The sequence below is a fragment of the Octopus sinensis genome, linkage group LG19 (assembly GCF_006345805.1).
Source record: "Octopus sinensis linkage group LG19, ASM634580v1, whole genome shotgun sequence".
NCBI lineage: Eukaryota > Metazoa > Mollusca > Cephalopoda > Octopoda > Octopodidae > Octopus > Octopus sinensis.
Window position 1 is genome coordinate 12,511,134 of NC_043015.1, and position 288,358 is coordinate 12,799,491.

General features: G+C 35.5%; 5 protein-coding genes, 2 long non-coding RNA genes and 1 other non-coding gene across 11 annotated transcripts in view; 5 read left to right on the top strand and 3 right to left on the bottom strand.

The window, feature by feature from the left end:
• Positions 1 to 1,476: 1,476 nt before the first annotated feature.
• LOC115222121 (E3 SUMO-protein ligase ZNF451) lies at positions 1,477 to 57,217 on the top strand. Its single transcript, XM_029792251.2, has 9 exons — positions 1,477 to 1,639; positions 5,859 to 5,945; positions 26,772 to 26,859; positions 30,922 to 31,772; positions 35,901 to 36,075; positions 40,052 to 40,236; positions 45,292 to 45,878; positions 52,550 to 52,646; positions 56,959 to 57,217. The coding sequence occupies exons 1-9, from the start codon at positions 1,544 to 1,546 to the stop codon at positions 57,136 to 57,138; spliced, it is 2,346 nt and encodes a 781-aa protein (XP_029648111.1). The 5' UTR covers positions 1,477 to 1,543; the 3' UTR covers positions 57,139 to 57,217.
• On the bottom strand, positions 12,173 to 24,698 carry LOC115222123 (von Willebrand factor C domain-containing protein 2-like). Its single transcript, XM_029792253.1, has 2 exons — positions 24,223 to 24,698; positions 12,173 to 12,418 (listed from the first exon to the last, which is right to left on the bottom strand). The coding sequence occupies exons 1-2, from the start codon at positions 24,557 to 24,559 to the stop codon at positions 12,252 to 12,254; spliced, it is 504 nt and encodes a 167-aa protein (XP_029648113.1). The 5' UTR covers positions 24,560 to 24,698; the 3' UTR covers positions 12,173 to 12,251.
• An 18,188-nt stretch (positions 57,218 to 75,405) lies between the features above and the next one.
• Positions 75,406 to 164,490, top strand: LOC115222320. Its single transcript, XM_036511420.1, has 31 exons — positions 75,406 to 75,442; positions 81,794 to 81,930; positions 83,548 to 83,677; positions 85,551 to 85,662; positions 91,079 to 91,251; positions 92,257 to 92,428; positions 92,826 to 92,916; positions 93,550 to 93,676; positions 98,704 to 98,799; positions 101,898 to 102,036; positions 103,350 to 103,441; positions 107,136 to 107,372; positions 108,651 to 108,743; positions 109,212 to 109,301; positions 113,498 to 113,608; positions 115,406 to 115,573; positions 117,824 to 117,958; positions 121,784 to 121,920; positions 122,730 to 122,854; positions 126,474 to 126,673; positions 129,196 to 129,307; positions 130,590 to 130,820; positions 133,379 to 133,457; positions 138,631 to 138,762; positions 141,659 to 141,702; positions 142,748 to 142,850; positions 144,542 to 145,961; positions 147,764 to 147,837; positions 151,967 to 152,024; positions 159,438 to 159,537; positions 164,126 to 164,490. Exons 2-31 carry the CDS (start codon positions 81,895 to 81,897, stop codon positions 164,169 to 164,171), a joined length of 4,863 nt encoding a protein of 1,620 aa, XP_036367313.1. The 5' UTR covers positions 75,406 to 75,442; positions 81,794 to 81,894; the 3' UTR covers positions 164,172 to 164,490.
• LOC115222420 lies at positions 90,298 to 90,399 on the top strand. The gene has a single exon (XR_003882709.1). It is a non-coding gene; the product is annotated as a U6 spliceosomal RNA (small nuclear RNA).
• LOC115222299 lies at positions 164,353 to 206,316 on the bottom strand. Its single transcript, XM_036511422.1, has 14 exons — positions 206,131 to 206,316; positions 196,233 to 196,412; positions 187,456 to 187,520; positions 185,636 to 185,725; positions 184,039 to 184,248; positions 179,782 to 179,888; positions 177,083 to 177,203; positions 175,061 to 175,283; positions 168,329 to 168,397; positions 168,144 to 168,157; positions 167,047 to 167,178; positions 165,400 to 165,642; positions 164,930 to 165,036; positions 164,353 to 164,547 (listed from the first exon to the last, which is right to left on the bottom strand). The coding sequence occupies exons 3-14, from the start codon at positions 187,493 to 187,495 to the stop codon at positions 164,353 to 164,355; spliced, it is 1,551 nt and encodes a 516-aa protein (XP_036367315.1). The 5' UTR covers positions 187,496 to 187,520; positions 196,233 to 196,412; positions 206,131 to 206,316.
• A 262-nt stretch (positions 206,317 to 206,578) lies between these two features.
• Positions 206,579 to 220,027, top strand: LOC118767112. The gene is made up of 3 exons (XR_005003007.1): positions 206,579 to 206,662; positions 207,693 to 207,697; positions 220,016 to 220,027. It is a non-coding gene; the product is annotated as an uncharacterized LOC118767112 (long non-coding RNA).
• Positions 220,028 to 226,361: 6,334 nt separating this feature from the next.
• LOC115222283 (tyrosine-protein kinase Src42A) overlaps positions 226,362 to 288,358 on the bottom strand; it is a 221,011-nt gene continuing 159,014 nt past the window's right edge. The window contains exons 3-9 of one of the 4 annotated variants that reach the window (XM_029792454.2): positions 263,467 to 263,630; positions 263,146 to 263,314; positions 260,858 to 261,016; positions 255,771 to 255,779; positions 234,491 to 234,669; positions 229,290 to 229,446; positions 226,362 to 227,152 (exon numbers count right to left, since the gene is read on the bottom strand). In XM_029792454.2, coding sequence (XP_029648314.1) covers positions 226,941 to 227,152; positions 229,290 to 229,446; positions 234,491 to 234,669; positions 255,771 to 255,779; positions 260,858 to 261,016; positions 263,146 to 263,314; positions 263,467 to 263,630 — 1,049 coding nt within the window. In that variant the 3' untranslated portion in view covers positions 226,362 to 226,940. Of the gene's footprint in view, positions 227,153 to 229,289; positions 229,447 to 234,490; positions 234,676 to 255,770; positions 255,780 to 260,857; positions 261,017 to 263,145; positions 263,315 to 263,466; positions 263,631 to 288,358 lie in introns of all 4 variants that reach the window. The other 3 variants (XM_029792453.2, XM_029792456.2, XM_029792455.2) reach the window with 3 other exon arrangements.
• LOC118767113 overlaps positions 280,373 to 288,358 on the top strand; it is a 27,689-nt gene continuing 19,703 nt past the window's right edge. Inside the window, exons 1-2 of the long non-coding RNA XR_005003008.1 lie at positions 280,373 to 280,434; positions 287,075 to 287,080. This is a non-coding gene — a long non-coding RNA (uncharacterized LOC118767113). The remainder of the gene's footprint in view (positions 280,435 to 287,074; positions 287,081 to 288,358) is intronic.

Sequence of the window (288,358 nt, forward strand, 5' to 3'; positions counted from 1 at the left end):
CATATTGAGTCCAGGATACTCTGGAGTATAGTATTCACATCTCCAGAGTTGTAGAAATCATGCCAGTTTGGGTGCTGTAGTTCAGTGTGGTACAGGTTCCCATCTGCTCTCTTCCAATCGAAGGAAGCAGATTGGAGATGGTTCAGGTTTTTGTTGCCCGCAAGAGCCAGATTGGCGATGATCATAGCATGGTCAGAGTCACCTAGAGGTTCCTCCGTAGTGCAATTGATAACCGCTTCAGGAGTTGTGGTGAAGAGCAGGTCCAAGGTGCTGTCGCCTCTTGTTGGAGAGGTGACTACTTGTGACCAGTTTGAGTCCAGCACAAGCTCAACAAAATCGTTTGCACTCTGTGGCCAATGGAAGGTTTCCCAATTGATCTCAGGATGATTGAAATCGCCTGCAACAAAAACATAAGTGGCTGTTTTCCTGGCAGCAGCTCGGAGGATATTGCAAAGCTGTGTGTCCTGATGGTAATTTGGGGGACGATAAACAACGCCAAGCAGGAGTGTTGACATGGTCATACGTACGTCACAGAAAAAAACTTCTTCTTGTGATTCGTTCAAATCGGCACAAGGAATTACCAAAAAATTTGAACGAACGCAGACCATCACACCACCACCACGGCGGTTAATGCGGTCCTTACGGAAGAGGTTGTACCCCGTAATGCTGAAAACCCCGTCACAGAGTAAGGAATGCGCCCATGTTTCCGTGACAGTGATGAAGTCAGGGTCAATACTTCTGACGTAGGCGTTGAACAAATGAATTTTGTTGCACAAACTGCGAGCATTTAAGGACAACAATTTGTACCCTGCTTGCAGTTTATGATGGTGTGTAGAGGATGGCAGGTTTTTCAGGTTTAGTTTCCCTGAGTTGCTGTAGTTTTTTTAGTTTTTTTTTCAGTGACAGTCATTGTGGGTAGTGAGCACTCAGACCAGCTGTTATCTCTCTTCCACGTTTCACCCGTCTTAACAAATCTCCAGATTTGTCCATCTTCACGAAGACTGAAGCTTTCATGTAGAGCTGAGTTCCGGTTCAGGGAAGCCGCTACACATAGCTTCGGACGTATATATATATATAAGTAGTTGAATGAATTATCTTAGTATGGATAATTCGGTTAACCGATACCTGGGTAGCAAATTTACGTCAGAAAAACACGGTTGAAACTACATGCCAAGGGCAGAGATCACGTGCTTTCGTGTGGAAATTTGTGTGTTTTTTTAATACAAATAAATAAATATATATATATATATATATGCTACGTATACAGTATAATGTTATAGAATAAAAAGTAAATATTTAACATATACAAGTATAAATTAATACATTTCTAAAGCAGTGTATGTTTAATGCTCATCAATTCGCTTAAGAAGAAAAGAACATCGCCTGTTTACTCAATCCTGAGTATTCTTCTATTCCCGAAAGCCAAAGTCAGCTGTTGAGCATCGTATTGTTGTTCTTTCTGCGAGGGTTATCTCCCCTGTCAGCGTATCGTCCGTCAGTCGCCGTTGGTTCCTCGTAATTTGAAAAACTGTTCTTTGCAAACATGGATAATAGTATTATTATCCTAGATTCTAGTGACTCAGAAGCAAGTATTTTGGAAATTACTCCCGTGATAAGAGTTCCACATTTGACTTGTCGGGTATGTATCTGAAAAAATAAATGTCTTCTTTCTTTTTCGCTGAATAAATTTTGTATTTATATGAAATAGTGTCTTCTTCGTTCGACCACATCTTTTAAGAAATTTATTCTACACCGCTTTTCAACCCTTTTATTTGAATGAGTTTTTTTCCACGTACCCCCTTTTAATGTGCTTATACATAGGTATGAATTTTTGAATTTAGTTTGTAGCGAACACTAGTGTTTGCTACGAGTTCAAGGACCTCTACTACCATCTTTGCCGACCCCAGGTTGGGAACCCCTGTTCTACGAAAACAAATTACAGAATACAATTGCAGCGTGGAAGGTGTTCGTAAGCCATTTAAGAAACACGCAAAAACCGTTCGATTCACTTCAACATTTAAGTTTAATTCGTCGACGAAAATATTTTGACAAATTAAGCTTAAATGTTGAAGTGAATCGAACGGCTTTTGTGTGTTTCTTAAATTGCTTATAAACACCTTCCACGCTGCAATTGTTTTCGTTCCAGCACACACGATCTCAGATCAAATTACTTGCTATGCGAGTACATCTCCGAAATTACAGAATAAGAAACGAGGTATTATTGTACAGCGTTGATGTCATAGAAAGCTACAAAAACAATTATATTTACAATATTGTAAAGGCATGACAGTGCCATATTGTATGTTCTACACCACTGTGATAATATTTTTGAACATTATTTCCGGGTTCCATTCAAAGAAACGCATACAACTTGTTTCTAGCACATGAGTTGATGCGGGAATTGTGTTTGTTTATATAAGGTTGTCCCAAAAGTTCGTAGAAAGTCTTGGAAAATAAAGGTCTTTATTTTGAGGAATAATTGTTGTTGTTTTTGTTAGTATTTGGCGAGTAAAAATTCAATTTTCGCAAGTGTTTACGAACTTTTGGGACAACCTAATACTATTTTTAATTTTTCTTTTTCAGGCGAAGTTTTTGCAAAAAAAAAACCCCAAAACACCCACATAACTTTTCTACAATTTTTCTTTTTTTCTTTTAGTCGAAAATTTGGTGGAGCTATGCTGTAAGCAAGGGTGCACATGGCAGAGACATAAGTGGACCCCTCCATCCCTTAAATTTTGTTTTCCCGGATCCCACGTTTTCGGGTATGGAGATTCCTATTCTGAAAAACTTTTTCCGGAAAATTTTTTTTTTTTTTTGGCGAAATACGTAGAAAAATACGGAGATTATGATTCTGGAAAACCCCCAAAAAACGAACACTTTAATTTCACAGTATTTCTTTGCTATTTTTACTTTTGTTTTTCAAAAGAGTTTGCTGTTATTTCTGCACGCGTGTTTTTTGTAACTATAAAAAAAAAATGAACACTTGAATTTCACTTTGTCATATTACTGCGGAAAATGACTCTGAAAGAAATCTTGGCACTGTCATGCTTTTAGCTGTCGCATGACAGTGCCGAAATCTTTGCGGAAAGGTGAGTAGATTGATTACATATTTCTTTCATTATGTTATCGCAGTGTTGTGTGATTTGGCTGTTATTTCTAGCATGTGGATAGCATGCTTGAAGGCCAAGGCCCTAGAATCGGGAGGGCTTGGAGTAATTTTTTTTTATTATTTTGAAAAATTGAAATTTTACAATTATTTTTCAGTCATAATCTCTGTATTTTTCTACGTATTTCGCAAAATAAATAATAAAAAGTTTCTGGAAAAAGTGAAAAATGAGGAAATGGAGTTGATGGGGCGGATTGAAATTTTGAAGTTGCGATTTTTGAAATTTTTTTTTTTTTCAGAATCGGAATCTCCTATATATCCGGAAATGTGGGATTCCGTAAAAAAAAATTCAAGGGGTGGAGGGGTCCGTTTACTTCGTCATGTGCACCTTCTAATGAGAATTTTGCAAACGATATTTTCGGGCTCCTTGTATCATTGATAATACCTGGCTGGTAAAAGTAAATTACCTCCCCTTGTTTCGTCCGACACGTTTGTTTATATTTGCGAGTGCCCGTTTTCCGTTTACTCTTTTACTTGTTTCAGTCATTTGACTGTGGCCATGCTGGAGCACCGACTTTCTTTAGTCGAGTATGTATATATTTCTTTGCTACCCACAAGGGGCTAAACACAGAGGAGACAAACAAGGACAGACAAACGGATTAAGTCGATTACATCGACCCCAGTGCGTAACTGGTACTTAATTTATCGACCCCGATATATGTATATATATGTGCTTGACAACCGGTGCTGGTTTATTTACGTTCCTGTAACACGCAAAACTGATAGAATAAGTACTAGGATGGATTTATTCAACTCAATCCTTTAAAGCAGTGGTCCAGTATGGCCGTAGTACAATGGCAAGAGATAAAAGAAGGATGCATATTTGAAAAACTATATCACCAAAGTTACTTAGTGATGTCAGTTGCATAAAAGAAAAACATCAAATACTTAAATGGAAGTACTAGGGCAGTGAAGTTTTAATCAACATTACTTCAATGACTTGGTTCAATTTATCAAACTTTTTCAGTCAGGTTATATTGCAACAGCTTAAGTGATGAAGAAAGCACTAAATGTACAATATTGTATGAAAATGTTTAAAAAATAAATATCATTATTTGTATAACTCCTTGAATAATGGAAAATGAAAGCGTGTGTGTGTGTGTATAATATATATATATATATATATATATATATATCATCATCATCGTTTAATGTCCGTTTTCCGTGCTAGCACGGGTTATGACTGCGCTGGTATGGTCATGTGGCAAGAATGGATGAGGATAGCTGCGTGAAAAAGTGCCACACCCTAGCGGTTGAGGGAACCTGTGGAAGAGGTGGACCTGGGATGAAGTGGTGAAGCACGACCGTTGAACATTAGGCCTCACCAAGGAAATGACTAGCGACCGAGACCTTTGGAAATATGCTGTGAAGATCTCTTGAAGCAAGTGAAATCAAAATCAATTTGTGCTAGCGGGTTGCAAAGAGCACCATACAAGTGTGATTGTTGACAGAGAGGCTATTCGTGTATGAACGTTATCAGCTTCGCCTTACTGGCACTTATGCCTGTGCTAGTAGGGTGCCAAGAGCACCATCCGAGCGTGATCGTTGCCAGAGCAGCCAACTGGCTTCCGTACATGTGGCACGTAAAAGGGCACCATTCGAGCGTGATCGTTACCAACGTTGCTTCAGTGGCACGTGTGAAAAGATTCGAGCAAGGTCGTTGCCAGTGCCACCTGACTGGCACCGTGCCGGTGGCATGTAAAAAGCACCCACTACACTCTCGGAGTGGTTGGCTTTTGGAAGGGCATCCAGCTGTAGAAACTCTGCCAGATCAAGATTGGAGCCTGGTGCAGCCATCTAGGTTGCTAGCATGGAAAGTGGACGTTAAACGATGATGATGATGATATATATATATATATGAATTAAATTAGAGGTTATAAAGACCGTCTAAGGGATACTTGTATCCAATTAATTAACTGGTGTCTTACCTCTATGCTCATAAATGATAGATAAGGAAAAGAATAAACCGAAATTTATCTATATTTAAAGAAAATGGGATAAATTGATAACCAATTATTTATTGATTATAAAAAAAATGACATTAACTGTTTCAGTTCATGCTATTTAGGGCAATAATCAGGTTTAATTATTGCAATAACAAGAATTATTATTGTAAATAATTAATTATACCAACGTGAATAGTGGAACTTCATCAGAGCAGAAAAGTAAAGAAAAAGAGAAAGTAAGGATATACCAGTTGATGTTACATGCTATCCCTCTGAAAACCTTTTGACCAACTTTTTCTTTACTTTTCCGCTCTGATGAAGTTCCACTATCTAGGTTGATTTAATTAATTATTTACAGTGATAATTGTTATTATTTTTGTAATAATTAAGCCTGATTATTGCCCTAAATAGCGCGAACAGAAACAGCTGTCAGATGAGATAATGTCTTTTTTATAATCAATAAATAATAATTGATATTTATCAATTACCTTGCTTGAAAACGAGTGAAAGTTGGCAACAAGAAGGGCAACCAGCCATAGAAAAATCTCTCAAATTCTGTGCATGGAAAAGAGGATATTAAGTAATGATATTTCAGCTGATGCAGTGATGCATGCTTCATCAAGATCCAGGGTTGTCTCCCATATTAGTTGGAATTATTAAAATAATATTGTATCAATGTCTTTTTCTCCCTGTATTCCTATTTCTACTTAGGTATTATGATGATTATGACAATTTCTATTTTTCAGAAGAAAAAGAATTCTATTATTGTTGTATCAGACTCAAGTGATTGTGAGATAATTTCTCCATTACCAGGAATGAAGCGCCATGTCGTCGTAAGTCTCACATATATTAATTTCTTACTGTCACAAATTTATAGATTTATGATGTTCAGTTCATTATCATCATTATTTAGCATCCATTTTCCATGCCGGCATGGAAAATGGATGTTTGACAGGAGCTGGCAAGCCAGAGAGCTGCACCAGGCTCCAATTATCTATTTTGGCATAGTTTCTACAGCTGAATACACTTCCTAATGCCAATTACTTTATAGAGTGTAATGAATGCTTTTAATGTGAAAGCAGCACTGGAGCTTTTTACATAGCACCAAGATGGGTGTCTTCTAGGTGGAACCAGCAGGAGTGCTTTTTAGTTGGTACTAGAAAGGTGCTTTTTATGTGGCACCAGCATGGGTATTTTAAATGTGACACTGGCACAGGTGCTTTTTATGTGGAACCAGCACCTGTGGAGTCACAGAGTTGCATGCAAGACAAGGATGTTTCAGCTGAGAGAGGGAGTAGAACTGAGAGAAGTGGCCATGTGCAAGCTGGCAGAAACGTTACCATGCCGGGTGAAATGCTTAGCGGTATTTCGTCTGCTGCTACGTTCTGAGTTTAAATTCCGCCGAGGTCGACTTTGCCTTTCATCCTTTCGGGGTCGATAAATTAAGTACCAGTTACGCACTGGGGTCGATGTAATCGACTTAATACCTATGTCTGTCCTTGTTTGTCCCCTCTATGTTTAGCCCCTTGTGGGTAATAAAGAAATAGGTATTTCATCTGCTGCTACATTCTGAGTTTAAATTCTGCCGAGGTCGACTTTGCCTTTCATCCTTTCGGGGTCGATTAAATAAGTACCAGTTACACACTGGGGTCAATATAATCGACTTAATCCGTTTGTCTGTCCTTGTTTATCCTCTCTGTGTTTAGCCCCTTGTGGATAGTAAAAAAAAATAGAAGTGGCCATGTGCCAGGTAAGAGTTTGGAGTATGATAGAGGGACAGGGTAGCTGTCTTACTACAGATGAGATACATAGCTACCTCAGTAGGACAAGGAAGGAGAGGGAGACTGTGATAGAGAGAACCTACTCACAGTGAACAGTAAGGGGCTGGGCTATATAAGTAGTACAGAGAGAATATAGAGGATGTTTCATAAGAGTGTAAGGGGAGATACTTAGAGATAGCAAGTGGTTGGCAGGCAGGTATGGTAGATATGTAAAGGCATGGAGAATGTGTGGGTAGACACATGAGGGAGAGTGGAGGGGCCTGCAGTGGGTAGTTGGGATATTAGGAAGATGGGTTGTGGGAGTGTTTTGCCAGAGGAAAGAATTATATATGGGGGGAAGAGGGTTACGGCTGTAAATGACATGCCTGTAAGTATGGATGGCCATGATTTTACTTAGCTTGATGTCATCTCAAGAACAGCAAATCTCCTGAAGTTTTGGCCCCTTGTTATTTCCTCAATGAGGCTCAATATCTGAAGATCATTTCTCATTTCATTCCGTGTCTTCCTGAGTATATCCCTTCCACAAGCTCCTTTTACAATTAGAGATTGGCACTTCTTTGTGCAGCTTCCTTCATCCATATGCATCACATGATCATACCAGCACAGTCTTCTCTCTTGCACACTACATCTGATGCCTCTTATACCCAGTCATATAAGCATGCTGATATTGCCCATCCAGCAGAACATACTAGCTTCATTTCTTTCAAACCTTCACATGTCCTCTGTCATCACAACTCATGTTTTACTGCCATGTAGTATAACTGTAACTACACAGGCATCATACAATCTTCTTTTCATTCTGAGGGAGAGGTTCTTTGTTTGCAACAAAGATAGTAGCTCTCTGAACTTTGCCCAGCCCATTCTTATTCTCGCAATTGCACTTTCAAATCTTCCTCCTCTACTGCTGACTTGGTCAGCTAGTCTGCAAACTATCTACTACTTCTAAGGATCCCACTGGACATTTGAGGGAGTCTGTTTTCTGTACATTCTTAGTGTTTATTGTACGTGCACATCTGCCACACACAAAAACTACTTTTTCTGTTAACCTTTCTTTGATAACACTGCATTTCTTATTGTCCATAGTTTGCAATATGTTCACCATATGGAGTTTCCACCAACATATCAAGCAGGGCTATCTCCATGAAGAGATAAGTGATTTGTCTGTTTTCCTACTTACTAGGTCTTTGCTAAATTAACTCTAAGGCTCTTTGATTCCTGTCTTTACTTCTGCACCTGAGGTTTCTTTTGTTCTGGTAGTGATTCAGAATAGGAACAAAGTCATCAATGTAGATGGGTTCCCAAAGGCAACCAGTCTTGAATTCCTCTAATATAGCCTAGAGGAATATGATAAACAAAAGGGTATTGAGGACTGATCCTTGGTGAACGCCTTCCTGTACCCTAAATTCATTACTCATTGTCAACTTTCACCTTACTGAAAGCATCTTAGTACATAGCTTTTACGGCTCTCACCAACCACTTGTCTATCCTTCACCTTCATATTGAGCACCACACAAGGGAACAGAGGATGCCATCAAAGGCTTTCTCCATGTCAAGTACAGCGGTTTATTTTTGGCTAAATACTTCTGCAGATGCCTTACCAGGCTTATTGCATCAGTAGTACTTCCTTGTTTAAAATCAAACTGCACTTTATCTCAGCTAACTCTCTTCCCAATTAGTTGAGCTCTTTGCAGAATCACTAACTGCGAGTGAACCATCATCCATGCAAATACACTTCCTCAACATCATGATTTTCTCTGATACACTGTCATGCAATCCAATATACCTCGAGCCTCTGGTCCTCACACCACAGAACATTGGTAAACTTTCTTTCTTTCTACTTCTCTCCTAGCTAAATATACCTGTCTCCTAACTTCCCTTCTTGCTACCTGATATAGTTCTCTGCTACCACCACTTTTCCAACCCCATTTCTTCACACTAATGGCTATTTTTATATCCCTCTCCCACCAGGGCCCTCATTAAATTGTCCCGAAGGAACCTCCAGTTGTCTGCTGTGTTTTATGTTACTATCTCCTTCTCCTCATAAAATGCTTCTATTTTTCCTGTTTTCTGGTGATAATGTAGTCAGTTTGGCTTGTGTTGCCACCAGATTGATAAATGAACTGGTGACTGGCTGGTTTCCTAAAGTTAGTATAGCAGATCTTTAAGTCATTTGCATCACAAACTCCAACAGCCTAGTTCCCTCCTCATTGTGGGAACTAACTCCATAGCCTCCATGCACCCCATAGAAACCACCCGGATGCTGCTCAACATGTTCATTGAAGTCACCAGCCACAAACAGAAGGTCATTGTTGTTTGTGTACAGAGTAGTCTGGAAAAGGGTGTAATAAAATTGATCTTTCTGTTCACCTGGCAGCCCCAGTTGAGGTTCATAAGCAGAAATAATAGTTCACAGAATAACAAATATGAAGTGAATTGTCTTCTGAAACTATAGGCATATAATGATTCCTTAATTGGTCATAGTTGGTTAGATCCCCTTCAGTTTATTAAGGATTCTTTATTGAGCTCTGTGAACATTCTCCTTCTCCTGAGTTTTTCCATACTTGTAGGCACATGCATGGCCCTGTGGTAAGAAGTTTCCCAGCCATATGATGCCAGGTTCAATCCCACTGTGTTATACCTTGGGCTAATGTTTTCTACAATGTTCTGGACCAACCAAAGCCTTGTGAGTGAATTTGGTTGACAGAAACTGAAAGAGACGTGTGTGTGTGTGTGTGTGTGTGTGTATGCCTCTGTCTCCTTGCATTGATATCATGTGATAGTTGTAAATGACTCTCACTGTCATGCCAGTGGTGTCCTCCATTCCCAATTTTCTGTGAAAACATGTCTAATTATAAGGAAAATTTACCTTGTTTGGAAACAGATAAGGGTCAGTTTTAATATTGTGCTTCTCCACCCATTTGTGATCCTTCATGATTTACTCTGTAAAGCCCAGGATCCTAAGTTCAGCCCTTACCACTTCTGTCCATGTCTTTTTAATTCTGCTTCTCCAGACTCTTTCTACTTGCATTGTTTGATCCTTCTTCACACAGCTATCCTTCCTCATGTATATCACACACCCATACTTTTGGATTCCTCTTTCTTGTACACTGTTATCTCAGATGCTCACATTTTTGCTTTATACTCTGCTATTAGTGTATGTTGATGTTGCACATCTAGTGAGCAGGCTCATCTCATTCTTTCCAGCCTTCACCTATACTCTACAGTCAGTGCCCACAACCCACTTCCACGAACTCCGTGCTGGTGGCACGTAAAAAGCACCATCCGAGAGAGGTCGTTCGCCAGCCTCGTCTGGCACCTGTGTTGGTGGCACATAAAAAGCACCCACTACACTCACGGAGTGGTTGGCATTAGGAAGGGCATCCTGCTGTAGAAACACTGCCAGATCTGACTAGGCCTGTTGCAGCCTTCGGGCTTCCCAGACCCCAGTTAAACCGTCCAACCCATGCTAGCATAGAAAGCGAACGTTAAACGATGATGATGATGATCTCAAGCATCATACAGTCTCTTCATTCAAAGAGAGATTTCAGATGCAAACCTTGAAAAGCTGATATTTCTTTACAAACTCAAATTCACCTTACATTAGTATACTGTTCACATATTTAGGATGTTGCATCCCTCAGTCTCTGTCTCTCACATACTGTCATACTTAATTAATCCAGACACTAGCCTACTTTCATGTTGTGTCCTCTTTGTTCTATTTTATTGACTGCTGTTTTAACTCTGTGTCTCCTCATATTAAGTTACTCGTCATACTTCTATCATCTCACCTCATCGCCCTGACTATATCAGATGTTTTTTCTAAGAACAACCTTCCACTGGAACTCTCTTCCAGTTTCTTCTCCATCAGAATTCCCTGATCTCCTAACATATTCTGTTAAATATTTTAGGATATGCAGATATTTGAAAATACCTCACAGAATGACAACTTTGCCCTGCATAGTTACAGGCTGCTCTTTAACAAGGTATAGCACCTCTTCAGCCACCCTGCCATAGATACAACAAAGTCATGGGACTTATTGCGAAGAGGTAGCAGACGAGCTCACCTGAGCCAACGATGCTTCTTACGTTGATGCTGAACAGAGAATTGCTAGATCAATGGTCAGGATCTCCAAGCTCTAACAAGAGAGTAATGACAACACATCCATAAGGGTACCATCCGTGGTTGTGTAATCAGCTAATGAAAGATTTGCTATAACTTAAGCTCCCAATTCAAATTCATAATAATGGAATTGGATGGTGTCAGAGAGTCATGGAAAGCAGTGTAAAAAAATTTTTAGGACATAATCAAACAGTGTAACTTGTTTTTTCTCTAACAAACATATTTTTTGTTTGTTTTTTTATTTTCTGAAGAAAGTAAATGCCAATGTCATTTTTCTCAGTTGTGATTAGAAGCTGCATCCATGATGCAATAAATAAGACTTAAGGATAAAGGTAGCTGGTTGAGTCAGCTAGTGCTGGTTGATTTGTTAAAGTGCAGATAGTCCTTAATCCCAGTACTGAGTGTTGCTATGTAACTCGAGTAAAAAAAAAATTTAATAATATTTTATTCTTGATAACAGTTATTCATCATAGGCACAGGAGTGGCTGTGTGGTAAGTAGCTTGCTTACCAACCACATGGTTCCAGGTTCAGTCCCACTGTGTGGCACCTTGGGCAAGTATCTTCTACTATAGCCTCGGGCCGACCAAAGTCTTGTTAGTGGATTTGGTAGACAGAAACTGAAAGAAGCCCGTCGTATATATGTATATATATGTATGTGTGCGTGTGTGTTTGTCCCCCTAGCATTGTTTGACGATGCTGGTGTGTTTGTGTTCCCGTCACTTAGCGGTTCGGCAAAAGAGACCGATAGAATAAGTACTGGGCTTACAAAGAATAAGTCCCGGGGTCGAGTTGCTCGACTAAAGGCAGTGCTCCAGTATGGCCGCAGTCAAATGACTGAAACAAGAAAAAAAAAAGAGTTATAAATTTGTACTATGATGAGGTAAATGTCTCTGTTGGTAGCAATTTGCAGAGTAAACTGAACCAAAACTCCTGATTCATTTCTTAAAGATATTTCACTTTCTTTGCCTTGCTTTTGAAAAGATAAATAAATCTTATAGTTTTTCTTAAGCCTTCTCTTCCCCAAATCACTCATTGATGAATACTTTTGATATGAAGGGTTAAGCAATTATCTCTCCTTCATCATATTAGTGATTAGGATAAATAAATAAATAACACTTTGTAACTGGAATTGCAGTTGGTATAAAAAAATAAAACAACTTTTCTGTTTTCTCTTTTAAGTGATTTTATTCATCTGTATTAGATTAACTGAGTCAGCACTCAATTGAATTCATGACATTCAAATGTCATCTGGAGGAGCAGCAGCAGCTTCAATTTTTTCTGTACAATGTGCTGTAGGTTCTTCCAAGTTATCTTCTGAGAATTTGCATTTGCACTGGAGGTCAGATTCAGTAATTACTTCTCCAGCTTTTAAAATAACATTTTTAGGTGTGTAACAGTTTTCACCTGAAATAAAAGCACAAAAAAAATGAGTTTATTTCTATGACACTCATAAAGATAGATTGGTTTTATGTTTTTTGAACATAACCAGATATGCAAACAACCACTGTTGATTAGGAATGTGGATGTATTTATATTATGTATTACTATTATTCCTTAAGACCTTCAAAGTTACTACAAATGTTAGTTTTCACAATTTCTGCCTTTTCTTTGTGACCCTACATTACATAACAAAGCTGAATTGTACCCCAGACACTAGTTTCTGTTAGCGCTTCTTTTATTTCTTTATTTGTTAAAATCACACAAGCAAGACCCCATAGGCAACTTGTATGCAATGTTAAGAGAAAAGACAGAAATAGGATTAATGCCACAATACCTCTTTATAAATGAGCATACTTAAGATAGCAAATAGCAGATGGTAATAAAATAATTGACAAATGATTTAAATGAAATACAATGAAATGGTAAATAGAATAAAATAAGAGGGTAATAAAAGAAATAATGGAAATCATCATCATTGTTTAGCGTCTGTTTTCCATGCTGGTGTAGGTTGGACAGTTTTACAAGAGCAAGCCATGCAGGAGCCTGCACTAGATTTCTGTGTTTGTTTTGGCATATTGATTTCAAAATTTGGCACTATGCCAGCAATTTCGAGGAAGGGGTAAATCAATTACATCAACCCCAGTGTTCAACTAGTACTTATTTTGTTGACCTCAAAAGGATGAAAGGCAAAGTCGACCTTGGTGGAATTTGAACTCAGAATGTAAAGACAGACAAGATGCTGCTAAGCATTTTGCCTTGCATGCTAACAATTCTACCAGCTCACTGCCTGAAGTAATGGAAATATTAAAATGATGGAAACTACTAATATTTGGCAAGATACTTGTTATCTTGAATTTAAAAATGTGAACACAATGGTAAAAAGAGTTTATTTCATAACTCAGCTGTTCTGGGAAATGAAGTCTTGTGCATAGAACTAGAAATGTGTCTGAGATACCAGGAAGCACAGATGTGATTTGTTAAATATGGCATCCCAGACTGGTACAATTAGAGATTGATGCTCATCTGAGCATCTTCCATAGATTTAACAGTAGACAAAGGTCAGACTTTTAGCAACATTCCATTGATGATAGAGTAGTTGGAGTGATAAATACTAGACTCTATTCACTTCCGCACTGTCAAGAGTGAATAGTATCTGTTCAGAGAAAGTCACTCAAAGGTATGAGCAAGGCTTCATTTTGAGATTGATCTGGTTCTTGTAGAGACACAATAGAGATTCAGGTGTTAGGAACTGTTTTGAATTGTAGAAAGAGCCTACCACTCTAGTGGCGATAATTGTGATATATATATTTATATACCTTTGTTGATAACAAAGGGCTTCTCCTTCAATGAAAGGCAGATTGTATGATGCCTGTGTGCAAACAACCATGCTACATGGCAGTAAAACATGGGCTGTGGCTGCAGAGGACATGCAAAAGCTTGAAAGAAATGAGATTAGCATACTCTATTGGATGTACAACAGAATGGTGTAAGTATCGTAATAGAAAACCTTAGTATAAGAGGCATCAGATGTAGTATGCAAGAGAGAAGCTGGTATGGACAAGGGCAGCTGTGTACAGAAGTACCGATCTCTAACTGTGGAGGGAACTTTTTGAGGAGGTAGACCCAGGAAGATGTAGGACATGGTGATGAAATATGATCTTTGGTTGTTGAGTCTCATGGAGGCAATGGCAAGTGACCGAGGCTTCTGGCGATTTGCTGTGTTTGAGAAGACATGTCAAGCCGAATGAAGTCATGGCCAGTGCCAGTGACACATAAAAGGCACCCATGTTAGTGACAGATACTGGACATCCAGTACACTATGTAAACTGGTTGTTATTAGGAAGGGCACCTAGCCAGAGAAGACGACTGGAGCCTGGTGCAGCTCTCCAGCTGACCAACTCTAGACAAACCATCTAATCTATGCCAACATGGAAAACAGTGGCATTGGCATTGGCCACAACTATGATTTCCATTTATGATTTTGGTCTTAATTGACTCGGTAGGTCTTCTCAAGTGCAGCATATCACCCGACAGTTCAAGGATACTTTTAAATGGGCTGTTGATTAGTGTGTTAAAATGTTGAGTAGAGCACCGGCACAGTTTAAGCTACCTGTTGTTATCCACACTTGTGGTACACTCCCGTTGGATCTACTTCAGGAACTCCACAGTGGTAGTTAGGGTAATAGTAATAATTAAAAGTAGATGGATTTCGTATTAGACTTTCATTAGGTACAACATATGTTTTGACCCATCAGTCTGGGTCTCTTCAGGTACACTGATAAAGATGTCTCACTAGAGATTTTTAGTGTCAGCTGGCTTGTTATTATATGCCCATCAAGTTTGGGGATGAATAAATGCAAATATAGGAATGCAAAAAAATTCAAATATGAATGTGGAAATCTTGCATTCCAGTTTAAATAAAATGACCTACACTACACAAAGATATATATACATACATATACACATATATAGCATCCCTTTTCTCATTCATAAATAAATATATATATATAGAGAGAGAGAGAGAGTGTGTAGCGACTAGAGTAAAAGTTCAGGGAGCTCCTACCTCCGCTAGCAACTAAAGGCTCCTTGCTCAGAGTGAAAGGTAGACTGTATGATGCATATGTGTGAACTGCCATACTACACAGCAGTGAAACTTGGGCCATTGAATGCTGAAGACATGCATAGGCTTGAAAGAAATGAAGCTAGTATGATTTGCTGGATGTGTAATGTCAATGTGCATACACAACAGATTGTAAGCGCCCTGAGAGAAAAGTTGGGCATAAGAAGCATCAAATGTGGTGTGCAAGAGAGACGACTACACTGGTATGGCCATGTGTTACGTATGATTGAAGACAGCTGTGTGAGGAAGTGCCACTTCCTAACTGTAGAAGAGGCAGACCCAGGAAGGTATGGGATGAGGTGGTGAAGCATGACCTTCGAACACTGGGCCTCACAGAAGCAATGACAGGAAACCGGGACCTTTGTAGATACACTGTGATTGAAAGACCCAGCAACTAAAGTGAGATGGCAGCCACTATTGGCTGCTATTTCTAGCATGCTCTGCTACCATGTAATAGCTGTTTTCTTTCCATTTATTTGTTCCACTTTATGGAAGTCAATATTTTCTCTATTGACATCCACATCAGTTAATTTTGCTTTTCTCCCAGTTCTGTGCTTTCTGGAAGAAAAGCCCTTACATTATCTCAAAGCTACGAGAATTCACTAACATGATTTTTTAAAAAGATTTCATAGAGGAATTAGATACAATGGGTTTTGGCTGGTTTAAACACTAAAGGGTTAAAAGTGCCAAAACTATAAAATAAGCTTTTTTTGGTCTTTTTGAAGGCTTTAGAACCAAAAAAACTATAGTTATTTTTTCTGCTTTAGAGTTAAAAAATGCTGATTTTATAGTTTTAAACTTTGAAGGGCCTAAAAAAAGCTGATTTCATAGTTTGGGGTCCTCTTTTAGCTTTTTAAAGAGCCAGAAAAGGGTAAAAAAAACTCCAATGAAACCCAATATTAGTATTAAACTGAAAAAAGTTTATTGATAAAGTGGCTGTAAAAAGAAAAAAAATATAATGAAAAACACGGTATATAAATGGCGGTGCCCCAGCATGGCCACAGCTAGTGAGCTGAAACTAGATAAATAAAAAAAAATAATTTTTAAATACATAATTCTTTCCGTGACATAACGAGGTCACAGATTAAGTGGAAACACATCAGTCACTGTTCCCTCTTGACAGGACAAAGAAATTTCCTGCTGTCTTTGCAAGCAACATGCGGATGGATTTGGTTTCAAATCCAGGCAAGGCCAAACAAGGTCCTACAAGTTATTTATAATAATAGGTGGCGTTATATCAGGGTTGAAAGAATGACACATACAATATTAAATATGCTAAGACAATCTGAAAACAATAGAAACTTTTAAACATTTACCGGATTTTATGAAATTTTGGGGTTAATGGAAGTTACATTATCCGATAATGATTTCCAAAGTTAACTTGAAAGTTAAATCGTTAATGAAATTGTTACCTTCATTGGATCTGTTCAGTTTGGCTCACAGAGTTTTTAATTAAATTTTTTTAACTAAACAGTTTGAAATTTCATATACTGATGGAATGTTTCACGCAGAACACAGTTTACTTGGAACATTTTTTCACAAAATTTGGTATTTTAGTAGTTAGTTCGTGTTAGAGTTGTATTTGAGTAATTTCAACCAATCGAAGACGTATATTCAGTTGAAGAAAGCTACGGCTGTTTGTGATAGTAATTGAAGAGGAACAACTTCGAGGTCATCTTTACTAAATGTTTGTTTACTGCCTGCATTAAACTTTCTTTCTTTTTTTTTGGTTCTCACTTCTGAGTAACCAGTAAACGTCAAAGAATCAACACCAAGAAGGAAGAAATATTATTTACATATATTTAGTTGGCGTTAGGAAGGGCATCCAGCTGTAGAAACACTGCCAGATCTGACTGGCCTGGTGCAGCCTTCGGGCTTGCCAGACCCCAGTTGAACCGTCCAATCCATGCTAGCATGGAAAGCGGATGTTAAACGATGATGATGATTTATTCATTTGCTTGACTTCAGTGTTTTATCCACACATAAAGCGCACCAGTGTTTAAATGACCTATAGAGCTACTAGTCTGCAGCTAGCTTTTTTGTTGTTGACGTGTATGTAGTTTCAAAATGCCTTCTTTTACAACTACGAGATATATTGTTATTGTCATGATTTTATCTTACTATAATCAACATCAAATACATTTTGTCAATATAAAAGCCTTTATTAGATTATAAATAACATTATCAAAACATAAAGATAAAACAAAACAAAACAAATAGCAGCTTATACACTGGAAAATATGGTAATTGTTGTGGCAGTGACAAGTTCACTCGCTGGTTGCTAGTTGATAGTGTAGAAGGGAGGGAAAGGGTAAGGAATGCATAGTGCTGACTAGAAATGATAAAGGCAGCATTATCTTCACTCGACATATGAATAGAACATAGTGGTAATATTTAGTAGAGATGATCCGGATGTTGTTCCTCTTCAATTACTATCACAAACAGCAATAGCTCTCTTCAACTGAATACATGCTGTTGATTGGTCGAAATTACCCAAATATGACAACTTTAATATGAAATAACTTCTAAAATACCAAACTATGTGAAAAATGTTCTAAGTAAACTGTTCTGTGTGAGCCATTCCACCAGTATATGAAGTTTCAAACTGTTAAACAATTTTTTTTAAATCTGAGAGCCAAACTGAACAGATTCACTTTGTTAATTAATAATTAACAGACTTACACCCAACTCTGTCTGTATGCGTATATATATATAATATATATATATATATATATATATATATATACACACACACATATATATATATATGTGTGTGTGTGTGTCTATACTAGTAGAAAACCGCCTGGAGGGCGGTCTTTCTGCTAGCCCCTTGATAATATTTCACATTTGATTCCCAATTTTAATAATTTTTATGATATTTTACCTCTAATTATTTCTTTGTATGATAGTGCTCACTTCCTTAGTAAATAATTCTTCCATTATTTTATCACAGTCCTCTCTCTTTTTTTTAAACCATGCATGGGCATCCTGCAGCCCTCAAGATGTTGTGTGACCCTTGAGTTCCTAGGTTACTAATTTGCAGCATATCCTAAGCATATTCTACCAAATATTGAAAATATGGTAAAGAATGTGAATGTGCAAAAATCTTATTGATACAGATAATGAGATTTCTTAATAAAATATCAGTGTTTTTTTTGGGTTTTTTTTACATCAATATTTTAAACTATAATTTATTTACACTAGTAATCATCATTATCATCATTAGGAAATAATGAAAGAGATGCCAGCTTTATGTAAACTTTCATACTAAGACAAATAAAATTAAGAAGAACTGCAAAAAATTTAGTGTAAAGTGAGCAAGTAATATTTCATGCTTATGTTTTATCATGCGGCCCTCTCCCACTTGGAAATGGTACGATGTGGCCCCCAGTTGACGAAAAATTTTCCATCCCTGTTTTAATATCATGATAGTCCAACAACAGAGATAGAAGCATTTTGTCAAATTTTATCTTCTCCTCAAATCAACATAGAGATTTCAATTCAGCAGCCCATCTGTAAGCTTTGCAGTGTGTGTGTATGTGAGAGAGAGAACATTGAAAACAATGAAGGAAATAAACATGAAATGAAAAGGTCGAGTAAATAAACAGTATTACTACAGAACACTACACTTGATTTTCTCCCCTCCATACACACACAAGCATGTTCACTTTCCAGACATTTCTACATTACTGCATGTACTTTATATGCACTTTCTGACAAGTTGTGGTGCACCTGAGCACTGTATACAATAATTTCATTATTATTATTATATGTATATGCCCCCAATTGTGTTGCCTCATAACATCCAGAAAAATGGATACTTTTAAACAAAATTTTCTACAAATACCGCTGAGATGTTGTGGCTTCAGAGAATATAGAGATTTATGGGAAAGAACTTTTCCTATAGAGGTGGAGAGAAGAGTTTCAGAAAATTCACATAATCTGAATTTTTTCCCTCATAATTTTCAGGAAAATGGGTATCTTTTAATGAAAGTTTATACAAATCTCTTTAAAACGGTGTAGATTACGATTGTAAAGAAATTTGTGGGGAAAAATGTTTTTGAGGATTTTCCCAAATGATGAGTGTGGGGAGCATCTTTGTATGAAAAATCTTGAAAACTCTTTATTTTTTAGACCCACCCCCCACTCATCATCCCACTCAAGACCTATTTTGGCCAATTTTTTTTGCACTTCAAAACAATGGGAAAAGGCATTTCAATAAAAAAAAACTTGTTAATATTTTCAGAGGGAGGAGTGATTTAAGAGCAATTTGGCTGTTGTTTCTAGCACATCCAAAGACAAACCTCCTTGTTTCTTTATCACTCTCACATGTATTGATATTTTCCAATATTTTTTCCCCCCAAAAAATACATTTATATATTATAAAAAAAAGAAAATTTGAGAAATTACGAATTTTTTGCAACCATATTCCTTGCCCCCTATTGTTTCTGTTTAGAGATTAAAATATTGGAGAGCCTGAGAAATTCATTGCTGGCACTTATCCTCAGTGATTAAAAACAAAAGAGTTAATTAAACACTAATTCATTTTAATAACAGACTTTTTGGTTAGTAAATGTTTTTTCTTACACACAGCTTTGATTGAGGTGGGGGTAAAAAATTAGATTACAATATATTTTATTGCACCAGTGGACCATGCGTGTGTTACTTTCGCATCATTGTTCCATAAAATATGTTTATGGGAGAAAAGTGTTGAAAAAATATCAATACATGAAAGAGTGAAAAGGAAAGATGGTTTGGGTTGTGCTAGAAACAACAGCGAAACTTCCCTTGAATTGTTTACCTTTTCCTCTGAAAATATTTACAATTTGTTTTTGCTTTTACTGAAAAGCCTCTTCCCACAGTTTTTAAGTTAAAAAAGAAAATGGCCAAAATCAGTCCAGATAGTTATTGTAAGGCTTATAGCATTCCAAACAGCCATAACAACAAAATCACTTTAAGATTTATTTTACAAAAGTTATATGGGTATTTTTTTTAAAATTTTCATTCATAAATAATGTTTTTACATTACATATACATTAATAGAATAAACTGTCAGTTTTCCAAATAACAAATTAAAACTTGAAAGAGAAAGTGAGAGACTTTGCAAATGAAAATGGAATACACCGCAGTGAATGTAATGAATATTTAAATTTGTGAAGAATTGGATGTAGTGAATGTAATATTTAAATTTGCAAGAAATTGGAGTGGAAAAATTCAATAAACTTGAGAAATCAAAATTATAGGAAATTTCTTAGAACATGAATTTATAAAAAATATCTCCAAATGTTCAACCCTTTATAAGTTGCTTTCTTTTAGTACTTTTAGTAACTGTTACATGCCTAATTAATAAGCAGCTTTCTCCATTATAGTATAGATATAGGTATCTATCTGTCTGTCTGTCTGTCTGTGTGTGTGTTTTAGATGAGCAATATTTTGAAATCAAAAATGTGTAATATTTAATTTCATGTATTTTTAAATGTATGTGTGTGAGTGAGTTTGTTGAAGTAAACATAATTCTTGATAAAAATTTGCACAGTGATTTGAGAACAAAACCTTTACTACATTTCACCTGCACGTAATGTCTCAGACTGCCACTCACTACCACTTCATCTGTTGTTTAATCTCCTTCTACCAGCATGACTGATGAGGCACGAATTGCATTTTATTATTTGCAAGATGAATTCTAAAATTAGCTGAGTCAGAAATTTGTAAGGAAAAGGTATTGTTGATTGAATTAACCCCAGTACTCAGCTGGTACTGATTTATTATTGAACCTCAATAATTAAAAAGTTAATAAAATGTTGTTCCCCACCCACACTAAGGGAGATCTGAACTCTCAACATAAAGCTATGCAAACTGTATGATTTATGACATTAATCTCTAATCCGCCATCCACTTACCTCCTAAAATATATGATATATTGACTCTTTAAAATTTAGATTACTCTGTCAAATGTAATATTTATTTGCATTGATTTAATTAATTGTGCATTATCTTGTAGTTTTGAGATTTTGATTATGTGACTTTATTTTTCAAGTGACATTGTAGGATAGGTGTGAGAAGCTGGGTTTTGCCAGTTAGAATGTAAAACAGCTGGAATATTGTGGTCAGATACGGCTGGTTTAAATACTAACAATGAATTGAATAAAAGTAATAATAGCAATGGTAATAATGATGGTAGGAGCAGCAACTGCTGCTTGTATGGGTGCAAGGCCAGTATCTTTAAAGGAAAGAGTTGATGCTATTGACCTAAGTATTTAACTGGTACTTTATTAACCCTGAAAGGATGAAAGCAAAGTTGACCTCAGCAGTATTTAAAATAAGGTGAAGAGCTAGATCAAATAATCCTTTCTGCTGGAAGCACAATGCCTCAAATTTGGGGTAAGGGATTAAGTCAATTACATCGCCCCCAGTGTGCAACTTGCACTTATTTAATCGACCCCGAAAGAATGAAAGGCAAAGTCGACCTTGGCAGAATTTGAACTCAAAATGTAAAGACAGATGAAATACCGTTAAGCACTTTGCCCAGCATGCTAATGATTCTGCTAGCTCGCTGCTTTGAGTTGGATTAAATAATGCAAAACATTTTTTTGTTATGCTCTAATGATTCTACTAGCTAACTACCTTAACAGTAATAATAATTTCTTATGTAAGAATGTTTAAAGATGAGGTACCCTTATTGACTTGACCCCAATAGATGACCACTTATTTCATTCACTCTTGAGAGATAGGAAGCAAAGTCGATTTGAATTTAAAATGCAATGAGATGAAATTAAATATTGTTAGGCGTTCAGCCTGATACTCTGTTATTTTTATTACTCTGTAATCCAGAAGATAGTCTTATAAAGAAAACACATTCTTTAAAAAAGGCTGTTGATAAAACAGTACACAGAAGCTATTACTGTCCCTAATTTAGGGTCACAATAACTACATGTGAATATGTATATGTTAAACATTTTACAAAAATAATTTTTTAAAAATCCTATTTATGCAAGGTTGGCTTGCTTTATTGATGTGAACAAACTGTTTTTCCATTTGACCTATCACCATTAGCTAGGTCCTGGAGGAGTAGTTTTCCCACTACAAACGGGTCTATGGTAGGTTCCTAAATTTGAACTCAGTGAACCAGAGGAAGTACTATAAGGCATTTTATTCCAATCTTAAAGAAAACGATAATAGTTTCTGGTTTAGGCTGAAGGCCAGCATTTTTGTAGTGAAGAGTTTAGTTGATACCATTAATCTTCTGCTTAACTGCTACTTTTATTTTATGAACCCCAAAGAGATGAAAGGGAAAGCTTAGCTTGACAGGATTTGAATAGAGAGCATAAAGTGCTGAAAGCAATACCATAAGGCATGACTGTAGGTAAAAGTGCATTGGGATGTTAACCAAGTGTCTGGATTCAAAGTAGCAGAAAAGTGCTATGAACACAAGCCAGATGTTGTGATTAGAGAATAAGAATTAAGGATTTAATGAAATTTCTCCATGAAGGTTGACCATACTATTAAAGCAAGAAGACCAAATATGATTTTAGAGGATAAAAGAAACAGTGTTAAACTACCATATGATAATAGAGTGGTTACGAAGAGAATTGAAAAATTTGAGAAATCTCAGGACTTAGCCAGAGCAATGAAGAAATTGTGGTAGACTAAGATAATTATTATTCCTGTGGTAATTAGTGCACTTGGCAAAACACCTGAACTACTACCTAAGAGGCTGACAGATTTTGATATCAACACTCATTGTTGACTTACAGAAAAGTGCAATCCTATATTCTGCAAAAATCTTGAGAAATATTCTTGAGATTTGAGGAAACTTGTCACCAAACCTCAAGATAACACCCCTGCTAACTAATATAGCATGTGTTAGTTAATAACAATAGTAATAATGTTTCTAGTTTAGGTACAAGGTCAGCAATTTTGAGGGCAGAGGATTGGTCAATATCATTGACCCCAGCACTTGCATGTTATTTTGCTGACCACAAAAGGATGAAAGACAAAGTTGATCTTGACAGGATTTGAACTTGGAACTTATAGATGTGGAGCAAATACTACAAGACATTTTTGTTGAATGCTCTAACAATTCTGCCAGCTCATCACCTTAATAATAATTTTTAACTTTAGCACAAAACTACACTATTCTAGAGCAGGGTATAGTAAACTCAAATCAACCTCAGAATAAAGTCAATTTTGACAAAATTTAAATTGTGAAAGAAAAGAAATGTAACTAAATATCCACAAGCATTTTGACTTTAACATTACATTTTTTACGTTTTTTCTGCTCTTAATAATAATGATGATAATGACACTAATCCTTTATTTATTGGCCAAAAGAGCCCATACATACAGTATAAAAACAAAACGTTCAGAAGACTCAAAATGCTTATAGGGTTCCCTCAAAGGAGTTGTTAGCTTCTGTTACCTAGGTAACCTAACCAGCTGTGGTGATGCTCCGAATGCATGGTAGCTAAAGTAAGAGAAGTACGGGTAAAAGTTTAAGGAGCTTTTACCTCTGTTAGCAGTAAAGGGATTCTCTGAGGGCAGGTTGTATGGTGCTTGTATACTAATTGCATGGTAGCAAAACACAAGTATTGAATGTGGAGGATGTTTGAAAAATGGAAAAGAATGAGGTGAGCATGTTCCATTGGATGTGTACTGTTAGTGTAAATGACTGATAGAGCACAAACGAGTCAATAGAAAAACTGAGTATAAGATAAAATGGCCATAGTTTGCCAGAGAGGAGACTGTACTGATGCATATGGAAGATGACAGCTGGATAAAGAAGCCAGGTGATCTGAGGGAAAGAACCTGCAGAAAGGATAAAGAAGACTTGGGAAGAAGTGAGGGCTGATCTCAAGATGGTGAATATCTTGAAGGAAACAAGGGACTGAAAAAAGTGGTGAGTAGCTGCATTAGAGAAGACCTGTCCAAACCATTCTAGCAGAGGAAACAGTATAAAATGGTAATAATAATTCTAGAAGTTACAGAGAATTTTTTTTTTTTAAGAAGCATTATCACACAATGCACTTATATTACATAAATATAAGGAAGACAAAATGCATTATATATACCCAAAGTACATAGAACTTCACTGGTGTGTGCATTGAGAGCACATTACCAACTGATAATAATAGTATTTGTAATTACTTACCATTTGGGCAAATTGGACAGCATTCATCTTCAACATCTTCGAAATCAACACAGTTAAGCTTAGGGCAAACAGTTGTGTTACATTTCATGTCACCATTTGCTGTACATGTACATTGCTTGCACGGTTCCTTACTCACCGTTTTTCCAATTGGTACAAAACCATCTTCTGTTTCACATCCTTGAATATCTTCATCATCAAAGGGTGCTGCTGTTGTTCCCAGATCCAGCTGACTTTCAATTGCTTCTAGATCCACCATAGGAGTTGGTGGTATCCCTTTTATAGGGGATATTCCCCAGGTGCAGTAGAGCAGAACAAAAACTATTGCTGAATGCTTCATGATACTAAAAGAAAAGTATTGTTAGAAAAATTGCTTGAATGTAACTATGTAGGTATATGTATATATTTGTGCAAAAGTAAAATATTGATGGCTTTCTTCCTTCACTTTCTATCTTTTTCTATAGAATGACAATTAATAGTATGTTGTTAGCTCTTTATATAGATTATTTTTCTGTTGTTGATTTGATAACCTTTTTACATTGTTCAAATTAAAATGGATAGGCTGGGCTCTAGTTACCTTATTTTAGACTGAAACAGGTGTCTAAATTGATTTTACACAGTTGGCGTTCGTAAAGGAAGTTATTTTGTTTGTTAAGGATTTGAAACTTTTCCAATGTCATTTTTTTTTCTCATTTTCTTTAAAATGATTTGTCCATATCAAATGGCAGCCTATTTTATTTCTTTTTCTAAGATAATGTTACCATAGAATTATACCTTTTATCTTTTACTTGTTGCAGTCATTAGCCTGTGACCATGTTGGAGCACCACCTCAAAGAATTTTTAGTCAAATGTTGTTTTTTTCCCCCCGATTTCATAGTGATCAGTGTTAATTTGGTTGGGAACAGACTTAAACATTAGCAACTTAATTCCTTCAGAGGAATGCATACAGAAATCGGCTCTCTATTACCATCTAGGTTTGGCATCAGTGCTTTGTGCAACCTTAACCTTTTCATTACTATATTTATTTTGAGATACTCTGTGTTGCTTTCAATTACTTTAAATATAACAAAGAAATTAGTAAAATAACTTAGTTATCATTCAGCTAATATTAGGAAGATAAATTGTGACTAAAGTTTGGTGGAAGATTTTAATTCAAAACTTATGAAAACAAGACATTTGTATTCAGAACCAGAGCTGGTTTCAGCCGGGCTGGTATTGAAAGGGTTAAACAGATTCTTTGGCCAAATCCAGACAAATAAAAGTTCTTTCTGATCCACTATCCAGTAGAGCATGTGTCGTGTGATCGTTTGCCTTAACTTTAATGAGCTTTGGTCATTCCCGGGAGGTGGATAGCTGAAAAATTGAAGCACAATTGAATTGTTGAATTGTTTCTGGGATCTGTGTTACCTTCTGTTTTGATTATGGTGACCTTCTGTTTGAAAGAGGTTGGTTTCTTTGTCATGCAAAGTTTCCCAGTATCCTTTTCAGGGGCAGTTATTACAGGTAGAATTCCTGGCTGGACATGTTGATTTTGGATGAATAGGCCCATCATACCAATTGTGGGATCATTTTCCTGAAGCTGCCGGAACTGGAGGGCATGAAGGATTCATTCTTGACAAGTTCTTCACATTCTTGGTGGCCAATTTCATTGTTTAAGCAATTTTTACCAATAATTTCTTGAATTAATTTCTACAGGGGAAAAAATAATTATCTATTTTCATTTATTAGAAAAAGTGTTTAGTAATTTTAATTATTCTTTTTTTAAACTGTGCAATATTACCATCTCCTCTGGTTTCCTTGGATTGCTTTTGTTATAGCATTCTACATGAGAAGAGGTTACTAATCTTTAAGTTCAGCTCTCCACTATTTTTAGGAGGAGCAAGACAATGTGAGTGGTCATCCATGACCTTCTCACAAGGCAGTATAGCCAATTCTGAGAGAGAGAGAGAAGAACCTAATACTTGACTCATCCTTTATTTTATCAATCCTGGAAAATTGGAAAGCAAAGTTGATCTAGGTAGGATTTGAACTCTCAATGCAAAAAGCCATTTATCTGAAACTCATGAATCTGCCAATCAATTGCCTAAGCTTAATAATGTCCATTTCTCTTTTGATTATTCTCTTTTAGAATTAACATAATCAGTTATATATTTTATCTAGATTGGTTGGATCATTAACTTATTGAGATTTTCTAGAAAATAAGCTTCAAATTCTTTAATAGATCTGTTCTCCTTTTGATACCAACTTGCCCAAAATCTGCCCATGGTTCTATGATACAAATCTTTAATTTAAATGATCTAGATTAAAATCTTCCTTCAAAATTTCATGTTAATTCATGTTCCAGTTATTTTGCTAAGTTTTTCATTATTTTCAAAATTAAAACAGGAACAAAAACAGTGTATTTCTTTTGAAATTATTGTTTATATTTTGCTTATATCAGTTCATTGACCATCAAGTACCCTAAAATATTGATCCACAGCAAAATATATTATTTTATTATGGTCAGTAGTTTTACAATTATAAACTACATTTTTTTAATAATTTTATTAAAGGTTTCAACTATAAGAAGCAAAAGGAAACGCCCATTAACCAGAAATGAAACTTTGAAAAACAATTCACTTCTGACACAACCAAAATACAGTATGTACCTTTATTTTTTCATACTATGCAGCTATTTATATTTCTTGTCTTTGGATTATCATAACTTGCAATTCTAATTTAAGTTTTAGCTGTATTTGAGCCTCTTTAATGCAATTGCTAATAAATTCATTATCTTTCTTCTCTGTTTTGGCTGTATACTCTTACGCTTTAACTTCTTTCAGTCATTTGACTGCGGCCATGCTGGAACACCGCCTTTAATCGAGCAACTCGACCCCGGGACTTATTCTTTGTAAGCCCAGTATGCTAGGTGACGGGGACATAAACACACCAGCATCAGTTGTCAAGGATAAACACAAATATACACGCACACATATATATATATACATATATACGACAGGCTTCTTTCAGTTTCCGTCTACCAAATCCACTCACAAGGCTTTGGTCGGCCCAAGGCTATAGTAGAAGACACTTGCCCAAGGTGCCATGCAGTGGGACTGAACCCGGTACCATGTGGTTGGTAAACAAGCTACTTACCACACAGCCACACCTGCTTTGCAACAACATGATATTGGGTCTCATCCTTCTATGCATCCCTTTGGACAAGTGCCTTCTGCTATAGCCTCAGTCTTGTGAAAGAAATTGTATAGAAGCCCGTTGTGTGTGTGTGTGTGCTTTTTCCATGTCTTTCTTCAGTGATGTGTGAAGACTAATAGACTAGAAATCCTTCATTTGGAAAAGCAGAGTTGGTAACACAAAGGGTATCCAGCTATAGAATACTGATTTAATAAGTCTTGTCCAACCCATGTCTGCATGAAAAAAGTGGATTAAAACATGACAACAACAATAATTTTACATCTTTTCACAGAAAATGAGTTAGTTGCTTTTATTGTTGTCAGCCTCATTGTTATTAAGCATTTCTGTGTCACATGTTCCATGATGCAAATATAGAGAGTCCAATTGCACATTAGTATATTTCATTGCCTCTGAATTAATTATCTTGAGGTAAGTCAGCTGAGAGGAACCCATTTTTTTTTTAAGTTAAATGTTTCATAGAGTTTGAATTCAGAACTGCAGATTTAATAAAATAAAAAAACATTTTTCAGTTGTACCTGTGAGAATTAGCATGTGATGTGATTTTATTTCCCTTTAACCCTTTAGTGTTCAGATTATTCAATCAAACATAATGTTTACTGATTCCCATTGATTTGAATTAATCATGCATTATCTCATATCTTCAAGATCTTGATGGTGTAATTACTTAATGTAGAATAACATTGTAGGGTAGGTGTGAGAGCCTGGATCTGGTCAGTTTGAACAAAAAAAAGAGAATAGCTATTTTGGCCGGATATGGCCGGTTTAAATACTAAAGGGTTAAGGATCCATTTCAATTCACTTAGACAGATGATACCCCTAGACTGAGAAATTCAGCTTAGAATGCTGGTAACTGACTGATTCAATCAACTGTAACTTTCAGCCCCATGAAACTAATAATTTCATGCCAAAATCCTGTAGAGCAGGACATATGAGTAATGGTAGAAAAAGCAAAGAATTAGTATAGTAAATCAGTGTGCAAGATGTTGGAAGGTGTCAGTAGGAGATGATTTTCTCATTGTCATCATTATCATCATATACTTTATTTTTCCTGTTGGTATGTGTTAGACAGGTTGTTATAGTCTGAATTAGTTCTTATTTGAAGTTTACTGCCTTCCTAAACAAATTGGTGATCATATCTCATTCGTATATTTTATTTATTGGCATAGTTTCTATGGCTGATTGCTCATCCTAACCCAAAGTATACTGGGTGCATTTTATTGAGACTCCAGCAATAGAAAAGTTGTCTTGTCCCTGATAAGACTAGAGTTCTCTCTGCCTCATCTCTGTTCAAGGCAACTTGACGAGAAGGTGAAGAGAAGAGAGAATGGTGGAAGAGAAAGAGTGAGTGTGTGATAAAAAAGAGAAAATGATGAAAGAAAGTGATAGGATGAGAGATGTTACATGAGGGAGGAGTAATGGGAGAAAGACAGTGACCAGCAGTTACATTTTGGTTGTTGGTAAGGAGACTGAGTAGAAGACAGCATGAGAAATGTGATGAGAAGCAGAGTGATAGAAAAGAGTGGGTAATGGAAATGAGAGAGTGATGGCAGAGTGAATTGTGTGAAAGAGAGGGAGAGAGAATGATGGATAGCATAAAGATGGGTGATGGTAAGAGAGTGTTGAATGTCAAATAATAGGGGAGATATTAAAGGAAGAGAGGCAAAAGGTGATTAGTGGCTAGCAATAAAGAGGGCTGATTGGAGAGGCATCTCTCATTACTGAGATGGCATGATGTGAAAGAGATAGTGATAGAAAAAGTAATTGATAGAATATAATAAAGGGAGATGGAGATTAGTAAAGGAGACTTAACCTGGACATGATAGGTGGATGAGATCCAAATGTAGTCACTATACTTCTCAATTTCCATCACCACCACCATCCATTTTGCTATATATGCATGGGTTGGGTAGATATTTTCCCTGTAATATTTTGTCATGTTTTTACTCTTTGTCATATCTTTTGTGAGCCTCTTGAAATCAATCTTCAAAAAGCACCCACTACACTCACGGAGTGATTGGCGTTAGGAAGGGCATCCAGCTGTAGAAACACTGCCAGATCAGACTGGGCCTGGCGCAGCCTTCTGGCTTCCCAGACCCCAGTTGAACCATTCAACCCATGCTAGCATGGAAAACGGACGTTAAACAATGAACGACTTCAACTCATGTCTTCCTAGCTCTCTTATATCCAGTTTCTCTCAGTTAATTTGTGCTATTGCCTGTGCATTCAGTGTAGTATGCTTACCTTATTTCTTTCTCATGCAGCACCACACTACAAATACAAATATCATACAATCTGCTCTGGGAGAGAAATGTTTGTTGCAAGTAGAGATAATAGCTCCCTCAACTTTTTTCGTTTCATTCTTAGTCATCTGTGTTTTCAGAACATTCACCTCCATTGCTATTGGGTCACCTAGATTACAAAAACTATCAATTTTCCTAGAAAAAGCTTCTTGAGTATTGAAAGGGATCTATTTCATATGCATTTTTATTCCCAGCTGCTCCTGAACATCCCACAATTACAAAGTCTACCATCAGCTTACTTGTAATCTTACCACACCTCTTGTGCATTCATAGTTTACATTGAGTATACCATATGGAAATTTCTTCCTGCTCATTTTCTACATGTTAAGCATAACCACTTCTTGACAGTTGTTGGGATCTATCTTTCTTACTAACTAAAACTTTATTATTTACTAAGTTTATTTTCAGACTTCTCAATTCTAAGTTTTGTTTCCATGTCTGGAATTTCTTTTCTAAACATTCAGCAACAAGAACTAGATCATCAGCATTCAAGAGTTCTCACAGACTGCTGGTCTTAAACATTTCTCTGTTATTGCCTGGACACCTACTTGTACACTCAACTCTCTGCCAATTCTCGACTTGGTATGCCACTTCTGTACATGACCTGCACAGCTTTGAAACCACTTATCTATTAGTTTTGTCAATGACAGCCAGAATACTGAGAGTAAAATCCTGTTAAATTTTTTTTTGCTCAAGAAATAGTGCATTGGTGGTACTTCAGCCTGATGTAAACCCAAACTGTATTTCATCTAAACGAATTTTCTTCCTCAACAAATGTGATATATAAACATACATATATATGTTAGATTTTTTAATTTTAGATGTACTCTTTATTAGTTTTACAGAGCAGTACATTCCTTATTTAAGATTTATATTTTCTTTACATCTCTATAAATATAAAAAAAAAAGCTATTAAAAAATGCTGATAATTATCCCATAACTCACAAATCCTTGAATCATTAGTTGCATTTGTGGTATCATATGTAGTGTACAGGAGAGAACTATGATGGTATAGACATGTGATATTTTTAACCTTTTCAGGCCTTTCCAAGGCAATTAATGTTCAGTTTGACTCTGGATAAATTTAATTAGGTACATTTGTATTATTAGATAGATGTTATTTAATATTTTTAATTGGGAACCAGGAATTCTGTTCAGATTAATATTTAAAAAATTTTTCTCATAAATAAAATTGTTTCATTTTCAGGTGTTGGTTTACGTTCTTTGCATTCTAAGTCATCTCTGGCAAATCCTTCCAAACCACCTTCTGGAAATCAAGCAGCAAAATCTCCACAGAATAAAACTAATGAGTGTCATCATAATCAGACCAAGCCATCTAAGAAGGTTCTTCCCAAAACACCTGTCAAACTTTCTCCCAGAATAAACAAAACTCTTGGGATGCCAACAAAAACACCAACTAGGTTCTCTCCCCGGTTATCCTCTATGATACAGGCCAAGCAGGCTGTCAGGATGCCAACTAAGATCTCAGTTAGTCACCCTCATTGTACACCTGTAAAGGTTCCAGTCAGGCAATCTCCTAGAAACATAGCTAAGTCAACGAGGAAATACTCTCCCAGGAAATTAGCCAAAAATCCATCTAAAAAATCTATTTCGATGTTGAAACCTTCTCATAAAATTCTCAAGATGTTTGCTTCTATGTCAAATAAGATACCTTCTGATAAATCTACAAAAAAAAAAGTAAAATCCAATGTATATTATGATAAAGAATCTTCTTCGAATATCATTCCACAGTCTACTAATTTGCAGACTTCATTAAATCCAATAAACAACACTTCCAATTTGAATGGCCTAAATAATTCGTTTACTTATAATTCCCGTAAAAATCTCCAACACAATTGTAAAGGCAATGGAACACAAACTCAGTTTTGCTGTCCAGTGATAAACTGTGAAATCAAATTCTCTTCCAAAGAAAATCTACAGAATCACATGTATATGATGATCCACAACTCATGTAATCCTTCAAAGAGCATTATGGATTCTTTTTTGTCCTGTGAAATCATAAATTACATTTGTCCAAAATGTGGGAAAGAATTTAAGGTTGGTTGTTTCCTTATATATAGAATAAAGTATATCTAATAATTTTTATTAATATTTTTGCAAATATTCATTTTTGCCATTTAAATCACAATCCATTGTAGTCGTTTCTGTATCTGAGTTTTTTTTCTTAATACTATATTTTATTCAGTTGTTTGCTTTGTTTGTTTTTCTATGCTAGCATAGGCTGGATGAATACATAATGAGGTATTGTTTTACAGCCCTTCTTCCGTGTTCCAGAGCACTATCACTAAGTTATTCAAAGTTTTTTTTTCTTTTTACTATATTGTTAGTGTGAGTGTATGCATGCACAAGTGTGTGTGTGTGTGCATAAATATGTAGGTAAATACCTCTCTCTCTCTCTCTCTCTCTACATACTGATGGAACCATTTATCTATTTTTCTCTCTCTCTCTACACACACACACACTCATGTACAAGGTGTCCCAAAAATATGTATATGCTTATTGAATGATAGTAAAGTCAGGGTTTATCAAAATACCTTTTAGTTTCAAAATCTAATAATATCTACAGATAGAAATTAACTTTTTTTTTGTATGAACATCAGTTTTCAAACTGATGAATCTTCTGGTCCAGGTATAGCTGATTATGTGAAAAGTCTAGTGGTGTGAGAGCCAGCAAATGCAGAGGTTATCCTACTGATCTATAAAGAATTAGAGTTAAAGCGGCTTAATTTTTGGTATAGTTAAAGATTGAAGATGGAAATAACCTTGTGCTGCTCAGTATTCACTATCGCATTTCTAGGAGCAAAGTGTATGTCGTTGATGCTTCTTTAAAAATCATATCTTGTTCAGAGGTTCTGAATGCTATTGTTTTTATTAATTTTTTTATTAAGATGGTAGGACCCAGGCAGAGACAGGTTAACTCTTGTTATATATTCATTATCATCATTACAAAGTCAGAAAACAGCATAGCTCCCATGACTTTAGGAAACATATTTTCACGCTGAGAGTTGCTGAAGCATGGAACAAACTGCAGGCATCAGTTGTTAGTTGTCGGAGCACTGCATCCTTCAAAACTTCCATGCTTTCTGAGATTCGCCAACACTACACCTGATTTTCTCCCCTCCATACACACACAAGCATGTATCTGACTCATACATTGTTCACTTTCCAGACATTTCTACATTACTGCATATACTTTATATGCACTTTCTGACAAGTTGTGGTGCACCTGAGCACTGTATACAATAATTTCATTATTATTATTATCATCATCATTTTAACAGCTGCTTTGCTATGCTTACATGGGTCAGAGAGAATTTGTTGAGGCAGATTTTCTACAGTTAGATGCCTCGCCTGTCACTGACTCTAACCCATTTTTAAATAATAGGTTTTCTCCATGGCCAGACAATTTTTCACAGAAGGTTGGAAATGATCAGCACCACTTGTATGGTGATATTTGGGATGAGTGATCTCAGTAATGCTTGTTTTCAGCAAGGCAAGAGACAGCTTAGCAAGGTATTTGGCAAGCAATAGATGTCCATCCTTGCTTGGTTCTCATCCCCTCCTGTTTGTTTTAGTTCTTCCAGTCATAACTAACTAGCTGAGTGTGCAAAATTTTGCATGCCAATGATTTAGTTTCCATAGCTGAATCTGTTGAAGATTTAGAGAAAAAAATTTCAAAAGGGAAAGCAAAACTTGAATTCTAGAGGCCTCACAGTAAACCTCACAAAGACAAAAATGTCAAAATATTGTAATAATTGGTGAGATGTTGTTCTGGAACTCATGCAAGCTTGGAAAAGTTGATGTGGGGCGGGGGGGATGATGTTGATGATAATGATGGCAGTGACAGCCTATGGATCAGATATTAGTTTGAGATAGACATTGTTTTAAGTGAGAAAAAAGTGGGTAGGTCTGTATATTTTTTAAACAATTATCTTTTCTCTCATAAGTCTTAACCACTACAGAACTTCTTGATGTTGATGGCATTTCTCTTTACACTATTGTATCTAGGTGTAACTTGTTTCATTATAGTTGTAAGAGCCTTTAGCATTTGTAGGTAAGGTTTAGGTGTAGTAGACAAAGAAGATACCATTTAGTAGAAAGAGATTGGTCTTTTGAGCTTGAAAAATCTCTCTCTCACACAAAAAAAAACAACAACAAAAACAATTATAGCATTAGTAAAGTGTTCAATATCATTGTTATGTGGCTTTTCGCCTTATCAAATGTGAGGAAGTTGTATGCTTCCTCACCCAAAGGGTTAGCATAAATATATCAACTGCATATCTAGAGAATGATATACAGAAGTTGCAAATACTTATTACATTTGAACTCTTGTAATTTCAACCCCAGTAAATTTCTATATTCTCTGAATGGAAATATGATTGGATCTTATCCTTTTGAACGGCAGACAATTTCTAGTTAACTAAACACTTTAAAACTTCGTATACTGGTAGAATGTGTCAAAATAAAACATTTTTTTCTCTTGGCATTCTTGAGAAAATTGTAATTTGTTTGTTTAACGTAGTTTAATTTTTCGAATTTTAACCAATCCTATGCTCTCTTTTGAGCTAAAATCATTTGCTGCGTCTAAAACTGAGACAACATCCTGTAACTAACCCTAAACCTCCCCCCTAACCCTAAATTTCTTTTTTCTTAATTGTTAAATTAATTTAATTGTTACGCGTGTAAAAAAACTAAAGCAATGGAATTAAATTAATTTAACAATTAAGAAAAAATATTAGCGTTAGGGTTAGGGGGTAGGTTTAGGGTTAGTTACAGGATGTTGTCTCAGTTTTAGACGCAGCAAATGATTTTAGTTGAATGGAGGTAATCGATTGGTTAAAATTTGCTGAAATGCTCGGATTTTCAGATGAAATATCTTACAAACTATAGAATTTTCTCAATAAAACCAAGAGAAAATGATGTTTTATAAACACATTCTACCAGTATACGAAGTTTAAAAGTGTTTAGTTAACTAGAAATTATGTTGACATCTGCTGTTCAAAAGGAAAAGATCCATATGATTTGTCTAAACACTGATGGATAGTTGACTAAATTAGACTGAAGTAATAAATGTTAGAAATAAGATCAATAAAAATATTATTGACAGCTTGTCAGATAGGTACAGATTATAAAATCTTTGTGTAACTATTAACTTTATTGATTTGAGCATGCCAATTAACAATGTGTCATATTTGTCAATTAGTGGTGGTATATATAGAGCTATATTCATAAAAAAAATATAAAACTATATTATCACCTTCAAATTTGAGATACAAACACTCATAACTTTTTTCTTTTAAAACTTCATTGCAGGAGATTGATACCATGAAATTCCTCGAATTGAGCTCTATCATTTAAGTTTAATTAAAATATAGTTTTTTTTTTAAATAAAATAGTTAATTATACTTAAATCCAATTTTTTGCCTTACTTATATTTTTTTCCATGATATTTTACTTCACAATTGTTTTGGTACAAATTTTTGTTGCATGGGATCAAAACTAAGAAATTCTTCAACCTTTCTCCTATCATTGAAGCTAATAGCTTCATAACAACTACTGTTTAGCTATGTGTATTAAATTATGTCTGAGGATGTATATATTGATAGATTGATATACTATTGTATTTATCTACATGTGTATTTCCTCATCATCCAACATACATTTTTCTATGTGGCACAGATTGAATGAGATTGCAGTACAGTATATTGTCACTCCTCTTAACAGCAGCCATGGGTTGCATGAATGTGTTAAATGAGTAAAAAACAAAAAAAAAATATCTTAAGGGTAATTTTTATATTTATTTTCAATTTTAAATAAGTGCAAAAATTATAATAATTGCTTGTCTCTTGCACAATAAAATTTACAATCTCATTATGGAAAAGTGCCTTAGACTATTCACTTTCTTTTGATGATGGCTGTAAAATTTTTGAAACATCAGTTGATGATGTCTGCTATTTAAGAGTTAATTCAGTGTCATGTCATCTGTGTGGTTATTATACTTAGATTCACCATCAGTATTTCTTTTATCTTTTTTAATCTCCTATACACAGCACTTTTTTTACCTAGTAGGTATCATACATACTAGTTTAGACTCTTCTATAAAAACATTTCATTTATTAAATCTGTTGGATTTTAAAATTTTATTTTCTGTTTCTTGGATTTCAGCTTGAGCAAACATGTTCAGAGCACCAAAGGTCTAGTAACCATAATGCCTTTATTAAACCAGTTCCCATATCCAGTTACATATGCCAAACATGCTTACTGATATTTTCATCCAAAATTAATTGCTTGATGCACATGAACACAACTAAACATTACTTATCTGCCTTCAATTTTCCAAGTAAGTCATTAAAAAAAAAGTGGGTTTTAAAAATTTTTGTTTAACATTTATTACAGATTAGATTGAAGCCTGGTGCAGCCTCCTGGCTTACTAGTCTTCAGTTGAACCGTCCAACCCATACCAGCATGGAAAGCGGACATTAAATGATGATGATGCTTATGATCTATTACATTAAATCTTCCTACTTTAATCTTCTTGTGTGTCCATCTCTAATCATCATCATCATCATCGTTTAACATCCGTTTTGCGTGCTAGCACGGGTTGGACGGTTCGACCGGGGTCTGGGAAGCCAGGGGCTGCACCAGGCTCCAGTCTAATCTGGCAGAGTTTCTACAGCTGGATGCCCTTCCTAACGCCAACCACTCCGCGAGTGTAGTGGGTGCTTTTTACATGCCACCTGCACAGGTGCCAGGGGGGTCCGGCATCGGCCACAATCGGTTGGAGCTTTTAACGTGCCTTTATTATATATATCCATCAGTTTCCATTAAATTGTTTGTCGGTAGAAGTTGTGGGCTTTAATTCCAGATTGAGTTGGAATGATGTTGCATATGATATTTTCACTGTGTTTGTTGAATAAACGGTAGTATTTATGTGTTTTTAGGAAAGCATTTATTTAATGCTGCAATGAATTGCTTACCAATCCTGGATGATATTTGGTGTCCAAAAATTGGATTATACCATTGATTGTTGTGCTTACAATAAGTACAGAAGTCCACAATACTAAGTTCAAAACTGTTATAACTGAGTATTGTAATTTACTAATATTATCTAAATTGAACATCAGGAAACAGTGTTCAACATTGAATTGGTAATTACATTTGACAGTCCCAACCATGTGCAAGCATGCAAAATACATGCATCAACATAAGCATAACAATATCACATACATAGTATAAAGATACCATGTATATATTGACTGGATATCATCATTTTTAATGTCTACTTTTCAATGCTTGCATGGATGGTGTTTATTGAGACAGCTTTTCTATGACCAGATGCCCTCTCTGTTACCGACTCGCACCTGTTTCCACGCAAGATAATATCTCCCCTTATGGCCAGACAGGATTTTGCAGTATATTGTAAATGAATAAGAGGGACACCCATTTTTAAGTATCACTTGATATCAAGACAAGGATTCTTCAGAAAATAAAACAGAGAGTATGAGAGCTGTGGCTTAGAAGTTTGCTTCCCAACCATATGGTTTTGGATTCAGTTCCACTTCTGCATTAGCACTGAGCTGACCTAAGTCTTGTGAGTGAATTTGGTAGATGGAAACTGAAAAGCCTGTCATCATCATCATCATCATCATCATCGTTTAACGTCTGCTTTCCGCGCTAGCACGGGTTGGACGGTTCGACCGGGTCTGGGAAGCCAGGGGCCGCTCCAGGCTCCAGTCTGAATCTGGCAGAGTTTCTACGGCTGGATGCCCTTCCTAACGCCAACCACTCCGTGAGTGGATTGGGTGCTTTTTACGTGCCACCTGCACAGGGGCCGGAGGGTCCGGCATCGTCACGATCGGTTCGAGCATTTTAACGTGTCAGCGGCACGGGGGCAACGAGGTCCGGGGTACTTTGGGGATCGGGGTACTTTGGGGATCCAGGGTGGTGTTAGCAGTGGACATTCGTTATCGTCACTGAGTAACGTAATTAGGTAGAGGAAAGAAATACAGATATTCTAGAGTTGAGTTGGGGAGGGGGGGTCCAGTTGAGGCGGGTAGTATAGGGGAGCAACCAGTGGGGAAGGTTGGGGTAAGGAGGAACGATGGCAGGAAGGATTGGTGTAGGTTCGTAAGAAATAAGAACGTAGGATATTACGAGGTGGAAGGGTACTAAAAGGGGGATGGTCGGATTGAGGCAGTGTCAGGAGGAAGCAAAGATCGGTGGGCAGTTGAGCTATGGCGCTAGCAGCTTGTCTTTTCACAGTGAAAGCATATGAGGAGAAGGGGTAGTGGGGGGAGGAGGAGGGAGTAGGGCGTATCCGGTGTAGATGGTGAGAACAGGGTATACTGGTATTGGTGGTGGCGGTGAGAACAGTGTTCACCGGTATTGGTGGTGGCGGTGAGAACAGTGTTCACCGGTATTGGTGGTGGGGGTGAGGACAGTGTTCATCGGTATTGGTGGTGGGGGTGGGGGGGCGGGCGCACCGCCAATGGCGGAAAGATGGGAAAAGATAGGATTACGGCTTGAGGTAGCCTAAGGTTAAATTTCGTAGAGAGAGAGATAGGAAAGATAAATCAAGTTATGGCGAAGGCTTGAAAGTAGCCTAAAAGGTTAAATTTTCGTAGCGAATGAGATGGGTAAGACGAATCAAGTTATCAATGTATGAATAAACGTAGTAACAACGAATAAAAATAGTAAGATAAATTTAAGAACTATATATATATATATATATATATATATATTATATATATATATAATATATATGTATACACACACACACATAACAGGCTTCTTTTAATTTCCATTTACCAAATCCACTTGCAAGTCTTTGGTTGGCTTGGGTCTATAATAGCATATAGTTGCTCAAGGTGCTACACAGTGGGTCTGAATTCAAAACCATCTGGTCAGGAAGCAAATTTTTTACCACACAGCCGCCACAACTATGCTTATTCCTTAGTGTCAAGCTGTTTAGGACTCTTACTCTTAGTATTAACTTTATAGATGGACTTGACAGAACACAGTGATTTTGGTCTGTTTGATTTATTGAAATTGTTCAATTGACCACAGTTAAAGCATTTCTTTTCATATGCAGAACAGCACCTCGAAGGATGTGATAATACTCTATTGCAGTGGTTCCCAACTTGGGGGGTGGGGGTGCAAAGGTAGTACTGGGGGTTCATGAACTAAATTCAAAATTTCATATATCTATATATACATAAGGATAAGTATATTAAAAGGGATCCATAGGAAAATTCATTTAAATAAAAGGGTTGGGAACCATTGTGAAAAAGTTTTTGCAAGTCTTTGGTTGGCCTGGGTCTATAATAGCATATTGCCTCAATTTTTAACTTAGTTTCACTCAAGTTATGTGTTACTTACTATGTTTTCCTTGGTAAGTGTCTTCGCTTGTGACATGAAAATAGTTCTGTATTAGAAATTGGTTGTATTACTGACCCAAGAGCAAACTGTTTAACATCAAACTGGTTGTCACCTTAAATGTCATTACTGCATGCAACAACATTAGCATAACAATGTTATCATAGGCTTGGTAGATAGGCACAGTATGAAGCTGTTGACCTGATACATTTACATAATTATAGTTGTCTTTAAATATAGCCTAAATTTCTTTATTGCAGTGGTTATATACATACATTGCAAGTGTCTCAGTGACTCCTAACATTTCCCCACTTTGACAATAGGCTACTCATTTGTTGACAAGTATTAATTGCAAAGAAGAAGTTAGGAACCCATTGTGGACTGGATGAATTACTATGGTTAGCTAGAAAACTGAGTGTAGGAAGAAGTGAATACCCAGGAAACATCAAGTCATCATTGATATCACTTTTATCATGATCATGTGCTAGGATGCACTTTGATGGTTAGAAGTAACAAGATATGACTAAAAGTAGTATACATGAAAAATAAAGCTTGTTTTCTAGTTGGTTTCTCAATTCTATGTTATGATATTAACAATGGCATGACTTAGTTTAACACTTTAGCATTCAAACAGGCCATATCCAGCCCAAATATTTGATCTATTTTATGTTCAAACATGCCAGATCCTGCCTCTCACACCTACCCTACAGTATCATTCTAAACATAGACAATCACATCAAAATCATGAAGCTATGAGATAATGCATAATTAATTTGAAATAATGTGGATAAATAAGCATTACAATTGATGAATTAATCTGAATGCTAAAAGGTTAAGATTATGTAGTTGACCAACTTAGATATTGTTGCTTCAGCTAAAAATAGAGTTTGGGTTGTATTCTGTATCTTCTCTAAATTTTTATTTACTTTTTTTTTATTTAGATAACTCAGAATATGTACCAGTTCCTTTACCAAAAGTTTTGGAAACTGACTTTAAAAGGAAATGTGAGAGGATCCCTAACTACATTACATGTACCAACTGTTCAGGTGTCCTCTGTGAACCAACAACTGTAACCAACCATATCAAAAACAATCACATTGTTAAATGTGTTTCTAAAAAATCACTTGTAAGCTGAAAATCACTTTCTTCTGTTTCCCTTCATAGTTTTAAAAAAGATTTTATTTGTATTTATTGTGAATTTTTAAAATTTTCCTCTTGTTCAGATTTACCACACCATAGGTTTCTCATCATTACAAATCAGTTTTGTTTTCTTTTATTCATTTATTTATTACTTGGCATTACTTGTAAACAATAACCATTTTTGATAAATGTAATCATTTTTATTGCCCGCTTTTCCATGCTTGCATAGGTCAGATAAAATTTGTAGAAGCAGATTTTTTTTTTTCCTGTTACCAGCCTTCACCTGCTTCCAAATAAAAGAATTTTTCCCCATGACAGAACATGTTCTCATAGAAGCTTGGAAATGGACACCTTTTGTATGATGGTGTCACTTGTTTACAGCAGTCACACAATGACAAGACAAGGAGATGCCAAACTCACACACACACACACACATATACATATATATATCATCATCGTTTAACATCCTCTTTCCATGCTGGCATAGGTTGGACAGTTTGACATGAAGTTGTCCTGCAGGGAGCTCCAACAGTTCATTGTGACATTTTCTAGTTGGATGCTCCTCTTAATGCCAACCACTTAACAGTATGCTGGGTACATTTTATGTGCCACTGGCACAGGTGCTTTTTAAGTGACACTGCATCTGAAAGTCTTAGCTTCACACCTCTCATCCCTCTCTCTCTTTCGGAGAGGCACTGAGCAGCTATATGCACACATACACACACGGCAGTAACTTCCGCCTACCGAATTCAATCACAAAGCTTTGGTCGGCTCGGGGCTATAGTGGAAGACACCTACCCAAAGTGCCACGCAGTGGGACTGAACCCGAAACCATGTAGTTAGGAAGCAAGCTCCCTAACCACACAGCCATGCCCGAACAAATCACCACATCTCCTGGTGCCTTGTCATTTCACCAGTGAGGCCTAGCATCTGAAGATCCTTTCTCACCACTTCGTCCCACATCTTCCTAGGTCTACCCCTTCCATAGGTGCCCTCCACAATTAGAGCTACGCTTTGTCGTGCATGCACACTGACATTACTCATTCAGCAGAGCATGCTAGCTTCATTTCTTTCAAGCCTTTGCAGATCCTCAGTAGTCAAAGGCCATGTTTCATTGCCACGTAACATAGCTGTACGTACACAGGCATCATAGAATCTGCCTTTATCCCTAAGGGAGAGGCTCTTAGTTATTAACAAAGGTAGTTCTTTGAATTTTGCCCAGCCTGTTCTTATCCTAGCAACTGCACTTTCAGAACTTCTTCCACCTCTGCTAACTTGGTCTTCTAAGTAACAGAAGCTATCTACTACCTCTAGTGATTCCGTTCCGCCAAGCAGTTGAGTGAGCCTATTATCTCCATATTATCTCCGCAGGATCGCGGTTTCGATTCCCAGACTGGGCGTTGTGAGTGTTTATTGAGCGAAAATACCTAAAAGCTCCACGAGGCTCCGGCAGGGGGTGGTGATCCCTGCTGTACTCTTTCACCACTCTTTCTTCTGTTGGCCTGCTCGCTTAGCCAGCGGGGTGGCGTCATTCGAAGGCTAAAACAATGCGAACGCATTGTGACCAGCGATGTGTAACAACATCTGATGGTCTGGTCGGTCACGTGATATATATATAATGAGCTTCTTTTAGTTTCTGTCTACCAAATCCACTCACAAGGCTTTGGTTGATCTTGGGCTAGAGTAAAAGACATTTCCTCAAAGTACTACTGAACCAGCAACCAGGTAGTTGGCAAGCAAGTTTCTTAACTATGGAGCCATGCTTGTGCCTAACATGAAAAAATTTTAACACAAGTGTAATCAAACATCTTGGTTTTATCCATTGCAGATGTTACCAACCAATAAATTATATTATTTTGAAAGATTATCATTTCTGGTTGTCTAACAGCTATTTTCATTAAAGCCTCTCAGCATTATTGACACTGTTATCAGCTCCTGTAACTACTTTCTACAGAACAAAGAAGCTCTTGACTAGTTGTTTGATCTGCTAAAAATTGCTGCCAACTGTCCTTCAAATTATGTATAATGTAGTCATAGATACACTCTGTCTGAATAATAGACTGGATGACCTAGACTGCTGTTCTTTCACTTTACTTGCCCATGGTATCACATTGTCAGACTGAATTTGATGCCACATGGTTGAGAAGCAATCTTCTTAACAACACAACCATGCTTGTACCTATCTCTACATTTAGTTATCTTTCTGCTAACATTTACTTTAAGGAAATGTCCTCAAAACCAACCAATAATTCTTTATTTGTTTAAAGACTGACTCTTTTTTTCTCTTGTAGTATTGTCTTTAATTTTAGATATTTATATGAATTCTTTTAATTTCAAGTGTCAATAACTCACTTTTGATCATTCCGTCTTATTGAAATGAATGGAAATGATTTATCATTTTCTCTCTCTTTTTCTCTTTCTTCTCTCTCTCTCTCTCTCTCTCTCTCTACTTTTCCTACTAAATGTGAGTAGCCATGCAGATCTGCTACAAGAACTTTCTCTGACCTTCCCCTTTCTCCCAGTTTAATCCCTTGTCCTTTAGCATGAAACTGAACCTCTACCTCCGCCTCCCAGTTTTGTAGTCTTACAAGCTGCATTGTGATTTTGATAGTGGAAGTGGCACAAAAAATAAGCACCCAGTATGCACTGAAAAGTAGTTGATTTTAGGAAAGACCTCCAGCCATAGAACCCATGCCAAAGCAGACATTAGAGCATGACGCAGTCCTTGGACCCATCAGATCCTGTCAAACCATCCAACCCATGCCAGCATAGAACATGGACGTTAAATGATGATGATGATTTTACTCTATACTTTCTGCTCTATCATTACCATCAGATATAGTCTGTATTTGTGTACTTTATATCAGATTGTAAGCAATAACCTTCTTTGTAACAGGTTTCTAATGATTAGTCACTGGTCTACTGCATTTCTGAGAATGAGAGTAACAGGATGACATATAACTTGATCCATAACAAATATTGCATGTGATTTTGAACAATGAACACTTTTCTTTGGTTTCTTCACTGAAATTTGTATCTTTCACCAATTTGTTGAATGGGGGAAGGTGTTTTCAGGGTACCATGTTTAGTAATTTGGTGGTCACTTAGGAAACTGGTTATAGATGAATGGCTTGCTAGTGCTGTACATGCTATGTACAAAGTGTGGAGGCGCAATGGCCCAGTGGTTAGGGCGCCGGACTCGCGGTCATAGGATCACGGTTTCGATTCCCAGACCGGGCGTTGTGAGTGTTTATTGAGCGAAAACACCTAAAGCTCCACGAGGCTCCGGCAGGGGATGGTGGTGATCCCTGCTGTACTCTTTCACCACAACTTTCTCTCACTCTTACTTCCTGTTTCTGTTGTACCTGTATTTCAAAGGGCCGGCCTTGTCACTCTCTGTGTCATGCTGAATATCCCCGAGAACTACGTTAAGGGTACACGTGTCTGTGGAGTGCTCAGCCACTTACACGTTAATTTCACGAGCAGGCTGTTCCGTTGATTCGGATCAACCGGAACCCTCGTCGTCGTAACCGACGGAGTGCTTCTATGTCCCATGTACAAAGTTGCAGTAAGTTAAATGAGAGTCAGCAATGATTTTAGTGACAAAATTAGAGTGAAGAAAGAGTTCATCAAGGTTCAATACTTAGTCTTTCACCTATTCATCATAGTCCTGGAGACCATTGCAGGGGGAGCTTAAGATTGGCTGCCCATGGGAACTCTTATTTGCTGATGATCTAGTTCTCATGGTTGAAACAATAGTAGAATTAGAGAGGAAATTTCAAGCTAGATGCTAAACCTAGACCTTGAGGTAAACTTAGCAAAGACTAAGGTTTTAGTAAGTGGAAAAGGCAAGACTCTGGTATCTTTAGGAAATGTCCTTGCTCAATATGCAGAAAAGTAAGTATAAATTCTATATGTTGTATCCAATGTAAGCAATAACTACTCAACAGGTGTAGTGATCACAGATAGGTTAGAAGAAAAAGTAAGCTTCATATGTTATAAATGCACTGGAGTATTATATACTATGGGCACACCAGAAAAAGATTCTCTTAAGTATCTAGATGGCTCACTAGCATTCAATAGCTTTTGCTACCTATGAAGTGTAAGTAGCAAGTCAGGTGGTTGCTCTCAATGTATGGCAGCCAAGGTAAGAATAGGTTGGAATAAGTTCAGAGAGCTACTATTGCTGCTGATAACACCTTTTATCCTTAGAGTGAAGGGCAGATTGTGTGACCCTTTTATTAGATCTGCAATGAGCCTTGAATGCTGAGAAAACTGAAAAGAAATGAAGTTAGCATGCTCCATTAGATGTGTAATTGTAAGTGCACATGAATGACAAAGTACAAATCTCTCAAGAAAAACTGGGAACAAACAGAATCAGATGTAATGTATAAGAAAGAATACTGCACTGGTATGGACATGTGATGTGTATATCGTGGAGTCTTTCAATTTCATTCAAAAAGTGGCTCTTAAGTGTAAAGAACTATCTACTGAATTACAGTTTAAGTAGCTGAGTATTTCCAAAACACTTTAACTCTTGACACAAATAATTAAGCAGAATAGGTATGACACTACAGGTCAAGACTGAGCCCTCAAATCACAAGTAAAGACATTTTAATGGACTTATTCTGTTTTCTGTCTATCCAGTTTTATTTACAAGGCTTGAGTCAACAGAAAGCTATGACAGATGATATCAAACTTGGAAACTGTTGATTTTAAAATGTGCTTCTTAACCACCTGACCATGTTCTTTTAATTTTAACCTTAGCAACTCTTAATTTTCATTAGTATTGTGCAATTAATTACATTACATAACATACTCTCTAGAAGAACTTTGGTAGTAGAACATACCCACATGCTCATAAACATTTATTTTTCTTATCTTCAGATTTAATTTTTTATTAAAAAGTCTGTTTTTGGTTAACCTTGGGTTTAGTCCTAAAAACATACCCTATGGCTTTTCATATTTTCATTCATGCTCCATATCTACATGTTTTGCTTTGTTTAAAATGTAAGAATATGAATTTTATTTTATTTTGCAGAAAGACATATTCTCAAATTATATAGGAGAGGTAACCTGCTCTAGTTGCGAGCAAATATTTCATAAAAGTACCAATAAAATTATTGGCATGAAACATCAGTGTACTTTCGATAAAAGTGGTATTCTTTTGAAAACCAATTGCAAATCTTTTCGGGAATTTGTTTTGCGAAGCAGTTTAAGTTTACATGTTCTAAATTTGCACATTACATCTGCTGATTTAGAAGTACAGAACCCCAAGGCCAATTGCCACCATGACAATTTAAAAACAAATTTGAGAGTACTTTCAAAACGATGCAGAACTAAAGCCTCTGTGAGTTCGAGTAATTTTACCTGCAATAATAGACCATCAACACAATTTCCATTTAGTTCAAAACAATTTAACCCACCAACTATTTGGAGTACTCAGGATCTTGACTGTTACAGAGAGAAGAGCGAGTTTATAAATAAACTGACACAAATGAAACATATAATTTTCCTTGACCTGGATAACTGGACAGGCATTTTCAAACATGTTCATCGTTACTTCCCTAATGAAACTTTTCTTTGGGCATTTTATGGGGCCAAAACAAAATGGTTTCCACCAAAGAGGTTAGTTATTTGGATTTCTTTTACAAATGTTTTTCTTGTTTAATCCTTCGTTAGTCTCATTGAGCAAGCTTATGTTCAAAGATGCTCCAATTGTGGCCATCCTATTTTTATATTAAGACATAGAATATCTAGGACTGCATTATTCTTGTATCTTTCTTTTTGTAAGATAATATTGTGTAACTTGAGTATGATTTAGCCATTATTTCTAATGGGTCAAGCAACCACATAGAAGCTCCTAATTAGGTTGTTCTAAATTTTGTTGTTGGTATATTGTGTTCTTTGTTTGTGTTCATCATGTGTAGCCATTGTCTAAAGACAAAGAACAAGAAATATTATAACTGTCAATTACATATGTAAAAAAAAAAACAATCAGCTGCAACAACGGTAAAATATTTAACAAAATATGTACAGCATATGGCTTTATTTAATCAGCTTATCATGTAGACAATGTTCTGCAAAGAATACTGGTAGTAACAATAAGACAATCTTGTATTTCATGAAGCTTGGAGATACCTGGTATTTTCTCAATGTATTGGTCAGTACCATTTTTAATTAAACTAAGTGCACTGACTGTTTCCAGGATTGTTCCTTCTGTTTTTATATTTTAGTCCAAGGACAAGAGTCAATGCTGACAGCCTTATAAATTTTCCCAGAAAGAGAATAATGTAATTGAAGATCAGCTTGAACTTTTGCAATTTACTTAAGAAAATGCAGGCAGTGAGGTAGATTTTAGTGCAAGATTTGAAGATGAGAAAAAGTAGGGAATGAGGTGAGGCAGGTGCTTTGAATAGAGGTAGAAGAGATAGTGGGAAGATTCAGTGTGTTAGTGGTTGCATTGTGTTTGTGAATTAAAGTTTAACAGTCATTCAGATGTTATCTTGAATGTTTGTGTGTATGCAGGAACTGCTCTAACCGAGATATTGAACTGTGAGAACATTTGTATCACGTAGAGCAGAGGTTCTCAACATGGACCGAAAAGGGGTGCTAGACATGTCAAAGAGCATGTTAGGCTTTAGGCGGTGGTGAGGTAACATAATTAACATAACTATAGTTGTAATTACATTATACATGATAAAACTAGTAATGATTATTAAAATAAAATGAGAGATAAGTATGTATTATGGCTAAAGACATGATTTCTAACGTTATATTTCTGTTTTGACTAATATTTTTTAAGCACAGTCTTGCTTATTTTCTTCATATATTGTGATCTCCATTATATTTTTTTCAGTGATATAATTATATACAAATGTTGTGTGCATTATCCTTTTAAAAAGTTAGAATGAGTGGAAAAAGAAAATACCATCAATATTTGAGTGAATATTTGAAATATAGATGTATTCTGTCTATAAAAAATGAGCAATTGCCATTATGTTTAATGTGTGAAAAAACGTTCTGAAATGAAGCAACGACGCCTTCAAGAATGATTGAACATTTACAAAGAAAGGCACCCAGATAAAGCCAGAGAAGACGAGGACTACTTTCGCTAAATGAAAATTATTTAACAAGTTGTCTTACTCTCAAAGGGTTGTTTACCAAACAAACTAAACAAATAGAGTAGGGGTTGGTTGTTTTTTAAATTTTGCAACGTGTGGAAAACCACATACTATTCATGAAACTCTTCTCTTACCAACTACAAATGAAGTTTGGATACTATGAATTGCCTAGGTTAAAGTGCTGTAACAGCATCAATTCGTCTCAGTACTGTAGTGGCAAGAACAGATGACATGGCAAAAGATATAGAAAGTAAATTATGTGATGCTTTAAAAAACAAAGAATTTTTTTCACAATGTAATGAGTCGACTTTATGCCACAATAAATCTTAGGTAATGGCCTACATCCATTATGTAAATTCAAATCAGAAAATTATTGAAGAACTTCTGTTTGTTGAAAAAATGGTACTTCACACAAAAAGTTCTGCAATTTTTTAGGTTGTTAAAGATTTTTTTAATGCTAAGAATATTCCACTCACAAATATTATTGCATTTGCAACAGATGGAGCACCAGTTATGATAGGCCATTATTGTAGATTTATAGCACGTTTAAAGGAAGCAGTTCCACATATATTTGTAGTTCACTATGTTATTCTTGAGACCACTTGACTGCAAAACATCTTAGTGGTAGACTTCATAACACATTGAATGATGTAATTAAAACAGTAAATAAAATCAGTGCCAGTGGCACGTAAAAAGTGCCATCCAATCGTGGCCGCTTGCCAGCCTCGTCTGGTACGTAAAAAGCACCCACTACACTCATGGAGTGGTTGGCATTAGGAAGGGCATCCAGCCGTAGAAACACTGCCAGATCAGACTGGAGCCTGGTGCAGCCTTCTGGCTTCCCAGACCCCAGTTGAACCATCCAACCCATGCTAGCATGGAAAGTGGACGTTAAATGATGATGATGATGATTCACTAAATGAATGTATCTTTCAGAAGCTTTGCCATGATAAAGAGAAAAAATTTAAGTACCTGTTGTTTCATACTGAAGTGCAATGATTTTTTTTTAATGAAAATTGTTTAAAGTGTTTTTATAAGCTCTCTAATACTGTTTTAGAATTTCTTAATTCATATGATGACATGTGTAATAAATTAAGCAATGAAAGAGTTGACATTGCATATCTTTCTGATATTTTCACTAAATTAAATGAGGTTAACATAACATTAATTTACAAGGAAATATGAATTTAATTAAAGCAAAGATAATTGTAAAAGCATTTATCAGCAAATTATTGAGAAAAGGTTTTCTATATTTTCTAAGCCTACGCATAAAAGAAAACAATGATAGCAATTTCATATTAGATACAGATATAGATTGCTATTGTTCTCATCTGCAGACACTGAAAGAATATTTAATGATAAGGTTTAAAGATTTTACTGATTTTAACGAACATGATCGGGTCTTAAATCCCTTTTTGATGCCAACCAAGTTTACATGAAAAAATTATCATCTTAAAAAATGATTTTGATGCTCAATATATTTCCAATAGCTTGGTTATGAATTATTCTGGCCCAAAATGCAAAGCAAGTATACTCAAATTTGGCAAGAAATTAAATTACTGTTCATTGCTTTTCCTGCTTCATACTTAGTAGAGAAAGGATTCAGTGTGGTGTCACAATTTCTGACTAAGCAACAAAAGAAATTAGCAATAAGTCAATGAGGAGACTTACAACTACTTTTGACTAACATTGAATCTGAAATAGAAAATTTAGCCAGCTCTCATTGGGCACAGAGAAGTCATTAACTTGCAAACTTTTGTATTTATTAATTTTTTATCATTTCAGTTAAAAATGAATTGTAATATATAATCCATTTTTTAATAAGATATATAAATTATCATCTATGTTAAGATAGTTTAGTCATGTATCTCACTTGCCATGTTGGTAGGTACTAGGCATAACAGCTACTTAAAAAGAGGCAAGGAAAAAAATAAGTTAAGAACTATTGATGTAGAGGCTCAACAGCTGTTCAAAGCTAAAGTAGTTCCTGATCTGATAAGAAGGCCTAGCCTTTAAAATTCAGTTTTAGCTATGTTATGAATATGTTGCAGCTATGAGAGATCATTACTATAACCTGCCTTTATGAATTTATGACTTTGTGCCAATGTAAAATATTATTCTACCTTTATTGTTTTTATATACAAACAAATCTTAATATTATTTTCAAATATTGCTATGAAAGAACATCCAGCAACTAAGTGATTGACTGTTCAATCTTCCACACGTTTCATTCTACAATACAATACCTATTTCTTTACTACCCACAAGGGGCTAAACACAGAGAGGACAAACAAGGACAGACAAACGAATTAAGTCGATTATATCGACCCCAGTGCGTAACTGGTACTTATTTAATCAACCCCGAAAGGATGAAAGGCAAAGTCGACCTTGGCAGAATTTGAACTCAGAACGTAGCAGCAGACGCAATACCGCTAAGCATTTCGCCCGGCATGCTAACGTTTCTGCCAGCTCACCGCCTTTCCTACAATACAATATCTATTATATTAAAGTGCTAACAACAGATTCCTGAGTATAAAAAAAAACTCTGTTACACAATAGAAAGGGGATGGTAAAGGTGTGTGTGCAAAAGAAAGATAGAGATTCAAATTTCAGCACACATACAGATAACAACAAGCTGTAGGTATGAGAGAATGGGGGATGTGTATATATGGCATACACACAGATGACAATTAGCTGTGGGTGTATGAGAAAGGACTAAGGTGTGCATATATGTGCACATGCCATAAGTGTTTATCTGTGCCAACCATATAATAATAAAGTGCTTCTCAAATTATTTTCCTTATTGAAATGGTGTTTTGTCTGTTACAACAGACAATGATCATAGAGCATGACAGCAAGAATTGAATGGAGAGAGGCAGGAAAGATACTGGGAAAGACTGGGGGGAGTCCAAAGAAAAGAAAGAAGAATTAGGAATAAAGAGAGGAGAATCAGTAATGGGGAAAAACATTAACTTGGAAGAAAAGGAATGAAATTAATGCAAGAAATGTAGCTGGAAGGTGTCATATGGAGAATGTTGAAGCCGAAGCTAATAAGGAAAGAAATTAATCAAGAAAGAAAAATGATAGACAATGTTTAAAAAAAAAAAAACAGGAGTGGCTGTGTGGTAAGTAGCTTGTTAACCAACCATATGGTTCCGGGTTCAGTCTCACTGCGTGGCATCTTGGGCAAGTGTCTTCTGTTATAGCCCCAGGCCGACCAATGCCTTGTGAGTGGATTTGGTAGACGGAAACTGAAAGAAGCCTGTCGTATATATGTATATATATATATAAGTTTGTGTGTCTGTATTTGTCCCCCTAGCATTGCTTGACAACCGATGCTGGTGTGTCCACGTCCCCGTCACTTAGCGGGAAGGCAAAGAGACCGATAGCATAAGTACTGGGCTTACAAAGAATAAGTCCCGGGGTCGATTTGCTCGACTAAAGGCGGTGCTCCAGCATGGCCGCAGTCAAATGACTGAAACAAGTAAAAGAGTAAAAAAACTAAAAGAGAGAATGAGAAAGCAGGCTAGAAAAGAAAACATGACCAGAAAGAATAGACAAGGTTCCTTAGAATTTATTTAAAGGTTTATGAAGGGAATGACAGGAGAGGTATTTATGGTCAACACCACCGCAAAATGGATTGTGGAACTTCCAAGTGTACTTCTAGTATGTTTTAAACATAGAAATATACATTTGTATACTTGATTTTTTTTTTTTTTTTTTGCTTATTCTTCAATCTCTATAGAAGTGGCATTTAGAGTCTGCAAGTATGGGACCATCTAACCTAGTAGTATGAATGCTAAAAGGTTAATTTCCCATGTTAGTATATCCTTTCAGTTCAGCAGAAGGTGTGTTACAGTATTTCTCTCTTAAGTTATTCTATTCAGTCATCATCATCATATGTCCACTTTTCCATGTTTGCATGGGTCACATGGAATTTGTTGAGACAGATTTTCTATGGTTGAACACCCTTCCTATTGCCAATCCTTACCTGTTTCCAAGCAAGGTAATATTTTCCCATCGCTTGACATGTTTTTACAGAAGACTGGAAATGAACCAACTCATTTGTAGGATGATGATGATGATCAATCACACCTATGTTTGGAAAAGGTTACACACACACACATACATATATGCATACACTGCATGCATACCTACATAACTGGCTTCTTTCAGTTTCTGTCTACTAAATCCACTCATAAAGCATTTGTCAAGTGTTATTGTAAAAGACACTTGTTCAAGATGTCTTACAGTGGGACCAAAGTCAAGGCTACATAGTTGGGGCAACCTTCTCAACCATACTGCCATGCCTGCACCTATATATATAAATTTACCAATGAAACAACACATTAGTTTATCTCTTCTTTAGATTTTTATTAATAATTGCAGTTTGACTTGTTCTTTTGTGTTGACACATTTTTTCCTGCTCTGCTCTCAACCAAGAAATTTATTGATTTTATTTCAGTCAATCAAGCAATTTCATTATTTTCAAAATAAATTCTAATCTAGCTTCTTTTGTTTTTTACATGCACAAATTCTGTACATCTTTTGTTATCGTGGCACATAATGTCTCAATGGTGTTATCTTGCAAAATGCCATAAACCACTTCTGGGTTCATATAAATTACTTGACCGTGGCAGGATTTAACTCAGAACCCACAATACCAGAATAAATATTGGATTCAAATTTTGGCACAAGGCCAGCAATTTCAGGGATTGGGGTAAGTCAGTCACACTGACCCCAGCACTCAACTGGTACTTATTTTATCAACCCTGAAAGGATGAAAGGCAAACTCAACCTCAGCAGATGCCAGAATAATCATTTGCAAGGCATTTTATCCAGTACTCTCACAATTCAGCTAATTTACTACCTATTAATTAACCTATTAATTTGAATTATTATCATTCAAACATACTTTGGTAGCAGGAAAAAATAACCCCTACCAAATAGTATATTTTTCTTAGCTTTATATCTTCATAATTTTAATATGAACACTAAAGAGTTTTTTAAAAAATGATAGAGAATCAATATTGTTACTTATGTTTGGACAAAAATTGAAGCCAAAATTGAAGCTAATGGTAAGTTAGTAGTGCAGTGGTCATTATTATTACCTTTATTTGCCCATTAACGTTTCTGTCTTGGCTATCTTCTCACTATGTTCTGTCTTATTTTCAGTGATGTTTATAAGAAACTAGTTCAAGATGGTTGCTTCTTTCTGAATCCTAAAAGTGGTCATACAAAACAAGCAGCGGATTTTGCTCTTGTTCTTCATGTAAGTAACTCTACCTTCAACTTGCAAATGGCTTATTTTGAAAGGTCTTGAATTGTGGCTTGGCACCAAATGAAAGTTTTAACCTACATGATGACAGACAGACGTGGAAATTTGTTGAGTCTAATGAGACATGGAAAAGAGAAAACAGCTAGTCTGAGAAAACTGTACCCTCAATAGACAGCAATGAAAAAGCTCCAGGAAATTAAACAACAGCAATCTGCCATCCGCTATATATCTTCATGATAGGCTTATAACCAGGTACAAATTGCTATCCTCACATGCCCAATATTTGTGCAATAAAGACCCACCTTTTTGACTCTTACTTCTGTCAACCCTGGTTTCATCAGTCACAAGAACATGGCACACTTTTTACACTGTGATGTTTTTAGCATGGCTGGTTACAACTTGTTTCATAAAGATCACATTAATCGTTGTGGAGATGATGTGATGGTCTACATTTGTTCAAACTTTTCAGCAATTCCTTGTGATGATTTGAACCAACCACAACAAAAGTTATTTTTCTGTGCTATACATATAAACATGTTGACACTTCTTCTTGGATTTGCTTACCACTCCTCAGACTACAATCTAGACTCACAGCTTTTTGACATCCTCAGAGCTGCAACTAGGAAAACAGCTACATGTGTTTTCATTGCTAGTTACTTCAATTACCCTGTCGGCTGCAAAGTGCAAATGGTCTTCTTGATTTAGTACTGAATTTGTGCTGGTCCCAAGTAATCCTCTCCCCCACAAGAAGTAACAACACTTTGGATCTGCTCTTTACCACTACCCCTGAAACGGTTATCAGTGTCACTACTAAGGAACCTTTAGGCATCTTTGATCATGATATGATCATTGCCAATCTGTCTCTTATGGGCAGAAACAAAAACCATCACCACCTCCAAACTGCTTGCTTTGACTGGAGCAAAGGAGACTGGGACTCTTACTGCACTGAGCTACAATGGCCAAACTGGCTTGGATTTTACAATTCTGGAGTTGTCAGTACTGCACTTCAGAACACCCTCAATTCAATCTGGACTACATGTGAAGCTTCCCAAAAGTGCAATTTGGGAGATGCAGCAGTCAGGGAAGAACATCATGATGTTGAACAGCAATACAGTGTATGTAAAGCAGAGGAGAATAGAAGAAGGTACAACAGATCATTTAACCATCTCAAGCAGTTGACAAAAAAGGCAATGCTTAAATTTGAACAACATATAGCAACCAACCCTGACAGTAAAGTGTTCTGGAAATATGTATGTTTGAAGCAGAGACCTTATTCTCCTGTTGGCTCTCTTCGCAATCCCCACACGTCGGATTATTGATGATCACAAAGAATATGCAGAACTTATTGCTGAATGCTATGCTGGCATTGTCACTGTTGAAAATCCATATGCACCATCTTCATCTCCTCTGGCATCAAATTCTATAATGTCTGTGAAATATACACCTGCAATGCTGTGACACCACCTCAAGAATAAGCACAACTATGCCTCTCCTGGTTTTGGTGGTGTTACTTATCTGCTTCTAAAATGCAGCAGGTTTTTTCTTTTGCACCAGCTTTCATTCTTCTTCCAATTCTGTTTTAATATCTGTCACCCCAGAGCAGTAGAAAATTGCCTGTCATTCCCCTGTTCAAAAAGGGTGATTGCACATCACCTGTCAACTACTGCCCAGTCAGTCTTACTAGCTGCATCGCCAAACTGATAGTCTTGTCAGAGAAGCATTCTGGAACTCTCACAGCCTTATTTGACCCTCACAATTTGGATTTATCCTCAACTCCAGCTGCTGTGGCCAACTCCTTGAGTTTCTTGAAAGCATCACTGATGGTAGCTCATGGGTGGATGTTATCTATCTTGACTTTGTTAACCCTTTCGTTACCAACCTGGCTGAAACTGGCTCTGGCTCTGAGTATAAATGTCTTGTTTTCATAAATTTTGAATTAAAATCTTCCACCACACCTTAGTCACAATTTATGTTCCTAACACTAGCTTAATGATAACTAAAATGTTTTACTAAATTCTTTATCATATTTAAAGTAATTGAAAGCAACACAGAGCACCTCAAAATAAATACAGTAACGAAAGGGTTAAAGCTTCCAATTCTGTGTCTCACAAACCACTTATGGCAAAACTCTGCAATGAGTGTGAAAGATGATCTTCATAACTGGTTGAACTCTCTTATTCTCAGTCAAAGACAGGTAGCCATAGTTTCAAGACATCATTCGTCACCCTATGAGATGATACCTCTGGGATCTGTTCTTGGAGCCCTGTTGTTTGTTGCATATATTAATGACAAATGCCAACTTGAAGAATGTTACAGTGTTGAAATATGCAGATGACATCAAACTGTACCTTATCTTTCGTGCAGTCAGACCCAGACGTACTGCAGCAACAGATTGCTGACTGTGAACAAGTGCACCACCATGCATTTTGAGAGGAAAAGCCTAACTTTTATGTACTCCCTCAACACCAATCTTAAGAAGTCATATCTACTGGGTGCTGTTTGTGCTACCTGCACTATTGATGTTGGTATGCAACTTGCAGGACTATGAATCACTGGAGGCTGGGCAGGAAGCTTCATACTAGGTGATGAGGAGGTTAAACTATGAGAAGCAAGATGGGCCAGAGAAGATTCTTGTAAGTCTGCCTGGGTTATTTAATATACAGAGCTGTTGCTGTTTCAACCAAAAGCTTTTGGCCTTAATGATGATTTCCACTTAGGAGTTTTCTGATCCCTTAAACTTATTAACTAAAAAAATTAATTGAATCTTTTGTTTTTATTTTCAAAAGGTCTATTCTGCTATTCTTCATGCATTGTTTTGTATCCGTTTTTTTTTCTTTTTTTCAGAAGTAGCAATTTATTCACTTTCTGAATCCTTAGCCTTTACCTTCACCTTCATCTGCTGTGTTGGTTTTTACCATTCTTGGCTATTTTTATGTGCTTTCCAAATTTTGTGTACGTTTGTATTCATTATGGAGAACCTTTTTTTTTAGCTCACTAATTATGGAAAGTTCTTTCTGTGGGCTTCAATCTGTCTCTAAAGTCTTGTTTCTATGCCAATTGTTCACTGCTGCACTTCTTTTTGGTTTTCTGTAGGAAAAAAAATTATTTACATTTCTACTGCAGAAATGTAAATAAATTCAATTACCTCAGTGGTTTTTGAAATATCATTTCAATGCAAACATTCTCTTTCAGCACTGTTGAAGGCAACTCTTTCTTTATACTGTTACATTCCCTGATGCTAGTGCACATTATTTTCAGTTGGTTATTACTCTGGATATCTGACTATTGTTTAGTTATCTGTATATCTTTTATTGAGGTTTCAAGTCCAGTCAATGGCTGGAATGGTTCACTTAGTGCTTCAGCACTGCCAGCATACTTGACTGTATCATTTGGGATCTCCTGTACTTTGTCATCAACAGTGTAATTCTATTGATTATTGAAAGCAATAGCAAGGAAATGGGGTGGGGAAACTGGTAGGGTTTCTATTGACAACAGGTTTTAAATCCTGATATCCAAGTGTTGTTCTACTGTGTCCATTTCACATTTGACTACAGATGTTCAATTTTTTGCAAGCTAGCTTAAGATATTTTTGGTGCTCCAGTTAATATTTTCAATTACAGGTATGTCAACATACTTAAGTACCTGTGATGAGTAGACGTTTTATCAAAATCATCACCATATGTCTGTTTTCCATGCTGGCATAGGTTGGACAGTTTGCAGGAGCTGGAGAACTACTTGAGCTCCATGTCTGTTTTGACATGGCTTCTATGGCTGGATGCCCTTCCTAATGCCTACCACTTTACAGAGTGTACTTGGTGCTTTTATGCAACACCAGCATGGGTGCTTTTACATGGTACTGACACGGGCGCTTTTTATGTGGCATGGGCATCCACAAGCCTGCAAGATTAGGAACACTCAGTTGAAGAGGGATCCAGAGGATATGCCTGTATGCAAAGACAACTGCATATTTACTTAACTTGATGTGTTTTCTCAAGCACAGCAAACCACTAGTTTTTAATATTGTTATTCTGTTAACAATTTTTTCTTGGGAATTTATTTATTTTTATTATTATTAACAGATTAACCAGAATGGTAAAACCAGAACATCAAAGAGTTTTCTAGTTCCATGCTTAATATGCTCAGCATTCAAATCCTTCTATAGCTTACTTTCATCCTTATAAAATTGATGATATAAACATTCAGTTATATCCCTCTTTCAAAATTTCTATAATTATATAACCAATGTGCTACTAATCATTATTTAACACTAAGTAATACTATTACTATAACTCAATCTAATTAACAGGTTGGAAAGATGGATGAACGTTTACCTGAGCACATCAAATTCACAATATTGTCTGGAGACAAAGGATTTTATGAAGTTAGTCACCAGTTTGAAAATTCCAAGAGGCACATGCAAATTGTTGATCCACATCATTTTACAAAAGAGTCATATAACTCCCTTTTTCAGTTATCACAGAATTAGGTTCTTCTACAGAGAAATGTATTTTGTATATTTTATATTTTTGTATGGTTATAATAAACTGAAATGTTGCTTTTTATTTCATCATTGTTTTAATGTACGCTTTTCCATGTCTACTTGGGTGAAACAGAATTCATTGAGGCAGATTTTCTACACTCATGCCTTTCTTGTCACCAGGCCATGTCTGTTTCTAAGCAAAATAATATTTCCCTATGGCTGGATATCTTTTTGTTTAAGATTGGAAACAAATGATATCATTTAAATGACTATGACCCTCTTTTATAATATAATGTGATGTTAAGACAAGGAGATATAAACACACACATGCACACACAAACACACACACACACACACACACATATATATATATGTATATACTCTTTACTCTTTTGCTTGTTTCAGTCATTTGACTGCAGCCATGCTGGAGCACCACCTTTAGTTGAGACACGCAAACATATACATACACACACACCACACACACACACACATATATATACAATGGGCTTCTTTCAGTTTCCATCTACCAAATCCACTCACAAGGGTTTGGTCGGCCCAGGGCTAGAGTAGAAGACACTTTCCCAAGGTGTCATGCAGTGCGAATAAGCCCCGGAACTATGTGGTTGGTAAGCAATCTACTTACCACACGGCCACTCCTGCGCCTATATATATATGTGTGTGTGTGTGTGTGTGTGTGTGCGTGTATATATATATATGTATATATGCAGAGTTGGGCACTGTTAATTGAAAAGTTAACTTCATTAATCATTACTCTTTACTCTTTTACTTGTTTCAGTCATTTGACTGCAGCCATGCTGGAGCACCGCCTTAAGTTGAGCAAATCGACCCCGGGACCTATTCTTTGTAAGCCCAGTACTTATTCTATCGGTCTCTTTTGCCGAACCGCTAAGTAACGGGGACATAAACACACCAGCATTGGTTGTCAAGCAATGCTAGGGGGACAAACAAACAAACAAACACACACACACACACACACACATATATATATATATATATATATACATATATACGACAGGCTTCTTTCAGTTTCCGTCTACCAAATCCACTCACAAGGCATTGGTCGGCCCGGGGCTATAGTAGAAGACACTTGCCCAAGATGCCACGCAGTGGAACTGAACCCGGAACCATGTGGTTGGTTAGCAAGCTAATTACCACACAGCCACTCCTGTGCCTATTCATTAGTTCATTAATTTTTTGAAAATGTAGCAGAAGTTAACGTTAATCCATTAACTACCCCATCGACTTTGTTACCTCATAACTTCCAGAAAAATGGATACATTTTAATGAAACTTTTACCAAATAATCACTTATATCCTGTAGATTGAGTGTATGTGAAGATTTGTTGGAAACATTTTTGAGGGGTTGAGGAGAGGCGTTTTGGAAAATTCACATGACCTGACATTTTCGGTGTAGATTATGATTACAAAGAAATTTATAGGTATAATTTTTGGAAGTGGGTGGGAAGTTTCTGGAAAATAGAGTTTCAGATCAGACAGCCCACGCAAGTTGGAATCTCTCCGTTTTGACAGGGATTTTTTCCAATATTTTTCACTAAAGTCTTCAGTTTGATGGGGAGCATCTTTCACAAAAAAAAAAAGATTAAAGATTTTGAAAATTTATTTTTTTGCACTCCTGCCACCCCTTCACTGCTCCAATCCCAAACAATTTTGGCCTTTTTCTTTTTCACTACACACTTAAAACTCATGAGAGAAACATTTTTGGTTTAAAAGAAAATTGTTAATAATTTCAGAGGAAAATGTGTGATTTAAGGGAAATCTGGCTGTTGTTTCTAGCACATCCCAAAACCTCCCTCCTTGTTTCTTTCTCACTCACACATCTATTGATATTTTTCAATATTTTTCTTCCCATAAACAAATTTTATGGAATGATGATATCAAAGTAACACACATATAATCCCAACCGAGTGAGGCCATGTTATGTGTGTGAGTAAGAAAAAAAACCCTAAAAACATCTTTAGTGTTCATATTAATCTGTCAAATGTAATGCTTATTTGTTCATGTTATTTTGAATCATTAAGGTTCAAGAGGGGTGTCCACAATATTTGCTTGTAGCTTTGTAAAGCTTTTACATACAAATTTGAAATTTTGTCAGTGGGTGCTTTATATACCACTAATTTATAGTTATGTAATTTTAGCTGATCTTGCTGAGTAAATTTGACTTTTATGGGTAGGTAAATTTAATTAACATGTGTAAAAGCAATAACATTATGGATAAACACTAAAATTGAAAATTCTTAATGCATCTTACTTATCTAATTTGTTACTAAAATTATCCCAGATGGCAACCAACAAAAATTTTTCCACTTTTCAAGATGAGTTACATTAATTTGAATTAATTAAAATAATGTTATAATTGCTACAAAATTTTATTCTTTCGGTAAATATTTCATACTAAGTATGGAATAATTTTTTCCAGAAAAGAAAGGTGGGAAGGGTGGTGGAGACTGTTCCCTCTTGATAGAACAAAGAAATTTCCCGTTGCCTTTGCAAGGAACAAGCCAATGAATTTGATTTCAGATCCAGGCAAGGCTAAACGAGGTACAAACGAGTCATTTATTATGACAAGTAGCATTATATCGGGGTTGAAAGAATGATGCATATAATATTAAATATGCAAAAATAATCTGAAAACAATAGAGACTTTTAAATATTTACCAGTTTTTATGAAATTTTGGGGTTAAGAGACTTGAACTAATGGAAGCTAAATGTAACAGAAGTTAATTAATCCAATAATGATTTTCAGACTTACTTAATAGTTAAATCATTAATGAAAATGTTAACTTCATTGATTAATGATTAACGGACTTACACTCAACTCTGTATACTTGTATAAAGATCAAGGTGCCTGGTGCCTTGCTGTATTCAAGAAGACTCATACTCTGCAGCAGAAGTATTAAGACCAGTCCCTCTGGTGGTGCAAAGCACTCATGGTGGTGCCACGTAAAAGCACCCAGCACATTCTGTAAAGTAGTTGGCGTTAAGAAAAGCATCTATCTATAGAAACCATGCCAAATCAGACTGGAGTCCAGTGCAGCTTGCCAGCATGGACAATGGATGTTAAATGATGATGTGTGTGTGCATATATATATATATATATATATATAATATATATATATTATATATATATACACACACACACACACATCATTATCATCATTTAATGTCCATTGTCCATGCTGGCATGGGTTGGACAGTTTGATAAGAGTTGACAAGCCAGAGGACTGCACCAAGTTCCAATATCTGCTTTTGTATGGTTTCCACAGCTGGATGCCCTGGTGACAAGAGATTAAGGTACAATAGAGGGATTGAAAAAGGTGTCTTGCTGTAGAGGAAGATTACTTAGTTACCCCAGCTGACAAAGAAAGAGATGTCCTCTCAAGTTGCAGGGAGGTGAATATAAGAGAAGCAGTACAGAAAATTGGTCAGAGTGAGTGGATAGGTAAGAAGTTTGTGAGAGTATGAAACAGAGACAGATGGATAGAGGTGGAGAATAGAAGGGAATGCAGTGAGTGCTAAACATGATGGAAGGAGAGGTCAGGAAGAGAAATTGTAGGAGGAGTGGGTGTTAGAAAGATGAGTGGTAGGGGAGAAATTTAGCTTACAGGTACTATCTACTTTCTCTATGGATCCTCCTGGGCATTCAGAAAAAACTATTTCCTGTGTGTTCTTAGAGTTTATTGCTCCTACATATCTGCCACACAAAGTCTCAACCTTCCTATGATTCTGTTGCATCTCTTACATGTCCACTGTTTGAACACTGGGTATGGGATTTCTATCTACACCTTTTCTATATATTGAGCAAGACCATTTTCCTTGAGGGATTAGTGGTTTATCAGTTTTCCTGTCAAAGAGGGAGACTCAGGAAGACAGCTGAAGTAGTGAAGAATGGCTTCTAGATATTGAGCCTCACAAAGGAAATTTAAAGGGACCAAAATGATTGCTGATTTGCTGTGCTTGAGAAAACTTCTCCATCATGGCAAAAATGGAACCCTAGCAAATCTTAACAGCCCCCCCCTCCTTCCATTGGTGCTCACCACTCACAGCATTCTTTGGTCTTGGGAATAATTTTTTTCTGCGTTCTGTATTATCTTTTACTTATTTTAGTCATTGGACTGTGGCCATGCAGGGGCACTACCATGAAGAATTTTTAGTCAGTTGAATCAACCCCAGTATTTATTTTTTAAAGCCTGGTACTGTTGATCTGTTTTGCCAAACTGCTAAGTTACATGGATATAAACACACACACACACACACACACACATATATATACAACAAGCTTCCTTCAGTTTCTTATTTCTTTACTGCCCACAAGGGGCTACACACAGAGGGGACAAAGAAGGACAGTCAAACGAATTAAGTCGATTATATTGACCCCAGTGCTAACTGGTACTTATTTAATCGACCCTGAAAGGATGAAAGGCAAAGTCGACCTTGGCAGAATTTGAACTCAGAACGTAGCGGCAGACAAAATACTGCTAAGCATTTCGCCCAGTGTGCTAATGTTTCTGCCAGTTCCTTCAGTTTCTGTCTACCAAATCTCATTTACAAGGTTTTGGTCAGCCATAGGCTATAGTAGAAGACACTTAGCTAAGGTGTCACACAGTGGGACCAAACCCAGAAACATGTCATTGAGAAACAAGCTTCTTACCACACAGCCACGCCTGTACCAATATATTATCTTTCTTGAGAAACAATACAGAGTCGGTGATGGGAAGAACACTCAACAGCAGAATACTGTCTCAGTCTCATCCAACTCAAGCAAGAATAGAAAAAGTAAGAATGAAGATGCTATGCCATGGTTTTATGTCACTTGGCAAAGTGCATTATTCTGAAATAAGTGTAATTTCCACTTTATTAGTGAGTCATTAGCAAGAAAATCAGAATCCAAATGTTAAAAATAAATTGTTCTATAAATCATATCCAAATATCAAAATTTTTTTTTTAAAGAGGCACTATTTATGATAGCATACCAGTGCATCATTACAAATTTAATACTATAATTTTGAATACAGGCAACATTTACGGTTCATTTGCCTATTTTTAAAAAGATTTAAAATCAATATCAAGTGCATAGAAATAACTCTTTTCTGTAATGGCTTCTACTAATAAAAGCAAACAAATTGCCAGATATATTCAGTGAAAAACGGGATTTTTTTTTTGCATATATATATATACATAAAAAGTGTCTCATTTAAAAAAAGATTTGGTTGAAGTTTCTAAAAGCTAAAATATAGAACACCACTGTTTGATCAAATATAAAGCACAGGAAAATCTGAAGGGCATTGCTGTTATATAAGCTAGTATTGTTAAAAGAATCTTTATACAAACAGCAGTCATCTTCCAAAAGACATAAATAAAATACTTCTGTAATTCAAGCAAGTTAGGATGTGTGAGAGCAAATTGTAAAGAAAGTGAACCAGCTTATCAAAGTTGAGTGTGTGAAAGACCGTATAGCTACTGTCATCTGAATTTAAACTCAAGAAACAGTCAAATTGTTTGAAGTTTTTTTTATCATGGATGATCATTTCTGCCTATATAAAAGAAAAAACATTGTTCAAGAATGTTTTATCAGGGCTCAGGAAATTATCAGGTTGCTTGAGAATTTTATCATGGTGGACAATTTCAATATTGTTATTGAAACAAGAAAAATCAGAATTAGTGTTTTATTCAATGGTTGTAGATGAGATTATATATATATATATAAGCACAAGCATATCTGTGTGGTTAAGAAGCTTACTTTGCAACCATGTAGTTTCAGGTTCAGTCCCACTTCGCTGCACCTTAGCCCTAGACCAACTAGTGGTGCCTTGTAAAAGAACTTGGTAAACAGAAACTGTTTGGAAACACATTATGTGTGTGTATATATTTATATACATATATATGTATGTGTGTTTGTCTCCCGTCATCATTTGACAACTGGCATTGGTTTGTTTGCAGCCCTGTAATTTAGTTGTTGAGCAAAATAGACCAACGGAATAAGTACCAAGCTTTAAAAATAAGTGCTGGAGTCAATTTGTTCTACTAAACTTTTCAAGACTGCCTCAGCAAGGTCACTCTAATGACTGAAACAAGTAAAAAGCAATATATAGTAAATGCAACACAGTTGGCTATATTTCCACATGAAATAACATCTTTTATAGTAAAAAACTTACTTTAAAGTTGTTGCATGGAACTGCCAGAGGCAAAAATCTTTTTTATTTCTAATATCTAATCAACAATAAGTGATTTCAGTTACACATATCAAAAACTTAGTGCCATAATTAGGGATGATATACTATCTATAGTGAAGTTCCAAAAAGCTTTTTTTTTTTACTTTAATTGTGAAAGAATTGGAGAACCTTCAACAGTGACTCTAATAGCTTAGTGTTATAGTTGTAGTCATCAACAAAATTTATGCACACATTCTCTAATAATGAATGATGGGATGAAAGTGATACCAAAATGTATTATCACCATAATGGATTAAACAACAGAATTTTAAGAAATTTTGAATGCCCTTGAAGCAGAACAAGATGAAATTAAACTATTCCAGTTATAGAATTAGAAAGTCAAAAAGGATTAAATGATTCAGTATTTTTAATCAATGATTTAAATTTGAAATTACAAGAGCTGAATCAACTTATACCCGTCCTAGATCTGGCCTTGTTGAGGTGAAAGGTCTTACATGTTCCATAGATCTGAGAGATCATTATCATCTGGAGCATTTCTCCTGGTAGGGTCACCTTAGGCAGGATGTTCTCCCAGGGAAATTCCAGACTAATGGTGACCAAGATGGTAGCCCCATCATCTAACTATTCTGTAGAGGACCAACAACCTGTTATGGCATCCTCCAAAAGAAGAATCAGCTTATTCGTCTTCAAGAGCTTTGAATCACTCTCTTTTACTTGTTTCAGTCATTTGACTGCGGCCATGCTGGAGCACCGCCTTTTTAGTCTAGCAAATTGACCCCAGGACTTATTCTTTGTAAGCCTAGTACTTATTCTATCGGTCTCTTTTGCCGAACCGCTAAGTAACAGGGATGTAAACACACCAGCATCGGTTGTCAAGTGATGTTGGGGGGGACAAACACAGACACACAAATACACACACACATATATATATATATATATATATACAACGGGCTTCTTTCAGTTTCCATCTACCAAATCCACTCGCAAGGCTTTGGTCGGCCCGAGGCTACAGTAGAAGACACTTGCCCAAGGTGCCACGCAGTGGGACTGAACCTGGAACCGTGTGGTTGGTAAGCAAGCTACTTACCACACAGCCACTCCTGCTGCATTTTTTCCATAACCCAACTAAAAAACACTGCAGCAATGAAAGCACAGAATCTAGAACTGATTTTACAGTCTGCTGCAGTGTCTTTCAGTCATTTGGGTTTCTCAAATGTGAGGATCTGGCTGGTTCGAACATAAAGCAAGTAGAATATTTGGGTTACATATGGCCAATTGAAATGCTAAAAAGTTAATTCAAGTTTAAGGTATGGCTGAAGTGATTTGCTCGTCATAAAGTTAGATATATCAATGTAACTGATTTTTCTTTTTTTGTTTTCATTTGTACTTAATTATATATTTCTTTATTGCCCACAAGGAGCTAAACATAGAGGGGACAAACAAGGACAGACAAAGGGATTAAGTCAATTACATTGATCCCAGTGCGTAACTGGTACTTAATTTATCGACCCCGAAAGGATGAAAGGCAAAGTCGACCTCGGTGGAATTTGAACTCACAATGTAATGGCAGACAAAATATGGCTATGCATTTCGCCTGGCGTGCTAATGTTTCTGCCAGTTCATCGCCTTATTTGTACTTAATTATAGTTATTGCTCTGATGTAAGATTTGACATTTCACACACAAAAGAAGACTTGACTGTTTAGATGCTAATTTAAGTGAAACACAAGATAGATAAAAAAAACAGTCAAATACATTTGGGTTTCAATTCCTCATGGTGCAGCAGCAGGATATAGTAATAAAGAAATGACCTTTAAAGAAAAGAAATTTAATTCTCTTTTGCCATATCAAAACTAAAACAAAAACTTATTTGTCTCTGAAACATTAAAACCTGATTCTCTTTCATATTGGTCTTTTTAGATACAAAGCTCATTTTTTGAAGAAGCTGTGGCTCTTCTACAAAACTTTCAAGTGATACCATTCAGTATACTGAACATCATATAGTCAATCAAATTCACTTCAACATAATAATTCAGTATATTACTAATACTTCATTTAGTATTTTCACAATTTCAATAGAAGGATGAAACTAAATTATTCAGAAGTTTTATCATTTCTTCCAACTTGTTACCCTATTATTTATTATAAAAAGCAACAACAGAAAAATGGTCAAATGACAGAAATGATAGTTGTGTTTTTTTTTTTAATCTTCTTCTATGTCCAGGAGTCCAAAACCTGCTGTTGTTGACTTTGTCATTTATTTCTATGCATAAATGTACTTTGGTTGGTTCAAATGACTTAACCCCACCTCTGAAAATTTATGGCCTTGTGCTAATGTAATAAGCCACTAGGAAGACACTAATAGCTGCAGGTTGTAGACACAGTGCAGTGTCAGTATTAAGTTTCATTCCTATAAATTCTAAAAATCAATCAAAATGAGATCTAAGGAAAGATTTGCTTCCATATTATCAGATTCAATAAAATAAGTAATGTGATACAATGAGATTCATTCAAGTAATTATTCCCACTCCCCCTGCAGAAATCTGGTCATGTATCTAAGTAAGAAATCAATAATGATATTAAATGTAAACAATTTCAAAAACAGAAAAGAAAATCAATCTTGTTTTCATCCTAGTTACTCAGAAATCATTTAGATGCGATTAAAGGTCTAAATAAAGCCATCAATCACTTGAGACCATGTTAGATACTCAGTCAACTTATCTGCTTGATAGCAATGCTCTGAAAGCTGTGTTGCATCTGATTCAGCTAAGCATTGTATGACAAGATTGTGTGGTATGAATGTGGATCAGATGAAATTTGCTTGTCTTGTATGTTAGTCATGGATGACTATGTGATTGCACCCGGAAAGTTTCCTTCCAAAGCACAAGTCCAGGCAAGGTTGTTTAATGGAAGATAAGCAGTTGCCCATCCATTCCAGCCTCTCCTCTCCACACCACCAATGTTGCCCAAGGGAAAGGCAAAAGCTGATACAGCTTGACACCGGTGGTGTCACAATTCATTTCTGCTGCAGAGTGAACTAAAGCAACATGAAATAAAGTGCTTTGCTCAAGAGCACAACACACAGCCTGGTCTGGCAATCAAACTCACTACTTCATGATTGTGAGTCCGGCACTCTAACCACTGAGCCATGCACCTTCATGCATGTTGGTCATCGAGTACACTGTAAATTAACTGGGTGAGGATTTTACATGGGTACATAGCTGAATTAAAAGTATAACTGGTCAAAGGGTGGGAAGCCTTTCCCTGAGAAGCTAGCGGTCAACCATACCTAGAATAAAGATAAGTATCACCAGATTGAAACATTTTTGTGTACCTATGGCCTAAGGAGATTTTGGGTGGATGTGTTGCCTTACAACAGCTTGAGCAAAGATAAATATAGCATCTTTTATCTTTTACCTTTTACTTTCACTGGGGCACCACTTTGAAGGGTTTAGTTCAGTGGTTCTCAACCTGGGTCCATATGGCCCTTGGGGATCCATATAAGATTTAGTTGTTAAAATTTATCTGCAATAAATTGGTTATCTTTCTTGCTGTACACAAAATACTTTTTATACAATTCCTAATAATATTTATTATATAAATACTAGCAGTATCGCCCGGCGTTGCTCGGGTTTGTAAGGGAAATAACTATATAAGCATTTTTAGAGAGTTATAGCAAAAAAATGCATTAAAAATGGAATAAAAAATGATGGTAATTTTTTTTTAAAATCGTTGACTCTGTGTCTTCAAGCCATGAAGTCGTTGTTCTAAAAGAACGCTGGTCTCCTTGACAACGCTTTACGACGTTGATTTCCTTACACTCCCTTCCCCACAGCTTCACGAGGGAGGGAAGAAGGAGGAGAAGCAACACAGGTGCAGGTGTGACCATGGACGCCAACTCCGCCGCCATCAACACACGAAAAAATATGCGTTAAAATGGAAAAAAATGATGTTAAATTATTTTTAAAATCGTAGACTCATTGTAGACGCGCGCTAATACCCAGACGGGCTCGATATTAATCACGACTATAAGATACCAAAATTTGGTTAAACTGCACCGCAAAATGTGGGAGTAGTTAGGAATCTAAATCGTAGGAGACAGACACTCACACAACTACAGTTTTATATATATATAGATAACTGGATTTTTTAAACATTGAATGGCTGGGAGGGTCCATCTGAGTAAAATAAGAGCAAAAATTATGGCCTTCCAGCAGCAACCTTCTCCAGCCAAAGATTGACCACAGTCTCCAGCAGCTTTACATAATCATTTGAATTGAGCCTAAGGCGCTGTTCAAAGATGTTGGGATGAATTCCAGCATGTGGACACAGTCAGAACACCAGCTGTGTTCCTTCTTGCTGGCCATGGCTTTGTAGTCTCTGTTGCAGCTGTCCATGTCTGTCTTACAGCCATTACAGTGTGCACAAAGCATTGAGTAGCAGTCATTTTGGCATTTTGATGCCTGGTGTGAATCATCATGATACAAGTAACTTTTATCTAATATTCAAATGGCTTCCAGTCTCCCATGTCAACTAACTTTAATCTTTATGCTCTCCAACACTCTTAACTGTTCACCAATGTAATTGAGCTGTTCTTGAAGATCCCTGGAGAAGGACATCATGCTCGGAATGGTCAGTGGCAAGAGAGGAAGAGGCCGACCAAGAACCCGCTGGCTTGACACCATCAAGAGTGATACCGGAATGGACATAGCCAATCTGAAAGAAGCGGCCTGGGATAGAACTGATTGGAGGACACTGATCCAACGAGTGACCGAGAGTCGACTTCGACTGAGCGGATAGAGAGAGTTCTTGAAAAACGAAACATAAAAAAATCATCAAATTTAGCCCAAACACCCTGTATCATTGTATCTGCCAGGGAAATGGATAAGAATAGACCTGGATGCTAACTTGTGCAAATGTTGGATGGTAAAAACACGCTTTGTCCTCAATCTGAGAGGTGCGTAACAGCCAGGAGGAAGTGTATGTTGATGTTTGGAGGCAAGAGCGAGATAAGATTAGATAGATATCATCAGGAAGTGAACTAGTTAAATAGTTGATGGCAAACAGAGGAGTTGGAAGATAAGTAGAGACAACAGATGAATTTTAAGAAACTGGGAAGTATAACTTGAAGTTGTATTACTGAGAGAGGTTAAGAGAGAGTGGATCCTGAAAGCATAAAATATGGAGCAAAGTTTACAGTGTTATTTAGAGATCAAAAATGAGTCAGAAATAAGGGATGAGAAATTTATGTTTCAAGTGTAGAATAGAATTTGTAGTTCATTTGTAGTTCATATACCTTGATGAATTTCGAGCAAATCTATGATAAAAAGCATTTCAGCCACAACCATCTGCTTTCTGAGGAGTATTTGGAACTACATTATCCAATGTTCTTTCCTTTTTCAACATAGTAAGCATGATTTGTGGGAGATTTGTTTACTATTTTTAGCAGACTGGCAAAACAAAGGAAAATGCAGTTGGGAGATATGCGTGAAGACACCATGTTATTTTCAAACCAAAAGCCTAGTGAAAGTGCTTGCAACATGGTAAACTCTGCTAAAGGTATCCACAAACCAGATGGTGGTATTAGAATGGGCATCTTGATGGACCTAAAACAATTTGTAATGTTGATGCCTTTTAATCCCTCAACACAGAATGTTAGTAAGCACTCTTCATAGCATTTCTTTTAGCTGAAGTCACTTTGGTGTGGAGGAATAATATCGCTGAGTAGATATGTGATATCTTACATATTGAATAAATGTTGAGATGATTTTAATAGAGATAATTGGAAAATGTCAGAAAACTGATGTTTTAGATTTATTTCTATAAGAGAGGATAAAAAAAACGTCGCACTTTTCAAGCCTAGCCAAGCTCATGGGCCCGGTTTCCCAGTTTCTATGGCGTATGTGTTCACCCCAGATGGATGGGACACCAGTCCATCACAGTGTTACTCAAGAAACAGGAAGAGAGAGTGAGAGAAAGTTGTGGCGAAAGAGTACAACAGGGGTCGCCACCACCCCCTGCCGGAGCCTCGTGGAGCTTTTAGGTGTTTTCGCTCAATAAACACACACAACGCCCGGTCTGGGAATCAAAACTGCAACTCTCCAGCCATGTGTCTGCTGCCCTAACCACTGGGTCAATTTTATTTGTTTTTGCTTTTTTAAAGGTAAATGATGAGTAAATTTGGAATGAAGACAAGAGTTAAAAAATTATTGACCGATTTAATATGTGACAAATTTTATGATCTGTTTAAAATTTGTCAATCAAATATGAACAATTATAAATTGATGACTTGTGACCTAACAAAAAAATACGATTGTTGATTCTAACAAAAGTCCTTTTAATCATAGACATCTGTCACAAAATTAAGTGCTTGCATCAAAGGAATGATGGAATTTCAGAGTTAGCAATAATGTGTCATGGAAAATTGATTTGTGATTTTATTTTATTTTATTTATTTATTTATCTATTATTTTCAGAATTATAATCTACATTCAAAGCATACGTTATTCAGAAAAAAAACCAAAACATTTATATAAAAAAAAAAAAATCATAAAGTTACAGCCAGTTTCAGAATTTGAAATGGAGATTAAATCTGGGAATTTTTTAACCTCCTATGTTTAGAATTTGAAAATAAGGACAAAATGGAAAAGATACAATTAGTTACATATTCCAAAACAAAGAAAGTAAGGGGTTAACAGCCATAAAAAAAAAAATTTAATTGAAATTTCAGGAAAAAGATGTTCATAGAATTTTATTCTTCACTGCATAAAATTTGAAAAGTAATGGTGGTGGTGGTGGTGGTGGTGGTTGCGGTGGCAGGGGTGGTGGCAGGGTATGTGCTTATTCTGAAACCCTATAAGGGAAACATTAACTTGGATTTAGTGATATTGTGAAGATGTGTGGCTTTGTGGTTTAGGTGTTGCTCAGAAGATCATCATTGTGATTCCTGAACCAGATGGAAGCATTGTGTTCATAAGGTAAGTAATATAGTACTTGAATGCCAAAGCTTGAGTAAAATATATTGAAGCTGAGAAACATTTTGTGAGAAGTTATTCAGCTTCAGTGCCGGCCTTTCATGCTCAGCAGTCGTTACAGCAAGACACATTTTTTTCTCTCTCTGCCATAAGGCATTTTTCTAACACGCCAGCTCAAAGTTTACTTGTCCTGTCAAAAGACGCCTGTCTGTGACGTCCTATTTTTGTTATTATTATTATCATTATTGTTTTTACGTAGTTTTTATTCTTATTCGTGTAACATTGTCCGTTTTTCCATCCTTGTTTTGTATACATTCGAGGCTTTCTTCCAAGGAATCTAATGCGCTTGGCTTAGATTTTCCTTTAGGGCAGGCCAGATTGGAGCAATCTCAAGATTAATCAGGCGAAATTGCGAGGATGATCCAGTTCTTGACTGAAGATTGAAGGCTTCAAATGTCCCGTCCGTGTTTTTTGTATCGTCTTCTAAATGTTTTGCGTTCTTGTGCCAGTTTGTATTTTTTTACATATATATATATATATATATATATATATATATACAGTGACAAAAAAGCTTTCTGGAATAAATAGAAGGAATAAATAAATGAGTGGAAACTGAACTGATAAATGTGCTATATTAAGGCACTATGCCTCTCCCAGACGCAGCAAAATTTGTTTCAACACAAGAATTCACATGAGGAATCTTGCAAACCAGATATAAAAACAAAGTGTGTGTGTGTGTGTACATATATTTCTTTATTGCCCACAAGGGGCTAAACATAGAGGGGACAAACAAGGACAGACAAACGAATTAAGTCGATTACATCGACCCCAGTGCGTAACTGGTACTTAATTTATCGATTCCGAAAGGATGAAAGGTAAAGTCGACCTCGGCAGAATTTGAACTCAGAACGTAACGGCAGACAAAATACGGCTATGCATTTCGCCCGGCATGCTAACTTTTCTGCCAGCTCGCTGCAGCTGTATACACACTGTGTGTGTATACAGTTGCAGGCATGGCTGTATGGGAAGATGTTTCCTTTCCAACCTCACAGCTCCAGGTTCAATCCGACTGCATGGCACCTTGAGCAAATGTCTTCTACGATAGCCTCAGGTTGACCAAAGCCTTATAAGAGGATTTGATAGACAGAAAATGAAAGAGGCCCGTTGTATATATATATGGGGGCAAAAGTTGTGCCTGTGTTTGTCCCTCACCACCACTTGTATTAATGTCCCCATAACTTAATGATTTGGCAAAAGAGACTGACAGAATTAGTACCAGGTTTTAAAAAAGTAAGTACTGGGGTTGATTTGTTTGACTAAAAAAAAAATTCTTCAAGGTCATGCCCCAGCATGGCCACAGTCAAATGACTGAAACAAATAAGAGATAAAGATATACATATATACATACATATATATATACATATATATACATATATATGCATGACACCTTGGTTTTAGGATCTCATTCTGTTGTGGGCGTGCCTTCTCTAGTACACCAATGCACCAAATATTTAATAACAATACTGTAATAGTATTTGATGGACAGAATTTATTTTGAATATGCAAGTGGAGGCGCAATGGCCTAGTGGTTAGGGCAGCGGACTTGCGGTCGGAGGATCGCGGTTTCGATTCCCAGACCGGGCGTTGTGTGTGTTTATTGAGCGAAAAAAACACCTAAAAGCTCCACGAGGCTCCGGCAGGAGGTGGTGATCCCTGCTGTACTCTAAAGGCGGTGCTCCAGCATGGCCGCAGTCAAATGACTGAAACAAGTACAAAAAAAAAAAAAAAAAAAAAAAATAAGTGCAGACATGGCTGTGTGGTTACGAAACTTGCTTCCCAACCATATGAAGAAGCTGGACAAGTGAGTACCACACGAACTGAACCAGCATGAAATAACATGTCATCTTATAACTTGTTGTTCTTTGCTGTCACAACATAAAAGCAAACCATTTTCACATTGTATTGTTACATGTGAGGAAAAATCGATTCTTTTCAACAATAGCAAGTATTCTGCATGGTGGCTGGATAGAAACGAAGTGCCAAAACACAATCTAAAAAGAATATTCACCAAAAAAAGCTATTGGTGTCTGTTTGGTGGTCCAGCACTGATGTCATTCACTACAGCTTCATGAGACCTGGTAAATCAGTTGCAACAGATGTGTACATCAACCAAATCGATGAAATGATGAGTGAACTTGCAATTAAACAACTGAGCTTGGTCAATAGAGGCAGGCCAATTTTCTTGCAAGATAATGCTTGACCACATTTTGTACAAACAACGCTACTCAAGTTACAGGGACTGGACTTGGAAGTACTTTGTCATCCACCTTATTCACCAGACTTGCACCAACTGACTATCATGTTTTCCAGGCATTAGACAACTTTTCGCAAGGAAAAAACTTCAAATCTGAAGAAGATGCAAAAACAGCCTTTTGTGATTTCATCACCTCTTGCTCTCCAGAATTCTTCGCTGCCGGCATAAATAAGCTACTGATAAAATGGCAAAATTGCTTTGATAATTTAGGTGCAAACTTTGATTAATTTCATTGCTTTTTGTTGCGATCATCATCATCATCATCGTTTAACGCCTATCTTCCATGCTAGCATGGGTGGGACGGTTCCACAAGAGCTGGCCAGGCAGAAGCCTGTACCAGACTTCTGTAACTGTTTTGGCAGAATTTTTACATCTGGATGCCGTTCCTAACACCAACTACTCAGCAGAGTGGACTTAGTGCTTTTTGTGTGGCACAAGCACAGGCGAGGTCAATTTTGACAAGATTATTACAGCTGGATGCCCTTCTGAACACCAACCACTTTATGTGTGGACTGGGTGCTTTTAAGTGACACCTACACTGACAGGGTCACCAAGTACTTGCAAGACAAAAAAAAACTTTCAAAAGGAGAGGGGGGAATTGGAGGAGATGATCTTGTGTCAGATGATGAATGGTTATTGTGAGATGGAGAGACAGAAACAGGCTTCTTGCTGTAGAGGAAGTACAAGGTTACCCGGCTGGAGAGAGAATGAGATTAGGAATGAATACAGAAACAGGTGCGCTACTGCAAAAGAAATACATGATTACCCAACCTGATGGAAGTGCAGGAGAAGGAGAGAGTGGGAGACAGCAAGATAGAGATGGTGGCAAAATGCTGGGCATACTCACAAGGGACAAGGGTCAAAATATAAATGGGATGGTTGAGTAAAGGAAAAGAGAGATATAGATGGTGGCAAGTGTCAGGGCATACCCTTGAGGTTCAAATGCCATAAGTGGCAGGATATTGTGAAGGAAGTGTGGTGTGATTAAAGAGTTTGAAGGAGTAAATGAGTAGTGAAAACCTGGGTATATATAGTCTGGGGGCTACTGGATAGCAATGATACTAAGGAACAGGGCCATGAGGACAGGATTGGGCAGTGAGAGCTTGGCATAGTGTATGAAGGAGGAAATGTGATGAAGAGAAGAGATGTGGAAATGTAGATTGGTCTGTTGGGGTAGTGTGAGTGAAAAGTTTTCTTGTTACATATAGGTTGAGCACACAGGAAAGGTGGGTGGAAAACAGAGTTCGGTGACTCGTGGGGAGCAATGATACTGTGGCATTGGACCAAGAGGACAGAATTGGGGAGTGGGAGGTAAGCATAGTGCACAAAGGGGAAATGTAAGGAAGAGAAGAGATGTAGAGACATAGTTTGGTTTGTTGTGGTAGAATGTATGAGAAGTTTTCTTGTTAAGTATGGGTGGGACACACAATGCTTCTAGAACTCAGTTTCGCTGATGTGGGCAGGTCTTCTCAAGAACTTTATATCGCCAGACACCTTGGTCCATTGTCATTTCCTCCATGAAGCCCAACATCCTGAAATTGGTCCTTACCACTTCATCCCATGTCTTCTTGGGTCTCCCTCTTCTGTGGGTACCATCCAATTTCAGTGATCAGCACTTCTTTATGTAGTTGTCCTCATTCATACACATCACATGTCCAAACCAATGTAGTCTTCTCTCTTGCATGCTACAGTTGATTCCTCTTATGCCCAACTTTTCTCTCAAAAGTAAAATAACCTTTCAGTTCAAAGTCAGACATTTCATTCTTAATGACTTGATATATATAATTATATATAAAGTTAATCTAAACATGAAAACGCAAAGAGAAAACACAACAACGCGAGGACGTGGAGCAAATATAGTATTATTGGACGCTCAGGAAGGAAGGGAAGAAGGAGGGTTTAACATTTTGAGCGGAGCTCTTCGTCAGAAACATAGGAAAAGGAAAGATCCAGAGAAGGGAAGACGGAGGAAAAAAAAATCGCCAACGGTACACACGCGGTCACATGGCTATACTTTGGAGATGGTATCACCAAAATGAAACTATTCAGCAATTTCTGCAAAAATTTTACATTTCTTTAAAATTTTTTCAGCTCTTACATAGACTTATTCATACATACACAAATATGCATGCAAGCTCATAAACACGTGCATAAATATACATACATACACATACATACACAAAAAATGCATAAACGTAAGTAATTCTTGAAAATATAAACTATGTATGTGTATTTATGTATGTATATGCATACGTATGTGTATGTGTGCATGAATGAGTGTGTGTGTGAATGTGTGTTTGAGTGTTTCTCTGTTCAACTTGCTCATGGACATGAAAGACAATGGAAGTACGTGTGTGTGTGTGTGTATGTGTGTGTATGTGTGTGTGTGTGTGTGTATGTGTGTCTGTGTGTGTGTGTGTGTGTGTAAGTGCGCGCGTACGTGTGCGTGCTTTGTCCAGCACCACTGTTTGGCAACCGGTATAGGTTTATTTACAACGCCTTAACCTAGCAGTTCGGCTGAAAGAGACTGACAGAAAAAGTATCAGGTAAAAAAATTAAGAGTACTCGAGGCGATTTGCTTGATTTAACTCGTCCAGTTGGTGCTCCAGCATTGCCGCAGTCCAAAGACAGAAACTAGTTACAAAAGATGCGTGATTGCGTATGAATGTGTGTGTTTGCGTGCGGTCGCGTGTGTGTGCGTACATGTGCGGGCGTGTTTCAAAACTTCTTTTCCATTTCTGAACCAATTAGAAGCAGACGATTGAAAGGAATCCCGTAAATAAGTTGCATCATTCTAACAATCGCGAACCAGGTTTGAGCATTTATGTAAATTTTTAATGATTCTAGAATGTTGGCGAACGATTTCAATAACATTTATACACTGATTGCCGTTTTACTTTCGTTTCTCTGCAGGATTTTTCAGATAATAATGTTTCACCAATTTTACTAATTATTTCATTATGGATTCTTGCATGACAGCACATATGAAAGACAAGAGTTAGATGCGACGATAAACGATCACATAATGTTAAGTTTAAAAGAAATCAAGATTTAAAAAAGGATTTTATTTTTGATCTCTAGAGGAAAGACATAAAAACGTTTCATAGAAAATCTGGGGAAGATAAACTGGCAAATAATCAAAATAGGTTTACATCTTTGGCTTGTTGTTATTGATATTTCTTGACCAGTTCTGATCGAGCAGGTCTATTGATCAAAGGCCTTCCAGCCCTGACCACATCATCTTGTATACCTTTTTTTTTTTTTTTTACTACCCACAAGGGGCTAAACATAGAGGGGACAAACAAGTACAGACAAACGAATTAAGTCGATTACATCGACCCCAGTGCGTCACTGGTACTTAATTTATCGACCCCGAAAGGATGAAAGGTAAAGTTGACCTCAGCGGAATTTGAACTCAGAATGCAGCGGCGGACGAAATACCACAAAGCATTTAGCCCGGCGTGCTACCGATTCTGCCAACTCGCCGCCTTGTATACCTAGAACAGACAACCTTTTTCGAGAAGCGGGTCGTATGGGATGGGACATGCTTCATCTATAAAAATCCAACTATAAAAACCTACTATAAAAATCCAAGAAAATATTTTGTTAGACGTGTCATTCAGAAAGTCCCTCGGATCACAGTTTACTATTGACTAATCTATGACATTATCCAATGTATTCTTCCTTTGTTTTTAAGGACAGCACGATTGTAATTTTAGGTAAATTACTCTGTTATATGTAACAGAGAGTGAGTCACCCTCTGATATTTTTCAGTTTAAAAGTAGAAAATATAATGGATAAATTACACTACATTTGATTTTATCCTATTTATATGTGCATACCTACAAAAGTGTGTCCCTCTCCCGAACTTTGTTACTACGTAACTTTTTTAAGAATGGATACTTTTTGGTGAAATGTTTTACTGATACTTTTCAGATGCTGCAAATTCTGATTATATGGGAATTTAGGGATTTTATTTGAAGAAAAAAATACAGCGGTGGTGCCCCAGCATGGTCGCAGCCTTCGGGCTGAAACATTTTAAAGGATTTTAAGGATTTATACTGACCACAAATATTTACAAAATAAAAGTTGAAATTTTGAAAAAATAATATTTGACCTCAGTCTACTTATGTGTGCGTGTTTACCATTTTTTGGGGGGATTTTGTTTTACATTAAATTCCATTTTGCAATTTGAAGAAAATTTGATGAAAATTTTATTAAAAGCATAAATTTTTTCTGAAAGTTATAAGTAAATAAAGTCGGTGGGTCACTTGTGTTGGTCTAACAGTATAGCTAACGGATGAAGTGAGCTACTTACTTTTTCTTCTAATCTACAAATAGAAAATATAACGATATATTGTTTGTTATTGTTATGGTTACTCTTTGAATTACATCTAATTTTATTTTATACCATAAATAGGTAGTAACATACGCGATACATGCGTATTTGGAATTTCAAATGTCTTCCATTTCTGAAATATTTTTAGCAGACGATAGCAACATTAGCACACATTCACCGGCACACACATTCATATACACACACACACTCACACATTCATACATATTCATACACACATTTATACACACATACGCAGACACATACATTCGCGCGCGCAAACACGCAAACAAACATTGTTAAAGCCGAGGAAGTTTGTTTCTTTTATAAATTTTTTTAAAAATCGTTGACTCATCGTCGACATTTTTAGAGAGTTACTTCCCTTATATAATAGCGAAAAATGCATTAAAATGGAAAAAAATGATGGTAATTTTTTTTTTAATCGTAGACTCATCGTAGATGCGCGCTAATACCCAGAAGGGCTTGATATGAATCACGACTATAAGATACCCGATTTTGGTTACACTGCACCGCAAAATGTGAGAGTAGTTAGGAATTTAAATCGTAGGAGACAGACACACAACTTGACTTTTATATATAAAGATTTATATATAGAGATATATTGTTAAAAGTTAGGCATGGCTGTATGATAAGAAGTTTGCTTCCCAACCACTTGGTTATGTTTCAGTCCTACAGCATGATATCTTGGGCAAGTGTCATCTACCATGCTCCTGGGATAATCAAAACCCCGTGAAAAGGATTTGATGGATGGAATCTGAAAAAAAATCCGTCGTATGTATATAGGAGCAGGGACGGATCTTTTCGGTTTGACCGTCAGTTTTTTAAAATAATTTCCACGTAACTAAACACTTTTGAACTTCGTATACTGGTAGAATGTGTTTTTAAAACATCTTTTTCTCTTGGCTTTATTGAGAAAATTCTATAGTTTGTAAGATATTTGTTGTATTTTTTCTTCAATTTCTGCAATTTCAACCAATCATTGACGTCTATTGAGGTGAATACATTCTGTGCCGTATGAATATGTCCCTCGTTTAAGAAACAGATTGGGTTTATTTACATTTCTGAAGAAAAAAAGATACCCTTCCCCCCACCCCTAACCCTAAAATGCAATAGATCGATACTAGGGTCATAATTATGGGTGACAATTTCATATGACACCGCTAGAAAAAACTGCCGCTCAAACCGAAAAGATCCGGGTGGGGGGGGGACCCAGAAGAAACCAGAATTTTGCAATATTATTTTATTCACTTAGTTTTATATGTTTATACTTTTACTGCCTTCAAAGTATCCTCCATATAAAGCAATGCAATAGTCCAGATACGTTTTCCACTATTTGAAGCAGTCCTGATGCCATTTAACGTCTGTCATTTTTTTTCTTCTCTTCCACTTCTGCAAAACGTTTTCCTTTAAGGACTTTTTCATTTGGGGGAACAAAAAATGTCGCAGTGAGTAAGACCGGGTGAATAAGGAGGGTTGGTAAATGGGGGTCATGCCATTTTTTGGTAAAAAACTGTCTCACACTCAAGGCGGTGGGTACACGCGCATTGTCATGATGAAACCACCCCATTCCACTTTATCACTGGACAATTCCTTTTGCATCGATGAAACAAATCATCATCTTGACATTGGACTTCACTTGACATGCTTTTTGGGGGGCATGGTGACATTGAATGCTTCCATTAACTTGATTGCTATTTCGTTTCCAGGTTGTAGCCATAGCACCAGCTTTTGTCACCAGTAATGACCTTCAAAAAAAGGTCCAGATCAACTTCCAGCTATTCTTTCAGTTCATGACACGCATTCAGTCGTGAATGCTTTTGATCTTCTGTGAGCAAGCGAGGCACAAGTTTTGCTGCAACTTTTTTCATTCACAATTCTTGGCTCAAAATTCATTGGCAGGAGCTCCAGGATACAGCAGTCATATCAACAAGTTCATCAATTGTCCAGCAACAATCCTCCAAGATCAGTTCATGAATTTTTGTTATGAGGTCAACAGTTACCTTGGATGAGATTGGTCTTCAAGCAACTAATAACAATTCCTAAAGCATGAAAACCACTTGTAAACTTGTGTTTTGCTTATGGCAGCATTGTTGTAAGCAGTTTGAGGCATGGCAACTGTTTCAGCTGCTGTTTTTCCCATAGAACCACGTCTGGCCTTAGTGTTGTATGGACAACTTGGGGAAACTGTAGTCTCTCTCCTAGGCCCACTTTCATAAGCTATGATTGGCCTCTCTCCTTTTTCATGAATTCTTTGAACTTAACAATGATGTTTCTTGAGCCACCATGGTGCCACTTATATCTTCTTTGAAAAAGTGCTATTCTGCACCCTGGTAAGATGTGTACCAGCATGCCCCTTTCTATGTAAAGCCTACACAGCTGGTCTTCCCTCAAACCTCACTTGTGCAGGTTTGTTGGTGCTGGGAGTGTGTCATATACCATCTGCAGCAGGAGCGAGATGCAGAAAGGTTCCAGTTTCCACAGGTTTGTTCATGTGATCTTAGGGAGGTCCCATTTAATCCAGGCATCCTGAGACACCAGCTCCGCAGCTCTTGACCTTTCTTCCTCCTGGTTCTATACTTCTACCTGGATCACGCCCCCCCCTTTCCCTCATGTCTGCCTTCTACCATTGTTGGAAACGGAAAGAACTGAAAACCTACATGTGACCTCTGCATGTAACTCCAATGATGTTATGTAGCTCCAGCTTGCCTTCAGCCAGAGGGACTTTGGTGCTAGCTACCCACTTTTACCTGGCCCTTATTGTAATACCAACATGTCTGACAAGCTCATCCTGCAAGTTACTGTACATCATTAGAACTTTTCATTTTGTGACTTTTTGAATTCTTCCGCTATGGATGACAGGGTGAGTTGTAGCTGTCTAGTTGTTATGCTTATTGAAGTAAAGCTTGTGGCACACCTAACCACCTTCAGTGATATTTATTTACCTTCCTCTCCACCCTTTCCATGCTTGTCATTGGAATCTCATATAGTGTCAATAACTATATGAGTTTTGGGAGCAGTGTGCGGTTAAGAAGCTCACTCTGCAACCATGTGGTTTCACTGCATGACACCATAGCCCCAGTCCGACCTATGCCTTATGAGTGGATCTGGTCAGTGAAAACTGTGAGGAAGCTCATTGTATATATCTATGTGTGTGTGTTTTCATGTTTATTTTTGTATCTGTGTTTGCACCCCTCCCCCATTACTTGAGCACTGGTATTGAGCCATTTACATCCCTGTAACTTAGCTGTTCATCAAAGCAGACTGATGAAATTAGAACCAAATTTAAAAAGTACCAGTGGTGGGGTGTGACCTATGTGACTAAAACTCTTCAAGGCAGTACTGGAGCATGACTGCAGTCCAGTGATTGAAACAAGTAAAAGAAGACCTGCAGTTACGGAGACCACTGATGGACCAAGTCTTTAAATTTACTGAGAGAGCTTTAGTAATTTTTGCTTGCATTGTTCACATATATGAAATTTGCATGTATAAAATTGAATTCAGTATTGTGTTATGTTGCAGATGCCATTTTCTAGACATACAACAACAACAAAAGAAGCTTTTATTTGAGAACAAACTGCACTACTTTGCATTTATAGATCTACAGAAGGCCTTTTGCAGTGACCCTCACTCTCAAGTCATCTCAGCACCAAAGAAACTAAATAAAGATGAATGCTCTATGAGAGCCTTGCAGGTTATATATGAGGGTGACTGTTGCAAAGTTAGGTTTGGGAGCTAGTTCAATGAAGGATATAATGAGTATCCAGGTTTTCATCAGGTTTCTATTTCCTGAACTCTTCTGGTTTTCATAGTACAATTGCTTTATATGTAGGAAAGGAATAGGTGGGAACTCAATACGAAACACTCAGTGAAAATAAGGATGTTCAACAGTTCTATGGGCTCTCTGTCAAGCTGGCAGTAGAACAGGACTTCAGATGTGTTAGATGGTTGTCAGCTGTAGAACATACCAATAAAAATGTGTCCCTGAACTCCTCAGATGGTTTATAAGACATTTATAATTTCTGTTTTGAAGATTATCTAATTAGTATTTGAAGTGTTGTAGTGAAAATATTGCCTAAGTAAGAGAGGTTGAAGTGCTTGGAACTGTTGCTTCTATTTGTAATGAAAGTTGTCTCTTTTCAAGTAAAAGACAAGGTAGTATGAAGAATGTGATTAAAGTGTGATGCTACAGAATGGTGGGACATAAGCACTGAATGAGGGTTTGTGGAAGATGGAGAGAAATGGCATGCCGGAAGGGAAATTTTAACATCAATGAAAGACAAAGCATAAGTGAGCTGAGAAAGCTGTTAGAGATGATAAACATTATTCATAGTGTGTTAGTGAGATCCCAGTGATGGTATCAACATTAGATGCAAATGGATGAAAGGTTTATGTGTAAAATGGTAGCGAGCAATACCATTGGAAAATACCTCTAGGAAAGGAAGATGTGGGAAACATGTAGGATAATGGGCTTCACAGGACATTACATGTAGCCAGGGCAAGTGGTTACTTGCTACATGAATTCCTATCTAAGCCATTTGAACATTAAAAACAGATGTTAAAATGTCAATGATGATGACAATGCCAGCAAAATGAATTTTTAAAATTAGAATAAATAAAAACTATTATAGAAATATGTTTTTAGTTATCTAAGCAGAATATTTTCATTGAGCTAAAGTAAAATAATTTTACAAAGTCTTTAATTTTTAATGTTCCTGATCTACTTAATTTTTAACATCTAAAATATTATAATTTTCAAAATTTGAAAAAACCTGGGAATCATAACTATACAATTCTTTTGAATTCTAGACTTGAACATGTGTTGAAAAGTAGCAATCAATTTGAAAGACCTGCTAATGAACTGACATTTTATGATAAGTGTACTTACTATTTTCTGACTGACAACTATTATGCCTCAATTCTTAGGAATTGATTATTTTCAACATGTAAGTAATTTTTTTTCTAATAAATTAATTGAAATAATTTATAATTATTGTTCATATGTCATGAAAGAAGTGAAAAATATCTTAGATGTGATTGCTCTTTAGATTACAAGTGTAGGCAATAGTGAAACTCAAGAAATTAAGTTCTTAACAATAATTTATTGATTTTTATTGAAGGAGTAATTGCTTGTTTTTCAGAATATGAAACACTCAAATGAAATAGATATATGGATGGGTTTAATTTGAAATCTTAGACTTTCAAAACAGTTTATTGTTTAATCTGAAACATCCTGCTGAATCATGCATTGAGGTCTTAAGTTTTGATCTAACTAGATAATATGTTTCAAATGAAAACAAGCACACTTTCTCATTGATTGATATTGAAGGAAACTTACTTCATAATCATCAAAATTTTGCGTTTCTTATGTTTTTTTTTTGTGTCCTTTTTCTTTATGAACAGGACATTATTTTGAAGATTTAGGCATTTGCATGTTGTTAGAGCAATTATTTTTGTAGCTGGCTGCATGCCCTATTACCAACTATGAAGCAAATATAGAATCTGACAAGATAAACTGTGGCCAGTACAGTTAGTTATATAAATTTCCTAGAAGCTTATTTCCTAACGAGAGTCACCTCCCAACAATATATTATACTATTTAAGGAAGGAAATATTTATAGCATTATGATTTGACTGAGATACTGGATAGTTAATAATCAAAGCAAATTATAAAAGTTCTTGAGGATATTATAATTAAAATATTGTTTTTGTAGTGGCCATTAGAGAAATCAAGTAATATAAGTATTTATACACTGTATACCCTGATATTTTGTATTTTGATATTAAATTTTGTACTTTGCATCTTTTTTTTTATTCTATCACACTCTTTAAAATAGTTATATTTGTGCTATCATCTATTGTAAATGAAATAATTGGAGGAAAAAGTCCTATAAATTTGTCCAAATAGTTGAAATGAGTTGTTATTAATAAGACTATCATTTCTCAAACTTATCTGTAATGATGAAAAATTATTTAATATTTGCATTTGCACTGTATTCTAATTGGTTGCATCAATGCCATAGTGGATAAGAATGGTGTTACTATTAGTTTAGTAATTTTGATTCTTAGTTCACATTTGTAGCTTGTGCACAGGGGTGGAGTGAGCCATCAGTCAATCGGGGACTGCCCTAGGATCCAGAATTCAGAGGGGCCCACACCCTACATGTTAACTTTACTGATATCAATGCTAAGGGGCCTGGTAAACAGTTATGCTCGAGGGCCCTTAATACTCTCAGTCCACCCCTGCTTGTGCACATCCAATAATAATAATCTTAATGGTCAGAGTTTAAACTGCTCAAAATGTTTTGTGGATGTAAATAGTGAAATAGTCAAATAATTTGTTTATTGAGTCCTATAAAATGAATTTGTTTTAATTACAGATTTTAAGTTGAATAAATGTAACAAAAGCAAAGTTTGAAGGAAATATTAACCATTTTTCATACTTTCTAGGGGGAAGCAAAGAGGAAATAACAATTACTACCCATGAACAAAAATCGTTTTATTCAGTATAATAGAGAAGTTTAATAAACTGAGGAATTTCATTTGTTTTTATCATCCTACAGGCACAAGAAAAACAGTCTGTGTTTTTTAGTATCTCATTATTGCCTATTCCTCACCATCTTGAAGAAGTTAGTTTCTATCCTCACAAAGGCATACCTTTAACACATGAGATACGGGAACCATGGAAAGAAGGTAATTAAAAAAGTTATTTTATATCAAGTATTATTGTAAATACTGATTTTATGTACTAAAAATGTATGGTTTATCATTAACATAATTATTTAGAATTTAATACCTACCTTAGCATAATGGCATGGGTTAGACTGATTTCCTTAGATAGTATACACATATATATGTATCTTATGTTAATCTGTTTGAAAAGACTACATTTCTTGTGTCTTACCTAGCTTATTTATACCAAGTTTTAATTATTTTTATGTACTATGTTATTAAGTCAAGGAAGCTCTTCTGCCACCATGCATCATCTGTTCACATTACATTTGCTTAGGTTCCTAAAGTCTGAAAACTGAAGGAAAATAACAATTCTGAGAACTAAGTGCTGTAGTATCATGCAGATCCATACTTTCCTGTGTACCCCTTCAAATGTTTTAGAAAAGTCTAATCTTTGACATTACTAAACAGCACCCCCACTTCTCTAAACCACAGAACAGATTTAGACCACCACACTCAATCACTATTCTGCTTACAAACCTAACAAGTGATGGTTTAAACAACAAAAATGCACCTTTCTAACTATCACAACATCAGCAAAGTTTTCAACTCAATTTTGATCAGATTTTGACTTTTAGGTTTTAAATGAATTCTGTAATGAGAACAACATCATTTGCATGTTGATGCTCTCATAAGTATATGTCCCTGAACTTATTTGTAAAGATTTTAGTAGTAAAGATAAAGAGAGATAGTCAAGAATTGATCACTGACAGACACTCATCTCTATCTTAAACTTCCTAATGTTTACTGTAACTCTGCTTTTATCATTTATTATACACTAGCTTAAAAGTTGCACTCTGTGCAAACTTTTAAGCTAGCTTCTATTGAGGGCTAATTGGGCCCACAGCCCAAAACTAATGAGAGCCAAATAGCATGACTATAGTATGTCTATAATGATTATCTACCCTGGTGGTGCTTGATCAAAGGTTAAGGACAGATGAGAATAAACACTAATGCAATCATTCTATTGTTCCAGTCCCAAATTGAATCCCAACTGTTGGCCAATTTGTTCCAAAGTTCTTACCTTGATGTAAAATTAATGAAGTGAATATCATTTATCTCCCCATTGATCTCTGACAAATGTCAACCAAGGTGGCATGAATCAGACAGCTTCCTTTCTTTGTAAGGCCTTTATGGCCAATTTAATGAATAAAAGGTGACATGAATCAGCCAAGTTTTTCCTGCTAAAAATAGCAACCCAAATGCCTTTAAATCAGATCCCAATGTTGGATGTTCAAGAACTAAATGAAGAACAGATTTTCAATCCCGGGATCATCCTGATTCTAAAAAGTATAGACTGATATACAGGGGTCCCAGACAGACTTTCACTTTTATCATTATAGATGACATCATGGAGTGGGTTTGGTTCCACTGTGAGAACATTGTCAGCTAATGAATGTTCTATGCTATAGTTGTGAGTGAAGTTGGTTGACAGGTGTGTGTGTATGTGTGTGTGTGTGTGTGTGTGTTGTGTGTGTGTGTGTGTGTGTGTGTGTGTGTGTGTGTGTCTGAGTGCATGCATGTGTTTGTGTGAGTGAGGTAAGTGAGCTTAACTGAAAGTTACCACAGTATCCACTTGGATAATATATCCCTCCAGTTTCACACACACACACATATTTCATCATTATCATCATGTATGAATATATGTATGTACATACGTGTATGTGTGCATTTGTAAATGAATTTTTCTTGTTCTTCATAGTAATATATTCTATCTCAAAATACAGCACACATACTTTAATATTAAAAAAAATATCCAGTTTCTTTATTCACAAATTGTTGCTTTTAGATATTACTATTGTTTGGTTTTATTACTATTCCGTTTAATATTTAGGCTTCCTACCTCTAGAATTATATTCTGACATGAATATTAATGAAGACATTCAGAGAAATTTTAATTTTTTAAGAAATGATACTTTAAATAATCACCTGGAACAATTAAATTTGTAAGTATATTTTGAAAATTATTGATACAAGCATTAATTGAAATCACCCATGTGTGTGTGTGAGTATACATGAGGCGGCGAGCTGGCAGAAACGTTAGCACGCCGGGCGAAATGCGTAGCCGTATTTCGTCTACCGTTGCATTCTGAGTTCAAATTCCGCCGAGGTCGACTTTGCCTTTCATCCTTTCGGGGTTGATAATTTAAGTACCAGTTACGCACTGGGGTCGATGTAATCGACTTAATCCCTTTGTCTGTCCTTGTTTGTCCTCTCTGTGTTTAGCTCCTTGTGGGTAGTAAAGAAATAAGTATACATAAATATTATCTCTCCTATCCCCTCAGTGGGCCATCAGATTCTGTCCTCATGCACCTATGCTTGTCTCTCTCTCTCTCTTTTACCTTATCCAAACATATCATCTCTCCCTTCTCCTCCCCATGTCAACTATGTCATCATTGCTATCCTGTTGCTCTTCTCTTCTTACATCCCTCTACTTCCTGAATTCAGTCACCATCGGCAATTCCCACCTCCACATCCACCCTTCAACCCAACCCAACCCAACCCAGCCCAATCCTTACAGATGTTGCGTACCTCCCCTTTTCCATTTCCCTCCAGCTCTTCCCCACCATACATGCTTGCAAACCTCCACCCACTTCTTGTTTCTCTATCCCACTCACTTCCGTTCACCTCAAGCCTTGCAGGGTGTCATCTGGACACCTCATCACCATTATTGATTTCTTTTCAGCTACTATTGGCTCATTTCCCAACTCCCTTTTTAACCCTTTAGTATTCAGATTATTCTGTCAAATATTGTTGTTGGCATCCTTTTGTCTTGGGCGACAATGGAGTTGTGCATAAACTAATCCAGTCTGGTTTTTACATTTCATGTCCTCTCCAGTTTCATCTGCAGTTTTGTGCAGGCCTGGGCTAGATGTAAGAAAATCCTAGGTAGCCCAATCGTCAGAATTCCTCTCTCGACCTTGCTGACATAGTCCAAAGGAGTACAGAGCATTACGTTTGGCACAGCTTGGTTGCAGGAGCTGCTGGAAGAGTGTTGAGTCAAACACTAAACTGCCTACGGGGCTCCACTCCGGATTTCTTTGAAGGTTGTCTCCTTTCTGTAACCCTGGATAGGGGCCCATACCGGGTACTGTCAGCCGGAGCCTTATTTATATTGTTCTGAATTAATCATGCAATATCTTGAGGTTTAGAGATTTCTGTGACGCAACTGTTTAGTTTTAGAATGACATTGTAGGGTTGAGGTGAGAGGCTGGATCTGGCCAGTTTCAAATATTTAAAATTAAATATTTAAATATGTTTGCCCCGTATGGCTGGTTTGAATATTAAGGGGTTAAATGTGAGTAGCCATGTAACTCCCTTACAACAAGATTCTACTCTGCCCCTGCTCCCTTCTGTCATGCCTTAACCCACATCTTTTTTTTTATTTATGCACCCTTTTCAAGCCTAGCCAGGCTCATGGGCCCGGTTTCCCGGTTTCTATGGCGTATGTGTTCCCCCCAGTTGGATGGGACACCAGTCCATTGCAGCGTTACTCAAGAAACAGGAAGTGAGAGAAAAGTTGGGGCGAAAGAGTACAACAGGTGTCACCACCACTCCCTGCCGGAGCCTCGTGGAACTTTAGGTGTTTTCACTCAATAAACACACACAATGCCCGGTCTGGGAATCAAAACCACGATCCTCCGACCGCGAGTCCACTGCCCTAACCACTGGTCCATTGCACCTCCACTTTACCCCACATCTGCTAGTATAAAATCCTTCTCCTTAGGTTTTGTAGGCCTGTAAGCTGCATGGCAACCTCATTAGTGCCAATAGCATAAGAAAAGCACCCAATACACTCTGTAATGTGGTTGACATTAGGAAGGGCATCCAGCTGTAGAAACCATGCCAAAGCAAACTCTTGGACATGATTCAGTCCATTATTGTAGATCTCTGAAAGAAGAGAGAGACGGTCTAATGAGGAAAGAAACTCTCTGTTGAGCACATAGTTTGAGGGTAATAAAAGGAATATTGTGAGAAGTGGTAGCCTTAATTTAGAACGATCAGAGAAGTTTTAGCACTAGGCCACAATAAATGGGGTGATGAGATAGGTGGAGTGGAGAAGAAGCAGTGGAGAGACACATGGAGTGGGGAAGAAAGAATTATGAAGTTGAAAGCTTCTGCAAAAATTGGTGGAGACCTGTTTGGTAAAGAAGCGGAAGATTCAGCAACAATTTGGAAAAACTATATCTTTTTTCTTTTATTTGTTTCAGTCTTTGGACTGCAGCTATTCTGGATCACAACCTTGAAGGGTTTTAGTTGAATAAGTCGACTCTAATACTTAAGTTTTTAAGCCTGGTACTTACTCTATCAGTCTCTTATGCCAAACCACTAAGTTACCAGGCATAAACAAACCAACAGAGGTTGTCAACTGGTAATGAGAGACAAACACAAATACAAAGATACACACATAGATATGCATATATATAGTAGACTCAATGGGCTTCTTTCAGTTTCCATCTATCAAATCCATTTACAAGGCTTCGGTTGACTCAGGGCTATAGGAAACTTGCCAAAAGTGCCATGCAGTGGAAGTGAACCTGGAGCTATGTGGTTGGGAAGCTAACTTCTTACCACACAGCCACATTTGCATCTATTTCAATACCATCTTAAATTCTTCTCTGAAAAATCATTCCACTATGAAGGATTTTTTCTTCAGTTTTATAATGCACAGGTGTGTTTAGCTATTAAGAAACCCACCTACTTATTCCTTTCTATCTCAGAGCTAAGCAATTATTCACCTTACGTCTATTAGTCTTCATAAATTTCTTAAAATATGAGCCTAGAAAAGAGCATTAGTACAGTTGCTCGCTCTGCTAGAAATAGTACCATAATATTCTCCCTGTCACACCTGTAGTCTTAAGAAGTGGAAGGACATATTGGATAATGTAGTCCTAAACACATTATACCTGAAAAAAAGGATGTGATCATCTCAGCTAGAATGCTTTTTGATTATAGGTCTGTTTGATCGGGGCAAACTTTGGCTATCTCAACAACTTCCTAAAATATAAAAATAATTACCAATGCAAGACGCAATGAAAATTTTAGGAAAATAAAAATAAGAAATAAGTGGAAATTTTACCGGTGAGTGTGTTAAATAATAAGGCACTAAAAGAGAATGACTCTCCCCAGACACAACAGAATATGCTTCAACACACGAACTCATATAAAGAATCTTGCAAACCAAATCCAAAAACGAAATACCAATGTTTTATTATTCATATAGTTGATAACAAGTGATTGAGACCTTTGGTGATATGCAGTGCTTGAGAAAACTTGTCAAGCCAAGTGATATTGTAGTCATGGCTTATGCTGGTGCCACGTGACTGGTACGTAAAAGCACCTGTGCTGGTTGGCACATCAAAAGCACCCAGTACACTTTTGGAGTGGTTTGGTGTTAGGAAGGGCATCTAGCCATAGAAACCAAGCTAAATCAGACTGGAAGTTGGTGCAGCTCTCTGGCTTGCCAGTTCCAGTCAAACTGTCCAACCCATACCAGCATGGAAAGCAGATGCCAAATGATGATGAAGAGGAGGATGATACTATTCTAATCAACTTTTCTTGAATGATAAAGGCATAAACCTTGAAGGGAAATAAAATGGACAGCCAAAAAAGAAAAAAAAAAGTTAAATAATATGAATAAGAAAGACATCTGTTTCCTCTTGATACCAATAAAGAAATATGATATATAAATGAATTATATAGATGTCTAAATCAATGTGATAATTTGCAAATAAGCCGAGAGCTTATTTGTTGAAGTAACTAAGTATTTTAAAGAAACGTTATGCCAGAAATATCATATTTCTTTATTTTGAGTGAAAGCTTCCCTTTATTGACAATAAAAAAATATTTTTCCTTCATTTATCAGATACTATCAAATGCTTTATCCATATTATTTATGCTGCTGCAACTGTCACCAAAATAAAAAATAGGAAGAACTCAGGAAATTTATACATAATTGCTTGACCTACTAGCAAAGCAACCAAATCTCCGTCAAACACACGCTATCATCTTAAGTAAAGAAAAAGAACAAATTGAATGATGTAGTCCTTGATAAGCTTGAAAAAGATAAAGGATATTCGGTCTTAAGTTTGCTCTATCAGAACTGATCAGGGGTTAAATGACATTAGGAACTGTATTACCATACATGTACTTAGACTTTAGATTTAATCAATTTAAAAATATAAATAGATTTAAATAAAAGCGAAGGTGGTATAGACCGAAAATAACCATCTCTTTCTTAATCAATGTACAGAAGTTCAAGCTGAATATCAACTGCATCAACTGAACCCACAAATTTACGAAGGTCTTCAGAATCAAGAACACAACCTCTCCTTCTTTTGACTAATAAAAAAGAAAAAGATTCCATTTTTTTTTTTTTTTATTAGCATTATTAACATTACAATGAAAAAGTAACATATAAAAGAATTGAGTTGTGGCTGCATGACTGAGAAGTTTTCTATGCAATTCCAGGTTCAGCCCTACTGTGTGGTACCTGGGGTAAATATTTTCCATTATCACCTTGATTTGACTAAAACCATGTGAGGGGAATTTGGTAGACAGAAAAAAGAAAAAAGCATGTCATACATATGGCAGTACATATACTAAAATTGGAACAATACAGAGAAGATTAGCATGGCCCCTTCACAAGGATGACACAAATTCGTGAAGCATTCTATATTTTTACTCACAGAGGGGATGACTAGGATTGAGACTCGTGGTGGTTTGCTTTGCTTGAGAAGACATGTCAAGCTAAATAAAAGCATAGGTGTTCTTGCATACAGGCCTGTCCCCTGCATCCCGCTCCAGCTGAGCTCTCCTAATCTTATGGGCTCACAAGTGCTGGTGCTACATAAAAGGCACCCATACAGATGAAATGCCACTAAGCATTTCGCCCGGTGTGTCAACAATTCTGCCAGCTCACCAATAACAATAGTTATAGTAAGAATAATAATAATAATGGTTTCAGATTTTGGCTCAAGGCCAGTAAGTTCAGGACAAGTGGCAAGTTGATTACATCAACCTCAGTGCTCAACTGGTACTTATTTTATCGACCCTGAAAGGATGAAAGGCAAAGTCAACTGCAGCAGAATTTGAACTCAGAACATAAAGACGGATGAGAAGTAAAGTATAATAATAATAATGATTTTCAATACTGAGACAAAGCCATAAATCTATTTGGACTTTAGCTCAATACTACTACTTATTTTACCAATTCTAGATAGAAGAACTGTTATATAGATCGGTAGGATTTGAAATCAGATGTAGAAGGTTGCAGCTAAAAGCTATAAGACATTTAATTTAGTGCTTTACTGTTCTTGTCCATTCACTGTCGTAATAATGACAACGACTATGTTTCAGCAGTACAGAACCTTCAATATATGCTACTGATATAATTTACAACTCCTGTAGTTCAACAAGTTCCAATGAAATCATACGTATTCCACAAGTATCTCCTTTTGATGTATGTGAAACACCAGATCTTGAAACGGAAGTTATAAAAAACCAGTTTGAGATAAAAGCATCAGTTAACAAAGGTTCGTATGATTTTCTCTTTTTTCTTGTTTTTTCTCCTGTCATGTAACTTTGAGCAGAAGAGTAGGTAGTTTGCCTAAGTAGACATAGACACAAATAATGAAATATGAATTTCCATTCTTCCTGTAGTTCAGTGGATAGCGCACTGGACTTCTAATCCAGAGGCTGTGAGTTCGAGTCCCATCAGGAATGAATACCATATAGGATAGGTGTGACTGTTGGGTAAGAAATTTGCTTCCCAGCACATGGTTTTAGGTTCAGTTCCACTGTGTAACACCTAGGGCAGGTTTATTTTACTATAGCTTATTATAGCTCTTGGCTGACCAAAGTCTTGTGAGTGGATTTGGTAGACAGAATCTGAAAGTGTGTCGTGTGTGTGTATATATCTTCTAACACACACACACAAGAATATCTTCTAACACACTCATAACCACACACACAAGAATATCTTCTAACACACTCATAACCACACACACATGTGTGTGTCTTTGTGTATATCTTTGCATGTCTTTATGTTATCTTTGTGTTTCTTCCCCACTATACTGCTGCTTAACAGCAGGTGCTGGTTTGCTTATGTCCCTGTAACTTAGCAGTTTGGCAAAAAGACTGATAGAATAAAACTAGGCTTTAAAAAAGTACTAGGGTTGATTTGTTCAACTAAAACCCTTCAAGGTATTGTCCCAGGATGGCCAGATTTCTTCATGTAATTCAGCCATTACAAATTTTCTTTTTAAATATACCATCATTTATTAATTACTTAACAGTTTTTGCAACAAAAAGATATTTTCTTCTAATCCTTTCATTACCCTATTTCTGTTAAAATTCAATGCCTTTGTTTCAATTATTTTTTTAAATAATGAAGAATTTATTAAAATAACTTTGTCATTATTAAGCTGTTTGAAGCATAAATTAATATGAAATTTTGAGGGAAGATATTCATTTAGAAGACTTTAAAATAGCAAGTTATTATCATAGAGTCAATATCATTTTTTTTTCTATTTTCATAGAATACCAATTGTACTTAGAAGAAGTGCTTTCCTGCACACCCTTCAAAGAATATCTTCTAAATTTGCCTGGCATCTCAACATTTCTAAGCCATTTGTGGATGATTCCAATAGTGGATCCATTATTACTACCTGAGGGAATGGAATTTTCAGAAGAGCAATTTTTTGATCTCAAGTAATTAATCATTTTCACATCTGCTTTTATATTCATTACCTGTTGTAAAGGCAAAATGTTGTTTTAAATTTCATGTCTATTTTCTTATTCTACTTCACTACATTTATTTTAAACTTCTAATCATGTATTTTTAACTTTCATATATCAATTAGGGTTAGGTATCAGATGTTTTTGTACATTCTTAAGATTTAAACATACAATACCTCTTATTCTTTGTATGAAAATCTATTAGATACTTTGCTAGCATAGTCATCAAGAGTCAGCTTTGCTTTGATGCCATGTATTATAAAATGTTATAGGTGATATTTAATAGTTATACATGTTTCCAAACGAATCTTTCAAAACAAGGATCATTTGACAAACGTTTTCTTATTTTTATTTTTTGTAAATATTCTAGATGTAATTTTGAAATGTTCGTTTATGAAGTATCAGAAGAAGAAATAAAAGAAACGTTCGATTTCATTTCCAGTGTTCGAGAAGACAATTCTGTGAGTTCTCTTCATTTTTTCATTTACTTACTTTTATGATTAATCTATTTGGGCTTGTAAATGAAAGAACAGTAAAAACAATAAAAAAGTACAAACAGTAAAAGACAGAACAATGAGAACAAAACAGCAAGAACAAACGATGAGGGCTGTTAAGCCAAGACGATGGAAAAATTATTCTGAATGCTTAAGGAGACAAGCTTATGAAGAGACAGGATAAGCTAGTCTGGTCTTTGTGAAGATAGTAGTCGGAAAGATGGCTACCCTCTGATCACGTGTCAGCGACGAGAAAGTCGAGGAGTAAGAGAGAGGGAATGGTGAAGGTGAGAGGAGAAGAATAGGGAAGGGTGGGAGAGAAAACCAGAAAGGATGAAGAACAAGAGAGGGAGAGAGATAGACAGACAGAGAAGAGATAGTAAAGAAGAAGAAGAGTGCGCATCATAATTATTAAGATAAAACTTACTTGGAAAAGGATGTGTGGCATTCAATCATATAATAATATAAATAATATATAAATATATGCATATATACATACATATATGTACATACCTACATATATATATATACATGCATATATGGGTACAGGACATCATATATATATATATATATATATATATATAAGTATTATACTTACAGAATTACTTGGAAATGATAATGACTCCAGCGTTGCACTCTGAACATACAGAACAAAATGAATCAATATTTGATCAAGTAAAAGACTTATTCCCATTGAAAGCAGAAGAAATAAACTTTGAGAATGATGGTATGATGCAATTATTGTTTCTTACTTGAATTTATTGCTTCATAACTTTTTAACTGCTTTGATATTGATTTTTCTTGCATTGATATTTTCATCTTATTATACATCTTTCATTAGTTTGCACACATATATTTTTGAGGAGAATGTTTTCTATAGTTTAATGAATAATAAAGAAGAGATTTATAGATATTCAGAAATCGTAAAAACGGACAATCTTGTTGACTTTCTGAAAATTGACAATGACTACCCAAAGTTGATTCTAGAAAAGTTTGTATCATTTTCTTGTGGTTTAAAAAATAGAAGCTTGTTCAGATTGGTTTGTAAATAAACTTGTAGGGGATATGTCAGTTGAAATAAACTTGCAAGGGATATGTCAGTTGAAATAACTTGTTTACATAAAGCTAAAACAAAAGTCATGGTCACTAATGGTTTGCAGATGTGTGTGTGTGTGTGTGTGTGTGTGTGTGTGTGTGTGTGTGTGTGTGTGTGTGTGTGCGTGCGTGTGTGTGTGTGTGTGTGTGCATGAGTTTGTGTGCGTGTGCATGCATGCAGATGTGTGTGTGAGTGTGTGCATGAGTTTGTGTGCATGAGTTTGTGTGCGTGTGCATGCATGCAGATGTGTGTGTGTGTGAGTGTGTGCATGCGTTTGTGTGCGTGTGCATGCATGCAGGTGTGTGTGTGTTTTTTTTAATGAGGATCAGGCAACTTAATGAGAGCCACTGACTAAATTTTGTGGTTAGTGCAAAGTCCCCTCCAAACCTTGGCAGTGTGTCACTTGCTGCCATGCCTCATGAAGATCACGGCTAGCTCTCACTGTGCACACAACTGTGTGCTGTCATCTGTTGGTGTGCTACAGAACCAATCCAGGAATGTTGTGATACCACTTTGTAGACAGAGATCAAAGAAACAAGACTGAAAGGACAGGAAGAAAGGTGGTAGCAGAACATTGTATCAGGTAGCAAGGAGGGAAGCTAGGAGAAGTGGTATATTTAGCTAGGAGAGAAGCAGAAAGAAAGGAGCTTGCCAATATTCTGTGGTATGAGGACCAGAGGTTTAAGGTATCTTGACTTGCATAACAGTGTGTCAGAGAAAATTGTGATTTTGTAGGAGAGAAGTGTGTCCGCATGGATGATGGATCACTTGCAGTTAGTAATTCTGAAAAGAAAGAGGCCTGGAAGTACCACTGTGAAAGGCTGCTAAATGTAGAGAATGCATGGGAGAAGAAGAATCCACCTAATGTGGGCCCAACAGAGGGACTCATAGCTTGGTAGAAAAGCAATTAAAGATATGAAGACAGGGGAAGTCCCTGACTCTTCAGCAGTTACCACTGAGATACTTAAAATATCTGGTGGAGTGAGTTATGGCTTTGTCAACCATTTAGTTAATCAGGTTGTCCATGAGGGAGTCACACTCAATAACTGGTGTAGCAGCATTATAGTTAACTGCTACAAAGGTAAAGGTGATGCCTTGGACAGAAATAATTACAGAGTTATCAGATTGCTTGGCCAGGTGATGAAAGTTACAGAAAGACTCATAGTTCAACTAATTAGGAAGAAAGTTAGCCTAGATGAGATGAACTTTGGTTTTGTGCCAGGAAGAAACACTACTGATGGTATATGGTATCTTCCTGGGGAGGCAACTGCAAGAGAAGGATTTAGCCAAAAAGAAATCTCTGTACTTAGCTTTTGTTGACAGTCCCTTATCTGGTGGACAATGTAGAAGCTAGGGATAGATGACTGACTGGTGAGAGATGTACAAGGCATGTACAAGGATGCAGTCAGTAAGGTGAAAGTCAGCAATGAGCAAAGAATTTAGTGTACAAGTAAGAGTTCACCTAGGATCAGTTATCATCCTCCTCATGTTTATCATAGTCCCCCAGCCATAACAAAGGAATTCAAGACTGGTTGCCCTTAGGAGCTCCTCTATGCTGATTGACAGCGCATGTTGTATCTGTTGTGATCATAGAACAGAAGGATAGAAAATATGATAATCCTCTTCATATATAAAAACTACTTACAAGTTGAAATTTAAACAAAAACAGTACACTGTTATAAGAGGCATATGAGCTTATAAGCCTGTTATATTTTCTAAAATTGATTCATACTATTGGTAATCACAGGAAGGTTAACAGAGAAAATAGACTTTGTCTGTGGTATATGTGCAGATACAATAAGCACTAAGAATGCAAAGAGAATAGACTTCCTCAATACTTGATGGGGATCCTTAGAAGTTGTAAATAACCTCTGTTACCTAGGCAACAAAATTAGCAGTAGAGGAGGAAGCTCTGAAAGCATAGTTGCTAGAATAAGAACAGGCTGGGCAAAGTTCAGAGAGCTACTACCTTTGTTAGTAACAAAGGGCCTCTCCCTCAGAAAGGCAGTTTATATGATGCCTGTGTATGAACAGCTATGCTACATAGCAGTGAGCCAAGGGCTGTGACCCAGGGCCTCTCCTTCAGAATGAAAGGCAGTTTATATGATGCCTGTTAGATACAGCTATGCTACATGGCAGTGAAACTACTGAGGACATGTGAAGGCTTGAAAGAAATGAAGTCGTCATGTTCTGCTGGATGAGTAATGTCAGCATGCACATACGACAGAGTGTAAATGATTTAAGAGGAGAACTTGGTATAAGAGGCATCAGATGTTGTTAGCAAGAGAGAAGACTCTGCTGGGATAGCTATGTGATATATATGGATGAAGATAGTTGCTTAAAGAAGTGCCAGTCTCTAATTGTGGAGGGAATGTATGGAATGGGTAGACTCAAGAAGATGTAGAATGAAGTGGTAAGACAGAATCTTCAGACACTGGGCCTCACTGAGGAAAGGACAAGGGGCTGGTAGTCGTGGCAGTTTGCCGTACTTGAGAAGACACGTCAAGCTAAGTAAAATCATGGCCATCCATACTTACATGCATGTCCTTTATGGCCATGCCCTCACCCTCTCCCAGCTGAGAGGTCTTTGTTATGCAGGTACTAGTGCCATGTAAAATGTGCTCATGTTGGTGGGATGTAAAAAGCTCCCATAACACTTTGTAAAGTGGTTGGTGTTTGGAAGGGTATCCAGCCATAGAAATCTTTCCAAAGCAGACAATTGAAGTCTGGACAGCTCTCCAGTTGGCCAGCTCCTGTGAAACCATCCAACCCATGCCAGGATTGAAAACAGACATTCAACAATGATGATGATGATGATGATGATGATGATGATGATGTTACTAAGAATTTTATAAACTTTCAAGAAAATGTGAAATAATACTTTGTTGGAATAGTATATCTTGAAGCACACAATAGTTATATGCTGTTGTTTATAGCTTTATGTGTATGCTTCAAGATATAGCATTCCAAAAAAGAATATATATATATATATAATCATCATCATCATCATCATCATCATCATCATCATCGTTTAATGTCTGCCTTTCAGGCTGGTATGGGTTGGACGGTGTGACAAGAGCCAGCCATGCAGGAGCCTGCACCAGATGTCTGTATCTGTTTTGGCAGGGTTTTTACAGTTGGATGCCCTTTCTAACACCAACCACCTATCAGAGTATCTTATATATAAGTGGCAGTTTCTGTCTGTCGGTCTGTCTGTTACCATCTTGCTGCCCAAACTAGGGAACCAATCTTCACCAAACTTTGTATACATGTTGAACTAACATCCAGTTCAATCATATTCTAACTGGATGTCAATAAAAGTTGATAATGGACTATGAGGGTTGGGCTATTACATGATAAAATGAATGGGATGCAAAAGTGTTAGGTTCAGGGAAATGAGGGTGGCTGATATCAAGGAAGAGGAGGAGACAGGAAGAGATAGACACACAAGGAATGTGAGAGACAAACATAGAGAACAACAGACAGAGACACTTCCATATATATAAAAGAGAGATTGTATGTGTGTGTGTGTGAGACAGGAAGAGAGACCAAGTGAGTTCCACTTACACATACATGGCAACACACATTCACTCACTCACTTTCTCTCTCTCTCTCTCACACACACACACACACACACACACACACACACGTCCATTTCATATACACATACATACATCTTTCACTTTCTCCTCTTTCACTTTCTCCTCTCTTTCACTTTCTACTTTCACTTCAAAGCAAATGTTGCAGTTTTACTTTCTCTTTTCTTTCAATTTCTGCTCTCTTCAAAGCATAAAGAAATAAAAAAATTTTTACAGAAAGTAATGAATACATTCGAAAACTGAGTTGCCAATTTTAACCTTTGGGGTATCATAAGATTCAGTAATTTTTCGGCTAACAAATAAATTTTATTTTCGTTTACATAATTTGCATTACAAAAATTTAACATTATAATCTTTCTGTAATTCAACTCTCCTACATACATACATGGTGGCTGCCCCCTCAGTATCGAGTATGGCCATTGCACGAAGCTTAATCAATGTTGTTATCGTGCAATGCCTGTGCAAGAAGATTTTTTTAAGGTGAGGAAAGGCTGTGCACTGAGTCAATCCCACTCACTAAGCAACAGCAGCCATAATCCGAAAAGAAGAACAAGTCAACATCATCGGTAACCACTGAGCCGCAGGTTTTATTTCGGAGTTATCCCAGTTACCTGAGTTACCTTCTCTTAGAAGGATGCCCTAACAAAGGCTAGGAGTCCTTCATTCCCAATGGTTTAACTGCGCGATCGGGTATTCAGTCCGATTATTTCTTTGTCCCTGCGCATGATACAGCCATTTATTGGATGGCCGTTGACTCTCAAGAGTTCCTCCGCCCTTTGACAGGTTTTGTTTTTCATTCTGCAGGGTGTTCAATAAACACCCTCCTCACCAAGTTGCCGGTTTAGTCGCTGATGACCCGACATACATACATACATACATGCATGCATGCATGCATGCATGCATGCATACATACATACATACATACATACATACATACATACATACATACATACATACATGCATACATACATAAATGCATATATACATATATATGTTTTCTTATGGTTTTTGGCATGTTTTTCAAATATAGATTTACTGAATTTTTGCCTTTTTTGACAGTTATAGAAAATCTACTAATAAAAGACTTTGATACTTTTGAAAAATTTTCAAATTCACCCTGTACTGAATCTCAGCCTATGCAACTGTTTTATCCAGGTATGTAGCAGCAGTTAATTAATTACTATTCTCAATCAACAAAAAATCCATTAATTTGAAATAGAATAAAAATGAATTTATAAATTAAAACAATACTGTTTACCATTATTTTCTACTTAGTACCTTCCCTTCTAATCTTAGTACAAATTCAGATATTATTGCAGGTCCTTTTCATTATATATCCTGATAGGTTTGTCATTCATTCATGTAGTTTCCATTTCCATACTTAGCCGCATATTTTGATTCTGTCTCATCATCATCATCATCATCATCGTTTAACGTCCGTTTTCCATGCTAGCATGGGTTGGACGGTTCAACTGGGGTCTGGGAAGCCCAAAGGCTGCGCCAGGCCCAGTCTGATCTAGCAGTGTTTCTACAGCTGGATGCCCTTCCTAACGCCAACCACTCTGTGAGTGTAGTGGGTGCTTTTTACGTGCCACCTGCACAGGTGCCAGACGAGGCTGGCAAACGGCCATGATCGGATGGTACTTTTTACGTGCCATCAGCATGGAGGCCAGGCGAGGCTGGCAATGGCCATGATCGGATGGTGCTTTTTACATGCCACCGGCACGGAGGCCAGTCGGGGCGGCGCTGGCAACAGCCATGTACGGATGGTTCTCTTACGTGCCATCGGCACTGGTATCACAGCTACAATTTCCATTGATGTTGATCGATTTCGATTTTGATTTTCACTTGCCTCAACAGGTCTTCACAAGTAGGGTTTGTGTCACAAGAAGGAAAGGTATGCATAAGTGGGCTGGCTACATCCCAGGTAGAGGCCACGGGTTATGGTCTCACTTGTTCTGCCGGGTCTTCCCACGCACAGCATACTTCCAAAGGTCTCGGTCTCTGGTCTTTGAAGACAATTATGTTAATCTCAGTTTCATTAACTTTTGCAAATCTAATCTTTTGCTTTCACTGTTAATATGCATTTTAATATTTCTGATTATTTAAGATGGTGAGCTGGCAGAATCGTTAGCATGCTGGGCAAAATACTTACTGATGTTTTGTCTGTCTTTACATTTTGAGTTCAAATTACGCCAAGGTTGACTTTACATTTCATCCTTTCGGGGTTGATAAATTAAGTACCAGTTGCATACTGGGGTCGATCTAATCAACTAGCCCCTTCCCCCAAAGTTTTGGGCCTTGTGCCTAGAGTAGAAAAGAATATTTCTGATTATGTGCATCATTCAACTTTTCTTTTGCATAAAGTGTGGTGGGGTAGAGTGCAGGCATGGGTGTGTGGTTATGGTTAAGAAGTTCACTTTGCAACTATGGTTCAATCCCCTCTTTTCAGTCCATAATCTCAGTTTGATCAATACTTTTGTCAGTGGAATTTAAAGAGGAAACTTTCAAAAGCTTGTTCTGTGTGTGTGCGTGTGCATGTGTGTGCATGAATGCGTGTGTGTGCATGCATGTGTGTGTGCGTGCATGTGTGTGTGTGTGTGTGTGTGTGCATGCATGTGTGTGTGTGTGTGTGTGTTTGTGTCAAATGAAAGGATTCGGGATCCAGACAGTCACCTCAGTCAGTACTCCAGTGAAAAGAATGTATAAAAACAATTCTTCAGTAGAAGCATGCATTTTATGCAAACTAAAAATCTTTAGTTGTGGAGTATAAACGATGTTATTCAAATGGCCATAACCAAGAAATAAATGTGATCCCAGTACCTCCAATCTTTTGTTTTTTATACACACATGCTCACATATATATGTCTACATCTTTCACCAAGGAGTGGCTGTGTGGTAAGTAGCTTGCTTACCAACCACATGGTACCAGGTTCAGTTCCACTGCATGGCACCTTGAGCAAGTGTCTTCTACTATAGCCTCGGGCCCACCAAAGCCTTGTGAGTGGATTTGATAGATGGAAACTGAAAGAAGCCCGTATATATGTATGTGTATATGTTTGTGTGTCTGTGTTTGTCCCCCCAACATCGCTTGACAACCGATGCTGGTGTGCTTGCGTCCCCGTAACTTAGCGGTTCAGCAAAAGAGACCGATAGAGTAAGTACTAGGCTTACAAAGAATAAGTCCTGGGGTCGATTTGCTCGACTAAAGGCAGTGCTCCAGCATGGCCACAGTCAAATGACTGAAACAAGTAAAAAAGTAAAGAGTAGATGAAGGATGCAAATATCAGCAACACATCGATGCACACCTTAATTTATTTTCAAACTATTAAAATCTGTAAGGTGATATTTTAAAATTTAATATGACAGAAAACTAAAGTGGCAACATTGCAGAATCATTAGCATGCCAGGCAAAATGCTAAGCAGCGTTCTATTTGTCTTTATGTTCTGAGCTCAGATTCTACCAAGGTTCACTTAGCCTTCCATCCTTTTGGAATCGATAAAATGAGCACTGGGATTGATGTACTCAACTTACCCCTCCCCTGAAATTGCTGGCCTTGTGCCAAAATTTGAAATCAATATGGTACAGGAAATTATGCTGGGGATAATACATCACTTTAATAATCCAGACTACAGCATAACTAAATCCCCACTGCTACACATCTCATAGGACATTAGTATAAAACTGTATCATTCTCTCTCTTGCAGAAAAGGCATACAGAAATATTATCAAAATATTATTTGCTGTGAAATTCACAGTCACGCAGATTATGATATTGTTAATGTGTATATTCTTCATACTTTTCATCTTTTTCAGTGAACAGATTAATATCTGTATGATTTAACACATATTTCTATTTCCTCCACACAGTTATGCAATTAATCCTTTTTATACTCACCTGCCTGAAACTGACCTTAGTTCTATGATGCAAATTCTTTGTTTTAAAGTCATTTAAATTATAACCTTCCATCAAAATTTCACACTAATTTATATTCTGAATACCAGCTTAATGACAGTTATTTACAAAATTCTTTATTACTTTTAAAATCAATTGAAACAAAGGCAATTTTATTTCAACAAAAATATGGTAACAAAAGGGTTAAAGGCAGAGTTTACAAACCGATATTCTTTTTCACCCTTAAGCTTATATCTTTATTTGAATTTGCTGACAAATATTGAAAGTCTTTTGAGGTTATCATATTGAATTTATTAACCTGGAGTAATTTTTGTTGTTTAATTGTTTACCTTTTAGAGAAAGAAGAACATGTAGTTAAAACATTAGAGGTTCCACTTATACCTCATGTTTCCATGGAAAAAGAACAAGTTGATTTCACTAAACTAATTCATTCCTTAAATGCTGTTCCCAGTAAAATCCAAGAAGCTCAAGATTAGTAAGTTATTTTTTTACTGCACATGATGATGGTATAAGTATCTAGAACATAGATTATGTTATGATATTAAGAATAATCAATAATGTGGTTTAGGCATCTAGCTAATATAATTAGTACAACATTTTAGTTTACAAAGACTTAAAGAAAAGCTTTGTAGTTTGATAATAGTCAAACTAGTTACAATTCCCAACTGTAGACATTTCCCTTTATTTATATTGCTATTGCCTTTGAAAATCACATAAATGAAATACAAGCCTTTTTCCCTACTCTCCACAAATCTAAGAATGTTTTGTAGCAATCTGGTTTCTGAAGTCACCAACAACTCTCAAAAATAAAGGATAAGGAAGAAAAAATTTATATGTGTCACTGCTTCAGTAATAAATTCTACCTAATCCGAGAATAACTTGGTGTCCTGATGCATGACTTCCTGTTGCAGTAATCTATGAATTTTTTTCTTCTTTCTCCCACCAATTTCAGAGGTCCTGTTAAAGGGTCATAGACACTTGCTACTCCGTCTAAATCATAAAAGATAAAAATGAAAATGTTTTCAACAAATTTTAAATGAATTGCATACATACAAGTTTGATAAGTCACAGAAGAAGGTGCCTCGTAACACTAAATAGCATTTAATTGACAAAGGATTTTAAATGCTGTAACAATTAGTTTTATTTCTAAAACAAGAAATTGATTCTTTGTTTAATTTTCATTCTAAATATTTTCTTTTAACCCTTTAGCATTCAGATTACTCTGTCAACTGTAATGCTTATTTTTTCACATTGTTTTGGATAACCATGTATTATCTTTTGGCTTCAAGATATTGATGATATGAGTGTATATTTTTAGAATGACATTGTAGGGTAGGTATGAGAGATAGGATCTGGTGAGGATAAAACAGGTAAAATATTTGGGTTAAATATGACCAATTTAAATGCTAAAAGGTTAATGTTGTTGATAGATCTTTCTTAGGTGTAAGGCCTGTCATGACTGTAGAATGCTTGTAGAGTTTGATTCAGTGTTCTGAAAGACAAAGCAAAGTTCTGGAAAATATTCTGTTATTCAATTATTTAAATTGTATCAAATTTTACCACCCAACAAAAAATTTAACTTTGAAGTATCCATCTAAATAGAATAAAATTAATTTACAATTAGTGGAAATGACCTTAGATAAAATATTCCATCCTATATTTATTCATCATACAATAAAATGACTGCAAATAGGTAAAATTCAATCTTGTTAAGAATATATGTGTTAAACTCCTGGAATTCCTTATAATAATTATATTAATAAGTCAGTACAATAATCTCAATTACAGTGCTATTAGCCCAAGAAGTGTTGAGAAAATTGTAAAGGTAATCTGGCAAGAAGAAAAATATTGTTCTGAAATGGCTATCTTGCTACTTCCTGGTAAGTAAAGTTGTCACATATTTGAAGTTACTCTGCGTATGAATATGAAATGCTACATAATAGCTGGATTGAACTTAATCAGTGGATGGTAGAATTGGAAGAAGTAGAATTGTACAATATAGTTATGTCCATTAAAGTCACCAGTTATAACAAGATCTTTGTCATTTGTTACAGATGTTGTCTGCAAAAAGGCTTTGTAGAAATAGTGTTTTTGCTCAGCTATTGTTTCTGATTGTGGTGCATGTACAGAAATAAATGTTACTGTCATATTGACCATGGCTATTTTTAAGCTTAATTATTCTCTCACATACTCCCTGAATATATCAGTTACTTTATCTTTACTTTTCTCTCCTAGTAATATGTCTACTCTACTCATTCAGCACTGTGATACACCCCCAAAAAATTTGTATCCATGTAAGGACTGCCAAATTACAAAAAAATACCTTTTTATTGAAAATGAACATGATTTTGTTAATTACTTAGATGCTAAACTGAACCTTGTTACTGGCCAATATAGCCCATATAAACCTAACAATAATTTGAAATATATTAACTTTAATAGTAATCATCCTAAAGCAATTACACAAACTTTAGTTTATAATATTTCAAAGCATATTTCATATTTATCTTCTAATGAGGAAATTGTTAACAATAATGCAGAATATTATAATGTTTCCCTTAAAAAGGTGGGATACATGCATAGGACTGTATATTGTAGTAAAAATGAAGACTATAAAAAATACTAGCTCATCATAAAAGTAAATACCACCATGACCAATATCCAAACTACAGTGGAAAAAACTAACCACTTGATTTGGTTATAAAGTGACAATGAGCAGTGGCTAGAAGAATATTGAGTTTTATTTGATAACCAGTTGATCTAGCAAGCAAGGCCACATATCAGTGAGTGGAGCTGGTGTGCATTGATGCCATCAAGATGTAGGCCCCAAATGGCGCACATTCTCTCCTGATGACCCCATACACTTGCAGGCTTCCAGTATGCAGAGTTCTCGACTGGTAGCATTTGCATGTGCAAGTTGTTTGCAAAACAAATAATGGTAAATCGATTGACAATGGAGTGTGTAGATCTAATATTGGAGATGTGTGTAATATGATTAAAAGTAGTAAATCCCATAAAAATATAAATAGAAATACTAATAAGGCTGATGAGATAACTAATAAATTAGCCATTACTGAATATAAGGATAACCTGTGTACACGAGGAATGAAATATGGCGTAAATGCAAGTTCTGAAACCAATACCAATAATGTAGATATGCTAAACATGTATTGATAAAATAATGATGTTATTCATAATAAGAATAACATGATTAATAATAGTAATAGTATTAATAAGAATAAGTGTAGTAATTATTATATTCTGTATGAAAACAGGCTTAAATTTAAGACTAAAAAGTATACCCCATATGGCAGTTCAGATACACTTAATGCTGTTAATTCTATAAATGATAATTATATTTGGTTTATTATTCATTATGCAAGGCAAATAAAAACTAATTTAGTTAAGCGTTTTTACAGATCTATATCTAAGCATAATGCATATGATGAAAAATAAGTCAGTGCAAAAAGTATTGCAATATTTAAAAGAAAAATAATACAAAGTTGCGGCATGGAAGGCCCATGTTAGCCATTTAGAAACACACACAGATTGCTACCTTCACTTAAACATTTATTGTTTGCAATATGATGTCAAAGTTTTCATTGCTTGATACTGTGACCTGGTGATATGGACACCACCTTCCACACTGCAATCATTTTAGTTTCCAGACACAGTCTCAGATGAACTCATTTGCCTGGCAAGTGCACCTCTGCAAAATATACATATAAAATCTCTTATTCATGTGTAGCTAATCAAATCTGGTTTAATTTCTGGTTGTAAATGTTTCCTTTCACTTATGTTATTTTAAGCTGCTGAGAAATGCACATATAACACTTAGTTTTATATCCCTACCACTGTAATCTTCATGCTTTGGATCAAAATAAAAAATATTTTGTGATGATTTAGAAAGGAAAACTAGAATGCTATCATTGATAAGCATGTTGGCAGCAGGATATGAATTCAATACTTTTGATAACAGCTGCTATGTTATCCATATCCTGTTATTGATGTTAAAGGGTCGAATGTTTCTGTATAACTAAACAAAGATTTTGAGCCATATGGCCAATAAGAATCAGAGATAATTAGCAATACACTCTGAAAGCTCAGTTTACAAAACCATAGATTGATCTATATTGTTGTTAGATCTTGTTTAGATTTTTTTATTGTTTTACTTATTATCATTTTATATTGCCGTTGTGCGCAATAGTACAAGGGTGGAGGGTTTTATGAGGTGAGCGGGTGCTTAGAAGATGAGAGAAATAGGAGGAACAGGTTTCTTGCTGTGGACGAGCTATATGACTATTCACATTTAGAAAAGAGGATGAAAATGATTGGATGGAGCTGGAAAGAAATAGAATAGTTGTGATGAGGTATTCGGTTAGACCCTCAAAGCATGAGATGGGTAGAAGTGAGTGGGAACAGAAAAGCAGTGTGGGTGGATGGAGATTGCAAGAGTAAATAGGTGAATGAGAAATGGGGAAATGAGTGAGGAGAGGAGAATTTGGTGAGAAATGTAAAGATTGGGTAGGGTTGGAGGGTGGATGTAGTGATAAAGTAGATTAAAGGTGAGAAATAACCAATGATGCATGAGTTGTGGGGTAGGAAGGTGCAGAGGAAAGTGGTGGGGGAGAGTGCTGCAGGATAATAACGATGTTGTAGTAAACAGGGGAAGGACAAGAACGAAATGATGTGGTTGGATTGGTTATAGGAGCAGGGGCAGGGAGAAGCAAGCATAGTGCATGTAGAAAGTGGTTGGGGACCAGAGATAATTTGGTAGGTCAACTGGTGGGAAGGAGCTGATCAATGTAAAGTATAGGTGGAGAGAACAGTATTAATAGATGAAGAATGAATAGCAGGTGAGATGGTTCCAGGTAGCAAGAAAAATAAGTTGTATCAAAGGATAGCTGTGGGTAGAGAGCTGATGGGCAGTGGGGTGTGTGTAATTTGAGTAGGAGATAGGGTGAAGGGCCCACTTGTGCACACACACACACGTACACACAGCACTTCCAGAATTCAGTTTGCTGAGGTGGGCAGGCCTTTTCAAGAACTACAAATTGCCAGTCACTCTGGTCTTTTTTAATCTCTTTTGTGCAACTGCAGATCCTGAGATGAACCTTCACCACTTCATCCCATGTCTTCTTGGGACTCCCTCTTTCCATAAACACTCCATCCACATTAAGTGATCAGAACTTCTTTATACAACTGTCCTTATCCATATGCATTACATGTTCATACCAGTTCAGTTTTCTTTCTTGCACACTCCTCTTACACTCAGTTTTTCTCTTTGCGCATTTGTACTGTCATTCATACACATTGCATCTCCAGTGGATCATGCTCACTTTATTTCTTTCCAGTCTACTCATGTCCTCTGTATTCAAGGCTCATATTTTACTACCATGCAGCATTGCAGTTCGAGCACATGCATCATATATTCTGCTTTTCATTCTGAGAGGAAAACTCTTCCGGAACTTTCTCCAACCTGTTTCTCTTTTGACTACTATATTTTCAGAGCAGCCACCTCCTTTGCTAATTGTGGTTTTCAAACATCTACTATTTTTTTTTTACTTTTTGCAGAACCAATCCTGGAATCTGCAAGCTTTAAACAGTGCCATGTTGCAAATGCAATGAAATCAATGGAAATTTTACCAGAAACCATTACAAGTGAACTTGAACTAATTTTAACATGGGATCCATTTGAAAGAATGATATATGTAAAACCTCATCAAATAGAATATTTACAAGATGAAGAAAATCTTATCTTGCAACAGGACTTGGACATCATATCCCTTGAAAAATACCAATATACTTGTGGTACTGTGCCATTATTTTCTTTCTTATATATAAACTAAATGGATATAGATTGTCAGCTGATATTAGAATTTCCTTTGAAGATAACTTCATTTGTCAAATATTTAGCTAACTAAACTAGGCACTTACAATGTTCATAGGTATACTTCTTTGTATTATTTTGAAGAATTTTAGGTAGTTAATGTCAATGTAATTAGTTTCACCTAAAACTAGTGTGTATGTGTTTGTATATATATATATATATATATATCAGCAGAGATACCCGGCATTGCCCATGTCACATGGAATTGAAGAATTAGACTTTTCTTTTATATTATTTTCTCTAATGAACTGGAATATCTATGATTCGAATTTCACCAAAATTGCAGATGAAGAATTTTAATGAGGGTTCTTTCCCTCTTTACACACCCTAACAAAAATTCTATTCATGCCACATTTATCCCTTACTACTCATCTTTATGCCCAGATTCCAAAATTCAAATCTTATGGAACCTATTGAAAGGTTTTTGCTCCTGAAAAATGGAGTTCATAGAGCTCTAAAATGTGGGGTGGGGGAGATCTTAAAGTCAACCAGAGAAGTTGAATTGTTGGGAATCTTTTTAATTTGGGTCTTATATCTATTGTTCAGATTTCTTTGAAATCGGAAATATATGTATGTTCACTGGGTTTGTAAAAGAGAGCAAAGCTACAGGAAACCAAAAGAAGAATGATCACCATAAACAGTCAGCTACCCTACCCTAGTCATTACCACTCCCCAATGTAAGGCATGTGTAAAATTGAATGAAATTGGTTGTGTAGTCTTAGGGATTCACACAGACAGACAGACACACATTCTCATCTTTATATATATATATATAGATAGATAGATATATATAGTAATTGAAAGACAGAAGATGGAATATACAGGAATATATATATATATATATATATATATGTTTTATGCCAAGTTATAGAAGCAATTTAGTATTAAACTGAAGGATTACTCAATACCCTTTGGAAGAATACATATTAACACTTACTAGGAAAAAAACGTGTACATTTTTTTTTTGTTTTTTTTTGCTTTTTGTTCTGAGAGAAATTTAGTTACTAGATTAAACAGTTTGAGTAATTTCTTAGAAGTTCTTTCTTTCTGTCTGTCTGTCTGCCTTTCTGTCAGTTTCTCTCTCTCTTTCTCTCTCTTTCTCCCCCCTCTCTCTCTCTCTTACTCTTTCACAATATAATGTTGTTGTTTTTTTTATTTTTGTCCATGCTTGTTTAATCAAATAATTTCATCTGGAATAGATGAAATGGATTTTGTCCTGGAAGCATCAGAACTTCATAGACAAAAGTATTTACCACCAAACTATTTGAAAAAGACTCAAGTATCTCCTAAAGGTAAGGTCAACTTTGTTCTCCTTCTAGAACTATCTCTGGAAAAGTTTTGCTGACATATGATTACATAGCAGTTAATCTCTTTTGGAAGTAAAATAACATTGAATATATTTTCTTGTACTTTCGAACATTCATTCCATTCATTTGCAACTAAGTATAACTTGAAGATTATTCATAGAATGTGCTTTTCTTACTCTCCAATGAAGCAAGTAAAACGTATATAAAAATCGAAGCTGGTTCTGTTTAAATTGTGAACTCTATCAGACTTAAGAAATTTTTCATCTCTATCATTAGTTATTCTATAATACCATAAAGATTGCCAGCTGGACAAGTTAGCATTTTTTTTTGTCTTTTCATAAGTACTATTTGTAAAATTTTACATTTTTCATTCTTGTGCTCAAATTGTAAACTGTATCTATGTAATTTTTTTTATTTCTTTGCATTAAAAAGTGTCTTATATTTTACTTTCAGTGAATGTACATATTAGAGATAAGTTTGGAAAAAATCCCTTGGAAAATTTCCTTCTGATGAGATCTAGATCTAAAAACATTGAAGAAGAAAGTTAGTTGAATATTTACTACTTAATTATGGGATTGCAACACATTTTACCAACATAAAATTTAAAATTCATAAAATGAGTTAAGTCTGTAAAACATCATAGTCTTATCACAAATGTGGGAAATGAACTCTTTTCATTTACCTTATTTTAAGAATAACATTAATCATTTTTGTCAATGTAGACCTTTACTCTTTTACTCTTTACTTGCTTCAGTCATTTGACTGTGGCCATGCTGGAGCACCGCCTTTAGTCAAGCAAATCGAACCCAGGCGTTATTCTTTGTAAGCCTAGTACTTATTATATCAGCCTCTTTTGCCGAACCGCTAAGTTATGGGGACGTAAACACACCAGCATCGGTTGTCAAGCAATGTTGGGGAAACAAACACAGACACACAAACATATACACACACACATACATATATATATATATATATATATATATATATATATATATATATATATATATATATATATATATATATATATATATTATATATATATATATATAATATATATATATATATATATACATATATATGATGGGTTGGCCCGCTGGAAGGCTACACCAGACTCCAGTCTGATTTGGCATGTTTTCTATGGCTGGATGCCCTTCCTAATGCCAACAACTCCGAGAGTGTAATGAGTGTGTTTATGTGCCACTGGCATGGGTGCCAATTTGTGTGACACCAGTATCTGCCACGACTGTGATTTTGCTTAGCTTGATGGGTCTTCTGAAGCATGACATAATGCCAAATGTCTTGGTCATTGCCTTCATGTGGCCCAACATTCAAAAGGAACTCAGCCACTTTGTGGTGTGCAAGACTGTGCTGATATGGTGATGTGATGTGTATGAACAAGGACAGCTGTGTAAAGAAGTGCCAATCTCTAACTGTGGAGGAAGTCTGTGGTAGAAGTAGACACAGAAAGACATGGAATGAGGCAGTTAAGCATGATCTTCGAACTTTGAGCCTCATAGACAGCAGAAGCTATCTACTATCTTCTCAAGCACAGCATATCACTGAAGGTCTTGGTCACCAGTCATTGCCTCTAAGTTTGAAGATCATGCTTCACCACTTCATCCCATATCTTCCTGGGTTTTCTTCTACCACAGACTCCCTCCACAGTTAGAGATTGGCACTTCTTTACACAGCTGTCCTTGTTCATACATATCACATGACCATACCAGCACAGTCTTGCACATCACATCTGATTCCTCTTATGCCTAACTTTTCTCTTAAGATGCTTACATTCTCTCGAACATGCACACTGACATTGCACATCCAGCAAAGCATACTGGCTTCATTTCTTTCATGGTCTTAGCTGTCACAGTCTATGTTTCACTGCCATGCAACATAGCTGTTCACACACAAGCATCATACAATCTGCCTTTCACTCTGAGAGAGAAGCCCTTTGTTGCCAGCAGAGGTAGGAGCTCTCTGAACTTTGCCCAACCTAATATTATTCACACAGCTACTCTCTTGGAACATCCTCCTTCACTACTAACTTCATCACCTAGATAACAGAAGCTGTCTACTATCTGTAGCTTGCTCCCCTAGTAGTTTTCAGCATTTATTGTACCTGGGCACCTTCCACATACAAAAGTTAGTTTCCCTGTTAACTTTCCTCTGATATTGCTGCACCTTTTATGTGTCCAAAGCATACGCTGGGTGCATCTTATGGAATTTCTACCTATACCTTTTCTACAGATTGAGCAGGGCCATCTCCCTGAAGGGATTTGTGATTTGTCTGCCTCCCTACTTACTGTGACTTTGGTCTTTGCTAGTTTAACTCTAAGGCTCTTTGATTTTAGACCTTGTTTCCATACCTGGAACTTCTTCTCTGGTTCTGGTAGTGATTCAGCTATAAGAGCAAGATCATCAGCATAGAGGAGCTCCCAGGGGCAGCCTGTCATGAATTCTGCTGTTATTACCTGGAGGAATATGACGAACAAGAGGGGGCTGAGTACAGATCCTTGGTGAACCCCTACCATGAATTCTTTGCTGTACTCATTGCTCACCCCTACCTTACTGGTAGCATCCCTGTACAAGGCTTGTACAGCTCTCACTTATCACTCATCTATCCCTAGTTTCTACATTGACCACCAGGTAAGGGATTGGGGGACCCTGTCAACAGCTTTCTCCAAGTCAACAAAAGCCAAGTACAGAGGTTTATCTTTGGTTAGGTATTTCTCTTGCAGTTGCCTGAGAAATATAGCATCAGTGGTGCTTCTATATGATATAAAATCAAACTGTACCCCATCTAGACTAACTCTCTCCCTAATTAGTTGGCCTATGACTCTCTCCGTAACTTTCATATATATGCTGTAAGAAGGATTAGGATGTTTGACTTATTAACACAGTTGAACACTTCACCTACTTGGGAGTGTCATTTCTAATGACACAACTTTTGAAAATAATATTGACAATCATTATTGACAAAGTCAGCACTCACTTTGGATGTCTGCAGAAGCATGTATGGCAGATTTATGTGCTGGACAACTGATAATCTTTGTTTACAGTGCACTATCAATGAAGATAGTGCACTGATTCAGATTAATCTATCATTCAGATAAATCTATCAGCTGTAATGCTTATTTATTCACATTGTTCAAATGAATCATGCATTATCTCATAGCTTTGAGATTCTGAAAATGTGGTTGTTTACTTTTAGAATGACATTGTAGGGAAGGTGTGAGAGGCCAAATCTGGTCAGTTTGAACATAAAAGAGGTTAAATATTTGGGTCAGATATGGCCTTTTTGAATGATAAAGGGTTAAACAAAAAATTTCTAGTTTTCTTTCTTTATTTTCTTATAACCAGCAATTTTCAGCGCTTGTTAGCGCTTTGAGCTATATCTCAAACATAATCAAATCTGTTTTTTGTTTAATTTCTCATTTGCCATACTTTTCTAGCTTCAGAAGGAATATAAAACAAATTATTTCCCTGCTTTTGGAATTCCTTCCTACCTTAAACTTCTGCCAATAACTGATTAGATAACCATTTGAAATTTTCTCACTCTTCTGTCATGGCAATTTTTTCTGGATCAATAAATTAAAAAAAAGTTTCCATAAGAAAACAATTATCTATGTTAACTAATTATTTTTCTCCAAGGATTTCTTACATGTGTGTGTGTGTGCATGTGTGTTTGCATCTGTATTTGTCCCCCACTACTACTTGACAACCAGCATTAGTGCATTTATGTTCCCATAACTTAGTGGTTCAGCAAAAGTGAATGATAGAATAAGTACCAGACTTTTAAAAAGAAAATACTGGGGTCGATTCATTCAACAAGATAATTTTTCAAGCAGTACCCCAGCATCACTGCAGTCTAATGACTGAAACAAGCAAAAGAAAAACAAAAGAAAAATATATAGTACACTATATTTTTGATAAATTCTATTGTGTAAATAGGGATATTTTTTCTCCTTCTACAAACACGGCTTTAATATTTATATTATGTTTATTGTATTTCTCTGTGACATCTTTTATTTAAAGTACATTATCTCTTAAAACACACTCTGATTTATACTTGTCCCAGTTTGAGAAGAGGGTGGAGCAATATTGGTAGCTATCAAAATATTTTAAATAGATGTTACACCTACTCAAATATTGGCAGCTGGACAAATACTGACTGACTCATCTTGATTGGAAATGCAATATCTTTTTATCAATTGTTTATATCTGTTTCTCTACGTAGGTGAACCCTTTGAAACTCTTGAATGAAATCACAATAAATGTTGTTTATATTATCAAGTATTTTAGAATATTTCATGCAAAAGTTTATCATTTTGAAGAATATTTTTAACTTGATCAAAACAAAAGATTTATATTTTATAGAGTTTTTCCCATGGATTTATTAATTCTCTTCAATTTATATACAAAATTTCAATTAAAATTATAGAACTCTTGCTGAATTGAATTGAATGTTATGTTGTTTTCAAAAAAAAAAAAAAGAAAAAAGAAAACTAAACAGAAAATAAAAGAAAGTAAACTAAGGAATCAAACTCATTATATCTATTTTTTATCATACCCCTCCCCCAGTCTTTTTCTTTTTTCTCATTATTAACTCATCCTGATTTTGTTAAAATTGTGTTTTAAATTCTATGTGATAACATGATCAATAGTTAATGTAATACTTCTTTAAAATTTCAGTTTCTAGTGATGTTTTTAAATATTTGAAATGCAATTCTTATTTTCAGAAAAAAATGAATCTTGTCCTACGGAAAATAAAATTAGAAAAACTAAATTAAATCAACATTCAGTGAAGCATTATGAACTTAAAGAAGCCACTCTATTTGTTCCATTAACTGGTAATTTTTTTTTAATAAACAAAACTTCAATTTGCTTACATATAGAATTTTAATTGAATATTATCATAAAGTCATGAGGTGGAATATTTTTGTTGAAATTGTTAGGAATATTAAGCCTTATATGTTAGAAAGCAAGAAGAGTGGAGAAAATGTGTAAACAGGATGAGTTATATTATGCCCATTGAAACTTCAAGTTTGTATTAATTGATTAATTAATTTCTCCCTTGCCATAGATCTACTGAACATAATTTGACCAAGTCTGCTCAACTGTAAAAAGTAATTATTTTCTCTAAATTTTTAAGTTGAGTGTAATTAAAACTGGATAAAATGTAAAATGAAAGCATAGTAATAGAAGTAAGGTGAACTTAATAATTCATTAAGAAATATTAGGATTCCTTGAAAGAAACAAATAAAATAAAACATAAAATGTGTTAAGCAAAGACTACATTCCTTATTTCTATAAATATGCCCATCCATCTATCTTCTTTGCCAACTATTCTTGGGAAAGTTATAGAGGTACAGTCCTCTGGCACCTCCTCCAAGGGCCCTTTCAGAAGCAACCATTATTAAAACTCTTTGCAACTGAATTCCGGAGTGTAGCTGATTGAGACTGTGGGTATTTTGGTCTATTCCTAGGTCTCCTGGGGGTAGACCATTTCTAATCTCACATGAAAAGAATGTATGGTCTTAGAGAAACATTACCTAGCTTTGGGATAGGTGAATGCTGATGACAAGAAGGGCATCTGGCTGTAGAAAATGTGCTCCACAGAATTCCATCTGACTCATGCAAGCATGGAAAAGGGGACATTGAAATTATGACTACAATATTGTTGATGATGAATGCATCTTTTATCTTTTACTTGTTCCAACACTTTCTGGCTGGATTCCTAAGTATGACCAACTGAGACTATGGATATTATCCAAACATCTTATTCTTAGTTTAGCTCTAGGCCTCTTGCCATTTAACTCAGCTTGAAAAATCCATCTTGCAATTTTTTCCTGTGACATTCTGATAACATGTCTGTAGTACTGCAGCTGTGACCACTCAATATGGAAAGGTGGTGGCTCTATCTGGAGAAACTCTTTAATCTTCAAGCTACATATCCTATTGACTAATATTACTCTAGAGAACCCCATTTTGGCTGCTTGAATTCACAGTCTTTTAGTCATTACCCAACATTCACAACCATAGATGTTACTGACTCAAATACTGGAGCTGGATATATTTATTTCTATAAATATTTGAAAGTAAATCTTTTTTGGTATATAATATAGATAATACATCCAAAATTAGCTTCATTATCTTTTTTCATATTTCTCTATATCAGCAGTCTTTATTTAATTATTTCATCATTGTCATTGTCGCCATCATCATCATCATCACATCATCATCATCATCATCATCATTTAACATCTGTTTTCCATGCTGGCAGTCTCCATTCTTTGTTCTGGCATGGGTTTTATGGCTGGATGCCCTTCCTAATGCCAACCACTCTACAGAGTATACAGGATACTTTTTATGTGGTACCAGCTCCTATACTTTCAATGTCGTGCCAGAATGAGTGCTTTTGATGTGACACTGGCACCAGTATTAATTCTGCTGTGGTAGACAGGTCTTCTTGAGTACAGCAAAAAGCCAGATATCTCAGTTCCTTGTCATCTCCTTCGTAAGGCTCAATGTCTTGAGATTGTACTTAAATTGTATCTGTTTTTTCTAACATACATTTGAGTTTTTAATCTGTCAATTTAAAAGCAAAAGAAAAAAATTTTTTAATTCTCTAATTCTTTATGAACAAGATGAATTTGAACAGTTGATTAAAGAAATGGCAACTGCTGCAAAACCATTTATGGCTGTTTTAAATGCATCAGGAAATATTTGTTTTGAAAAACCATTCGAAGAACTTGAAGTAGATATGATTGCATTTTCACTGAAACAGAAACAAATTGAAAACAAGATGGAAAAAGGTACAAAGAAATTTTCATTTCTTTCACAGGACCATTTAGAGATGATGGAATAATACTTTTTACTTTTACCTTTATCTTACTTGTTTCAGCTTGTGGCCATGCTGGGACACTTGGAGAATTTGTCAGTCAAATGAATCAACCTAAGTACTTATATTTTTTTAAAGCCTAGCACTTATTCTATTGGTCTCTATTGCTGAACTGCTGAGTTACAGGGATGTAAACACACCAGCAGGGGTTGTCAAGCAGTGGTGTCGGTGGGGCGGGGGCAAACACACACAAGCTTCTTTCAGTTTTCATCTACCAAATCCACTTACAAGGTTTTGGTTAGCCCAAGGATGTAATAGAAGTTACTTGTCCATAGTGCCAAGCAGTGAGACTGAACCTGGAACCATGTGGTTGGGAAGCAACCTTTTTACCATGCAGTCATGCCTGATTATTTATTATATCTATATATAAGTGCAGGTATGGCAGTGTGGTAAGAAGCTTACTTTCCAGCCATATAATGCCAGATTTAGTCCCACTGCATGGCACATTGAGCAAGTATTTTCTACCATAGTCTTGGCCAACCAAAGCCTTGTGAGTGGATTTGGTAGATGGAAACTGAAAGAAGCCCATCATATACACAGACATGACAGAAGTAAATAGACACCCTTATAATTGTTAAAATTTATTTAAATTTGAAATTATACATTCAAATGTTTTATTTATTATACTATAATGTGAATGTCTAATATTTAGTAGACATGCCCTTTGCATGCTACTGATCAGATGACAAATATTCTCCTCAGGAATTTCTTGTCAAATTTCATGCAGTAATCTTAAAAGATCTGGCTTTGAGAATGCCTTCTTGTTCTTTTTATGAAGCATCCTATCCATTATGCCCTAGAGGTGTTCAATAGGATTCATATCTGGTGACTAGCTTGGCCATGGAAGCTTCTTAATGCCATTCTCTTCCAACAAATCTTGTTTTTTTTTAGCTGTGTGACAAGGAGCCCTAATTTCTATAAATAAAGAGTCTTTAATCATTTCATCACTGGAGAAGATTGGGAGGAATCCCTTCTGCAATATGGACACATATTTATTTTGAGTTTATGTTTCCCTCACACTCCACTAGCTCTGATCAACCATTACTCCAAATTGCTCCCTAGACCATCACAGAACAGCTGCTGTGTTGCATTGTTGGCTGCAATTTTTTCACATTAGATTCTTGACCATGGAGTCTCCAGACCCACACTCAATCACTATCAGAAAATACAGCAAATCTAGACTCACCAGGGAATATGATAGTATTCCACAATGTTAGTGGCCTCTCCACCATCTCACCGGCCCAATCTCTTCTCCACTTGTTATTGGCTTGTTGAAGAAGTGGCTTCCTTCTTGCTGCTCTGCCATAGTAGCCAAGTTTGTGGAGATACCTGACAGCTGTTCTGGGACTAAAATAACTTGTTCTGCTATGTTAGAGGTCTTGTAACAAGGACTATCCTACACACTTCTCTTAACAGGGCGAAGGATCTTGCCATATAGCCCTGGTCAGCCTGGGTGAGGTGATGTGGACTCCTTCCCTTCTCTGCTGAATTGCACAATTACTCTATTAACTGTAGAAAACTGGAGCCCAAGGTTTTCTGTGATTTTATGCTGATGAAGTCCACCTTCAGATTGACTGAAAATACAGCCTCTTTGAAATTCAGACAGTTCTAAGGTTTCTTTTTTATGTGGCATGATTAAATAGTCACATACAGAAACTGAATCATAAAAATGTCAATTAATAAAAATATATATATGCCTTTTCAAATTGAAATAAACATAAAACAATGTTTTATAGGGTGTCTATTTACTTCTGTCATGCCTATGTATATGTGTGTGCATGTGTGTGTGTGTTTCCCACCACCACTTGACAACTGGTATTGGTATGTTTACATATGTCCATAACTTTATGTCCCTGTAACTTAGCAAGTCTTGATAACTTCAGCAAAAGAGATTGATAGAATCAGTACCAGGCTTTAGAAAATTTTTAAAAAAGCACTGGGGTTGATTCATTTGACTAAAATTCTTCAAGGCAGTGCCCTTGAATGGCCACAGTCTAATGACTGAAACAAGTAAAGAATAAAAGAATTTGAAAGAGAATTTTTCTCATATAAGAAATATTGTAACCACATATAATGATTAACTTAAATATAACAATACAGTAAATTTACATTTACAACCTTGAATACTCTTGTGCTTATAATATTATTTTATGCTTCATTCTAGATGTCAATAATGAGCTTCAAGCATTGACCGTAATCTATATATTAGTATCAGCTTCTAATGTTTTACTAAACTGCTCTCTTGAATCAGCTATAGTACATCTTAATGAACAGATAGAAATATACAGATGTGTAAAAGGTAAATATCTTTTGTTATTACAGATCACAAAATGCTGTTTGTCTTTTTTTCATTTCATATCACAGTTTTTGATTGGTTGCAACTTCCCAAAGGGTTCACAGCTTTTCTGATGCATACATAACATACATATGTTGTCTTTTACTATGGTCTTGGGCCAACCAAAGCCTTGTGAGTGGATTTGGGAGAGAGAAATGGAAAAAAGCCTATTGTGTGTGTGTGTGCACACATGCATGCATGTGCATGTGTGTGTGTGTCTCCTTGTCTTGATATAGTATGACAGTTGTAAATGAATGTCCTTGTCATACAAACATGGTCATTCATGTCTACTATTCTGTAGAAACTTATCTGGTCATGGGGAAATATTACCCTGCTTTGAAACAGGTAAGGGATGGTGACAGGGAGGGCAACTAACCATAGAAAATCAGCCTCAATAAACTCTGTCCAACCCATACAGGCAACCATGTAAAAGTGGATGTTAAAATGATGAGGATGATTATAACAGCAATGATACACACACACACACACACACACACACACACATCTAGATACATATATATATAGCACTGCACTGAGGACCTTTGAAAAGAGGAAGAAAATGACATGACTGGTTTGAGGTAAGTGTGAAAGAGCTTAATACACCCATGGAGGAGAAGTGCACTGCCCTACTGAAGCAGAAACATCGACTCACCAGGGCAATGCTGCAAGCATTGAGATCAGTAAGGAACAACATAGTGTGCAAATGACTACTAGTCACAACTGTGTGAAGACATTCAACTGTCTTTTGACATTGGCAACATTTGCAGAATGCATGAAGGTATCACGAAAGCCATCAGCCCAACACAGAGTAAAATAGCTCCACTCAAATCCAGAACAGGGGAAGTCAGCAAGGGCAAAAGAGAGCAGCTGGAGAGATGGGTGGAACACCAAGGAAAACAACATCTTGGACACCTACCTGTCATGGAGGAGCTGGACACACTGCCAACTGCTGAAGAACTGAGCAGAGCCATTGGTAGCTTGCCCATTGGAAAAGCACTGGGTTTGGATGACATCCCATCAGAGATCACCAGGTGTGCAAGGCGAGTTCTACTTAGCCACTTGCTGAAGCTACTGTGTCAACGCTGGGAGGAAGGAACAGTCCCACAAGACATGAGAGACTGCAACATTGTTACTCTCTATAAGAACAAAGGGGACAGAAGTAACTGTAATAATTACTGAGGCATCATCATGGAGGTTTTTGCCCACATGGTCCTAAACAGACTTCAGAAAACCACTGAGAGGGTATACCCCAAATCTCAGATCAGAACACTCAGCCAACGACATAATCTTCTCTGTTTGACAGCTACAGGAGAAGTGCTGAGAGCAAAAGCAACCACTCTTCATCACCTTCATTGTCTTCATAAAGGCTTTTGACCTAGTTAGTAGAGATGGCCTGTTTAAAATCCTTCCCAAAATTGGCTATCCTCCAAAACTTCTCAGAATTGTCCAATTATTTCATGTAGTTATGGAAAGTGTCGTTTAATTTGATGGCTCTTCTTTGGAGGCATTCATCATATGTAGCAGCACAAAGCAGGGCTGTGTTCTTGCCCCTACCCTGTTTGGCATCTTTTTCACAGTCATGCTGAAACACACATTTGGAACATCAACAGATGGTGTCTACCTTTACACCAGATCAGACAGTAAAGTGTTTAGTCTGTCAAGGCTGAAAGCAAAATCCAAAGTTCATCAGGTATTCAACAGAAAAATACTGTTTGCAGACGACGCAACACTGACAGCACACTCTGAGGAGCAAATGCAGCACCTTGTAGACAAATTCTCAAAGGCCTGTCAGAAATTCAGCCTGACTATCAGTCTGAAGAAGACCAACGTACTTGGCCAAGGTATCAAGCACCCCTACCACCATCACTATCAACAACTACAAGCTGGAGGTAGTCCACGAATTCACCTACCTACCTTGGTTCTACCATCTCTGATGATCCCCCACTAGACCCTGATATTAAGAGGCAAATTGGACAAGCATCCTCCACATTTGCCAGGTTCACAAAGAGAGTCTGAGAAAACAGAAAACTGGCCACAAACACTAGGATTGCTGTCTACAGTTATTTTAATAGTTATTTTCTTCAAAGCTATAATGGAAGTGACAAAGGAACATATTCAGCATATTTTGCTTTAAGAGCTCAATTAAGGCAACAATGCAATGGAAAGTGATGAATATTAATGTTGTATATGGGGATTGGACAATACGTGTAAGCTAGTGACAATGGTGGTTCCAGAAATTCCGAGCTGGAAACTACAGCCTAGAAGATGAGCCTCATCCTGAAAGATCTGTAGAGCTTGACAAGGATGTCCTGTAAACCCAGGTGGAGCAAAATCCCATCGTAATTGTTGAGGAACTAGCAGAGAAGCTTGGATTTAGTCATTCAACCAGTCATCGACACCAGCGTCTGAAGAAATGCAACCACCTTTCGTTTCAAGACGAAAGGTGTTCTTCCATCAGGATAATGCTCGGCCACATAGAGTGAGGATGACATTTCAAAGGCTGGAGCAGTTTGAATGGGCAGTGATGCCTCACCCACCATATTCACCAGACATTGCCTCATCTGATTATCATTTATTCCACAGTCTTCAAAATCATTTGGATGGAAAAATATGAATTCTGTAGAGGAGGTCAAAACAGTACTGGAAGAGTATTTGTCATCATGGAAAAGGGAATTTTGGAAGCGAGGCCTTCCAACTCTTCCAGATAATGGAAGAGCATCATAGAAAATGAAGGAGAGTATATTTTAGATTAAAAAAGAACTCTGTTTATCTTAATTTTGAAAAATAAAAGAAGTATAAAAAAACGCATTATTTATGGGATGACCCAATACTTTGCTTGTTTGCTGGTCGGTTGTGATTTGAGGTGGAGGAGATGACTCATAGACAGGTAAGACAACTTACCTCAAGTCCCATTCTGGAGTGGTGGACATTGATGTTTCGCCATTTTGTCAACTTCACATACCTGAACCAAACCACAGGTAAATTGAACAGCCTGTCCATGACTATATGTAAAATGGTACAAACACTATCTGCAGTTATGCCGGGACTTGCAATAAGTAAAGCATATATATTGTGAACAAGCAAAGTATACACATTGTGCATGTGTCTTCAATAATGTTTAAGTGTTTTCTATTCATTTTGCAAATACTACACACTTTTGATATTCAATGTACCTTACAGAGAAAAATATAATAAAGAAGCTGTCTTTGCTAGAAGGGTTACACTGTTGCTGTAATAGAACCATATTTAATTCATGATAAGAATAAGTAAAATTTTGAAATAATAGGAATAAGTCACTTATAAAAGTAGCTTCTTAATAAGATAATAGTGAAGTTTTGAAAGTTTACTAGTTTATTGAACCAGTCAGACAGCAGGACCTGACACCCAGAATCTAGTTATAAAGGGTGGAACTCAAAAATCTTACACATTTTTCATGGAAGAATGCAAACCTTAGCAAGCTGTCCACTAGCTCTCTTCAGTAGAGCTCAGTCAAGCTATTTTTCTCTCTTCAAACCTCACTCAACCAGAGTAGAATTAGTTTCTCTCAACTCCTAAAATACATTTGACATAACCTTGTTTTCATGATTAATTAAATATTATTTTTCTCATTATAACTTGTAATTAAATATTGTTTACTTTTCTCTATATAACTTACTCAATTATTCAAATCCTATCTTTACGAACTTCTGTAATAAACTCATATCTTTTAACTATGTTGAATTCTCTTAGGGGTCTACTCTACTGTTAGTACAAAGTTGTTATCTATTGCATCCATATCTTCTACAATAGAATCTTTGGACAATCTCAGAAGTAAACTTTTTAAAGCTAAGAAAGATTTTCTGCAACAGAATATAACTCATCCTAAAATTACTACAATTTGCAAAGAAATTGAAAAATGTCAGCTTCAGGATTTCTTACAGGGAAAGGTAAGGTAGTTGTTTCTTTATCCTTTTGATATAAAACAGGCAGAATGTTTGGGCCAGATATAGTCTGTTTAAATACTAAAGGGTTAAGGCAGTAGAATGTGATCTGAAGGATATGTGGCTGCTATTTCTAGTAGCTAAAGCAACCACATAGAGGTCCATTCATCGACTCAGGAGAACATTAAGCTATTATCTTTGGTCATAATTGATGAAGCCTAAATATCTTACAAAACCTTCAAGTGAGTTTAGAAAACTAATACCTACAACTTTTTTTTATTAATCACTTAAAAGGTTTCTATATATTCTTTTGATATGTTCACCTTCAGGAAATAAATGTTTGTAGCATGTTATACCACTATCACAAGTGAGAAATATTTTCCTACTTGAATTTAGACATTATCATGTTTTCACATTGCTTCAGTGTATTCTCAAAAGAATCATAAATCAAAGCATTATCTTAATATATCAAAACACTCTTTATACTCTTTAATATTGATTCCAGACCATTCTAAAGTATTAAACTACTGTTCTTTGTCCCCCTTTATCAGTGATTTACTAAATAAAAGCTACCAGTTTTGTTTTTATAGTATGTAACCCTCATGATACTTCATTTAATCCAATTTGTCAACAGGCTTTCTGTAAAACAACAAGGAAATGTAGCTATTCATATAAATAATTTCTGTGTGTGTGTGTGTGTGTGTGTGTGTGCATGTAGATGTGCATGCATGCATGTATATGTCCATTAATGCCACACACAGAATTGTAGAGTGTTTAAGATTAAAAAAGATTTATATATTTTGACCATTTCATAGATACTTATCATCATTGAAAAAAACGTTGCTGGGCTGATATTAATAATTTTAGACCAAATTATATATGGTACAAATATGAAGGCTGAAATTGCAACTCTTTCTTCTAAAGAGAACAATTATCATAAGTAAGTATCAAATACAATTCTGTTTTACAAAATTTTAAAATTGCATGTTGATTTTAAATCTGTAGATGCAGTTGTTATTGCATGGTTAAGAAGATTGATTCCCAATCATATGGTCTAGGATATTTAGAGAACAACTTATTCTATTGGTCTCTTTTGCCAAACAACTAAACAAACTAACACCAGTTGTTAAGCTGTAGTGGAGGACAAACACAAAGACACACACACACACACACACAAATATATTACATGGAAAAATGTGAGCATGAAAAGTAATATTCTTAAGCTTATAAACCTGGAAAGGTACAGGACAAGTTATTACACCTGTAAGAGTATAGGACAAACTATTACTTCAAGTAAAGTAAAGAATAAGAAACTTTTTACTTAAAATATTGAATCAAAGAATAAATTTGAAAATATTATAAACTAAAAATTATACACGTTATAATTAATTGTAAGCAAAAAATACAACATTTTAAAAATAATCATTGTACATCATAAAAAAATTAAGTACTTCATAAGATAGTTAAGGCTAAATTTATAAAGAAAATTACATATTATTAAAATGTAGTAAATAATTAATCATTAAATAAATAGAATTTTATTCAAGCTATTACTTCTATTTTTCAAGCTATTACTAAAGAATTTGATTACTATTTATAAGTACAATTCCAATTTACATATATTGAAATTTAACTATATTAAGCAATGCTTTTAGATTTTATTTTTTAAATATTCTAAGGTATAAATTTTTGTATCTTTTGTTATTACAATAGAGTGCAGTTCCCCTAATTTTTCATTTTTTAAAATTACTTTTTGTAATTACAATAAAATTCAGTTAATTAATCATCAGCTTATTAGCCAGTTCTTTTAATTTATCACTCTTTACAGTTCTCATCATATAAATTTATTGTACAAAACTGTTCAGCTAATTTGTAAGTTTGTCTAATTAGTCACTTTTTTCTGTATTTAAGGTAGTAAATTAACAAAATTCTACTTAAATAAGTATAGTGTCATTTGTAAACTATAATAAAATAATTTTTAATATTCAAATTTTAATTTTAGCTGCAATATTTTAAGTAAAAAGTTTCTTATTCTTTACTTTACTAGAATAGCTTGTTCTATACTTTTACAGGTGTAATAACTTGTCCTGTACTTTTCCAGGTTTATAATCTTAAGAATATTACTTTTCATGCTCACATTTTTCCATGTAATCCCTGATTTTTCCAAGCATTGCTATAAGATAAATAATAATGTATCAATTAATAATTTAACATTTTACCTTATAATATACTGAAAGATAATATTTCAATTTTTCTATGTAAGTGATGATAATATTTCAATTTTTTTCATGTTTAATTCAAATATATGTTGTGATTGAATTATTTGATATTACCCATCCACACCAAATTAATGGCAGGGATTTTTACCATGTTGTTGGTTGCACCATGGCTCACCAAAAGTTACAAGCAACAAGACCCCAAAACCATGAGTTACCAGGCTCACCTTAAGTAACCTAGATTTTGGGTTGGTGATAATAGCACTGACTGCTGCTAATGTAGATGTATCAATAATTATTCAATACAACAGTAATTATAAAAGCATATCAGATATACATAAGTTAAAATTACCTACATTCTATTAATATAAATTTGATTTATGAAAAATCCCTTTTAATTAATTTTGAAATTTAAAACATAAATTTAGAATATAAGCACTTTTAACCATTGCCTATTCTGGACAGCTTTCAGGTTTGTCCATAGAGACACAGCCAAAAATTACTACATTCTTGCCCCAATAAATTTAGATGTATATATCTGAAGCATATAACACATTAATGAACTAGCCTGATTAAATAATTAATTAAAACGAAAAGGAAAATCCAAAAAAGCAGAAGGCAAGTTAATTAAAGCTGAAAGAGAAAATTAATAATAAAAGTTAAACTTACCCTAATTCAACAGCATATTACAAATAACTTTATTAAATACTAGCAGTATCGCCCGGCGTTGCTCGGGTTTGTAAGGGAAATAACTATATAAGCATTTTTAGAGAGTTATAGCCAAAAAATAGCAAAAAAATGCATTAAAAATGGAAAAAAAATTATGGTAAATTTTTTTTAAATCGTTGACTCATCGTAGACATTTTTAGAGAGTTACTTCCCTTATATGATAGCGAAAAAATGCATTAAAATGGAAAAAAATGATGGTAAATTTTTTTAAAATCGTAGACTCATCGTAGATGTGCGCTAATACTCAGAAGGGCTCGATATGAATCACGACTATAAGATACCCGCTTTTGGTTAAACTGCACTGCAAAATGTGGGAGTAGTTAGGAATCTAAATCGTAGGAGACAGACACACAACTTCACTTCTGTATATAAAGATTTAATTTAAAAAATAAAATATATGAAAGGCAAAGTCAACCTCAGTCGAATTTGAACTCAAAACATGAAGACAGACAAAATACCACTAAACACTTCACCTGGTACACTACCGTTTCTGCAAGCTCGACACCTTAGAATGTAAACATTCATTTTAGAAATATATTCTTAAAATTAATTAAAATGAATTAAAAAAGTAATTCTAATATTAAAGAATAATTTCAAAATAAAAATAGCCTTTTAGAAATTTTTTAAGAACATACTATAGCAACAAGCCTTGTAAGAAGAGAGAGAGAATGAGAAGAGAAGAAGAATAAGAGCAATTATAACAAACAACAGATTAATACAACTATTTCTTTGCTTGAAGCATTACTCCCTTACTTACTTATTTTACATTTCATGACATTTTACCTCATAACTTTTTTCTACTAATTTTTGTTGAATGCAACTAACAATTCTATCTAGGAAAAGTATACTTTTATTTTAAAATTTAAAAAAATTTATGTTAATTGAAAATGAGCACCTGCCTTACTGCCCACCCTAAGGTCTCACATATTTTGATGCAACTTTTTTTCTGCTGAACCAAATCTCAAACTATTTATGCCAAAGTGTAGCTGAGGAGGTGTCCTCTTTAAAACTGTTAACAGTTTGCAATTGAGAACTGAATTAGTGGTGAAACTTGGAAGCTGCTGCAATTGACAAAATGGTGGACTTCAGAATATATTCAACCACTACTGTGGTTGAATGATATATATATATATGTATATATGTATGACAGGCTTCTTTGAGTTTCTGTTTACTAAATGTGCTCACAAGGCTTTTGTCAGCCCAGAGGTATAGAAGACACTTGTGCAAGGTGTCACACAGTGGGACTAAACCCAAGGCCACAAGGTTGAGAACCAAGTTTCTTAACCCCATGGACATGCCCACTCCTATAAGCTGTGTGTGTGTCTATAGCCACACCTGCACCTATAGCCATGCACGTGCGCGCATGTGTGTGTGTGCACTGCTGTTGCTGCTACTTTTGTTGCTGTTGTTTTGAATCAAAAATATTCCTCTTGATTAAAAAAATGTATACTATGAAAATTATTCATCATAACTTGAAATAAATTTGAATTAAGATTAATTAAATGAAATTGTTTTTCTGAATTATTACTCATCTTAGAATCTATTATCTATTATATTTAAAAAAAAAAAAGAAGCAATATCATGTGACTCTGATTTTATTATATTTTATTTTAGATTACTAAACACAAACAGTGATATCATTATTATTGAACAGGATTTGATATCACTTGACTTTCCCTGGCATATTTTTTCTTTAGTAATTCAATATGAATATAACAAGAGTTCAAACACCTTTTTCAAAACATGCCAGCTTCACAATATTACTTTCTTTTCTCTCCAAACAACTCAAAGTAATGAATTAAAGAAGACTAGTGGTAAGTTACTAATTAAAGTAAAGTACTGAGACAGCTGTGTCGGAATAAATTGTGAATAAATTTATATGTGTGTCTGGTAATGCATTCAGCTTTTCTGTATAAATAGACTCTGAAGGCATATGGCATACTAGTTAGGGTTATTAGGCTCATGATTATCAGGTCATGAATTTGGTTCTTGACTGCATATCATGTCCTTAAGCAAGATACCTTATTTCATGTAGCTCCAAGCCACTCAGCTGGCAAAGATGAGTTGTATGTGTAATTCAAAGGGTCAGTCTTGTCGCATTCTGTGTCATGCTGAATCTCCCCGAGAACTTTGTTAAGGTTATGTGTGTCTGTGGAGTGCTCTGCCACTTGCACATTTATTTCATGAGCAAGCTGTTCCATTGATTGCATCAACAGGAACCCTTGTCATCATAACTGATGGAGCACCAGTTTTATAAATAGACCCTGTGGTTAAAATACAACCTCCTCTCTGCATGGCCAAACCTAGAAACAGTTGGCTAGTTTTGGCTAGTTTACACATCTTGTTGGGAGTGTCTGTTTTTGTTCATCTTACAGAGAGCAATCAACTTACAGATCGAGACAAATGCAACAACTGGCACCAGTCTTAATGATTTGCCCATCAATTTTGTATGGCCTTTGTTGGTCATGGTTCATCATGTATCTGCACAAGTATAAGTGCAGGAGTGACTGCGTGGTAAGAAGTTTGCCTCCCAGTCACATGATTCAGGGTTCATACCCACTGTGTGGCATCTTGGGTCATGGGGTAGAGTCCTCTTGCGCCCCTCTATATGGCCCTATCAGAAGCAACCAGCAATCCACTTTTCCAGTTTGATTCCCAAGCATGATCAGTTGAGGCCATGGACATTATCAGTCATCTCATTCTTGGTCTGTCCCTTGGTCTTTTGCCTATTGGCTCCACTTGAAGAATCTATCTTGTGATTCTTTCCTTTCTTTCCTGCAACATTCTAATCACGTGTCCATAGTATGGAGCTGTGATCTCTCAATGCAAAGAAACAGTGCCTTGACCTAGAGAGGCTCCCTTATCTTCAAACTACACACTCTGTCGAATAACGTGACTCCAGAGATCCTTTGGACAAACCCAATTCAATTACTTATATTTGCGATCATACCCTTTCAGTAAATACCCAACGTTCATCATCATCATCATCATCATTTAGCGTCAGTTTTCCATGCTGGCATGGGTTGGACAGTTTGACTGAAAGCTGGTGAGCTGCACCAGGTTTCAATCTGATTTGGCATAGTTTCTACAGGTGGATGCCCTTCCTAACACCAACCACTCCAAGAGTGCAGTGGATGCTTTTTACATGACACTGTCACAGGTGTTTTTATGCACCACTGGTATGGGTGCTAGTTACATAACATTGGCATTGGCCACGACTATGATTTCACTTGGCTTGACAGATCTTGTCAAGCAGGGTATATTACCAAAGGCCTCAGTCACTGGTCACTGCCTCTGTGAGGCCCAATGTTTGAATGGAACTTTTTATGTGCAAATCAAAGCTTGTAGGCAGCTAACACTACACTTCACACCTCATTGACATTTTGTACATAGATGTAGCCACAAACTATATATCTCATGCCTCAATGGGAATATGCCAGCATGGAAAGCAGATGTTAAATGATGATGATGATGATGAGGTTCCCTAAATTTATATCCTCTTAGTACGCCCTCTATCAAGTCACTTTTGATATCACATCTCACTCTTCAGTAGAGGCTCTTATTCTTTCTTTCTACTATGGGTACAAGGCCTGGAATATTGACCCCGAAAGAACAAAAGGCAAAGTCTACATTGACAACATTTGAACTCCGAATGTAAAGCTAGAGGAAATGTTGCTAAGCATTTTGCTTGGTATGGTAACGATTCTGCCAGTTTTCACCTTAGATGCTCTTATTAATACATGATGTATTTTAACAGAATATTTTCAGTTTTATTGTTAAAAATATTAACATTTGGTTTCTATAGTTTCAAACTTTACATATATCTCAGTGATATTTTATTTTGAGAGCTGTGCCACTGTTTAATTCAGAAGGCAGCATTTGTTTACTTTACAAGATGTAAGGTAAACAGTGTAACACCTAATCTTTCTCCATACTGGCACCATGTGGTCTATAACATTTATCTTTTATGTTTTCATTTATATTTTTTATCTTCCTAAGAGCTCATCTAATTACCCAACCCACCACTTCTCTCCTCATTTCCTATCTTTTGTAAAAGATATACTAAAGAAGACAGCTGAGTTTAGCTCTTTGAAAAGTAGACCTTTAGTTAATATCGATTTCTAGCATAAGCAAAAGACTTAAATTTGTGTAAGTTGTTATTTTAATCCCATTACTTACTTTCTCAAGCGTGGAAGGAAGAAAGAGAGAGTTGACCTGAAAAAGATTTGAATTCAGAATAACTAAATTCAACAATGTGTTTTGTTCGCCTTTGTATTCTGTCAGTCTGCCGCACTGCTTTAGTTTAATATTATTAAGTTCTTCTTCCCATCTGCAGCTTTTCCTGTTTTTTCAAGCAAGAATCCAGGACTGAGCAATACAACTATCAAAATTATTGTTTCTGAAAGTCTTACAGTCAATAAACTATTATTACAATTATTAGAAACAAGGTAAGTAGTTAATAATGTAAGTTAATTTCATAAGATTATATAAGCTATTTAAGGTGTACATTGAATCTACAACTTCTCCCCAACAAAAACTTGTAGCCTTATTAATGAAGAACACTCAGGCAGACCCCACCCCACTTCAGATGATGACCAAATCAAGACATTGATTGAGAATAACACACATTACACAATGCGAGAATTGGCAGAAATACTAAATTTCTCAAAATCCACTATCCATGAGCACTTAGTGAAGCTTGGGTACTCAAATCACTATGATGTTTGGGTACCACATGATCTAAGTGAAAGGAATCTTTTCAATTTGCTGTGATTTGCTGTGTAAACACAATGAAAATGCACCCTTTTTGACGGGTGATGAGAAATGGATCATTTACAACAATGTTCAGCAAAAAAGATCTTGGGGTAAGCAACATGAGCCACCTTTAGCCACCCCAAAAGCAGGTATTCAACCTAAGAAAGTCATGCTCTGCATCTGGTGGGATTGGAAAGGAATCCTGTACTAAGAGCTTCTGCCAAGTAACCAGTCAATTAATACTGAGAAGTACTGCTTGCAACTGGATGATCTGAAGGTAGCAATTCAAGAAAAACATCCAGAATTGGTGAACAGGGAAGGTGTTGTTTTCCATCAGGATAATGCCAGACCTCATGTTTCTTTGGTGACTTGTCAAAAATTTTTGCAGCTTGGCTGGGTTGTGTTACCCCACCCACCATATTCACCAGGCACTGCTCCTTCAGATTTTCATTTATTCAGGTCTTTGCAAAATAATCTCAATGGTAAAAATTTTAATTTTTTGGAGGACATAAAAAAACCACCTTAATGAGTTCTTTGCCAAGAAACCACCAAAATTCTGGGAAGACAGAGTCTTTAAGGTGAAGGAAAGATAAAGAAAGGTTGTGCAACAAAATGGTTCATATTTAGTTAAATAAATATTTAATGGCATAATTTTATTTTGTCTTTTAATTTCCCTTAAAAATCGACATGAACTTTCTAGACAACCCAATATATATATATATATATATTTGTGTGTGTGCATGTGCATATGTTGCCACACCCTGCGTCACACAGATTCTGTCATTAAGGGAATATGTGTCTGTGAAAGGCTCAACTGCTTATGTTATAATTCAGTCTGTTGATTATTCAGCTGGTCATGTGACTAGAATAATCTGTGTCAAAACTGAAGATGAATTCACTAACTTTTTTCTCATTCTTATATAATAATTTATAATGATGTTTTTTTGTTTGTTTGTTTTTTCTTCTTATATCCAGATATAATATTGTCACTATTGGAATGATGTTTGAACGGATTTTGCCATCTAAAACGTTTCAATTTGTTGATATCATTATTGATGAAAAGACCTCTATTGTATGTTGTAATACATCTCATCTAGAAGAAAAAGCATTATTGCTTTTAGTATTCAGACTGATGGGCATCAGTTTGAAATATTCTTCATGTTATGTACTTGTCACAGTTTTATCTTCTGATACTACAGGAAACTTGTAAGTGGTAATATGTACTGTTGTTGTTGTGTTTATTTCATCTGTGGTTCCCAAACATTTTAAACTCACTTCTCACTTTGGAGCAAATAAAGTTATTTTGTGCACAGAGCATAAAGTAAAAATATACATTAAAACATGAATTTATATAAATTATCCTATAAATATAATTTAAACTGCAGAAAATCAATATGTACTTCTTTATTCAATAAATAGAATACAGTTAAGAAGATTTTATATTTAAAATTTCTGTTTGCATTTTTCACATCTTCTAAAGTGTAATGTTATTATTTTCACAGCACACCTAGCTAACTTCTTGCTACACAGCCATGTGATACAACATACTGCCTGGGAACCACTGAATAATTTATTGTTTGTATAATAGAGAATGAAACAGTGTGAGAAATATTTCACAAAAAAGGATTTGTTGTTACATTCATTGGAATGTTTTAATTTTATCTTTTGTGTTTTACTTTCAGTCATTGGACTGTAGCCATACTGGGGCACTGACTTGATGGGTTTGGTCAAAAAAGTTGACCTTGCTACTTCTTTTAATTTTAAACCTGGTTTTTATACTATTGGTCTCTTTTGCCAAACCAGTAAGTTATGAGGACATTAACAAATTAATGCCAGTTATCAGGGGGTGAAGGGGGATAAACACAAACACAGTGACCCCCACCACATATACATGTATACATGCATACATACATACATATATATATATATATATATATATATATATACTAAGCAATAAGGGTTTAGCAACGAATTGCCTTACCACATACCGAATTTAGAAATAGCAGTCAAAGGGTTATAGCTATTTCTTCTACTAAAAAGGGAGATCTCAGTAAAAACAGCAATTGCTGTTTTTACTGAGATCTCCCTTTTTAGTAGAAGAAATAGCTATAACCCTTTGACTGCTATTTCTAAATTCGGTATGTGGTAAGGCAATTCGTTGCTAAACCCTTATTGCTTAGTATTACTTAAATTTTCCTCGAATGAGGCTTTTACATGCCGAAGACTACTTGGTGTAATTGATAATTATTCCAAATTAATTAATTTCACCCTTCATTATTACGGATAACTATATATATATATATATATATATATATATATATATATATATATACAGAGAGAGAGAGAGAGAGAGAGAGAGAGAGAGAGAGAGAGAGAGAGAGAGAGATAGATATGTATGATTTGGGAATATGTGTGTGCAAGTACGTATGAGTGTATGTCTTTTTGTTAGTATTTATGACTGTACAAGAGGAGTAAAGATACACGAGCCAGACCCAGTGGAGCACAGTATAGCATGTGTGACTACTCACCAAGCTGTATGGTCTCTCTGGCCATTAATTGGCACTGACTTTAATAAAACTTACTTAATTGCATGTGTTAACATGTGTATGTGTACCAGACCACGTGTGTGTGCATTTGTATATCATATCTACTGACAGTTTTTTATAATAATTTTTTTCACTTTTTTATATATTTGTTTCTTTTTGTATCTGCTCTTTATCATTGATCTTCTATAAGAATGAAGCAGTATGCGTTAAGTTACCATTTCTATCTATGAAACCCAAGAAGTAAACAACCTTGCCCAGACTTGTGCCTGGGAGGGTAACTTTCTAGATGCAATCCCATGGTCAGTCTTTTGAAAGTAATGATTTTTTGATTGCAGCCCTCCTGTGAAATCTGGCTTTGTGCAGCTCCCAACAAACAGTTTTTGTGGAAACTGGGTTCTCAAGTTGGTCATTAAGCTCTGCAGTAATTTTGTGATCCTTTCTAACAATTTACGTAAGAGTCTGACAGTCCCTATCTGAAAGTTTTGGTTTTCTTCTGGAGTTTTGTTTTGACAAGGTTTTTCCCTCTTTCTCAAAGGCTGTCATTACTTTCGAGACAGTACTTCTTCATACACCAAGCATTTCGGCTGTTCTCGTTGCACTAGTGCCTGCCATACGAGCACCAACAATTTGACCTCTTTGAAAGTCCAATAGATCTGTCATTTTAATGAATATTAATTACCTTTTTCTGATGATATCTGAAAAGAAACAGCAGTTTTAGTAATACATATTAAGCAACACTAATAATGAATTTTAAAAAAAACATAAAAATAAACAAGCTTTTGATGATTTTGTAGATATTTCAAAATTATGAAACTATGATGTTAGGTGTTTCCATTATTTTGTCTAGCCCCTGTATATTAGTGTCATAACCTTAATTTTCTTTTCTTTTTATTCTCAGCTTCTATTTCCAACTTAAACTTATGGTTCAATTATTTGCTATGTAATTTTCAGGTGTCATAGTTTTACTGGTCTTTGGAACTGTTGAATATTGAGTATACCCATAGAAAGGCATTTTTGTTGCTGGCAAATTGTGTCTATCTTGAATGTGTAAATATATTGAATACATATATAAGACTATAATTTGTTTTTATATTTAAATGCTTAAGTATATATGTTCATACACACATGCACACACACACACACACACACACACACACACACACACACACACACACACACACTCACACAATTGGGAACTATATTTCTCTAATATTTTAGAAATTCAGCTATCAAGAATATTTCCAAACTCGTTGCTACCCTGACCAATTTCAACGTCAGTGGAGAATGTACGTTTAAGGTAAGAGTTTTATCATCATCATCATTTAACATCCACTTTCCATGTTGGCATGGATATATATATATATATATATATATATATATATATATATATATATATATATAGTATATCCTTGTATGTAAAGTTAGATTTATGATTGCTGCTGAGTTTAGAGCTCCACATAGAGTATCTTCATCCTGTCTGCTTCTTGTATAGTGGTTTATTTACTACTACACTTAGTAATATTACTAGTTTTGATAATCAGAGCATGTGTATGAAAAATATGATCATTCTAACATAATAGAATAAAATGTTTTCCTGATGATATATTGTGGTTAAGCATCCAACTGCATTTAGAATATCCAATGCAGAGGTTCCAAACAACCACAGTTGTGTGTGTGTGTGTGTGGTGTGTGTGTGTGTGAGTGTCTTTTAATTACTCTTTAATTACTCATGGAAGGTATAGGATGTTGCACAAGAATTATACTGAGTGCACTGCTAATGAAGGTGATTATATGACTCCTGTTCTTTTGTCATTCATTAATTAGTGTGTGTTCATTTATATGAACACATAATCATTTATATGATTATGATTATACAGGTGTTATCATCATAATTTTCCATGCTGGCATAGGTTGGACAGGTTGACATGGTTTGAATCAGTTCCTGTTGAGAGCTACTGCTTTAACAAACAAATCAGAAGACTACATTTAGTTCATTCATTTCAATTGTTCACTTAGTTTCTAATGCTGGATGCCTTTTCTTTCAATAACCGTTTTACAAAGGGTCCCAGGAGCATTTTATCATGACACTAGCACCAAAAAGCAAGACAAGACTAAAAGTTCTCCACACTACACTTACTCATTCAACAACCCAATTTCAGTGTGTACTTTTTGAATTTTATCATAATGCCAATACTAGAAATGTTGCCATGTCCTCCACAAGGCAGAACTAAAGAGACCTCTCAGTTCTATGCTTTCTCTGTCATTTGCCAATCACTTTACAAAGTGTGTTGGTTGTATTTTACTCTAGCATCAAGGACTACCTTGTACACTATAAGAATACAATATTCATTACTCTGAGACATGCCTCTCAATGCAGGGTCATCTAGCAGTATTATAGTTCCCTAGATATATCAATGCACTGGGTCCTGTAGTACAAAGATCAGAATTGGGCCCCTAGACCGAGGAGGTCCCCAGGTAACTGCCCAGTGTGCCTGTATCTTAATAGAGCACTGACTCAAGGTAATGTGACCTGTGAGGTGAATAGGAGAAATAACAGAAGAGCCAGAATAGATAGGGAGAGAGAACAAGAGAATAGTGATAGAAACAGTGTGATAAGTGTGAGAAGAGGTAAAAGAGAAGGGCAGTAGTAAATGAAAGTGATTGATAGCAATAAGGAGAGGCTCAGGGAAGAGTGAGTGATGACTGACAGTACAAAAAAAGAGTGTAGGCAAAGTGTATGGCTTATAAATAGGTTCGATGTGGTCTCTTACACATTGGACAAGAAAAGTAAAATAATGGTTGGAAATTGAATACATGTGCATTTCATAGTATGCATTGTTGTGTAAGTAATATAAATGGTATAGAGATGAATGGTAGGGAGATAATGAAGATGAGTGATAAGTAAATGAGTGATTGGGAGTTGAATGATAGGGAAATGAGATGTCAGAGATGCAGGAGAGACAGCAGATGTTGACTTGACTCAGTGTGTGTGTGCATGAACCATTGCCTGTGCATGTGCATGTGTGTGTGTGTGCACATGCATGCATGTGTACATGGGTACTAGTATGTGTGCTTGCCTGTCTGATTGCCTGTATTATATATGTAGGCATGCATAGATACATGCATGCATACAACCTTCTAAATATTGGCTCAAATTAAATTTTAGAGCATAAGAGTATTGTCAATTTAGCTTCAACTCACATCATAAATTCAAATGAATGATAAGCAAATTTTTATATGGGCTTCTTTCCTCTTACTGTTGCTGTTGCTATCATTATTTTGGTTACTTTTTCTTCAGCAATACCAATAACACAGTAACTGTTCTATTCATTGATCTTGTTGTTACTGCATAAAACATTCTCATAGAGTCAGTATTTGCTACCTTCCTTCATTTGATCATTTCTTATTCCCAGTAAAACCTCAACACATGATATGATATTTTAGTTGATATGTGAACTGTCATTTGCATTTTACTTGTCAACAACTAACAAAGAAATGTTTAAGTTATACTTCCAAGTCAATGAAGATAAAATGCCTGCTCTTGGGTGCAAAATCAAACAGAAAAAAACTTTCAGTTCTTTCTTACCATCTGCACCATCCAAAATGCCTGGAACATTTTACATGTCCTTTGTTTTGGACCTACTAAAAATGATAATCATAATTTCTTACATAGGTGCAAGATTAAGAATTTGAAAGAGAAGTGTTAGTTGATTAAATCAACCCCAGTACCCCAGTACTTGACAGGTATCTTTTATATTGATTCTAGTTAGATGAAAGACTAAATTGACATTAGTTGTATTTGGAAGCAGAATGTAAGGAGTTAGAACAAAAACCACAACACATTTTGTTCAATACTTTAATGATTTGCCAATCTATTCATTAACAACAACAACAACAATGAAATAATAATAATAATAATAATAATAATAATAATAATAATAATAATAATAATAATAATAATATGGAGTAAGCAAGAACAACATAATACTACAGCCGAATGGCCCTGCAGCCTGAAGCGAACGGCTTCTCATCCCCAGCAAGAAGCTATTTACTTCAAAGAAGGCAGTATCAGAAATATGAGTAAAAAGATAAGCAATCGGAAAGCAGCAGGACCTGTCCATGTACAGGGATTTTGGATTAAAAAAATTTCAGTAAATGCCATAAATTGATCACAGAGCAATTTAATGCATTGATCAATGGAAGAAGAAGAAATCCCGGGCTGGTTACTGAAAAGACGAACAGTGTTGTATCTGAAGGATGCATCAAAGGGAATGCTTCTGATAATTACAGACCAATTTCTTGCCTTCCATTAATGTGGAAGTTACTGTCAGGAGGAACTGCAAAAGAATAAAATTCTTGATGAGAATGACAGAACAAAAAGACTGTAGAAGGAGATGCAGAGGTACCAAAGATCAATTATTGATAGACAAAATGGTAATGCAAGATTGTAGACGAAGGAGAACAAATCTAGGAATGGCTTGGATTGACGATTGCAAAGCTTATGTTATGATTCCCCATTTGTGGATCATTGAGTACTTTGATCTGTTTAGAATTGTGAAGAGTGTAATGTGTTTCCTGAAGAGAAGTATGGTGGGATGGAAAACTGAACTGACATTTTATGGAAAAAGCTTGGGCACCCTGGGTATCAGAAGAGGGATTTTCCAGGGTGATCGCATATCTTTGTTGCTTTTTGTTCTCTGCATGTTACCCCTGACCTTAGTACTTAGGAAAATGAACCTGGGCTACCAACTAAAAGAAAAATCCCAAACAATCAACCACCTCCTCTTCATGGATGATTTGAAACTGTATGGCAAGGATGAAACACAAGTGAGTTCCTTGGTGAACACAGTCCACTGTTTTAGTACTGCTATTAGAATGGAATTTGGACTCAAGAAATGCAGAATAATCTGCCTAAAAAGAGGCAAGGTACAATCCTTAGCAGGGATAGAATTGCTGAATAAAGGCTTGATTAAACAAATTGAGACAGGTTACAAATACCTTGGTGTACTAGAGTTCAATGAGATAATGGAGAAGGAAATGAAAGAGAAATTGAGGATGGAATATTTCCAAAGATTGGTGTTGCACTCAAAATTGACCAGATGGAATAAAATCCAAGCAGTTAATATGTGAGCAATAGCATCACTTCAGTATGGAGTGGGAATTATAAAATGGCAAAAGACAGAAGTAATGAAAATGGATACCAAGGCCAGAAAAATGCTGACTACATGGAGCCTTCCACCCTAAGAGTGACACCGATAGGCTGTACTTGTCTAAAATAAAGGGTGGGAGAGGTCTGATCAGTTGCTAGGACTGTATTGAAGCAGAGGAAAACAGCTTAGGATGGTATATAAAAAATGCTGTGAACCATTGTTGAAAAAAAAGTTCAGTAATTGCCAGCATCATAAAAACTGAAAATTATGTAATGAAAGAAAAATTTGAACAAGAAATGAACAAAAAAAGGAAAAAGCGTGGAAAGGGAAAAAATATACAGTCAGTTTGCAAGAGATGAGAATGCCAAAACGGATACAGAGGACCGGTGGCTATGTATGAAGAGGAGTGACCTGAAGATAGAGACAGAAGCACTCATATGTGCAGCTCAAGAACAATCATTAAGGACCAACTATGTGAAGTGCAGAATAGACAACACTACTAACAGTGACATATGCAGAATGTGTGGTGAGAGGGATGAAACGGTATGGCACATCATTAGTGAGTGCCATGTGTTGGGAGGGTTTCTTTGGAGTTTGAATAACTCACCTCTGGAAACATCATCCTTAAACGACCCTTATTCAGGGACCTTTTGAGTGGGATGGGATACTCAACCTGAAGAAAATTCTGTCCCACCTGCAAGGCCATGTGCTGTTTATCTTGATATGTGATTACCATGTCATGCTCATAGGGTTGTGATGCCTGTGCCTGGTGTACCTTTATCAGATGGGTATATTGCGCTTCATATATTTGCACCCCAGAGTCATTTCAATGGTATGTGCTGCTCTCTCACTCAATAATAGTAATAAATTTTTTTTCTAACATAAGCACATGGCCATGCATTTATACAGAATATAAAAGAACATAATCAAATACTAGAAGGCATTCTATTCATTACTTTACTGATCTTGGGAATCTAATAACCTTAATTGCCATCAAATTACAACTCACCAACATAAACAAAACACAATCACTGTCCAACAAAATAACACAACTTACATAGTACATATTCTGACATGAACAGACAAAAGCATTAAACACTAAATCAAAACCTCCAAACAAAGCTAATCAGAAATAACATGCAAACATTATGTTACTCTCTCAAGAGAGAATGTGCTGCACACATCTCAGGAATATGGAGGTGTACCTGATGAAGCAATAGGTGCTTGAATGAAACTTGCTAAAAACATAATACTAATGTTTACAATAATGTGATAATAATAATTATGATTATAACCATCTTCATATTTTAATACTTGTAGGTCTTAATTTCAAACAGTATTGAACACACAGCAGTACTTATTCGAAAAATTTGTGAACTTTGTCTGATGAGATCAACAAAATCTCAGAAAGAATGGCTTAATCGTGATTGGCTAAAGGAGGATATTTCAGAGGTATATAACAATGATTGTTTAAAAATGAACGCATACATGCACATATCAGAATGCACTCATGCAAGAAAGCACACTTATATACACATGCATGCACACACTCACACACACACACATGCACACTAGAATGCACATACACTCATACATCATTTGCTTCTTACTGAAAGTATCTGATCACATTGGAATACATGCTCTTTTACTTTTTGTGGAAATGATGGATTCCACTAGTCAGGAGGTCCATCTACTTCTAATATCCATTCCATTAGGGAGGTGGGAGTCTTAGGATGGCATGATTGATGATACATACACTAACTCTATGACATTTTCAGAAATTTCTGAATAGCAATGGCAGTAAATAAATGTGGTTGTCATTTGTGAGATATCTTCCTGCAAATTGTTTCTTTGACTGCATTGCAGTCTTAGGTTAAGTGCAGAATGAGGTTTGGTACCTGGTATTTGGAATATTGCCAAGTACTTAGTGCACGCTGCCAAAAGGGCAAATGCGCTTGGTGGAATGTTTTTGCATTTGCCTTCTATAGAAGCTTCATTGTCAGTATGAATTATGATGTCTTGGGAACAATTCTGGGTATCAACAAGAACAATTTAACTAATCTCTTCTGGAGAACTTTCAGGTAAATCTCATGGACAGCTTCTAAAAGTCCTTTATCTGGTGGTGTTAAAGTGGTGTATTTTATCCATTGCTTTACTGAGAGTGTTTATCCATTGCTTTACTGGATTGTTTCCAGTTCAAGATAAACTCTGCAGGTATGGCAATGCCATCATATGGACCTGTCCAAGAGGAGTTCAGAATAATGAAAATTGTTTTGCATGCATTTATTCAATATTGAAATATTCTTTATTTGTTACATTATTTATCACATGTACAATAAATCCAGCTTTGAACTGGGTACATTGAAGGGTTTTTCTGTCTCTAGTGGCTATGAGAAAAGAGGTAGTGTGATGGACAAAATTGCAAGGACTGAATATAAATACTTTCCTCTTCAGTGCTTATCAACCATTTTAGCTTCAACTTGAAAAAGTAGATGAAAGTAGAAAGGGAAGAGCTGTCCTCTGGGAAATTTGTTGTGAATGGTGAATGTGGTGTGGCTAGGTGCCTCCTAACTCAATTTTGATTTGTTCATAGGTGAATCTATAGATATATTAACAGATATGCAGATAGAGAGATATATTGGTTTCAAATTCTGGCACAAGGCCAGCAATTTCGAGGGAGGGGTTAAGTTGATTACATCAACCCCAGTGCTCAGCTGAAACTTATTTTGTTGACCCGAAAGAATGAAAGACAAAGTCTTCCTCAGTGGAATTTGAATTCAGAACATAAACACGAACAAAATGTTGTTAATGATTCTGCAAGCTACCTTTGAATCTGTCAAAGATTCTGCTTTTGATAGAAAGATATTTTAATAGATATACAAGTAAATATGTTGCTGAACTGAACTGAAATGAAAAAGAAATGAAAATAATCTTAATTGGTAAACAATTTTAACTGAGCCTTCGTGGTTGTTGGACAGTGAAAAGTGTAAGTTTATATATATATATATAATTTAGAGAAAAACCACTATTAAACAATTCAATAAAGAAAGATGTTATTCACACCATATAGAAAACATATACTATAAAAAAAATCTTATTTTAAATCAATAAAGTACAATAAATAGTAAATAGTAGAAAAAAGACTACACACATTTCATGGCTTTATTTTCAAATAGATAATAATAATAATAAAATCAATTCCTTTCAAAATATATTTAAAAATATAGTCACTCATCAGTTCTAAGATAATAAATAATAAAAAATAATAAGAGAATAAATGTACTTATCTTAATTTATACTAATTATCAAATAAATATCTTTTCGAAAAGATAAGTTATATTTTTATTGTAAGAAATATTGTTAAATGCTTTTCGATTATTTATAGTTAATACATGTATTTTTTTTTATATATTTATTTGATAATTAGTATAAGTTAAGATAAGTACATTTATTCTATTATTATATAGCTAGCTATATGACACACGAACCTATGTCCATTATAACCTTCAAACAGGGGAGGTCAGCCACTTCCTCTTGCTGGTCAGGCATCTGCAGACATGTTTCAGGGTATTTGCCCTTTATCAATGCAGAGTAGCCGAACTCAGCAGGCGTTGCTGCTGACCATCTATCTGTTCGAAGGATTATTTACCTAATTTCAGCGGAATACATCCACTGGTTTTCAAAAATAGAAATATTATTTCTAAGTCTCTCTAAAGACGAGGGCCTCTTGGAGCTAATCAACGGCAGCTTTCTTCCTATATTTATGGACTGCCATATTAGCTTGGCGATAACTCTTAATATCCAGTACCGTTACCGTAGTCTCCTTTAGAGAGACTTAGAAATAATAATATTTCTATGTTTGTATGTTTGGCTTTGGTCTAATTCTCTTATTTCATTTGCTTTATCTAATGTGATGTTGCTACTTTTAACTAGTTTTCCTCTTTTTGAGGTTGTAAGCCAAATTTCATGTTTATTTCTTTGGTAAATCCATGTACTGTCTGTAGTAATATTTCCAGCTGTTTATTATTTGTAGCGTACACTTTTTGATCATCCCTATATAAGAGGTGGCTGATTGTTCTGCCGTAGCCAAGGAGTGGAGAGTGTGTCTCCCTGGAATATTCCTCTTCTAATGGAAATAGCTTTGGTTTTTATGAGTTCCTCTTTTGTCTCGAGCTGTAAACACTGTCTGCATTTATTCACGGAATGTTTCATCATCATCATACCACCACCACCACCACCACCACCACCACCACCATCATCATCATCATTATTATTATTATTATTATTATTATTATTATTATTATTATTATTATTATTATTATTATTATTATTATTATTATTATTACAGCCAGAAAAGCATCTTCTTTGTTGGCCATGTATTAACCTCTTCAAGTAAGTAAAATCAGTTTCATTAATTTTTACTATTTAGATTTTCTTATTATTTTCTTTAATTTCAAGTTTTGAAATATAAATAAAAATATAGAGTTAAAATGTATTAAGGGCATTCCTTTATAGATAGTATAATGATTGTGTATTGAAAAAGCAAATATTAGGAGTCTTAATTCTGTTTCTAGCATTGAACTGGGATATAAAAAACAATCTTAAAATCTTTTTGTAAGATCAGTGCTTTATACTTAATGTAGTGGATCAAGAAATTTTGGTTAATTAAAATTACATCCGTTGTGGGAAGAAAGAATCATTTGCTTAATTATCAATTCTGGTCAATAAAGGTAGGAGAAACAACTTTAAAGTTTTAATTGATCAACGATTTGTTATCATAACTTTTTGATGTAGTTTTTTAATGTAAAACAATAAAAAAACTGACTAATAGGTGTCCAGTTTAAAAAAGTTTTTACTATCTTAAAATATGGACATGGATCAGTTAGGAAAATAAAAGCAATGTTTAATTAAACTTTTAGACTACTCTTGAAATGCAGTTCAGTTGTTGAGTTTACAGCAACAATGTTATGATATTTGGTAAATGATAAAAGCTTTGTGGCAAGTTGAAACACTTTCATTCAAATTAAGCCTTGGAATATTATTCTGTTTGTAAGATAGGTACTACTTTAGTGTGCAATCTGCTGCAGTATCCATAGTCTCTGCTGTGAAATGACCAAATCTGGGTTAAGGTTTTTGATTTGGTTTAGGATTAGGATAAGATTTCATGCTAAGTAAACTGCATGCTAAGGTGTAAATGACCAGGTAGACTGCATGCTAAAGTCTAAATGACCAGGTAGACTGCATGCTTAAGTGTAAATGGCCAGTTAAGCCACATGGTAAAGTGGCACTGTAAAATACATGCTCATATATTATATAATAAATAAGATCTACTTAAACAAATTCTTTCAACTAATTATTTCTTTACAACTAATTATTTGTTCAGATTTTTGTTTTTACTATTTTATTAAAATTATATTTATTACTTTTTTTTCATCAGTGCTCAGTTACTTTTCAAGTCATGTCCACTCAAAGAGCTTGTGAAAATGTCTTCTGAAGACTTTCAAGTTAAATTCCCTTACATATCTCCAAATATTTTTCATGTAAGTAGATATTAATGTCTATATGTAGCACCTCATTCCTAACAATAAGGTAACTTTGTGTTTGAGAATAAATTTTCTCCATGTTGTTTCTTGTATGTTTATGATGTGTACATTTGCTTGCAAGCTTGTGTGTGTTCTGTATTGATCACATTATAAATTATCTGTGGAAACGATTTTAGAAGTTTTAAGATTAGATACAAGTAAAAAAATGTAACTATACTTTATGAAGCCAAATGACTTTCAATAACTTGATTTAATTATTAGGTTTTATGGCAACTCTAGCAACCTAATAGATAGATAGATAGATTGACAGATAGGCAGACAGAGAAGCTGATAGATAGATAGATAGATAGATAGATAGATAGATAGATAGATAGATAGATAGATAGATAGATAGATAGATAGGTAGGTAGGTAGCTAGGTAGCTAGGTAGCTAGGTAGGTATGTAGGTAGGTAGGTAGCTAGGTAGGTAGGTAGCTAGGTAGGTAGGTAGATAGATAGATAGATAAATAGATAGATTGATTGATTGTTTGATTGATTGATTGATTGATTGATTGATTGATGGACGGATGGACAGGCATCAGGTGAAATGGTTCTGAGTAGTGAAAACGTTTTATCACAGAAAATCTGGTGGAGTAAGCAGTTCTGCTCATATTTACTTACCACAGCAGAATACTACAGTTACAAAGGTGATGGGTGGTGGGAATGTCTTGAGGAGGAAATTGGGTAAAGAGCCCATTTGTGCAGATATTTCCCTTCTCTCTGTTAGGAGGCACAAGGACTGATACACTCCAATGTCTGAAGCAAGTTATAGTATAAAAGAGTATCCATATATATTTTATACATTTTTCCAAGTGAGCTATTTTTGCCATTTTAAACCATACTTTGATAATATTTTATGGGATAAATCTTTTCCCAATGCTTTCAAATGATGAGATTTTGGCAGCTGGCAGAAAATGGTTGAAAAGCTGTCAGATTACTCTCTGACAATATAATGGAAATATATAAAGTGTATGTAAGTAAACTGATATTCTATTTGAATTAATAATAACTTATCTAAAAACATTCAAATATATAATTGAATACTTTCTTATCTAGACACAAAAACTTAGAATTATGAAAAGCTGATATTAAGTGAAACTAAGGATTAATACTGGTTATAACTGAAACTATTCTAAATGGAGATTACTTTAAGGACAAACCTGAATTAATTCAGAAATTAACTGTGACATATATAAGCAATAGACATTTAAAACATTTAGTTTTAGTTATGATATGTGAAAATATCAGAGTCAGTTAAGTGATCAATTTACTTGACTATTAATTAATATCCTGGTTAATTTGCTTCACTATTAATCCATATTCCTGTCTTCCAAATGACATTGCCATTATACAAGGTATATTACTCTATCAGCCTAAATCATCACTAGCATTTCACAGTTGACAATACACTAGGTATTTAGTGGAAATGTATCTGCTTTGGTAACTCATGCAAATCCTAGAATTTATTTATTGTTCATTTTATGTTTGTATATAAAAGATGAGGACTTAAAATTGTAATAAGAGTGTTCTTAATATCTTCTGATATTTTTGTAAGAATAATTACCCAGAATTTGCATTAAATAAAGTTATCTGATGAACAAAATTATCTATTTCATAAGATGAAGTATGCTTTTTTATCTTTTAAATAGATGTTTCATAATATTGCAAATGAAGACAACAGCTTAAAATTATCAAATAACTATAACCAACAAACAAGCCAAAAGGAGTCATTAACACCTGATTTTAATGACATAAAATTAGAATGTGACATCATTTCTATTGAAGATAGTCCCGAGATTCTCCAATCTAAGCCTTTGCTGCATCTTTGGTCACCAAATCAAGAACAAAAAGAAGATACTCAATATATAGACACACCTGGCTCTTTGATGACATTTCCTCTAAAGGAAGAACCAAATGAAGAGCCGTATTATTTTGGAAGCTGTAGCAACTTTTTACAAAAACCCAATGAGGATTTAAACAAGAGTTTATTACCTGAACTGATGATAATGGATAACAGATCTTTTGAAATAAATTGGAAGGATAATATAAAAAATATATGGATGGGATCAGTTTCTAATCCTTGTACATCTGTTGATAAAATGACAGGAAAAAATAATGATTTGACCAACAACTATTTGAATAACCAGAACAAAATGAGATATGGAAATAAAAAATTATTCAGATCTCCTGAACTACCTTCAAGAACTGAATATTTAACTCATCACTACAACAGTCAACAAAATAATGACTCTATCCATGTGCGTAATCCTAACAGCCATTATAAAGATTTACATTTTATTGAGGAAAGCAATGATAGTAAAGAAACTAATGATGATATTTGGGGATTTTCATCAAATAAAAGGTCTCGAGATTCTGAAATTAATGAACTTTTGAGTAAAGCTAAAAGACAAAAGGAAATTTTATCTGAAAAACAGAAATATGGTTGGAAATACTCAAAGCCATGGTCTTTTTCTCCTCCTCCTCCTCTTCATTCTCAACTGAAAAGCTCTCCAACTAGTATGCTTAATATGAATAATAAAGAATTAAATCTTTTACTTGATGTTCAATCAGATTTGAAACCACCCATGATTCCAAAACAAAAGCAAATATGGCTTAAAAAAGAAAGACTAGTTGACAGTATTTTTCTCAAACCAAACAGTTTTGCTCATCAAAATACACAAGAAACTGCTCCCACTCCTTCAAATGATTCTTCAAACCAATACTATGAGTTAATGATGCAAAACATGTTTCAGAAGTCTAATCCTGCTAATATAGTTCATCCTAAGCCAAAACTTACGCCTGTATTACACACTGAAGAGAGACATTCATCTGAAAATCTTGACTCTAATCAAAACAGTTTTCACCAGCCATTTTATCAAGAAGTTCAGATAGATTCAGGTCTTGAAAATGTCCACTCATTGACTACAAATAATAGCAGGTGTTTTGAATTCCCTAATAATGTTTCTTGTAAACCTTATCAATTTGATGAAGTCAAATCTTTAAAGCAAAGAGTGAAATATGTCACTAATGATTTTACTCAACGTTTGAGGTATATTCCCCAAAAGGATGGTTAGTATACATAATGTTTCACTGTTTGAATTTTATGCATAAGTCAAAGATTTTCTCTAGAGAAATATATTTAACCAGATAATTAAAAAAAATACAATTTGTCAGTCTTCAAGGTCTAGATTAATATATTGTTTAGTGGTTTTCATTTGCTATTGATACAGAGCTCATGGGAGATGATGTTTAATATAAATCAAGAAATATCATCATCATCAAAATAATAATAATAATAATAATATAATAATAATAATAATAATAATAGTAGTAGTAGTAGTAGTAGTAGTAGTAGTAGTAATAATAATAATAATAATAATAATCCTTTCTACTAAAAGCACAAGGCTTGAAATTTGTGGGGAGGGGACTGGTTAATTACATCATCCCCAGTGTTTTACTGGTACTTAATTTATCAACCCCAAGAGGACAAAAGGGAAAGATGACGGTGGCAGAATTTGAACTCAGAATGTAGCAACAGGCAAAATACCACTAAGCATTTTGTCCAGCTTGCTAATGATTCTGCCAGCTTGCCACCTTAGTAATAATAATAATAATAATAATAATAATAATAATAATAATAATAATAATAATAATAATAATAATAATAATAATAATAATATAATAATAATAATAATAATAATAATAATAATAATAATAATAATAATAATAATGATAATAATAATGACAATAATAACAATCCTTTCTACAAAAAGCATGAGGCCTAAAATTTGTGGGGAGGGGACTAGTCAATTACATTGACCCCAGTGTTTCACTGGTACTTAATTTATTGACCTTGAAAGATGAACAGCAAAGTCAGCCTCTGCGGAATTTGAACTCAGAATGTAGAAACGGGTGAAATACTGCAAAGCATTTCATCTAGCATGCTAATAATTCTGCCAGCTCACCACCTAATGATGATGATGATGATGATGATGGTGGTGGTGGTGGTGGTGGTGGTGGTGGTGGTGATGATGTCATAGTCTCAGTAGTTGTAGGGGCACTCAGAGCACTAACAACCAAGTTTGTTTGATTTACAAAGAATGTGAATCTTTGTTCATCTTCATTGTCTTTATTTTTTTCTTTATTTCCTGAGATTTTATTGTCATTTGGAAGAAATTGTTTCTCTTCACCTGTTTCCATTGTTTTAGGTTGAGTCTTCTTTATCTGCAATTTTTTTCGTTTTGTTTCCTTTATTTTTTTGCATTTGTAAATTTTCATCCCATTGTATACATGTGTGTGTGTGTGTGTGTAATATGTGTATATATCTATATGTGTGTGTCTTTGTGTTTGTGTCTATCTCTACCACCACCACCACTTGACAGCCAGTATAGTTTGTTTATATCTCTGTAACATAGCAGTTCAGCAAGTGAGACTGATAGACTAAGTATCAGACTTTAAAAAAATAAATGCTGAAGAAAATTTGTTCAACTAAAAACCCTTCAAGACAATGCCCCTTACTACCACTGCCACCACCCCACATGGCCTCAGTCCAATGGCAGAAACTAGTAAAAGATAACTGAAAGATAAATGAAAAGATATCTTTTTTTTTTTCCTGCTGCCTTCTTTCAAAAGTGTTAAGACCCCTTTCCTGATAGCAATGGAATTTGTGGCATCTGTTAACAACTAGTAATTAGATTTGTTTTGATTATCTTTAGAGATTTTATAAACTTACATAAAATCTCATCTGCATTTCTCAGTAAATATGAACTCATGTCTACATAAGATATTAATGTAAATTAAATTTGCATCTCTTTATAACAATACTTAATGTTTATTTCTTATTCATCAAATGTTACTTTTTTCATGCTTAGAAGTACAGCAGGAATTACCAAGAGATTCAAATATTCAGCGAAAATCTCCCTATTTCAAAGACTATGAAAAACAAGTAAGACTTAATTTCCTTAATTTTCATCAGAATTTAATCTTTATTGAAAGCAATATTTACTACTACTTGCCATATTTGAATTCATTTGATAAGTTCATGCTACTCTCTCTCTCTCTCTCTCTCTCTCTCTCTCTCTCTCTCTATTTCTCTTGCTCTGAGTGTGTACATGTGGGTGTGTCATCATCATAATCATCACCCTCATTTTAATGTCTACTTTTCCATGGGCTGGATGGAGATTATTGAAGCAGAATTTATACAGCTGGATGCCCTTTCTGTCACCAACCCTCACTCGTTTTCAAGCACAGAAATATTTCCTCATGAGTAGACATTTTTGTATAACAGTGACACTCATATATGACAATCACATGATGTCCAGAAAGGGAAGTACAAGCATACACACACTCCAAATCACACACACATACATTGTGTGTGTGCGTGCACACAAACACACATACATGGACACATACATACACACACACAACACACACACACAAACACTCACACACACACACGCACACACATACACACACACATTGGCATGATTGTGTATCATCAGATAATACGCTTTAAGGCCAAACCCCCTTATGGATAGGAAACTCAGGGTAACCCCATAAACCAGCCTACCCCATTATATATATATATATATATATCAGGCATGGCGGTGTGGTAAGAAGTTTGCTTCCCAGCCACATGGTTCCTGGTTCAGTCCCACTGTGTGGTACTTTGGACAAGTGTCTTCTATTATAGCCCTGGGCCAACCAAAGCCTTCTGGGTGAATTTGGTAGATGGAGACTGAAAGAAGCCTGTCGTATATATATATATATAATATATATATATATATATATATATATATATATGTGTGTGTGTGTGTATATTTGTGTGTCTGTGTTTGTCCCCCTCCATCGCTTGACAACTGATGTTGGTATGCTTACATCCTATAACTTAGTGGTTTGACGAAAGAGACTGACAGAATAAGTACTAGGCTTACAAAGAATAAATCCTGGGGTCGATTTGTTCAACTAAAGGCGGTGCTCCAGCATGGCCACAGTCAAATGACTGAAACAAGTAAAAGAATAAAAGAATATATATCTTTATATATAAAAGTGAGGTTGTTTGCTGTCTGTCTCCTACGATTTAGATTCCTAACTACTCCCACATTTTGCGGTGCAGTGTAACCAAAACTGGGTATCTTATAGTCATGATTCATATCAAGCCCTTCTGGGTATTAGCGCACGTCTACGATGAGTCTACGATTTAAAAAAAATTTACCATCAATTTTTCCCATTTTTAATGCATTTTTGGCATATATAAGGGAAGTAACTCTCTAAAAATTTATTATTATATCTCAGAACGTAAAAAGCTACAGTAACACCCCCCCTTTGTGGTTAGCCATATTGAGATGGCTATTATACTTTACATCTCTAAAAATGCTTATATAGTTATTTCCCTTACAAACCCAAGCAACGCCGGGCGATACTGCTAGTATATTATACATACAACTTATAAAATAAGGGCAAAAGAAAAATTCTAATGCCAAATATGCCGAAAAAAGACAAAATTGTCTATAACCATTATAATTTATGCGTCTCGAAACATGCCGATAGAAATTTCTAAAAAATTTCTTTATTACCATATTGGTCCCAATTTCAGAGTTAATTCATCATAAGAACTTTCCCCTCGTCAGCGATAAATACGTAAGACATAAATGAAATACTTACTCATACCCATATTATACATACATATATATTTCTGTTACCTAGGAGACCAAATTAGTAGTAGGGGAGGATGTATAGAGAGCATAATAGCTAGAATAAGAATAGGGTGGAGAAAATTCAGAGAGCTGTTACCTCTGCTGGCAACCAAAGGTTTTAGCCTTTGAGTGAAGGGCAGGTTGTATGATATATTCATATGGATAGAAATTCTACATGGTTGTGAGTTGTGGGTCCTAAATACAGAAGACATGTGAAGGCTAGAGAGGCTAGTATGCTCCACTGGATTTGTAATGTTTGACAGAGCGCTAGTGTATTGAGAGAGAAATTAGGCATAAGAGGAATGAGATGCAGTATGCAAGGTAGAACACCATGCTGTTTTGGTCATGTGATGCGGATGGATGGATGCTGACAGCTCCATAAAGACGTACCAATCTCTCAAAGTAGATGGAACATGTAGAAGAGGAAGACCTACGAAGACATGGGACAAAATACTGAAGGATGGCTTCAAGATTCTGAAACTTTCAGATGAGATGACAAAGGACTGGGATGCCTGGCACCTTGCTATACTCAAGAAGACCCATACTCAGATCAGAAAGATCCGTATTCCACAGCAGAAGTGTTAAGGCCACCCCCACCTGGTGAAGAGGATTAGCCTGCAAGAATCCTGTGCTGGTACCACATAAAAAGCTCTCATGCCAGTGCCATGAAAAAAGTACTTGTGTCGGTGCAACATAAAAGTGCTCTAGCAGTGCCATATTAAAAGCGCCCAGCACACATTGTAAAGTGGTTGGTGTTAGGAAGGGCATCCAGCCATAAAAACCATACCAAATCAGACTGGAACCTGGTGCAGCTCTCCAGTTTGCCAGCTCTGGTCAAACTGTCCAACCCATGCCAGCATGGAAAATGGACTTTAAAAGATGATGACGTCAATGAAGATGATGTATATATATTGAGAGAGAGAGAGAGAGAGAAAGAAAGAGAGAGAGAGAGAGAGGAAGAGAGAGAGAAAAGAAAATTTAGAAAATGGAGATGTAGCATTAATATAATTTATTATCTGCAGATATCCAACTTATTCTCTTACAGCTGTTTCAGTTTAGCCTAAATGATTAAATGGCAATAATTAAATCATTGTATTAGGCAAAATCTCATCAGAGGAGTAGAAAAGATATACTGTTAGGTTATTAGGTATTGTGTTTTCAAATCATCTCAAATGATAAATAATAAAAAAAAATTGGTGATATAAAAACAAAGGAAAAAGATTATGTGAACAAATCAGTAACAGAAATAAATAAATAAAAAATAAAAATAAAAATAAAAAATAAATATAGAATATATAAATAATAAAAAATTTAAAAAGTCAAAATAGATGAATAAAATAGTAACGGAAATAAATAAAACAAAATTTACATTGGTATAACCCAATAATAAATAACCAAATAAAAGAATAAATGATAAAAATTCAAAATAACCAGATAAAAAAATAAACAAAATAATAAAAAAAATGATAAAAAATAAGAAAGGGTAAAAAGTTTTTTTCTTAAGAAGACTGTAGGGACAGTCATTGAGAGGAGGGGCTGTGTTGAGTCTGAAAGGAGTTTGGGTTTGTAGAGTGAAAATGTAATGCTGTTCCAAGTGGAATCTAGAGTTGGTGGATCCATTGTGCAGGGCAAGGAATGAACACAGTGATATGTGAGGTGGAATTATTGGTCAAGCAAAAATGATGGGTGACAGGGATGTTCATACATAGACAAACATATCGTAGGTGTTTGGTGAACCGTTCGACTGTCTGCTGGCCTGTGTGACCAATGTAAAGTTGGTTGCAGTGATTACTCCTGATGCAGTAAATAAGGCTGGAAGAAGTGCAGGAGAAGGAGTTCCTAATGTAGAGGGTGTGCTGGTTGGGTCCAGTGAGGGAGGTGATGTTAGTGATGAAGGGACAGGTGTGGCAGCCGGATCAGAAGCAAGGGAAGGATCTGGGTAGGGTTGGAATGGTAGATTGCGTAGGTTACAGGCACATTTGAAGGAGGGTGAGGCTGGGTTGGGAAAATACGGAGGGTGATGGGATTTAGCTGGAAGTGACAGAAGGCTAATAGGATCCTTCGACGAAGGGGTAGGTTGGAGGGGTGGAAAAGGAGGGGAAAGGGATGCGGTTGGGACACACATATGCGCATGCACGCACACACACACACACACATAGCCAAGAACAGTATTGACAATGATTTCCAATTTTGCCACAGGAGATACATTGTGGAAGAGAAGTGCAGTAAACTAAATTATATTTTATCAACATTGGAAATATAAAAAGCAGGGTTGCATTGGTGGGATTTGAACTCAAAAATGTAAAGATTGCTAAATACAATTCATGATTTTGCCAATCACTCCTCTAACAAGCAATTATTATTTCTGCTATTTTTCAGCCTAGAAATATACAATTCTGGAAAACTGGTGCCAATATTCAATGCAACACTCAAATAGGTGTGTAGTTTAATAAAATTTTTTTTGATATTTTTATTGCTGATTCTTAAGCTATACTATAGGCGGAGGAGTGGCTGTGTGGTAAGTAGCTTACTAACCAACCACATGGTTCTGGGTTCAGTCCCACTGCGTGGCATCTTGGGCAAGTGTCTTCTGCTATAGCTCTGGGCTGACCAATGCCTTGTGAGTGGATTTGGTAGACGGAAACTGAAAGAAGCCTGTCGTATATATGTATATATGTGTTTGTGTATGTGTTTGTGTGTCTGTTTGTCCCCCTAGCATTGCTTGACAACCGATGCTGGTCACTTAGCGGTTTGGCAAAAGAGACCGATAGAATAAGTACTGCGCTTACAAAGAATAAGTCCCAGGGTCAATTTGCTCAACTAAAGGCAGTGCTCCAGCATGGCCGCAGTCAAATGACTGAAACAAGTAAAAGAGTAAAAGAGTATACTAGATATTGATTTTAAATTTTGGCACATGGTCAGTACTTTCAGGTAAGTTGATTACATTTACCCCAGTGTTCAACTGGTGCTTATTTTATCAACTCCAAAAGGATTAAAAAGTAAAGTCAACCTTGGAAGGATTTGAACTCAGAATTTAAAGACAGACGAAATGCTGCTAAGCATTTAGTACTGCATGCTAACAGTTCTGTCACCTTGAACTATACAATATATTGGTTTCAGATTTTGGCACAAGGCCAACAATTTTGAGAGAGGCAGTAAGTCAATGTAGCCACTTGCTGGTACTTATTTTATCCACCCTGAAAGGATGAAAGGCAAAGTTGACCTTGGTGGAATTTGAACTCAGAACATACAGACAAATGAAATGCCACTAAGAATCTTGCCTGGCGTGCTAATGATTCTGACAGCTTGCTGCTTTAACTATACTATATATTGACCACTGAATTCACAGCTATTATATCAAACTTCTATAATTTTAGAAAATATAGAAGACAAAGCAAAGTTATGGGTCTCAGAATGTAAAGGCAAACAAAACACTACTAAGTGTTTTGCCTGATGTGCTAACGACCCTGCTAGCTCACCACCTTAATTCCACTTTTTCAGTCATTTGACTGCAGCCATGCTGGAGCACCACCTTTAGTGGAGCAAACTGACCCCAGGACTTATTCTTTGTAAACCTAGTACTCATTCTATCAGTCTCTCTCTTGCCGAACCGCTAAGTAATGGGGACCTAAATACACCGGCATCAGTTGTCAAGCGATGTTGAGGGGGAACAAACACAGACACACAAACATATACACACATATATCATCATCATCATCATCATCGTTTAGCGTCCGTCTTCCATGCTAGCATGGGTTGGATGGTTCTACTAGGGCCTGTGAAGCCAGAAGGCTTCATCAGGCCCAGTCAAATCTGGCAGTGTTTCTACGGCTGGATGCCCTTCCTAACGCCAACCACTCCGTGAGTGTAGTGGGTACTTTTTACGTGCCACCCGCACAGGTGCCAGACAGAGCTGGCAAACGGCCACGAACGGATGGTGCTTTTTATGTGCCACCGGCACAAGGGCCAGGCGAGGCTGGCAACGGACACAAAACGGGGCGGTGCTGGCAACGGTCGCGAAACGGAAGGTTCTCTTACATGCCACCGGCACTGGTAACACATCTGCAATTTCCATCGATCGATTTCGATTCTGATCGATTCTATATACATATATACGATGGGCTTCTTTCAGTTTCCATCTACCAAATCCACTCACAAGGCTTTGGTCGGCCCGAGGCTATAGTAGAAGACACTTGCCCAAGGTGCCATGCAGTGGAACTGAACCTGGAACCATGTGGCTGGTAAGCAAGCTACTTACCACACAACCACTCTTGTGCCACTGATAATTTTATATTTATAACATTGAAATACAAAGAAACAGGAAAAAACGAGGGATAGCAAAGGAAAAGAAAACAAGGGTGGGGAGCAGGAAAAGAGGGATAGAAAGGAGGTAATGGGTCATATACCCCAGAACAAATGGTGCGCTCAGCTGTGCTCTGCAGTAATGACTGTGATAGTGTTGCTGTAGAGAATGGCTAGTGACACTGCAGTAGCCACTTCATCTCACAGGGCTCATTTCTCCGACAGGCCATCATAATCCCTATTTTGCTGAGGAAATCTGTAGTACAGGGTCCTAAAACACCGAACATCTTAATAGTGGCCAGCACAAACTGATAAGGGCCAGTCAGGCCCCTGTATTTACCGATTTTTCTCACCACAGTGTTACAAGCAGCGACACCCAGGTTTTTTTCCTGTTTCTTTGAATTTAAATATTATAAATAGACATTTGAATTTTATATTTTCTTAATTAAATTTTTAGTAAAGATTCAAATCCATAATCATAGTATTTAACATCCATATTTCCTTTCTGGTGTGGATTAGCCTTTTTGATACAAAGAGATAATAATGGTTTGTCATCAAATAAACCACTCGTGTGTTTCAGTTAATTTTGAAAATAATAAACAACTTGGAGGGATACCTAACTTTTTTATTCAGATGATGTTTGAAACATAACAGAGGGTTTTTTTTTCTGTGGTGTTACTGGAACATCATTTCCAAGGGTTAAATCAATTATATTATTATACTAGCTCCAAAGCTTATTTCAGTATAGTACTTTATTTTAATGTTGTCTATTTGTGGAATATCTAAGTCACTAGGCATAAATTATATAGATACATAAGAGAGGTTTTAATTGGAGTAAACATAGATGTGTGTGTGACATGCTTTTACAGTTTTCATTAACCAAATTCCACTCATAATATTGCATTCAAGTTTTAGCAGAAGGCCAACAAATTTAGTTAGGAGGGATAAGTCAATTAGATTGACCCTAGTACTCAACTGGTACTTACTCTTTACTCTTTTACTTGTTTCAGTCATGTGACTGTGGCCATGCTGGAGCACCGCCTTTAGTCGATCAAATCGACCCCAGGACTTATTCTTTGTAAGCCTAGTACTTATCTTATCGGTCTCTTTTTTGCTGAACCGCTAAGTTACGGGGACGTAAACACACCAGCATTGGTTGTCAAGCGATGTTGGGGGAACAAACAAAAACACACACACACACATATATATACATATATATACGACAGGCTTCTTTCAGTTTCCGTCTACCAAATCCACTCACAAGGCTTTGGTCGGCCTGAGGCTATAGTAGAAGATACTTACCCAAGGTGCCATGCAGTGGGACTAAACCCGGAACCATGTGGTTCGTAAGCAAGCTACTTACAACACAGCCACTCCTACACCTACTTATTTTATTGACCCCAAAAAGATGTAAGGCAGTTGACCTCAGAATGTAAAAACAAACAAAACACCACTAAGCGTTTTGCCTGATGTGCAAACGACCCTTCCAGCTCACCACCTTAATTTCACTGATAATATTGGGCAACTCAAAGCTATAGTAGAAAGTACACTTGTCCAAAACTACTCTACAATGGGATCAAACTTTGAATTATACAATAGTGAAGCAAATTTCTTAACCACATGACTATACCTGCACATACATGTGAGATTATGATGGAAAGTTTCAATGTGAATGATTTACACTGATTTATTCTTAATCATCGAACAAGAAGTAGTTTCAGTTGAGTTGTAACCGATGAGGTTAAATGTGTTTGCAATATAAGTAGGTCTTTATTCATCTCTTAGATAAATAGATAAATCCCAGTATCCCAGCTATGGCCATATTACTATAAATAAGTTAAAGAGTATTGGCTGAGTGCTTGTAAAAAAAGAAAACGAAATCTCAATTTCTTCACTTATTTAGAAGAAAGAGACAAAAACCTTGTAGCAGTTATTAGTGAAACTTAGAAAGAAGGGAGGTAATTTTAAGAAATTAATTTTCGAAGTTAATCAACATGCTTAGCAGGAAATCTGATCTTTGTTATTAGACAAAGAATAACTATGGACGTGATTCAGTCTATTAAACCACATTGGCATATTATAGTCTACTCAACTACTGTTTTTACTTTTGACAGATTTGGCACACATTCGATCATCAATTCATAGCATCTTTTCACAAAGTGCATCCGTTAGAATGAAACCATTTATATAAGTTACTAGCAGTATCGCCCGGCGTTGCTCGGGTTTGTAAGGGAAATAACTATATAAGCATTTTTAGAGAGTTACTTCCCTTATAGATGCCAATTCGGGCTTTCTTAGCCATTTCTGTTTTGGTGTCTTCAAGCCATGAAGTCGTTGTTCTAAAAGAACGCTGGTCTCCTTGACAACGCTTTACGACGTTGATTTCCTTATACTCCCTTCCCCACAGCTTCACGAGGGAGGGAAGAAGGGGGAAAGCAAACAGGTGCAGGTGTGACCATGGACGCCAACTCCGCCGCCATCGACACACGAAAAATTATGCATTAAAATGGAATAAAAAATGATGTTAAATTATTTTTAAAATCGTAGACTCATCGTAGACGCGCGCTAATACTCAGACGGGCTCGATATGAATCACGACTATAAGATACCCGAATTTGGTTAAACTGCACCGCAAAATGTGGGAGTAGTTAGGAATCTAAATCGAAGGGGACAGACACTCACACAACTACAGTTTTATATATATATAGATATAGGTAATGGTGTTAAAACTATGGCAGCTAGTAACTTTCTCTAAGATACAGTAGTACTCTTGAAAATATACATTTATTTGAAGTTCAAAGGAATAGCTTTGGTGTATAGAATTTCCTTTTTATTTCAACATTCTAAATGTGAGCAGTCACCATCTGAAAAAAGTGTTTGAATTATCTTTATATATAAAATTGAAGTTGTGTGTGTGAGACTCTGTCTCGTCTGATTTAGATTCCTAACTACTCCCACATTTTGCTGTGCAGTTTAACCAAAAGCGGGTATCTTATAGTCGTCATTCATATCGAGCCCTTCTGAGTATTAGCACACATCTACGATGAGTCTACGATTTAAAAAAAATTTACCATCATTTTTCCGCATTTTTAATGATTTTTGCTCGGGTTATATAAGGGAAGTAACTCTCTAAAAATGATTATATAGTTATTTCTCTTACAAACCCGAGCAACGCCGGGCGATAATGCTAGTTTGTTGTATTTACAGTATGAAGCAATTCAAATTATTTAAACTGCACTTCAGATGTATGCACACACACACACATATATGTATATAAGGAAGGCTAACTGGGAAGATAGTTTTTGTGTATGTGGCAGATGCTCAGGCGCAATAAACACTGAAAATGTGCAGAGAACAACTTCCGCCACATTCCAGGGAGAAAAACTAGAAATAGTTGATAGCTTCTGTTACCTAGGTGACCACCAAGTCAGTAGCGGGGGTGGGTGTGCTGAAAGTGTAGCGGCTAGAATAAGAACAGCCTGGGCAAAGTTCAGAGAGCTCCTACTTCTGCTAGTGACAAAGAGCCTCTTGCTCAGAGTAAAAGGTAGACTGTATGACAAATGTGTACGAACAGCCATGCTACATGGCAGTGAAACATGGCCTGTAACTGCTGAGGACATGCGTAAGCTTGTAAGGAATGAAGCCAGTATGCTCCGCTGGATGTGTAATGTCAGTGTGCATACTTGACAGAGTGTAAATGCCTTGAGAGAAAGTTGGACCTAAGAAGCATCAGATGTGGTGTGCAAGAGATGACTGCGCTGGTATGGTCATTTGGTGAGAATGGATGAGGACAGCTGTGTGAAAAAGTGTCACACCCTAGCGGTTGAGGGAACCTGTGAAGAGGTAGACCCAGAAAGACCTGGGATGTGGTGGTGAAGCACGACCTTCGAACATTAGGTCTCACCAAAGCAATGGCTAGTGACTGAGGTCTTTGGAAATATGTTGTGCTTGAGAAGACCTGGCAAGCTAAGTGAGACCATAACCCGTGGCCTATGTCAGTGGTGTAACCAGCCCACTTATGCATACTTTTCCTTCATTGAACACTAAACTCTGCTTGTGAAGACCTGTTGAGGCAAGTGACATGACAGCACAACATGACTAACATCCATGCTAGAGGAGTGCTAAGAGCACCATCCGAGCGTGATTGTTGCCAGGGCCGCTGACTGACTCCCGTGCTGGTGGCACATAAAAAACACCATTTGAGCGTGATCGTTAGCAGCATTGCATTACTGGCACTTATGCTGGTGGCACATGAAAAACAACATTCGAGCGAGGTTGTTGCTAGTGCCGCTGGACTGGCTCCTGTGCAGGTGACACGTAAAAAACACCATTTGAGCATGGCCGTTACCAGTACCACTTGACTGGCCCTCATACTGGTGGCATGTAAAAGCACCCACTATACTCTCGGAGTGGTTGGCATTAAGAAGGGCATCCAGCTGTAGAAACTGCCAGATCAGATTGGAGCCTGGTGCAGCCATCTGGCTCACCATTCCTGAGTCAAACCGTCCAACCCATGCCAGCATGCAAAATGGACATTAAATGATGATGATGATGATGATACAGTGGGCTTCTTTCAGTTTCTGTCTGTCAAATCCACTCACAAGACTTCAGTCAGCCTGAGGCTATAGCAGAAGACACTTGCCCAAGGTGCCATGTAGTGGAGCTGAACCTAGAATCTTGTTGGGAACCAAACTTCTTACACATCCACACCTGTACTTCAAGAAAATTTACTATTATCTTATTCCAATCATATTTACCATTAATATATATTCCTATCTACACCAATTAACTTTTGTCAGTCCATTTCATTCTAACATACTGTTTTAAGCTCTGGGTAATTTTAAATTTCTCATTATTCTACAGTAGACAGATCATATGTTGAATCTATCATGACATTGTCATTTAACTTTTTACTAACCATTTAAAAATATATTTTAGCTTTCTATTACTGGTAATATGATAAAATAATATGCTTTCACCTTCTTTTGGGCAAGAGTAGTTGTGGTAGATTCAACATGTCACTTGATTAGCCCTTAGCTGAGTTTGCTGCAAGCACTCAAACCAAGCCGATCTGTGAAAGGCCTGCCCACAGCTGACATCCAGCTAGGATGCTTACAAATATTGAAACAAGAGAGGCAACTCATATATTATGGTCTCCACACACAAATGAGAAAACCTTTATGTAGTCATTTAATCTAATACAAATAGCAGCCAAATCTTCCTCAAACCACACCTTACAGTCTTTTTAAAAGACATATTAGATAATGTTTAAATGAAAAACTTGTAAGTTCACAAATTTTTGGAGTTTTTCTAAAATTAAAAGTTTCAACTGTTAGCATATAACAAATCCTCATCCAGTTCTGATCCCAATTCTGGATGTTCAAGAGAACCAAATAAAGGGCAGATTTTCAATCCCAGAATCATCTTGATTCTAAAAAGGTATAGTAGCAAATGTAGACTGAGATACAGGGGTCCTGGACGGACAGACAGACAGAATTTTGCATTTATTATTGTAGATAAATTTAAATCTGAATTTTCTATTCATTAGGTACTGCAGCTCATGAAGGGTGTTCTACAGCCAAAATATACAAATTGACATACAAAAGAAGTCCAAAGGATAAAGGAGGTCAAACAACACTGTCCTTTGAGTAAAATATTATGTTTTTATTAATTTAACTTTTTCTCTATAAAAAAGTAGTTAAATTGAGCTTATTTTTGTATTCTTTAAAGCATTTTTGGACAAAGTTTTTTATATACCTTATTAATTATTACTATATACACATTGTTAATTAATTTTTGATAAATGATAAATGATGACAACTGTTTTTAAAGTGAATGTTTCTGAGAATTGAAATTTAAGGAATTAATTATATGCATGTATGTAGAAGCATGTGTATATGTATGTGAGTAAATAAATCAAATATGTCACAAGAAGTCATTATAGAAATAATTGTAGAAATTTTATTTAAAAAAATTACAATCTTAGATTACATGGAATATAAAAATAACATTTACAATTTTTTTGTTGTTTTTTGTTTTTAAATGAAAGAATGTATAAGCCAGTGTTTCTCAAACAGTGCAATGCTTAGGGTATCTAGGTGCACCATAAATATCTAAAAATATAATTTAAGGCTTTAGAAAACCCGTAGTAAATTATGACTGTCTTAAAAAACATGTTATTTTGTATACAAGTATCATTAATAAAACAAGGCATCCAACAGCTTTCTAATTTTTTTCTGAATTTTTACATTAGAACAGATCTGTTTTCAATTTTCATGCAGGATATATTTGTAATGTTTTTTTTTTATTTGATCTTCATTGTGCCTCAAAGTCAAAAAGATTGAGAATAACTCTTATAAAACACTTCTTAATCATATATATCAAATTACAAAGAACAGAGAGATCGGTACATCTTCAAATTTTTCTTTTAATTGAATGAAGGTGCACAACAGATTAAGCTGGGTTGCATACATATCTGCACATACCCTGTGCAGCAGAAACACATTGGTCAATTTAACCAACTAAATATGCTGTATGACCAACTATAAAATTAAAAGAAAAATTGGACGATGTACCAATCTCTGTATTCTTTGTAATTGTTTGAAATTTACACTCCTGATAATATTCATAATCCAGTGAAGCAAACCTGGAGTTACCCTTCAGAAGAGTTACAGTGGGATTGCTCATACTAAGCAATCACTGATGTTCATTACCACTTGATGCAGTTAGCTGTAACCTGGAACATACCTGAGAGCTACTATGGTACCCATTAGGATAATTTATCCTTATTTACTCACCTTATATATATATATATGTACACAAACACATATATATATACATACATATACACATTATTATACATACTTGTTTATATATGTATACACACAACACACACACACACACACACACATAGATATATAAAAAAAAATTGGTCTTATTATAAAACACGATACAAAATATCATGTTTTTCAGACTATTTGGGCAGATAAAAAATGCTTAGATATTATAATGTCAATATAATCACACCAATAATAGCATCCTAGCATGTCCAGAGTCTCTGGCTTAAAACAAATGAAAGTAAAACAATAAAATATTAAAACTCTGTATATAAAAGAGAATGAATAACATTATCTCATAAGTGTGTTTTGTTTCTATAAAAATAACAAAATCTGTTTAACTTCTATTGATATAATTTACAGATGATACTAAAATGGTAGACTTCTAGATTAGAAAGTAAAGTTGTACTGTTTTGAGATTTTTGTCAGAGAAATGTTTTTGAATCTATTTTACAATAAAAAAAAGAAGCTAAAAACTATTTCAGAAAATAGAAAAGTTTGTGAGGATGCTGCAAAAAACCAAAATAATAGCTAAGATTGTTGCTTTATTCTTAACACTTCTATTTAAAATATAGATGGTATTTGGCTTTCTGTAAGGGTCAAAACCGTGATCAAAACGTTGTGGGCAGTCATCATCTGGAAATAAAAAAAGTTTAGATTATTTATTGTATTTAGATTATTTATTGTATTTACAGTTTGAAGCAATTCAAATTAAGAAAATGAGATGACAAAGGAATAAACTATTATCTTATGAACCTCATTAGCTTACAGCTAATTCTGCAATAAGATGCAGTGGACTCATAGCTGAGTGCCTGATTAACACCTTATAGCTTCACTGGAAGCTCAAATATAGGCTTTTAATGTCCACTTTTCCATACTTGCATGGGTTGGATGGAGTTCACTGTGGTAAATTCTTTTAATGGCTGGATGCTCTTACTGTTGTCAACCTGCACCTGTTTCCAAGCAAAGTAATATTTCCCCATGACCAGCCATATTTTTGAATCAAAATTGAAATCGATCATCAATGGAAATTGTAGCTATGATACCAGTGCTGGTGGCACGTAAGAGAACCATCCGAACATGGCCGTTGCCAACACCACCCCGATTGGCCTCCGTGCCGGTGGCACGTAAAAAGCACCATCCGATTGTGGCCATTGCCAGCCTCGTCTGGCCCCCGTGCCGGTGGCACGTAAAAAGCACCCACTACACTCATAGAGTGGTTGGCATTAGGAAGGGCATCCAGCTGTAGAAACACTGCCAGATCAGACTGGGCCTGGCGCAGCCTTCTGGCTTCCCAGACCCCAGTTGAACCATCCAACCCATGCTAGCATGGAAAACGGACATTAAACGATGATGATGATGATGATGATTGGAAATGAATGGCTCTGCTTGTATGACACTGACAATGATTTACAACTACATGCAATGTCAAGACAAAGAGACATAAACACACACACATATGGGCTTTTTTCAGTTTCCATCAACCAAATCCACTCATTAAGTTTTTGTCAGCTAGGGTCTACAGTAGAAAACACTTGCCAAAGAGCCTTGCAGTTGGACTGAACCTAGAACTATGTGGGCGGGAAGCAATGTCCCAGTCACACCTGTGCCTCAAGGAAAATTTAAAACCTCTAAAATGCTTTGAATATTGACCTCTCTGCTCAGTACAAGGGAGTGTTTATGTAGTTGTTCAACTTGTTAGAATAGTATTGTTGTTCCCTTCAAATTACATCCAACCATCTTTAAAAAAAGGAAGGAAATGTTGAATGAGGTAAGTAAAAAAAATACTAAAAGACAGTAGGCATTCATTGGTTTCGAGGGGCCAAGGATCTGCACCCAAAGAAATTGTGTCAGTTGCTGAAGGTGGTGCAGCATCTGTTGTGGCTTGAAACATTTTTGATCAAGACAGACTTGGGCCTAACAACAACAACGACTTGGCATTAGAATAATTTTACTATATCACTGCATTTTATTATTCTCTGTGCTTCTTTATAAACTTATATAGAGGTTTAACAAGAAGAAAAAAAATCAATCAACATAAGTCTATATAGCATCTGTTTCCTAGTTCCTTATCTACTTCTTGCTGAAACTGATGAAAATGTTGAGCTTGACAGACATGTGATCTTTTAAAACTATTTCTTTCTGCTCTTGGTTTCTGGTGATTCAACATGAATCTTTCTATGATTAATGAAACTAAAAGAATAATGAGTTACTTAGTATAGCATCACTTCAAAAGTCCCAAACCTACATATTCTGAATTCAAATATATATATATGTACACAAACACATATATATATACATACATATACACATTATTATACATACTTTGTTTTTTTTTATCTAACTAAAGTATATAACGATAATGTACTAGGGTTGATTGTGGAGGCACGTGGCTTAGTGGTTAGGGTGTTGGACTCATGATCGTAAGAGTGTGGTTTCGATTCCTGATCCAGGCGACGCATTATGTTCTTGAGCAAAGCACTTCATTTCATGTTGCTTCAGTCCACTCAGCTGGCAAAAATGAGTAACCTCTGTGATGGACTGGCATCCTGTCTAGGTGGAGAATTTATACACCATGGAAACCAGGAAACCAGCCCTTGTGAGTCAGAATGAGTTGAGAAGGTAACTTTACCTTTACTTTTTACTACGGTTGATTCAGTCAACCATTACCACCTCTCTCTCTTTCGGAGAGGCACTGAGCAGCTATACGCGCACACACACACACGGCAGTAACTTCCGCCTACCGAATTCAATCACAAAGCTTCGGTCGACTCGGTGCTATAGTGGAAGACACCTACCCAAAGTGCCACGCAGTGGGACTGAACCCGAAACCATGTGGTTCGTAAGCAAGCTACTTACCACACAGCCACTCCTACGCCTACTTATTTTATTGACCCCAAAAAGATGTAAGGAAGCAAGCTCCCTAACCACACAGCCATGCCCGCGCCTACAAATGTATGCACATATATGCAGCGCTATGCGTGTGGCAAGTTTTCTATGGCCGGATGCCCTTCCTGACGCCAACCCCCACTTGTTGCCAAGCGAAGTAGTTTTTCCCTTCATTACAAAAGCTGCTCCTGTAAATTTTTCAGAGTATTTTTAATTCATCTAGGAAAGAAGTTGTAAATACTTTAACCCTTTAGCATTTAAACCAGCCACATCCAGCCAAAATATTTTACCTAATTTATGTTCAAACTGGCCAGATCCAACCTCTCGTGACTACCTTACAAAGTCATTATAAAAATAAATAATTACATCATGGAAATCTTGAAGCTATGAAACAATGTGAATAAATAAGTTTTCCAGAATGTAATCTGAATGCTAAAGATGTTAATGGAATATATGACTTTCAGCTATTGTATTATTAGTGATATACTTTTATTCTTGTTACTTGTTTCAGTTATTGGACTCAGAGAATGCTGAGGGTTCTGATTTGTGAGTTTTAGTCAATCATTTAGACCTAGTACTAATTTTAAACAACTACTTATTTTACCAATTTATAGATATGAAATGATTAAACCTTTTTGACACAATGTCTTTCTTTAAATATATTTGCAGAAATTTGAAAATATTTACTATCTTAAAAGTTCTGTCACTAAATATTTGGTATAGATGTTTTACTTGTACTCAAATCCAAGATTTGTTTTGAAAGGGAATAATAAATATGCAAACAACAAACTTACAAAGTCTTTCACTTTCCGTCAGTTCCACCCTTAGGGTTGATCCATCACCTGAGGCTGAATGAGCAGTTTGTTCTCTTTTACATTTGGCATTTGCAGCTCGTGACATGATTAAACTTGTCCAAGACAGACGCTCATAAACCTAAAGTATGAAAGAAGATTTTATATAAGATTTCAAATGTATCACTTCTTTAAAAATGAATAACAGATGCTAAATATTTATATAAAGCATGTACTTCATAGGTTTCTTTTACACTATACAGATTCGGGTATGATGATTGTGTATGTTACATGCAGTAACTAAACGATTAAACAATTATAGAAAAATACATTAAATGAAGGTGATGATGACAGTAAGAGAATTTAGAAGTATTATTCAATAATTAAGATGTTGGATGATTGATCTATGACATGTATTTTAACATTTCAGGGAGTGTTCACACTTCACAACTGAGTTACTGGTATCAAACAGAAATATCGAAGTTAATTAGATTTAGAATTTAGATAAATGATTATATACAAACCCAGCATCTGAAATTAGAAATGGCATCTTCATCATCATAAGTGATCAGGTATGATCTTAAGTCTTCCATCCAATAACCGACACATTTCAGAATATTGTCTGGTTCATCTGCATTCAATATTCAGAAAAGGATAAACTAATTTTCATCACAAAAAATGAAATTTCTTCAAATTAAATGAGCAACAGTCTACGGAAAACATTCTTAGAGCCTAGTTATTTACATTTCTACTTTATTTTCCTGGCAATAAAATCAACATTTAAAATAGTTGTAGTAGCATTCGTTGCAATGGTCTTGAAAAGGTGAATTTAAAATTTGATGATATACTTTTAATATTTGCACTAAATGTCTAGATAAATAAAACTAAACTTTTATTTCTCTTCATGGGACTGTATTTTCTACATTTATCTCAATAAACAGTTCAAAATTTCTATATTTAATCAACTTATTTTAATCTTTAATTGAAATCTCACCATATTCTCCAATAGGCCTGCCACGATAATCAACTGTTTCACAATATTCAACATCAATCTCAAATTTTGTCATATCCTGGGTGCAAGACTTAGCTTCACTCTGGACATTTCGGCAATCCACTTGCACACGGGGTTTGTCTGTAATACCTCTGATACGGGTTGTATAATACTCATTAGTAAAACCTGTTTGTATAAATGAGTAGCGTCCTCCAATAGGACATGGAACTGGAGTAGGCGGGTTAACTGGAAGTATTATTAAATTCATTATAGAAAGAAAAGAAACAAATTGTCATACATTTAACAAAAATAAGAAAATTCTACATTCAGATCTCCTAAGAAAATGATCAAACACAGAAGTACATTTAATGTTTACATCATCATCATCATTTAATGTCCGTTTTCCATGCTAGCATGGGTTGGACGGTTCGACCGGGATCTGGGAAGCCAGAAGGCTGCACCTGGCTCCAGTCTGATCTCGCAGTGTTTCTACAGCTGGATGCCCTTCCTAACGCCAACCACTCCGTGAGTGTAGTGGGTGCTTTTTACGTGTCAGTTGAGGCTGGCAACGGCCACGTTGGTAATTACATTAGCAAAGAATAAATGAGCAAATTTTTGTGAGGAAAAATACATATATAAAGAACATTATGTAAAAAAAAACCTCCTTCAGTCATGAATGACCATGGGATTACTTTGCCACTGGTATTATCCAAGAGAAAGGCAAAGGCTAATACAGCTTGGCACCAGTGACATCGCAGCTCATTTTTACAGATGAGAAGGTGAAAAATAAGTGTCTTGCTCAAGAACACAATGCACAGCCCAGTCCAGAAGTTGAACTCACTACCTCATGATTGTGAGCCTGATGCTCTAACCACTGAGCCATGTGTCTTCATATTCAAAGAACATTATGTAAATGTTGACTAAATCCTTAAACATTAACTTAAATAGCACCACATAAAAAATGCATAGAAAATGAAAATGTTAGAGTATGTTAATAAAGCCATAATATTTTTGTCCGAGTATTTGATTACATAATTTGTATCAAACATATAACTGAATTAGATATGAATAATGTAAGTGGTCATTTTTTTTTATTTGGAGAAACCTACTGTTACTGGATAGTGATCACTGAAATTTCTGGCATATATACTTTTTCTTATGGTATTATTGTCATACTGATGTAAAGTGAAATGTCTTCAACTAGACTGTGCTCCAAAATATTAACGACACCATCATTTTCATTTATCATCCACTACTCCATGCTTGTATGAGATGGGTAAAGTTTAATCGAGGCAGATTTTCTATGGCTGTATGCCTTTCTCTTTGTCAACCCTCATCTATTTCCAAGCAGGACAATATTTCCCCTTGACCAGAATATTGGAAATGAATGGCACTGCTTGTATGATAGTGACATTCACTTACAACATCACGTGATGTCAAGACAAGGAAAGGCAAATATACACAGAACAGGCTTTTCAGTTTCTGTCTACCAAATTCACTTACAAGGCTTTGGTTGGTCCAAGGCTATAGTAGAAGACTCTTATCCCAGATATCACACAATGGGACTGAACCAGGAATCGTGTGGCTGGAAAGCAAATTTTTTACCACCCGCCTGCAACAATGATCATGTGTTAAAGGAGTAGAACTTACAGATAAAGTAGTCATATTTCCAATTGAAATCATCTCTGTTCATAACAAATGCTTGCCACGTGCAGGACTGACGAAATTTCTTCATTAGGAAGTTTGAGTCCAGTTCATTATGTGCTAATCGGTTTGGTTTTCCTAACAAGGGAGAAAAACAGAGTGATAACAACAACCCAATAAATAATAAATTTGAAGCAATAACTTTAAACATTAGTACAAGATTACATGTTTGAAAAAAAAGAGTATATTCAATTGAAATGGTCTCAGTACACACCTGGTTCTTACTTTATTAATTGAAAGAAGGGGGGAGTGGCATAGTTGAAACTGAATGAAAACAGAGTAAACAAATACTGCAAAGAATTTAATCAAATGAAGTATCATTTCTATCACTCCAATGCTCTTCATAACATTAAAATAATTGTTTCAAATTTTGGTACAATGCCTGCAATTTTAGGAGAGAAATTAGTCGATTAAATTGACCCTGTCTCTGACCGATACTTTACTGTATCAACCCAAAAGATGACCACAACAGGATTTGAATTCAGAATGTAAGAATCCTGCTGATATCAACTTTACCTTTCTTACCGTTTGGGGGTTGATGAAATAAAGTCTCAGTCAAGTATAAGAGTCAATAGCATTAAAATAATAATAACACTAACAACAGACGTACAAAATACAAGAAATAAATAATGTAAGAAAAAGTTTATTATGTGCTTCATGATGTAGCTTTAATACTTCAATGTTTAAACATGGATATAATTATTAGGGCTTTTTTTTTTTATTCTCCCACAATTTATATAAAACTAGAATAAGTTCTATGTTTAGATGGTTTTTACAAGTTTCAATGTTTGGATGACCTTTCTAAAACATGACATTCAACAATAACAGTTGAAGCCTGTTATATCATCAAGAGAACCTAAGTCAAGCTAGGTAGGTTCTGTTCCTTGCTCAAAGACAGCTATTGTAGAAAGGTTTGATGCTTCTATGTGACTAATAAGTACTACAGTCATTTCTTCTTCTAAGATCATATTAGAATTTTAATCTACTGCAGAATTGGTAGGGTATCCTACTGCTCAGAAACTGGCCGTGACTCAGTCTTTTACCTACAAATAAATGTCTTGGCAGGGCAATGGGAATGAAGAAAGTATTGAAAAACATACTAGTTTATTCTCCCTTGTAGACAAAGGTTTTGATGGTGTCATAACCTAAAGGGTTACTAATAATTTTCTTTATGACAACCAATTTTATAAACAATTTAGGAAAATAAAAATGGAAAGTTATATCAAACTTACCAACTCTAAATCTCACAATACTGTGATGTCTTGGTTGAATATCAAAACAAACAAAATCAATTTCACTAAAAGAGAAGATACATTACCAATTATTCAATTTTGCTAGGTAATTACTTCAAATTTTTTACAACAGTAATTTTTTTTGTCATGTTAAAGTTTGAGGAATTAAAGTGAACAGCATAGAAGAATGGTTAACAATCAGTTTTCAAGTGTGATAAAATTCAAAATTCAAGGAAACTGGTAATGGTCTGTGATGGCAAAGATCAAAGTAGATAAGGACAATTTGTGTTAGAGTTTAATATACTGAATTTTGCCTTTCATCAGAGAATAACGAAAAAATGTTGAATTAAAAGCAAGATGAGGAAGGGAGTTAATGTAGAAGATGAGAATGATGGAAAGGATGTTTTCGAAATACAAAGACATGATGGTCATGGAAAGAGCGATATTGGAACTAGAGTTAATCAACAACTAGTCACATAAACATGTATAAAGCCATATACAGTGATGAAGATACAATGGAATTTAATTTGCGGAGATATTTATGTGATTGACACATAGTCAGTTAGGTATTGGAGGAAGGTGTCATACTCTATGCCATGGTCAACTACAAGGACAAGGAATAAGTACTAGAAACGGAACTACAGAAACATCAAGCTGATGAACTGGTTTAGGAAAGTTACTGAAAGCATAACTAATTAGGAATAGAATTAGTCCATATGTGAAGCATTTGCACTTGTGCAAGGAAGATATACTACCAATTGCCCTCTTCCTAGTAAAACAATGGCAGGAGAAGTACTTGGCTAAAAGTAAATTGCCATACCTACCATTTGTTGACAGGGTCTTTGTAAACTGGTAGACACTAAAGGCGATAGTAGATCAATGGCCTGGGAGAGCTCTGCAAGCTATGTACAGAGGTGCAACCAGCAAAGTAAGAGTTAGCAATAAGTGATAAATTTAGGATGCAGGTAGGAATCCAGCAGGGCCCAGTTCTTTTCTATTGACTATAATAGTGGTGTTTAAGACTTTGCTCTTATTCTTATAGTAGAATCTAAGACAAGTTGACAGAATTGTTAGTGTGTTAAACAAAATGCTAAGTGGCAATTCTTCCAGCCATTTACATTTGGGTCTCTCTCCTAAAATGTTCTGATTACATTTACATATGCTGCTTATTTCATCTCTTTGATGCTCTCTTTCCTCTCTATAATTCATCTCTTGCAATTCATCCTCTTCTGTTCATTATATTATGTTGCCAAGATAACTAAGGATGGCGAAGGATATCTCCCATTCACTGCACCATACTACATAGGTATCTTGGGATGGTATTACATCTGTGTTGCCTTTACATGACTGATACTTCTTTTCTGCATAGGAGACTTGCACATTTGTGCCTCTGTCAGAGTGACATCCAGGGTGCATCATCTTCCAGAAGACCTCTAAGACAGCAAGCCTGGCGATCTGCTTGACATACTGTGTTGTCAACCATACGTAAGGCTATAAATGATGTGGGTCCCTTCATACAGTGTAATAGAAGCCTTAGATAGTAGCACTCTGAGTAGTTGGGATGGACAACATAGACTCTGCCAAGTGTGTCTGATTTCTTGGTTCCCGGATGATGTGTGGGTGCTCCAAGTGCATGTCTTTCTCATTTGTTTTGGTACCAAGTATAGAATTGTAGAATTTCATTGTATATCAGTCTTGTAGCAAACCCATCATCTTGACAGAGTTTGAAGAATGCTGTGAGTATGGTATTTTTGGGAGCTTCCATTTGTAGTTGGACTGTGTCTGTCTGTGTGCTGTGTCTGAGATGGAGGACAATGTCACGCTTGTCATGTTCTTGCCCAACCAGAAGCACAGCTATTTCATTTACTGTTGGCACATTAAACCTCCCTCCATGTTGACCAGATGGTTTCTTGTCTGATCTGATAACTACCTTGTAATCGATGGAGTCAAGTAGAATTGTTTCAAGTGCAGTCTTGAAGCTTCTGATTAGGTTGTTGTTGTTATGCAGCATCTTTTGCAGAGACACTACAATGTTCATCCTGATGCTGGAAATTTCTTGCACCTCTCTTTCCTTTCCTTCTTGTTCAGAATCACCCATAAAATATATTTGGAGGAATTTTGGCAATTCATTTGACAGAGCTAGTAGAGAGTCAATCTGATGATAAATCTAACCTTTGACCCTGAAAGTTTGCATGAATCCTGGCTCAGTTATATCTCTTGTGGCTCCAAATGATGTAATCTGTAGTGCAGCATTATACTAATTTTGTTTTGGAAGTGCTTGGAATCTTGGTCAGTTGATAACAACAGTTTCTTCAATGGCTCTGGAGGTTGGGGGATTGCAGGGAGTTTAACCTTTCCACCGCTGCAGCACAGTGCAGGTGTCTCTCCAGATTACTGCTTGGCTTCACAATGTATGCACTCAGTTGTCATTGCACCAATGGAAACTCTAGTGTCATCTGCATAATGAACTGCTGGATCATAATTGAGAGCTGCTTCATAGAAGTTGCTTCTCTGTTACAACTGCTCTTCATTCTGCAGTGGAGATCCTTTTCTTTGTCAGTCGTGCATACCGCTGTTCATCACTTTGAGATGCTCTGACTTTTTTAATGCACAGTCTGTTTGTTTGTTGGAATGTTTCCCTTTCTGCACCTACCTCTCTTTCCCTGGACAGTGACATTCTTTTGGCTGACAAATTTGCATAAGTACAGATTTCTGCACCAATTTTTTTAATGAACTTCTCTATGAATATGTGTTATATCATGTAGCTTCTGAATATGCAAAAGTTTGCGGGATAACTGTTGGGGTTGATAATTTCTGAAAATTCACTTCAATTCGTTTTAACTTACAAGAAAATGGATACTTTTTTAATGAAATTCTCTACAAATATACCTTGGACTATGTAGATTCCAAGGACAAAGGAATTTTGGAGGAAAACAATTGGGGGTTACTTTTGAGAACTGTTCCCCACCAGGGGTGTTTTGGAACAAGTCGTCCATATGCATTTCATTTTCTCCATTTTGTGCATCCATAGATTTCTACCACACACATACACACACAAACACACACATATATGTAATTAAAAAAGTTCAAACAGGGACTTATTCCATTCAGTATCATGTTTATCATAGAGATTATGTAACAAATTATACGTTACACTTCTATATTTAATTGTGCATGTAAATTCCTTATTTTTGCTTCTGGTGTCTTCTGCATTTCTATTAGAAACGTTTACCCAGGAATTTACTGAAATTGCAAAAAACATCATATGCAACAGATAAGGGATCTATTTTTTTTCAATGAAAAAGATTAAATCCCAGATAAGTCATCTCAGTAACATATTTCTGTGTACCAGACCTTTAGCTGTTATTTTTAGCATGAGTTGCCTGTTTGTTGCTTCAGTAGAAATCTATGGATGCACAAACGCACAAAATGGAGAAAATGGAACAAATATGGACAACTTGTTCAGAAACACCCCCAAGTGGAGAACAGGTCTCAAAAGTAATCCTAAATTGTCTCCCCTCTCCCAATTCCTATGTCCTCAGAATCTACATAGTCCAAGGTATATTTGTAGAGAATTTCATAAAAAAAATATACATTTTCTTGAAAGTGAAGACGAATTGAAGTGGACTCCGGTGAATTTTCAGAAATTTCCTACCCCCTCCTGAATCACTTACCCAACAAAATTTTGTATATTCGGGGTGGGACAGAAATCTGTAGTTATGCCAACAAATTTGACACTTTGCTACGAGACATTGTTATATATATATATACAGAAATACACGAATGCAGAAGATAGTAAACAATGAAAATAACTTGGTAACAGAAATTATGTTTTTTAATAAAACAGCCAGAAAATAAATAAGAAATTTTAATGGTGTAGCAATCCTCACTGTTTGAGAAAAACATTAGGAATGATTTCGTTTGAGATTACAACCATCTTTGGCTAATTTTGTGTCCACTGATCTGATTGGTTAGCATCTAGCGCGGTCTGTCTCTCTACTTATTTCGTGCCAGTGTGTAAACTGACCAATCACGGCCTTCGGATAGGCTCTTTTAATTGAGCCATATTCACTCTTTAAATAAGCTAGTATTTTCACAATCCGTCTTTCGGCTCAAGACCTTCTAAGGTCTAGTTGGAGATCACAGAGCTTACTCAACAATGTTCCAGTTCGAAAAACAGACGACAGCTAGCTAACCATGCTATGAAGATGCTATTGTGTACCAGCGACAGACAGAACGTCATCACCAACGTCGTCTCCATCTCCGAAGATTTCAACTTGTACACAACAAGATAAATACACAGATTCAACTAACGCTGTTTGTGTGAAACTTCACCACGGAAAAACAGTTGCAGTATATATCTGAAAGAACATCTATATCAAGAGAAACCTGCACAACATGTAACTCAACTAGTCTCCGCTTCGAGACCCAAATCTTGTTATAGAACTTATTACGTGTACCACATGAACTGGTAACTAACTCTTCTTAACTCAATATGCTGAGACTTCTCTTATGCTCTGTATTTCGGTGGTATTCGCATGTACCTTTATCTGTACCTTCTGTCGCACACATGAACACACAGACACAAATACTATACGCATGCATTCATACCACAACACTATGCTAGTAATCACAACTCACTTTGTACACTGTGAATAAAGTCTATCTCCTCTCTCAAACAATAGAACGGCTTGTCATTTTTCATTCATTTCCTTTGGCACTGTATAATATATCCATGTAACATGGCTTCTCTTATTATATTTTGTTAGGATGCGACCGTGCGGTGTACAAGAGGAGACCTTGTCACCAAAAACCTCCTAATGTACGGTCGTATTCCGACAATGGAAAATAAAGTATTCTACTGGTTGAAGTGAAATTTATCACTCAGTGAATCAAAGAGCTAGTATCGAAGTAACCAGAAAGAAACCGTCAACAACAGAGAAACACAAAGCCGTATGGATTGAAATGAAGTTTAGGAAGACTCTTCTGTTAGTAAATTATGAAATTACTTACATCAGTAATTATGAACTGCTTTCTGTTAGTAATTTGTTGTTTGTTTGTAAACAGCGATAGAAAGCTTAGACTTACATTGAAAACAATAACATTGAAGTTAAACAATGGCGTAAGAAAATTAAAAGTGAAAAAGAATAGCGTCTGAAAAATGCAAGTGAAAACAAGAGATATAGATAGAGAGATATGTTACAGAGAGATAGAGATAGATAGAGGGAGATGGATAGAGAGGTATACATAAAGATATATGTTACATCACTGATGCTAGAAAACTGGAAGTCAATATTTTTAAAACTTTCAAAGATGTGAATGAATATAAAAAGAAATGTATTTTCTATTTTTAATAAAAATAATTAAATGAACAGCCTATAATATGTCCAAGGTGGAATTATTCATACATCAGAAGTATGGAAGCAATTGGTGAAACCGTTTTCACATGAAAAGTGAATATGCACACATCTCTATTTTATATATTAGAAGAGTAAAGGATAAAGACTGTCACTAAGGTTTAAGTACAGTCCATTTGGTGCTCTTCTTAACCCTTTTGTTACTGTATTTCTGTTGAGATGCTCTGTGTTTCTTTCAATTACTTTAAATATAACAAAGAATTTATTAAAATAACTTAGTTATCATTAAGCTAGTGTTAGGAACATAAATTGTGTCTAAGGTTTGGTGGAAGATTTTAATTCAAAACTTATGAAAACAAGACATTTGTACTCAGAGCCAGAGCTGGTTTCAGCCGAGTTGGTAATGAAAGGGTTAATAGTTTCTGCACAATTTCCCTGACAACTCTACAGTAGAAGACATTAAGCCATGGTATCATTCAATGTGGGTCAAACATGGAACCACATGATTGTGAAACAAGCTTCTTCATGTCATGTTGCAATGTTTATGACCGCTGCAGATAGTGATGATTACAAACTTCATTTTCTGTGTATCCTAATAGGTACAGGTGTGGCTGTGTGGTACAGAGTTTGCTTCCCAACCACATAGCTCTGGGTTCAGTCCCACTGCATGGTACCTTGGACAAATTGAGAAAAGCCCATTTTGTGTGAGTATATTGTGTGTGTGTGTGTGTTAATGTCTCCTTGCTTTGACAGTGTGTGATAATTGTAAATGAATGTCACTGTCCTACAAGCAGCGTCATTTATTTCCAATATTCTGAGAAAACATGTCTAGCCATAAGAAATGTTACCTTGCTTGGAAACAGGTGAGGGCTGGTGACAGAAAGTGCATCTGGCCACAGAAAATTTATGACAAATTCTCTCTGACCGATGCAAGCATGGAAAAATGAATATTAAAACAGATGATGATGATCCTAATACATCACTCAATTTGTTTCTTAACAACTGATACTTAGAACTCATATCTTCCTTGTTTCCCAGTAACAAAAAAATTTTACATTATGAAATTCAAATGTAGTTATAGAAAGGCCAAGGGGCAATTAAGCACCAGGCTCCATTCTGATCTGGCAGAGTTTCTACAGCTGGATGCCCTTCCTAACGCCAACCACTCCATGAGTGTAGTGGGTGCTTTATGTGCCACCGACACAGGTGCCAGTCAAGGTGGCGCTGGCATCAGCCACGTTTGGATGGTGCTTTTTACATGCCACCGGCACAGCAATATTCATGATTATTTTACAATTTGTATGGAGCAGAGTAGCTTACAACTTCAAATGAAGTAATATGGGGTAGAATAACAAATTGAAAGCTACTCACCATTTTCCAACGACAATTTTTGACATCAAATATCTAGTGCCAAGAGTTTGTTGACATGAGTAATACTGTTCTTCATAAGTGAACTTGTCAATGTGAGTCTTAAAGTAAATGTGAGTGTCATTAATTTTCACATCACTTTGAAATTCAGCAACGTGAAACCATGTTCCTGTCAGATTCCTGGGTAAGTTACAAGATGGTTGCACTAACTTGGTAGCTGGAGGCACTGAAAAGACACAAGAATGAGAAAATTAATAAATAATATGCAGCTTGAGGGAGAGAGAGAGAGTGTGTGTGTGTGTGTGTGTACATGCACACACACACACACACACATACAGGTGTAGGCATGGCTGTGTAGATAAGAAGCATGCTTCCTAACTGCATGGGTTTGGGTTCAGCCCCAATATAGTAGAAGACATCTTGGACAAGTGTTTTCTACTGCAACCCTAGGCTGACTAAAGTCTTCTGAGTGTATCTAGTGGGCAGAAAATGAAAAAAAGGCAGTTGTATGGATGCAAGTATGTGCGTGTGTGTATGTGTGCAGTATGTATGTATATATGTATGTATGTATATATCTATATATATATATATATATATATAATATATATATATATATATATAATATATATATATATTGATAAAACGGTAAGATAACAAAAGAAAGAAAGAGACCTCAATATTATGTAAATAGAGGAAATTATCTATACAATAATATGTTACATTACTCGATAGTCAAGATAAAACTCTGAGTTTCAGATGCCGAAGTGGGAATCCACGACATCTCTTCGGTTATCTGGCTATTTAGCCAGATATATATCTATATATCTATATATATATATATTATATATATATATATATATATATATAAAGGAATTTTGTAAAATCTTCGTTCAGCTCCATTTCTTCCCTCACTAAATATATATATATATATTTATGAGTATGTTTACATATAGGCATAAGAGTGGCTGTGTGGTAAGTAGCATGCTTACCAACTACATGGTTACGGGTTCAGTCCCACTGCGTGACACCTTGGGCAAGTGTCTTCTACTGTAGCTCCAGGCCAACCAAAGCTCTGTGAGTAGATTTGGTAGACGGAAACTGAAAGAAGCCTGTCGTATATATGTGTGTGTGTGTTTGTCCCGCCAACATCGCTTGACAACCGATGCTTAGCAGTTCGGCAAAAGAGACTGATAGAATAAGTACTAGGCTTACAAAGAATAAGTCCTGGGGTTGATTTGCTTGACTAAAGGCAGTGCTTCAGCATGGCCACAGTCAAATGACTGAAACAAGTAAAAAAGTATATAACAAACATTGGTGTCTCTATATATCAGCTGTGGATGTATGTATGTATATATATATATATATATGGCATGTAAAAAGCACCATCCGATCGTGGCCATTGCCAGCCTTGTCTGGCACCTGCGCAGGGGGCATGTAAAAATCACCCACTACACTCATGGAGTGGTTGGCGTTAGGAAGGGCATCCAGCTGTAGAAACACTGCCAGATCTGACTGGAGCCTGGTGCAGCCCCTGGCTTCCCAGACCCCAGTTGAACCATCCAATCCATGCTAGCATGGACAACGGACATTAAACGATGATGATGATGATGTTTATGTATACTTGCATGGGGAGTGTACATGTTTGTATACATATACATGAATGTGAGTTTGTGCATGCCTGCATGTGTTGCCTTGTTGGCGACCCATCTGCTGTTCTCTTGTCCTGTCTCCAAGTTATTTTGAAATATCCTTTTTTTGGAAAATTTAAAACAATTCTACTTCCAACATGATTACTGGATTACTTGAGATCTGGCTCTTGTTGAATATACATATTTAGTTGACTCACTGTTAAATAATGGTAATATGAGCATCACAGAACAATTTGTTGAGGTATAGTTTGGTAAATTTAAAGCATTTCTCCACAATATTAATTATCGTTAGGGCACAAAAATTTAAAACTCCCTACTCACTACATAGAAGTGTTTCTATTAAAGTTTCTCAATGAAATTCTTAAAGTTCACTTACTAGGTACCAATTCCAAACGTTCATGTCCACTGTAAATATTCTTTAACGTTCTACATTCAGAGAAACGAGATTTCACCCATTTTCTTTTATTTTCTCTTGGATTCTGATCTTTATTGGTGAGCTAAAATTATATTTAAAAAATAATAATAAAACTTGGAATAAAATGATTAAAATAATTATGCAAAAACTTTAAATTTTCATGGGTTATAATAATAATAATACTGAAATTATTGTATACAGTGCTCAGGTGCACCACAACTTGTCAGAAAGTGCATATAAAGTACATGCAGTAATGTACAAATGTCTGGAAAGTGAACATGCTTGTGTGTGTATCAAGTGTAGTGTTGGCGAATCTCAGAAAGCATGGAAGTTTTGAAGGATGCAGTGCTCCGACAACTAACAACCGATGCCGGCAGTTTGTTCCACGCTTCAGCAACTCTCAGCGTGAAAAAATGTTTCCTGAAGTCATGGGAGCTGTGCTGTTTTCTTACTTTGTAAATATGTCCACGGGTGTTAGATGGGTGGAGTTTGAAGAGGTGCTCAGAGTTATTGTTTGTGCGATGGTTGATAATTTTATGGGTGTCTGCCAAGTCAGCTGCCAGACGTCGGAGTTTCAATGTGTCCATGCCCAGGGAAGTAAGGCATTCAGGATATGGCAAATGCCTGATGGAGGGTATTCTTTTGGTTGCACGTCGCTGAACAGCTTCCAGACGATTGATGTCCTGGGCAAGATAGGGGTTCCAGACTGGTGATGCAAATTCCAGGTGAGGTCTTACCATAGCTATATAAAGCCGCAGATAGATAGCCGGAGAGCGGCTCACAAAGGATTTGGTGAATGATAAAACATGGATATTTAAATACTATCTCAAGAAAATTTTTCACACCCTACCCCAATAAACCAAACTATATCTCCTCTTTTCCATGCTTATCTCTCCCGCCCCAATCCTATCCTCACAGCCCTGCCCACAGTATTACTGGCTATCCTGTTGTCTCCTCCATCTTCTATATATCCAGGTTTCACCAGTCACTGCATTTTCCTCTTTGCCCTTTGCATTCATGTGAACTCCCTATTCATGTTCCCCTGGCAACATTCTATCATCCCATTCCATATTCTCATCCCTGTACCTTGAGAGTAAGCACCCTTGCACATCACCACCATCTCTGTCACCCTTGCTGTCTCTCTTGCATTCTCACACCCTCCCTCTGACTGTGGTAGCTATGTATCTCCACTACAGAAAGACACCTGTTTCTGTCCCTCTATTACACTCAAACCTCTCATCATCCAGCACAATACTCCACCTCTCAAAAGTTCTTTGTCTTGTGAGTTACTTTGTGACCCTCCCAGAGTAGGTGCCATGTAAAAAGCGTTCAGTCCACCCTGTAAAGTGATTGACATTTGGAAAGCAGCTTTCACACAGTTCATCTCTGGGGAAAATTGGTTGCATTCAGACCTAGAGATGGGTGGGTTTTGTCAGGTTTAAACTGCTCAAAATATGCCATATGTAACAACAGCATCAGCTCTACAACTCCATCGGAGTTGAGGGCCAAATGAAGGCAGTCACATCTCTGTTGCTGGTTCATATAGGAAGACTGTAATGTTTTGCCCAATGGGCAACGTAAATATTCAAAGGAGATTCTTACAAAAGGTTTGTAATTAGTTGAATATTTCTCTATCCATTGGTATGAAAGCATAACCAATCATTCCACCACTTGATTTCCTATTTTCTGAGACAATGATTGATAAATCCTATACTTCTTTACACTACTGTAGTTACTTTCAGATGTCTGCTTTTGGTTTGCCAAAGCTTCCAACATGAAATTACCAATGAGATACTAAGAGAGCTTGCACCTTTTTCAGTACAGCAATAAAATTTCATTTAAATATTTTTTTAGTTTCAGAATTTAAGGGACCTAGAATCTAGGCCAGTTTGCCTAAAACAAATAGGGTAGTTACATCACTTTGAAATTCATCAACATGAAACCATATCCCTACCAGATTCCAGAGTAAGTTAGTTACAAGATAACTGGTAATTTACAGTGATGTATATAACTACATTTGGGTCTCTCTCCGATATATTCCAATTACATTTACACATGCTGCTTCCTTCATCTCTTTGACCCACCCTCTTATCTCTCTTTCATCCTCTTTTGTTCACTATATTATACTGCCAGGGACACTAAGGATAGCAATGGATATCTCCTCTTCATTGTACCATGCTACAAGGGTATCTAGGGATGGCATTAGATCTGTGTTGTCCTTACATGACTCTGATACTCCTCTTCTATCCTATTTACTGTACAATGTCACTTACGTGGTTTCAGGAGGAATTGTGGTGTTTTAGGTATCAGCAACATTTCAAATGATATGTATTTTATTAGCTTGAAGCATTGAGTTCAAATCCTCTCTTCTACAAAGAGAACAATCTGCAGGCAAAAGCCTACTGTTATATAATGGTAAATCAATGATCCCTCCCCTGCCCTCTCTTTCTCGCCTTGTTTCCTGAATATCTCAAGTACAGTGCTATTATCAATACCTCTGACTTTCTAGACATTTGTAAATTGAATCAGAAGAAATGATTGAATAAATAGTTCAAAGAACATGAAGTCTGAAACAGAATGAAAAAGTATGTGGTGTTTCTTTTTTTTTTTTTGTGGGGGGTGGGGGTGTCTTCAGTTCAAGAAAAGATATTTGTTTTTACCAGACATTTGAATCTTTCTCTTTCCTCATTTGCAACAACATTAGAAATTCCAGCAAGTAAGTAGCCTTCATCATTAACCCAACTTCCCATGCACTGGTAACGAATCTCTGAAATAGATAAATAATTTTATTATGTATAATAAGGGAAAAAATTAAGCAATTGGAAAAAAAAAAACACGAGAATTTATCTAATTTTACCATTTTTTTTTTTATTAAATACTAAAATAAGCAGGATGGTTTTTGTTGAAGAAATTAGTTTTACAATAGAACAATTAGCTGTTAATCATTTAAACCTAAATTTGCAATATAACTTGTGATTATGTCAACTAAGGTGAGCAGAGTTATGTAAGTAACTTTAATAGCATAATTGACTCATTAATTACCCTACCAGACCTTTATTAACTCACCTGGAAAATACTCAGCAGTTTATTTACACCCAACATTTCTTAGTTACCAACTCATCTCTGCCAATTTTAGTTTTTAACTAGCTGACCCCTGTGCCATCAAAAATGAGGGCTAATTGTAGTATTTTATATATAAATAAGGTATAACATAAAGTACATAATAACCACAGATACAAACATTCACATACTTCCCTTGTACACACACACACACATACTCAAACAGCATTAAAACACTGTTGATTTTCTTTTCAGTGTTGAACGTTCACCATCCCATTTCCATTGCACGCATGCACACACACAAACATTCACATACCTCCCTTTACATACACTCACACAGAGTTGAAACGCTGATTTATTTTTTCACCTCTTCCTTTCTCCATTGCTATTACTTTCTCTCACTCTCACTACTTCTCCTTCACTGAATTACTATTTTCTTTCTTCTCCCTTCATTTATACTACTCTTTCTCCTACTTCTACTCTGATTTTGAACAAATATATATATATATAAACACTATACTCATTATTATATTAGGAGATATATTCATTTCCCTCTCGTTTAACTCATTAGCATCTAGATTACTGTCAAACGTATTGCTTATTTGTTCACATTGTTTTGAATTGATCATGCATTATCTCATAGCTTTGAGATTTCAATGATTGCTTTATTTTTAGAATGACATTGTAGGATAGATGTGAGAGTTGAGATCTGGCTGGTTTGAATATAAAGCAGCTAGAATATTTGGACTGGATATGGCTGGTTTAACCAATATATTGAAGAAGCTGAATCACTCTTTGGGTAGCCTGTGAAGAAAAATCCACATCTTTGCTACAATTATCAACTGGAATGACTTTATTTAGTATACTCCTATAGAAAATTTTCAACAGGCAAAGGCTTGGATGTATAGTTAAGAAGCTTGCTTCCCAACCATAAAGTCTTAAGTTCAATCCCACTGCATCGCACCTTGGCAAAGTGTTTTCTAACATAGTCCCATGCCAGCCAAAGCCTTGCAAGTGGACTTGGTAGATTGCAACTGAAAGAGGCCTGTCATATATGTATATGTGTGTGTGTGTTTGTGTGTACTGTTGTCTTGACAACATGTGATGATTGTAAATGAGAATAATTGTCATACAATCCATATCTAGCATGATAAAATATTACCTTGCTAGGAAACAGGTGAAGACTGGAGACAGGAAAGACAACAAATTCTGTGTCTGACCCATGCAAGAATGGAAAACTGGATGTTAAATTATGATGATGATGATATATTCAATTTTCTCTTGCTAAGAAAAGTGTTATTTAATCCTTTAGCATTCAAACTGGCCATAAATGGCCTAAATATTCTATCTGTTTTATGTTCAAACCAGTAAGATCCAACCTCTCATACCTATCCTACAATGTACTTCTATAAGTAAGCAACTACATCATGAAAATCTCAAAGCTACAAGATAATGCAAGATTAATTCAAAACAATATCAATAAATAAGCATTACATTTGAGAGAGTGATCTGAATGCGAAAGGGTTAAGTGGTAAAAAAATTACGATAGAATATTTCAGGAGCATTGTAAATGGGATTATGTTTATCTATTGTTGATAAGAGGGCAATAATAAGATGGCCAGCTGGCAGAATTGTTAGCACTCAGACAAAATGCTTAGTGGTTTTTCATCCATCTTCACGATCTGAGTTCAAATTCCACCAAGTTTGTCTTTGCCTTTTATCCTTTCAGGGTTAATAAAATAAGTAACAGTTGAACACTGGTGTCAATGTAATCAACTTGCCCCCTCCCCAAAATTTCAGGCCTTGTGCCTAGAATAGAAAGGATTGTTAAGAGGGCAATAGGAAGTTAGGATAAATGTTACTTAATAATTCTGAGTTCAAGTGTTGTCAGATTTGACTTTGCCTTCTATCACTAACAGATTGGTAATATAAGTACCAATAATATACTGCTGTTAAAGTAAACTACTATACGCATTTTCTCTAACAAGTAAAAATAATACATGAAGTCTATTAAAGAAATTAATAAGACACATATGTACTGGCACTCTAACGGCTACGACATCAAGGGTTCCAATTGATCTGATCAACAGAACAGTCTGCTCCAGAAAATTAACATGCAAGTGGCTGAGCATTCCACAGACACATGCACATTGCATGTAGTTCTCAGGGAGATTCAGTGTGACAAGGCCAGCCCTTTGAAATACAGGTACTACTCATTTTTGAAAGCTCTGTTGACTGGAGCAATGTGAAATAAAGTGTATTGCTCAAGGACACAATGCATCACCTGGAATTGAACTCACGACCTTATGATTGTGAGCCGAATACCCTAACCACTAAACCACATGCCTTTATGTACCCTCTATGTGACACCTTGCAAAAGTGTCTTCTGCCATAGCCCTGGACCTACCAAAGCCTTGTGAGTGGGTTTGGTAGACAGAAATTGAAAGAAGCCTTTTGTATATATATATATATATGTATGTATGTGTGTGTGTGTGTGTGTGTGCGCGCGCGTGTGTGTGCATGTGCATGTGTGTGTGTGTGTGTGTGTTCATATTTCCTTGTCTATGTATGGCTTCTTTTCTTTGATTGTAAAAAACAGATTCCCTAACAGTGTTATTTGCTTGGAGTCCACCACAAAAGCATGCCCAAGGCTTCTTGACATGCCTTGATGTGTTGTATGGATCTTTGTGAGCAAAATTTTCATTCCATTGGTGTCATTTGTTTCCTGTTCTCCTTGTAAACATGGCTGGGTTGTTGGTTGTTTAAAGACTGTGAGATTATTACCTCACTTGAACAACTGGAGGTTGGTAACAGGAAGGGCATCTGATTTTCAAAACAACTCCTCCAACATACTCTTGCCTGACCCAAGAAAAGTAGATGTTAAAATGGTGATGAAGATGCAAATTTCAAATCCTAATGCAATGAAAGACTGACAATAAAATTTGAAAAATAAATTATCAATTTCTTTATATAAGCACAATGTCTTCTCTAATTTTCAATAGTTTATGCATATAAACATTTTATAAGAACATCTTTCTCAGCAACAAAATATGCACACACTGAATTCTTGATATGTAAGCTTGAAATTTAAAGACAATTTTGCTGTATACTCTAAAAAGATCTTAAATATTTATATGCTAATTGCTCTTAATTGATCAAGATTAAATATCTATATATTGATATTTAATCTTGAATGTACCACATAGTGATTAATGATGTACTAAATTTATTGAGTTATTGCCCTAAATTTTGTAACCCTGTATCTATTTCTTCTGTTTTCTAGTTGTGTAATACATAAGTATACATGCATTACTTTGAAGATTGGTCAGGAGATAAATCTTGTAGGAGACACAAAAGTTGATTAAATCTGACTTTAATATATTACTTGAATTCATAATGTCTTTCTTTTGTGCCTGGGGAAAGTCATTCTCTTTTTCTGCTTTATAACTTAACACATTCACCGGTAAAATTTCCACTTATTTCTTGACTCAAGACTATTGAAAAGGTTGCAAGATGCAACGAAAATTTTAGGAAAATAAAAATAAGAAATAAGTGGAAATTTTACTGGTGGGTGTGTTAAATTATAAGACACAAAAAGAAAATGACTCTCCCCAGACACAACAGAATATGATTCAACACACGAACTCATATAAAGAATCTTGCAAACCAAATCCCAAAACGAAATAATGCCTTTCTTATCTCACCAGAAGGGATGAAAAATACAGTAAAACTTGGCTTAAGGATACTGAATGACTAAATAACAAGATTACACTAAAGCATCCAGTGTAGCATTTTACTGACTTTATATTTTTCAACTTCCTTAATATGGGCTGAACTAAATCATTAATGATATTTACGTTTATCTTCTGTGTAGATATTGTCCTGACATCTCCCATAGCTCATGAGAAAAACCTGATTATCAACATAGGCTGAACCAGGTTCTTGGCAAGCTTTAATTATATTCTTCGGTGAACTGCAAATACCACCAGCACCTTCTTCTTTTTCATAAGTGAAATGGTACATTCCTTCAAATGTAGTTTTGCAACTAACCTTTTTGGGTTTTAATACTGTCAAAAATAAGTTAAAAATAAGTTTAAAATTTTAAATGATAAAAAGACACTCACAAAGAAATGAAAAGTTTTCTTATTTCATTGTATCTAAATTTCAATAATTTTAGTTATTCTGCATAATGTCATATATCTACAAATTCATTTATAATATCACAAGATTTTATTTGAAAAAGAGATAAATATATGCCGTGTGTCAGAAACTCAATAAGTGACTACAATCCAAAGATTGTCTGTCTGCGGTCCTTGTTGTGACTTGACAGACAGTACAAACCTCCGGTAAACACAATATTTTCAATCAACAACATCATGGTACTGGACACTGTGCGACATCTTTTGATGTACTTTTGTTAGTAGTAGTAGGAAGTGACAACCAGATCTCATGAGTTTCTGCTTACATTGTAAGTAGCTTAGCAATATCTCAGTGACCATGGCCTCTCAAAATCTTTTGTTCACTGAGGCACTACTCAAAAACTGGAAGAGAATAGAATATGGGACTATAATGCATCAATTGATAGGGAAGTCTCCCAAGGTGTTACGCATGGCAGAAGGTCTTCTCTAGAAAACTTCATTCTATCTATATGTTCTGACAAACTGGAATAAATTATGAAATGTGGAGCACAAATGTAGCTGTATGTAGGAGACACAACAGTGCTAGCATGAATATGTAACACCATTGGATGATAGATGTTTGTGTGCTGAGAATGTCAGGTACTCGTGACACAAAATACCTAATAAAGTCTTTAAAAGAAATAGTGAGCTCACATCTGTGAATAGTGAATGCCACAAACAGTGGCAATCAGCTGTATAGTAGATCTATCAAATCTATGCCAACATGGACAAATGGACATTAAAATGGTTATGACCACAATGAAAATATAACAGAAAATTTCACAAAATAAACTGGAAATTTTTAGGATAGTTGATCATCATCATCAGCGTTTAGCATCCGCTTTCAATGCTGGCATGGGTTGGACGGTTCAACTGGGGTCTGGGAAGCCAGGAGGCTGCACCAGGCCCAGTCTGATCTGGCAATGTTTCTATGGCTGGATGCCCTTCCTAACGCCAACCTCTCCATGAGTGTAGTGGGTGCTTTTTACGTGCCAGACGAGGCTGGCAAACGGCCACGATCGGATGGTGCTTTTTACGTGCCACTGGCACGGAGGCCAGTCGGGGCGGCGCTGGCAACGGCCACATTCGGATGGTTCTCTTATTTGATATTTGATATTTTCTTAAATTTCACGTACAAGTTTTTTGATTCAACCAAAGCATATAATAAAAATATTTCAAAAGAAATAGGATAAACTAAAAATTTAAATACAGCTTTAAACAATAATCCTCATAAAGTGTGTTTTTAGAAGTATCAACAAAAAAGAATAAAACTTACAGTACATAGTCGTTAACTGTGATGCTAATTGTGGCATTTTTATTTCACAGAAAGCACTATCTCCAATCTTAATAACTGAGGGAGTGCAAGCTGAAAAAGAAAGACAGGATAAACTGTAGCAGTTAATTACTCCAAACCAGTAATAAATTTTCATATCAAAGCATTCTGAATCAGTATTAAACAATTGCTGACCAAGACTAAACTTCAATACTTAGCTATTCCAAACCAGAAATAGACTTCAATATTATTATTCTAAATCATAAACAAACAGTTGTATTCTGATACTCAAAACCATAACTACACAGTTATATTCAGTTAAATGAACCCAAGAACAAGATGTTGTATTCACTTACATCCAAATCACAACTACCTGGTAGTTGCTATTATGTGCCCCCCTCCCATCTCCACTGGTCAAGCATAAGTGGGCTATAGAACAGAGTAATTGTGATTCACTAATTCAGTACTCTAGCATGCTGGTATTCTAACAGGAATAGATGATGTGTGGGCATAAAACTTTTTCTCCGTTGTGCCCATTCTCTTCCTTTATCAGCAGGCCATGACACAACAAAAGCTGTTAAGATGAACTCACCACATGTCTCTTCTGTTTATGAATGTATGTGCCTTTTTGTTAGTCTGAGTAGATTAGGAGGAATAGGCTCCTAAAATGTGACTGGGTTGGGTGGGAATATTTGAATGCTGTTATTCAACTCCATGTTGGTTTGGTGGAGTAGAACTCCAATCAAATGAATCTAAATTATGATCATTCCATTTTTCTTTTAGGAATAGTGGACTCCAAATTACATTGTCCAATGATGGTAGGAATGCAGCTTGGGGAAGATTTAGTACTATTTCTAGCAGATCAAGCAACTATATAGCAGCTCCTTTCTTGGCTTCTTTATTAAATACCAGAAGGTATTCTTACTTAATGGGCTTGTTTATCAGCAATTTCCTCAACAATCAGTTTACCTTTACACATACAGCACATGTGTGTGTGTGTAAGTTAATACTAGAGCACCGCCTTTAGTCGAGCAAATCGACCCCGGGACTTATTCTTTGTAAGCCCAGTACTTATTCTATCGGTCCCTTTTGCCGACTGCAGATTGCTTTGATAGTTGGAATTTTTCTGTTGGGTACAACCCATAATTTTGTGATCTGATGATATAAGGGATGGTTCTATTGACAATGTTCTATCCGAGTTTCATAGGAGATAAAGATGTGGAATTTTCCTGTTCCTTGACCTAGTGGTGTAAGGTGCTGCCACTCTTAGAAAGTTTGTGATAAGCTTTATATAATTCTTGTTGATATTATCCAGTATGGATACTTGACATACACTCTTTTTGGGGGAAGACAGAATCCCTTGAGTGAACAGATGGATTTTGACAAAGTTGGCTGTTAGATATAAATTTCTATTCTAACATGAGATCTGGAAAGCAATGTTGTCCAGGCAAAATAGCTGACTTTAACATGGTCTGCACTGTAAATAGCATTTTGTATTTATGTAAATATTGAATGTATTTTTACTCATAATTGTTTAGTACCACACCAGCCTGACTGAGTCAGCCTCTGATCAAATGCATCTAAGCCATGATCATGTCATGTTTCTTTCAGGAATAATGGATTACATTAACCAATGTGTACTTTTTTAAAATAGTAAGTCGCAGTTTGGAGGACTTTCTCCAACCAAGAGGGAAATTTTAATCACGACTTTTTGCATATAGCGTTCACTACATCACCCCTTAATTTATCCAAATTATGATGCTGGCCAGAATGTTAATACATTTTGTACCATAAAAGTTTAAAAGAGATTTTTAGCAACTTACAGGTAACTTTGTATTGAAGTATATTGACTGTTCTGTACATGACATATATACAGCTGTAACAATTCCTATAAAATAAAACAATAGGATAGTGATTATAAGTACTTAAGAAAAAAATTGAATGATTTCAAAATATTTCAAGTGTATTGAATGAATTTGCTAACTATTGAAACACTGGTCCAAACAATAAAGTGCAATATTTTAAACCTTTCTGTGACTATATTCTTAATAAGAATATATTCAGCCTTTGTAATTTAATTCTCAGAATAATCAAGAATAATGAAACATTTGTGAAGTAACTTGCAGCTGGAATATCTAGCAACATACCAAACACTAACTCACTATTTAGGAATCAAACCCAAATCACTGTATTCATAGTTAAGAAAAAAAAAACCATAACAGAAGCAGAATGCTGTCAAGAACTGATGACCTCAGCAAAGAACTGACCACTTGAGTCAATAGATCCAGCTGATGTTTAACTCATTAAATCCTGCTGTTGCTGCGAGGATGAGGTGAACTAGAAGGAAAGGGGAGCAATGCCAATGGCTGAGAGGCCCTACCGGAAAAGGAAGAGGGAAATAAGGGAAGTAGGACCAGCATGGGCCTCTTTTGTATCAGGCAGTTATAGTGGATGAACATGAGTAGATGTGCGAGTTAGAAAGGGTATTAACAGTAGGTTCTAGTGGTAGGTCAGATGGGTAGAGCGCATCTCGGATTAAACCCAGCTGGACAGCTGACAATGAGAGGTAGGCAAAACGTATTTTGTTCTTCACATTACAGTTCCCTCATACTACAAGCTATTGCAGCACTTGTATATCATCATCATCATTGTTGTTGTTTAACATCCCTCTGCCATGCTATATATATATATACTGTTGTGTCTGGGGTGAGTCATTCTCTTTTGGTGCCTTATAATTTAACACACACACTGGTAAAATTTCCACTTATTTCTTTTTTATTTTCCTAAAATTTTCGTTGCATCTTGCAACCTTTTCAATAGTTTTGACTCTGTCCATTACTCACACTGCATTTCTTTTTGTTTGTTTGTGTGCCTGAATGTGTGTGTGTGTGTGTGTGTGTGCCTATATAGGCATGCATGTATGTATGTATGTGTGTGCATATTTACGTGCGTACATTTGTATGTATTCTGCATATTCATGTGTTTGCATGTCTGCGTTTGTGTGTTTTTATGTATGTGCATGTGTGTTTGTATATATGTGGGTGTGTACCTGTCTCCTTGTGTGTGCATGTCTGAGTATGTGTGTGTTTTGCAACTATGTACCGTGTTTGTATGTATGGATGTGCATCACCATATATGTGGATGTGTGTCTCCATATGTGCGGATGTGTGAAGTAAAGTGTGTGTGTGTATATATGGTCATGTGTTTCAGTTTTCATTTGCATATGTGTGCTTGTTTGTAACTATCCATCTGTATGCTGATCTGTTTACTTTCATATTCATATGCTTACATACATGTGCATATACATATATATATTCATACACACACACACATACATCTACATATATATAGGATGTTTACCTTTTGACCTACAGATTTAAAAAATAATTTTTTGTAACTAAACACTTTCAAACTTTGGACATTGGTAGAATGTGTCAAATAAAACATCTTTTACTCTTAGCATTTTTGAGAAAAACTTATATTCACAAAGTTATTTCGTGTTAAAGTAGTCGTATTTCAGTAATTTCAACCAATCAATGACGTGTATTCAGCTGAATAAAATTACTGCTGTTGTTTGTCAACAAGAACTTCCAGCAGTGTACATTTCATTTGTCACTGTTATTTATGACATCCTTAATCCTAAAACCCTAACCCTAAAACCTTAAATCCAGTACAAAGGCACGAACGAGGTCATAAATAACAGTGACAAACGAAAAATACACCACCGATAGTTGTTGTTGACAAACAACGGCAGTAATTTTATTCAGCTGAATACACGTCATTGTTTGGTTGAAATTACCGAAATACAAAAACTTTAACATGAAATAACTTCGTAAATGTAAGTTTTTCTCAAAAATGCTAAGAGTAAAAGATGTTTTATATGACACATTCTACCAGTGTCTCAAGTTTGAAAGTGTTTAGTTACAAAAAATTATTTTTTAAATCTGTAGGTCAAACGGTAAAGATCCTATATATATATATATATATATATATATATATATATATATATATATATATATACTAGCACTATGACCCGGCGTCGACGGGTCATAGTGCTAGTGCATGTATATACAGCTGCATGCGTGCGCACATACACACAAGTACTGTCCAAATCTCCAACCAATCACATACAGTTAGCTGGCATTCAATTGGCGCATCATGTTTCAGGCATTTTGATTGGGTTTTGGATAGAAAATTCACAAAAAAGTCACTTCTATTGATTTTTTAATGGCTTTGCGGGGTGACTGGGGAAATATAAAGATGTGCACGACCACCCTTGGATGGTTTTGAATGACCATAGAAAGTGCAAGCCCTCTAACTGAAAAATTGTGGATTTGTATAAAGGATACACACGCAGACATTTTGCCGTTTATATATATACTAGCAGAATTGCCCGGCGTTGTTCGGGGCTGAATTGCTTGAAAGTACTGTTAATGATTGCACTGAATTATGATGATTATTCAGGCAAATATTGATATAAGTTTACGGTGGGAGATAAGGACTTAACGATCAAACGTGTGCCATTGCATTGTTTTGGGGGAACCAAATTTCTGATGAGCATTATAGGGGCACCAACTTTAAGTTTGAGAAAGTGTGGTGGTAGTCCGGGGTGCTCAAAGGAACTGAGTACCTCTATTGGATAGTTGATGACGTCCTCTGGGTCAGGAGTTGTATCGATAGACTGATATATATAGACTTCCCCAGGAATGAGTTTTAGCATTTCATCATTAATATGGTGAACAGTTTTATTCCTCGGGGCCAGTGTAGCCTTTTTGCCAATCCAATCCATATTCTGATAATTAGCTTGTAGATCTGGGAACACTGCATCTCTGAGATCAGAAGGCGTCTTAACAATGGTACAAATGGAATCGATGGCAATATTACCATTTTCATCCCCTGGTATTTTGCCTTCGCCAAGTGCAAGGAGGGTGTGAGGAAATGCTGCTGATGTGATATTACGTCGCATATGAGCACGCATATTGGTGTGAAGTTTGAGAGTTACTTCCCTTTATTAAAAAAATATGCATTAAAATGGAAAAAAATGATGGTAAATTATTTGTAAAATCGTAGACTCATCGTAGACGCGCGCTAATACCCAGAAGGGGTCGATATGAATCACGACTATAAGATACCCGGTTTTGGTTAAACTGCATCGCAAAATGTGGGAGTAGTTAGGAATCTAAATCGGAGTAGACAGACACACAACCTTTCTTTTATATATAAAGATTTTCGTCCTAAAAAACTTTGTATGGATTGAATGGTTACCTCTATGGAAATATATACACGCACATTATACATACATGTGTGTATAGATGAATATATAAATACATTTAAATATCTATATACACTTTTGGGAGATCTTTCTGTTTCTTAGAGATAACTTTAGATCTTATTTTCGTCCTAAAAATGTGAATGACTTGATACTATGGAAATATATACACACATGTTATACATACATGTGTGCATAGATGAATATGTAAATACATTTAAATATCTATATACACTTTTGGGCGATCTTTCTGCTACTTGGATATACTTTAGATCTTATATTCGTCCTAAAAAACTTTGTATGAATTGAAAAAGAAAATGAATTGAAATTTTTAAGAAAGGAATTTGTTTACATACATGTGTGAAATGGCAAATGTTTGTGCAGTTGTCCGAAATGGAACCAGGGTAAGTGTGTGGAACTGATGTATTATAATGAATAGTCCTTCTTGTTGTGAATATTAATTTGATTAATATGAACTGAAAACCAGTGGTGTAGCATATAAGACCATAGGTGATCTTGTAGCAAAAAGGATGACCAGTCTGACTGGCTCATCCCTGTCACACACTCACACACATGCGCACACACATGCACCCTCACACACACACGTTAGCTTACAATTTTATTTATATATTTGCGTGTCTATGTGTGTAAAGAGGAAGTGGGAGTAATATGCAGAATGAAAGAGTGAAATGGTAAAATATTTAGTTTTCTCGAATTTTTTCTGAAATGGGGGTGAAATTGAAAGAAATTTTGTATGCCATGACCGAATGGAAGTACTTTGAAAAATCATAGGTAAACTCTAATTGAAGAAATTGTGTGAGGAGTAAATCGTTATGTATTTATTTGTTTCTGTTTGCTGTGTTTTTTTTTTTGAGTAGTGGTTTAAGGTACACTTGCAAAGAGAAAGTATGAGAAATTATGTTGATAGCATGAGTGAAGCAGTTCATCCGTTTTATATAAATACTTTCACTTTAATCGTTGCACACTTGCAAAGAGAAAGGAGGAGAAATTAGGGTGATAGCATAAGTGAAGCAGTTCGCTCCGTTTGTGTGTGTGTGTGTGCTGTAGCCCACACTAAGAAAAGCACTTCACTTACACACCACAATGTGAGTTTTCTCGAAATTTTGCTTAATTGGGGGTGAAATTTGAAAAACTGTACCTGGCACGACCCGATGTATTCTACTCTTAAAAATGCTAGGTAAATTGTAATTGAAGAAATCCTATATTGTAGATTTCTATAAGAGACAAAGGGAGGCAGATAAAATCTGCCTTTTATAATAAGATATATATATATATATATACACACACATACACCCACACATACATTCATCTGTCTACATAAAAGCCCACTAACTATTCTACTCTATCTGTGTAAACTGTGGATATGGGCATATGATATCTACTATGTATATTTCTTATTTAACATTGGGGAAATTATAAGGCACCAAAAGAGAATGACTCTCCCCAGACACAACAGAATATGCTTCAACACACGAACTCATATAAAGAATCTTGCAAACCAAATTCAAAAACGAAATATATATATATATATATATATTATATATATTCTTTGTTGTTGTCCCCTTCCACAAGATGGCAGTAAAAATAAGGATCAGCAGTGATGCCATCAGACCTTCCTGTGGTAATGGAGATGTGATCACCTGGCTCCATTAAGATCAAGGTTGTGGCCCAACTGCAAAGCATCAAAGATGTAGCAGGTCTCATGGCTCTGTATCTGGAGGGAAACGCTTTGGCACTGTACCTTGAAAATGATGAAATGGACCAATTGGACACAGAGAAGATTGAGCTACACCTAAAGGAAGCCTTTATGGAAGGATTGTATGCGACATTCGCCAAGCTAGGAAAGGTCAGGTAGACAAGGGAACACCTGGACTTGTATGCAGCGGAGGTTTGGAGACTGGCCATGCTATCTGGTTTTACTAGTGAGGGATTAAAAAAAGGTGGCATGGTTGGCTTTTGTAAATGGTTTCCCTGGTGACATATCAGTGTGGCTGCAATAACTTCCGGGCAGTTGCAAACAAGCATTTTTGAGGACAAACAATATATGAGATTGTGATGATGACAGTGATCATCTACTACTAGCATGTACATCACTCATAGCTACTGTCCTTGTTGGGAAACAACAGCATCTACAGACTACTAAACTGATTCGCTTATTTTAAATATATTCTTTCCTGTCATTTGCTGTAACAACAAATTGCTTTGTTAAGGATAAATATTTTATATTAGGAATTTCACACAAACTTCTTGTCCATTCATCTCTTAAATCAACCAAAGTATATCTTCATTACACTAGTGACATGACTATAGGAAACATTTTTTCATGTTCAGAATTGCTAAAGCATTGAATAAACTATCCACATCAGTTGTTAGTTGTCAGGACACTACATCCTTGAAAACTTCCATGCTTCCTGAAATTCACCAACAGTACCCCTGATTCCCCCCCCCCTTTTTTTTTACTTATTCACTGTTCACTTCCTGTGTATATTCAATGTAATGTTCATGCAGTTTTGACTACTTTTTTTCTGATGAGTTACAGTGCATCTGAGCACTGTATAAAGTTAATTCATTATTATTGTTATCATTATATTTACTGCTATAACAAAATGCTTAGCGGTATTTCATCCATCGCTACGTTCTGAGTTCAAATTCCGCCATGGTTGACTTCACCTTTAATCCTTTCAGGGTTGATAAAATAAGCACCTGTTGAACTGGAAAAAGACATCTCAGGGGTGTCTGGATGTATAGAGCATGCATCAATGATTTGGTAGGTAATCCATAGAGCTGGAACAAAGTAACGGGGTCTTAATGTCATTTGGCCTTCATCTGGCAAATACCTATGGATCAGACCCACACAAAATGACTCAGCTGGTTCCTGAGGTATATCATACCTCAATCACCATCAAAGAATTGCTGAAAAAGTACTTCCGTGGCTTTGGACTGTGATCCTTCACAAAAGATTTCCAGGGATTGATGCAATTGACTCATCCCCTCCTCCAAAATTGCTGCCCTTGTGGAAAAATTTGAAACCCTATGTTTACTGTTATAAATTTAATAAAGGATAACTTCTTACATATTAAAATCTTAACTATCTTTCATGTTTATAATGTTATTTCTAGCTAAGATTTAAATATAAATTTGAACACTTCAATTAAAATGATTTCAGTAAAGTTGATATTGAATAAGTTGAGCCAAAGTTCATTGTAAAAAAAAAAAAATATTTTTCATTCTGAAAAAGTGCAAGGTAGACATTAATATAAAAAATGCATTGAAAGACATTGATACAAAATAAAACATATTTCTTCTCTTTAAATAAAACAAAATGAGATGTTTCTTATTTAAAATATAAAAAAAAAAAACTGAATAAAATGTTTATTCTTATTCTGCATTGGATTGAATTAGATTACCTATATTCAGTTCACTGAAGGATGAAGGCCTCAGCATGTTCTACCTAAGCTAGTCAGAAGTAAGAGGACTGTTATAGAGCAGGGCTTAGCAAGATAGGTTTCTTTAATAGTTATAATTTATTGCTGTTTGATTCTTACCATTTACATGGTCTTGGTACATTGGGCAGAGCTATAGTCAATTTCTTTATCAACCATGAGATTGAGAAAAAGAGGGAACGATACAAGGGTCAGGGTAACGAATGAGACGAAACGTATGAATAAACAAGCACTTAAAATATATACAATTAAATGAGAATGAGGGATTTACCAAAAATGAAGCGGAGGGTGCGGTCGACCCCACAAACCACATACTCACACTGAAGACGTTGCTTTGTCCTTTTTTGGTTCTTGTTTAGACAGGTTCTTTCACTCACAACATACTTGCTGCAGACTTCCATCTTTTACGAAACACACTTTGCGACGGGTATTTCTTCTCCAGCCTTATTTTCCGTTTCATGTGGAAAACGAAAAAGTTGATTAGCTCGAGACTGGAGATGAACATGCCTGCTACAATTCCTTTCACTCACATCTTCCATACTACCTCTTTCGCAACAGCAACTACCGAGAGAAAACAAGCTTGCTCCTCCCTATTGAGGGAGGGCGGTGGATCGATCTTGATTACAGATTCACTCAACAGTTGTACTCTTCTCAAATGTGATAGCAGGTGTTCAACATAAGCCCAGAGTCCAGTCACCTTGGGGCACTGAACAATCGCATGCAGGACAGTTTCACTGTCCTGCTTGCATCTTGCACAAACCGGTGAAGGTGCACACCTATGTCTAGAGAGCTTATCTCGAACCGGTAAAGCTCCTTTGTAACATTGCCAGGTCAGGGACTTTTGGTAATTATCCATAGGCCCCGGCCTGAATGTTCTTTGGAACAGGTTGGCCAGTTGATCGTCGAAGCCTAGGGTTTCTTCCAGGACATCATCACACTTGGACTCTACTAACTCTCTATAGAAGAATGAGGTAGTACCCCCGCCACTGGCATTGCCCAACTGGGGAAGAAGCGTGAGTGCCTGATGGCACTCTACATGCCACACGTCCAACCTCGGTTTACACTTGATCCATGGGTCCAGTTTGGTAAATGATGTGAACTGTGGAAATAACAGATTGATGAACGGACACCACACCTGCTCACCATTCAGGTAAAACCAGCAGTGCCTAAGCCTGAGCGCATGTCTGCGCATTTTTAACCAGGGCTATAGTCATAGGTTGATTGAAGCCATATGAGCACATTTAGTAGACAGTAACTGAAAGAAGCCTGTCATATTTATCTGTCTATCTATCTATATATATATATATATATATGAAATAAATCGTTTTTAAACCTGCTTCTGCCTCTCCTGCAGGTGCTAACCTGCAACAGGTTAAGTGAACCATTAACAGCATTGATCTCACCATTTCAGAGGGTCTGCAAAGGACATGGGCACTAACTCCTTCCTCTAGGCCCAACAAATGAAAAAAAAATGTCCAAGGTGTTGGCCTCATGATTGTAAAATAATGGGTTTGTTTTCTGTAGCAGACTATGTGAAGCTCTTGAACAAAGCACTTCATTTCACATTGTTCCAAAGACTTGGCTGAAAATGAGTAACATCTGCAACTGGGATTAACCTTGGGATAGACTAGCATCTGATGTAAGGGAAGCCTTTATCAACTATAGAAAGATTTATCACAATAGCCATAGTTAACCATGGCCTTGACTGACACACACAGACACAAGTAAAACAGAACACTAACAAATTTCTTTGGTGGAAATAAAAGTGTCTATCTCTCTGATTAGTTAAGTGTGATAAGGCCATCATTAGATTGTAATTAAGAAACATTAAAAGTTGATTTCAAAATCATAAATAAAAATGACTTACTTTGCTTTCACTAAAATGATTGCATTGCTGGCATTTATAGCTTTATTGATGGTTTCACTAAAAGTCTGAATGTCTTCACAGGTATAATCACCCCAATTGTTTGCATTAATTTGAGTGATTTTATTTTTCCCCTCTTCATATGAATAGAATTCTCCATGATACCAATTGGGAAAGTACAGGCTGTAATACATCAAAAGAAATAGATTTTTTGAAACAAAATTTTTAATTGTTTTCCTACATAAAGTCCATGTTAAGGTTATCTAGATATTATTTTGCATTGGCTACCACTGTGAAACAGAATGATATGAACATTATTAATAAGGAAAGGAGGTAAACAAGAGTTGCATTAATTAAATAAGTGTCAGAGATGTAAATAACAGTGTACAATATTTACAAATACAACAGGAAATGTAAAATATAAACAGGAGTGCATCATTAGAACAACTTAATATGTAGAAAGTTTTTGTTCTTTCTTATTATCAAGTATAATAAATTCCACGCCCCTCAACTGTTACATTAGTGCAACTGTTTATTTTCTCACCAGCATCTAAATAATCAGGTACTCCAAAGATACCTTGAATGTTGTAATCACCTTGTTTTTGATGCTAGTTGTATGTAAGTTACTCCTTGACCAGATCCAGTTAGAATTCTTTATGATTGATTTTGCCATTGCTTTTTGGGCTCTGGTTTTATTTTCCCCAGATACTGAGAGCTGTTTCATGCAATCATAAGAAGATTCGCCCACAAACCAGTTTGCTCTCAATCAGATTATTTCAAGTTGTTGGTTAAAGTGCTTCTATGAGTTCAGTGAGAATCACTTGTTTTGAGGAAAGTGGAGTACAGTATCTGATCTCAAACAACCTCTTGTTGACTTATTCATTTTTTTGAAAGGTCTGCTGAACACACCCAGTTATCCACTCCATCCTGTAGACTCCACCAGCATTATCCAGTTGGCACAACTGTTTCAAGCCATAAATTTTTTCCATGTGATGTGCAGAACTTTGGTGGAGCTTCTGCTAGCATAGTCTTTCCTGTTACAGTGCAAATCTGTGTGTTTCGCTTGGGCTATTGTTGCTTTGAATGAGATCAGCAAATATTCCACTATTTGCTTTAACAGAACAGGTATGCATGAACACCTGATTTCTACCATTTTACTAGGTTTGTATTCAAAGACAGAAGGTCATATACAGATCTAAGGGCAAAGCTGATCCTAAAAGGAACCACATGCCATGTCAATCCGGCTGAGACTTCTTCGGAATGCACTCTCCCACAATGTCTATCATCCTTGTTGGCCCTGCTGGGCTGCTTTCAGAATTCTTTTGCCATTCTTTTCTCCATTTCCTGCATTATCATGTATATTTTTGTTTTACTTTCTGCTTTGACAACCATTATTTTAAGCCTAGTTGTTGCCTACAAGGTTGCACACATCCACTTATTTCTGTAATTTTGAAGCTTTCCTTTGCCTCTTTAACTTCCAGTTTTCAGCTTGCCTTAACATTGTATCCCGAGTCCTCAAGCATACATAGGAACCTTGCTTTTCAGTCTTGTACTCCTGCACAATGAGGTTTAGGGGTAGTTTCAGCTTTGCTTAGTGACAGAGAGACTAACACTACACCAGATCATTTCCTTGTATATTTGTTAATCTTGGCTTCTATCATTTCCACTATGCTAGTGGTAATAGTGTATATGGGCAGAGGCCAGAAGAGCAGTATGATCAGCACACACTGCAGGTATCTGATGTATTTGTCAGTGAGGCCACATAGATCTATTGCCTGCAAGCTTTCCTCAGCCATTTGCATTGATACATTTCCCTTTTCTTGTATCATTCAGGGAATCACCATACCACCTTTCAAGGCTATAGACTGGTTCTTCTGCCACTGTTGGAATGGGTTAGTTGGCTACAGTGAACATGACCATACCAGTTACTCTCCCTTTCTGTAGTGAGAGGCTCTGCAATTCTTTGATTTGAAATTCATCCTAGGTCAGGTGACCTGCTTGTCTAACCACTTCAGTATTTGACATATTTCATCTTCTGTAGAAAGGACCGTTTTTAGAAGGAGCATTTGATAGTCATCTCCAAGGTCTGCTTGATCTATACCACTTACTGCTGCTTTCATGATGAATTCTACAGCAAGTATGAACAGTATTTGAGAAATGACAGTATATTGCTATGGCTACTTCCAAATTGAGTCAATCTGCCAGGAAATCCTTTCTGAAGGATCACAGTCAGAAGTCATGGAAGTACTTTTTCAGCAATTCGTTGATTGTGTTTGAGGTATGATATACCTCAGGAGCCAGCTGGGTCATCTTGCATGAGACTGATCCACAGGGCCAGATCAAGCCAAATGACATTAAGTTCCTGTTGCTTTGCTCTAGCTCTATGGATTACCTGCTAGATTATTGATGCATGTTCTATACCTCCAGACACACCTGGGATGTCTTTTTCATGAACTGTCATATCCTATGAAACATTCAAATAACATTTTGAATAACTATCAGAAACAGTTCAGATTTCTATTTTTCTTACTGGTCTAATTGAAACATTTAACAAATTTTGTTCTTTTAAATTAGTACTCTAGTAGTCATTAGATAGCTTATTCCAGAACCATTTATATATTCCTATGATGAAGGCCAGTTTGTATGTTCACAATCAATTTTGATAACTAATTGCATAAAAGCCTCTATCTAGTCAACCACCTTGCTAGAAATCCTAACTAAATTCATTCAATCCTCACCCTATTACCTTGAAAAGAAAAGTCAGGATACACTGGCTAATGTAGTCTTTGATATACAAAAAGACAGTCACAACTGGAAAAACTTTTAACCATAAGATTGCTGAATTAAGGATTGACCTGGGACTATCAAAATCATCTAATATCTATTTTCCATGACGGTATGGGTTGGATGGTTTGACAGATCTTGATGAGCTGCAGAGTCACATCAGGCCCCAGTTGACATTGTTTCTACAGAGCGATGCTCTTCCTAATGCTAACCACAGATGGTAGCGGCAAGGTGCCAGAGCGCACTCTCAAGGTACTAGAAGGTGATTATAAGGGAGAATATAGATTGTGGATCAGGAAGGAAGGAAGGAAAGGATGGGTACTTTCATAACAATAATACTAAGAAATGATTATGAGTTGTAATTGCTTGATAACTGACTTGATCTAAAATGTGTCAGAGGTGAAACATCAGAGGAATCATGCTAGCCTTTTAAAACATGCATATACTGTTACATTAATTTCATTTTACATTGATACATAATAATATATTTTTCTTTTGTGTTTTAGCTACCATGTCCAGAATATAGGACATAGGCAATCATGCCTTGCCACAATTCTCTGTTCCTTGCTTTCTGTAACAGTTCCACTTCCTGATGTTTAATGCCTCTTTCTCCCAAACATTTTGTCAAGCTTGACATCCATATCATCCTACTCCTTCCTCTGCTTCTTTCCCCTTCAATCTTTCTGGTCGTCGCTAAATTCTCCAGGCTCTCTTTCTTCATCATACGACCAGGAAATCTCCATTGCATATCTCTTATCTCATGAAGCAGTTTCCTATTTACCGCAGCCTGGGTCATCAATTTTTCATTAGACACCTTTTCTGTCCATGTTCTCCTCAATACTCTCCTTCAGAACCACATTTCACAACTCTCCAAGTACTTTCTCATTCCTGATGTTATAGACTTTGTCTCACTTCCATACGTTGACACAGAGTAGACATAGCAATTTAATATGCAGATCCTGGTATTGATGTTCAGAGTATGGTTTCTCAAGATGTTATACAATACTTAGAATGCAGATTTTGCCAGCACTATTTGCATTTTGATCTCTTTCACATATCTTCAAATCTTTTTGAAGGTAGTTGAAAGATGATACCTGCTTAATGATTTAGTTGTTCCCTTTCAGCATGCACTTTGAGTTTCCCTTGCTCCCACTGCTCCTGATTTCTTCAGGAGTGCAATAAAGACAGATTTACCCAGATCTTCTGGAAATTTCCCATCTTCATAGATCTTGCATATTATATCTGTCAGTTTTCTAATTCCATAATCCTCTAATGCTTTGTTCATCTCAATGACAATTCCATCTGGCCCAACAGCTTTGTTTTTTCCCTTTCATCATTTTGATGACTGCCTGTACTTCAGATGGCAGGATCTTTGGACCCTCATAAGGGTCAGGCAAACCAGACAAGGTTGCTCTTGCATCATGAAATAAATTTCCTATACACTCTATTTATTGCAAATGTCAATCTTCTCAATCAGCATGGTATCATCCTTTGCTCTGATATACCCAGAATCTGAGCATCCTGACTTTCTGCCAGAAATCACATTTATCTTCTGATGTACTTTGTAGCCTACTGGTAGAATACAAAGTATGTTAGTAGATAATATTATATATATATATATATATATATATATTTTTTTTCTGCCTTTAACCCTCCAACGCGGAGTATAGGCCACTTATAATTGAATTCCATGTCGCAAAATTTTTCGCTTCTGTACTTATATTCTGCCATGAATGTCCCCCTTTCTCTAGTTCCTTTTGTGTTGATCTCCACCACGAGTTCTTAGGCCTACCTCTCCTTCTATATACATCCAGATTCCAATGTAAAGCACTTTTCGCTACATTTGGTGTGTCTTTTCTAATTGTGCTACCAATCCACTTCCACTTTTTTTTAATATTTGCTCCCTAATCGAAACTTGATTTGTTCTTTGCCATAGCTCCATATTGCTTATGTGTTTAGGCCATCTAATTTTAAGTATACTACACAAGCATCTGTTGATGAATGATTCTATTTGCTTATTTGACTTAACTGTTGTTCGCCATGTCTCAGCCCCATACAATAACACAGCTTTTACGTTAGTGTTAAAAATTCTTATTTTGTTCTTTATTGAAATTACACTTGTGCTCCATATTTTTTTTAACAGATGAAAAGCAATCCTTGCCTTACTTATTCTCGTCAAAAAAGTCCAATAGAATAAGCACTAGTATATAATATATGATCAGAATCGTAATCGATCAATGGAAATTGCAGATGTGTTACCAGTGCCGGTGGCATGTAAGAGAACCTTCCGTTTCGCGACCGTTGCCAGCGCCGCCCTGACTGGACTCGTGCCGGTGGCACATAAAAAGCACCATCCGTTCGTGGCCGTTTGCCAGCTCTGTCTGGCACCTGTGCGGGTGGCACGTAAAAAGCACCCACTACACTCACGGAGTGGTTGGCGTTAGGAAGGGCATCCAGCCGTAGAAACACTGCCAGATTTGACTGGGCCTGATGAAGCCTTCTGGCTTCACAGACCCCAGTAGAACCGTCCAACCCATGCTAGCATGGAAAACGGACGCTAAACGATGATGATGATGATGATGATATACTATGTCAAAAAAATGTATCATCTATACCCTGTAACTACAACATTTGTTGAAGTTAGTTGGCTAGTTCTCATAGGCTGTGGGGGTAATTTGAATGTTCAAAAGTATCATAAACTAATTAGTAAATTAAATGAGAATATATCAATATATATATTTAATTTTTTTTATTTCCAGTGCCAAGGAAAGGTTACTGATACTATTTATGTAATATTTCTAAATCAGATGAATCAATAAATTCAATTGTATGTCTCTTTGTGGTCTAGAAATTTTGAGATGATTCAGTAATATTTGATAAACTATGGCACCAGTATTTGTGCAACTTTTTCATTTTTTTAAAATTTTTTATTTTTTTTAGTAGATAAGGTTATTGAACAAACTAAATAAATAGCTATCCATGGAGTTGATTGAATGATTCAGATTTTGGACATTAGAGTGAATATATGCTTTTCTACTCTAGACACAAAGCTCGAAATTTTGAGGGGGGGGGGGCAATCAATTAGATCGACTCCAGTATGCAACTCGTACTTAATTTATCAACCCAAAAGGATGAAAGGCAAAGTCGACCTGGCGGAATTTGAAGTCCAAACATAAAGACATGAAATACCGCTAAGCATTTCACCCAGTATACTAACATTTTTGCCAGCTCTCTACCTTAGTACAGTGAATATATGACCTTCTTAAAGATTAACTACATCATTTCATCCTTGGGCTGCTTGTACTTTATTTTTGCACAATTGATCCTCAGGCTGACTGCCAAACTGCAGGTATTCAGCTTGAACAGCATGGTCTGTAACTGCCCATGTGATGAGTGTAATATCATGTGCAAACCAGAGGTGGGTGAGCAGCTCACTAGTGATTTACATGTCACTGCTACAGCCAATTTCTCTGGTGATCATTTCAAAACATGCTGCGATGAGTTTCAGAGATGATATCTCCTTGTATGACTTCCTTCTCAACTGAGACACATACAGGTGATGATAATAAGGCCATGTCTGTAGGGCATTCCAAATTTGTCACTCTAAGGAGATTCATGTATTGTGCTGCAACATCTTGCTTCGCGAAGCTGAAGATCTTTTTATAGTCAATGAATACGACAAACAGAGGCAACCAGTGTTCTTTCACTTGCTCCAACAACTGTATCAGAATGAATGTGTAATCCATTGTGTTGAAGTTCTTTCTAAATCCTGCCTGTTCTCTTGACTGTTGTTCATCAAACTATTGCAATAATAAGCATACAATTATCTTCATAAACAGATTGTATATGTGAGACAGGAGATATATTGGGTGATAGTTCCTGAAATCACCCTTCTTGTACAACAGGATGGTGTTCTATTCTTTCCATTAAGAGGGTATATGACCTTCTCTTACGTAGTGATTGAAACATAGAGCAATATGTTATACCATCCTTGCCCAGTGCTTTACCCTTTTTCAACCTCTCTCATCAAAACAGATGGTACTTCTTGTACTCTCTATGACAATAGAGGATGACTGCCACAGTAGATTTTAAGATATTGGTGTAGAAGGTTTGGCAAATCTCCATTTCCTCCTTTCCATTCACTTCAGTGCTCACCACATGTCATACTTCATTGACTTGATGTGGCACATTGGCTATGGTGGTTGGGTATATGTACATACACCCTGGCAGTCCAACCTAGCCACAAAGGCACCAAACTAACAACCATGCTGATGGACTGCTTTTGCTAAAGTAGGTATAAAGAGTATTCTGTAGAGGCTGAAGTTAAACTGAAGAGGTGAATGGCCTGCCTGCTTTGCCAGTGGGGTGGCATCATTTAATGGCTCAAACAGCATTAGGAAATGGGCCACAGTCCCTTGTGCACCAATCAAACAGTGAGAGGATGCTAAAAGTCTCTGGTGCCCAAAAGCAGCCACAGAAAAGGACTAACCTTATATGTACCTATAACTGTAGAACTTTAGTACAGATGACTGAACTGAACCACCCGATGGAAGAGAAGGTTAAGATCAAGTGTGATGTGTTAGGACTTTGTGAAATGTGTCAGAGAAATCAGTTGAATGCAAAATGGAAGTATTGTGAGACTGGGATATGCAGAAGGTCCTCAAGCAGTCAGAGGCATCGGGTTCATTGTCAGCAAGGAATGGGCTGATAAGATTCAGAATAAGAGTGCTAAATGTTCAACTCCAGAAAGTCAACTACAAAGATAGTGAAAGCCTACGTTCCCACCAGTATCACCAATGACAATGTTGTGGAAGATTTTTATGATGAGCTGGAACAAGTTCTAGTTGCTAATTCCACATACACTGCCGCGATGAGAGACCTCAATGCAAAAGTGAGCAAAGGACGACAAGATGAACAATATGTGGGAAGATTCAGGCTCGGAAGTGGAATGAGACAAGAGAGCATTTAGACCATGGCAGAGGTGAAAAGGCTGTACATTGGGCACAGCCCACTCAAGAAGATGGAGAAGAGCTGGAACTGGACCTGGGTAGCATCAAATGCAAAAGACCAAAAGATCGACTACATCCTGATCAATAAATGACGCATATTACAAGATGTCTTAATTACATAAACTAGAATCTCTTTTTAGAGCACAAGAAAAAAAAAACCTTCAACCCCCAATCAGTTGATAAAATTCTATAAAGTTCATCTATGAACCTCACTGGAATATTTTTCACATGTCAAGACAGTGCTGATTCTATGCACACACCAATATCCAAAAGAAAACTTCTCAATTGAATTGCAAAAGTTTGCCATGCTGTTTCTTCAGACGACCATCTCTACCAATTGCAAGTTTCTTCTCTCCTGAACTAGTTAGCTATACATCTTATCTACCTAAAACCCACCTAGGCAACTGGTCTGTCTTCAAAGATTCTTCCTTGACCATTTTACCCAATCCACCTCTTCCTCTTCTTGTATGTACCTCTGGAATTTTAAACTAGCCCATCTTTCTGCAAACGTCAGAATATAGTGTTTAGGTCTATATTGTGTTCTGTTCATCTATTTACGTTCTTATCTAACATCAACCGCCAATGTTTAAAATGAACATTAACCGCAAACCTCACCAGTTTGGAAAGACTTCTCTTGATGAACATATTACATAAAATAACAATTAAAAAACATGCTGACACGTTCAGCATAACGTAACAATAATATTACTATATTAAGAATATTCTAAAATCTTGCCTACTTTGAGGGATCATAAAACATACACACAAAAATATCAACAGCCACATTCAGCCCAATTCAAAATCAGGCGAAAGTAAAGAATACGCACACCCGATGTTTAGGGTTAGGGTTTTTGTTACCCCAAAAACGAATGGTGTGTGTGTTCTTTACCTCCGCCCAAAGTCGTTCATCAGACAACTAATTCTAATAAAATGCGAGTCAACAAATTAAAACTACAGTTGGCATTCTACCGAAAGAATTCCTTACTGTTTTTAAAAGTTGATGTGAAATCTCGACGAATTGTGGTTAAAATTCATTTTCCTTTTAAATCTAAAAGATTTCTTGGCGTAGATCGTAAGTATAATATGAAGGTTAGATCATTGAACATTACCGTGGTATCCTGTGGATTAATTATGTTGTTTTTTTTTAATCTCAAGAAGGCACAAAACTTTGCGTATGATGCAGTGAATGAGAATATATGACCTTCGTACATTTTACAACAGCAAAAGTGATAAGAAGAGCAATGGCCACAATCGGGAAGAGAAACTATGTCGCGGACTTAAAATGACTCATTATAAAAATATTCAGTTAGGAAAATATATATAAACATATGACGACAATCTTTGGTATACAAGAAGGTTATTTTGAGAAGATATGAAGACGAGTTGAATAAATCAACATTTTTAAAATTGTGGTCACCCATATTACAAAAATCAAGGAAAGAAATGTAAAATCAGAACTGGAAATGAGTGTCAAGGGAAGGGAGTTAATGGAAATCCGCGCTAATTGTCTTTCGTCGTTTGGTGTAGGATTTCTCAGTTCCATGGTGGAAAAGTCATTTGAAATAAATAAAATGAAAACAATCTTCAAGATGTACAAAAGTGTCCTTAAACTCGGAAAAACAAGGCATATAGCTTTAAAAATAAACTAATCACTCAAAAGTAGGCATATACCGTACCGTCCCATACCTTATTTGATATAATAGGATATAAAAGCCCTAAAAAGTTTCATGACTGCGTTTAGTAGTACACAGGACAATTTTTTCACTACAAACAAATGACACTTAGTGTGGAATAGAGAAACCGTGTCTTGAATTGTCTTCTTTATTTACAAGTAATAAACAGTGTTTTAAATATTACACATTAGACACTAAAACAAACGAAATAAAATATTTTGATAAAATTTAAACAAGGTAAACAATGAAGAACTGTGAAAAACTAAAATATATATCCATAAATATTGAAGGGATTTCAACAAGTTGACGAAACAGTTATATGGGAGCAACGATTTAACCGTAAACAACGTTAAATAGATCATTTGATAGCAGATGAAAGAAGTTCATTTACAAGTTATCAGCTTTTCTTCTGTCGTTCACTAGAAAAACACTTACCTGCATTACATCTTGAAGAAGTGAAGATATATAAGAAAAGCAATAACCATCGTAAATCCAACAGGTGTGTCGCCATCTTTACATTTAATAAGGTCAATTTTTCTCGATCAGGTAAGGCTAGAAAGGTAAGTGGTTTTACACCTGTGCTGCCACCTATCTAGGTAATCAACAGTCACACCTTGTGTGACGGCAGTCGAAGCCGTATGAAATTGTAACTCTGTTCGTCTTTATTTACAAAAATTGATTGCTTTTATTAGGACACATCATGTGAAATATGCATGCTATTTGTTTGTTGTAACCAACAGATAATGTCGCGCACGTACCAAATAGAAACCGGTTTATTAACTGACTGCCATTACATTGATTGAAAAGTGCTAATTAAGAAACCGTTCTTTCCTAACGATAAAACATTTTTTGAAACAGGTTTGACGTTACATGGTGCCGTGTGGTGACGGGGTGTCCTGGATCCAAAGAGACGAACTCAATATCTCGTGTGACCACTGTTAGCGTTGATTACCGCCAGACATCTTCTGTACATTGAATGCACTAAGCGATTGATGAAGGCCATTGGGATAGTAGCCCACACTCTGTTAAAACTTGCAGTGAGCTGTGCCGCAGTTTTTGGCGTTAAACGGATATCATTTAGCCTTCTTTGGATTTCGTCCCACAGGTGTTCTATGGGGTTCAAGTCCGGACTTTGGGCAGGCCATGGCAGTGTCTGGATGTTGTGCTGTTGGAAGAAGCCTGTTGCCAACCTGGTAGTGTGGGCACAGGCGTTGTCATATTGGAATACGTGATTCCAATGGTGGGCAAAGAATGGTGCAATGTGAGGTTCAACACTTGATTGATGTAGTGAGCAGCAGTTAGTCCATTGCCCCGGCCTTGGATGATATTTTGGGACACCACTGGTCCAAGTTCCCAGTTGAGTGCTATCCTGCCCCATATCATAATGCTCTGTTTTCCCCATGAGTCTCTCGCCACCACACAGCTATTGGCATGGTGTTCACCTCTTCATCTCCAAACCTTAGCTCTGCCATCTGCCACAGAAATGCAATTTTGACTTTTGTCAGAGAAGATTACGGTCCTTTACTGCTGATATCACCAGTTCTGACATTTTTGAGCCTACTGCAGATGTGCCTGTCGATAATGATCTGTGAGGATGGGGCCTCTAGCTGGATGGCAACTAGACAGATTGAAAGATCTCAGCTAGCAGCAATCTGTCTCTGCACAAATGGGTCTGTGGTGAGTCCGTATGGTTTGCCTAGCTGATTCTGTTGCCCTCCCTTCACAAATACTCATTGGACACAGAATTTGTGTCATTAGCCAGCTGGAATAGATGTCTTCCTGGGTCTATAAACGTCAATAGCATAGTCCTTTATAGGACACCACACTTGGCTGGCAATTATACGTTACGATTCCGTATTGCTACTGTTTATATCTCACTCATAGGTTTAAAATAGCCTATATATATGGAGGTTATGAAAGGTAATGGTGTCAATAAGACCCAAAGGTGTCAGATAATGCTGAGTAAGTGCTTTGGACAGGCTATAGTTAAGCTCCAGGTTTGGTGATTATGCGAATAAGGAGTCCAAGGTAGGTCATATATCAGCATGTGTATATATAAAAAAATATTTTTTCAGAATGAGATAAAAATCCAAGGCTGTGAAGATTTTAGAACATTTATAAATAGAAGGTCTTACAGCTGTTTCCGGGATATTTTTGATATCCCTTCATCGGAGATGGTGTGAGAAAGTGGTTAAGCAATAGTTATATCCCTTCATCGGAGATGATGTGAGAAAATGGTTAAGCTATAGTTCATTTAGATAAGATATGAAATAGAGAGTAAAGTTGAGGAATGAAAATAGATGTGAGATATGTATATATATATATATATATACAGGGGTTTAGTTCACAGGTGATGTAAATGGATAGGTATGCTGGTTAAGTGCTGTAACAGATTACCAGGGTTCCAAGCTCATAACCGAGACAGGAGTTATGGAACTATTGTAGATTTCCAATATAGTGGATATAAATTTGTTAAAAAGGAAAACAAACACCAAGGCAAGACATCTCAAGTCTAGTTCAAAGTGAAAGGTAAGACTATATGATTCATGTGTGCAAACAGTCATGCTACATGGCAGTGAAACATGGGCTGTGAATGCTGAGAAATGCGTAAGCTTGCAAAAAATGAAACTAGTATTCTCTGTTGGATGTGTAATGTCTGTGTGTATACATGGTCGTGTGTAAGTGTCCTGAGAGAAAAGTTGGAAGCATCAGATGTGGTGTGCAAGAGAGACGACTGTGCTAGTGTGGTCATGTATTGTGTACAGATGAGGACAGCTGTGTGAAAAAGTGTCACACCCTAACAGTGGAGGGGACTTGTGGAAGAGGTAAGCCCATGGAGACTTGGGATGAGGTGATGAAGCACGACCTTTGAACGTTGGGTCTCATAGAGGCAATGACAAGTGACTGAGACCTTTGGAGATATGCTGTGCTTGAGAAGACCCGGCAAGCCAAGGGAGACCGACCCAGCAAGCCGAATGAGACCGTAGCCGTGGCCTATGCCAGTGTCGCATAACTGGCCCATTTAAGAGTACTCTTCAATCATTGGGCAATATACTGTGCTTGAGAAGACTTACTGAGTCAAGTGAAATCATTGTTGTGGCCGATGCCAGTACCGCCTAATTGGCACCCATACCGGTGGCACATAAAAAGCACCATTCGAGCATAGTTGATACCAGTGTGGTTGTTGGCAGTGCTCTCTGACTGGCTCCTGTGCTGGTGGCATGTAAAAAGCACCATTCAAGTGTAGTTGATGTCAGTACCACCTGACTGGATCCCATGCTGGTGGCACGTAAAACGCACCCACTACACTCTTAGTGTGGTTAGTGTTAGGAAGGGCATCCAGCTGTAGAAACCTTGTCAAATAAGATTGGAGCCTGGTGCAGCCTCTTGGCTTGCCAGTCTGCAGTCAAACCATCCAACCCATGCCAGCATGGAAAGCGGACATTAAACGATGATGATGATATATATATAAAATCTGAAATGTATAGCATTAAATATTCATCACAGCTGGTCTTATCAATCAGTTTCACATAAAGAATACAATGGAGTGTTAGGTAACAAACTGATTATATAACTTTATGCTCATCAGAGTTAGCCCATATGGAAGGGAATATGATATATATATATATATATATAATACACACAGATAATGGATATTACACATTTATCAAAGGCTTACACATGTGATAAATATTGGAGGAGTCTAATCTCATAGTTCAATTGTATTAATCAATCAATTCAAAGTCAATCAACTAAAAAAATTGAGAACAGTCTCACATCTTTATCTTCCCCTGATCCACAATAAACTAACTGCCAAAAGAAAGGAATTTGATTAAAAAGGTTAGCATTTGAAAATTGGGTCATCTATTTTAAGCAAGTATCTGACCAGTACAACACAGGCAACAGGGAGGGAAAGCTGCAATAGCAGTAATTATCATAAAATTGTAAGTTTGACTATGAAAAAAAACTGAAATCTGATACTTCTTGTCTCAGTTCAGGGTTGTTGCAGACAATGGTAGACACTGTATTGAGAATCACTATTAGAATAGTAGAGGGGAAGGAGTTATATATTATGACAAAAAAAAAAAAAAAAAAGAAAGGGTGGGCAGGCAAATAGAAGACTTGCTGAATTACTTAAACAGAAAAACAACAAAAAAACTATTCACTATATATAATGATAATCGTTTATGTATTTGTTTTGAAAAATTCTTGATGTGAAATTGTGAGTTGAAACAGATATTGATATACTTGGGGATGGTCATCTTTTGCTGATTAAACAAATTAAACACATGCACTACTTATTTTTATCTCATCATCATCATCATCGTTTAGCGTCCGCTTTCCATGCTAGCATGGGTTGGACTGTTCAACTGGGGTCTGGGAAGCCAGAAGGCTGCACCAGGCCCAGTCTGATCTGGCAATGTTTCTACGGCTGGATGCCCTTCCTAACGCCAACCACTCCGTGAGTGTAGTGGGTGCTTTTTACGTGCCAGACGAGGCTGGCAAACGGTCACGATCGGATGGTGCTTGGCCGTTTGCCAGCCTCGTCTGGCACCTGGCTGGCAATATTATTATTATTATTAAGTTTATTTGTCAAATTTCTTTCGTCACTCATTTTATGACTTCTTCAATAACATTCTGTACCTTGTGTCCCCTGTTCTCTCTGGTCTTGTCCTATTCATTCCATTTGGCTTTCTGTCCCTTGTGTCCCCTGTTCTCTCTGGTCTTGTCCTATTCATTCCATTTGGCTTTCTGTGGTGTGTATCCCTATCTGCACATGCATTTATGTCTGTAACTATGTGTATGTGTGTGTCTTGGGTGCAAATATATGGGTTTGTATATTACAAGGTTTGCACCTATGACTCTTATTTATTTTTTTCTTTCTCATTTTGTCTTTAGTCTGTGTGAGTGTTTTGTGTGCACGTATATGGGTTTGTATATTACAAGGTTTGTACTTGTGTCTCTTTAATTTTTTTCCCTCTCATTCTGTCTTTAGTCATCAGGTTATGTAGTGTGGTGGAATGAGGGAGTGTTATTACTCCAGTCATGTTTTCTGCTGTGGCTTGGTCATCTTCTGTTGTGTCTAGTCTCCATAATCTGAGTATCATGTCTGTTCTATGTACTCTTTTACATGTTTCAGTCATTTGACTGTGGCCATGCTGGAGCAACACCTTTTTAGTCGAGCAAATCGACCCCGGGACTTATTCTTTGTAAGCCTAGTACTTATTCTATCGGTCTCGTTTGCCAAACTGCTAAATTACGGGGACATAAACACACCAGCATCGGTTGTCAAGCGATGTTGGGGGGACAAACACAGACACACAAACTATGTTATTAACCAAGCCCTCATATTCCACTATGTTTGTAGAGTACTGACAAGCTTTTCTCCTCTTTGTGTTCTCACCAGTGTTCACTTATCTGTTCACCTAAGCTACATACTGTCTTTTCAATGTACATTGGTATCCTGTTTCTACACCATCCCTCTGTACACCTTATATTATAGATTACAATCCTAGTTTTACAATTTATCTGAGGGTTTACCCTACGCACAAAACAGTTCTTATCTGTATGGAGAGTTCTTTCAAATGGGTACATTCTACATATCCAGGATTTTATGGGGGTCCCTGGCCTTTGTACTACTTTGATCCATAGATTCATCTTATCTATGGTTTTCCTAAAAAAAATATGCTAGTTCGCCTCTAAAGATAGCATTGACAAACATGAGACTCTGGTATTTTTGGTTGTCATACCATGAGTTGGTGTTACCTATCTTCTTAGTTCATTAGTCTAGAGTTAGGTGATGTCAGCAATTGGTGTTTGTAAAATTTCATTGGTCTAGAACATATAAAATCAAGATTTGAAGCTATTATTGTAAAGGTCCAAAAAAAAAAGAATGTCTGTTAGGAGTGGATGTGTGGTAAGTAGCTTGTTTACCAACCACATGGTTCTGGGTTCAGTTCCACTGCATGGCCCCTTGGGCAAGTGTCTTCTACTATAGCCTCGGGCCGACCAAAGCCTTGTGAGTGGATTTGGTAGACGGAAACTGAAAGAAGCCTGTCGTATATATATGTGTGTGTGTGTTTTACACACACATACACATATATATATATATATATATATATATATATATACGACAGGCTTCTTTCAGTTTCCATCTACCAAATCCACTAACAAGGCTTTGGTTGACCCGAGGCTATAGTAGAAGACACTTGTCCAAGGTGCCACGCAGCGGGACTAAATCCAGAATCATGTGTTTGGTAAGCAAGCTACTTACCACACAGCCATTCCTGTCAAATATTTCCTTTTTGCTGTTGTGTATTTCTGTAGTATTTGATTCTTTTTATGTGATTCCATCCTTAACTTAAGAATTAAGAAGTCTTTGAGTTTTTTTTCCTTCAATGTTTTTCAAAAGCACAAGCTGATGATCGATTCATTATGAAATTTCAAGGTGGTAACTGTTTTTCTTTATGTTGGCAATTCATATTCCTTTCCAGGATGTTTTTGATGAATCGGGTGCTTTTGTTTTTGTTATAATGATTCTTTGATTAGTTTTTCACTTAGAAGAGTCCCTGCTAATTCATATAAAATCCATATTATTGTTAATTCTTTTATATTTCTCTCTCTCTCTCTCACTTGTATGTGTGTGTATACACATATATACATACATACATATATACATACATATATGTATATATATATATATATATATATAATATATATATATATATATATACACACAAATATACACACACACATACCAACATATATGCATACATACACACATACATATATACACACAGACATATATATATATATATATATATACATATATATACACACAGATACATTTAAACATATACACACACATCTATGTGTGTATATATATATATATATAGACACATATACATAAACATGCATACATACATACATATATATAAGTAAAATTAATATATGTGGCTGTGTGGTAAGTAGCTTGCTAACCAACCACATGGTTCCGGGTTCAGTCCCACTGCGTGGCATCTTGGGCAAGTGTCTTCTGCTATAACCCCGGGCCGACCAATGCCTTGTGAGTGAATTTGGTAGACGGAAACTGAAAGAAGTCTGTCGTATATATGTATATATATATATATGTGTGTGTGTGTTTGTGTGTCTGTGTTTGTCCCCCTAGCATTGCTGGTGTGTTTACGTCCCTGTCACTTAGCGGTTCGGCAAAAGAGACCGATAGAATAAGTACTGGGCTTACAAAGAATAAGTCCTGGGGTCGATTTGCTCGACTAAAGGCGGTGCTCCAGCATGGCCGCAGTCAAATGACTGAAACAAGTAAAAGAGTAAAAGAGTAACAGGTTGCACTGTTTCAGCAAAAAGGAGAATTATAATTGTCACTAAATGTGACTAGGGTGTTAAAAAACATCTACATTGCTCGAAATAAGAGCTAAAATACTCTAATGCTGTAGTTAACACACATAAAAGAAAACATATACACTAACAGGGACAATAATTGTCTGAAAAATGCCAACTGAGAATTCTGATGTCTGTTTTGGCAGTTTCTGTTGCCACCACCAGTTAAGTCAGCTTGGTGATTGGGTTTTTCCAGACCTGTTTATCTATTACTCTTTACTCTTTTACTCGTTTCAGTCATTTGACTGTGGCCATGCTTGAGCACCACCTTTTAGTCAAGCAAATTGACCCCAGGACTTATTCTTTGTAAGCCTAGTACTTATTCTATTGGTCTCTCTTGCCGAACCGCTAAGTGACGGGGATGTAAACACACCAGCATTGGTTGTCAAGCGATGTTGGGGGGCAAACACAGACACACAAACATACACACATACATATATATACATATGTACGACAGGCTTCTTTCAGTTGTCTGCCAAATCCACTGACAAGGCTATAGTAGAAGACACTTGCCCAAGGTTCCACGCAGTGGGACTGAACCTGGAACCATGTGGTTCGTAAGAAAGCTACTTACCACACAGCCACTCCTACGCCTATTAGTATATATGTTTTTGTCATCTAAATTAATGAATGTTTTAGTGATTCACTAATGTGTATGGACAAAATTAATCTAAACAGCAGGTTGCAATGTTACACCAAAAAGGAGAATTATAATTGTCACTAAATGTGACTTGGGTGTAAATGAAATTGACCTCAATCTTAATAATTCTTGGTTGGCATTTTTCAAACAGTTATGGTCCCTATTAGTGTATATGTTTTCATTCATGTGTGTTAACTACAGCATTAGAGTGCATTTTAGCTCTTATTTCTAGCAATGCAGGTGTTTTTAACACCCTAGTTTTACACAAACACACACGTGTGTGTATATGTATATATATATATATATATATATGCTACACACATACATACACATAGTTTCCCAATATCATAAGTCCGAAAAAATAGGCATTTGTGTATTTGTCGGTAGACTGGTCACATTAATCAAAGTATACAGTATTATAAATCCATTATTGCAGATATTACCAATCAGTTTTGCATAGGATATTAGGTAATCCAGTAATTACCTAATTGGATTAAATTGGCTGTAATGGATTTATGATAATGTATACTTTGATCAGTATATATCATCACCATCATCCATCATCATCAATTAACAACATTTTTCCAATAGTGATATAGGTTGGACAATTCAACATGGACTGAAGGGCCAGAGGGCTGTGCTGAGTTCCAGTGTCTGCTTTGGCAGGGCTTCTACAGCTGGATGCCCTTCATAATGCCAACTACTTTACAGAGTGTAATGGGTGCTTCTTACATGACACCAGCGCTGGTGACCTCACCTGTTACCTGCAATACAAGATCCCAGTACACACAAGGTGATTGTTTCATTTATGTGTCATTGAAATTATTATTATTACTATTTAGGTGGCAGGCTGACATGACTTGTTAGCATACTGGACAAAACACCTAACAAAATTACATCCATCTTTAATGTTTTGAACTCAAATTCCACTGAGGTCAACTTTGTCTTTCATCCTTTCAGGGTCGATAACATAAGTAACAGTTGAGTACTGGGTTCAATGTAATTAACTACACCCTCTCCTAAAATTTCAGATGATTTATCCTAAGTATATTATCATATTATGTATCACAAGAGAGCAATTAATTGTTCTTTATAGAGGAATCTAAACAAACACTATCAACATATTTAGGGTAAGTAGTTAAAGCAATTATTGGCTTTTTTCTCTCGTTACAAAATACTACTGAAGCAATTATAATTACCATGCAATAATTATCATTTAGTTACTCAAATAGACATATTTACTTACATTATGCTTTTTCTCACTTAACATTTTAATTGTTGGTACATTTACACAGAACTTTCATCTAGATGGATGGAAGAAACAAATAAATTTGGGTGTTTAGCTAAACAAAACACACGTGAAGGAATATTAGTGCATCTCTATACATCTCAAGAATAGCAAATAATTGCATATTTCTTTGTAAATTAAAAGCTAATTTAAATTAAAGTAAAAGTAAGATTCCATTAATGAAATCTGTAATCTGCCATTTCACTTTTATTTCTAAATATCTTGGAAATGACTTTACAACTTTCTTCTGTAAAAAGCACATGTTTCATGCCTACTCATGAAATGAGAAAAGCCTGCCCAAGATACTCGTAAGTTTATTGTAAGCAAGATCTAGGAAAAAATAAATTTTAATGCTTTCCCTTAACCTCTAATGAAACTGAATTTTTACCAAGAAATAAACACATTTAAAAAAAATATGAGCAGAAACAGCAGAAAGCATTGCATTGAAACTGCATCAAAGCTCAAAATATTTACAGCTGATATGGTTTTATATATTTAACCCTTTAGTGTTCACATTATTCTGCCAAAATTTATTTTTTTTTATCCAAATTATTTTGAACTAATCATTCATTAATCTTGTAGCTATGAGATTTTGATGAGGAAGCTGTTCATTTTTAAAACGATATTGTAGGGTTGGTGTGAGAGACCAGATATGGCCGGTTTGAACATAAAACAGGCAGAATACTTTTGGCCTGATATGGCCGGTTTAAATGCTAAAGGGTTAATAGGTAAGTTCATCTATTCTTGTCCTTTGAATTGTAATTTAGAAAATTTTTCAAAGGAAGATTACACATTACTTACAGTTCTTTAGTAGCATCATATGAATGAAAAGGATAATTTCTTTAAAACCTTTGTGGTAGCTAACAGAAATGGTAGATGACAAGAATATCAACATTACACAGGGATGTTTAAGAGGGTATGTTGGGAAACAAGATATTACCTGGACATGTGCAGGATATGAAGAAGGAACTAAGATTTTTAGACTATGTGTAATTGACTTTTCTGACTATATATGTAAAAAAAACAAGATAAGTGGTTGTGGACTCCAAATGTAGTTCTGATGAAATAAAGTTTTCTCTAACAAATAAAGTTAGTGAGATCAGACTGACAGCAGTGAGGAAATGAAAAAAATGCAAGCAGAAGAGGCATTGGAACACAAGCAAAGAGGCGCGGGGGGGGGGGGAGGGGGGCAAATAATTATAGCCAATACTTAATGAATTGAGACAAGTGAAAAATAAAAGAAAAGAAAAAAGGAATTAGTTTAAAGAAGTAAATTTATTTTGAAGAACAACAGGACTTTGAGAGTTAAATTAAAGACAAGAGAAAATAGTCAGAAAAGTGAAAAATAGTCCAGTTTTAAAATAAATGTATTCTTAATATCAAGGCATGTGACACATCCCAGATTCATTTTTAATAAGTCATTTTAAGGTAACAGTATATATATATATATATATATATATATATGTAATTAAAGAAAAGAAAAGATAGATTTAACAGCCTCAGTAGAAGAGAAAATTATATTTATTTAATTTTATTTTTCCATTGCAACAAACAAAATGAAATTTTTTGTTGGAAGAATGAAAATTCTCCTGTGATTTTGACACAAAGTAATAATAAACAAAATCTATAATAACATTAGGAAGAAGAAATGTGTGCTTGAAAGAAAGAAAGAACAATATTTTTTTAAATATGTAATTTATCTCATCAATAAACAAGTTTTCATTTTTACTTAAGGGAAAAAGATTATGAGAAATTAAAAAATGTTATTGGTAGCTGTCACTAACTTACAGAGGTGACTTTTTCAAGTTCATTATGGCAGTTTTCTTCCTTTTGTTATAGGCTAAAAGTGTTTAAGTCTTGTTAGGTTATCATCAAGATAAATATATCCATAGAGTAACAAGCAAGCTCCCAAAATAATCACCTTGATGATGGCATGAACTATTAAATATATCTACCAAGAACAACTACAAGCAACAAAATATTTTAAAACATATTTAGATGAGATTGCTAATTGATGTACACGAAACAGCAGCATATTTACAATAGCCAACATGTTAGTAGTATTTGTATAGATCAGTGGTTCTCAACCATTTTTTGCCTACGGACCCCTTTGACTCCTATTTAACTCTACTGGACCCCAGGTTTAAAAAAAACAAAAAAAAACTGTAATATTTTATAATATTATTAGTAATTGAATATAAAAAAAGTTGTTGAAATATTTTGTGTATCGTAGAAGTATAACCAGTTTATTGCAGATAAATTTTAACAACAAAATCTTATACGAACCCTTAAGGAACATATGGGACCTGGTATTGATGAATTAATCCTCCTGAAAGTGGGTGACTTTTTTTTATGAGACTAAAAAGTTGGAAGACATAACAAATGAAAAGAGAAGGATAATCAAAGTTTTATTTTCAGAGTTCAAGTTCCATAAGTATTTGACTTCCCTTTTTAATACTTTCAGAAGATCAATAAATCTGCACTGACTTATCACAATGGTTTGGGAAGAAGAATCACTATTGGAATCATCGTAAATGTATAACTGGGCTAATTTCTTATTTCTTTATTGCCCACAAGGGGTTAAACATAGAGGGGACAAACAAGGACAGACAAAGGGATTAAGTCGATTACATTGGCCCCAGTGCATAACCGATACTTGATTTATCGGCCCCGAAAGGATGAAAGGCAAAGTCGACTTCGGTGGAATTGGAACTCAGAACGTAAAGACAGACGAAATATTGATAAGCATTTTGCCCAGAGTGCTAACATTTCCGCCAGCTCGCCACCTTACTGGGCTGACTTCTACAGAATGTGTAGAATTTGGGAGGAAGTAGAATGCGTGATAAACTGCCTTCTGGAATTTAAATGGGTTTCTTTTAAAAGGGATTCTTAACCATTTCTAGGACTCGATTGATTACTATTTCACTCTGGTGGACCCCCAAAGCCATTCAATGTCTGAAAATTAGTTTTATAGATACTTTTTTTAAATTCCTATTTTGCTTTTCACATATTAACTTGTGTAGGTTGAGCGATGTAAAACATTAGAGACAGAAACCTAGCTGCTTCTTGCAATAAATACATCTGAAGTAAAATTTTTCTCTTGGATCCTTAATATACTACTGTGGGTCCTCAATTTATTATTTTGTTTGTGTGGACCCCAAAATCTTATATGGAACCCAGTTGGGGAACCAGTTTCAGAAGGATTAGAGCTCAGACTGTATAGTGAATAAAATAGATAAGTTAGACATTTAGGATGATTCCAATAGCAATTCCCCTTCCCATACCACTGTGATAAGTCAGTGTTATTTTTCATTTTGGTCCCCTAACATGCCATTTCTTCTTCAGGACAGAAATTTAAAGAAACTTTAACAAAGATGAAATATAACCCAACTCTCATTAAAATATTATACCTTTTTTTTTGTTATTTGTTATTTTTTCCTCAGAGTTCATAAATATTAATCTAATACATGACTGAGTCAGCTGCCGTTGTAAGGATGATGTCACTGTTGTAAATATGTCACCATTGCAAGTACATTATCTACTAAAATATGTTTGTCTTGAGTCAACTCTTTGGAAGCCGAGTAAAAGACTTCCCACTGAACAGGATACCAGTCCATTGCAGGATCAATCCCAGCAGCCACTGTCACTATTTTCAACTGAGTAGACAAGAGCAACATGAAATGAATTGCCTTACTCAAAGACAATGCACTACCTGGTCTGAAAATTGAGCCCAAATCTAATGATCACGAACCCAGCCCCTGAACTACTTAGCCACAGGCCTTCCCTTATATCATCTAATGAATGTCATTAAATAATTTTAAACAGCATGGTTGTGTGGTTGAGAAGCTCATTTGTAACAATGTGATTCCAGGTTTATTTCCACTTGGGCAAGTATCAACCAATGCCATTTGATCGAATTTGGTAGACTGAAACTGTGCGGAAGCCTGTCATCTATCTATCTATCTATCTATTTATCTACCTACCTACCTATCTACCTATATAATCAATACACATGACAAAAGAGCCATTAATACTTTCTTGCTTTTATGATACTTTAAATAAGTATATTTATAAAAATATGTCATGTATCTCCAAGCAATCTTTCTGGCTCTGTTCATGTATTAGATATATTTTAAAAACTAGGATGATGGACAGTAAGAGAATAAGAAAAAAAAACGAGAAGAAAAACATGAGGAAGGTTGACGCAAAACAAAAATGGACAAGAAGAAACAAAAGCAAAAAAACCAAGATCCCTGTCCTCCCTGATTACTGGAAACACAATTAATGCAGCTGGTATAACAGGAAAATATGTCAAAGCCTGCAAGATTGCAACTCAATCTGGAGCTGATGGTATCCTCTAGTTTGACAAAAGAAACCTGTCCTTGTGCTTGCATTTGCTAAATATTTCAGAACTGGTATTAAGTAGCATGGTAAAATTCTTGGATCTAAGAAGCGTACGAGATCTTTCTGCATTTCTTAGATCCATTAACATATGGCTTGGATTTCTCCATGATTCTCCACTCGATTATATGTGGAGTAGAGTTGGTCTTCAGATGCCATATATACCAAGCCAACTCAGTTGCTTTAATGTTGTTGATATGCTGAAAAGAAGATAGATGTTTGCATAACATTTCTTTCTTCTCCTTCCATTTTTGCATTAACCTTCTTTGCATTTTTCTTATTTTCTCACTGTCCATCATCTTAGTTTTTAAAATTTATCTAACACATAAACAGAACCTGAAAAATCGCTTGGAGATACATGGCGTATTTTATAAATATACTTATTTAAAGTATCATAAAAGCATAAAACTATTAGTAGCTATTTCGGCATGTGTATTAAAATATTTATCTCTCATAGGTTGGAGTACTTTTTTTTGGTGATTCTACCTATATTAGATCTATAAACTATGTGTGTGTGTGTCTCAGTGTTTGTCCCCTACCACCACTTGACAACTACTGTTGGTTTGTTTACATCTACATAACTCAGCGTCCAGCAAAAGAGATTGACAGATTAAGGACCAGACTTTAAAAAAATAAGTACTGGGGTCGATTTGTTCGACTAAACCCTTCAAGGCAGTGCTCCAGCATGGCCAAAAAATAAAAGATGTTATTGTCAGTAGCCATTATGAAATAATTCTGATTAATAACTTCTGAATTATATCTTTCTCAGTTGGCTTTTTTGAATCTTTATGGGGATATTTGGGGATATTTGTCTTGATAATAATCATCTTGTTATTCATACATTTTGTTCAATACACAAATAGACATAAATCATAAAAATAGGACATCCTCACAGATATATGTCTATCAACATAGTAAATACACAAACACACACATATATTTATACTGAGACACACACATCCTTTACTACTTAAAGAAATGCGAACTAAATGGCCTAATAAGTTTTGTCTTTTACTCCAAATCTTCTGGATCATCTTTATTATTTCCGTATATATTTGTTAACCCATAAGAAATGTATAACACATCAACAAGTAAAATTATGGAGAATAAGTATTAAAAACATAAATATTTTGTGTTGACAAATGAGCAAAGGTAAATCCATAACTTTTGGAAATGCACAAATGAAGACTGGATTATTTCAGGCATTATTTACATTAACGTTATTTATTGTAAACATCAGAAGCTAACTCAGTAGCAATTGTTAATGAAGCAATGTTTAGTACCAGGGCTTCAACATAATTGAAGGCAATAATTTTTCATCATAATGAAATACATCAGATTTATCGAGCCAATGAAGGAGACTTTATAGGTCACTTGATCTGCTAGAAATAGCAGCGAAATCTCACACTATCATGTTAAAAAAAAAATGGACACATTACGTAATATGGTCCTGTGTTCCCTGCACATAGAAAAAAAAAAAGATGTGATGGTCATGACAGGAATGTCTTTGGTCATAGGTCTGCTAAATTATTGTTGGCCTGAGGCTAAACAACAACTTTAGATTTATAAGATCCTGTGACATTCATGGTGAGTAGATGATTTATCAATTATTGAACTAGAGTTAATGATTCTCACATTAATTTATGGTGCTTAGCACATTTTTAAAAATTATAAAACTTGTAATATTAAGTTTGAACAAAGTAGACCCTCTCTTCTAATAATGAGTTGAACTGGCTCTCCTAAAGGGTGTTCTAAGGGAATTTAAATTCCCTTCAGTTAACTGTTTTCAGGATACCTTTACATAGTTGCAGTGCATGAGACCTCTACAATTATTAAACCAAACCATTTACTAGATACTGCATAGAGGATCCCTTCAGTTAGTGGTATCTTAGAAAATTTCTTCAGATAGCTAAAGTGAGCAAGATATCTCTATTTTGTTGTAAGACAGAGAACCAGTTTATTGATTGTAACATTGTAAGAGAAACAACTAATTTTAAGCTACCTTGATAGATCAGTTTAAAACTTCCAAGGAATGACTGTTTTTGTAAAGAGTAATATTTATTTATGACTCTGAAAGAGGATGAAAGTAGAAATTAACTAATTTGATAAGAGAATGATGACAGAAAGCTGTGCTAAACATAAGCAAGATAGCTAAGGTTTATATGTTGAATTATCAGTTATATTCGGTTTTCTTCAGTTGTAGAACTGTAATTTGTTCAACTAACAATGGATTGAAGAGATTACAAGACAGGTAAATGTAGCTGTTAGCAAATATAGTCGTAGTATCAAAAAGATTTGTATGCAAAGTGTTACAAAATGTCACAACCCAAAGCAAGATCAGTTTATCTTGAATACAAGAATTACTATTATTTTATGTGAAATTGTGGAACAGTTTCTTTGAACTGGAAAAATAAAAGTTTGTTGAATGGATTTCAAAACCAAAGCACTAATAGAAAAAAAAAAAAATGTTTAAATCAGCAGTAAATAAGCAATGTAACTCTCAAAGATTTCACATAAATATATAAATAGATATACAAAATCATAATGTAATGTATATAAGCATATGAATAGGGCTTTCAATTTGCATTCCTGTTATCTCTCTATATCTGATGCAGGTGTATGCTTATTGAGTATGGATGTGTGTAGGGTTTTCAAATTAAGTCCCAAATAAGAAACAGGCAAATAACAAGAAATCACTCTCATGCATTCATTTCCTACTTCAGTCATTCTCTCTCTCTCTCTCTGTCTCACACACTAATAGTTTTTTTTTTACTGTACATACACACACTTGTATATCTACACACACACATATATATATATATATGTATTCCACATGATGAAAGACTGTGTGACAAGTGGAAAGATGCTGTGAAACCTGTCCAATTTAAGCCAAAGTAGAATAGTAGACATAAAATGATGATGATGATGATAATAAAAGCAAAAATGCTGTGATCAGGTAAACAAAGAAAAAATATATGCAAAAAAAAAGGAGGAAAAAGTGAAATGCAAATGTTTAATATTGCAGCAGTTAATACATGTTTTAAGACTAGGACACAAGGACAAATTTTGTGAAGGAGAGGAATAGATGACAGCAATATATTATCACACATTGAATCAAACCCTAGTTACTGTTTACATCCCAGTTTTAGAAAGGGTTCACTGCACGTCATTAGAGTTGAATGAAAAGAAAAAAACATTTAGCTGTAAAAATCCGCCTCAGAAAAATTACCCCACTCAGCATGGAAAAGTGAATGTAAAATACTGATAATGATGATTTAATCAACCTCTAGCAGCCTGAAAGGCAATGTCAATCTTAGTGGGATTTAAACTAAGGGTAGTAAAGTTCTGAATAAATTTTAATATAAAGTATATAGTCTGGCCCTCTACTGTTTTAACCATTTGTAATAATTTCCAAATGACTTATGAGTAATCCAGGAAGCATCTATATAGTTGACTTCATTAACACTTTAGCCATATCTGGCCAAAAGTATTCTGCCTGTTTTATGTTCAAACAGGCCAGGTCTGGTCTCTCACACCAACCCTACAATATTGTTTTAAAAATTAATAGCTACCTCATCAAAATCTCATAGCTACAAGATAATACATGATTAGTTCAAAACAATGTGGATGAAGAAGCATTAATTTTGGCAGAGTAATGTGAACACTAAAGGGTTAATGTAATCACTAACTTTCCCAAAATATAACCTCTACCAACTTGATAATGAGGATCAAATCTTATGACAATATGCTCCACATTAAAAACAAGACAACCGTACAGATAAGTGTCAGTTTCTTCCATTAGCTGTTTACATGCTATAGGGTCTTTTATCAGCAGATGTGTTTGAGAATGCTTAACAAAACAATGAGAAATTAATAAAAAGATAAACAAGTATCCTTTCTCTCTATACAAATTCTACATTGTAAATATTGCAGTAGGAATATTCAATATTAAGTGAAAATATTTGTTTATAAAATATTATTTTTTCTTCTGTTTCACTGTAAGGTCAGCTCCAAATTAAAATTGACTTAAAATTGTTCTGCATTGGAGAAAAGATATAAATAATAATATCAGAACAGCTAATTATTATTTCTACTTAGAAAATTAACCAATCGTTTTTTTTTTCTCTTCTGAAACTAAAATGGTTAATGTTAAGAAAGAAACCAATTGAAACAAACTTACAGAAAACATCCCTATGGATACTGATCTAACATTTAAAATACACAAATATTATACTGATATCAAGACACACACCTTGATGTGCTGTTATGTAGGGAATATGATGATGAACAGCTATGGAGAGAATGTAATAATTGTGAGCTATTATGGAGAGATTATGATGATTATGAGCATTTATGGTGAGAAAACTGCTTTATCGTGATTAAGATACTTTATAAACAATGCTCATCACTGTTTGCATTTATGAACATTTCCATGTTAATTATATTTAAAGAAATGAATAGGTGGGAATAATTAAAACTGCAAGATGGCTAAGTCAAACTTCAAGACTTTTTCAAAAATAAGCAAAGAACACATTCATACAACAAGTGTAATTAATATGACAATACAAAAATTAGATGGTATGATACACGTGATCTTTATTCAATATTGAGTCTGTAAGGATGGTAAGGCTCTCAAATAAAAAAAATATATAATAAACATATAAAAGAAACATTAAAAATGTTTATCTATATGAACTGAAATGAATGTATACAAATATTGTGGAATATAACAGCAATTTCCTTTTCTATATACCCTATTGAAATATTTCAGTGTTGACCTTTGATAAAGTTCTCAGTGCAGCAATCTCAAAAAAATAATGATACATTTTCTTTTATATATTTTATCTTTACTGCAGAAACTGCAATTTGATTGGCAGCAGAATATATATATATATATATATATATATATATATATATATATATGTATACATACACATATATATATATATATATGTATACATACACATATATATATATATACATATATAAAATTTAAAAAAAGAGAAAAGAATGTCATTAAATTGAATATGGATGCAATATGTATGCAAACACACTCGCACACCGCTGATAAAAATCAAATATACAATAGCTTTTCATTGTTTATTTTCTTATTACTCTTTCAATGTAATTTCTGATTTGAGATGCAAAACTGGATCACCAGGAATATGTTTTAATCATTTAAAAGCGTTTTTTTTTTAAATTATGAGATAAACAGTATTTATAAAGCCACCTTTGCTTTTTTTTTTTTTAACTTTTTACAATAACTTTGTGTGTGCATGGTGTTACCAGAAGTAATTTGCCTTATAACTTATATATAACTATCTTACAAGCAGGGTTGTTTGTTCACATAACTGTTTGTCAATATTATGAATATATATTGGTGAAACATGCACAAGTTGCTTCCCAGAAATATATATGTAACATGATGTACCTGACATTACATTCCTCATATTCATATTATTTCTGCCATCAGTAAAGTCTCTTTCATACAATTCATAACAACTGCAATTTAGCAATTAATAAAATCAGTCATAAAATATCAAATCAAATGTTACTATAAAAATTTTGAAGAACATAAGATTTGAAATCATTTTGACTCTTTTGCAATTATTCACCATTCAATTTTTAGAAGGGTTAGAAGTATAGGAACTTATTTAATGATTTCTCAACCCATGTCAAATAGTTCTCATTTAAAACAATTTATAGTCGATGAAGACCAATAAAATTAATTTTAGAGCAAAACACAACTAGATACATAGACATTAAAAATAAAATTAAAAATTAATAACTAGAGCTAAGGTCACATGTGACAACCGTCACCCAATCAATTAACAACCAGCTTCGAAATGAGTGCTGCATACACAATATACTTATTTGAAACATCAAAAGCATACTGCTCTTAATTCACTGCTATTTTCTGATGTAAGCAAACAACTAAAGACACAATAGGAGAGAGAGAGTGATAGAAAAAGAGAGGGAAAATGTGTGTATGTGAGAGAGGGAGAGAGAAAGCAAGTGCATGTGAGAACAATGCAGAAGTAATTTTTGGTCTTTTAGATGCCTCAAATCTGTTTTTCCAATGCTTTAAACAAAACAACTGCACTTTTATCTTTATCAACACAGACTCACCTTTCATAGCAAATTTAATCCAATGAGAAGATATCATCATCAATCAAGCTCCATGGGCACCAGCCATTTAACTTCATTAGAAATATGTATATCAAACATCCCTGGAGCAATATGTAGTACACAGTCATGTATGAATGTGTATTGTAGTTAGGGTATATAAGATGGATGCATGTTTACATTTATTCCACCCCCATTTACATGTGAATCAAGCTATGAAGAATTGGTATGCAGCCAAGGAACAGTTAAAACAAACACTTGGTAAATATATTAAAATTGATAATAGATCTCAAATGACAGAAAACAGAAATGGAGATTGTGTTGATTGGGAGGCCTACATTGTTTTCTAATAAAGACTTTTTTTCTCATTTTACCAGCAATAAATCAGCTTCTGATAAAAATGATAAATTAAAAATGATTGGAAAAAAAAAATTGTAAAATAAAATGAAAACAATAAGAATTTATAGAGACATACGAAAACAACAATGTTTCATGTTGAAAGAGATATAACTCAGAAAATGAGAAACTGGTCAGGGTTTGTTATTTAGGATTGGTGGGGGTACAACTTTAAAACATTTCCTTTTATTTTTATTATTTAATTACACTTATTCAAGCATTCTTTGAAAAGTGCAAGTATCAGTCTGACATATATATATATATATATATATATATATATATATATATATATATATATATATATATATATATATATATATATATATATATCCGAACAGGTATTGGCACCAACATGCATACATGCATGCACACAGTTATTCAGAGAGAAAAATACAAGATGCATTCAAATGTGTCAGATACAATAGTATTTGGTTATTCCTTTTTCTTTTTTTTTTTCTTTTAATTAAATGGAAGGAAACATAAAACAGAGAGGACAATGGGAATAACTAGCTCACGTATAATATCCTTCATCTCTGAGAAACAATCAGTTCGACAGTGATGTGGTACAACAAAGCTGGCAGACAACGAACTAACAGGGTAGACCTAAGACAAGGGACGCAACTCGCAGCTGCTCTACCCACCGCATCTCTTCGTAGTGATGTCTCAATAACATTCTTCATCTTCGGTGAAAGATAAAGGAGAGGCAGAATGTCTCGCCATACTCTGTTCTAGGTCATAGCAATGCATGGAGTCAGCTGTTTAATTACATTCACTTCAGCCACCAAAAAAATACTGTTCATGAGGGGATTAGGGGATCGATTTTTAGATGACACATTAAAAAAAAAGTCCTTAGCAATTATGTTTCTTTTCATATATGTATATGTATATATATATATATATATATATATATATATAATATATATATATATATAATATTATATATATATATATAAACAGTTTTATAAATTCAGACAGGTTCGCCAGTATTGTTTATTTTTATCGCACCACTGCGGCTTCTTTATAATCAGTACCCTCCATGGTAAAGAATTCTTCAAGCTTCCATTGCAAGGTCTCAAATGTCGGACGTTCCATTTCCTCTTTACGCCAACATTCCAACATAATATCGTAGAGGGCTTTAGGACAGCAAGGTGGACATGGCATGCGGTAACCATGTTCTACTTGATGCAGGACTTCAGCATTGGTCATACCTACAAGAAAAAACGTGATTAGGGTTTATCACATAGGCAAAATAATTTCTTTAAACATTAAGTTACACGGACGGAGAAATATGAAAGAGGGGGAGAGAAGAGAAGCCTCTCAAATCACGAGGATAACGAGCTTAAGGATGACTCCCAGGTTCAGAGTTAACGTCAACAAAATTGGGAACGGACATGAAACAAGGGACGTAACTCGATGTTGTGAACTAATTTTCAGTAATTTGTATGTTAAATAAAATTATGTTCTGTAATTTTCATCTTATAAAAATTATGCTGTATACATGTTACAGTATGTAAAGTATTTTAAATGGGTTAATAAGTATCAAACAGAACTTGCTTTGGGAGTGTACTAAATTAATCTGTTAAATACAATTTTTTACTTTTCATGGTCTATTTTATATTCTAAATATATATATTTAGACTGTCTATAGAAAACGGGATACTGTTGGTCCCAGGTTTGCTGAATAATTGGTCTGTTACTCTGTGAATGTGTGTTCTCTTTCTTTTTTTAAATAAGATTAAATTTTTACCAGCCACCTACTTGGTAACAAAGTTGCAAAGAGAAGCATCTTGTTTTAACCAACATCCTTAAGAATGTCCTGGAGATTTTTATAGTAAGAGATATGATCATTTGTAAAATATGAATAATGTAAGCATATACATACATATGTATATCTCTGTGTACACACTGCACGCACACACACATACACACAGAGGTGATTAATAATTTATTTTACATTTTGCAGACACACTTCACACAAGGACACAAATGGAGACACATCCATACATAACAGATGCACATACATAGTCACACAAACATGCACACATTCATACATGTATATATGCATACACAAACACATACAGCGTACATATATACATACAAATGTGCACACATGCATACATATATATATGCATACACACGTGTACGTGCATGCACACACATGCACTAAAAAAATGCAGTCCTGATAATGGACAGGGTCAACAACTACTGAAAAGGCTGCAAAGACACAACGAAAATTTTAGTAAAATAAGTAAATGAATGGAAATCAGACTGGTGAGTGTGTTAAATGAATAAGGCACTAAAAAAGAATGACTCTCCCCAGACACAATAAAATAGTTCAGTTTGTTACAAATGGTTTTTGATTACATTACAAAAAGGATTCTAACCAACTGAAAGCCATACAATTATGTGTCACTAATACCTATTTTATGACTTGTGAAGGATGAAAGACAAAGTGGGTCTTGACAGTTTCATATGCATTGTACAAAACTTATCACTAAGGTATTTCAGAGATAACAAAACTCATTTTATGCCCCTGCCCCATGCAGATAAGGTCTTAGAGCATCTTACTCTTCATCACTAACTGTTATCATATGGCATTCAGAAGAAACTAGCCATCCTTTTAATGGCTGGATGGTATTTCTATCACCAACCATTTTATAATAAGGAATCAGTGAATCCAACTGTGCTATGAACACGAGAGAGGATATCAGTAGTAAGACTAGAGAAGACCTTTTTCCTTTTGTTGATATTTTTATTCAGAGTGGCTGTTTTTCTAGATGTGCTACATGCATTGTGACTTGTGGAGTTCACAAAAACCCATTCATTCTTTCTCCTTTTAGGTATGGTTTTTACAGGCAGATGTCTTTTCCATCACCAGCAACCTTACTGTTCTGAGAGCAATTCGGGCCTATGTGAGGTAGTATCTACAATATAAATGCATTTCCTCTACACTAGGAAATTTATTAAGGGTGGGGTGGGGTACTATTCAGAACACAGTTTTAGGCCACTTTGCTTAGATCAAAAATTATGTGAGCTATAGAAAATTTTCAATAAAACTATTGAATTTTTAAATAACTATATAACTCAAGAAGTTTTTTGGAGAGGATTTTGAATTTCAATTATGCATTTGTATTCACAGAACACCATTCTCCTTAAATTTTAAATAAATATTATTTCCAAAATCTTCATGTACCATATAAGGGAACCTAAGAGATTACCTGTGGCCAAGTACTGTATATTTCAAGTTTTGATTTAGTATTTGCTTTTAATTAAAAGGGGAGATAATTTTTAGCTGCTGTCATTCTTTTAATGATGAAAAAAAATTAATTTTCACAAATGACATACCTGGATAAGGAACACGTCCATAGGTGACAATTTCTGTAAGTAAAATGCCAAATGACCATACATCGGATTTGATGGTAAACCGGTTGAAATTTGCTGCTTCTGGGGCAGTCCATTTGATGGGGAATCTTGCCCCAACACGAGCTTCATATTCATCCTCCTACAAAAGTAACAATAATTTGTTTAACCTAAATAAAAACTAAGATTTAAACAGCAAGACAATATTCATTTCACTTAAAAAGAAAAAAAAGGAAAAAATCTGTTTAATTGTAATCTGTAGAAATTTTTTGTATCAAGTCATTAACATTTATTTTCCACAGAAGACAAAAACTTGAAGCGATGTTACTTCAGATGCAATAATTAAGTAGCATTGGTACAACTTCTCCAGTCATGATTTATAATAAATGTAATATATAATGATGATTGGATATCAAATTGCTATCACTCTTCCATAAAAAAATAAGCATTTACATTGTTCTTATCAAACTGTGTATACTTTTATATGACAAATGATAGGTAAAAATTTCTTAATACAGAAAATGGTAGCCAACAGTGAAATATTATTAGTACTACAATTGCTGATGTAGTTGCTTAACGAAGGTCAGATCTGATAAAGTGGTTTTAAGGCATGCAAGTAGCTGTCTGAATAACTAGGTATAACCTACAGATCCACTTTTTTCTTTAATAATAATAATAATAATAATAATAATTGTGTACAGTGCTCAGGTGCACTAAGTTATAACTTTGCTGAGATCAAGACCATTCTGCACATTTTTTTTTTATTGCTGGATTGATCTTAAGGATGGAGTTGTGCCTATGGCTTTTGCAGGCCCTTTCAGACTGGTGAAATCAACATGATTAATATTCTTTTTGAAATTGTCAATTGATAGCTGCAGGAAAACATATTGAGGGAGAGAATTAGGGTTAACACCTTAGAACAGGGGTTCCCAACCTGATCCACGTGGACCACTAGGTGGTCCACAGGAAAATTCAGATGGTCCATGGAAAATTTTCTGTGGTCCACCAGATGAATTAAAATTTTTCCGTACACGTACATGTTGCACAAACAAAATATGCCTCATCACATATGCATGAGCACATACGAGTGCACTCATTGCCTATTGGACGATTAGCTATCCTATCATACATAGACACATACCAGACAGGTACAGATGAGTACAATTGGATCCACATTTGCGCACATTAAAAACACAAAAAATTGTGTGTTCTTGGCCAATCAACGCAATCCTGTTTTCTACCTGACTTGAATTGAGGATTACTAATGAAACTGCAGTTCCTACAGCTTACCCAACATATAGTATTATCTCTCCAGGTACATACATTTTTACACAAGTGTTAGTTTAATTGTAATCTGTAGAAATTTTGCTGTCAGTGATATGGAAAAATGTTCTCTTAATTCTCTGTCCATCAACTCGGAAAAAAGACTCAGTAGACAATATCATGAAGATTATATCAAATATGGTTTTGTATCCAGTGTAGAAGATCCTTTTCTACCACAATGTATTATCTGCTCAAAAGTATTAACTAACGACTCAATGAAACCCTCAAAATTGTTGTATCATCTACAAAAAATCCATCCTGGTTTATTTGGCAAGCCAAAGGAGTACTTCAAAGAATACCATCACAAAAAAAAAATGTCTCATCTTCATCGTTCAAAAATTTCCTTGTCCATACTAACAACCGTTCTGGTCTGCAGGTATCCTATAACATTTCGCTCATGGTAGCAAAACAGGGTCACCCACATACCATTGGCAAAGATCTGATTAGGCCTCCATACTTGAAGCATATAAAGTTGCTAATGAGCCGAACACTGCCTCAGTTTTAGCAAGTATTCCACTTTCAAACAGCACTGTATCTTCCCGCATTTGTGAAATGGCCGAAGATGTCGAATCCATAGTTGTAGAAGACTTGCATTACTGCAGATTCTCATTGACGGTGGATGACAATGCTTTTGACAACAAATGTATTGCCCTTGCCTTTGCTCGCTATGTGAAAGGTACCACAGTTTGTGAAAACCTACTCTTTATGAAAACCGTCCTGAAAAACACAGGAGAGACGGTCTACAATGCAGTCATGGATTATCTTACTAAAAATGGCATTGATCCCCTCAACCTCATATCAATATGCACTGATGGAGCACTGTCTATGATTGGCAAATCCCAGGGTTTTGTTGCCAGATGGATAGAAATTAATCCCGTCTTCACAATTCATTGCGTTCTCCATTGAGAAAACCTAATAGTAAAAAGGACTAGAAATAATATATTTTCTGAAAACCTAGACTTAATTGCTTCCACAGTAAAAAAAAAATCAAAAGATCTGCTCATCAAAACAGGCATTTTCAAGAAGCTTGTAAAGATGAAATGTTCAACCGTCTGTTGTATTTGACAGATATATGTTGGCTATCAATGGGAAGTTGTCTCAGATGTTTTGTGGCACTTTTCGATAAAGTCATAGAGTTTTTTCAACAGACTGATTCAACTATGACAGCAATTTTTTACTTACATGAAATCTTTCAAAAACTTAGTGATTACAATATTTCTTTACAAAAGCAAAACATCAACATTGTATGAGCCAGACACTTGATAAGGGCACTTGTGAATAAATTCGTTCTTTGGAAACTTCAAATTGAAGATCATAACCCTCTGCAGTTCGTGAACTTAAAAACTGTTGTGGTAGATAACAACTTGCACAAATATATAATCAGGCATCTATCTTTCCTTCACGCAAACTTCAATATTCGTTTTGAAGATCTTTTGACTTTAAATATCGTAATTTTTGTGGACTCTCTTCACACAATGTCTATGAACAATATACTTGTTCAACCAGAATGCGTTCAGATGGAGTTATGTGAGGTGACGGTAGATGATAATCTGCACAAATCATCTGTAAACCACTGGGTTGAGGCTTGGTTGAATCATTCTCACGAATATTTAAAGTTGTTTGAATAAGTCGAGCCTTTTATTATAAATCTCCCAACATCCTACTTGGCTGAAAAGGGATTTTCCCTTGTCCTTCACTTGTTTATGAAGCAGCGGAGGTATTTGAACCTTGATAACAATGCTGATTTGAGAATTTGATTGAGCCAAAAAGAGCCAAGGATTTCTCAGCTTGTGGATAAAAAGCAAGCCCAAGGGTCTCACTGAAGGTCTCTTGACGTTTTTTCTGATGACTTGTCGCTGACATTTTTAAGTTAATTCAATTTGTTATATTCCCTCAAACATTTACATGACCTTTTGTACTGATCCCAACTTTACGCTTTGCATTTTTTGAATTTACCCTTCACATTGTTATATTTTAACTGTACAGCTTTTTTTCTAAATAAAAGGAGGTGTTTTCCACAATTCAGTAACCTTTTCTATTCGATTCTATCAAATAAAGCTTTCTTGAGAACCATGTGCATTTGCAAATAGGTTTTGTAATTGGTCTTCTCAGTTGTTTGTTCTCTGTAAAGTCCCTTACAAGAATGGAAAAGGAATTTTCATTGCAAAGTGATACTAATATTCATGAGTAGCAGTTCTTTAATAATAAATTTAAAATTTGAGGTAGTCCACAGGAAAAAATTACTTATTTTGGTGGTCCATAGCGAAAAAAGGTTGGGAACCCCTGCTTTGGAACAAAAGGAACCAGCCATAAAACTTAATGCAGAAGAGGGAATGGTCAAAATATGGGTAATGAAAGGAGAAAACAATGAAACAGGAGTACTTAAGTAGAGGTGGTACAAAACCAGCCAGCTCAGATGAGAGACTACTGCTGTAGTAGTGGTAGAAAAACAAAAAAGGGAAATAGCCAGTCTGTGGTCACAGGTTGGTGTGTTTGCAAGTAACTTCACACCAATTAGTCAAGTGAAATTTCTTTGAATTTAGCTCTAGATGTCTCTGTGTGTAACAGCAGTACTGTCCAAGATGTAAGTGTTGTATGTTTTGATAGGTCTTGCCTGAGCTTTGTTAGGTCAAAAAGTGTTTTTTAGCTCTGAAAGATGAAGACTCATCGTTGTGCTGTAGTTTTGGCTGTGTTGAGGGTGTGTATTCACCAGGCAAAATCCTTAGTGATGGTGAGGTCAAGTATTTGTTGTAAATTTGAGGTTCCTAGTTTATGCTGTTTATAGTTGGGTTGGGTAATATTTCTTGATTTGTGTAATGACAATATTTTTGTAGTATTGAAGGAGACACGATTTGCATTAAAGAATGTTTTCAAGGGCTCTGTTAGTGCAGGTCTGGCATGAGTTGTCTGGATTGCACATGAATGACATTTAGATGTAGAAGGTTATGGAAGAACAGAGAGTAGATATTAATTGCTTTGGAGTGGACATTGTTGGTGGTGAGCGCAAATAGATTGTTGGTATTCAAGTAGATAGAATGTGAGGGCAAAACCTAATCTTGGGCTACACCAAAATTGGTAGTACAAGGGTCAGAGACAGCTACATCACCACATGCTATGATCAAACAAAACCACTGACCAAGGTGATAGGAGTCATTAGGCAGTCAGTTTTGCAAGGTGATTTGTATGCTAGACACAGCTGAATGCTTTAGTAATGTTGCATTTTCTCCATTGTTAAGCCTATTTCTGTATGTTTACTGCTTCTGGTGATAGCAAAGTAGCACATGTGGAAACACTACATTGTACAACTGGTATTTAAGCAATGACCATCCTGTCTCTTTCTAACACATTTAAGATTACCATACTCACTTTTAAGACAATAGGATATTATTTGAAGATTTAGCTGCTAGCTGTAGCAGGATGAGTGACCATGGAGAAAGTGCGCCAAAGAGATGTCATTAAAACTGTTTATAGTTTTGCAAACTATACAATTCCTTTTCCTAGATAATACTCTATTTGACAACCAAAAAGATGATGCTGACAACGATTTCTTAATTAGTTTATCAATGATGTTTGTGTTATATAAACAAGATTAATTTTTGTAAAGGAAGAATCGACACTAGTCCATCAGTTATATATTACATTGACACTGGAATTTTTAATAACACATGAGTTGAATTTAAAGAAATGTGACAACAATGTAAGTAATGCAGAGTATTAAGCCAGCTACCTATCATTTGCAGCAATGCCAGTCAACAAACTTGACCAAAAGATTAATTTATTTTAGACATTTGTTTGCTATAAGTTTAAACAAGTTGCATTGGTTACAGTGACAACAAAAATAGAATCAGAAATATTTTACAAACCTTTATCACTCTAGCAAGACCAAAATCAGCAATCTTTACTGTATTGTTATCGCCAACAAGAATATTTCTGGCAGCCAGATCCCTATGGATGTAATTTTGGGATTCCAAGTAAGACATGCCGCTAGCAATTTGAGCAGCTATGTCAATGAGTTGCGGCAACTTCAGTGTACGACCCTTTCCTACAACAGAACAAACAGATAGAACAATAGAGCAGGCTGCCAAAGAGAAAATTTATACACAAAACCAAATTCCAAAATCTAAATCAGCAAACAGCATTGACCAATGTAAGGAAAAATATGTGTTAAAAGCAAAAATATACAAGTATGAAGCAAAACTGTCAGACAGGAGAGCAATGTAAATAAGGGAAATACAAAGCAACTTAATTCATTCTCAGAACTGATAATATCAACAGTGATTGATATATATATATATATATGTATATATATATATATATATATGCATATATAAACACATATACATATATAAACACATATACATATATATATATATATATATATATATATGTGTGCATATATAAACTCATATACATATTGTTTAGTAATGCTTATATATTCTTGCTGTTAATAGGAAGCCAAGTATTTGGCAGGGTTAGTGACTAAAACTAAGCTTATTTTAATTAGTCAAACACAGACTCTAGTGAATACTACTTTTGATTTACACTAAGTAACATATCTTTTAAACATTATATAATTCTCACTCGTAGATCACGTGTTATGCAGAACTATAATTAACTTAAATACAATGAAAACTATAGTAATATACATTTACACATGTAATATATGATCACAGCTCACCTGCTGTCTGAATAGTTGACAATTTGTATTCTATTACAGCTGCAGTACTACATCCTTGCTTACAAGGAAAGAAAATACCAACAATTGACTAGTGTTTTGTTAACTTGTATCACTGAACCTAAGCAAAACGACAGGGAACTACTCCACAACATTTCCCCCAAAAGATGAAAATTATACTCAACTCTGAAGCAAATGCTTTTGTTGGATATCAGTGATTTGGAAAGATCAACCAACTGATTATCTGTCTACTATACATAGTTAACATGACTTAGACTACATCTCAAAGACTGACCCCCTTCTCTTTGCAGCCACAAATACTTCAGCTCTCAACAACTACAAGTCATTTATAAGGCTCAGGTGAGACCCACAATGGAGAACTATTCATGCATCTGGGATGAGTTTTCTGCTGCACACAAGTGATAACTCAGATGAAATCCAGAGAAAAGCCACCCTATGAATCAACAGAATGGTTTCTGCTTCTTGGAGCTGGCCGAGCTTGAGCCAAGCACTTTTGATTCACTAGGCTTTTCACCTCTTATCACCCATGTTACATCCATCCTACCCAGCTTTTCCACCACAAAACCTCAACCACACATGTAATTCTCTCATCATGCAAGTCTCTTTCACAGCCATCAACCTGCAATAGTTTCACTGGAACATTAACAGCATAAGTTTTATCATGGAGAACCTGTGATGACCTTATGCATTGACCCCCTTCATCCAGACCTAGCTAATAGGAAAATAACATCTGCAGAAATAAATAAAATATTTAACTTTATTATCTAGCTAGTTTTATTGTTAGAAGACTGCATGTGTATGTATACATGTACATAATAAAATGTGGCACAAAAGCACATATGAAAAGTAGGAAAACAGACACACTGGAAATGCACCCTCTCTCCTCAATTATCAATCAAAAATCATCACAATTTCAACATCTTATTGATAAAATTGTTCAATTTTCCTATTGAGGTATCAATAAACACATGAAAAGTTAGCATGAACAAGTAAAAAGCAGTTGCATCATAGTAGAGTGACCTTAGTCAGTTAAATGGCTAAAATGCATTGTATAAGTAATGTAACATTTCTAGAAGAAGAATAAACTTGACTTGAATTTTCCAAAGTAGGCACAAAAATTGCAGTTCTGTTTGAAAGTAAATAGGTGCTCCCATGAGCACAGTAACCAAGTGAGATGAATTCCAACATCCACAACTGGTTGAGGACTCACCTCTTTGGCACTCATCTATTGTACTAATAATAGTATCAATCTATTTGAATAACCAAGGAGGATATTTGAATTTAGTATAGCATGTTAAAGAGCAGTAGCAAACCATTTCAATACCCAAGTGGGTCATTTCATTAAACTCACAGCTCATACCTTTCTTTATGGCTGATATTTCTCATTTGCAAGTGTTTTGGAATGTAGAACAAGTAAAACTTAAGATGCAGTCTTCAGTAACATACTCATAGTACCTATCTGAAACTGCAGGACTTGAACCAGAGACACAGTACAATGTAAGTGATAGTTGTATAAACAACTGACTATCGCATGCATATGTGTGTTTGTAATGTCTACAGCTAACACACACACAGGTTTATATTAATAATGTTACAATATCTATGGATACTAAGTAGTAGAGATATTAAAAGATATTAAATATTAAGTAATAATGGAAAATTCAACTACTCTTTTCTTTTATATATTTCTCTTTGTGCATTCATTTGTTTCCAATTTTTAACCTTGTTAATCCAGTAGCAATGGTCCAATTATTTCATCACTTTTTCTTCTATTAGATACAATCCCCTCTCAACTAATGTAATGTATTTATTGCATTTTCTAATGATTGTGGTGTATTGAATGTATGCAGCATCTATGTTGGTGACTGGTGTTGGATGCGTATAATGTATATGTCATGAATGTATGTAATGTAGTGTGTATGAGGGGGTACCCAAAAGAAACTGGAATTTTGCAGTATTATTTTATTCAATTGGTTTTACATGTTTACACTTTTATCACCTTCAAAGTATTCTCTATTTGAAGCAATACATTGTCCAGACACATTTTTCACTGTTCAAAGCAGTGCTGGAACTCTTGTAAAGTGATGCCTTTTAAAACCTCTGTTGTTTTATTTTCCTCCACCTCTTCCACATCTACAAATTCTATAGCACCAGTTTTCATCACCAGTGACAACTTTCAAAAAGAGTTCCAGATCAATTTCCAACTGTTCTTTCAGTTCACGACACGCATTCAATCGTGACTGCTTTTGATCTTCCATGAACAAGCAAGGCACAGATTTTGCTGCAACTCTTTTTATTTGCAATTCCTCACTCAAAATTCGTTGGCAGGAGCTCCAGTACATATGTCATATCAATAAGTTGGTTAATTGTTCAGTGATGGCCTTCCAAGATCAGTTCATGAATTTTCATGATGTTTTCATTCATTCGAGAGGTCGACATACACTCCGAACAAGGTTGGTCTTCAAGTGACAAGTGACCATTCCTAAAGTGTGAAAACCACTTGTAAACTTGGATTTTGCTCATGGCACAAGATCATTGTAAGCTGTCTGAAGCATGACAACTGTTTCGGCTGCCATTTTCCCCAGCAGAAAACGGAATTTCATGGAAGCAGGCTGTTCCTTTGTTTCAGCCATTGTAAAAATCGACAAACAGGGGAGAAGCACTGCAAAACAAGTGGCAGTATGACTTCACTTGATGACACTGGTCTGCATACTGACGCCTGAGGGTGGCTTCTAGTGACGGAAGCCTGAACTACAAGCTTGACCACCACAGAACATTTCTTGGTTACTTCTGAGTACTGCTTTGTATGTGATATTATTGAAGATATGTAGTAGTATCTATGCTATTGTTGGTCAGTTCTGATCAAGTAGACCTATAATCAAAAGAACACCAGCTGAAACCATCCTTTCTATTCCCTATGTGCAAGGAACCTAGAACCACATTATCCAGTATGCCCTTTTCTAAGATGGTAGCGTGTAATTTGAGGGAGATTTGCTGCTATTTCTCATAAATTGAGACTCTTGTAATTGTGTGGTTGTTGAATGTAGCAGCTACATTGGTGGCTGTATTGTTGAATATACGTTCTGTAATATCTGTGCTGGGAATGGTGGCACTGTTCAATGTATTGTGGTATCTATTTGGTGTTGTTGAATACTGTGCAGTCTGTGTTGGCAGCTATGCTGTTAAATGTATATACTGTATAACCCATGATGATGATTGTGGTGTTATTAAATGTATATTTTACAGTGTTTATATTATCGTTTGGCCCTCAAGTCAGTCTAGATCAAAGAGAATTATGAGCAAAAGCATTCTAGCTGTGACCACCCCACTTTTTTAATACACATTTCAGACTAAGGACCATATCATCCAACATGTCCTTCATGGAGACAATTTAAGAAAGATTTGGCTGCTATTTTTAGCAGGTAGTAGCTACTTTGATAGTAGTGTTGTTATATGTACTGCATTATCTTCGTTATCATTGATATTGTATTGTTGAATGTATTTACTGCAGTGTCTATGCTAGTGCTTGTGACGTTGCATATATGAGACATGTCTATGTAGTGTTATTGAATATATATTTATATACTCATTTTTAAGTTTATCTCTATAGATTTTCAATAGAATTCAGAGCCAGCACTGCAAGTTACAATGTTTCATATACAAATATGTCTATGTAAACAATGTGATCAAAGATAGAAAAAAAATAGGAAATGGGTGTACGTGCATATTTCAAGAATTATTGCTCTTTCATCAGCACCACACCCAACCTATCAACTATCCACAAACGCATTACTTAAACACCAGCTGAGTTTAGTGGTGTACTGTACTGTCTACATTCCTGACTGTGTTGGTCTTGAATGTATTTTACTGCAGAATCCTATACAACATAGGATGGTAGTGTTGATGTAAGACTGTTGTGTGTTGATGGTTGTGGTGTTGCTGAATGTATGTACTGCAGTGTCAACTTTCGTGATTATAGTGTTGCTGGATTCTTTGAACTAATTCTTGATAAAAAAAGGTTTCCATTTTATTTTCCAATTTTGTAAAGGAATTTTTTGCCTATTTTGTTCGGAGATATGTGAGTGTGTGTTGTTATGACAGGCAAGTTGGCCAAAGAAATAGTTTGTGATGCAGTTGTGAGACAGAAAATGATGTCTGATCTGGAGACTTTGTAGTTAGTTCAGTGAAACATGTTGGCGTGGGTTGCTTCTAAAGTAAAAAAAAAAAAAAGCTTAGTTATGATGTTATTGCAATTTTTGTTGGAGATGGTAACACACACACACAGAAATATATACATATGTTTATTATATTGACAAGTTTCATAATTCTGGGTTTCATTTTTAGTACTTTGCATTTATAGTGTCCTGCCATGTTCTTTCAGTGTCTGAGTGTTTAGTTATTTTTTTTTTAATGGTATTTATGTTTTGGATGCATTATTACACGTATGAATTTCCACCAAGAGTCAATCTATTGTAGGTTCTTCGGTCAGGTATAGTAATGGAGTGGATTTGTAGCACCAGCTTTTATATTACCACTATGTGAATGTTTCGTGTAGTGCTAAAGTATATTCAATTTCATAAAGGCGATATATTTTAGGTCTACAATGTCTTTAGCTTTTTATCTGTTATGGTGTTATGCTTTCCATTGGCTACTGAGGATGAGGTTCTGTATGTGTGGATGTGCTTGTGTTTTTTGTAGGTCGGTTATTTTTATTGTTGTGTGACTTTATGTTGGACCTAATCAAACAAACTTATGATCAAAGGAATCCAGGCTTTGAGTATCTTGTTTTGTGTTTTTTTTTCTTCAGTTATAAACTTGGTGTCACAAAAAAAAAGCATCTAGTATACTTTGTAAAGAAATTGGCATTGGGGGGGGGGGCTATAGTAACTTTGCCAAAGCAGACATTGGAGACTAATACAGTCCTCAGGCTAGTCAGATCCTGTTGACCCACCCAACCCAAAGGCCATCATGGAATACAGACATTAAATGACAGTGAACATAGCTTTCACTTAATTTTCCAATTTATTCATTTTCAAGATAATAGAGCGATATTTGAGGAGGGCTTGCCGAGCAAACAACCATATAGAGGCTCCTACATTGACTCATTTGTATGTTTGTTGGTTTTACTGTTGTTGTTGCTGGAACTTGGGACTTTAGCAGGACGAAAATATCAACACTTCTGTGGTGTGTTCTGTTGCAATTGAAAGTACATTTCTGTTCTTGATGCTATGTGTTGCTTGTTGGTAAGTGTGTGAGATTTATGGTGCTGGGGTGACTCTTTTTGTTATTTATTTGAGATTCTCTTTGTTTTGTGCACAGTTATCACCCCAGAATTTTTCTCCCTATGTGCTGATCTATTTGTTTTTAAATGATAGTTTTTCATTCTTTGAAAAGTATTCCAACCATGACCATTCCATTTGTTGTAGCATACAAAGAGAAGAAATGGGAGATCCTGGCAGGAGATGATATGCAACTCATTACTTCAGAGAATCAGTCTATTGTAACAAAGACAGAGAAGACAGCACATCTGTGGGGCACATTTTTAATGTGCTGCTGAGAGTTTCGTTGCCAGTCAGTTGAATAGGTTTTGTTATAATATTGTTTAGGATATGTATGTGCTGTGTGGGAGCCATACTCTATTGCAGGTCTTAAGTTTCATAGATGATCAGCAAATAGAGTTGAAGCATTGACTTTTGAGAGTTTTAGTGGCGTGTTGTCCATAACTAGAAAGGATAACACAAAAGACTGTTTCCCTGGTATGAGCAGTGAGTGTGTATTTGTACTGTTGAGACTAGACTGTCTGTTGAGCTGGCACAACGTACTAAGTGGGAATTAATTGCAGTGTTAAACAAATGAGAGGTGGAATTCCTCGTCAATGGAATGCCAACCAATCACAGAGTCAATACCAGTAGTAGAATACTAAAAAAGATATTTTTTTCTCTAGTAAATTTGATAAGGGTCTTCTTATCCTATGAGCTGTGGGAATAAGGGTAGCTGAATTGGATATGATATAGTAAAATATTGAATTTGAACTTTTACAATTGACGGTTGGTGTGTATGTGTGTGGGGGAGAATAAAAGCATGAGAAGGAATTCCAAAGAATACAAAACCAAGGAGGAAAGATTTGGTGAGTCTAGTATAGTTCCTAAGCAGTCAGAATAGAAGTAGGTTTCAGTTTAGGTGCAATATAATTAGGAAGTCCAGGGGAGCCAGAACCATTGTAGGTAAAAGAGACAAAATACAGATCATTTGTAATTAAGTGGTTGTAATCTGAAGTCTGCATTAAAGTCAACAAGGACAATGGTTTATATAGCAGTAAAGCTTATTTATTTTATATAGTGATTTTTTAACACTAACATCATTGGTTATAGGCTTCCAACAGGTTGATCATTGATTTTCAGTATTTCTAACAGTGAGACTGACAGAGTGTTTAACCCAAGGTAAGGGACTTTGTTGGAAAAGAACTGTTTTTCATTTTTGTTTTTACACTGATGTTTATGTTCTCTGCCAATATAAATCAACAAAAGGTACACAGACATTCCTAAATACATATGACGAACTGCCATGCAAGTTTCTATCTACCAAATTCCACTTGGAAAGTACTTGTTGACCTGGAGACTTGCAAAAGTGTAGTGTGGTAGAACTGAACCAAGAACTACATGGTTGTAAACTAGAGTACTTAAACAGAGTCATGCCTATACCCAAGTATAATCAAGAGTATTAGAGGCAGCAAATTAATGCTTTCAATAATATAGTGGTCAGAACACCACCACCTACTACCTATCTTAATACAATTACTTTCATTAGTAGCCAGTACCGCACCGACTGGCCTCCGTGCTGTGGGCACGTAACAAACACCATCCGATCGTGGCCGTTCGCCAGCCTCATCTGGCACCTGTGTCGGTGGCACATAAAAACACCATCCGAAGACCCGGCAAGACTAGTCAGGCCATAACCTGTGGCCCCTACCTGGGACGTAGTCAGTCCACCTGTGCATACCTTCCTTCTTTTCTTCCTTCTTGTGACACTTGTGAAGACCTGTTGCGGCAAGTGAAAATCAAAACAAATCAAAATAGATGAACATCAATGGAATTTCTATCTTTGTGGTACCAGTGCCGGTGGCACGTGGCACACAAGAAAACCATCCGAACGTGGCTGTAGCCAGTACCGCATCGACTGGCCTCCGTGCTGTGGGCACGTAACAAACACCATCCGATCGTGGCCGTTTGCCAGCCTCATCTGGCACCTGTGTCGGTGGCACATAAAAACACCATCCGAGCGTGGCCGTCTGCCAGCCTCGTCTGGCACCTGTGTCGGTGGCACATAAAAACACCATCCGAGCGTGGCCGTTTGCCAGCCTCGTCTGGCACCTGTGTCGGTGGCACATAAAATCACCCACTACACTCTCGGAGTGGTTGGCGTTAGGAAGGGCATCCAGCTGTAGAAACACTGCCAGATCTGACTGGACTGGTGCAGCTTTCGGGCTCCCCAGACCCCAGTTGAACCGTCCAACCCATGCTAGCATGGAAGGCGGACGTTAAATGAAGATGATGATGATGATATATATATATTACACATATTAAAAAATATATCTCTCTTTACTCTTTTACTTGTTTCAGTCATTTGACTGTGGCCATGCTGGAGCACCACCTTTTTAGTCGAGCAAATCGACCCCAGGACTTATTCTTTGTAAGCCTAGTACTTATTCTATTGGTCTCTTTTGCCAAACCGCTAAGTTACGGGGATGTAAACACACCAGCATCGGTTGTCAAGCGATGTTGGGGGGCCAAACACAGACACACAAACATATATGCATACACATACATACATATATATATATATATATATATATATATATATATATATACACACACACACACATATACGACGGGCTTCTTTCAGTTTCCGTCTATCAAATCCACTCACAAGGCTTTGGTCGGCCCGAGGCTATAGTAGAAGACACTTGCCCAAGGTGCCATGCAGTGGGATTGAACCCAGAATGATGTGGTTGGTAAGCAAGCTACTTACCACACAGCCACTCCTATGCCTATATGTATAATATATATTAAAATAATGTTAAATTTAAGATCAATTGGAAAATTTATCTAGTTTTTGTTGTTGAAAGACAAAGTTTATCATATAATCAGTTTTTTTGCTTGTCCTATATTTAATTTACTTAAATGACTAATCATATTATGTATCAATCATGAATCAAGTGGGAATAGTTAAAAGAATAACTAAAAAAGGTTATTGTTCTCACCTTAACACATAACTAGTTGAACACACACATAGACACACAATCATCATCACCATCATCATATATCTGATTCTTATCAACAAAAAACAATTTGTTGATACTTTAAGTAATTTTGGATCATTTATTTATCTTTCAGCAACACACTACAACTTAGGTTCTCTGATGTGCTTTCTTCTCTCTATATCACAACTACAGTGGCCTACAAGAACAAAAGTAGTGACCCCCAGATGACAACAACATTCTGGCAGGGTTATTACAAGAGACATTCTCTTCATTGCAGTCCTGGTAAAGCCAACAATGGCTTGGAACAGGAACTTTGCTTTATCGTTATACCTTTGGGGTCTAGACAACTCCTTGCTATAGTCTTTATGGACCTGGCCACTGTAGATACCATCAGGCATAGCAAGCGAGGAGCTCTTAAACAGAGTGGAGAAAGAGTGTGCCAATGCTGGTGTTCAGTTAACCCTTTAGCATTCAGATTACTTTGTCAAATGTAAGGCTTGTTTATTCACAATGTTTTGAATTAATTATGCATTATCTCATAACTTTGAGATTGTGATGATGTGATTGTTTATCGTTAGAATGACAATGTAGGGTAGGTGTAAGATGCTGGATCTGATCAGTTTGAACATAAAAGAGGTAGAATATTTTGGCTGGATATGGCTGGTTTAAATATTAAAGGGTTAAATGACATGAAAACAAGGTCATTGCCAACAATATTCTCCCAGACCATCCAACAAAAGGCACTGCTTTGCAGTAAGTCAGAATTCAAATACCTGAGATCACGGGCCAATTCATCAGACCAAAAAACCCCATCAAAGCAAGGAAGGCTCTGAATGACATGGCCATATCAAGTTCAGCTTCAGTGCAATTGTAGAATCTGTGATTGCTGGACCTTGATGATTACCCTGCAGAAGTCTCTGAACGGATGCTATATCAGGATGTGGCAAGCAGTAGTTAACAGTAAACTGAATGAAAATGTTAGCAACAATCATCTGTAGAGGAGGTTACAAAGGATGAGTGAGAAAATAGCAGTCATAAGAATGAGGTTGGCTTATTGTTGCTGGAGACATCAGACGATCTTAGCCAGCCAGCCGGTAATATGGAAGCCGCCATATGGGCATAACAGTAGAGGTGTTCTACACCAACATACAGGGATATATTAAACTGGACAGCTAGTAAGATGCATGGAAGACCAAGATAGTTGTAAGCACTACTGGAGGTCATGACTGAGGAGTAAATAAAACGGGCATATAGTTCTATAGAGTATAGTTCAGTTCCTAGTAAACTAAATTCATAATCGATTTTTGAATCTAGCTTCTTATTTTCACCGATTCCGACTAATATCATCAAAACTTGCATCATGTATAAAGGCAAACTTGGTGAAGTTGTTTAGATTTGCATTGATTAGGTTCACGAACATCAAAACATCTGAAGTGCTCTGTATCTAGGGAACGTGATAATGGTCAACTTGGAAGAGACACTCTTTTATAGAAATGTTTATTGTAAAATTTTATGATTATTGTAGAGTGGTGTAGCATTGGACAGCTTCAGTACAAATTTAAACTTGACACAGAACATAGATGATATATTTAACAGAAAGACTTGGCATCAAGTAAAGAGAGAAATAGAGATATTGTACTGATAAATTATCAAACTGGAGAATCAGAATAAATTATCAGATTGTTGCATTGTAAGGTGAAAATTTTCAGAAAATTAATCAAAGATTTCAGATAGATTTGAATGAAAATGTAAAACTATTACATCACTGACTAACAGAAAAAAAGAGAAAGAAAAAAAAAGACTATGAAATCATAATGGAGGACAAATTTTTGTTTAAAAGTGATTAACAGTAAATTTTGGCAAATTTTAATGATGAGGTCACAAGACAGAGCATTAAGTATAAATACTATTGTTTAAAAAAAAATGATTGCACTATTTGTTTAGTGGGTTTGTGAAATGAAACAGCCCATAGGCATTTTTTTAAAGCTAGTTACTCTGACACTCTTTTTCCTATTATTTTGTGAACAATCTGTCTTCAATAGAATGTAATATATGTATTGGAGTGTTTATTAATAATCATTTTCAGACACATTGGGCTCATGATTAATTACTATAAAATGATAAACACTAATAAACCTTCACGTGAACAGGAAGAGAACTAACGTGAACAAAGAAGAACAAAATAGTGACTTGGGTCTAGGAAACAGTAAAATGAACACCTTTAGGGGTAACACTGATAAAAGTGATAAGAACTATTTTTTAATTTACAAAGAAGACAAGAAAAGCCAGTGAGTTCAGGTTTAGAGCAGAAATTGGAAGACATTTTTATGCTGAAAAACTAGGTATAAGGCCAAAATTAATAAGGGATCCTCTCAACTATTGCTTGATGTGCAAAAAATATTAGCCAGATTCTCCTCAAATCATATCTTACTGTCTTAAAAACTGAAGAAAACATTGAACAATTTCTTCTTGTATATACAAAAATTGTAATAGTTGTCACTGAATGCTTTTGGTCTTGGATCTATTCAGTTCGGACTGACTTGGGTTAAACAATGACTAGAAATATGATAGTAAATAGGAAGTAAGAACCAAAAAATCCTCTTTTTGGTATCATATTATTCAGAATCAAACTCCACACCCAGTTTTCCTAATATAGGATAACCTTGCATATTGGGTTGGATTAGATTGAACTTCCTTATAAAAAAACATTCTAGCCTTCATTATGTGGACCATCGTGTGGTGATCTGTTGCTTTTTTAAAAAAAAAAACTGAACCCCCACCACCCAAACTTGCAACAATTTTTAGGACAAGGAATTTAAGGGAAATTTGAAAATCCCACTCAACAGGTGAAGCAAATATTTTCTCTTCATTATATTTGAGATAAAAATGATTCAGAAATACTTAAAGAGAGGAATTTTCCCAAATAAGAGTTTGATGGGAGGAATTTCATTAATATTAGATACATTTCTTCATGGTTGTATGTATTTCACCCATCTACAACAGAAATGGAAGTGTTTCATTTCTCACTTGGTTCCAAAACAAATATGTCAGATGGTTTATTCAACCACAGCTGCTTCACTTATTCAACCACAGATGTTCTCAAAGAGTTAATAGTTAATTATCCAGATAGTGTGTGTATGTGTGTATGTGTGTGTGTGTGTGTGTAAAATGTAAATTAACAGTTTATGTTGAACACTTCATCAGAATAAAGTGGGTATGTTTTCCAATTGCCTTGAATTGACATAAACCAAGTACTAGACACCTTGAACTCCAATGATTTCTCAACACCTTATTGCTTTTTACTTTTGCCTTTTTGAACAAATGACTAGGAACTTTTCAATTGTTTAGAATACACACTCACACTTTTTATTTGGAAATGATAAAGGTGCAAGTATTTATATATGTTCAGGAATGAATTTCAGTGTACCATATATATGTGTATTAGTGTATGTGTGTGTGTATGTATGCAGATATATACATACACACACACACAAAAACACATGATGTATGTGTGTGTGTGTGTGTGTGTGTGTGTAACATCCAGGGCAAGAGAGTAACTGCCATGTTTTAAGTCCGTTTTGTTATGTGGTAGGTGTTATAACAACTAGCTTACATCGTGTACTGAGGCCTAACAAATAAATAAAAAGGAAAGGGAGCCTTCAATATATAGATTTAAAAACATAACACGAAGGAGAGAGAGAGAGAGAGAGAAGTAATGAGAGCTAAAAGGCAGAGAGAGAGAGAGAGAGAAAGAGAGAAGTAATGAAAGCTAAAAGGCACTGCATCATTTTATAGGAGGGGATGAATAATAACAAAGAAAGATTTACATCAAGCTTTCACATACATACAGGATGTGGCTGACTCACCAGGCTCATTATGGAAATTAACATATTCTCTGATCTCATATTCAGTCGAATAACACATTTTTCACTGTTCATGAGAGAGAAAAGTATGTACATCTGTGTGTTGTGTGTGTGATAGAAAATGTGTGTGCGTGTGTGTGTGAGTGCATGCGCGCATGTGTGTGAGAGAGACAGAGAGAAGTAAAATTACACACACATATATATATATATATATATATATGTGTGTATGTATATATATGTGTTTGAGTTTTAAAATGAAATATGCAGTTACAAAGAGTTCAAACATGATAAAGTAAAAATGTGAAAGCTGGTGGGAGTTGAACCCATATCTCCTTGGTGGGACTTGGGTACAATGTTCACTGCATTACATCAATAGAATCAACCTCCCACATTAGCATCATTAAAACAGTGTGTGTGTGTATAATAAAAAGTAAAAAATATTATATATTGAGTTTTTTTCACACATACACACACACACACAAACGAGGGGGAGAGAGTCTGTGAGTGTATGTCTTATAGAGAATATAAAAAAAATAATGAGTTGCAATTTTGCACTTTAGGATATATAGAACCATTTCCAACACTCTTTTATTAGCAAGAACTTGATACTTCAATAGTGTTGCATGAAGAGAGTTAATGGAAACAGCAAACCCAGTATAAACTATTTAGAAAACATACCTTATATTTCTCAACAGTAATGTTTCTCTTTGAGAAGTAATTGAAAGATGGACCAAATATAGGAACCAGTACATAAAGGATCAAAGTAGAATCAGCATTAAGAACTAGATTCTTGAAACTCTGAATTTTTTGAAGAAAGGAGGGAAGAAGAAATAAAGCAGCCTTATTTATTGATTTTCTTATTACTACTGTGTTCTTTATCCGGTATCAGGGTTTGCCTTTTAATAAGTTAGTAGCTTCAGCAAAACAGAGATAGGGCTTTTGTGACTTGGCTCTTGATTCCCACCTGTAAGCTATTTCTCTTCACTTGTGCAATTAATGCTCTAAGGAAAGGAGGCATGTGTATCACAATATTTCTCTCCTCTCCATAAATCAATGCGCTGAGATGTGAACGATATGTCTGATTGGAAAAGGTTAAGCAATTGATTCTATGTAACATTCTGGTGCAGGGAATAAATATTTAACCTTAACATTAAAAAAAACAAAACCTTTAGTCATAGCAAACTGGAGAGCAGAGGATGCAAAAGACTGCAACTGAAAGAGATTTTCACTGTAAAATTATTCAATAACTGCTATTTTCATTGTGAGATCATCAGCACTAACATTACTGATTTATTAGCATGAGTTCTGTCATGTTGACATATCCTGAGGATACTACATGCAGATTATACTGATGCTCTAAATCCCCAATGAGTTGACTGTGTGTATATTATAAATACAAGGCTTATACAATTAGTATTGACTAATTTATTTTAATTTTGTTTTTGTACCTTACATAGGTGTTGTGGATCAATATGCAATTGCTTATGGCTTCCAGTTATTTGTTTCAGTCATTGGTCTGTGGCCATACTGGAGCTCTGCCTTGAAGGGTTTATTGGAACAAATTGACCCCAGTACTTATTATTTTTGTTACCTATTCTATTAATATCTTTTGCTGAACCACTAAGTTACAGGGACATAAACAAGCAAGCACCTGTTGTCAAGTGGTGGAGTGAGGGGAAAAACACAAACACACACATATATAAACACATACACAACAGTTTCCATCTACCAAATCCACACAGAAGGCTCTGGTTGGCCTAGGGTTATAGAAGACACTTGGCTAGGGCTATAGAAGACACTTGCAAGTTACCATGCAGTGGTGCTGAACCTGGAACCATGTGGCTGGGAAGCAAAACTTCTTAGCACATAACCATGCCAATGTCTGTGATTTATTCTTTAAACAATGTGAAACAACTAAACATTATTACAAAAGGGAAGCTTACATTTAAGATGAAATCAAGAAGGTTGTTCAGTTTTACGAAAGAAAATGTTACGTTGAGAAATTGAGAAAATTGACTCCCTTTATTTGCAAAATGTTTTAGTAGCAGAAAAACAAATGAAAAACACTCTTTTCACGTCATAAGTTCTGATGTATTAAATAAGGCCCCAGAGGAAGTTAATGCTTTTATTGTTAGGCAATTGGCATAAACAAATCCCAAAATCTAATTTGAGGATTAATATATAGTTAATACCCGTTTGACTACAAAAGAATGCTGTTTTTTAATATGTCACCACTCCATATAATTGACAAGTTGTTAAACCTATCTAACCCATCCTATAATTACCAGGAAGATAATAACAGTTGCTATATAAGTACAATTAAATAGGAGGTAATAAGCACAAACATTTTATCAATTTGGAAATGTGAATATAATAATATTAGTACATGAGTAAGCAAACATTTTAAAACAATATTCTAGCAGTGTTTCATACTAAGAGAGATAAACAAAAGTTAAAAGTTAGTAAACCAGTTCCAAGCTTTTCAATATTGATGGAGGAAAACAAAGTTAATGAAAACATGAATAGCAAAAACTTATGTTACAACATCTTCATTTCCAACAAGTGAAAAACTTTCAAAAAAAAGCCAGTGAAAAAAGTGAAGCAAAACAATAACAAGTCATCATTTTTTTTTGGTTCAAACTGCATTTAACAATAATAATTAATAACTTGTTGAAGTTTAGATTAGTTCTCAACGAATACAAAATAGCACACTTACCATCATAAACTGCAATGTTAACTAACAATTAAATATGCAAAAGCAGGACAAAAGATAAAAATAAAGTAAAAATTAAGATTAAAAAAAAAAAAAGAAAACCATTATTTAATAACTCCCCAAATTTGACCATTGTGAGATGTTTGAATCATCACTGGAAAAAAAGCAGCAAAAAAAAAAAAAAGAACAAAAGACAAAAAAAGAAACTCTAGTAATTTCAAATGGATTTAATACTAATATCTTTTGAAGTCATGCTGGCATGTCTGTGTAGCAAAAAGTTAACTACATCCCCTTTTTTACGATAATACTGGCATTAGTATTTTTTTATATTTTAATGATAATAAAGTAGTAGAAATGACTGACGTGTTAATCTTAAGTAAGTGAAATTATAATTCTGTGTATCTACAAGTGAAACCAAAATAAAACATCATATATATATATATATTATATATATATATAATATATATATATATATATATATATAATATATATATATATATATATTGGCCTGCTCGCTTAGCCAGCGGGGTGGCGTCATTCGAAGGCTAAAACAATGTGAACACATTGTAACCAGCGATGTGTAACAACATCTGATGGTTTGGTCGGTCATGTGATATATATATAGCTACAGAAACACACACACACACATTATATATATATATTTACAGAGAGATGGACAAGGAGAGCTGCATACAAAAGTGCTGATCTCTAACTGTGGAGGGAACCTGTGGAAGAGGTAGACCCAACAAGACATGGGACGTGGTGGTGAAGCATGATCTCCGAATGTAGGGCCTCACAGAGGTGATGACAAGTGATCATGACCTTTGTTGATTTGCTGTGCTAGAGAAGACTTGTCAAGCCAAGTGAAATCGTAGTTGTGGGCATTGCAGGCAACACGTAAAAGGTACTCACTACACTCTCAGAGTGGTTGGTGTTAGGAAGGGCATCCAGCCATAGAAACCAAACCAAATTCAGACTAGAGCCTGGTATAACTCTTCAGCTTACCAGTTCCAGTCAAGCCATCTAACCCATACCAGCATGGAAAGCAGATGTTAAATGACAATGGTATTTACAGAGAGAGAAGGAGACATTTCAACTGAATTGAAAGTTTTTCTTATTTGTTGTTACTTTGTTACTTGTAGGTAACTGAAGAAAAAACTTGGGGTAATTATGCACTGTAATAGTAACTAAACAACACACTATTAAGAATATGAGATGGGTTACTAAATGAGCAGCAGCATGGCTCTGGGTTTGATTCCACTACACAGCACCTTGGGTAAGTGACTTCTACCATAGCCTCAGTTTCACCAATATTTTGTAAATGGAATTTGTTAAGTGGAAACTGTGCAGAAGCCCCAACATGAGGGGAACAAAAACAGTGCATTGAATAGGAACACATTGTAGTATTCATGATCAACTGAGTTATCTTCCATGCAAACATGACTGACTTCTTTTCACAAGGGGTCAATAAAATAAGTACCAGACTATTTGCTGGCAGAGGGTCTAGGACAATGCAATTGACTAAAAACTAGTGTCCTATTAAGCTGCAGCCTAATAACTATAAAAGCAGTAAAAAAATAGTAAAGTTGGTATATCCTAGTACTGGTAGGTAATTAGTTTACATTTAATTTTTAGTTAGTCAATTAACTGAAACAATTGCCAATTCTCACTACTAATATTGATATCAGTTCTCCCAGTTATAAACCCAATTAATGATACCAGTAAAAATTAGTTGTATTAATTGCAGAGGAGTTTATTAACCTAAGGTTTTCATGATGGTGTTCAAGTTATATAAAAGAATGTATTGAAATTATAAGGCTTACTAGAAGCTTAACTTTTAAAAGTTAAAGATATTAGAAAATCTTTCTTTTATTTTTCAAAATTATATTTGAAATTAATTAACTTTATTAAATAAATATTAATTTTTCTTGATGGCAATTATTTAAAGGTATAGTGACTGAAATAAATAAGTTACTAAAATAATTGATTAATTGAAAAAGAAAAGAAAAAAGAAAGATAAAAATCAGGCCAGAAATACAGACTAAAATCAAGATATCCTTTTTGAAAATAGAAACCATATTGTATATGACAAGGTCTGAAAAATGAAAGTTTTTTGGAATATTCACAGAATGCCTGGTTAATAATTTCTGTTCATCAACCAAGAAGCAGTTACCACATCACAGAACACTTCATGCACGTGCGAAGCTATTTTAATGTTGCTCCATAACATCCAGTGATCTTGGAAAGATGATTAAAAATGAGCCTTCTATGGAATCTAAACTAAATGGAAATGTTATAATTTTCCTATTTTAAAGAACAAGTACTATATTAGTGGTTTTTGCATGGGTAAAATCAGAGGAGAGGGAAATAAAAATTTGTATCTGATTCAAATATAAATATTCTAACCACAGACTTTGAAAGTGGGAAGAGAAAAACGTGGAATGACAGCATGAAGAAGTTTTATATCTAATTTATAAATACTTAGGAATTTTAATATAAGCAATGTGGGTGTCTTAGTTACTGGGTATTATTAATGTTTACACCTATGGCACGAGTTTATGAATTTCCCCCTTAAGTTACTTATCTGCTACACTAGAATAGTTACCATGACAGTATTCTCAGTTAGTCTAAAGGATTTTGAAGAATATGATCAAATTATAAATGACTAACATTCTTCATACAAACAACATGTTTGTATGGAACAATTATGTAACTGTTCTAGCTTTCTACACTTGGAGTTCAAACCCCCACCTCATCTCACTGGTAAAAAATGCACCCTTTGGGACCTGATACGAATGGTGATAGAATTGGGAAGTTCTTACACAAGTGCCCAAGTATTTCAGCTGATCATTTTCAATGCTGACATGGGAACTTTCCAGTCCTGTGCACTCTCTCTTTAATCTTTTTTCAACAACTAAATAGACAATACTATAACATAAATACTATTAACTACAATTGATTGCCTATATATCTGTAGAAAAACATGAGAATTAATTAACAATATAGCACCTCAGTTTTAATATAATCAGAAACTCATCACTACATTTCCAAATATTGAAAAGAAAAAGTATAGTGGATGATGCAACACTTTTTAAAAATATGAAATTATTAAACTAAATTCTTTTTCTATAGCTACAAACCTAAGGAGACAATCATTTAAATGCTTGATTAATGAGCAATATTTTGTTTGGAGTATCTTTTCAAATATTCAGTTTAGATTAATAAAGGCTTTTAAAGTAAAAATTTTTTTTTTCATCAAAATATTCCATCACCAAAAAAAGAAAGCTGGACAAAAGAACCAAAACAAGGAAAAACTGGAAATAGAATTAAAAAGGGAGGAAAAATACAGCAGAATAAAATAAAGTGTCAGAAATATGCAGTAGCAATAGTAGTAATGATAACGATGATGATGATGATGGTAGTGGTAATGACATTAAAGAGAGTGACGTTCTGTTGAAGATAGCACTAACTGTAATATTGAAGATGATTATAATGATAAAGAGTAATTGTAATTATGGTTATGACAGCATCAATATATGCTCATTTTCAGCAAACTAACAAGGAACTAAAGAGCAATGTTAACAATAGCAAGCAATAACCATATTGTCAACATTGTTATTTGTTTACCTTAACTACTAATAGTTTGTAATTGTAGTCAGTAAAATGAAGAGGACCCGCTACACTATACCAGTTTTTGTGCCAAACTAGATTTCAGTGAGTTTCAAGTCTAATAAGAACTTAAGATCAACTCTCAGAATATGTGAAAAGAAACTTGTTTGGCAGCAATCTTATCACAAAGGCAAAAGTTATGAGGAGTGTATTAGTTTTAATTAATCTAATAATCAAAGAAGCAATGTAGATGGTACTAATACAGCTGCTGGTAATGATAATTATGATGATGATAATGATGAGGAGAGCAGTAGAGAAAGATTGAGATGTGTTTGGCAAGAGAAGATAAGCAAAAAAACGTGCTGAATGTTTGTCTGCTGGATAAGAGAGAGAGAGAGAGAGATTGAGAGTTAGTTGTTTATCACAACACAAACACACCTCATTATACTAGAGTTTCAAAGCTCTACTAGTGATTGCTGACAAGCACAATCATTTAAACTACTGTTAGTGTGATAAGTATGTATATGAGGTTAGGCATTTCTTTTTTTCTTTGCATTAGTATAGATGTTTGCTTTGTTGGTCTAATCTGTATAGTCATGATTACGGGTGTTTGCATGTTTTCTTTGCTTTATCTGTTTGTAGTTGCATGTACATATGAGGGTAATTGCACTATTTAAGTTGTATATTTGTTTTATTTATCAGTATGTAATAAAAAGTCAATGTAGGAACTAAAATTTAGGTAAGTTTTTAACAAAAATTCCAGGATGATGAGACATTAAAGTTCCCTTTTTTTAAAGATTAATCTTGAAAAAGGGTAAAGCTATGTGTCATATTGTGGTTCTTCTGTTTTTAGCCTGACAAGCATACATAGAAATATATCTAAAATGAGAATGTATATAATGTATACTGGCATTCATTAGAAAGTTTCCCTTGGTAGGATGAACATCTAAATCTCAGCTCAAAGTCAGAATTATACTATGCTGTTCTTTGCAAGATTTGAATAACAGATTGATAAGCATCAGTATGGTATTATTTACAATGATAATTTTGATCAATAAATATAAGGGCTTGACCAGCCGCTATCAGATTGAGCCAGTTGCTGTCTAGATGTCAGATGTTCGAGGACCCTGTACTACTGACTTCCTCCACCAAATAGGGATAATGACAGTCTGTTGGAGTAATGAGCTCTGTGAGCCGGAAGTGGCTGCTGCAGTGAGTGTTGCTGGCTATTCTCCAAGGCAATGCTGTCACGGGTACAACTGAGTACACAATTTGTTCTGGGGTATGTGGCCAATTTCCCCCTCCTATCTACTGCTGCTATACCTCACCCTTTTCTTTTTTTTTTTCTTTATCTCTCTTTTTTCCTGTTTCTTTGTATCTAAATGTTAATAATTTTATTCTGAAAAGCTATTTTAATAAAGTAAATAGTTTCAAAGAAATTTTCACATAAGCATAAGATTTCAAATCTGTAAGATGTATTTATCAATTGAATCATACAGATTCTCAATACACATTTATAAAATGTATACATTTATAAAATATATACATGTATAGTCAATCAAGATGTTACTAAAATTGATATTCAATAGCATGTCATCTTGTTTTCTATTAAGAGGCTTATTTCTACCAGCTTATATGATATGTAATTTGATGCATGTAGATCATGTATGTCGACAATATAGTGCAACAAAATATAGGAATATTCTAATATAATTTATAAATGTTTTGCAATGTATATTTGCTATATAATGTCATAGATAAAGATAATGTAATTTGGATGAGGTAATAGAATTCATAAAGAGTTTGTTGTTCATATAATGCAGTGCAATGTCTACAGATCGTGTAAGTAATGTAGTGTGTGCATGAAAGAATGAAATTCCAATGCAAAACTTAATGAGAAAACCTTATAGTGTAGTAGATTTTCATAGCATAAGCAGGAATCTTATTCTGGTCTTCTGCGCTAAGTACTTTTTAGTGTTATCACACCTCTACAGTCACTTACCTGCCGACACTAGGTGAGTAACCATCATCATACGTCATTAATCAGGGTGATTAGAGAATTAAAAGAAAATAAAAAAAAAGAAAAGAGAATGTAGTTAAAAAGGCTTGTCCACACTTTACAAAACAAAAGAAATAAAATGGCATAAATAATATGTGTTTATATGTCTCATAGACTGTTTGTGAAAAGATGAGAAATAAGTCATCAGTTTAAGTTTATTGGATAGAACTTGAAAAATAATTTTTTAAAAAAAGGCTTTTTTTTAAATGAATGATAAGGGATATTTAAATTTTTAATAAAATCTTTCAGTGAAAGAAATCTTGAACCTGAAATATTGGAAATATTTTGATGATGAAAAAATAAATATAGTAAAGATATAAGTTCAACAAAGAACAATATTTGAAATTAGTTTCAAATATTAATTAATATATCTGATTTTGCAGTTATAAATCATTTTAGCTGAAAAGCAAAGCGAAAATGATACACTGATATCGAAATAAGATACATCATTGAGAGAGAAAGAAAGAGAATTTGGGGAGATGAGGGAGAAGTGAAGCACAATGGGAGTGAACAAAAACGTCTATGGATATGCAGATACGTTACATGTTTACATGAATAAATAAAACTTTAGCATATTCAATTAATTTATGAAGTAACTAAAGTAATTGATACATGTCCAAAGTAAACTGTTTCCAATTTGTGATGCAAGGAAATTAGTGAGAGGTTATTCTCTCTGTTTAGAGTTAAAATTCTAGTTTATTTGTACACTTAAAATCACTTAATGATTGGTGTATCGCAAGAGTATATAATGAAATCAATTTGAAAAATGACTCAAATTTTAAATGTTAACATCCCAAATTGTTTGTTCTTATCAACAACTGAAGACAAGCACTATTAAAGAGAACTGTTACTTTGATGTGGAACTATACCACAAATATTGTCATTCGCTAGTCTGGATTAATAAATATTTAGTTTCTTTATATGAAGTAATCTAATGTAGAGCCCTCAGTCTCTAGTCCTAGAACTTACATATCTACGTATCTCAATCATTAACCTGACAAAAATTCAAATTGAATTTGAATTGTTTGGGTTTTATTTATATCTTCAGTCTAGGATAATCTAACAAAACCACAAGCATAGCTTTTTTCTCTTCAGAAGTCTAAACCAAAATTGAAGACTGATATAAAATGCTTTTATCTAGATATTTTCCATTTGAGATAGATCAGCAATTTTGGATATCTGCATGAACTTTTGACACCTTTTACAAATGATGCATTTTATGTCATTATGCAATCGATTATGAAATGGGAATAAAAGATAATTTCCTAATAGGTAGAATAAAAAATAATAGAAGTCATTTCTTTATTTTTGCTTAACTGATTTATCTATAGCTTAGCCCAATACCACTGATATAATACAAGCTCACAGTGCCACATTTCAAAGGTTGATACTTTATTCTCTCAGCTGCTAAGTATTAACTGAAAACATGGAATAATATTTGTTTCGCTTCTCATTATATAATATGTTATCAACAATTTATGCTGTGATAACATTTTTCAGTGATAGTAAACTGGAGAGCTAGTTATGTGACATCAGATTGATATCCAACATTAGGACTGAGAGGTTTGGTTATTTAGTAGTTTCTCCAGTAAATATGATTTAATTAGTAGCAGTTGTTACTAGAACTTAAGGAGAAAATTCTGTCTTGCCAATCCTGGTAATGAGTTCTTTATTTCCTATTTAGTGAAATGAAAACTTCTCTTATTAGGCAAAAACATGATGGAGGCAGGTGCAACAAAGAATGAGTATATACATAGGAAGCCTGGAATTCAAATCAAAGCTATGTCAAAATTAAAGTTCAAATAAATGTTTCTATTAAATTTGTTGCTTAAAAATGAAGCAAAATGTATTTGTTTTTGTTTAAAGAGAAAATATAAATATCAAATGACTATGAGAGTTAATATGACGGAATGCTCAAAACATTTTTAACAATGTAGAATATAAAAAAAAAAGCCTCAATCAAGTGTTGCAAAATTAACAAAGAAAAAAATCCTCAGAAATCTTGCCTATGACTTCATAATGGAATTTAGACATCTGAACTTTTTATATGATCTAGATGACCTGTGTGAGCAAAATACTGACTTTTATATGGTCTTCATTGACTTGACCAAGACGTTTGATACAGTGAATCATGAGGGGCTTTGGAAAATTTTGCCAAAAGTTGGTCTGCTTGATAAAACAATAAGGGTAATAGTATCTTAGCATGAAGGAAGGATGGCAACAGTGATATCTAGCAGTCAAAGGCATTTTCCGTTTCCACTGGAACTAAACAGGGCTGTTTTAGTTCCTGTACTTTTTATCATATTCTCTTTGGTGATGTTCCAACATGCTTTTGAAGATTATCTTGAAGGTGTAAAATTTTAGACAGAGATCTACTAAACCTAAATGGGCAAAGATTCAGATTTAAAAAAAAAAAAAAGATCAAAGAAGAGATTCTTTAATAATGATAATTTTGGTGGAGGTGAGAGTTGATTACATTGATCTCAGTGTTCAATCATCATCATCATCATCATTTAATGTCCGTTCTCGAAGCTGGAATGGGTTGGATGGCTTGACAGGAGCTGGTAAGGCCAAGAGCTGCATCAGATTCCATAATCTGTTTTGGTTTGACTTCTAAAGCTGGATGCCCTTTCTGATGTCAACTATTTTACAGAGAGTACTGGATGCTGGCTTGATCCCCAAAAGGATGAAAAGCAAAGTTCACCTCAGCAGAATTAGAATTCAGAATGTAAAGATGGATGAAATGCTGCTGGCTCGCCACCAATAATAATAATAATAATAATATAATAATAATTTCTTCAAACTGTGAAGTATCAGCATTCTATCAGCTTTGTTGAAACAACAAACTGAATCCACTGACATGAATAACATAAAATAGTTAATGCATGAACTAGTCCAGACTTTCTGATTTTACATTCACTATCAGTAATAATATAATAATAATTAATATCTGAATTATCATAGAAATCCTGCTGGTTGCTAATTAGACTGAGAGACAATCTCCCCAAATTATTTTATTAACAATTAGATGTAGATAAATTTCTTTCAATAAAATTTTGCTTTATTTTAAAAATTGCATCATAACAAATCGTAATCAAAAGGAAAAAATAAACCAGTATTTTTATGTAAAAAAAAAAGAAAGATGGGGATGAATGACGCATGGAGATTAAGGACATCAAAATATATTGTATTATATAATCAGTATAGAAAAATGAAATGGTTGTACTTATGTACATATATTTGTTGCATATCTAGTATTATGTTAGGTACAAAGTTATATTTTGAGTTCTGCATAAAGTAAAATTTGTGTATGCGTGTGTGTGTGTATATAGATAGATATCGAGATATATATATAGTAGAACAAAATCTCAGATACGTAGGACATGTAGAAAACTGGTCACATTTCAAAAATTTGGTAATATGTTTCATTCAGTCAAAATTTGTATACTTTGAACACCAATTCTAGATTTATTGTAAATAAATACAATCTGGCATTTTTTGTAATTTTAAGCCTCAAATTTGGGGCATAAATTGATGGAAACATGCACTGAGTATCACCTTTTCTACTCATTTTCAGTTTATAAACAAATCAGATATGCAACTTATTGTGTATTTGTTTAATAGACATTTGGAAATGTAGTGTACAGTAAAAATTTCATCCATAACCAGAGATGGTAAAAAAAAGTGACTAAATTCACTTGGTATGCATAAATGAAATTTTGTGATCTTCAGTCATACCCTCTCCCTAAGAGTCATGTAATTCCTTTTGAAAACGAAAAAAAGTTCTATAAGCAGTTCAATGGTCAAACTCAGTATGATAGTTACTTGTGTTGCCCTATCTTTCAGAACAAAAAAATCAGCTCAATATCTAATTAAATATGCAAATTAATATACAAAGTTCAAATATGGATTTTAGGCATAAACATTTCGAATATTGAAGTGGGTTACATTCCTCAAACCTGTTATATATTTTACTATATTTGAATAGAATTATATCATATCTGTTAATAATCTGTTCAATAAACTATACACAGATACTACTGCAGCTAACTTTACTTGATCAATTCCTTGTGTACTCATTTTGAAGAGAAAATCTGAGTACACCAGTAGAAAAATTGAACTTTGTAGATTCAAGTTAAATGTCCAAGTTTTTAAATCAGGAAAAAAGTAATTGATAAGCAAAACATATAGCTTGGTTCAAATGATCATAATTCTATGAAATGAAACAAGTCACATGACAATAGATACAAAAGTTAAGACTAGACTGTGTAGCACTCAAGAATATTTGTAGTGTCTGAAAACTTGCGACAAACAGAGTGGAATCAAGTAAAGTTAACTGTGGGCCAGGCAATGGTGCTAAACTGGATAATAGATTAAGTGTAGCACTCAAATAGGCCACACTAGGATTTGAACTCAGAATGTAAAGAGCCCTAACAAATACTAAAAGACTTCCTGCTTGATACTTTTAATGATTTTGCTGTTCCATTACCTTAGAATAGTATTTTATTTATGAAAGGCTGAAAGATAGACTTGGAAATTCAATGGGAACTGAACTCAGAATGCAAGAAGCTGGAATAAATAAGATAAGGCACTTCAGCTGATGCCAATTCATCACTGATGGAGGAGTTTTTCAAGCTATAAGTATTACTGATCAGTGTGCATTTGCAATAGAGATAATCAAATCTTTTTATGGGTCAAATAAAACCTGATCAACAAGATAAAAAAAAAAGAAAACTTCCAGCACAGGACCATGTCCTTCAAACTTGGCCATAGTAACAAGGAGTACACTATGAATAGTTAGAAAGAATAAATTCTTATCTGCTGTTGCTTGGTCACAAATCCCTTTGTAATTTTCAAAAAAATGTTTGCATTTCACCATGTTTGCATATATATGTTTGTGGGAGGTTTCTCATGTGTGGATGTGCTGTACCTAATATTAATGTGCAGAAGTTGAGTGTGTATATATGTATTGTGTGTACAAAATATACTTAATCCTCTGGGAAATATTAATAACAATGTGCAAGAATTACCTTGTAAGTAGTCCAGTAAACTACCATTTCTCATAAGTTCAGTTACAATGTAGATTGGTTCATCCTGGGTACATACAGCATACAATTGGATTAATTTGCTGTGTCGAAGTTTCTTCATTATTTGAGCTTCTTGTAAGAAGTCTTTGGGATCCATTGTCCCTAAATTAACAAATGAGAACACAATGAATTAAGTAATTTAATATAATTAATTCCTTGCTTCATTCATATTTTTTTCACTGACCAAATACTATCACACATTCTCTAATACCTAACAACAACAAAAATTGATTAGCCACTACAATTTTGGCTTTGAACAAAGGTGGTAACTAAAGTTAAATTGATACTGTTAACCTATTCTGGTATAATGCTATTAATGAGACACAGCTGAAGGAATCTTTATTTAAAAAGAATAAAAATCCATTATAATAAACTACACTTTTATAAATTAAAACTAATAATCATCAGGTTAGATAATTAAGATTGTTATTTGTCCAGTTATTAAATAAAAGCACTATGAATTTGTTAAATAGTAGGTATTTACATAAGACTTGCAGTGTTATAAAAAGCCTAAAAAGCTTAAAGTATCATGAAAAACTATTAGAATTTCTTCAAGAGAGTTGCTGCATCTATTTCACTATCAACAATCATATCAGATATATCAGACTGAGTGAAAAGTAAGCAAGGTTTTGAAACATGAAATTCATCACAATATATTCCAAGAATGTGGAAATTTTATTCATTAAAGTAAGTACCATTGCAATCAACACATTTTTACCAATGAATTACAAGTTTGTTTATTCCAGTAACATAAAAATCAGAAGTTCTGGAGCTGATGAACTCTTTGAATGCACTTTCAACATCGGTTTGATTTTTGAACTCCTCTCACAGGAAACCATCTAGGTGCTTGAAAAAGTTCTAGTCGGTAGGAAAAAGGTTTGGGGAATAAGCTGGGTGGGGAAGAACTTTGTAGTCAAGTTCCCTCTACTTCTGGAGCATCATTAGTGAAATGTGTGGTCGAGCATTGTCATGAAGAATGATTGGCCCTCTTCTGTTGACAAGTCTGGGATAGAGGAGTAGAAGTTTTTCATTCATTTTGGCAATTTTGTGGCAATGTTTCTGCAGTTATGGTTTTTCCAGGTTTTAAGAAGTTATAGTGTCCAGCAGTACACTACCAAACAATCACCATAATGTTTCTTTTTGAAGAGCTCAGGTTTAGGGAAGATTTTCAGTGCTTCATTTTGGTCCAACCACTGTGAAGAACATTCTTTATTATTGTACAGAGTCCACTTTTCATTGCAAATTACAATACAGTCAAGAAATTGATTGGTCTGGTATGGAGATGAAGCAACGAGCAAATTTCATATCTGCACATTTTCTGATTTTCATTCAAATCATGTGGTACCCATTTGTTGAACTTTTTTCATTTTCCAGTCGTATGCAAATGGTTGCAGGCAATTTTCTGGCTAACTTGAAGTTCCTTTGCCAGTTCTCAAGTGGTTTTATGTGGATCTTTCTCAATGACGGTCTTTAATTGACTGTCATCGATGACAGATGGGCGTCCACTATGCTCACAAACTTCAAGGCTCAGGTCTCCACTGCAAAATTGTTTAAACCATTTTCGAGCTGACTACTCACTGGTCATTTCCTCATCAAACATTTTGTTGACATCATGAGCAGTTTCAGCTGCTTTACATCCTTTTTTGAAGTTGAATAGCAAAATTGGCTGAATATCATACTTTGACAGTTCCATTTCAGATGATTGTAACAACAGTGAAAAAAATATCAATGTTAATTTATTGATGCATTTGGGCAAGTCTATTATCAGACAATTGCAAAAAATGTTTAAAAAAATTCAAAACTCTGCAAACATCCAGTACAAATTCTTCATGGTTCAAAACATTGCTTACTTTTTACTCAACCTGATACTTTAACCCATTAATGTTCAGATTACTGTCAAATATAATGCTCATTTATTCCCACTGTTTTAAATTAATCATGCATTATCTTGTATCTTTGGGAATTTGATATTATGATTGTGTATTTTTGAATGACATTGTAGGATAAGTATGAGGGACTAGATCTGGTTGGTTTGAGTATAAAACAAGTAAAATATTTAGGCCTAATATGGTCATTTTAAATGCTAAAAGGTTAAGAATGTCATTTCCCTTGCATACAAATAATACTTTCAAATACTTATCTTTATCTCTGATATTAATGGACTGAACAATTTAAAAAAATGGTTTCATGAAATCCTTTATATAAAATCTAAAAGACTATAAGTAACTTACCAGGTTTTAATGTTTTGATAGCTACTGAAGTTGTGTTGTTCCACAAACCTTCCCATACTTCGCCAAACTGACCATGACCAATTTTTTTGATAAGTTTTAGAGAATGCTTAGCAATTTCCCATTGGTCTGTAGTATTATGGGAAAGACCCATTGTGACAGGTTTCTCAATCTGAAAAGGAAAAACAATTAATTCATTTTTTAAAAAAACATAAATAATGGTCAAACAAATTATTAATTGTTCTAAAGAAGTATCTGCAGAAACAAAACAAAACAAAAGGAGTTATGTAGTTAAGTTGGCTTCAAGGAAATTAGTATACATACTTGTGTACAAGGCTTTCTGAGATTAACACACAAGCCGTCAGCATCCCGGCTGTAGTGTTCCACCAATTCTGACAGTGTACGAAATGTGACTCTTCGTGCAATGAAGAAACCTCCTTCATCAAGTTGCCGAATTCTATAATGCTTGACTGTGTCTCCATCACGAACTGAAAGGAAGTAAAAGTTCAAAACATGAGTGGAAATTCTAAGAGCTGCTTAAATGTAAAGTATTATAAATTATTAATGCATTTTGTTCAGGAGATAATATAAATTATCTCTCTTGAAGTATTTAGGATGTAAAATAATAGCCATTAACAGGTGAAATAATTTTACAGCACTTGAGTTCCAGCTCAGAAGTAGAAATTAGTTTAATGAGTTCAATCAAAATGTTCATCTAAGATCATGTCCTTTAATACCCTGAACAATTTAGTTACTAATATCAACAACATCTTACATTTTATCAAGCTGAGATAATAGCTATTGATTGCTAAATGTTTTAGTCTTTACAAAAATTTTAGATAAATTTAACTATTATTCAACTCCAGAATGTTAAATCAAAAAATATTCAACAAGACCTGGAAGAATAGTTATGGACAATGCAATAGTATGGTAAAAGAAATTTTAATGTGGTAGAAGTGTATTTAGTTGGTACAAAATATATTTCCAAGTTAATAATGAAAGAATATTGAATGGTGTGCTGAACTGAAATTTAGAGAAACTGACTGCAACCATTCAGAGATTAAGTGAAATAAAGACAATGCAAAAATATTTGGTAGCATGAAATTCCAGGAAATTAGTTTGATCTTAATTATCAGATGCTAGAAATAAAATTAATAAGATGTATGGAAAGTTTGGAAATAAATGCACTAAGAATGGTATGCAATGACTGAAGGATCAACTGCTTTGGCAATGTATATCTGGTAATGGTTTTAGTTATTAGATTGTGGCTATGAGGAATATTGCTTGCAAGGGTTTTAGTTGAGTATATTGAACCCAATATTTACATAAGAGTACTACTTATTTTACGGAGCTGTATTGAATTGTTAAATTACACTTTTTGACACAACAGTTAGATATGTTAATAACTAAACCATAAACACAGACATTTACATACATGATTGGCCACTACACAGTCTCCGTCAACCAAATGCCATTTTTGAGTTATTGGTAAACTCAAGACTACATGCTTCAGATGCCATGTCGTGAAAATGAACCATGGCTGCAAAGCAAACTTCTCAACTACATGGATATATATATATTTCAGAGTGAGTTTCAAACAGCTATGTTTTTCCCATTGCTGAGAGTGGCTGGTGTGTACCTACATACATGCAATACAAAGTGAATCACTTGTGTTAGGATGTTTGATAGAGTGAATTAAATTTTTTTTATGAAATTGCAGAGCATTTTTAATCCTTTTGTTCATGTTTTGGCTGAAATATGCTGCCTTAGTTTCAATTAATTTTAAAACGAATGAAGAATTTGACAAATAAGCACATTATTAATTTGGTGTTCAGAAAAAAAAGTTTGTACCACAGAACTAGGAGCAGTCTCAGGTGAGTTGGTATCAAAAGGGTTAAATGAATCTAACAAATATTAAATGTGTTTCTGAAAATACTTATATGCTTAAGAAAATAGTGGGAATTTAAAATAAAGCTGTCACTTTAAATATTAAATGAATATTTGTTTTATATAAAATTACATACTTTTCAATTCAGACAATTTCATTGGGGCAAGTGTTTCACAACCTGATACAGACTATTTACAAATATTAATTCTATAACTTGCTTCTTATTTTGATAAAGCACATCAAACAAAAGTGAAAACATGACCCAGTTAAACAAATTTAATGAGAAGACTGAATAATTATTTCATTACTTTGGCCATTAAAAATAGCTTGACTATATTATGATTAAAACCCTAAAAGGATGTACAATAAAAGTGATGGAAAAAAAAAACCCAACAAAAAAAGAAAGAAAATTACATGTGAATCTTAACTGAGAGATTATATTTTCAAGGAATATTTATTCCTAGAGATAGTGCAAACAAAAAAGTAGGTTCTTGATAATATTTTTACCAACCTAAATATCACAAAAATTCCAGAAGATAACATACAATAATGAATGCATAGATATATGCGTTGTTACTTAGTAAGACTGAGAATTTCAGCAATAGAGACCAAATTCTTCTCAGTTTATTCTTAAGATATATCTGCAGTAGTATTAGTTTGTTTGAATTTCCAAGAAATCTGTTTGCAACAAAAATAGCAAAGTGAGAGTTTTATTAATTTTGATCTGTTTTGTATAGACAGGAATGCAAAGCTGGCAATTCTTTGTTTACATCATGTTTTATTGTTATCTCAAATGGATAATTCAGTATGGTGGAAAAAGCTTGCTGTGGGACATGATATAAACATCCAGTGATTACTTCTGATTTAATAATGGCAACTGAAATCAAATGAATTCCAGTTTTCTATAACCGGAGAAAATTCTTTGAAGTGCTTAAGACAACAAACACATCAGTACAAATTCCAGTTCATCTTGTAATTTTAGGAGAAATTGTTCTTGATTTGTCAAATAGAGATTAGCAGTGAAATTGTTTGCACATTACAGTATATGTAATAACAAAAAATAAAAAGTGTTAATTTCATATTGTTGATTCATCTTAACTGAGATTGATTTTTAAGCAAAGCTCCAAATCTTCAAACATTTTTAACTGACAGAAATGTGAACATGACTAAAGATGTGAGTTTGTATATTATTTTCCTTATTTACATTTGACGGATAACACAACGTTTTGGCTGATATACCCTCCAGCCTTCATCAGGTGTCTTGGGGAAATTTCGAACCTGGGTTCTCATTCCTAAGGTAGTTTTTGATATTATTACCCGAACAACAACAACGACGATGACGGTGACGATGACAACAAATACTTTAGGAATGAGAACCCAGGTTCGAAATTTTCCCAAGACACCTGATGAAGGCTGGAGGATGTATCAGCCGAAACATTGTGTTAACAACAAACAAGATGAAGATAAATATCCATCAAATGTAAATAATTCCTCATCTCTTAAATATAGAACTGTATGTAGGTTTATGACAAGCAAGGTTTTATAAGTAGCTGTAAGCATATGGCTTTGACAGAGCATGAAACTTTTATAAGAGGGACATTTAGAAGTGGTAATGATTATGTAGTATCCATGATATGAGGTTAGGGTAAAGGATTATTAATCATATGGTCATGAGTTCAAATCTCATAACTATCAGTGCTGTGTTCCTGTGAAATGCACATAATTCAATTATCATCTGACAACTTGATTCTATTGCTATATTACAACTGATTACAAAGTTGTCCACTATTATTTCAGTAATACATAATTATCTTAAATTAAAAAGAAAAAAAAGGATGTAAAACAGTTTTAAAAGGCTGTTGAACAAGTAAAGAGAGTTGAAATTTTGGTCATGAATCTGTTTCTTTGAGAAGTTACCATTTTATTGCAGTACAGACATCATCATAAATTTAAGGGAAACCTTTAAGGTCTTCTAATTATTTTTTTTTCCTTTTCAAAGGGAATAACATGAATCTTAAGGAAATGGTATATCATTAAATCAGTCCCAAACTGAATTAATGATTAATAGCTCCTCATACTAGAACAATTAAAACTTTTACTTTTTGGTGGACGTTTTCATTTGGTGTACACTGAGTCTTATGGTTTCATTTAAACAGTATGATAGCATGGCAGGATACTTTATATATCAATTCCATTTTAATTACTTTATGGATAATGAAATGTCTTAATGGAGAAGAAAGTACAGGAACTCTTAGGTAAATATGAAAATATGAACACATGTCACTGTTGTAAGAACATTTATAGCTATTGCTAGATACAAGTTTAGTTTACTTCTCATACGTTTATACAAACCTCTCAAATTTGAGAATTGCAAAACATAAATGAAAACTCTGAGAAATTTCTGAATGCAATATGTCAGTTTCTTCAAAACAGGCCCACTTCTGATTAATTAAATTTTTCCATATTAGTGAGTGAAATTTTATATTAGCAATTGTTTTTACAGCTGGTATCCTTCCTAAAGCTAGCAACTTAGTTAAAGAAAGAGTAGAGCCTGTTTGTTCAAGAGTACATTAGTTCAGTACGTTAAGCCACCATGCTTGACATTTTGAAAGAAAACCAAGAGCTTAAGACTGAGGTACAACACCTCTTCTCTTCCAAACCATGTAGTTCTATCCAATAGATTAAAATGATGGTCACTGACGTACTATATTTATGAGATGCTATCTGAATAGCAGAAAGCAAAATTGTTTTCACTGTCTGCTAAAGAAAACAATGCATCAATTAGAATTTGAAACAATTCTTATTGAAGAAAATTTACACGAGAGTGGTGGTAGTGATATCCATCACTATTTCCAGCATCACAACTGATATCATCCTCTGATCAGCCACTTAACATTTATATGACTTCAAAATATATAATTAGGAAAGTTTTTAAGATGTAAAAATGTATTTGAATTTAAAATAAAAAGGCAACCTAGTTACAACCTAAAATGTTGTGAAAATAAAACATTTTACTCCTGCAACAGTTAGCCAGGGAGAGATGCCACTAGAAAGAACTGTGTTATGTTACAAGTGAAAGAAATAATTTAAAATTATTTTTGCATTTTTCCCCCATACTTTTCATATCAGCCAAGCGATGCATTAAATCCAATTGATTCCAATGAATAAATCTAAAAAAATGTAGTGATTTAAACTGAACAAATTAGAAAAATGTTCATTATTAAACTCATAAGAGAAAGAATGTTGATTATTAATGGCAGTGTTTGGAAATATTTATTGCCCAAAATATAGAATAAATTATTTATTGATAAGGAGGCCAGCTGCATAAAACAAATTTAGAGAAAAGGATAGGGCAAGAAGTGAAGCATTATGAGTTTCAGTTAGATCAATTGTAAAACCTAATTTAGATGATCAAAAGAAAGTTTGGTTTTTAAATTTTAAGTAAAAAAAATTATAGGAGAGAATTTTCTTCACTAAAAGTTCAATTTAATCTATAAAAATTAGGTTAAGTATACATGTGTAATCTTTACTTGCTGTTGTATACCAAATTTTCAACTTGTTCAGATCTCTAACTGAAGGCATAGTCAACGCTTTTTTTTTATTATTATTATTTTTTCATAGACAAAGATATTTGACATTAGTAAGAATGTTTCTAATGAACTTATAAACAAATTTTACTGACTTAGGATTATAATGTTTTGACTATTCAAACAAAGAATTTTTAGCAACTTTAGTAGATTTTATCTTTAACTACACAGGGTTTCAATGTTGCTCCTATTCAATTATATCAATATGGAGGACACTAGATTCAAAGGTCAACCATGTAATTTAGAAACTCATAGCATTATTACTGTATTTATTTGATAAATCAAGGATGCATAGAGCCTCAATAAATATCATCTGCTCTTTCACCACAATACCTTATCATATATCAACAAATGAGCTATTAAAAACAGTTGGTATTCAAATTACATTAGACATCACTATCCCTGAACTAACCCCATCTATTCTTGGTTTCTTCAAAGAATTTTAGCTGTTTTATAACCTAAATTATATCATCAAAATATATACTTTCTGCAATGTTTCTTCAATATACTTCTAATGCTCTCCTGCACAAACTGATTTTTTACATAAATATTAATAAACTTTTGATAGTCTGCATCAACAATTAGAAATAACAATTAAAAATGATGGAATAAATTTGTTTGCTATGAGTGTCAGAAAAAAAAAACTAATGTTTCAGATAGAATCCTTCATCAGAAAGTGATGTTTCCTCATGCTATTGAATGAATAAATTGAATGTAGCAAGAGTAACTTACATCCCCAAACTTTCAAATGACTCCCGCTCTATATGCTACACTTGTTCCTTCAAATCCAGCAGTATTTGGTTAACCAACTTTCATGTACAATTCCAGGTCACTAATACCATGGTCTCTAACTTTATAAATATTATTTACTGCATCACTTATAAATACTGGAAATCTCTATAGAAGGAGGAAACTGGCAGCCATTTAAGTGATGATTTCTGAAAGCATCTACTCAATTTTCATAGTAATACTCAAGCACTCTCTAAACTTGTAGCAAGGCCATTCAATGAATCACTTCTTGGTTTGTAAAGTCACAATATGAGATGGCTTACTCTACACCCATAGTATAGAAAAAAATACCTTAGTACCATTCTAGGATCCACCTTGTCCATAGGTATTAATGAATTCTAACCCAATTTCCTAAATGATTTCCAGGTCTTTAGTTTGGAAACTCCTATTTTATATATTTATATCTTCCTTTCTCATGGTTTGCCTCTCTGGTTTTACAAATTTGTTACTCTCACTCATCGCTTCCTGTTTCTTGAGTTGCTATGGTTCTTATCAATCTTTTCCGAGTTGTCTTCTCTTACCCTAATCATTACCTATTCATTTTCCAAATTTGCCAGCAGTTTTGTTGATTATTCTCTCTCCTTGATTATTGTTCATGTTGTGTTGTCTTGCAACCCCCCCTCTTAACTATTCTTCACTATTTTTTTTCTCTTTCACTACCCTACAATATATCTCTTCAAAACTATCAGAAATTATTATTTTCCATTAAAGAGTACTGCCATAAAATGTTAGAAATTTTCCTCTTCCTAATGACAACTTTGAATGTTCAAAAATGAATTCATCTTGCTCTGAACACAGCCAACTTATCATCATCATGGCGAGGCAACAGAATTGCTAGTATGCCAGACAAAATGCTTAGCGGTATTTCATCTGTTGCTATGTTCTAAGTTCAAATTCCGCTGCCTTTTGGGGTCGATAAATTAAGTACCAGTCAAGTACTGGGGTCGATATGACTGATTGCCCCCTCTCCACAAAAATCCAGGCCTTGTGCCTATAGTAGAAAGGATTATTATTCTTATCAAATGATTAGTTAGTATTTACTAATAATATATTATCAAATGATCAACCTGATATCCTTCAAAATAGAAATTGAAGTCTACTTGTGAAATATCGACTTATCAATAACTAGCTTTATTCAGACAAACACAATGAAATTAGAAAGAAATTAGTATCTTTCATTTTCTTTGTACTACGAAATCTCAACAAAAAAAACATATTACAACTGAATTTGGCAATTATATTTCAATATACACACTGACATTGCATCTGGAAGTTTTGTTGGCTAAATTTTTGTACCATTAAATGCATCATCTTTAGAAGTATGCCATTATATGATACAGTAAAGTTAATGAGTTCAGATAAATTTATATGTTATGAAGAGAAAAAAAAAGTCTAATATTTTAGTACAGACCCTTCACCAGGAAGACAGAAAGTTTCCAATGAATCTTGAAACCTCAGATTCTTCTTCTCTCTGCAGCACATAAACTTAACTAAACTCATTAAATTCATTGCATAATTTTTGTCAATGCAGACCATTATCAGTTTTCTTGGATTAGTTTTACATAGTCTTTGATATACATGTTTATTTTCTAGCTTCACTTCTTTATTTATACAAGACTCTTCAGTAAATGCTCTATCAGCTGATCTGTTTAATAATATGCTATTTGAAAATGAAAATTCATATTTAATTCTGAATACACCAAAGTTCTAATAATGAAGAATTTCATTTTTCCATCTCTGTCTAATCTTGTTTTAATTAAAGTATTGATATATATATCTTGTATTCTGAAACCCTAATAATTTTCTCTATCCAGACCTTCCTTTGTAGTAAACAAAACTTTTCATTAAATTTCACTTTGATCTAGGGAATTAAGGAACTCTTTATGACATTTGATGAGGTTCCTGACATGGTTTTTCTGCTTAACAGCTATATGAAACTAAGACCCATTTTTCTATTTTGTATGGTAATTTAGTTCCCTTAAAATTTTGTCAGACTTTTCAGTGAGTCATAACAACTGTTCCTTAATCAGATCCTAAAGTCAGTGGAATAAAATCCTTTAACACTAATATATCATTTCTCAATTGAATGATATTTGATAATTTGTTTGATAATATATAGCCTATCTTTTCTATTTACACAATGTTGGCTACTGTTTACGAATATATACAATATCAACATGCAATAGAACATTCAGACCATTTTTCTAAGAAGCAATAAATTTTAGTAACTCTCAAACCATTTGCAAATCCAATGAATCAATATGACTAAGTTGTAAATTATATATCAGATGCAAAATGATTGCATTAAAATGTGATGATATATATGAAAACTTGAATAAGTAAGTTTTGTATTAAAGAATTATAAAAATTGATAAGTGGAAAAAGAATCCAAGGAATTCCTTTACAAAATTTTAGAGCACTTAAATTAATGAATTCTATAGATCTTGCATCTGTTTCAGTGAATGAAAATTCCAGCAGCTCAGTCAATGGAGTCATCTATTTGCAATATGATGGTGTAGGTAGCTGAACATTCCACAGTCATTTGTACTCTTAATGTAATCTTCAGACAGATTTGGCATGATAATGAGTAACAAGTTCAGGCCTTCAATTTACAGGTAGAGTCCATACAACAGTTTCCATCTACAGTTAACCCAAATTTTATAGCTGGGTTAACTTGAAGCTTGGTATAAGAGACATTGCTTTATTATTTGGACACACACCTATTAACAACTTAAACACTGTATTCATATATAAAAAAACACTCATGTATAATATACAACACTTTATGGGCAATGAAATTCCAGAAGAAATATATCTTGTGTATAATATACATCACTTTTCCTTTACAGTAGACTCTGATACCTTGTCACTACCATCTTTATACCTCTTTCTAGCTCAACCTTATTTATTCCAACCCACCCTCAAATAATGTTGGGTAGCCTCTACAACAACAAACCTGTTCTTGTTTCTTTTATCATAAATTAATCTCACATAAAGCTACCTCCTACTACACTATACTTCCTCTCAGTAGAAGGGATTCTTTAGGTACATGGCAACCTCATTTAAGTATTTGAAATTATTTTTATATAAATTAGGTACAAGCGGTGAGGAGCTTGCTTCCAAACCACATGGTTCCAGGTTCAGTCCTACTGCAGGATAACTTGGACAAGCGTTTTCTATTACAGTCAAAAACCTTGTGAATGGATCTGGTGGACAGAAATTGAAAGAAGCCAATCTTGTGTGTGTAAGTGTCTGTGTATAATATATATGTGTGTGTGCGTGTGAGTGTATATATATATATATATATATCATCATCATCATTATCATCATCGTTTAACATCCACTTTCCCTGCTAGCATGGGTTGGATGATTTGACTGAGGTCTGGTAAGCCAGATGGCTGCATCAGGCTCCAATCTGATCTGGAAGAGTTTCTACAGCTGGATGCCCTTCCTAACGCCAACCACTCCGAGAGTGTAGTAAAGTTTATGCTGCACTGCCGCATATATATATATATATATGCAAGTTCATGTGTGTTGCTGCTTGACATTGTGTGATAGTTGTAAACAAGTGTCACCATCATGCAAGTGGTATCTTTCTTTTTCAGTTTCCATGAAAACATGTCTGGCCATGGGGAAATATTCACTTACTTGGAAATACGTGAGGGCTGGTGACAAGAAGAGCATATAGCCATAGAAAATCTCCCACGACAGAATTCTATCCAACCCATGCGAGCATGGATAGATGGATGTTAAAGAAATGATGATAAAATTTGTTAATATATATTGCATGTGTACTAAATGATATATTGACTGAATAGACACACTTGGGATACCTATAATAACAAGTTAACAATTTTGCTGTTTCCATTTTGGTTTTGCATTTTACTTTTCGATCATTTTTAGCACATTTAGTAAAATAGTCAACAAAACTTCAGTGATACACTTATATGGGTACACTTATGAAATACAATGGACGTTTAATGTATTATCACTATCATAGTAAAATATATACTATTGTAGAGATTTAAACTCTTCATTTCACATCAGTCAGCTTGGACAAAACAGAAAACTAATTTCCAGTTACACCATCCTGATCATGGCCATGCACTGACAAGAAAAATCAGTAACATTTAGTTCTTGCATATCATAAATGCTCAAAGCCTTTTGGTTTACAACTCTAGAAATAAAATGTATATTACACATGAATATATATGACCTATAAATAAATATAATAAGGATAATAAAGAAAGGCAATGCCTGCTTCAGAAGGTATATACAATCTGTGAACTATTTCTTTTGAAATGCTATGTCTTTAGACAATATATTCTACTTGTTACATAATTTTATCAATAATATTCCTAACATGGTTAAATTTTTTTTTACACAACATCCATTTAGTTTCAATAAAGGACTATAATTGTTCTAATAAAGTAAATATCATAAAGATGCAAACACAGTAACATTCTTAAAATTCTTTCTGTGTATAAAATAGACTTCCATGGAATTGTTTTCTCAAGGAAAACATTTGATTTAATCCTGAGTAAAAAAAAAAGAAACCAATGATAACATATAAGGTAGTACAAAAACCTTATGTTCATTTGTAGCCAATAAAGAGATCTTTTGGATTATATTCACAAAAGCTTTCAGACAGCATAGATAACAACAAATCAGTCAACTAGAAGTACAATATTTTTTTTTTCTTCAGCAGAAATAAAAGTGCAAGATGCAATTGTAGAGAATTTTCTGAGATGAGAGTGGAATTTTATTTTTTACATTTCAAAATAATACTATTAAGTTAGAGACAGGAGTAGAGTTATTTGTGAAGGAATTTAAAATGAATACTGTAATCAATACATTTATACCTAAATGAGGTATTTCATGTCAGACATAGAAAATAGATTTGTCCTTTAAATGGTTCAGATTGTTAGAACATCTTTTACTCTGAGTATCTTTTGGTCTAGGGCTTATTTTTTTACATTTTTGCAAAACCTGTCTCTCTCTCCAGGTAATTGCCTAGACTCTCTTTGTACTTAACAAGATCTCTTAAATGATCAGTCAAATGAGTATCAATGATTATTTAGCTGCAATGATCAGATAACAGCTTAATACTGAAACATAGAAAATAGTAACTGATAGAAGTAGTATTTTATACTGAATTTTAGAAAATTACTTTCACAATGTTTAAGCTAAAGGGGAAAGTAAATTATTGTTAAAAATTGTTCCTACAATGGTACAGTAGAGCAGTTTTTTTGTAGCAGTAAGCAATATTTAATAGGATATGTTATATTACTTTTTATGCAAGAACGCTACAAAACCTGTAAAGGATCTGAAAGCTGTGAACAATGGAAAACACAATATAATTATCAAGAGGAATTCATTTCCTTTGTCCTTTAACATCCAAATTAATAGTAATCATTTGCAACCAGCTTATTTTATAACAAAAAAAAAACATGAATGATATAGCTCAGAAGAAATTTTGAACAAAATAAGTATTATATGAGATAATAGGGTAACTGTAACATTGTACATTTCTTATTCATCATCATCAGCATCATCACCCGCTTTCCATGCTGGCATGGGTTGGGCAGTTTGACTGAGGTCCGGAGAGCCAGCAGCTGCACCAGGTTCCATTCTGATCTGGCAATGTTCCTACAGCTGGATGCCCTTCCTAACTCCAACCACTCCGAGAGTGTAGTGGGTGCTTTTTACGTACCACTGGCACAGGAGCCAGTTAGGTGGACCTAGTATCAATCATGTTAGGATGGTGCTTTTTACATGCCACTGACACAAGAGCCAGTCAGGGGTACTGGCATCGGCCACGATCGGTTGGTGCTTTTTACGTGCCACTGGCACAGGAGCCAGTCAGGCGGACCTGGTATCAACCACGTTTGGATGGTGCTTATTAGATAAAAAGATTTCTTAAATAATTTGTCATCCAGAAAATGGAAGCAAGACAGCTAAACTAACATCGATAATCCATGATCAAGAGTATGTTACACAAGAAGGTTACATCATTATAATGTATAATCCCAGTGTTCAGAAATATCAAGTTAGTGAGATTATAACAATTAAGAATCTCATTTGAAGGCAGTTCAGATTTACTTCTACAATGAGTTGATGTAAACTTGTCCAAAGTGGAACTTTATAAGAATGTAATTATCTTGACACTGATCAGCTTACGATAACATGAGCAACATTTATTAAGATCACATTGAGCAAGAAGCTCAAATGAAGCTTTTACAATCTTTGTCTTGCAATTAATAATTAGCTAAGTTGTTAAATGTGCACAAATTAGATACTGGCTTCAAATTTTGGCACAAGGGCCAGTCATTTTGAGAGGGAGTATGTTGATAGATAGAACTTCAGTGTCTATTCAAGCAGTGGTGCAACAGATTGCCAATGGGCTTATTAAAAAAATAATTAATAGGAACCAAAGGAACTCCTAGCAGGGTGAAATCACATGATCTGGCAGTTCTGGCAACTGTAGCAGACAATTTATATATATATAAATAAATAAATGCACCCTTTTAAAGCCTAGCCAGGCTCATGGGCCCAGTTCCCTGGTTTCTATGGCGTATGTGTTCCCCAGCTGGATGGGACGCCAGTCCATCGCAGCGTTACTCATTTTTGCCAGCTGAGTGAACTGGACAAACGTGAAATAAAGTGTTTTGCTCAAGAACACAACATGTTGCCCAGTCCAGGAATTGAAACCACAATCTTACGATCATGGTGCTGACACCCTAACTACTAAGCCACATGCCTCCCCATATATATATATATATATATATATATATATATAATAGTAATAAAAAGTGACAACGAAAGAATGAGACCTCAATATTAGATAAATAAAGGATTCATTTACTCTTTTACTTGTTTCAGTCACTTGACTGTGGCCATGCTGGAGCACAGCCTTTAGTCAAGCATATCGACCCCAGGACTTATTCTTTGTAAGCCTAGTACTTATTCTATCAGTATATTTTGCCAAACCGCTAGGTTACGGGGATGTAAACACACTAGCATCAGTTGTCAAGCAATGTTAGGGGACAAACACAGACACACGTGTGTGCATGTGTTTGTATATGTATCTCTGTCTCCTTGTGTGTGCATGTATGAGTGAACGTGTGTTTGTGTGTGTGTTTTGCAACTATGTACCGTGTTTGTATGTATGGATGTGCATCTCCATAAGTGTGGACGTGTGTCTCTATATGTGTCCTTGTGTGAAGTAAAGTGTGTGTGTATATATGGTCATGTGTTTCAGTCTCCATTTGCGTATGTGTGCTTGTCTGTTCATATAACCTATGTACCTATCCATCTGCATATTTTCATATCTATATGCTTACATACATGTGCACATACACATATATACATACATACACCCACCCACACAAACATACATCTATCTACATAACAGCCTACTAACTATTCTACTCTACCTGAGTAAACTGTGGGTATGGGGCATGATATCTACTATGTATATTTCCTATTTAGTATTGGGGAAGTTTTATTTATAAGGACGTACTCCCGTATTTGTCTGAGTGTTGGGTCTTTTGGGTGGTTGGATAAGATGCAGATGTCAAGGTGATCCAGGTTGCCTCCATGTTGGTCTTTGGCATGTTAGTAGAGTATGGAGGACTGTTTTTTGTTATCATATTGTCTCAGATGGTCATTTAGTCATTCCGCAATGCTACTAGATGTCTCCCCTATGTATGTCATGTTCACGTCTTTACAAGCATCTTCTATGCATCTTATGCTGTAAACTATATATATATATATATATATATATATATATATATATCCCTCTCTCTCTTTCGGAGAGGCACTGAGCAGCTATACGCACACATACACACACGGCAGTAACTTCCACCTACCGAATTCAATCACAAAGCTCCGGTCGGCTCGGGGCTATAGTGGAAGACACCTACCCAAAGTGCTACGCAGTGGGACTGAACCCGAAACCATGTAGCTAGGAAGCAAGCTCCCTAACCACACAGCCATATATATATATATATATATATATATATCATCATCATATATATATATATATATATATATAAACTGTAAACTATATATATCTATAAGATGAAACCAATGTAATTTTCAAAAATTTGCAAATGAAACAACAGGTCAAATAAAGAGAAGGATGAAAAATATATGAATGCCATATCAGAAGAGGGAAATGACTTGGGAAAGAAAAACATGATATCTTGAAAATGGTATATTCAACTTAATTGAAGGGAGTGAAGAAACAAGTAGAATTGAGAGAGCCTGCAACTTTACAGAGATCTGGCTTCGATTTTTGACTCAAGCTATTTCATTTGCATGGATAATATACCTGGGAAAGGCATGGCTATCACACACACTTATTTTCTTGTCTAAGAAATCATTATCGTTTCATTACATGTTTTTCTCTCATGGATTCAATCTTAGCTGAAAGCATTGGCGGGAGATTCTTTACACACTTCTCCGACTAGCACTCAACTTCATGGCTGAGCAGTTAGTATTTATTTCATTTGACCATGCATACATACAATTTCTGTAAGAGAGGGATCTTATTGAGTGGTTTGATTCTAATATAATATTTGGATTTCTTTTATTAACACTAGAGGATTGTAAGATAAGATTAATCCTGTTTGGGACTGAATATGGAAATAAGAGATTACAAATTAAATATCAAAATAAAAATGCATTAAATCTGTACTTTGCCACCTATTAAATCCAATGCTCTTGAGTAGGTAATATTAAGATAACCAAAGGAAGTAAGATGTCAGATATTACAGAATTTTAGATTAAATGCTTTAGTTTTTAACTGTGTACCTTTGAGACCCATATCCTGCCAGTATAGATTTGTCTTTCATTTGGGATGGAGGTAGTGGTGAGGGAAATAGAAAAATACTTCATATGTTGAAGGTTGATTCCAATTTATGGCTTTGTGCCAGTATCAAAAACCTTGTTCTCAGGGTCTTCCCCCTGTACAATAACATTCATGCAAGTATGTGGATTTGCAAAGCAAACAGATACCTGGATAATCAAATGCCAAAGAGTTCAAAGACCCAAACAAATATATTTCAAATGTTTCTTAGTCCTGTTCCTCCCTTGAGAATCAAAATAATAATAATAATAATAATAATAATAATAATAATAATACTCCTTTGCACTATAGGCACAAGGCCTGAAATTTGTGGGGAGGGAACTAGTCAATTACATTGACTCCAGTGTTTCACTGGTACTTAATTTATCAATCCCAAAAGGATGAAAGGCAAAGTTGACCTCAGCAGAATTTGAACTCAGAATGTAAAGATGGATCAAATACTGCTTAGCATTTTGCCTGGCATGCTAATGATTCTGCCAGCTTGCTACCTTAATAATGATGATGATGATAATGGTGACGATAATGGTTTCAAATTTTGGGACAAGGCCTCTTCTTCATCATCACCATTTAACATCCATATTCCATGCTGGCATGAGTTGGCTTGTTTGACACAATCTGATGAGCCAGAGGATTGCACTGGACTCCAATGTCTGCTTTGGCATGGTCTTTACAGTTGGATGCCCCTCATAACATCAACCATATTACAGAGTGAACTGAGTGCTTCATGACACCAGCACTAGTGAGGTTGCCAAGTAAAGACCTCTTGATAGAGTAAGAGTGCAATATTGAAGGAGGTGGTTCTGTGCAAATTGAGAGGCTGAAGTATGATAGAAGAGGTGTTTTGCTGTAGAAGAGATACAAGGTTACTCTATCAGGAAAGGGAGAAAAGATGGTGGATATGATATAGATATTTTTTAAAAATCAAAGTATGATGAACTGACGTACTCTCATAAGCTAAATTTACACCAAGTGCTATAGATACATTTATTTTATGATGAGATTCACCTATATTAAGACTTGTTATCATTTCAAAATATCTCAACAAATTATATATGTTTAAATAGCTTACAGACTGGAGTTACCTACTTGAAGATTTTACTTTTATACATCTTGTTCTTTGATTTTAATATTAGAGCTACTTCCAACTGATATAAATTTTTTAACAGTCAATTTGCTTTAAAATTGAGAGAGAGAGAGAGAGAGAGAGAAGAGAGAGAGAGAGAGAGAAAGAGAGAGAGAGAGAAGAGAGAGAGAGAGAGAGTCATTACCAAAGAAATAGTTGATTTTGGGAAGTGGGGAGAGGGAAGTTGAACAGCAGTTCAGTATTAAGTAACAAATTATACAAAAAAGAAAAAAAAGTTCAAGACTATGAGATTTGGCAAGACTGAACTGTGATAAATTATGCAAAAATGATTTTTTCCCCCCCCAATAACACATTGGTTATTGTTTTACCTGAATCTAATCATGCAAAGATTTTTGTTTTACCAAATATTCAACCTACTCCATGACTGCTCCAACTATATATTACTGCACAATTTATTAAAATCTAGACCTCTAAATATGATTGTGAAATATCCTATTCTGTATTGTAAGATTAATCTTTTCCCTGAACAACTGAATTTCTATATGTCTTCTACTAATGTGCTTCTTCTCTTATTTAATAGAAATATCAGCGACAATAGCAACTATCACAACCCTGTGCACTGTAAGCCTGTAAAAATACTCTAAACTATTCTTCACTGAACAAAAGTTAACAATCTCTACTAATATTTCTAGGGATGCAATAAATAGTTTAAAACATACATAACTAGTTCTCAGGTCACATTGTCACAAGTTACTGTCAGTCTAGCAGAAAGTAGGCATAACAATTATTTTATGGTTCAATGGGTGGAGTGTGGTAGAACATTTCACCTTAAAATATATGCTCCAGTAATTTATGCAAAATTAAAATTTGTTGTGTATATAATAAGTACTATTCATTGTAGCATAGAAAATTCACATAAAAATGTTACTAAAATGCTTATGTAGCACTGAATGCAGTGTCATAAATCAGAAAAGATTAAAATGAAACTTGTGTATGTGTGTATATATATATATCATCATCATCGTTTAACGTCCGCTTTCCATGCTAGCATGGGTTGGACGGTTCAACTGGGGTCTGGGGAGCCCGAAGGCTGCACCAGGCCAGTCAGATCTGGCAGTGTTTCTACAGCTGGATGCCCTTCCTAACGCCAACCACTCCGAGAGTGTAGTGGGTGATTTTATCTGCCACCGACACAGGTGCCAGACAAGGCTGGCAAACGGCCACGCTCGGATGGTGTTTTTATGTGCCACCGACACAGGTGCCAGACGAGGCTGGCAGACGGCCACGCTCGGATGGTGTTTTTATGTGCCACTGACACAGGTGCCAGACGAGGCTGGCAGACGGCCACGCTCGGATGGTGTTTTTATGTGCCACCGACACAGGTGCCAGACGAGGCTGGCAGACGGCCACACTCGAATGGTGTTTTTATGTGCCACCGACACAGGTGCCAGACGAGGCTGGCAGACGGCCACGCTCGGATGGGTTTTTATGTGCCACCGACACAGGTGCCAGACGAGGCTGGCAGACGGCCACGCTCGGACGGTGTTTGTTACGTGCCCACAGCACGGAGGCCAGTCGATGCGGTACTGGCTACGGTCCCGTTCGGATGGTTTTCTATGTGCCACCGGCACTGGTACCACAAGGATACAAATTCCATTGATGTTCATCTATTTTGATTTGGTTTGACTTGATTCAATTTGACTTTGATTTGATTTGCCTCAACAGGTCTTCTCAAGTGTCACAAGCAGGAAGGTATGCACAGGCGGACTGACTACGTCCCAGGTAGGGGCCACGGGTTATGGCTTCACTAGTCTTGCCGGGTCTTCTCACGCACAGCATACTTCCATAGGTCTCGGTCTCTGGTCATTTCCATGGTGAGACCTAATGTTCGAAGGTCGTGCTTCACCACCTCGTCCCAGGTTTTCCTGGGTCTACCTCTTCCACGGGTTCCCTCAACTGCTAGGGATTGGCACTTTCTCACACACCTATCTTCATCCATTCTCGCCACATGACCATACCATCGCAATCGTCTCTCTTGCACACAACAACTGATGCTTCTTAGGTACAACATTTCTCTTAGGGAACTAACACTCTGTCGAGTAAGTACACTGACATTACACATCCATCGGAGCATACTGGCTTCATTCCTCATGAGCTTACGCATGTCCTCAGCAGTCACGGCCCATGTTTCACTGCCATGTAGCATGGCAGTTCGAACACATGCATCATACAGTCTGCCCTTTACTCTGAGCGAGAGGCCTTTAGTCACCAGCAGAGGTAAGAGCTCCCTAAACTTTGCCCAGGCTATTCTTATTCTAGCAGTTACACTCTCAGCGCACCCACCCCCACTACTGACTTGGTCACCTAGATAACGGAAGCTATCAACTACTTCTAATTTTTCCCCCTGGAAAGTGACGGAAGTTGTTTTCTGCAGATTTTCGGAGGTCAATGCTCCCGAGCATCTGCCACATATAAAGACTATCTTCCCAGTTAGCCTACCTTTGACATTGCTGCACCTCTTATGTGTCCATAGCTTACACTGGGTACATCTTATAGAGTTTCTACCTACACCTTTTCTACAGATCGAGCAGGGCCATCTTCCTGAGGACATTTGTGGATTGCCTACCTTTCTACTTATTAGTACTTTGGTTTTAGCTAGGTTGACTCTAAGGCCCCTCGATTCTAAACCCTCCTTCCACACCTGGAACTTCTCCTCCAGTTCTGATAGTGACTCAGCAATTAGAGCGAGGTCGTCAGCATAGAGGAGCTCCCAGAGGCAACCTGTCTTGAATTCCTCTGTTATTGCCTGGAGGACTATGATAAATAGGAGGGGGCTGAGTACTGAACCCTGGTGGACCCCAACCTCTACTTTGAATTCTTCTGTGTACATGTTGCCAACCCTAACCTTGCTTACGGCATCTCTGTACATGGCTTGCACAGCCCTCACCAGCCCTCACTTATATATATATATATAATGAGGAAGTTTTGGTGAAGCATTGTGAAGTATAACTTGAAAGAATATGGTTGTGTAAGGCTGGAACAATGTGAGAAGGTACAAAGTAAAGTACAAAAGGAAAAGAAAACAAAGTTGTAGTTTTACCTTGTATCTCTATATTTTGAGGTGAAGACCCCTTCTTTGGGATATTAGGAAAAGTGGTAGTTGGAAAAGGTTATTGCACTTACATCAGAATAACAATCTTTTCCAACAGCCACTCTTCCAAATGTCATGAAGAAGGGCTCTTCACCCTGAAATATAGAAATACAAGGTAAACCTGCAACTTTGTTCTGTTTCCTTTTCTTTTTGTAGTTTACTTTGTACCTTCTTGCATTGTTCCGGCCTTACCCAACCACAATCTTCAATATATATAAATATAAACCTTCAGTATTTTATGAGAGGCACAAATATTAACCCTGATTATGTGTTCAGAATAGGTTTCAATTGCTACTGAATCTAACTAGTGGTAGTTACATATTTTCTGAGTCAAAACCCCTATTTTACTAATCCAAAATTATGGACTAAATATAAGCAGTAGATTCTTTACAATAGGAAGGAATATTATCTTCATTATATTGTATTCATGTTAACATCTATTCAAACTGAATATAAACCATAACTATCTAAACCTTCGTCCCAAGCTGCAAAAAGTACGAAAAATTCCATAAAAAATAAATTTGCCTATTTAACAGTTACCTTTGGTTGTGTAGCTAGAAACAGTGTAGTTTTGGATAAATGGTGTTTAGCATTACAAAAGTAAAAAAATGTAATCTATATATATAAAACTGTAGTTGTGTGAGTGTCTGTCCCCTTCGATTTAGATTCCTAACTACTCCCACATTTTGCGGTGCAGTTTAACCAAATTCGGGTATCTTATAGTCGTGATTCATATCGAGCCCGTCTGAGTATTAGCGCGCGTCTACGATGAGTCTACGATTTTAAAATAATTTAACATAATTTTTTATTCCATTTTAATGCATAATTTTTCGTGTGTCGATGGCGGCAGAGTTGGCGTCCATGGTCACACCTGCACCTGTTTGCTTCTCCCCCTTCTTCCCTCCCTCGTGAAGCTGTGGGGAAGGGAGTGTAAGGAAATCAACGTCGTAAAGCGTTGTCAAGGAGACTAGTGTTCTTTCAGAACAACGACTTCATGGCTTGAAGACACCAAAACAGAAATGGCTAAGAAAGCCCGAATTGGCATCTATAAGGGAAGTAACTCTCTAAAAATGCTTATATAGTTATTTCCCTTACAAACCCAAGCAACGCCGGGCGATACTGCTAGTTTTTTATATTATTTTAATATTTTTACATGCTGCAACAACTTGAAATTTTTATATGAGACCAACAAAATAGATAAAAAAAAGGAAAAAACATTGGATGCTATCTTGGTATTTGCAGTGGTCAGTACTAACAAGTCAAACTGACCCTGCACTCTGTGCTTGTAGCTTTATGTTTACTATTTAGCTCAGTGAATGGATTAAGAGTATTTAAACATCAGGATGAAAATTATTCTTAACACAATATTTATTACTCTGTGCTTCCTTGTTTACACTTGTTGATTTTCTTCTCAAGTTAGACATTTCTTTTACATTTGTGTTTGAAGGAACATGTGTGTCTTGCATGTATGTGCGTGGGTGTGGGTACAAGTGTGCATGAACAGTACTAAAATCTTTTTCTTATTACTCTTTCCTCTATTTTTCTTCCATATGCACACTTTGCATACATGCACAGACAGACAGTCAAACAGTTACAAATACACACAGATTTGGCGGCCAGTCTTGAATGGTGAAAACAACAATCTATTGATTTTCTGATTTCTACCTACACTGAGTAATTTGAAGTAACTAAGCTGCCTAGTTCCTTCTGCTTCTGCTGTTGCTACTGCTACATTTTCAACCTGATATGAATGCATAGCAGCAGCAGCAGCAGCAATAACATAAATAACCATTCAATGTATTTTTTAACTAGAAATAATAAAAAAACAAAAACAAAAACAAAAAACAAGGAGCAACAAAACAAAATCTTCAGTGCTAATGTCATAGCAGGATTGTGCGTGTGGAATTTACCAATCAACAATTGATCAGTTGAACAATATTTGCTACTACTAAAACAAGCTGTGCAAGGTACTGTTATGTCAGATAACCTTACATGCAGGTGTGTCAATTAGAGTAGAGAAAATGAATAGATTATCAAGATTTTAATCACACAACATTAGTAATGAAGCTTTAAAGTGAGAGTATTTACAAGTTACTAGTATGTTTGGTTTATTATTTACACATTGAAATAAGTCTTAATATTATTCAAATAACATATGAAGAACACAAAAACTACTTAAACATGTTAAGTAATTAGCATACAGTCTATTTTAAAAATAAATCCTCATGATACATTCCGGCACATGCATATATTTAAAGCAGCTGGTAGTTTAAAAACAATTCAAATTCTCAGTTATATATTTATTTGAAAATAGGTGTAGAAATATTTAATCACTTTATTTGGCGATTAATAACCTAGTAACAGATACTGATGCAGGTGAGACCAACCTGAATATCTACAAAGAGAGAATTACAAACAAGGAGGGGACTGGAAAGAAAGGAAATTGATTTAAATGTTAGCAGGAAAGTGTTCTCACGGTACCCAATGACCAGGTGATGATGAGTTAGATCCATGGTATTTTCTTTATTATGATAAAGTAATATCACACAAAAATCCTACAGTAAAAACCCGGAAGACAATAACAATATTATATTAGCTACCAAAGGAAAGAAAGATAGGAAGGATATGGGACAACATAAGACAAATAAACAGCTGTCAGGTTTCAAGGATAGTTTTCAACTAGTTGTCTATATCTGTCCAACCTATTAGAGCTGGCAAAATTATGCTTAGGACATAAATTAATCAAAAAACAACAGAAATTCAATGAAATATTATGTCCCACAAACATGTCATTTACACAAAGACACACTCTTTACCCTAAAATCCATCAAATGTTTTAAAAGATATTTATACTAGCATTACAGATATCAACAATAAAAATTGAGGTGACATAATAGCTATTGTGTTTGAATAAAAGTTACAGAAAAAAATCTACAGAGGAAAATAAATTGTGTGTAATTAATAATTCCTTTGTATTAGATATTGACCAGTACATTTTTATTTTCAGACAGTAAGTCACACTGGAAGTTGAAACTCAAACCTAACAGTAATGGGACACTTTACTATGGACACAAGCATTGCTCTGTGTCCAAGATGTTCGTTTCACAATCATATGGTCCTGTCTCATTTGTATGGAATCTTGAATAAGTGCTTAGGTTAACCTTTAGGAGTGAAGTAGAAACTATATCAAAACATCTTGATTAGTTGTATCTTTTCCTAAGTGAGAGATGTAGTCTGTTATCTGGTTTAGTCTCACAACCTGGCTTTTGGTTGCCTTTAGTAGTGTTCATCCTGTAGTAAGCATTCATATAGGGTCTCTAGTCTGAGGATAATTTGATATCCTGATGTGCTGCTTCCTACTACAACAATCCATAAGTTTTGATTTCTTCCACTCTCCTTCCATTAGTTTTGCAGACCCTGCAAGGGTCATAAGCAGTGCTCTTTCTCTTCTGACAAAGCCATAAAAAAGTTCTTTGACAAGATCTTTTGGCTCTCCTAGGTTAGCCCACATAGAAAATAAGTACATTGGAGAAAATATTCTTATGAGAAATTTGCAGCTGCAAAAATATCTACTCCAAGAAAATAGACATGTCTAATCCATGAAAACATATAAAAGAGAAAAGAGACAGAATTGGAGGCAGATGGTGAGCATAAGTGAGGAGAAATTTAGTGAGCTCAGTAATTTCTCTTCCACTTTATTTATTTATGACAACACCCTTTTCTCTTACTCCAATGAATGCAAGATGTTGATTTTTTGCTTATTCTGTTTCTTTTAATGATAGTTTTAATTATTACATGTGAGAAATAAGAAGTAGAAATATGTTGTGAAATAAAGAAAATGATGAGATGTAAGGAAAAGAAGAAAAAAAAAAAGAAGAATTAAAAATCATAATGGAATGATTTGTACTAAATATTCCACTAACTTATCTGTGTTAGTCATTATCATATGTCTGAGTCAGCATATGACAAAGTTCTAGTGAGACTGTCAAGAAAACTAATACACCAATCAATAGTGTCAACTGAGGTATAGTGTCAGTGAAGCATTTCAGTGATATTTGCTTTAAATTATAACTAAGATGTAATGGAAATAAATGCATACAACATACAGAGGTTAAAGAGAGTAACCAGGATTTTACTTTCTCCACACTTCATGGATACTTCTGTTGCCACTCGTCATTTACTCTTTAACTTATCCCATCACCCTCCTTTATCTTTTTCCACTTGTGTTGTTGTCAGCCACTCTCTATTCATCTCTACCCCAATTCCCCAGGACTATGTACCAGAAAACTGCACTGGTCCACCCTTATCCGTTCACTCTGCTTATGTATAAGAGACTGTACTGGATCATCCTCATGCCTCAACAATTCCTTCTCTTTAGTTGTCTTCTTTACTAGTTTTACCTTTATCTACTACCAGCCCTCACACGCTTGCCCTCAGAACCATTTCTATTTCCACTTATCACTCACTCTTTATCTTATCCCTTGACCACAACTGACTGGTGAGCAGGACAATCTCCCTCTAGTGTGGATATCATAAAATGAATCCAGTTCACATTGTAAAGTGGTTGGTTAATGAATAGAAAGTGTGTAGGGTTCTACAGTCCCTTTATGAAACCGCTCTGGTGTTGGTGCCATGAAAAAGGTACCTGGAACACACTAAAGTGATTGGTGACAGGAAAAGCAGCCCACCATAGAAACCAAAACAAATGACACATAAGCAGCTCACAATAAGAACTTAATCAGCTAAGAACCCATCACATCCGTGCCAGTATGGAAAGTTGATGTAAAAATTGTCACAATGAATATTCCATTTATCTATCCAGCCATCATCTCCACCACTATTTTTGAGAGGGATCTGAGTCCTTAGGTATCTCTTCCATAGGATCCTATCAGATGTAACTGTCATTACACTTTCTGAAACCATGGATATTATCTGTCTCACTCTTGGCATACCCTAAGTCTCCAGCTGGTTGGCACAGCTTGAAGAATCTATTTTGTAATTCTTCCCTGCAATATTCTTATCACATGACTCTAGTACTGGAACTGTAACCTCTCAAAGCAGAAAGGTAGCAGCCTGACCTCAAGAGACTCCCTGATCTCTGAGCTTCACACCCTGTCAAGTAACATTACTCCAGAGATCTTTTGGAGGAACCTCAGCTACTTGTGATCATGATTGTATTATTTCAGTCATTTATGACCATAGGTAAGGATAGAGATGAAACTAAACTGCACTGAAAATAGCAAGTCTGGCATTTTTTTTCAACCTCTGCTGTTCTAAGGACTGAATGCAAGAGCTGGCTCATTACTGTGCCAGCACCTGCAATTCTAGTGTCCTCTTCAGTCTCCTGCTTTCAATCATTTGTGAACAAGGCTCTGAGATAAAATTTCTCCACTTGTCTTAGGGATGTTTCACTAACATTCAGAGGTCACAAAGAAGATTTCTTTTGAGAAGACAAATGAATATTAAAAAGTTAAATAAGTTTTGAAGAATGATTGTATTCACTGCATTCACCTCTATCCCCATCTCTATCCAACTGCTACTTGCCTTTCACACTCTTATGAACTTAACAACTCATCCATTCTGTCTGATCCGCCACTCCATTTCTCTTGCATTCACCTTCCAATATTTTGAGAGTACACCCTGATACCTCATCACCATCACCATCTATCTTTTTCCAGTTGGGGTAGCCATGTAACTCCTCTACATCAAGACACTTGTTCCTCTCTCATACTCCAACCTTTCCCCACCAGGCATAAAGTTACCTCCCTCAATATTACACCTCTACTCAGCTGAGGCATCTTGTCTTGCAAGAATTCTGTAAAGTGACTGGCATAAGGAAGGACAT

Coding starts and splice junctions, on each gene's coding strand:
- LOC115222121 (XM_029792251.2), top strand. CDS start 1,544: ATGGATAATAGTATTATTATCCTAGATTCTAGTGACTCAGAAGCAAGT. Junction 5,946..26,771: donor GAATGAAGCGCCATGTCGTC/GTAAGTCTCACA, acceptor ATTTTATTAAAG/GTTTCAACTATAAGAAGCAA. Junction 26,860..30,921: donor TCTGACACAACCAAAATACA/GTATGTACCTTT, acceptor TTTCATTTTCAG/GTGTTGGTTTACGTTCTTTG.
- LOC115222123 (XM_029792253.1), bottom strand. CDS start 24,559: ATGAAGCATTCAGCAATAGTTTTTGTTCTGCTCTACTGCACCTGGGGA. Junction 12,419..24,222: donor CTGTCCAATTTGCCCAAATG/GTAAGTAATTAC, acceptor CTTTTATTTCAG/GTGAAAACTGTTACACACCT.
- LOC115222320 (XM_036511420.1), top strand. CDS start 81,895: ATGCCTCAATTCTTAGGAATTGATTATTTTCAACAT. Junction 109,302..113,497: donor TAAAAACATTGAAGAAGAAA/GTTAGTTGAATA, acceptor TCTTATTTTCAG/AAAAAAATGAATCTTGTCCT. Junction 126,674..129,195: donor TGAATTAAAGAAGACTAGTG/GTAAGTTACTAA, acceptor TCCCATCTGCAG/CTTTTCCTGTTTTTTCAAGC.
- LOC115222299 (XM_036511422.1), bottom strand. CDS start 187,495: ATGTACAGAACAGTCAATATACTTCAATACAAAGTTACCT. Junction 179,889..184,038: donor TATCTACACAGAAGATAAAC/GTAAATATCATT, acceptor TATCTATTTCAG/AGATTCGTTACCAGTGCATG. Junction 164,548..164,929: donor TTTCTAATTTCAGATGCTGG/GTTTGTATATAA, acceptor TTCATACTTTAG/GTTTATGAGCGTCTGTCTTG.